The 252,513-nt window shown below is 38.5% G+C and overlaps 1 protein-coding gene across 2 annotated transcripts; it reads left to right on the top strand.

The window, feature by feature from the left end:
* Positions 1 to 13,015: 13,015 nt before the first annotated feature.
* Positions 13,016 to 233,096, top strand: KLHL1 (kelch like family member 1). 2 transcript variants are annotated; one of them, XM_042839007.1, is made up of 11 exons: positions 13,016 to 13,509; positions 75,798 to 75,980; positions 82,339 to 82,475; positions 97,833 to 98,029; positions 143,223 to 143,435; positions 183,870 to 184,056; positions 200,577 to 200,801; positions 218,037 to 218,199; positions 228,186 to 228,398; positions 232,030 to 232,201; positions 233,037 to 233,096. In XM_042839007.1, the coding sequence occupies exons 1-11, from the start codon at positions 13,016 to 13,018 to the stop codon at positions 233,094 to 233,096; spliced, it is 2,244 nt and encodes a 747-aa protein (XP_042694941.1). The 2 variants fall into 2 exon arrangements, with proteins under 2 accessions (XP_042694941.1, XP_042694942.1); XM_042839008.1 differs by lacking the exon at positions 75,798 to 75,980.
* Positions 233,097 to 252,513: the final 19,417 nt, after the last annotated feature.

Genomic DNA, 252,513 nt, shown 5'->3' on the forward strand with positions numbered 1-252,513 from the left:
GAGTTAAAGTGCCAATGATCCAATTCCGGGTATCTATCCCTGTATATTGTGAAAGTCATGGGGTCTGGCCCTTCCTGGTTGGGCAGTCTTCTTACTGCCTTTGCAGTGAGTGCTGGACGGTGCTTTCCTAGACACACCGAACCTTTCAGGTTTGACTCGTTCTTGGGAACTCACTCTCTCTCTCCTATTTCATTTGATTTATTAGTCCGATATCATAATCAGTAAAATAAGTTTTCCTCCATAGATAGTTGCCACTGCTTTTTTTTTTTTTTTTTTTTTTTTTGTCTTTCTTGAGCCCAGCTCCCATCTCCCTATCCCTTTTCCATCCCTTTTCCTTCCCATTTTGTGGGGCCAGGGAGGCCCAGGGGCTTATGGCCACTCTGTCACGGGCATAGACAGATCTAGTTAACTCCTTGACAATATGTTACAGATCTGGTATAACGAATATCTGTTTTTAATGTATATATAGAAAGCATTCACCTAGCTAACCATTGCTAGCTTCTGTTTCCTAGTAAGCATGAGTTATATTCATAAAAATTGTCACATTTCATCAATTCTGACATTAAAAAATCATTTCCAAAGGACTTTTTGAATCAATGTTACTTTTTTGCACAATGTCAGGAGATATAAGGCCTCAACAGCACCTCAGTGGTACACTGCTTGAGACATGGAAGAATGTGCAAATGGTGGTGACAACTCCAGAGCTCTTACGCATGCATTACATTTTTTTGAAACAACAGTAACAGTGAAAAAGGAATTGTTTGAGAAAGACTAAGAGAGAACTGAAATGACCTAGACTTATCTGTAAATTTCTTTGTCTGTTTTTGAATGTATCTTTGAACATATTTTGAACATTAATAGGCTTGCATTTTTGTTTTTATCAACAGAAATACCCAAAACAACATATGATGTTAAAAAAACAACTAAAAAGTCAACACAAACTTCACTGTCATTTGATCACTATTAGATGGGCTTTCAGCTCAGAAGCTGACTTTGTGAAGATGCATAACTCATACCTGTCCTGAGTAATGTTAGCTCATGTAACTGACTCTTTCAGTTTATCCAAGTTCTTATTTAATATTTTTATTTTATTTAGGTTTTTCAGCTATTAGGATCCTCACTCTCATGCGTGAAAGTATTTATTTTCAAGTACAATAAATTTATTTTTTTCTATAAGTGAAAGTAAGATAATTAAAAATATTGAACCTGGATAACTGTCAATGGTTTAAAAGAGAAAGCAGAATCATTTTTTTTTCCTTGTCTTTACAGAAGCAAGTTAGCAGTGCTCAAAGTTTACAAATATCCCAGAATATTGGCAGTCCATCTGGACTTTCAAGGTCAAGTTTTCAGTGAGCACCTGTGAAAGAGATAAACTTTCCCAATGAAGCTCTCCGAGAGCAGAGAGGTTCGTTCTAAAAAGCTAAAAAGCAGCTTCTGCCCACATTCTCCACCAAGAACGTCAATGGTTTACAGGCTGGTTCGGCCCAGTTCCGTGACCAGTGGAGCGGAGGGATTTCGCAAAATCTGCGCCTCCATAAAAAAGGGAACAGGGGACCCCACAATAATTAAAAACAGAGGCAACTATCTGAGGAAAAACAAACTAATTTACTAAATATAGTATTGGAATGCAAGATAACACAGCATAATACAGTATAATCAGAATTGAAGCTAATAAATCAAATATAATGAGAGGATGTCCGAAAGGTGGATAGGCCTCACCATAATGCTGAGGTGAGATGTGCAGTCCGGTTGAGCAGCAGGGAGACGAAAAAGAGACAACAAAGAAGAGTGGATGAAGAAGAGCGCATCAGGTGACCCTGCCAGGAGTTATATCTCCTCTCTGACTGCAAAGTCCCCTGGGGAATGTAGTTCTTCTTCTCTTCCGGGCAGGTACCCAGAACTTGAGCATTAACAGTCAAACTCCCAGTGCACTACATGATGTTGTGATGTGGAATACTGATAACCAAAAATCATAAAACCATGACAATAACTAAAATAGATGTTGCAGTATTGAAACTTGTAAAATATAACACTTTTTTCGATCTTCACTTCTTTGCTTATCAATTGTTTCAAAATGGAGAACATGATGCAGATACAACATATTACTGCCCACGCAATTTATGTGAATAAAAAAGAATTCATATTGGAGTATTTTCCAAGAACTCTTTATTGCCAAATGTTAATGAACAGTAATGTACATTTAATCAAGAGAGTGTTTCATACAAATTCCAATTAATTAGAACACATTTTTTCTACTGCCAAGAGATAAGTTGTGTTCAACAAAATGTGAATTATATCTGAAAATCGTATTTGATTTTGATGCACATTTTACTAAGTATGAAAAGGTAAATGAGCCATTAAAGGTGACATACAGTCATACAGTCTACTTAAGTTGCTTAAACTTACAATTAATTCTTAAGTGCTTTGTGAATGAGAGCACCTGCTATTCCCACATTTGCTGGTAGCCTCTTGGTAATGCCAATGGGTAAATATATTTACAGGTACTAATGTAAATACTCGTGAATCAAAAATTTCTACTGACTACTGAGTAATTCTTTTTCTTTCGTCTCTTGTTTAGTGAAACAAGATGTTTCTATCCAAAATCTAGAAATGATATCAATTTAAGAAATTAAGCTTTCAGAAATTATTGGAGATGGATTTAAGATAAATACTAAACAACAAATCCGCAACTTTTATTAGGTTTGAAAATATACTAGTACACAGTAGTAATTAGAATTAATTAGGACTACTGTCATTGATAATTATTACCATTTGTAATACAGTAAAACTGATACTTCCTATGCAAATGTGTATACAACAAATTACAGTATGTTACTGCAACCCTTGACCTATGGCATCAGCTTTGTTTTCCGCAGCACAACTGTGAGACTTCAGCAGTTTCTATTAAAAAATTAAATGTGTGAAAGTAAATGGTCTAAAGACATGCAAGGTTAAAAAAATAAAAGTGGGAGACAAGAAAGAAGAGTTCAGACTGTGACAATCATCAGGTTAGAGATTCTGTATGGAAAAAAAAAAAGCTAAGAAATTTTGAGGAAAAAGAACTTCAGCAGATGGTAATTCAGAAGCACTAAGGATCATTACTCCAGAGAACACAGAGGCCTTTTTTTTGCCTACTATAAGCACAGCTGAGACTCATCAGGGATCGGTCACTAGAGATGGCAAACATACTGATAATTAGCATGGTAGCTCATCAGTTGTAACGATCTAGCTATGTAGTTAGTCACCTAAATAACAGTTTTCAAAAAAATACCATGACATTTACTGTAGCTTTCATACATACGAAGGTGAAAAGATGCCGTCATAAGCATTCATTTAATTGTTTAAATTGCTCAGAACACCTACATTATACTCGATACCAGTCAAAAACCTGCTGCAACAGGGATATCTGAATGTAGTCTTTTTTTTGTTTGCTTTTCATTTTTACATCAATGAGTGTCAGTTATATACTGACTTCCATATAGTTGAAAAAATACATACTCATAGCATAGGTATAGCCTGCACAGTAACTCCCTCAACATTTTCAACTTCCTCATGAATGACAGGATAAGACAGAATAGAAGAATTGGAATAAATCTTCAAAAATCATCAAGTCCAATTGCATAGAAAATAGGATACATCATCCAGTTGACAGAGCACTTCAAACTGGCCTAAGTTTTGGAAACTACATGAAAATTCAAGTCTTTCAAAACCAAAACAATGCAAAATAGCTGACAGTAAGTGGTAGCTAAAATGAATATGAAAGATCGCTACTGTAGTATTATAGTATTACTACTATAATATGGCACTTGGTACAAGAATACAAGTTGCAAGTAGAAATTTTTATTTTTGTGCGGCAAAAACTTAACTTCCTAAACTGGAAGTATATAATTTTGCACAGTCTACAATGCCATCTACTGCAAACAGAAAATAAGTGAAGTGTAAGGTAGTATCATCTAATGCTAAATAACATCCCATGCAATGGAAGAGACCTCTGGGAGAACTATTCTTACATGAGCTAAAAACAGCCAAAGGCTTCTCTTCTAAGTGCATATATCCATTAAGGACTAAAAGCAGTATGGACAGAAGCTACCTCCAATGGACAATGAGACTGTGATAAGGAGAGAAAGTGAGGAGACATCATGAACATCTCATAACGTTTGTTTTAATGTATGTTTTCAAACATACATTTCAAGAACAATATGATTTATTCCTTAAGTAATTCTGTGTGAATGAAATGTAGACACATTTCTAGATGACTTTTCTTGATACAGCTTAATAACAGAATTTTGCTCATACTTTTCAACTGAAAAGAAAAAAAAAAAGTAAATGTTATACATTAACAGAAGTTAACTGCTGTTCTGTACTTCAAGATTTTTCATGTTAATTGTAGGCTGTAGAAGGAACACTCAAGAGGACAGAATCTTGTTCTTTACTTTATTTCTGAACTAGTGAAACTTCAATACACTAATATAAGATTACTATGTTTGTGACCAAAAGTATTGTTCTGAACAACTGTATTCTATAATCTATTTATTCCTCAAAATGAAACTATCAATATACTCATATTTTCTTCTACCAATATTCGTATTTTCTACTTTTCTACTTCTTACATACCTACATTTCTATAGCCATTTAGAAGGCAAATAATATTATCAGACAAGATTCTTAAAACTAAAATAATGCTATGTTTCTTAGATCAAGAACTTTGCTTTTTAATATTATCATATACAAGTGCAGTATTTATTCCTATCAAATAAAGAAGGAAATATGAGTCAGATTTATAAAAAGAAACATTCCTTTAAAAATAAAATAGGCATAGAGGAATGTAATAAAATACCTAGTATCAGTTGTGGGTAAATATAAAAAATCATGTTTGTTATTCAACTCAGCCAATCAACTTCTTTCCTTTGTATTCAGTGACTGCTGTATTCACATTACATCCCAGTGTTTTCTGACATTAAGACTGCTGCTTATTCAGATGCCAGCACCCTGAAAGCCATACCAACTTGGAAAGTTGGTTGCTCAAAAGATAACTTTCCTGATGATACAGCTTTACAAACCTGCTTTTATTCTTACTGGATTTCCTTCTTAAGAGAACTCTAGAAATCGTTCATTTTCTGTCAAATGCTGAAAGGTTTTCAAGGGTGAAAACCCCTGAAAACATATTTTTCTTCTTTACTTCAAAGAAACCTTTAAGCAGAAATATAAGTATCATAAGGTCATGTCTAAAGCAGTAAATAAAATCTCCCAGTGCCTGTTTTCTGCTCTGCTCAGGCTCTGGGACTCAGGCCAAAAGGCATGGCACAATTTACCTCCATATGGCTAACTGCTCTTATCCTCTAAAACACTGACTATCCAAAGTGCATATTGAGTGTGTTTCCTATGCTAATTCCTGCACTAGTTTCTGAGAATGACAGTGTGTACCAACCAAAACCATTTCATCGTTTCAGTGCATGTGATAATGCCTTAACAGTATTGGCCATCTTATGCCACCTCCATTGACTCAGTTTAATTTAACTAATTCTAAATTAATTTACTAATACAAATGTAGTGGTGAGCTCATTATTATTATTTTTTTTTATTTCAGTCTATTTTCAAACTTCATTGTTGTTATTTTCTAAGGTATAATTTTCCAAAGTTTTTACTTCAGACTGTAAATAAATGTTAAATAAAAGATCAGCAGTAACTGCACATTTTTTGAACAGAACATGAAAGCAAGCCACTTCTTAGAGTTCAGACTCAAAGAAAAAAATACAGCAATTTCCTGAATCTAGCAAAGAAAAAGAATCCTATTTTCTTTGCATCACCAGAATTTCAGCTGATAACTTACAGATGCATTGTCAAAACAGTAGTATTTAAATCAAGACAATGTAATAATTTTACAAAGACACTGAAATGCTATCATATATAATTGACAGTAACAGCTTCCATGTGGATTAGCAAATGGTACAGATGAATGACTTCCAAATGGTGGAGTATGACATATAAGTGCAAAGGTGCGTGCTCTGCCAAACCTGCATTAGGTCTAGAATAGCAATTTCACTTGAACATAATTTTGGAAAGATGGCATTGACAGTCTCTTCAAATAAACTTAATCTATAGATATTCTGGAAATTGTCGGAATGAATGCATGAATGAATGAACTAGGCATCCCTTACTGAAGTGGTAATTACCACAGAGAAACTATGGTAACTGATTTTGGAATAGAAGAACCTCAATATTTTTTATTTCACTTAAAGACAATGTCTTAAATTCACTAAGAGAAATAGGAGAAGATTAAAAAAAAAATTAAGAAAAAGAATTCAATCATTATATCCATGATTTTAAACTACTATGTTTTCAAGACAGTTTACTTGTGATTTTTTATCCTTGACAAATCATATAGCATTTGCTCTTCCTAAATGAAATTTTTAAAAACTGCTTTTTAGGGTGTGTTCATACAACTTTAAGAAGCAATTGTTCCTCAACATAAAGTAACTGGCTGTGTTCGTCTAGGCTCATGAGATAAAAAGTAAAAATGTGTCTGTTCAAATCAGCACTTAATTAATCTATCATTCTTTTACCTAGCATTACTAAGGGGGCAGTTAGGTAACTTCAGAGAAGTAATTCTTAGAATCACAGAATGGCTTAGAATCATAGAACCATAGGCAGACTGATCTAGTTGTTGGCAGCTCTTCCCATGGCAGGGGGGCTGGAAAGAGACCTTAAAGATTGTTTAATTCCAACCCCCCTGCCATGGGCAGAGTTGCCAGACACTAGATCAAACTGTCCAGGAGCCTCATCCAATATGGCTTTGAAAATTCTTGCTACTCTCTGAAATAATTGTGGCTGGTCATGTGACCACAGATACACACCTATCTTGTACTATCCTAACTCTTTGTTGATTTTGTGAAATAACATGATGTAACTCTTTAATTTATCTAAAAACAAACTCATGCTCTACACTGAGATCTCAGTTGAAAACTCAGTATAGATAAAACACATACAAGAGTTTATATGCAAATAAGTTCTGGCTTACCGGTTTTTCCAGTTTTGTTCTTTCTTTCTTGTCATTAGAAAACAATCATAGTTACTAAGCTTGGCTGTCTAGCCTTGGTTTAGTAATTTCTGTTGAAATATTTACAGTATTTTGAGAGAAAAATCAGATCAACACCTTCAAACTCCTGCTATTAACAACTTCAAAGCATTAAAGGTATACCTTATGCAGAATTTCTTTGTTATTCATTACTGTCATCTTTATCCAGTTCTGCATCTTTATTATCTATATTGATTCAAAATTTCATAAAGCTTTATGCATGACAGAAGTTTTAAAAATAAGTCTAATAAATTACATTTTTAGCATGCATGATGCTGCCATTTTCTTCACTAAGTTTGGATCTCTCTGTGGATGTCCAATACCATGAGTTTCTTTAGCTTGAGTATTCCTGTAGGCATGTTTTCATAGCACCTTTTTACACTCTCAGATTCTTGCTTCTGAGTGCATGATTGAACACCTACAAAATCAGCATCTTTATATCTGAAGTACATGCTCATTTATTCACATGACAATTCTCACATTCAAGTGAGAACTGTTTTAAAACTGCTCATTATCTAAGCACAGTGACTTCCTCTTTATGCTTTTTGTTCAGCAAAATCTACTGTCTTCTCCATTATAACTACATGTCAAATTAAATTATAGAATTACCATTAATGCTTTTAGTTTGTTGACACCTATATCCTTTCTCTTCTTAATCATCCTTTCTCTTATTATGCATGCTACTCCATAAGTAATGCCTCCTAGAGTAGAATGCCTCTTATTATTAGAGTAATGCCTCTTATTTTCATGGAAACTACAACAGATACAATAACACTGTTTGATAGAGCAAATTCTCAGCTACCAAACACAGTTTTTCAACACAGTCACAGCCATTGGTTATGCATTTTTACCAGAGATGAGCAACAGCCTGCATGTCACACTAATAAAAGTCTGCACAGCAGAGGTGACCCACTGTTGCTGTCACCACTGCAGAAACACACCACCCACGGCCTCATTGTGCCACTGTTTGGTCTCCATAAACATTCAGCAAGCATCGATGAATGTCAGTGGATGCAGTATTTTCTGTATGAAAGAACTCATTTACATGTTTTTGGTTTGTATGCAATTCGGTGTTAGACACCATTTTGTCAGACTGCCTCTCTGCTGTCTCAGTCACAGGGTAACCAAATCAAAGAATCATAGAATGGCCTGAGTTGAAAGGGACCACAACGATCATCTAGTTTCAACCCCCCTGCTACTTGCAGGGTTGCCAACCACTAGACCAGGCTGCCCAAAGCCACATCCAGCCTGGCCTTATGAACGCATAGAGAGATGGGGCATCCACAACATCCTTGGGCAACATGTTCCTGTGAGTCACCACCCTCTGCGTGAAAAACATCCTCCTAGCATCTAACCTAGACCTCCTCTGCCTCAGTTTAAAATAATTTTCCCTTGTCCTATCACTATTCACCCTTGCAAACAGCCACTCCTCCTGTTGATATGCTCCCTTCAGGTACTGGAAAGCCACAATTAGTCTCCTTAGAGCCTTCTCCAAACTAAACAAGCCCAGCTCCCTCAACCTTTCCTTATAGGAGAGGTGTTCCAGCCCTCTGATTATCCTAGTGGCCCTCCTCTGGCCCATGAGCAACCAATAAATTAAACTACAATTTACCAGTATTTCCAATCCACCAATTCTTGTTGGGGTACAGGGCACAACATATAAATGGTTTGATGTAAAACATGTGAAAACCAACCAAAGAATTAGGCCACTATCAACAAGGTTCGCAATGGGAAGAAGGAAAAAAGGGGGTTAATCAAATTTGACCAATTTGGGTACCTACTACGAAGTCCTTTTCTCTTAACAGTTTTTTATTACTTGGGAGATTCGTTAAAAGAATATATATCTCTAGGCCATTTTTCCTAAAAAGAGTGAGCAGAAATCTTCTTCTTTTTCTTTTTCTTTTCTTTTTTGCCAGAACTTAACTGTGAATTTAATTAGTTTGCAATGCATTTAGAAACTGTCATGGTTCTATGTTTTTTTGTTTCTGTTTTTTGCTTTTGGGTTTCAGTATTCCACATCAAAACATCATGTAGTGTACGGGGCATTAAAGTGTCACTGCCCCAATCCCAGGTACCTATCCCTGTACATTACAGCAGTCACGGGATCTGGCCCTTCCGGGTGGGGGGGAGGCGCTCTCTTGCTGCCTTGCAGTGGGTGCTGGAGGGTGCTTTCCTGGCCGTTCCAAGCTTTTCAGGTTTGACTCGGTCCCGGGAACTCTCTCTCTCTCATCTTGTCTGATTTATTGATCTCAATTTCAATTAAATTGTATATATTGTGTTATCTTGTATTCCAATATTATAGTAAAATAAGTTTTCCTCCATAGATTGTTGCCGCTGCTCTTTTCCTCCCTTCCTTGCTTCCCATTTTTTGTGGGACTGGGTGGGGGGGGAGGGCAGAGGCCTGTCACCCCTGTCACGGACATAGATTGATCTGGTCAACTCCGTGACAGAAACACAACAAGAAACTTTCACAAATCTTACACAACAGAGATATAAAGACTATCCTCTTTTATTTCTTAACCTAACTAAACAGATGAAGAAGAAAAAGCCATGAGCACTTTCAGGCAAAGCTGCTAAAGTTATTCAAGCTCTGTGCGGTTATTAATCTGGGGAAATTGAAAGAGGTGAAGAGTTCAGCAATATGTCATTTAATAAACAAAAATAAATGCAATACAGTACGTTCTAGTGTATAACAGACTTGACAGTTTATCCTTATTAATTATTATCTTGGTTACACTTCATGGGTAAGGAAGGAAACTTAAGATATCAAAATGTTTCTCTTCAGTAACTAAGAGATATTTATTTTCACATATTTGTTCACATGTTCATGTCAATGACCTGTATACATAGTCTAAGACATCTCTGACTAATAACCTAATGTTTTTGTTGTAATTGTTCGTGCTGTGTATATGTGAGCAAGGTGCCTAGACCTACAAAAAAGAATCATTTTTATTTTTCCTGGGAGGAAGAGAAAGTTCACATGGTACAAGTCTACATAACCTACAGAATTAATCACATTATGTAACAGGAATCTAAACTGTAATTTAAAAGATATTTGTGTTCACTTGGTCATGCGGTAGTCTAGAATACGTCCTTTACCTCACTGGCATATGTCAAAATTACTTGCAAGGAAACATGAAGATAAGAAACTCTGAAAGACTAAGAAAAACAGTTTCATCTTTTTTTCTAGGAAAAACAATTTATTCATGAAGTATATGTAGTGACAACAGATACTTCTCCAGTATAGCTTTTTTTGGTTTAGCTCTTCTTCACTGTACACTGACAAAATACTTTATAGTTGTGAATGTGCTCTGAATAAGATTAAGAGAGCTTTCTAGATTTCTTTTGATGATAGAGAACTGTTTATACATTTTCATACCTGAAATTAACTGCAAGACGCTAGTGAAAAATCAGGTATATATACTAAATTAATGTATCATTTAGACGCAAAAAATGCTTATATATACTGAAATGTGAAGAAATTAAGTAGTGTTAAAATGCATATAAAACTACACAGAATACACTGAAGAGCTGAGACTTCAACCATTAGACAAAAATAATGTGAGACTCTTTCAGTTACAATCTGTAATAATTTTTACTTTTTTTCTTCATAATTGCTTGCTAGTCTGTAGTAGAAAGCTGATAAAGGACTGAATCACTTTGTTGGGTGATCTCTATATATTCACTGAGTGACATCTGAAGTACATTTAGAAAAAAAATGTTACAATATAATGACATTTATATTTATCTAAGAAACTGAAGAAAACCTATGCAACAAAGTTAAGATGAAACCAAATAAAAAGCTATCAACTACTCACATCAAATGATTAACTGAAGTCTTAATACATTAATCAAGGATTAATCCTATCTAAGAATTACAACAGGGTAAGGAAAATAGGCAAATAGGCAATTTTCCTCTCTCCTCTCCACTCCTGTCTCTTCTGCTTTAAGGTTTTTTTGTTTTTTTTTTTTAAGCTCTGAATACTGAAGGCAAAACTGAGACCCTAGGGAGTTTGCAGTCCAGTTGTGAAAGAAATCAATATTTAAAATGCACAGTACAAATTTTTCTTCCCTGGAAAGTAGGAGTTTATGTCCTGAATTTCTTGTTCTGTTCAATACTGAACTTAATCAAAGCTAAAACAGAAAGCCTAATATTGGTTTGCAACTAGAAGTATAGCTGCAGTGACAAACTAAATAAAACAATAACAAAACTGTTAATTACTGTTTGAATTCTCTGTTTCTCTGAAGGGCTTTTAAAGCTGTAGTGCTTTATGAATGAGGAGTCAGAACATTCCAACTTGATGGAAAGAGTTTTCTTCAAATTTATTCCTGAATTCATAATATGTTAGTATAACAAATTTTTGGTAGCTCACAAGTGCATCAGCAGTGCATGAAGCAGACTGAAGCTGAGTGCACCTCAAAGAAACTTCTTTTCCCAACACTTTCCTAGCAACACTTTTTTTTTTTTTTTTTTTTTTTCTAAAATACTACTTTCTAAAGGTGGATTTCAGGCATTCTGTACGTTGTCCTATTTCTGGCAAATTCTCATGCAGTGTAATTTATAAGCTTGCAGGTGATGATATGCAGTGTAGTTTTGCAGTGTAGTATCCCTCTCCCACATTTCACCACAAAGCTTTTAATTCCAGAATTCAGAACGTCCCAGATGCACAGAATATTTTGTGACATCCATCCCATGTGGGCAGATGTTCCCAAACAGATTTCTCTGTTATGAAGGAACTTCCCTTGGGTTTAGCACTGTCAGACTGCATTAAGAGCCCACATAAAAGGTAAGAAACAGATGTGCAGTACTATTTCAGTTTGACACGCTGTTTGTCTAGCCTATGTTTTCTACTCCTACAGCAACACTGAGCCAAGATGCTAATGAATGGAGCCTGCAGAATAAATCGTTAACCTGTAACCTCATCCAGTCAGCATGCAGTCTATTAAGTTTGTACTCCTGTGATTCATGCTCTTGTGTTCACTGTTACTGCTGCATTTGTTTCCATGTATCTTTCTCCCAGTATTACATAGTGTCATACAAGCCAAAATAGCAAGGTGCTGGAGAGGGAGAAGCAGGGGCTGTGAAAGACAATTAGCGACCTGCCGACTTACTTGCATGAGGATGACTGAAGCATCCCTTTCCCTGTGTCTCCTCACACTGATGGCCCCAGAGCACATCTGCGTCACATAGAAGGGAGGGGGCGGCTTGGCGAGAGGCACTGAGACACACAGAAAATTGCATAGTGAGGACCTTGACAGACTCACAGATTCTCTTCCCCCCCTCCCCAGTCCCCCCGCCTCCTACATACAGCATATATAAAGGAACCCTGCTTTAACCCTGTGCCAGCTCTCTGGCTTTGCTATCCCAGATAACTGTAGGCATAGGACTCCCCTGAGAAATGGGATGGGAAGGCGGGAGGTGGAGAGAGGCTTCCAGGTGACTTCTCCTCCTCCAGCAACGCCCGGGCACGGAGCTCCAGGAGGCAAGGAAGAGCCACCTGCCTCCTGCTGTGGCTGCCGCTGCCGGTCCTCTCCGGCCGCCGGCTCCGCTTGCCCCTCCGTTCATCAAATTACCGCTTCTTTACAGCCTCTCACCCGCTCTTCTCTCGCAAGTGCCTGTCTCCCCTGAGAGGTGTCTCTCATTTCTGCCTCTCTCTCCACCCCTTTCCACTGATCACCGTGCAATTCTCGTCAGCTCTGGGCATCTCTTCCTCTCCCTTCCCTGTGCTGGGTGTCTCTACCTCCTCTCGGCTCTGTGCATCGCTCCATCCATCCATCCTCCCTCTCTCTCCGCACTGGTGTGTGCGCGCATCTCCCTCCAGCCGCCGGCTGCCAGCCCTCGCCCTGCAGCGCTGCCCGGAGCAGCCGCCGCCGCCGCCCGGCCCTGCCCGGCCGCCGTGAGTCCCGCCTCAGCCCGCGTCCTCCGCCCGCCTCGGCACCATGTCCGGCTCCGGCAGGAAAGACTTCGACGTGAAACATATCCTTCGCCTCCGCTGGAAACTGTTCAGCCACCCCTCGCCGGCGGGCGGCCCGGCGGGGGGGGGCTGCTTGCCGCCCGACAGCAGCTTCGAGCACTGGGGGCCCAGCCAGAGCCGCCTGCTGAAGAGCCAGGAGAGAGGAAACGGCGCCTTCTGGAAGAAATCCGCCTCCTCCGCCTCCTCCTCGGCGGCCACCACCGCCAGTCCGCCCAACGGGACGCTGCTGCCCGCCGGCGGCCGGCTCCGCGGGGGGCACGGCCCGGGGCCTCCGCCGCCCCGCACCGTCTTCTACGTGGAGTCCCTGGAGGAAGAAGAGGAGGAGGCGGAGGCGGCGCCCGGCAGGATGGAGGTCGCCCGGGAACCCGAGAAGCCCCTGGCGCCGCCGGAGCAGAAGGAAGCGCCGAGGGGCTGCGCGGACGGCGGGTGTCCTGCAACAGGTGACGGAGGAGGGCACAGGTAGGAAAAGCCGTTGGCTCGCCCTGCGCGGGCCGGGAGGATCGGGAGGCCGTGCCCCTGCCGCGCGGCTGGGAGGAGCTACGGGAGCGGGGCTCGGGGAGGAAAGTTTGCTGGGAGCTGGGGTACGGGGCTCATCCGTTTCAGACGCCACTGTTTGTGGGAGAGGAGCGGGAGGGCGGCCCCGGCTTCCCGGGGGAACGTGGCCTGCTGCGCCGCCAGCTGTGGCCACCCAACTTTAGGAGAAGTTAACCGAAATGCGAGGGTGAGGCGGTGATGTTCTGCGTCCTGAGGTGTCAGGTGACCGCTGAAAAAGCGACGTCTCCTCTCTGGGAACTCTGCCTCTAAATGGTGTTCGAGAAAAGAATTTAAGAGTCATGAACTGAGTGATACCTAAAAAAGCCCATACGAACCGGCAAGTCACAGGCAGGTTCTGATAGCTTCACATGGAATGTCTTTGAATGTTGAACCTTTTCTTTTCTTCTCAGTCCCACTCCCAACACAAACAGACATTAAAGTTATTAGGAGAGGGAAATGTAGCTCTGACAGAGCTTCCAGAAGTGCTGTCTTATGAGGATGAGAAACTCTTTGTTGATTTAATTCTGACTGCTCAAACTCCCGATGGTTAAAGTAAATTTATTTCTAGCTCCCTTATCATTTACTACTTCTTCTGTGGCAAGTAAACATACAGGTCTGTTTCTAAATAGAAAAGAGACATCTAGCATTCTTGTGGCATAACTTAACATCTTACTGAAAGTAAAATATATCAAATACTTAGTTTAGATAAAGAGATAACTGCATTTTTTAGATTAACATAGCTGCACATATACATCAAATTCTAGCTTTTTTCTCCTAGTACAAATTACAGAAGTGGAGAATATATTCTAAAGAATACATTCTCTGCTTTAAGCTCTTAATTGTGTTAGCAGTGGAGTTCTTTTCATAGTAAATGAATGTCGAATAGCTGTTGAATGTTGAATGGCAGTATATGATATTAGGTAAAAGATCAGAGATGCTATGAATTCTATAAACATCAGAAGTTATTCTAACTAAGAATCATAGAATCACAGGGTGGCTTACATTGAAAGGGAACTCAAAGATCATTAGAGGATAGCATTTGATAGAAAATATTAAGATAATGGAGGTAAGACAAAAGGTTTACTCTCCAGGGTTTCTGAACAGAATAGTTTAAAAACTGCTGCAAATCCAATACTGTTGTATAGATGGTATATTTTGTGCACTGCTGAGCATCTTCAGAGATCTTACACACTGGCTGATGCTTACAGGGTTTTGATGGCACCTCTTAATTTATATGAACTTCCTCACAGAATTGTCAAGGTTGGAAAAGACCCCAAGATCATCCAGTTCAACCGTCCACCTATCACCAATAAATCATCACATCACATAAGTACTCTGTGATACATATCTAATCTACTCCTTTTGGGATTTTATAGCCTATTCCTTTCATGTTTTTCATTTATTGATAGTGAAACAACATCTAGTAATCAGTAGATACTAGGCTTGTTGAAGTCATATGCTAAAGTTTGCCAGAATTCAAAATAATGTAGATATCATTGTATTATTAATGAAAATGCCCCTTTGAAATATGAAAATGTTTAAGATATTTTACAGGCTGAGACTTCATTTTTGTTTTTCTGTCCTAGACCTTTTGGTTTATCCATATCAATTTTGAATGTTCTGAAAAGAGATGATCAAATACTGCAAAAATGTTGGTGGTGTCATTGATTACCAGTGCCTGATTCCATGGTCCAAAAATCTTCCTATGCCTCAACATCTGCTCTTTTTTTTTTTTTTTTTGTAGAAATTATCTCTTTGTAAATGATGCAAACTTTTGTACTTCATTATGGAGATACATAGTTGTGCACACATATATAACTGCACTTCAGTCCTGAATGATAGATGCTACCAGATATGTAAAGAGCCATACATTCTTAACTCTCAGCAAGCCTTAAGGCTAATATTTTCTTGGTACAGTGAGTATAAAATTGCTAGCTCATGGCTCCCTTTGGTATTTTGTCCTGAACACAGAATCACAGAACGATATAATTGCAGAGCCACAGAATCATAGAATGACTTGGATTGGAAGGGACATTAAGGATTATCCAGTCCTACCCCACTGCTGTGGGGTAGATCAGGCCACCCAGAGCTTCATCCATCCAAGATTTGAATCCCTCTAGAGATGGGACATCCACAGCTTCTCTGAACTTGTTCCAGTGCCTTATTACCATCTGAGAAAACAACTTCCTCCCAATATCTTAATCTTGCCTTTTAGTTTCAAACCCTGGTCATATCACTACATATTTTACAGCTATTTTAAAACATTAGAACTGTTGGGAAACATTTTTGTTTTGTGAAATCAATGAGAATTCATCATGAAACATACCCACAATGTTTCAAATGTAGAGAACAGGAGATCTCCAGGAGTGTGGCGTTGGTAGTATGTTATGTGAGAAGCAAGTCAACAAGGAAGTTTTGGGTTTATGCTCCATATTAATATATTTGTTACTACTTTTTTTTTTTTTTTTTCTTCCCATTTTTTTTCCTTGGAACTTGTATCCCCAAACCTTTCTTTCTAGTTGTTTCCTTCCGCTCAATACCCAAAATCTGTTCTGGAATTCTTTTTCCTGATAATAATATATGTATTTACAGAACTTCTCTGTTGGGGCTATTTATGGATTTGTAGCTACAGTATTTTCACATATCTAAGTTAAATACCTTAGTTGTAATATTCTGGAGTACATTATGGAATTTATGTCATAGGATAGAGAGGTTGAGTTCTGTTTTATTAATTTGCTTTGGTACATTTCTAAAGAACATCCTGTTGGGTTAATTGTACAGATATTTTTTGTGTGTAAGTAGGGTTACATGGATAGTTCCACTGTCCTTAGGAAGACCTTACATCATTATTCATGATATAAAATACTGAAATAAGTGCTCTACATTCCATATTGTTTTGTAAAAATAAAATAAAATAAAATATTTTACAGTGAGTTTAGTGTTAAGACACTGTTTGTTTGAAATCTCTCAAAAGCCTACATATCAAATTGTTTTACAGCTTGCATGTCAAATTTCAAAATGACTGCGTAAGATATCACAGATTCTATTTTGATCTTAATTATATAAGAAAAAGCTGTCAGAAAAACAATCTATACAGTGGATTTGCAATTAAGATTTAAAATCAACTCAAAAAATCTTGAAAAATACCAGTTCTAAGATTTCTCCTGTGTGTTATAATGGAGTTTTTGCATGATCATGTTTGCTTTTTCTACATGACCTATCAACCAACTCACAAGACGAACAGCACTCACTTAATAAGCCATGTTTTATTCTTTCCTTGCTCATTGAATTATAGAATGCTTTACTTGTTTTAAAACTATCCAAACCTTTACTTTGATGACATAATTACTCATGAGCTCTCAGTATTGTTCCATTTATGGGATTTCCTAACTTTGAAGTCTTTGGCTTTGCTTACCTCAATTTCCACCCCTCCCCCCCCCCAAGATTTGTTTGTTGGTTTGGCTTTAGGAAAGAATGGAAATGGAAGAGAAATTGTGTTGTTAATTTGTCTTCCCTGGGAAGCAGGACTGAAACTTCAGGATTCAGTGTCACTTGAATGGGTAGAATAACTAATGACAAAAGGAGGTTCACAGCTGTGTGGATAATTATAAGGATGATTATGTGTGGTCTGTGCAAAAGATCTGGAGATATGGCAGCTGAAGTGAAAGCGGTCTGTAGAACCTTCTGCTTTGAGATTCACATGGCAAGCACACACACACTTTTCTTCTTGTTCCCAAACTTAGTTCCATTAATTCCATCCTTTCTAAACTCCTTTTGTCTTAGTATTTATTCTTCCGGATGTTATCCTAGCCATGCTCTCCTTTGCACAGTCTCAATCTTTCGTGACTATATGATTTAAATCCTGGGCTTTTCACACAGAGAGTCTCACTTGATTTTCCTCATTTTTTTTGATTTCCTCTGCTATAGGACTGTCCGTTCTTTGTTATATTTTGTCCCAGATGCTTACACAAGTCAAGTCCAGCTGTCCTGTAATTGCTTAAAAACTGTTCATACCTCTCATCTTCTCGCACTTTTTCCTACTCTGTATTTCAGTATCCTTCAGAGCTTCCTCCACCTCAATTCTAATGGAATTTTTACACAGAATTTCGATTCCTGTGTTCCTTCTCTAGTGTCCACTTTTGCCCTGTTCTTCTGATTTCTTTCCTGAATTGCTGCCAAGTTGATGGTACCATTTGCTATATCTAATGGTCAGTAAGACCCCTGAGTGTCAGTAATTCGATGACGCAGTTTTATCTTATCTCTTTCTTAGATACCCATTTTAGAGTAAGATAAATTTTCATCCAGACATGCCTATTTTCCTTCAGTGAGTGTAACAGTAGTCTAGAGTGACTAATTTATATTAAATGTTTGATTTAATGTTTAATATTCAGTTAAATATGGAAGAAAAAAAAAATAGATAATCTGAAGTCTACGTTGCAAATTCAAATTATTCTAAATTAATGATATCTTGGTAGATTTTTATAGTGTGAGTAAAGAGCATATAACTCATCCTAATGCATGCAAAGGTGCTGTTATAAAACATGGGGACAGTAAACACACAAGAAACCAAGACTTAAAAGCTTTTTTTGTTATTATCCATGTAATTTAAATATTGAATGAAATGATATTTTCAACAGAGTCGTAGAATGTTCTAAGTTTGAAGGAACCCACAAGTAACACTGGCTCCATGCAGGACTACCCAAAAATTAAACCATGCGTCTGAGTGCATTGTCAAAATGCTTCTCGAATGCTGTAAGTCTTTGGTGCCATGACCATTGCCTGGGCAGCCTGTTCCAATGCTCAACCACTATCTCACTGAAGAATTTTTTCCAAATACCTAACATGAACCTCCCCTGACACAGATCCACACAGTTTGCATGGCACATACCTCTGATCTCAGAGAGCAGATATAAGAACCTCCACTTCTTTGAGGAAGATGTAGGCCATCATGAGATCTGTGTCTCCTCTTCTCTGGACTGAACAAACCAAAGGACCTCAGGTACTCCTCAGACATAGGTAAGAAGTATAAATACAGTTTGCTCTTTCTGTAGTATATAAGAAAGTAGGTATGGAAAAGAGTAGCATTTTAGAATTCTTAAGCATTCGGAAACTGTGGTGGCTGATAAAAACAGTGTTTTCATTTCTAAAACCATGCCATACATGTGTGCATGTAGACATCTAAATTTGTATTATTTACATTGTTTTTGTCACAATACGCAATAATGTAAAAAGTGGATATGTATACATGTATACATATATGCATATATATGTATATGCATATATATGTGCATATATACATACTTTTTACATTCCTATATAGATATTAATAAATCGGTTATAGGGTTGTTTTTTTTTAGTGCTATTTTTGTGAGCAGTAAAATTCACTTAAATAGCATAAATGGAAAAAATTAGAAAATATCATTGGTATCTGTGTTAAATTCATAAAGATGGTGCTGCTGCATATAGGTTAACATACTTTTCGCACCTGATCTTTGCTTTCTAAAACCTAGTTTTTATTCCTTTGACATATTTTATTATATATTGTTGCAAACTGCTTAAGAGATTGCTCTTCCCTTTTATATCTCAAATTTGCATTTCCTAGGTGAAAACTTTTTTTCTAAAAGTTTTACTATAATCTTTTCACAGAATTTCCTAGTAGATGAATTTCTCCACTCTCAGTTACATATTGGCTGTCTTGCATGCTTTTTTTTTTAGCAATTAGGATCCACAGTCCATTCTTTCACTTATGTAGGCATCTCATCTTTACACTTTTTTTGCTACTTCATGTGGAATTTTATGTATTCACTTGTCCCAGCTGGATTGATATGTGGGCTTTAAAGTAGAAGGTAAGTAGATTCTGGTCCTCTCATATTCAGGCTCTTAAAGAAATCAGAGAACATCTAGCCTAGCCTAGTGTCTCTACAAAGGTGCTTTTGCTTGTATCAGGTACATCAGTTTGTGCTTTAAATATGTATTCTACACGAAACAGAATTTCTTGAGTTGTTGAGTAAAATAGAAAACAAAGCATGAACATGGGTATATCAGAAAATTCAAAATACACTTGGGGAAAGAATTCAGACTTAGTACAATGTTATATGTATTGGAATACAGTTTGGAATTATTTGCTATCTAGTTTACTACATTAGAATGAACACTAGAAATCAAACATTTACCATTAGATCTCCTTGGAAATAAAGCATTTTCTCCTTTGTTCTTTGGCATTGTTTCAATGCTTGCTATTATCTGAGTTTGAAAGACAGATTTGTCTATTTTCCAAAAGTCCCTTTCAAAATTATTTCCTGAATCTAAAATAATAATCTTTATCACTTTGAATTGATTGTCAATTATGACACTTTCTTATTGCCTATTAGTGACTGGCTTTATTATGTGCAATGCATCATTCGTCATTCTTTTTTTTTCCTCACTGCATCAGTCAGGTTTTCTGCTTTACTGTGTATAATCAACACTAGAATGATCTACCTTCTGTAGTGCTTGGATTTGTCATTTATTTTTATCCTCCTTCCCACTCTAACCACATGGGAAAAACATTGCTATTACCCCATGTTTTTACCCCTTTTTTACTGCTACTGTAGTGGAGCTTCGTGCAGTGTTCAGAAAGGAGGCCAAAACACAAATAAAGGATGACGTTCTTTCCAGACAGGTATAACCGAACACTTAAACCATCTTATCTGAATATAGTCCTAGGCTGAATCCATCTTTGGATTCTAGTTGATATTACTCAGCTTTGTAAACAGGGTATAGAAGTATGTAGGGAGAAGAAATGTGAATGCATACATTAAATATATGTTTGTTGTGTTTGTTTTTGTTGAAGCTGTTTCATAGAATATCTTAGTTTAGTGATGAAGAAGTTCTTTTAGAACATAGAAGTTCTCTCTTGGAGGATAGCCAATGTCACTCTGGTCTTCAAAAAGGGCAAGAAGGGAGATCCAGGCAATTATAGGCCAGTCAACCTCACCTCTGTCCCTGGAAAGGTGATGGAGCAGATTGTGCTGGATGTCATCTCCAGACAACTGGAAGAAAAGGAGGTTATCAAGAGTAGTCAGCATGGGTTCACCAGGGGGAGGTCGTGCTTGACCAATCTGGTAGCCTTCTATGATGTTGTCTTTCTCTGGGTGGATGGGGGGAGAGCAGTGGATGTAGTCTACCTTGATTTCAGCAAGGCATTTGATACTGTCTCCCACGACATCCTTATAACAAAGCTGAGGAAGTGTGGGATAGATGAGTGGACAGTGAAGTGGGTTGAGAACTGGCTGACTGGCAGAGCACAGAGGGTCGTTGTTGGCGGTGCAGTGTGGTTGGAGGCCTGTAAGCAGCGGTGTGCCTCAGGGCTCGGTGCTGGGCCCGGTCTTGTTCAACGTTTTCATCAATGACCTTGATGAGGGAATAGTGGCCACCCTCAGCAAGTTTGCTGATGATACAAAGTTGGGAGGATTGGCTGACATGCCTGAAGGCCGTGCTACCATTCAGCAAGACCTGGACAGGCTGGAGAACTGGGCAGTAAGAAACCGGATGAGGTTCAACAAAAGCAAGTGTAGAGTCTTGCATCTGGGGAGGAATAATTGCATGCACCAGTACAGGTTGGGGGATGACCTGCAGGAGAGGAGCTCTGCCGAGAGGGACCTGGGTGTCCTGGTGGACGACAGGTTGGCCATGAGCCAGCAATGTGCCCTTGTGACCAAGAGGGCCAATGGCATCCTGGGTTGCATTAAAAAGAGCGTGTCCAGCAAGTCGAGGGAGGTGATCCTCTCCCTCTACTCTGCCCTGGTAAGGCCTCATCTGGAGTACTGCGTCCAGTTCTGGGCTCCCCAGTACAAAAAAAGACAGGGATCTCTTGGAAAGAGTCCAGCGGAGGGCCACAAAAATGGTGAAGGGCCTGGAGCATCTCTCCTATGAGGAAAGGCTGAGTGAACTGGGTCTGTTCAGCCTTCAGGAAAGAAGGCTGAGAGGGGACCTGATCCAGGTCTATAAATATCTAAGGTGTGGGGGGCAGAATGGCGAGGCCAGACTGTTTTCAGTGGTGAGTGGAGACAGGACAAGGGGAAACGGCCGGAAACTGCAGCATAGGAAGTTCCGCACAAATGTGCGCAAGAACTTCTTTACAGTGAGGTGACGGAGCACTGGAACAGGCTGCCCAGGGAGGTGGTGGAGTCTCCTTCTCTGGAGATGTTCAAGACCTGCCTGGATGCCTACCTGTGTGACCTGGTGTAGGGAAACTGCTTTGGCAGGGGGGTTGGACTCAATGATCTCTGGAGGTTCCTTCCAACCCCTGCAATTCTGTGATTCTGTGATTAAGCTTCTTGGACAAATGTCGTAAATGTGGAGAAGATATGCAAAAAGTTCATCTGAATATACAAGAATAACTTCAGATTTGCAGCTTTCTGTTCGTAAGCTTCCTATTGAAATATAAGTTAATTTAATCTTGTAGACAGGTTAGGTGTGTCACTATTCTGTGTCTTCAGAATAATCGGGTTCACCACTTTTTCGCAAATTCCTTATTTCTCTGCTTTTAAACAGGAAATAGGAGTGATTTTAGTATACATCCATTCATTATTCATCACCACATACACTTCGGCTTCTATGCATGCAACTGAATTATGATTATTTGTGAATGATCAAAAGGTTCCTTTTACAAAAAGATTTATTACATAACTTAATAGTACTATGCATCAAGTATATCTTCCATACCTGCTCTAGTTACTTATTTGAATTTTTGTTTAATAATTACTAGTCCATTTTTTTTCTTAATCTTTGCTATTAATTAACTTCCAGTGATAGCCTGCTTTTTTTTAGCAATTATCTGAAGAGCAGAACAAAAATATCTCAAAAGAAATAAATAATAAAAGATTAGCAATAGCATGCACACCTACAAAATAGGATTTATAACAAGAAAGAGAGAAGGAAAGAAAATGGAATGAACCATCTAATATTTTGATAGAAATACATTTTGGATTATTTTGTGTTCTAATGACAGATGTAAATGTAGGATGTAAAACTGCTTTTCAGAAGATGCTTTAACTGACGAGGTTTCAATAAACATTTGTTAATCAGCATATTTGTTTATTATTAAGCCTCTCAATTTGAGTTTTGCATATCTTAACTGTTGTTATTTTATCTTAGATTAATGGGTTTTGTTGAAAAATATATTATTTGGGATGATTGAGACATGGATGAAAGTGAATGCTTCATTTGGGGTGGAAATGGAATTTATCAAAACCCCTATAAAAGAGAAGGAAGTGAAACATCTTTTTCACATGCAGAAATAGAAACAATAGTTGCTTTTATGTCAGAATCGTAGGATATATCAGTTGGAATTTTTCAGATTTTTCTTCTGCGCCAAGTACTTTAATTGTAGTCACTAATGATTAAATAATGAAATAAAGCTTATACTTTAAGATATACTTCTGAAAAATGAAAAAAAAAAAATCTTGGAAATGTTGTCAGTATGTTACTGTGCAGAATTAGAATCTAAAATAACCCTGAAAAAAAGAGACAGTCTCTTAAAAGTGAATATAGAGCAGTTCAACTTAGTATTCTGCCAGAAGAATAATCAGGAAAAATACCCAATGGGATCAACTGACCATGCAGCAGTTCTGCAAAAGATTGGCAGTTAGTAAAGAACAAGTAAAATATGAGTAAACAATACCATGCTGCAGCTTAAAAAATAATCAAAGGAATATACAGACAGATGCACAGCCCTTGAAACAAGCTGATTTGGTAGAGTTTCAGCCCCACTATTGTCAAGGTCTTTGGAAAAATTCCAGATAAAAATCCTAGAATTCTAGGAAACATGGCATACAAAAAAATTGCTATAGGAAGCATATTTTCCCTTCTCATTTGATAAAAGTATTGATCTACTCGTCCTGTGGAAGGAGTATTGGAGAAGACTTAAAGGGCTTAAATTACAATCAGACATTCAGCAGGCAACAGAATGTATAGATAGTGAAGCACAGGAAAAGATTTCCTGAGAGCCCTGTGGACTGGTGAATGTAAGTGATTAGAAGAAAAGCTAAACAAACATCAGCCAAACATGATGCGTCTAGGAATGATAGCCCTTTTTCTTTAAAGCCGGAAGTGCATCAAGTAATCTTTCATGAAAAATTAGCTGGTATCTTTCTATGAAAAAGTTTCTTCCAAATGCTGATAGTTTTTAAAAATCCAAACATTTTGTACGGAGAGTAAAAGTTGATCATCTTTTTATGAGCAAGACTCTGAATTCTCTTACACTAAGAGAATACAGAAACAGCAACTTGGAGAACTGAACATCTCTTCTAATCAAGGAGACTGCTGTCTGAAGTGTCCTATTTTGTTTGTAGTGGTGATTGGGAATTGTGTCAGAAAAAAAGGAAGAGACAGGGAAGGGAGGAATTTGTGTTGCCTTCTCAAAGTCTTCCTCCTGAAAGAGGGAATCATCAGAGGATTTCCTTCCAAATCTCAGTGATTAGGAACTGATACAGATGCTTCTCAAATCTTTTCTCTGCCATTGCATTTTATTTCCTTATGCATTAAGAGGAACATTTTTAAAATATTATTGGAAAAGTTTAAGCTGCAGAAAAACTGAAAAATAACAAGATTATTTAATCACAAGTGTGAATTTTGGGAAGAATTGATTTTTGCTTTTTATTTTAATTATTATTATTCACAAAGTAATTTTATATTACAACTGAGGATGGCTAGAAATATGTGAAGTCAAATATCTTCATTATTCAGAGTCTTTTTTCCTCACCTGTCCTAGTATATTAAATAGAGCCTCTTATGATTAATGTGCTGTAGGAAAAGCTCAAATATACTTCAGGGTTTTTATTTTGGTTTGTTTTGGTTTTCATGTTAGCATATGAAAACATCAGTTGAAAACAAAACAAAAAAACAAACAAACCAACAGATGGTTTGTGCATTCTGTTACAAGCAGATGATAAGCACTTTGACTAGTATTGTGTAGATAATATTGTTTGCTAAAAGTTTTGAAGAAAAGTATGAAAGCAGCTTAAATGAAGCAGAAAAATATTTATGTCTGTTTTTACATATGAAAAGGTGAAGAATCTACATATTTCAACATATGCACTTTTTTATGTTTCTGTCTGTGTAAATATAGATAGGATGGAAAACAAGGAACTACTAATTTTAAAGCCACAACATTGTTCTGTTCTACAGATTTCTAAATCTTTTTGGATGCAGTTATTTAGCAGAATGGAATCTTTCAGTTCATTACATTATATATATATATTTATATATATATATGTTGGGTTTTTTTTGGCAATGCCTCTCCCCTTTTGACCATCTTGAATATCAAATAGATAGCCTTTAACTGATGCTTTATTAAATGATTTGTATTTCTTTTTATTTTTGATGTTTGGTCATTACTTCATTTTTTTTCATGAAAAAATGCAAATAATATTATTGCCCTTTTCCTTTTTCATAAAAATAGATTGGAGGAGATTGGTGCTTAGAGAAAGTACATTTTTCTTTTGGAGCCTGAAAAACATCAACGTATCATATCTCTGAAACAATGACTTCAGAAATATTCTTTATAGCTATTATTGATAGTTTCTGGTAATTGTATTCTTGACAACTTTAAAACTAAAGTAGTTTTCTACAAGTCCTGTATTTACACGTACTTGATATACTATTGACAACAGCCTAGGATCTAATCTGCTTTACAACTTTCTTGTCCTTCCTACAAATATACTTAATTATTCTTAAATTAAAGCTTATAGATTACTATCAACATAATATTTCAAGCTTATTACCCGTTATTGCTACAGAATACTCAGTAAGATGTAGTGTCAAAGGGGAATGAGATGTATTATCTTGTATCAGAAAATACCATTTTAGTTAAAAGCTTAACAGGGCCAAAAGAGCTGTATTGTTCTTCTGATAAGACTTGAGTTTCAAACTATCTATTGGCCCTGCTGTATTGACCTTTTAAGATGACATTTCTTCTTAAATCTCTACATTTCATTACAAATTAATTTAACTAAACATTATAAAAAAAGTTTCTGGGAATAGAACAATCTGTAGGTATTATAGATACTATTATTATAACTAGAGCATTTTTGGTAAATGAGATTCATGCTAGAGAAACTGTACTAAATTGTTAGTTATCCTGTTTCGATCTACAAGGATTTTTCATAGTAGTATTATTGCCTGTTGGATTATCAGAACCAAAACAATTTGTCAACTGTGCCAAATTTTCTTGGATAGAACTGCAGGCAGTTAATGTCTGTGCAGCTATTTTAGGCTTGTTTTTACAATGATGTATTCATTTGTTAATAGAATTTTGACAGTCCAGTGGTGATCTAGCTAATGGACTTATCAATTTATTGACCTAACAATTGTATACAGTTCATCTGGGTAAAGAGAATGTGGGATATTATGCTCAGAAGGAGTTTACTACCTGTAGGATATAATTATGTGCATTAGTTGAATAAGGAAAAGTAGAAATTTGTTAAGGAACAGTCCAAATAGAGCTTCAAATGGTTTTGCAAATAACAGAGGATCCAAGTAGTAACAGAGGGTTCAAGTATTTGGATGAATTTAATTCCGTTTCATTCAAGTAGTACTATTGTTAACCTCCTTTAGATGCACTATAGAATTAAAGTTCATGAGATAGCTTTCTGAAGGAAAAAAAAAAAAAAAAAAAAAAAAAGGGAGCATAATACTTTAATCACAGAACACTTATTCATTTGTTCATATTTCAGTACCATGTCAGTAAAAATTTGTTTTGTACCTCCTGCAACCCAACCTTCACTGAATATCACATTACTGAGATAAGTACACCAATTAATTGTGTTCCTGCAAGTTTTAGAAAACACTTCATTTGCACATGGCAGCTGGCGTGCCACCACCAAAGTTCTTTTGGAAAGGTTGGTGTGTATCTGTGAACAGATAACAGAAAATCTTGTTATGCTTCAACTAAGAGATCAAAAATGTATTAGGAATCAAGCTGTATTAGTTCTGATGAAGAGTACAAGTTTTAATTTTATTACATTGTGTGTTAAGTACAATATTAACAACCAAGTCTTGGTTTAAAACCAGGGTGCCTCATTGCACTGGGCATTGTTGGAACTCTTTTTAGTATGAAATTGACTGTAAATGAGTAGAATTATTTTTTAACTGAGGAACAATGGAGCTGAGAAAGTATAGAATAAAACAACACAAAAAATAGCTGTAAGCTAACAGTGAACTGCTGCTGTCTTCATGGCAGTTTAATTCATTTTGCTTCAAAACTACATCAATCGAGGAGCATTTGCAGGGACAGTTATCATATGTCAGTGGAGAGACAGTGATATCTTAAGATAGATCAGCTTGTTCACTTGCTACTATCTGTCCACATCCCAGTACTAAAAACTCTAAATGTTGAGTTTCACTTTATTCAATAAAACAGAAAAATGAAAAATGTTAGTTGTCTTGTTTTATCCAATATTTTTGATATACATCTAGCTTAGCATTCACAGACCTGAAACCAGCTTGGAAGGTATTGGATGGTTTAGTTTAGATTGCTCCAAAATGTGTTGCGAAGGGCTCCATGTTTGTTGCATTTGAAGAAGCCAGTATGGTAAATAGGTTTTATATTCATTGTTTTGTTGCTTTGAAGAATGTGAGGTCTGAAGCAGAATATTAATTTTGGTGAGGAACTGAAAGTTCAGTTCTATCTTGCAAAGGCATTATTAGGTTTTTGTATTACAAGGAAAACAGGATCACCATTCACTACAGAATACTGCATTTCACTTTGGTGACTTATTCTGTTGTATCTTCCTACACTCTTTATAGCCAATTGAGAAATACACACTTATAAGTCAGCCACTGTCAAGCTGACATATATCAGATGATTGAATGCCTACAATGAAATGGAATGGATCATGCTTCAGAAGTGCCTGGATGTCTACAGTGCACATCCCAACTTTCCATCAAAGTATAGTATATATATACATGCATACATATACATATATACTATATATGCATATATACAATACATGCATACACACACATATATATATATATGAATAGACAAGGGCAAAAGAAAATCTGAATATTACCCTTCTGACGTGTTTCATGACAAGGCAGAATAAACAATCAGCTTAAGGAAATGATATTAAAATGATTAAAAATAAAATGATAGGAAGAATTAAAAGAGAATACACAGCAGAAGCAAAAATAAACTTTCACAGAGTTACTTGAAATTACAGCCACTACTTCAGAGACATTAGGATGAAAATGTAACTCACTTTGCAGAAGGGTCTAATTAAAAGCTGAAACAAGAATTACACATTGTAGATCTTCATAATGAAAATTTTTATACCTATAAATTTGCAATAAAAAAATGAAAATCTCAAGTGTGAAATTTCAAGCTACTTTTTCAATTGAAAGTGATAGACATTTATTTATGTGGATGAACATTTCTGAATTTATAACAACTGCACTGAAGTTGAAACTTAGTCTTAGAGAGTCCTATAGTTATCGACAATTCAACTACTAATTGTAGCTAAAATCCATTTGATCTTTATTGAGCAGTACTGTCTTACCAAAGTTTTGGTTTGGTCAAGACAAACTAATTGTAATTCTGAAGACATATCTGTAATAATTTCATTTTATTAGAACTTAAAGGTTATTCTCCTTTTTTCTTTTTCTGCCAAGAATATGCCAGAATTAAATATACCTGACAAAACAAACAAACAAACAAACCACAACCAACTAACCAAAAACAAAACAAAACAACACAAAAGAGAAAAGCATCCCTGTAAAGCCGTAAGGAAAAGAAATGCGCAGTTCTCTCCTTTTTGGTAGGTACACTTTCCCTCCTTTAAGCAGAACATCTCACAAGCTCAACTCTTGTCTTAATATTTTATAACCTTAAACCTTATAAAAGTTTAACTCTGATATAAAAGTTTAATACATAGCAGAAGTCAGATGCTGAATAAGAATGTTTTGGAAGGGATTCTTAAGCACAAAGAAGAAAGCACTGAAGTCATTTGTGTCTTTTTCATGTTTGAAAAACCAGCTTCAGTGTCACCCCCTCAGTTTTTTTTTTGACAAAAGGACCGTCAAAAGATTAGTTATAACCTTTGGAAAAGGTTACGTTCATAATGTCAAGCATAGAAGTAATGGAAACATTTGCAGACTTTTACATTTTCAGTTTGCATGTTTCTAAAGTCAGTTAAAAATATCATTCAGAGATAAATGCATTTTGAAATAAGCAATGCTGAAGCTTTTATCTTCCAGAAAGTATTTTAAAAGAAAATGAGTAAGAGAAAAATGATTAATTTGTATTCCAGACTGAAGTCTTTGTGAGCCCCTTTAAATGTGCATTTAAATAGCATTATTTGAATTAGTTTTCACTTAACTGCAACTGTATATACCATGCTGCTTTGCTGCAATGATTCCACTAAAATTAAGCAACAAGACTTCTAAGAAATCACAGAATCACAGAATGGCCAGGGTTGGAAGGGACCTCATGAATCTCCAACCCCCCTGCCACATGCAGGGCCATCAACCTCCCCATTTGATACTAGACCAGGCTGCCCAGAGCCCCATCCAATCTGGCCTTGAACACCTCTGGGAACAGGGCGTCCACAACCTCTCTGAGCAGCTTGTTCCAGTATCTCCCCACTCTCTCATAGTAAAGAACTTCCCCCTGATATCCAACCTAAATCTTCCCTCCCTCAAATAAAAACCATTTCCTCTTGCCCTGCTGTTATCTACCCTTTCAAAGAGTTCATTTCCCTCCTGTCTGTAGGCTCCCTTTAGGTATTGAAAGTCTGCAATGAGGTCACCCCACAGCCTTTTTTTCTCCAGGCTGAACAAGCCCAGCTCCCTCAGCCTTTCTTCGTAGGGGAGGTGCTCCAGTCCCCTGATCATCTTTGTGGCCCACCTCTGAACCCTCACCAACAGCTCCCTGTCTTCCCTGTACTTTTTTTTTTTTTTAAATTAAGGCAGATGAAGGCTTATCTGTGTGATAAGGAGTCTTTTAGGCATGACTGGTTGGGGCTAGCCACAAGTAAGGTGCTTAAAACTGTGTTAAAACAGTTAAAACAGTTTTATGGTCCTATATTAATAAAAGCTTTCTTAACTATATGATTGATGGTGTTCGATATCTTTGTTTCCAATTCTCATACATAGCTTCAAAGACTGAAATGAGAGACATTTTATTTTGATCTGTCTTTACTTCCTCTACATGCTTCATTTACTCTGTAGTTTGCAGCAGTGTGAAATACAGGTCACATATCCACTGACTGTGCAAGCCATGGAGAGCGTTAATGTGAGAAAGAATTTATTCAGAACAAAGAAATCAACTTTGCAAAAGATCATTCTTTCTTTTTCTGTCTTGCTACCTATTTCCTTTTCCTTCTTATTCCACAGTATTGTGCTTTGTTGTTATTGTTTCCTCATGAAAACACTACTTTATAAACTGAAAACATAGTAAAATCTCCAGTCATGACAAATGACTCAAGTCAGTCTTGCCTATTAAGTCCAATTAGTGGTTGCAGTATATACTGATCTGTAATGAAGAACAGAGTGTAGTGTCTGCAGAAAATTATACTATTATTTTTTCCTCAAGTAAGTCAGACAACCACAAACTGTTTAAGTTAGGTTATTCATAAAGTCTCTACTTTTAGTTTTCTATGGAGGTAAAAGTTGCTTAGATTACTGAAAAGCTGCAGAGCTTTCTTTTATAATAGTCAGGTTCTAATTTGATTGCATACAAATTTTCACAGAGAATTTCAAATTTCAAAAAAATTCAGAAAATCATAAAAAATGGACTCTTTATTTGGAAGGGTGTAGTTAAAAGATACTACCAGCAACTGACTTCCTAAAGGAATAAGCTATTCATTACAGACAAAACTAGGAATGAGATGCAAGCCAAGGCATCATCTTAAATCTATGGCATGTAATTGAAGAGGTAATTATAAGAAATATTTCTGTTAAATCCAGTGTCATGGCATGCTGTGTATTACAGAGCACATTTACACAAAGAGATTATTTTTCTATTCTTTGCAGAAAAACAGATGCTGAAAAGCTGTTGGAAACAAACAGACAAACAAAAAAGCAACCCCACAAAACTTTGTGCCTGTATTTTGTGATTAAGTGGAAAAAAAAAAAAAAAAAAAAAAAAAAAAAAAAAAAAAAGCAAGAAAAAGCCCAACAACTTTATTATGAGAGTAAAATTAGAATGTTGAAACAAAGAATAAAAGAATAGTATTAAGGTTAAATCATTATCACAGCACCTTTTTTTGTGAAGTTAAATACATGCTGGCCGTGCTGGCAGATTTTTGTCATGCACTGTAAATGTATTTAAATATAGCTGATTACAGATGTTAATCTTAACAAAATTTTGTGTTTGATTACAGGTTCCTTTCATAATAACACCTAAAACTGAATTCCCTTTTTTTTTTTTTTTCCTTTTGATATTTTACTGATTTTTTTTTTTGAGAATTAGACACAATTAATTGAGTTTTGTAAGTGATAATAGACAGCGTAGAATCTATTGCTTTTTACATGTTTGAATTTTCCTCCCATCTCTTTCACTGTAAAATTATCTGTCTATCAATGCTGAATTTCATCTACTTTTTTAATATTGGATATATTTTTCAATAATTAAATGATGATCTCATATCTGTGTGGTCAGATAAGACTTATTCTCCTTAATAATTAAAATGAAATTTTGCATTCTTATATTTCTTAGGTAGATACTTAACAACAAACCCAGCAGTGCAGGTTCTTTAGGGGTGTCTCTTTCTGTAAATATCTTTGTTACAAAAAATGACCATTTATTCCAATCCTTTTTCTGTCTTTCAGTTAGTTACTAAGTCACAACAAGTCTTTTTTTCCTCTATAACAAGACAGATTCTTTCAGATACTTCAATGGAAGAAGTCAAAAGATTTATCAGAAAACACAGAATCATAGAATCAGAGAATGTCCTGGGTTGAAAAGGACCACAAAGATCATCTGGTTTCAACCCCCCTGCTATGTGCAGGGTTGCCAGCCACCAGACCAAACTGCCCAGACCACATCCAGCCTGGCCTTGAATGCCTCCAGCGATGAGGCACCCACAGCCTCCTTGGGCAACCTGATCCAGTGCGTCACCACCCTCTATGTGAAAAACTTCCTCCTAATATCTAACCTAAACCTCCCCTGTTTCCATTTAAAATCATTCCCCCTTGTCCTATCACTATCCACCCTTGTAAACAGCCATTCCCTCTCCTGTTGATACGCTTCCATCAGGTACTGGAAGGCCACAGGAAGGACTCCCTGGAGCTTCTCTTCTCCAAGTTAAACAGAATAACTATTGCTCATATCGTATTCACACACTTGATAATTCCTTTAGGTAAAACTTGTAAAGCCATTATTGCTTCTACAGAAGCTAGTTTGATGCTTCCAAAGATACCTCATGTATATGTGTATATATTAATGATCATTATTTCATTTTTTATCAATTCCCTTGGAACAGAATGCATACAATGGGTAAAGTTGCTTTGAAAGTTGGTGTCACATTAATACCTCCTGTCTATTATTCTAATATCACAGCTGAATTAAATAATAGCTACAGAAAAATGCTACAGAACTAGCGTTTTACTAAACAGCAGTTCCTTATGTATTTAATGGAAAATTTGAGGGTGAAATTATCCAGACAGTTTGTTATTTTCTACTGCTTATAGTTGCTCCAACCTTTTTTTTTTTTTTTTTTTTTTTTAACAAATTCATTTTGTGACTGCTTGTCAAAATTTGCTTCCAGTAAAAAAAGAAGACATCTGGTCAGGGAGCATACATGTGTTCCTCTGTGACTGAAATTTGTTGCAAATAGAAAATGAAGTAGAATACTGAAAAAAAAAAAAAAGAAAAGAAAAGAAAAGAAAAAAGAAAAAAACAAACAAAGACTGAATAATTAGATTTTCCATATTTATAAAACCTTGATAAATGCACTTTTCTGTGTAGTTTCTTTTCAAGCATGACTCATCCATTCTGTCCAACTCCTGGCAACGAGCTGCTGGAGTTCTGGAAGTGTTTGGGCAACATTCTCAGACATGTGGTTTGAATTTTGGGTGGTTCTACATAGCCAGGTGATGCAGGTGATGCATCAAAAAATACATCATAATAAGAAAACGAATGGGAAAAAAGATGCCTTTTTTGTCTATCACAGTCAGTGTACAAGGCAAATTGAGAGAGTATACAAATAAAAACTTGAGTTCTATTAAGTAAATCAAGGATTTAAGTTATTGAAAAAAAATAGAAATAAATGATTATGGAACCAATTGTATTCTCATTAGACATTTAGTAATGATCGCTGAAGTCTCTGTGAATGTCCTTAATGTACAATACTGCCATCTGTTGTACAAGGAGATATGAGTGATATCTCACTGATAAATAATTTTATGCTCAGTGAATTTTATTTGTGCCAACTTCATAATTTTATCTTAGTCATACATAACAGCACCTTTTGTGAAGGAATAGTGGAAGGGAGGAAAACAGGAGTTATTTAAATGTCCTCAGCACTTGATTATTATTTTTATGAAAGCTGGTCTCCTATACGTCAAAGATATAGAGAAGGTCCAAGTCCAGGACATGAAATCAGAAGTGTGCCTACTGCTGACTGATTGGATGTCCAAACTCTGTTTTGGTGTGGGTTTTTGTTTGTTTTTCTTTTGTTTTTTAACACTGGAGAATGTAAAACTACTAGAGCATCCAAAGGAGTGCTATGAAGATGGTGAAGGGTCTGGAGAGATGTGGATGAGGCTGAGGTCACTATGATTGTTCTACCCAGACAAAGCTGAGGGGAGAGAGGACTCATGGTGGCCTACAGCTTCTCACAGGGAGCAGAGAGGTACAGCACTGATCTTTGCTCTCTGTTGACAGCAACAGGACCAATGGAAATGACATGGAACTGCATCAAGGGAGTGTCAGGTTGTGAATTAGGGAGAAGTTCTTCACTGAGAAGGTGATCAGGCATTAGAGCAGGCTCTCCAGGACAGTGGTAATGGCAACAAGCTGCTGGAGTTCGGGAAGTGTTTGGGCAACATTCTCAGACATGGTTTGAATTTTGGGTGGTTCTATATAGCCAGGAGTTGGACTTGATGATCCCAGTGGGTTCCTTCTAACTTGGGATAGTCTGTATAGGTCATTCCAAAAGTAATGCCTCTGATTTCTTTCTGGAGAAACTACAACAGATACGGACAGCATCATAATGTTATTTGATAGAGCAAAAAGCTACAAAACACTATTTTTCAACATAATCACCACTATTATCTGTGCATTTTAGCCACTGATGAACAAGCCTGCATGCTGCACTCATAAATATCTGCATCAGCAGAGGTGACCCACTGTTGCTGTCACCACTGCTGAAACAAACCATCCACTGCTTACTGTACTCACATCCACCCTTTGGTCTCCATAAATATTCATCAAACATTGAGAAATATCAGTGGGTGCCATTTTCTTTGCATGGAGGAATTCAGTGACACCCCTTTGCTCTATATACACTTCCATGTTAGAGGTCATTTTGTCAGATTGCGCCTCTGCTACCATCTGTCACACAGCATCAAAATGTAGTGGAATATAGACAGGAAGATTCATCAACTATTGCCATGACCCCCAGCATCCACCTCTGACGTCATGAGCCGGCATAAACAAATAGGATGCATTACTTTTGGAGCAGCACTTGTATGCATTTGCAATTCTGTGAATATGATGGATTTGGAATGAACATGTATAGCATTTGTGGACTGCTCTATCAGAATGTATGGCACACGTTGCAAGGATTGTTAAAGCTCACTGAGAATTTACTTTTATTATTTTAGTATTTGCTATTTGTTCATCCATGGAAGGAGATCAGTTTATTCATTTTAATGTCAGCAATGTTACTCTATTGACAGAACTGTATGAAGAAAAAAATTTAAGTATAGTCTTCTACTGTGTAATGCTCATTGATATTCTACACATGTTTTGTTTGAAATGCAGCTGTTCAAAATTAGGAGATTCAACAGGAAATATTTTAGTTTTACTGAACTTTTCTTGGTCAGGTAGAAAATCACTGGTCATGAGTGGTGTCCTCCAGGGCTCAGTACTGGAGCTGCTTCTATTTAACATCTTTATTACTGATCTTGATGAGGGGATTGAGTGCATCCTCCGTAAGTCTGCAGACAACACCAAGTTGGGAGGGAGTGTTGATCTGCCTGAGGGGAGAAAGGCGCTACAGAGGGACCTGGATAGACTGGATCGATGGGCCAAGGTTAACTGTGTAAGTTCCAGTAAGGCCAAGTGTGGGGTCCTGCATTTTGGTCACAACAAAACCAAGCAACCCTACAGGCCTGGGGAGGAGTGGCTGGAGAGCTGCCTGATGGAAAGGAATCTTGGTGTACTGAAGGACATTCAGCTGAATATGAGCCAGCAGTGTGCCCAGGTGGCCAAGAAGGCCAATGGCATCCTGGCTTGTATCAGGAATGGTGTGTTGAGCAGGACTAGGGAAGTCATCCTGCCCCTGTACTCGGCATTGGTGAGGCCTCATGTCGAGTACTGTGTTCAGTTTTGGGCACCTCAGTACAGAAAGGACATTGAGGTGCTGGAGCAGGTCCAAAGAAGGGCAAGGCGGCTTGTGAAGGCCTTGTGAGAATATGGCCTACAAGGAGCAACTGAAGGATCTGAGGCTGTTTAGTCTGGGGAAAAGGAGGCTGAGGGGAGACCTTATTCTCTCTTCCAATACCTGAAGGGTGCTTGCAGTGAGAGTGGGGTTGGTCTCTTCTCACTGGTGACAGGTGATGAGGGGAAATGGCCTTAAGTTATGCCAGGGTAAGTTCAGGTTGGATATCAGGAAACACTTCTTCACAGAAAGGGTTGTGAAGCACTGGAATAGGCTCCCCAGGGAGGTGGTTGAGTCACCATCTGTGGATGTGTTTCAAACTGTTTGGATGTGGTGCTCAGGGACATGATTTAGCAGAGGGTTGTTAGAGTTAGGGTAGTATGGTTAGGTTGTGGTTGGACTCGAAGATCTTTAAGGTCTTTTCCAACCTGAGTGATTCTATGATTCTAAATATCTAGCGTGTAATTGTGTAAGTCATTCAAAAAATGCAATTCAGGTCTGAAGAAAAGCAGGTTTTTTTAGATGTAAATTATATGTTTAATGATAATGTTTTCATCATTGCAGAGGAGGTCTCTGAAGATCTGTATAGTAGTGCCTTTTCGTTATTTTGATGATTCATGGTTTTGTAGATTGGCTGCTAGTTTTTGAGGTTTTATGTAATTGTAGCTTGTGAATTGGTTATGACTTGGGATCAAAGTTATTTAACTTTGCAGGTGTGCTCAGGAAAGCAGCAGCTGCAGGTCTACTGGAAACAGTGGTTTGGCAGGTGTAAATCTCCAGTTTCAAGGACAGATTCATTCTTACCCAGTTATTCACTGATGTTTCATCCTATTGTTTATTAGTTGAAAAGCATGTGGACACTTAACAGCAACTTGAATTATATTAACTTGGGGAAATCTGCACCACACTGTTTTGCACTGCATAAACAAACATATACTGATTTGCTGAAATGGATCTAATCTTATTTTTTTCTTCGGGTTATTTAAAATAAAGGAAACCCTACTCGTAATTTTACATTTCTGTAGCCTTTAGATGTTACTGTGTTTCAGGCAAACTCAAAAGTTCTGAATTCAAGTACTCTCCTCCAAGTCAGTGGGTGAGTGAGTGGTAAAAGTAAGAAAATTCATGTGTTGAGATAAAAATAGTTGAATAGGTAAAACAAAAACTGCACTTACTGTCAAAAATAGAACAAGGAATTAATTCACTACTTCCCATCAGCAAGCAGGTGTTTAGCCATTTCCAGGAAAGCAACGCTCTGTCATATGTAGTAGTTTCTTAGAAAGACAAACACCATCACTCTGAAAATCTCTCATCCCTCCAGCCCCTCATCTTTCCTCTTTCTATTGCTTTTATTGCTGTGCATGACATGATGGTATAGAATATATAGGGAGTATATATATATTCTATAATATATAAGAAAATATAATAATATATATATAGGGAACATACAACTCTGTTCATTTGGGGTCAGCTGCCTTGTCTGTGTGTCCACCTAGCTTCTTGTGCATCCCAAGTCTCTTTGTTGTCATGGCAGTGTGAGAAACAGAAAAGACCTCAACTGTGTGAAACCAATGCTTAGTAACAACCAAAAAAAATGGTATATTGTCAACTGTGTTATAGTTGCAAAATCAAATTTCATCATACAAGTGACACTGAAGACAGTGAACTCCATCTTAACCAAAAGCAGTACAGAGGCTGAAAGCGGGGCTTTCTCATTCTGCTAAATGAGGTGAGAGTATGAGTTCTGTGCCTATCTGCCTCCTTCCTATTTATTCACAGTGGGGCCCATGGCTCTACCAACAACTAGTCACATCAAGCTGAGGCATGAAGATGAGGAACGCAGGAACTTTCTGTAGTAGCAGTGAAAAAATATGAGTATTTATAGATCATCTTGCTTGTTTAAAATGTATTACAAAACAATAATTCAGTATGATGAGTCAAGCCTTTCCTCTCTAACTCCTTTAGTATTCTATGCCCTTCAAAGGGAGATGAATAAAGAGAGAGATAGGGAAATATATGGTAGTACTATTAAAAACTGTACAATCACCATTCATTTGTGGAGAAGTTATTCCCAGCACTTCCTGCAGACATTTCTTCTAAACTTTCCGGTGTAATTTATGTCCCTTTTCTTGTGTTTTATTGCTTGTCACCTGAGAAAAGAGACTGTCAACCACCTCACTGCAATCTCCTTTCAGGCAGCTGCAGAGAGTGATGAGCTCTGTCCTCAGCCTCCCTTAGCCATACCTCTGTTCTGCCGCCCCCAGACTGACAAGAAAATTAAAGGAAGGTGTAAATAGAATTCAATATTAGACAGATTTACTGTAAATGACATTTAGAAACAGATCAATTTTTATTACAGAAGAAAATACAAATAGCTATGGATTTTACTTTACTAGTTTAAATGAGACTGCAACTCATAGGCTTTCAAACACTTTATTTTAAAAGTCTGCAATGTTTCGGATATTCAGAAAAAAAAATATTTTGCAACTGATTTGACTAAACAAATCTAATGTGTCAACCACATTTAATTGACAGTATTCTGCATGCATGTAGTTTGAATAATGAAAAGCTATATAACATTATTCTTAGTGTAATAATTGAAAAAACTGACCCTATGTGCCTAATGCCAAAGGAAAAGATATACAAAAGCAAAACAGTATCCTTATGCATGAGTGTATATAAAATATTCCAAAGAGCAGCACGCTAAAAAGGCACTTCCAGAAGTTGGAGTGAAATACAGGGTTATGTAGACTTTGCTGATTGGAAAATGTGAACTAAGTAAATCTAGAGTGCCTCATGTTGGAAATCCTTGAATAAGAGCCGTTCATTAATTTCTTAACATTTCCTGTTCATGGAGTTATGGAGGCAAATTAACTCTACATACTAGCACTACCTTGTTTGCCTTAGAGACTCTTGATTGATGAATACTGCAGATACCTTCTTACAATAAAGTTTGTCACTAAGCTGACAAATCCTTGATCGTTAAGTGAGAATGTTGTGCTGTTGTATATAGTTAGCTGTATGCTTCATCACAACACGCTTTGGCAGGCAGGCATTGATACATCTAAGTCACTTCAGACATCTCTACTAGGAGGCTTTAAAATCATATTACTGATATTTCATTCAGCAGAATAAAATATTTGAAAGTTTATTTTTGTATTTTGTGTTGATTTTAAGGAAGATAAACCATTTTGTGATTCTGAGATAGAGGTTAAAGTTTTAAAATATGGATTTATTTATCACTCCCACAGATTGATGCCTGGGAAATCATAATATTGTTACTGCCTGTTACATGAAACAGCTTATGGTTTGTGGGCCACCAACTACCAAAAAAATGCAAATAACTATAGAAGATCACAGTAGTATTACTCCCACTTAGCAGTTTTGGTGGAATCCTTCTGGCTTAGCATAGGTTTAGCCTAAAGAATATTCATGAGATGTGAGCATTTTAGAGAATATTTATCCATTGATTGCACTGTACGCAGTTGTTGTAAACCCTATGCTCAGCAGTTTTCATAGCTGAAAGGATAAGCGTGGAATTTGTTTTTGCAGGCAGCACCCAAATTCAAAGCTGTGAGCTTATACTGCATTATATATTATTCATATTGCGCAAATGGATACATTTTCCAATCCTCCTCAATTGTTTTTGTTTGTTCATTTTATTAAATATATGATTAAGCAGCAACAGTTTTAACTAGCAAATTCAAAGAATATACAAGCAAATTTTGCTCTGCTCTTTATTTTGCATTTTGTAGTCAAAATAATACCTACTGCAGCACCTTCTTTATCTTTAAATATTTCTGCAGGCTTTTTAGGGTTCATTGTACCTGACTTCCATGTCTGTAACTTAGCACATACTGCCATCTTAAAAGAAACATCTAAATTAACGGTATCCAGAGAGCTGGAAATCTCATTGCTGAAGTTCCTGTAAACATCCAGATTAATAGTTCTCCAGACTACAGGAATAGCTTAATTCAGTTCCTCATGCATAGACATCTTGACAGATATTACACTGGATCTACTAGTGATCGTACTTTGTGTTGCCATCTGAAGACCAAATCAGATGTGTGAGAACAAGTCAAATTGTTTCAGATGCCTGTCTGTGGCATCTCTATGTGCAAGGTATAAAAGCATGTCAGTGAGGAGTAATTTTGGACAATAATGTTTGCACAGTGGAGAGTTCACAAATGCTCTGTAAAAAAGTTCATTTAGTAATTCTGACTGCAGCACTATGTTTTATTTCACAGAATCACAGAACTGTAGGGGCTGGAAAGGACCTCAGATCATCCAGTCCAGCAAAAACAAAACAAAAGCCTTCCTTTGTTAATAAACACATGCAGCAGCTTCTATTAGTAAAACAAACAAAACCCAAATTAATATATATATATATATATATATATGTATGTCAAAGAGAAGCTGGAATAAACTGTTATTATTTTTTTGGATACTGTAATTTATTTTGGAAAAAAAAAAAAAAGAATCGTCATATGCTGATTTTTGCTCATATGGCACAAGAGTAGCAGTAAAATTGATGGATTAGGTATGATTTAAAAGTTATTATGGATGATGGTGAGAAGAAACATAATTAAATATATATATATATATATTTCTTTTAACATATTTTCTTGTTCTACCTGAATCTTGATGTCTTTTCAGAAGTTTTATGATGAGAGTAAAGCTATTTAAAAATAAATAAGTTTTAAGTTCTTAAAATTGTCTAGTTACATTTTGAGTTAAGCAATGTTTCAGATTTTGCTAACAGCCAAGGTTAGTAAGAACTATAGAATGGGAACCAAGGGACAGAAGCACAGGGGAAAACAACTTTTTATCTAAAAAAGGAACTGAGATGAGACATTACAATCCAAATTATAAAAATGAAACTTGTTTTCTGAGTAATTGAGAATCTATTCAGCTAAGTGCGCTACTTTGTTTGTAACTAATCTTTCCAACTAATGTTTCCTCTGGCCATGAAATGAGATTGCCTTAAAATATATGTACACTTTATAATAGAGTACTTGTGTGATTTTGCTCATAATAAGTTTAATTTCCATATTGATTAAGGCTATACCAATATTTATAGTCAGTGTAGCTTTATTTATTTTGCAGGGTTAAAATAACCATATTTCTCTTTGGAATAGTAAGTAAATAATAATAAAAAAAACAAACGGATCTTTTAGGCAGCCTATGAATCATAAAATGCACAGACATTAATACAATGTTTTGACCTGAATGAAAGATTCTACTTTACACTGTTTGACAAAGTGTATTGCTTGTTATTCATTCAAGATATTCACTTCAGATGCCTTGAGATTGTAAACTTAAGAAACAAAGTTTGGTTGAATCCTTTCACGTTCAAGAGTAACTAGACTACTGAACTTTATTTATAATGGAACCTTCATTGAATTTGTTTCTTGAAAGCATTTCTGTCTCTTACTGTAGGTGTTTGAAAACAGTAAAAAAGTGATTTGGCAAGTAAATCCAGAAGGGATCATTACAGTGACTCAAGTCATGTGGAGCACGTACATAGAATTTCACTGTAATGGATAAATAAACACTAATCTTCTAAAACTGGAATGAAGAGAGAAAAACTTGTCACCGATCAGTGAAGAACAGATCATGTTTAATCAATCTCTTTGTTAGATTTTACAGTCCTGATGAATTAAATCCTCGATTCTGAAGCACACTTGTAAGTGAACTAATGGAATATAATAGAAGTATAATCAGCCTCTGGTGAGTGCTCAGCTGCTAAAAATCATGCATATAATAGTTGTTATGACATTTAACACAGTCATGTCCTGAAGCCAGTTTCTCTCCCTACCTTAATTCCATGAATAATATAATAAAAAAACATATGCACAGTGCTCACAGGTGAAAACACAAAGAACATCTTCCAGAAATGTTTGAAAATGTGGTCTCACAATAACCTTAGATCATTTGAGGGGGAAAAAAAAAAAAAAAAAAAAAAAAAAAAAAAAAAAAGCATCTGAAATCAATCCTTTAAGGCTTAGACACAAATGAAAATTATCCACAGGTGTTTTGTTTTTTTTTTTTTTAGCAATCACAAATTAATATATCCCACAGCAAACACAAGGCAATTTGAATTAACTTCTTCCTGTTTCAACAAAGAGTAAGCTATTCTAGATTTGTAATTCCTGTGGTTGAGAATAGAAAGTTAAATAGTTTTGCAGTGCCTTTTTAGGAACAAGTTTGCTAAATATTTCCATATTACCTGTAAATCTAATTTACTAAGAAGCTTTAAGTTCTGAGAATAGTAAGGCATTTCTGGTAATTGTCTAGGTGCAATTAATTATAACTAGGCAGACATTTAAATAGTTTTTCAAGATTCATTTCAGTTTAATACTTGGATCAATCTCCTGTTAGTTGTTCATCCAGTTCCCTTGAATTTCCCATGAACACAGGGAGCTGGAATCTTGCTGTTTGCATATGTGGCAGGTCCTACAGCTGTACATGCACAGGTTGAGTTTTTCACCAGGGAACAACCTCAATTTCTGGAATTAGAATAGACTAGTTTGCCTGTGCCAAGCATGGCTGGCTCTTTCTGGAGCAAACAGCTAACTCACACTGTAGAAACTATTATTTATCAGTATTTATCCTGTAAACCTTAATGTGTGCCTATATGTACAGCGTTCTCCTTGTTACCTCACAGAGAAATGTACACCTACTATTGCATTTACCTTATATTCTATATATGTCACAATGATATTTTTAATTCTGCACTTTCAATTATTTTTAGCAGCTATTTGTTTTCTATCCTCAGTGTTATGTTTGAAACACTATGCAATTGTCCTATCCCGTTCTAACACTTGTACATTTTTCAGTAGCCAGAAATTGGTCTCCATTTAAGGAAAAATTATGCCATGTTCACACTAGTCTCAGATTAAACATGTAAGCATTTACAGCATCCCCTACTTTTAAATTCTTAACTATAATTTTGTAGGCCTTTAACATGAAATGGAATCTGATAAGGTAAAATTTTCCCCTTCGAGAGAATCTCCTTTTGGAACCATTAAATACTCTGTAATACAGCCCTCTAGTTCTGTTCGTAGTTAGAAATCATTGGAACATTGCTAAAGGTGTTTGTGGAGAATCTAGAAAGTCACACCAGACTCATACTTGAATTATTGTTAACTATTGGTGGTAACTTCCAAGTTTTGTTTCTGGCACTTTGCATATCTCAGGAGAGTAACAAGGCCCAAAGCAATACAGTGGTCAGAAAGTTGTATTCTGACAACATGGTTGTCAGCACCTTCTTCTGTGTTTTTATATTTGCACCATTTCTGGTACCGAGTATACAAATAATTAAGGGACAGGATGTTAGGAAATTTTTCAGCCTGGAGAAAAGAAGGCTGCGAGGTGACCTCATTGCAGACTTTCAATACTTAAAGGAAGCCTACATACAGGAGGGAAATCAACTCTTTGAAAGGGTTGATAACTGCAGGACAAGGGGAAATGCTTTTAAGTTGATGGAGGGAAGATTTAGGTTGAATGTCTGGGATAGTTCTTTACAAGGAAAGTGGCGAGCTGCAGGGACTGGCTGCCCAGAGAGTTTGTGGATGCCCGTGTCCCTAGAGGTGTTCAAGGCCAGACTGGACGGGGCCCTGGGCAGCCTGGTCTTGTATCAAATGGGGAGGTTGGTGTCCCTGCATGTGGCAGGGGGGTTGGAGATTCATGATCCTTGAGGTCCCTTCCAACACTGGCAATGCTGTGATTCTGTGAAATGGCAAGAGACGTTCAAACAGCATTTTGTTAATATTCAGTTCCGTTATCACTAAGATAGCACTGAACTTGTACTTGGCTTTTCTGTCTCGACAAGATTTTTGTCTTTATTAATAAAAAGAAATGTTCAAACAACCATTTGATAAGCATTGAGTGTCTCCTATCTGAGTCACAATTAGAAACAGATGTATTTAGACGTTGTTTGTGTAGAAATTTTCTATCTCTCTTCCCACTACAGCTGAGACAGTGAGCATATCTTATGTCCTTTGCTTGACCAAATGCATCCCAATGATTAGCTGTTAGTCTATTCACTAGCACTCTTTTGGGTCACTCCCAAGGAATGCTTCCTGTCACTCTCACGTGGCTCATAGTCATTGACTGCACCTGGAGCAACAGTGCTACCTCCAATATCTTGTTTTAAATTTTTTAGACTACTTAGTTAAACTAATCTGCTGTATGTTCACAAATAACATCAGTGTAAAAATAGTCTGTTTGAAGAATGTAAACTCCTCTACCCTTCTCTAGTAGTCAATGTCAAATCTAAGCAATCTGCAAAGTTTCATATATTTTACTCCAGAGAGATTGTGAATTGTATACTTCTACAGTGGTACCTTCTGGAGCACAGCAAATGTGAGTCTCTGTGTCTTCGACAACCTCAGCTCTAATTTGACCTGTTCTGTTTACTGACAGTGTCATTATTTACACAAAGAAATAGGCTGCAACAACAATATATATGTGTAAGAAAATGAGGGAACAGTGGGTAAAATGAGTTGTTAGCATTTTACTATACCTTGAGATTAAAAAAAAAAAAAAAAAAAAAAAAAAAAAATCAGCCTTCCCTTGCTACATCTTTCCTCATTTCCACATCCCAGCTAGCATTACATGCGAATGCAGGGAGTTGATGCCCTTATATATTTGTTTATACAAAGGAAAACAAACACAGAAACAAGAAACATAACCTGGAATTTGGTTTTCTTTAGGAGTTCAGAATGCGTTGAATAGAACCACGCTATTTTTCATAAAGTGAAAAAGCGTTTGCTGGGACGTATCTATTGGGAGTGCACTGAACTTCTGTGGTTAGTTATTTTTTTCTTATTTATTGATGTTTTCAGCTTTAGTAACATAAGAGTAAGTTTTGTTGTTTACTTCACATCTCTGAAATCCTAGCATGAAGCTATCTATTAATGAGGATATAGGTTTCTCCTGTTTAAGATAAAGTTAGATAGGTAGTTAAGAAAATAATCAATCTCTGGATCAACTGTTCTCTCAGATCAGTGTATTTTCTCAGGAATCTGCATGATTCCTGCCATAACTTCAGTTAATGAATTGGTACTTCAAAGACACTTTTTTAAGCATTATTTTGGCCACTGCTAATTAGGCCGTTGCAACTTAGATTTAACTGTGGCCAAATCTATCAAATGTGAAAATAAAAAGCACCTTAATAGATGTATGTAGCCCACAGTGAAGTTTCTAGAAGCTTTTTTTTTCTGAAAAAAAAAAAAAATCAGAGTGTAATAAATCTAGAATTTTGCAGTTGTTGCATTGTTAGATATATGCAAGATATGCATAGATATATGCAATTGTTAGGTATGTTGGTCACTGGTTGAGAACGCAGATCTCAGCTGGAATTTCAGATTAATCTAGCATAAACGCAGTTTTGTTTTAAAATAGGTAACCATTTTATAACCAGATCATACTAACAACTGCAGTCGTAAGTAATTTATGCTATTACTTGTACTCATCAAACTCATTACTTGCAGTCTTTCATTCTTCTCCCTAACCAGAAATATGAAAAATTCTCCCTAAAGACCATCTTCTCATCTGCTCCCTTCACAACCCCCACTACTGAAATATTCCTATAAAAACGTATAAAAAGCATATAAAAAATCATACTATAGCTCCAACACTGCGTACCCATTTTCTCCACACTAATGACTTCCTCACTGTCATAAAAGCATTTAAGTAAATGAAGTCCCCCATAGCACCAAAGAAAAGGGAATAAAATTAGCCTGCACATCTTACATCTTTTACAGAAATATCTTTCAACCTGTCATGGTTTTGTGATTTTTGGTTTTTGGTATTCCACATCATAACATCATGTAGGGCACTGGGAGTTTAACTGTAAATGCTCAAGTCCTGGGTACCTGCCCAGAAGAGAACTACATACCCCAGGGGACTTCGCGGTCACAGAGAGGAGATAAAAAAAAAAAAAATCCTAGAATGATTGCTTACTATTTTTGAAAGCAAAAAGAAAGGGGCAAGTAGAATCACAGAATCATAAAATCACCAAGGTTGGAAAAGACTTCTAGGGTCATCCAGTCCAACCGCCCACCTATCACCAGTATATCCCACCAAAGCGTTCCTTCAGAACAACAACTAAATGTGTCTTGAACACCACCAGGGACAGTGACTCCACCACCTACCTGGGCAGTCCATCCCAGCGTCTGATGTTCTTGCAGGAAAAGAATTTGTTAATATCCCACCTGAAAATCCTCTGGCACAACTTGAAGCCTCTGGAATTACAACTAGCTAAATGGCAGAAGAAACAGACTCTCAATTCACCACCACCTCCCTTCAGGTAGTTACAGAGAGCAATAATATACTGATCACCGGGGTTCACTGCTTCGGAGTCCCGGCCAGAACCGCGGCAACTGACCGCGAGGGGCGTTTTGAACGATTCCTTCGTCCAGGGAACCTTGAGATAACAGAGTAGCCTGGCAGCTCTCGCGAGAGCGGCACACATGAAGTGGGCGTTGCCAGGGCAACAGCTCTGCATCCCCGCCCCCCTGCCTAGAAAAAGCCGCAGGGACGAGGGGAGCCGCCAGGGTGTGTGGAGCACGTGGGCTGTTCAAATGCAGAGAAACGTTAAACCACCCATTCACGCGACTTCGCTGGGAGCAGGGTTGTTATGTCGGTGTGAAACGAGTGATTTTCAGGGCAAATCTGAGCGGATCAGCGAGCAGGCAGGGCGGGGTACCTTGCCATATAGCAGGTGGCTTAGCACTTAGCACTTAGCAGGTCACTTAACCGGTCGTTGCTCTGTGGACACACCGAGGTGCAGCCATGGTCACCGCAAGGCAGCGAGCTGCTGCTAAAAGGGACGTGGAGACTCAGACTGAAAGCACGAGTGTCCATGCTGCAGTTCAGGTCTCAGGCTGCAGAGAATGCCTGGCCCTGTCACTGCTGCAGGAGGGCAGCCGGGATACCAGCTGTGTGCGGTGTGAGCAGGTGGATGATCTGCTCAGCCTGGTGGTAGAGCTAAAGGAGGAATTAGGAAGGGTGAGGAGCATCCGGGACTGTGGGAAGGGGATCGATTGGTGAAGTCACACTCTGCCATTCCTACAGGAAGGGTGCAGGGGAGATGCTCCTCAAGCAGTGGGGGATCATCTGCAGTCTCACAGTCAGGTGGGAAGGGGCGACATCCAAGTCAGGGAGGGATGGAACAAATCCCTGTTTGGGGCAACAAGCGGACTGCCCCTCAGCCTGTCCCACCTTCCCAGGTGCTCTTATGTAACAGGTATGAGGCTCTGGAGTTGGATGGACTGGGGGGTGTGGATGTTGGTGAAAGTCCATCCATGCAGGAGAGGTTGCCCAGTGGTTCAGAAAGTATGACCTAATTGTTTTCATGGAAACATGGTAGAATGAATCCCCTGATTGGAATATCCCTGATTGAGGACTACAGGCTTTTCAGAAGGGATAGACAGGGTAGAATGGGTGGGGGAGTTGCCTTCTATGTTAGGAAGTGAATAGATTGTGAAGTGTTGTGTGTGAGGAATAGCCATGATCAGGTCAAGAGCTGGAGGCTAAAAATCAAGGATCGGTCCAGTAAAGGGCATCTAGTGGTTGGAGTCTGCTACAGATCATCTGATCAGGAGGAGCCTGTTGATGAGGCCTTCTTGCTTCAGCTGCAGGAGGTGTTGTGCATGCAGGCTCATGTCCGGATGAAGGATTTCAACCACCTGGATATCTGCTGCGATATCGGCCTGGCGGGTGGCAGGAAATCCGGGAGATGCCTGGAGTCTGTCGAGGACAACTTCCTGGTCCTGATAGGAGATGAATCAGCCTGAGGTGAAGCCTTACTCAGCCTGGTGCTCACCAATGCAAAGGAGAGTGTTAAAGAGGTTAAGATTGGAGGCATCCTGGGCTGTAGTGACCATGCCTTGGTGGAGTTTGTGATCTTGAAGAATGTGGGCCTGGCAAAAAGCAGAGCAAGGACCCTGTGCTTTAGGAGTGCAAACTTTCAGCTGCTAAAGGAACTGCTGGGTAGGATCCTCTGGGAAACTGTCCTGAATGGCATGGACACAGAACAGAGCTGGCAGCTCTTTAAGGACACACTTCTGACAGCGCAGTGGCTCTCCATCCTCCAGCAGAAGTTGAGCAGGGGAGGCAGGAGACCATGGTGGCTGTGCAAGGACCTGCAGCTTAAACTGAGGAAAAAGAAGAAAATGTACAGAAAGTGGTAGTAGGGTAGTGTAGCCTGGGAGGAATACAGGGCTGTTTGTCCATGTATGTAGAGATAGGATTAGGAAAGCCAAGGCATGGATGGAGCTGAACTTGGTGAGAGACGTGGAAGATAACAAGAAGGGGTTCTACAGGTACATAGGCAGGAAGAGACAGGCCAAGGAGAGTGTTCCGCCTCTGATGAAAGGTAATGGGGAGCTGGCTTCCTCAGACATAGAAAAAGCTGAGGTACTGGATGATACCCATTCTAGAGCTCTGAAAGAGATGGCTGATGTGGTTGCTGAGCCACTCTCCATCATATTTGAAAAATCATAGCTGTCTGGTGAAGTCCCTGGTGACTGGAAAAAGGGAAATGTGACTCCCATTTTTCAGAAAAGGAGAAAGGAAGACCTCGGGAACTACAGGCTAGCGAGCCTCACCTCTGTGCCTAGGAATTTCATGAAGCAGATCCTCCTAGAAGCTATGTTAAGGCACATACAAGATGAAGAGGTGATCCCAGACAGCCAGCATGGCTTCGCCAAGGGCAGATTTTGCCTGACCAATCTGGTGGCCTTCTATGATGGAGTGACGGGTTCAGTGGACAAAGAAGGGCGATGGATGTCATCTACCTGAACTTCTGCAAAGCCTTTGACATGGTTCCTCACCACATCCTTCTCTAAATTGGTGAGGTGTGGATTTCAAGGATGGACTGTTTGATGGATTAGGAATTGGCTGTCTGGACACAGCCAAAGGGCTGTGATCAGTGATTCTGTGTCAGGGTGAAGGCTGGTAACAAGCAGTGTCCCTCAGGGGTCAGTCTTGGAACCAGTGCTCTTCAACATCTTCATCAATGACACAGACAGTGGCATCGAGCGCACCCTCAGCAAGTTTGTGGATGACACCAAGCTGATTGCTGCAGTTGATACATTGGAAGAGAAACCATTGTGAGGGACCTGCACTGACTGGAGAGGTGGGCCCATGAAAAGCTAATGAGGTTCATAAATGCCAAGTGCAGGGTACTGCACTTGGGTCGGGGCAATCCCAGGTATTTAGACAAACTGGGGGAAGATCTCCTTGAGAACAGCCCAGCAGAGAAGGTCTTGGGGGTCCTGCTAGATGAGAAGACGGACATGAATCAGCAGTGTGCGTTTGTACCCCAGAAGGCCAACTGTGTTCTGGGTTGCATTAAAAAAGGGGTGGCCAGCAGAGAGAGGGAGGTGATTGTCCCCCTCTATTTGGTTCTTGTGAGGCCCAATCTGGAGTTCTGCATCTAGGCCTGGGGCCCTAGTACAGGAAGGACATGGAGCTCTTGGAGCGGGTCCAGAGGAGTGCTACTAAGATGATCAGAGGTCAGGGGCACCTCTCCTATGAAGAGAGGTTGAGGAAACTGTGTTTGTTTAACTTGGAGAAAAGAAACTCCGGGGAGACCTCCTTGTGGCCTTCCAGTACTTGATGGGAGCGTATCAACAGGAGAGGGAATGGCTGTTTACAAGGGTGGATAGTGATAGGACAAGGGGGAATGATTTTAAATGGAAACAGGGGAGGTTTAGGTTAGATATTAGGAGGAAGTTTTTCACTCAGAAGGTGGTGAGGCACTGGAACAGGTTGCCCTAGGAGGCTGTGGATGCCCCATCTCTGGAGGCATTCAAGGCCAGGCTGGATGTGGCTCTGGGCAGTTTGGTCTGGTGGCTGGCAACCCTGCACATAGCAGGGGGTTTGAAACTAGATATTCACCGTGTTCCCTTTCGACCCAAAGCCACTGTATGTTTTTATGACATGGTCACTCCTGAGTCTCCTCCAGATTGAAGAATCACAGCTCCCTCTGCTGCTTCTCATAAGGCTTCTGCTCCACACCTCGTCAGCTTTGTTGCCCTTCCTCTGTGAGCGTGCCAGGGTCTTCTTGTCTTTCTTGTAGAGAGAGGCCCGAAACTGAACACAGTACTTGAGATGCAGCCTCACCAGGGCTGAATACAGAGGGATGTTCACTTCCCTACTCCTGCTGGCAACACCAGCCAGGATGCCATTGGTCTTGGCCACCAATGTGTACTGCTGGCTCACATTCAACTGAGTGTCGACAAATAACCCCAGGTCTGTTTTTTCTACACAGTCTGCCAGCTACTCTGCCCCAAGCCTTTAGCGTTTCCTGAGCTCGTTGTGGCTCCTGGTCTTGTTGAAATTCATCCCATTGGCCTAAGCCCAGCTATTCAGCCTGTCCAGATCCCTCTCTAGGGCCTTCCTACCCCGCAGGCAGGTTGATGCTTCCTCCCAGCTTGGTATCATCTGCAAAGTAAGGAAATACACACAAAGTATTGGAATCATCACAAGTCTTTCATAATATTGTTTCTATCCAGAAAAAAATATATCTAGATTTTCTCTCTTTTACTTTAAAACTGTTCCCTCTTGCCTTATCACTGTGTGCCTGTGTTAAAATTTTATCTCCTTCCTGTTTATAAGCTCCTTTTAAGAACTGGAAGGCTACAATGAGGTCTTCCTGGAGCTTTCTCTTTTACCTCAACCTTTCTTGAAAGGAGAGGTGATCCAGCCTTCTCATCTTCATGACCCTACTCTGGACCTACTCCAGTCGCTCTACATCTTTCTCATGCTGTGGAACCTGGACACGGTACTCCAGTTAGAGTCTCATGGGGCTCATGAGTAGAGGAGGACAATCACCTTCCTCACTTTGCTGGTCTCTCCTCAGGACCAGAATGCTGTTGGCCTTCTGGGCTGCAAGTGCACACTTAGCTTATAACAAGCTTTTAGTCCCCACGAATGCCCAAGTCCTTTTCCACTGGACTGCTCTCACATTCTCCAAGTCTGCACATATACATGAGATTGCTATGATCCCAGTAGCAATGTGCATATAACCGTCTTGAACCTCTTTAGGTTCCAGCAGGCTCACTTCTCAATCTTGTCCGGCTTCCTCTGAATGTCGTCCCTTTCTTCCGTTACACCAGCTGCATCGCTCAGCTTGGTGCCTGCAAACTTGGTGAGAGTGCACTCAATTCCACTTTCTTTGTCATTGATAAAGATATTGAAGAGCACTGGTATCAGGATGGGCCCCTGGGGGATCATAGAATTGCTCAGATTGGAAGAGACCTTAAAGATCAAGTTCACCTACAACATAATTGTACCACCCTAACTCTAATAACTCTCAGCTAAATCATGTCCTTGAGCACCATATTCAGTCTGCTTTTAAACGCATTCAAGGATGGTGACTCAACCACCTCCCTGGGCATCCTATTCCAGTGCTTAACAACCCTTTCTGTAAATAAGTTTTTCCTGATAGCCAACTAAATTTACCCTGGCACAACTTGTGGCCATTTCCCCTCGTCGTGTTACCAGTGAGAAGAGACCAACCAACTGTCACTGTAAGCACCTTTCAGGTATTTAAAGACAGTAATAACGTCTCCCTGAAGTCTCCTCTTTCCCAGACTAAACAGCTCCAGTTCCTTCAGTCTCTCCTCATAGGGCATATTCTCCGAGTTCTTCACAGGCCTTGCTGCCCTTCTTTGGACCTGCTCCAGCACCTCTAAAACCACTCAGTATTCGTCTCTGCCTAAATGCAGATCAGTTTCTAACAACCCTCTGGCTATGACCATCCAACCAGTTATTTAGCTGCAGAATAGTTCAGCCTTCAAATCCATTTCTCCCCATTGTAGAGATAAGTATGTGGTGTGGGACCATACCAAAGGTCTTGCAGAAGTACAGTTAGATGATGTTAGTTGCCCTTCCTTTTTCTACCTGTTCTGTCTCCATCGTAGAAGGCCACCAGATCAGTCAGGCACGATCTGCCCTTTGTGAAGCCATACAGTCTGTCTTGGATCAACTGCTCATCCTGATATGCCTTAACCTATCTTCCAGGAGGCTACATAATCTTCCCAGGCACAGAGGTGAGGCTCATTGACCTTTAGTTCTCAAGTCTTCTTTCTCCCTTTCTTGAAAACAGGAGTGATGTTTCCCTTTATCCAGTTATTGGGGACTTCACCTGACGGCCACAACTTTTCAAATATGAGAGCATCTTGGAAACATCAGTCATTCAGGGCACTGGGATGCATGTCATTGGCCCCATAGTCTTGTATACATTCATTTCCATCAAGTGATCTTGAAGTTTCTCTTTGAACATGTTAAATAATTAAATAATAAATAGCAGGCTGCTCTATCTTTGAATTAATAAAAACTTTCCTCTAGAGATAAGCCAAGAGAAGTTTGAAGACATGAACACGTTTGTAACGAAGGATGTTGGACTTAGCAAACTCAGAAGGTCCTGAGAAACATTCATAACTACAGAAAAGTGTGATTAAAAAATATTTTAGAGATAATAGAATTTTTATTCATTGTTTTATTTTCACAGTGTAACAACAGTTGGATCATTTAGTTTTTGTATTCTGTGTTTTACCCATGACTGCTGAAAAATATTTCATGGAAGGGCTTTTTTATTCTTATTTGTCTTCAGTTATATTTGTCAAATAGAAGATACAGATGTATGGTTCTGCATTGAAGCACAGCATTCATTCACAGCTGATCTACTTTCAGATTTTTTGCTTTAGCTTTAGCTTTCAGTGTAATTTGGTGGGCAAGTCACTTAATCTGAAAGCTTTCAAACTGTCTGGAGCATAGAGGTACTACTATTTTCTTTGTATTATGCTTCAAAGAAGGTATTCTAATAGTAATATTTGGCTCTTTGAGAACAGTTTAGAATAGTCAAAATGTAATTCTATATTCTCCTAGTGTTATCATTTTGATAAATTGCACTGTTAAAAAAAGTAAAAAGAGAAAAGGAATAACTAGAAGCAGATAGTTTTTTTTTTGTTGTTGTTGTTTGTTTGTTTGTTTGTTTAAGAAGCAAGGGTGTACAGATTGATCCTGTTTTTTATATCAGAGGATTTCCATAGGATGTTGCTATGAATACTGATGGGTATATGCTGTTAGGCATTCTTATTTATTCTCCAACTAATCTGTTAAAACTTCAGAGAGAGAGAAAATTCTATTCCATGGAATGGTGGCATCATGGTTTTTGTGAAGTACTGTTGACAGTGTTAATTATTCTGAGAAAAGCCTTCCACTGAGAAAGATTAGGTCATTATGCAGTCAAAAGCAATTTCTCACCTTGAAGTTATCCGTTTAAATTTCATCCTCTACTTGTTTAAATGTGTCATTGCTCTTTATAACAGATAAATCAGCAAAAAGAGTAATTTTCAAATACAAAACAGAATGAAATTCTGGCACCTCTGAAACTGTGTAATATAACTGGAGACAACTCTGTCATATTTTTTTAAGTGCTGTATGTTATCTGCTTTTTGTCTGTATATTATATTTTATGAATTTATTTAATTAATGTTTATCGAAATAAAAGCAAGCAAGAAAAGAAAAAGTTAGTGCAATACAAACTGCTGCTTTGCTCATATTGGAGAAACAAGCCAGAGCAATTCAAGACCCATCAAAAACCTCAGAAGGACATGAAGAAATTGAAAAATAGTATTAAAAAAAAAAAAAAAAAAAAAAAAAAAAAAAAGGAGGAATAAAGCAGTCTACTTGGAAAGAGAAAGATGCTTGCAAGTATTTATAAAACCTCTTTTTTATATTGTGGAGTTTTGTTCGTTTTTGTTTGTTTTAGTTGTAAAATAGGTTTGGTGATTCAATTTTATTGTTTTGTTTCGCAAAACTATTTTTGGTGTTTGAAAAGGCTAAGGTGGAATACTACTCAAATCCTACCACCTTCAAAGAACACTGTTTGGCTCATCCTCTTTCTTTGAACAAAAGTGCGTCATAAAAGCATGAAGTCAGACACAATGAGGGATGCACCCAAAAAAAGGTAAAGAGTGTTATAACTTGGAGTTATAACTGATCAAGGTAAACTATAATTGAATTAAGATGCATAGCTAATCTTAAAATGTAGCAGAAATGTATTATTCTATTACATTTCAAGATTCACTATTCCATTATCTGACGGTTAAAACTTATTGTACAAAGGTTACTGTTAATATAGCTATGTATTTATTCAAAACATCGTTAGGGTAATAAGCATCTTTCCAAGCGGGACAAATTTTTTATTTTGTTTCTGCTATTGTTCTGTGCTTTAATTGGAACTAGCATAGATTTGACTCAGGTGTCTTCTCTGTTTGTTTGTTTTTCTGGATGAAAAACAACAGATCATACTTCAAAGCATGTTTTTCAGTATAAAACTCATAAACAATTGAATGCACACCAATTTTGTCAGCAACTAGGTGTTTTGTGTTTTTTCATGCCAAAATCTTCAGATGTGTTAAGTAACTCCATCATTCTTAAAAAATGAAGTCAAATCCTTTTCCAAGTATAGTAAGTTATTTTTTGAAGTAAGGTGTACTTCACATTAGTACAAAACTGTACATGCCTTACAAATTACCCTGCTGGATTTACAACCCTGACACATTTGAACTGTATGTGTATGCTGGTTATAATTATGCAAAAGTATATTCTAGAGAGGTGTGAACACTGACATATCAAGTCATTTTTACTAGGACAATCTTTTAATTTGTCATGGAGTTATCTCTGGATCTGTCTGTGTTTGTGACAGGGGGACAGCAGGCCCACACCAACAGAAAAAGGGTGAATGGGGGCATGGTGTTGACAGTTTATGGGGCAGTTTGTCTGGATTCTGTGACTAATGGGGCAGGGAGATCCATGGACCCACAACCCGGGAAAGGGGAAAGGGGAAAGGGAAATGGGCCTAAAAATGGATCCGTGGCAATGATCTGAAGAAGAAAGTTAGTTTACTAAATGAGATATCGGAATGCAAGATAACGCAATTTAACACAATAAATAACTGGAATTGAGTCTGGTAAATAAAATGAGAGAGAATATGTCCAAAACCAAAGGTCTTACTCTAAAGCTGAAACTGAAATGGTTGAGGAACACATGCTCTGAGACAAACAGAAAAAAAAAGAGAGAGCAGTCTTGTGACTTGCAAGCCATTTTACCTTTCCCTCTGAACTCAAAGTCCTCTGGGGTATGTAGTTCTTCTCTTCTAAGAACCACGTACCCAGAAAATTGTCAGTCTATGGAACTGGAGCATTAACTCCCAAACTCCCAGTGCTTTATATGATGTTACAATGTGGATTACCGATAACAAAAAGCATAAAACCATGACATGCTGCCAATGAAATGTGCTGATTTTTGTAAACGTTATTTTCTGTAAGTTGTTGCTATTTCTCTTTAAATTAGGTCATCAGCTTAATGTAGTTAAACTTTTAAAAGCTTGCTTGTGGCCCTTGCAACTGGTTTGTAACTCAGAATAATCTGCCGGTATGCTTGAACACATGGGCTTCCAAGAATACACAACGTGACAGTAGAAATCCATTTTCTTTCAGTTAAATGCTTTCAAAGAATTTTCAAAATACAACCCATCTTGCTGTCAAAAAAACATGAATTCTACTGCATCTCATGTCAAGCCATACTGAAATATGAAGCAGAAATCTATGTTTTTATTATTGCAAGGCATTGCAAGTCAGAACAAATATATTGTTCCCAATAAAATTAAGGCATATAAAACTTTCATACTACAATTATTAAACTTGTTTATCAAAATTATGGAAAGAAAACAGTAAGATGATATTGTTAAGAAAAATACCACTCAATTATTTTCTTAGAATCTGTTTTCAAATCCATCACATGCTAATTCAGGGCTCTTTCATTCAATATGCTATATCAAAATTATTTTAAAGAATAAAATTCAATAGATGTCTTTTTTTCTTTTTGTATGATCTATTATGAAATTAGAATTCAGTGGGGCATAATAGCAATCTGGCTAGGTCTATTGGTAAACAAGCTCAAGCATGATGTAAATTGTGTGTGATGTAAATTTGTCCCGGGATCTGAGCATAATAGAAGAAACTGCATAGTCCAGGGATACTTCCTTAAGAGGGAGAAGCACCGTGTTTTGGAGCAAGATAGTTTTACCCCATTTTAGCAGGACTAAGAACTGCACAATGAGAATGCTTTGCCAAAAATGGTTGTGACACACCATATTTACTACTACAGATGAAGCTATCGTAGTTTATTATATTTGATTATCTACATGAGATTGTTTGCAGGGAAAAGTGCACTACCAGCTGGTTGCTTCTGGACTTCATTGTTTCATCTTTTACTGACCAGTTGATTCTTGAATTTATCACTTCATATGCTGATGCCTCAGTTTCTCCACTACTAAAATGTAGTTAATAATGACAGCATCCTTTTAAGAGCAGTGATGCTGAATGCATAAAATATGTTGAAACAGTATTTGAGTTTAATGGGAAAATTAGATTGATGAACTCCTTATAAAATTTGGAAAAGTAGGAAGATATAAAATGGAAAAGTGAGTTAGTAAAAAGGATTCTATGTGCTCCAGTGGTGTAAGTTTCACTATTTTGGTTTCAAGTTTAAGAAACTCAAACACTTTTATGATTTCTTCTAAATGATTCACATATTAAAATGCATTATTTGAAATTATATGGTCTTTTTATTTTTTTATTTTGAGGTGAGCAAAAATGTCTGGTTGAGAACAGCTTGACTAATGTCAACCCCATCTAGATATTGCTGTGATTAATTTCTTATCTGATCTTGGCAGAAATGACATACAGTGTATTACATATATATTGTGAGAACCAACCATACAATCCTTGAGATTGATAACAACATTTTGGATTGTACCAATATAGGCAGCTAATGCAGTTCACAGAGCAATTAGCTCAGAATGTTCTGTGCATCCTTGAAAGTTTTTGCTTTCCTTTCCAAGTATCCTTAGGAATAAATATACAATATAGAGATCGCAAAGATAATTTTCTTATCTGACAGTTGTGGTCATAATTGTTGGAAATATCCAAATAATTTTGTCAGGACGGTATCTCCGATAAACACAGATTTTATTTGCAATTGCAATGGCGGGCATCCTGCAAGCAGGAGCACCCCTAAGGACACAATGACAGCTTTCCTACCTTGTTTCCCCCTTTGCCTGTCCCCCTTCCCTGTTTCCCCATTGGCTGGATACTCCAGGTTCAAACTCTTATCAAAGTTTACATTTGTGAATTGGTGTGTTATCTGGTGTCAGTCAGTAGCCATCCTGTTGTTTCCAGGATGTCTCAGTGCTCTTCTTGTTGTGTTGATATGGTGACTTTCTTCAAAGTCCTTGTTAAACAAAGCGCACCGCAGGGCGGGGTGATGCCAGGCCTTCCCGATGTCTCTTCAGGCGCTTCCTTGGGCATGCCATGATTTGTTCTCTGGTTTGATCAATCTCGTGCAGGATTTTCTTGCAATGTGTATGATAAAATATACATATATACACCTGTATACCAAGCGTGCATTCCTGGGGAAGGTTCATCCAGAGGATAAGTGATGCAAACTATCAGAGGTCTGCCCCAAATAAAGTAGAAAGACTCCCAAAAAGAACTATGACAGCAGTGACCATGAAAATAAAAAAAATTATCCGATTCTAATGCAGAAACAACATTTGATTCCCACAATAATTATTTTGTGAAATGCATATAAAATAGGTGAACTTGGCAATTAATCATTGGAAACTTCACAGATAATCACCAGCCTTACAGAATTCCTCCTGAATCTGTAATGCAGCACTACTCAGCAATAGGTCTTTTAACAGCACTAGACAAAATTTTACTTTCTTTCCTTCTTTTTAATTATCTTTCCTTTTGATAATCTTTTTAACAGAATTGTGTTCAACATTAATGACAGTGGAAAAAACAAACAAAAATCTGATACATAAAAACTTTGGTTAAGTAAGTTGTACAAATGGTTCATACATCAAAACTTTGGGTAAGTGAACTGTATAAATGACCTAACATCTGAGTGTGTTGTATCTTTGTGTGTGCGTATATATGCATACGTGCACATATGTGCATATAAATGATAGCACGTATATAAAATATATGATACATGTTATATATATCCATATGATGCTAATGATAAATTGGTAACACTTTTTCTTCATTAAGAAGAAACTTAATTGTGAAGAAATCTGTTTTGGCCTAGTGATTAATTCACTTGTTCTTGAGGGAGAAGCATTCTCATTTGGTCCTTTTCCCACTAATAGCTGTTGATATGTTTTTGCAGTAATATTTTGATACTTACTACATTTATAGTCTGTGGAATGAGCATAGAAATGAAGTTCGACAATTCACTCTTTTTTTTTTTTTCCTTTTTTTTTTCTTTCTCCATCTACAGCAAAGGCAAGCAGCTTTATTAATCAGTAAGCAACATGTTTTATTTTACAGGATAGTCAATAACCTGGTAATTAAAGCCTCTCTGTGGTGTGTATAATAAGATCTTTATCTCAGCATATAGAGATATTGTGAAGCATATGTGCACATATTTTACTGATTTTTTTTCATTGAGTAACTAAGTGTTAGGTTATGTGATGAAAACCCATTTTTCCAGCTATGAAAGAACACAAACAGTGAAGCAGGCAAAGACCAAATCATACGCTACTCTAACAGTTCCCAGGCCCAACAGAGGAGCTGTTCCAAATCAAAATCCCATCTACACAAGCCTCACACTTTGAAGTTATAGTCACTTATTTGTTCAGAGTTAGGATATATTTTTGTTTAATAATTCTCAGATTCTAAATTTTGAAGAGTCTTCAAGGTAAATGATATGGACACAAAGAACTGTGGAATTTTCATGCTGCACTTTTTATTTCGACTTTAGATCATATTGCAAAGCTAATGTAATATGCAAACAATAGCAAAATAATCATTCTGCTTTGGTTCACTAATCAAGAAAATTCATGTATAAAATTTACCTATAGATAAACTGAAAATTAATAATAGAGTGGAAAGATACTTATTTAATAGCAGTGATTGAATCCTGAATTAAAAGAATTTTTCATAAGTTTTCTTTATCCCAAATTTGACTGTTTTGGTTACAGTTTGTTTTACTTGTTATATATATAATTCCTTGTTATGTTAAAAATTAACACTTTCAGCAGCAGTTTAAAAAATATACTTGTTATTTTTACTAGTTTTCAAGAAATATAATAATTAAAGTAGAGTACTTCCAAAAATATAGCGTACATTGATAGCTTCCCATCTAATTTTCATGTTGATCCATTTACTAGGCTTGCATTACAACACAGTCAAAACATTTTCCCAATTTTTTTTTTTTTTTTAAAGAGTTTCTTTCAACTAGGTTATCATTATCTTACCTTTAATTAGCTGTCTTTTTGTAGACAGACGACCTTTTACTGATTATAATTGGTCAGGATTTTTTTTTTTTTTTTTTTTTTTTTTCCTGTGAAAACTACATTATTAATTCAAGTCCTTTTAAACACTGGGATTTCTTGTAACACAGCTTGCCAGTTGTTTAATCAAGGCTTGCAGATAAAAATCATGAAATAATACTTCAGTCATGTGTGCAATACCAACATTAATCTTATAGTGAAAAAATAATCTCTTTGTCTTCCTGTCAACAACAAAAGCTCTACTTGTTTTCTATATTTGCTTTCTTCGTGGTAAGAATTATTACCTTTAGTCTAAAATTTTAAACATGATTTAGTACTGTAATGAGACTATTTTCAGATTCTGCAATTGTATCATAAATGGAACAATATTTAGTTAGAATATGCATATGAAAAGCAGTTAACTAAAAGTGTTTAAAGCATCAAAATAGATCTGTGGCATGTGATTTGCAACATAAGAATAACATGAAAGATTCACACAATTGAGTTGACTGTTTAAACTTGATCTGCTTTTCAGCAACATTGCAGTTACAGTAGCATAAAGATTTTATTTAATGTTTAAAGTAGAGTTCTTGCTAAATATGCTAATAAATGATCTCCCGAATACTTTTATTGTCTGAAATGCTTCTGAAAATAGGCACTAAATTCACTTTTCTTCATTTCTATTTTTCATCTGTTTTCTAAATGCCATCAGTAAAGGAGGAAAAGACAAAATAAAACAAAAGGAATAACAAAAAGAATATCTTTTAGTCTTTTTATTTTATACAGTATGATACTATGCATGCAGTTTTTTGTTAAGTACTTGTGCATAGTCATAAGTGTGTATGATATAATAGTAAAAATACATTAAACACATGATGGTAAAGATACTAGTATTTCTTTAAGCATGTTAACTCAATTGCTGTTGAAAACTAAGGAACATACTAGTAAAGCGTTCTTTTAAGAAAATGAAATTTTACATTGCAACAGAATATACCAAGTTCAAGTATAACCGTTGAAAGTTAGGATTTTTTTAGATGTCAGGCATCCCGATTGTGTTATAGGGATGAAACTCCTGTAGACAAGTTGACTTACAAACTGGATTGCTATTTATCTAGTTACTTTTCCCAGCATAACATATACCTTTGAAATAAACTCTGATGATGTCTTATCAGTGGTATTATTTTAAATAGACAAAATGTTTTGCTAGGAGGACTAAGGAGGATTTTGCAACACATCACAGTTGAATGTTATGACTGAGAGATTTCGTATCATTGAAAAATGCATAAATCTCTCTGACAGTGAGAATGTGATCATGTCAAGCAGAATGGAGATGATTCAATGAAATATGATTTCTTGGAAATCTGTCTGTGGACTGTCAATATTATAATACATATCTGACAAATGTCCAAATAAAACAGCTGAAAACCTGTCTCGCTCCAATTTATAGGAGGGAGATGAGGTTCTGTATACCCAGCGTGAGATTAAGAAACAACGGTTCATGTGTTTATTATGAATAAATTTATGAACCAGTTTATTACAAATCCTAATCAGGGAGACGGGGAAGGGAAGGAGGGCAATAGAAAAGAAAAGAAAGAAAGAGATAGAAATAGATAGAAGCAAGAATCGCGTAAAACGGGGACAATCACCACCAGGATCCAGCAGCGGTCCCCTTGCACGACGTTTGAAGGTCTGAGGCAGAAGCAGTGGGGAGAGGGGGGGGAGCAGCAGCGTGGTGGGCCTTGGGCAGCAAGCAGGTAGCAGGAGGCAGCTGCCAATGCGGGAGGAAGCAGCAGCACTCAGGCAGCAGGCCCATGGAGAGTCCATCAGCACGCAGGTATTCCCTAGTGAGGAATCTGATGGCAGACACCTTTTCTTCTACTTCAGCATGCAGGCATCACTTTGTGAGGAATCTGTTGTCAGAAAATCTATGCTCATGGTTTTCGGTTCCTCTTTTATTCTCCTTTTCTTCTTGCCTACATGACATTCTTCAGCGCTTTAGCAAGAGTCATTGAGTACCCCCTGACATGGCCATCATCCTGAGGTAAGTCCACACAAAAGACCACTTCACAGCTATTAAGCTGAACTCATCTCTCTCTCCTTGCCCCTGGCCTTGTCCATCTGTGTCCCCCAAACAATTTCACAACCCTTGCCCAGGACTTGTCCATCAAAGTTCTCCAGAGAAAGGATTTCAATATCTTTGCCCAGGACTTTGCCTGGACTTGTTCATCTGTGTCCTTCAGACAAAGGATTTCACAACCCTTGCCCAGGATTTGTCCATCGAAGTTCTCCAGGCAAAGGATTTCTCAACCCCTGCCCAGGACTTGCCTGGACTTGAACAAGACCATCTGCGTCCCCAGCAAGCTTTGAGACACTGATGTTAACAAAATAATATCTTACAAAACCTCAGAAATTATCATACGTGCACATGTTAATATCGTTAATTGAATACTCCATCACAACAAAGCTTAACAGAAAGCAGATGTAGTTCATTAATAAAAGTCACATATATGACTCTACTTAATTTCATGCTATATTAAAATATATATGTATACATATGGTTATCCAACACACACTTCTTATCAGTTATTTTGTTAGGGCCACAGATAGTTCTACTGGAAAGACATACAGATTCACTGGATTCACTGATTCGTTTACTAATATTTCCTACTTTAGTTCCTACCTATGAAAATGTGGTAGAAACTAATATAAGGTTTGTCATAATACACTAATCTGGAAATGAATTGTAATCTAGGATAAATCAAAAGATATAGGTGTGCTGCCTTAATATTTTATCAATAAAAAGAGTCTAATTAGTGTCAATCAGAGTTTACTGATGTGGAATTAATTAAGATTCTTGAATTTTCTCTGAAAGTGGCAATCTTTTATTAAGAAGCCATAAAGTAAATTCTTAATCAAGCAATTACCCCTAAAGTGGTATAAAAAAAAAAAAAAAAAAAAAAAAGTCACTTAGTGTAAAGTGGCACAAAATCTATTTGCACTTTGGAATACGAAGATTGAAGTAAACCTTTGTGTTCATTTTGCAACACACTTAATGAAACCCACGGCATGCTTGTAGTTATGAGTTTATCTGTTGCATGCAAAAGTTGCTCAGGTTTGGAAAAAAACGCTAATGATAAACCTCTCTCAGCCTGCCAACATCTAGGGACCAGAAACAAATCTATAATATTGCCTGTTTGTCACACTGCCCTGAAGAATGTGTACAACAGTTTGAAGTATTCAAGTTTTGAAACCTTTTGGTATAAACTGCATTTTTAAGTGGCAAGTAAATGAAATTAATTCCACAATTAAGGTCTCTGAAACTAAGCACTGTATAAACTACTACTCTCAGTCAGCAATTACACTGGTGAAAAATTGTCTCTGGAAGGTAGGCTATTAATCAAGGCATTAATGCCTTCTCTGTGTCTTAGAGCTGCCAAAAATATGGAAACATTCAATCATGATGGAAATGTCTTCTCAGCAAGACAATCTCAAACAAATAATTATATAAAACGGCAGATGATGCATGCAGTAGATAAGAACATCAGCTGGTGAGTTGCTGGTAGGCTGTGTAGGGATGGGGACAGGAAGGCCAAGGCCCAACTGAAACTGGACTTCACAGCAGGTGCAAAAGAGAATAACAAAAGCTTCTATAGGTACGTCAACTGGAAAAGTAAAGCCTGGGAGGGCACAGTCTCCCTAATGAGAAACACAGGCAGGGTAGAAACAGTGGAGAAAAAGAAGGCTGAGATATTTAAGAAATTTTTGCATCAGTCTTCACTAACGATTGCTCAACACAGCCCTTGAGCGGATGGTTGGGAAGTGGGAACTAGGGGAGCACTGGCTCTCCTGCTGTAAGCAAAGATCAGGTTCATGACAATGTGAGGAACTTCAACATCCATAAGCCTATGGGTCCTGATGAGAAGCATCCCAGATTCCTGAGGAAATGGGCTGATGTGGTTCCCAAGCCACCCTCAGCGGTATTTGAAAATCACTGTCCTGCCTGACCAACCCTTTCACTTTTTATGAAGGCATAACTGCATTAGTGGACAAGGGCAGAGACTGATGGCATCTATGTAGACTTCATTAAGGCCTTTGACACAGTCCCCCAAAACATCATTTTTTCCAAACTGGAAAGATGCAGATTTGACATGTGGACTGTTTTGTGAATGAGGAGCTGGTTAGAAGAATGTACCAAGAGAGTGGTGGTCAGTGTCCAGATGGAGATCAGTGATGAGTGTTGTCTCTGAGGGGTCAATACTGGCAAGAGCGATCTTTAACATCTTCATCAGTGACACAGTGAGTCACATTGAGTGGACCCTCAGCAAATTGCTGGATGACAGCAAGCTGTGTGGTATGGTCAACGTGTCTGAGGGACAGGATGCCATCCGGAGAGACCTAGACAGGCTCGAGCAGTGGGTCTAGGTGAACCTCATGAAGTTCAGCAAAACCAAGTGCAACTTCTTGAACCTGGGTCGTGGCAACCCCTGCTATCAGGAAAAGCTGGGGAATGTAAGGATAGAGAACAGCGCTGCCAAAAAGCACTTAGGGGATCCTAGTGCAGGAGCTAGCAGGGCTTATTGAAAGAGCTTTAAAACTAGCTATGACAAAACAGGGCTTACCGGAAATGACCCTAAAGGAACAATGCTGGAGCTGGGGGTGAGGCAGATGATTCAGCTGAAGTGCATCTACACCAACACATGCAGCATAGGCAACAAGCAGGAGGACCTGGAAGCGATTGTGTGTCACGCTAACTATGACTGAGTTGCTATTACTGAAACATGGTGCAACCACTCCCATGACTGGAGTGCTGTGATGGATGGCTACAAGCTCTTCAGAAGAGATAGGCAAGGAAGGAAGGGTGATGGTGTGGCCTTTTATATTCAAGAGTGTTTTGAAGAGCTTGGGGTGGAAATGATAAAACTGAGTGCCTAAGGATAAGGGGAAAGCCTGTAGGGGTGACATCTTGGTGGGGGTCTGTTATAGACCGCCTAATCAAGACGAAGAGAAGGACAAGGCATTCTATGAGCAGCTTGTGGAAGTTGCGTGATTGCCAGCACTCGTTCTTATGGGAGACTTCAACTTCTCTGATGTTTGTTGGAAATATAATACAGTGCAGAGGAAGCAGTCCAGGAGGTTTCTAGAGTGTGTGGAAAATAGCTTCCTTACACAACTAGTACAAGAGCTTACCAGTGCCCTGTTACACCTGCTCTTCACTAACAGAGAAGGACTGGTGGGAAATGTGATTGTCTTGGGCAGAGTGACCACAAAACTGTAGAATGCTTTATGCTTGGAGATGTCAGAAGGGTGACTAGCAAAACTCTTATCTCGAACTTCGAGAGGACAGACTTTGATCCGTTCAGGATGCTTGTTGCAGGGGTCCCTTGGGAGTCACTCCTTCAGGGTAAAGGGATCCAGGAAGCCTGGACGCTGTTCAAGATGGAAATCTTAAAGGCACAAGAACAGGCTGTTTCTGAATGTTGTGAGTTGTAGGGGAAGAAGACCGTTATGGATGAGCTGGGAATTACTGTTGAGACTCCAGAAGAAAAAGAGTCTATCTCCTCTGGAAGAAGGGACAGGCTACTTGGGGAGATTACAAGGAAGTTGCTAAAGTATGCAGAGAGAAAGTTAGGAATGCAAAAGCCCAACTTGAACTCAGATTGGCCACTGCAGTAAAAGAGAAATCCTTTTACTAATATATCAACGGTAAAACAAGAACCAGGAAGAATTTCCATCCTTTACTTGATGCAGCAGAAAATGGGACCACTGAGGATAAGGAGAAGGCTGAGGTCCTCAACGCCTTCTTTACATCTGCCTTCAATAGGCAGATCAGTTATCCTTTAGGGCACTTTATGCCCTAATCTGGAAGTCTGGAATGCTATGCAGAATACACCCCCAATGATTCAGGTGGAGACAGCTAGAGAGCTCCTCCTCCGTCTGAACTGTCACGAGTCCATGGGACTGGACGGGCTACACCCTCAGCATTCCCCCTTTCTCAAGGCTGCGTCCCAAACCATAGTACCCAAAGCCCTGAGTATGACACCATTCATTCAGTGTGTCCACCCTCCTCCTTCTTTTTGTGCAGATCCCAGTCACCAACTGAGAAGACAGAGGAGAACACAGCTTACGCTCCTGATCCCTTCAGCAGTCTTCCCAGAGCCCTGAAGTCCCTTCTGATCACCTGAGAACTTATTTTGCCCACCTCTTCATTTCCAGTATGGAAAGCCAGTAATAGATAATAATCAGAGGGCTTAACCAGTTGAGTGCTGTTCCTAGTAACATCTCCCACCCCGGCACCAGGCAGGCAACACACCTCCCTGTCAGATGGGTCCGAGCAGCATACTGGGCCCTCAGTTCCCCTCAGAAGAGAGTCCCCTACAATGACAGCTGTTCTTTTTTTTTTTTTTTCCTGACTGATGCCATAGCAAAACGGGGATCAGACTGACTAGCCTTGGGCAACCTCTCCTGCATGGATGGACTTTCACCAACATCCACACCCCCCAGTCCATCCAACTCCAGAGCCTCATACCTGTTACGTAAGAGCACCTGGGACGGTGGGACAGGCTGAGGGGCAGTCCGCTTGTTGCCCAAACAGGGATTTGTTCCATCCCTCCCTGACTTGGATGTTGCCCCTTCCCACCTGACTGTGAGACTGCAGATGATCCCCCACTGCTTGAGGAGCATCTCCCCTGCACCCTTCCTGTAGGAATGGCAGAGTGTGACTTCACCAATCGATCCCCTTCCCACAGTCCCGGATGCTCCTCACCCTTCCTAATTCCTCCTTTAGCTGAGCAGATCATCTACCTGCTCACACCGCACACAGCTGGTATCCCGGCTGCCCTCCTGCAGCAGTGACAGGGCCAGGCATTCTCTGCAGCCTGAGACCTGAACTGCGACATGGACACTCGTGCTTTCAGTCTGAGTCTCCACGTCCCTTTTAGCAGCAGCTCGCTGCCTTGCGGTGACCATGGCTGCACCTCGGTGTGTCCACAGAGCAACGACCTGTTAAGTGACCTGCTAAGTGCTAAGTGCTAAGCCACCTGCTATATATGGCAAGGTGCTGTGTTCTGCCCTGCCTGCTTGCTGATCAGGTTTGCCCTGAAAATCACTCGTTTCACACCGAGATAACAACCCTCCTCCCTGTGTCGTCCCGCCAATGAGTGTGCGACACTTACAGTTTCTCTGGCTTAGAACAGCCCACGTGCTCCACACACCCTGACGGCTCCCCTCTGTCCCTGAGGCTTTCTCTAGGCAGGGGGGTGGGGATGCAGAGCCGTTGCCCTGGCAAAACGCCCACTTCACGTCAGCCGCTCTCGCGAGAGCTGCCGGGCTGGTCTGTTATGTGGGCGTTCCTGGATGAGGGAACTGACTGAAACCCCCTTGTACCTCGCGGTCTGTCGCTTAGTTCTGGGCGGGACAGCTCTGAAACAGCAAACCTCAGCGATCAAGGTATAAGGAGGGTTTTGGCCTCTTCTCCCAGGTAACAAACAGGACCTGAGGAAATTTAGATCAGTCATAAGGAAAAGCTTTTTCTCTCAGAGAGTTGCCAGGCACTGGAATGCCCAGGGAGGTGGTGGTGTTGCCGTTCCTGGCAGTGTCCAAGAGGCGTCTGGAGGAGGAGCTACGAGATGGTTTAGAGGCTTGTGGTAGCAGTGGTGATGGGAGTATGGTTGGACTGGATGAACTTGTAGGTCCTTTCCAACCTTGTGATTCTATGATTTTGTGAAGTTTAATACAATATGGAGACTATTGCTTGAGCATGTACAGGGCTATAACCGTTAGTTGTTAAAGAATATGAAATCCTAAACTGCTTGACAGTCCAGTTTCCAAAGTTGAAGTGGTCCCGTAGTGTAGAAGCTGAATTAGTCAAATTAGTTTTGGAGAGACTCCACCAAATTGTCAGTCATGTGTTCAAGATTATCAAATAAATGTACTGAGGCTTCAAAACGGTGGCAGAATAGACTTTATTTCAGATAAATCTTTTCCAGTGCTTTGCACAAGCAGACATGCATGTTGGAACCATGAAGTTTGTGAGCATCAGTGAAAGACATGAGACTGTACAGGTCTGTAGTGATTAGCAGGAAGAGAATGCTTGCTTATTTGCTACCTTACGCAGTACAAGCTCCCTGCTTTGAAGCATCATTTGTTCAACTTGCTTAGTAGTGGTGGGCTGGTTGTGTGTATGTGCATGTGAGTGGATTTCTCTTTATACCAAGAGCTGAATTAGAGTTTAGAATTGGGATTTTTTGAGGATTAAGCTTCCCATGGTCTTCGACATGATGACCATGGCAGTAATAGGGTTATTAAATTTTCCAACTGTCCATAATACAGTTGAACTTTGAAATTTTTCTGAAATATATGCTAAATGCAGTAGTAATACAATTCTTGCTTATTCTTTTGTATGCCACTTCCATCATTCACATCTGTAATTTCTATTTGCATTGAGCACCTATATAATAAATTAGATACTAGAAGAAAATGTCTTACTAAAATAAAAAGAAATCCACATCCCCGTATTTCTGCATCCTTGTGTGGGTTAATTTATTTAGTTTATTCATTTAGATACAATCATTTGTCATAACAAAGTAAGTAATACATGACACGAATGTAATGTCATAAATTCTCTTAAATGTTGCATAATTTAAGTGATCCATTCAGAAAATATAGCACTTCTGAAAGGAAGGAAGCAAAAGCAATTTTAAAGGAATCAGCTGGAGTGTGCTCTGCACTTCTTTTTATTTCTATTTATTTATTTATTTATTCTACCTGCTCACCCTAGACTATTTCACTAGGAAATTTGGGGCTGATTTTTTTTCAAGAATGTGAAGCTTAATTATTCCTAAAACAGTTATGGGACTAACATAGAAGAGTGATACTCTATTGGTGGTACTGTATCAGTTTCATTAAGTTGCAACGGTTTGAGAATTACATGCCACTAACAAATTTACAGGCTGAGCTGCCTGAAAGATATGGGAGCTTTCTCTGCATAGAGTATTAGAGGAGTCTTGTGGGTATTTTTTGCTTTAGCAGATTCTGAATGTACAGTCTTAAGTGTCTTTATTTGTAAGATTTTAATTTTGTGGTGAAATATGTGTATAAATAATGGATGCACATAAAACTACAAGCTGTTTTATGTGCACAGCTTCTGAATTAAAATATTACCTGATACCATTTCCTTGTAATACTTGTCAGAAACTATCTTGTTTATTTGCTGTGGCTTTGACAGCATGTAAGTTAAACTCAAATTTCTAATGTTTTATCCTTGTATTTCATGTACATGCATAGTATTAATGAATTATATTACAATATTAATGTTTAATATTCATTATTTTAATGACAAAAATTATAAACTCATGTTTATAATTTATACAATACAGTATATAATACAGTACAGTTGCTCTGAATTTTGTTTTGTCCAGACAACAGAAGTTGGTAAGGCTCTGTTATCAGTTTGTCACTTTCAATTACTAGCTTTTCACATTGGTTATATTTTCTGCATTCACTTTCTTGACTGAAAATCACGCTTAGTAAAACTCTGAGTATTACTCCTAACTATGTGATTCTGAATAATGACAAAAAAATCCATAAGTGGAATTAATACATAATGATTATTTTTTTAAGAACTGTTCTGAGAAATGCTAGCAGAATTTCTTATTTATTAAATGAACATTAATTTTAATATAACTGTTTTATCTGTAAACCAACAGTCCATCCATCCAATTTACCATTTATTAAAAAAATGTAATTTCAGTTGCAAATAGCCTTACTGACAGTTTATCTTTTATTCTGAGAAGCAGATCCAGCACCAGAGACGTGACCTGAATCTTTTTGTAGACTTGGAAGCAATCTTGTTTAGACTTTGGTCCTCTACAAGGGATACTAAGACTCTGCATTCGTCTTCAGGCTTTGACTGAGTCCATTTTTTAAAAAGCTGAATAATATAGTGCTAACACACTGGACACTTACTACCATAAAAGGTAGCATTGGAGAATAAGAGACATAATTTAACAGGAGAACTGTTTGGGTATACGTATGAGCAATCTAAGAAAAAAAAAAAAGATTCACTGCAGATCATCATTGTGGTAAGCCATCGTAATTACCTGACTACAAGGAAAGTGTGTCAGCCTGTGCATTGTGTCTTCCTGAGTTTGTGTTTTTGCTGGTGCTGCTCAGCTGATGTGCAGTGATTAAAAAATAAAACACCATAAATTTGTTGAGCTGTTAAGAAATCACCCGTCTCTCATTTCCATTATTGCATCTGTTTTTTGGTTTTCTTCCTGCACCTGTCTGCCCATTGGTACTTTTAAGCCAGAGGAATGAGTGTTTCATATTTGCAAGAAGACAGGACAATGCATCTCCATCCTGTCATATTTAACTGCTCAGGGCAGCAGTATTAGGCTCCTTTCCAACATTCTTTACAATTTGTCCCAGATTTCCCAGTTAATAATTTCTACAGCTGAGACGAAATTCTTCCTCTGACAGATTTAAATCTGTCTGATGGCTTCATCTGCCATAAACAGCCACCTCATGAATTCCTATTATTTACTACTTTCATTACTGATTTGGATCAATGAAAGTAGAAAATTTATTTTTAAAGACTTCAAGTAATTTATTATAATGAAACAAACAAACAAAGCACAGAAAATAACATGTGTCTTAAGAACAATAATGTATTATTTTAGAAGTGTGAGAACTTCAACTTTTTAAGTCGTTTAATTTGAAGTTGGAGTTTTGAATTTCTGGGTCCTAATAATCTTTTAAATTAAACTTTCCCTTCATAGAAATGTGGAATCAAATGTTCTAAAAAATATTTAATCAAAGCATTAAAAAAGCTTTATGATGATAATCCTGTAATCACAATGAAAATGGTGTCTCTCTATCATATTACCAGTTGGGTAGTTACAGTATAACTGCACTATGAATGCTTTATGAACACTTGATTCATATATTAGGTTTTTTTGTTTTATGTGTTTGTCGTAAAAGGATTAGAAGACCATAAATCAACAAATAACAAATCTTTTGTTCTTATTTATTTACTTGCTTGCTTTCTTGCTTACTTATTTGATGTATTGTGAAGCAAAGAGTCTGGCAAACAGAAGGAATTTCATCTGCACAGTAGTACAGATTTCTTTATCATTCTTCCTTTGAGTCAAAATCTTCCATAACTGAAAAAGTGTGGTGAAAGATTGCAGTGATTTTTGGTGGGATTAGGAGAATTATATCTGAAGAAGCAGTCGCCTTACTCTTAGTGTGAGGCTGATTCCTTGCAGTAGGAATTCTGTCTGCTTCTTTTATGTTAAAAGGAGAAAGAGAAGAGGAGCCTGGGCTGTGCAGGAGGTCTGAAGGAGTTGCTGCCATTGCGCCCTGTCCTGGAGCAGTCTGCCTCTGAAGGTTTGCCCCAGTCGTGCTTAGCCTCCCGGTGGTGCTTAGGTGTTGGAGCAGTGCTTGGAGAATTGCAGCCTGTAGGAAGCCCATGTGGGATCAGTTTGGGAAGGACAGTCTCTCATGGCAGGGATGTCATGTGGAGCAGAGGCAGAGAGTGACTGTGAAAGAGCGGCAGAGACAAAGCGCAATGAGCTGATCAGAGCCCACATTCCTTGTTTTGCTGCACTACTTGGGGAAAGAAAGTAGTAGAGGGTGGATGGAGAAAAGGTGTTTGGTTTGCTTTAGTCTCTTAGTAATTGACAATAAATTACATTAATATCACTATTTTGAGTCTGTTTGTGCCCATAAAAGTAGCAGGTAAGCAATCTCTCTCCTATTTTTATTTTATTTTATGTCTTTTATTTTATTTTTTGTCTTCCTTTCTCTTCCTGTTCTTCTGAAGAAGGGGAGTGAGACAGAGATGTGATGGAATTGAGCTACCTACCAGAGTGAAACTGCCACAATTAGTAACCTGGTAAAATTACAGTCTGAACAAACTCTTCTAAGCTTACTTCTAATTTTTTTTTTTTTTTCTTTTTCTGCCATGTACTAAACAAAAATGCATATATTTTTTCTCAGTAGAAACTGCTTCAGTGTAGCTCTTTATTGTCCTTGTTCTTAAAAAGTGCTGCTCAGACAACTTGTTTGAGATCATAACAACAAACTGGTAACTAGAGGCTTGTAATACTCTTAAGATCAACCCACCAGCAGTAGGTTAATACGTATTTTTGCTATTCATAGATGCCCAGGTGTCTGATTTTTTTTCTTCTGGTGTCCAAGGAATAATTTGCATTACCAGTAGTTTGATCTCCATATTACATTTACAAGGAAACAATGTTATCTCCAGAATGACTAATCTGCAATGACTGTCTAAAAATATTTTTTTGCATAGACAGGGAATGCAATAATGCATCTCTGAGCTGAAATGGTACAAATAGTCCTATTTGATGTTCTGATTATCTTTTTTAAATTTTATAACATAAATTTTTACTAATCTCCTGAAACTCTAAGTAGAACCCTGTTGCAGATATAATTCCTGTCAGTGGAGTGAAAAGCATGATTTTTGATGGAGGGGGGAAAAGACTTTAAAACTTTCTGTTGCAATAAGAAAATAGTTTAAAAGACTTAAAAAATATAAAACTTTATCTTCTGGGTTTTTTCAAGTAATAGCTAATTGGAGTCACGACTTTTGACAGTCCATCTCACTTCGTTAAGTGCAATTCCACAATTTATATGGGGCTGCTCTGAAAGTAATGCCTCCTATTTTATTTTATTAGTCCACAATGTTAGAGGCAGATGGTGGTGGTATGGCAGTAGAGACTGAACTTCAGATTATGGATCATTTACAGTGTTGATAATTTTTTTGGCCTTCTTTTTTTTTTTTTTTTTTTTTTTTCATCCTGTCATACTCAGTAGCATGGTTGTAAATGCATGGAAGGTTTTGTTCTCTTAATTCTGTATCATTCACTAAATTGTTTAAAAACAAAAAGTGCTCTAGGCTAGGCATGTTTTGTGTTCTGAAATTTCAAACTGTAAATTTGAAATTCCCACAGTAAGTTCAGGTTTTGCACTTATGTACTAAGAACAATTACAGGAAAAGGCCATCTGGAGTCTTTCATGTTCTTGTACCACAGAATAGGCCCTCCTATCCATACTGAGGTACAAAAGTGCTAAAAAGTGTTTTGAAAAATCAGGGGCTCTTCAGATAAATTTATGCTGGGTTTCCTGCAGAATAGTCAACAAACTTCTCACTAAATTGCTCAGAGTGCCCGAACAAATACAATATAGACAAACAGAAAATGTTACTTTTATATCACTAATTGGTCATGAGTTCATATTTTTCATGAACTGATACAAAACAAGCATTCTTTGATCTCTGAAGGTCTTTAACAATTCTTATATTGACTAACTTCTGATTAAATTTGAAGTGTTGATTATGCAGACAGAGCATTTATAATGAATAAGAGATAGCTTCTCAAAGAGGATCAGTAGCAGATTTTTCATCTAGGCTTTCTTAGAAAATAAAAGATTAACTTACTGCCATCTACTAAGTTTGTTAATTTCCAAGATAGTAATGTAAAATGTGCTGTGTCTTTGGAGCTTGTTTTTGAGTAGCCATTTAATGACTTGTTAAGTGGCATAAGACTGATGTGTTTGAGGGTGGAAAATGTTCTTTATAATTAGCAAGCAGAAAAGAGAGCAAAATTTGTGGCAAATTCACTGTAGCTAAACAAACACAAAAAAATTCATTTTAGCCCAATCTAGCATTATAGCACTATCATTATAAACAGAAGGCTGCACCTGTTTTTCTGGCCTTAAAAGTGCAGTGTGTTTTGGAAAGCCAGGAAGAGGCAGGATTAGTATTTTTTCTGTTCAAATGTAAGCTGACTTACACCAAGTTCTGATTTAATAAACAATATGAAACAATTCAGGCCTGCTCATTCCTGTTACTGTCATTTCTCAGAATTGTTGGTGTTGTAATTTCTGTATTTCCTGGAGAAAGGGTAGAAGCATGTCTATTTAACCCTACCAAACTCATTTATTAGACACTGATTTCTTTCCTGTGAATTACTTGTCATTCTGATTACTCAGCAATAAAACTGAAGAAGTGTGCACAGGGCCACAATAAACCTCAGGGAAAATAATTGAAAGAGAATGTTGGAATCTCTTCCTGTTACCCATACTAATGAGCTTAACTCCATCATTACAGTTTTATGTGAAAGTATTTGTTGATCATCCATGATGTGAAAGTAAATTTGGATATCTGTTCAGTGTGGTTGGCAGTCCAGATAGAACGTAAGCAGATAATGTCACTCGTGGAAATACGACATTTATTTTAAAGTTTAAAGGGAGCTTCTAAAAGCTGTATTGCAGGGGCTGTTTGAATGTCTAATATGATGAATACAACGGATTTAAGGAAATGTCCTTTTTCTGAATCATCAGTTCATAACTGTTTCGTTTAAGTATGGTTAATAAAGTTTTTCCAGTTCAATTTCTTCTGTACTCTCAGTTTGTATCTAATATAAACCACTCAATCGTCACATATATGGTAACCTTACCAAAATACAAATTGTAATATTGATTAATTAAAAACAGATGATGATTTCTCAGAGTCCAGTTTAATTCTACGTAGGTGACATTAATGTGCGTAGTAATTTCAGAAGGTAACATTCTAGTACATGCATATGGCACAAATCAGAAGATGAGATAGAAATCGGGGTGAATTGGGTCTGCATAAGATCGTGCACAGGACACCTTGGCAGGCTTCTAACTACTTTAAAGGAATGTTGTAAGTGGAGCTATTTCCTATGACAGAAGGATGGACCAATCTTTCCTCATCTCCCCCGTGTTTCCATGTACAGGAGAGTGCACAGGACACCTCTGGACAAAAAATAATGCAAAAATAAATCACTTGTATATGTCAAAAGGAAATACTCTATTTCTAAATTATATTATAGTCTATCAAAAGTCAATAAAATGTTAAAATACATATTTTTTTAAAATAACTGTGTATCATATTAACGACTGTTTTTTTAATTATTGTTTCCAGCATCAGAAGTGTGGGTTGCCTTATATTAAGGTCTGTTATTACTCCTTAGAACATGGTACCCAATTAATGCAAAGTTTATGTAATGAAACTTATGTCATTAGTGTAAATTATCAAAATTACTTACTCTTTTGAGTATTTTCCTTTCAATAGAGTATGTAGATAATGAGATTGGTTTGAATTAAAATTGGTAATATAATTTAATTTGATGGACTGAAGTATGTGAATGGTTTATGTGCTAGTTTGGCCCGGTTTCGTGACCAGTGGGGCAGAGGGATCCATGGACCCACTCCCTGGGAAAAGGGGGAAGAGGGGAAAAGAGAAGGGAGATGGGCCTAAAAGCAAAACTGAGAAGGAAAGTTAATAATATCGGAATGCAAGGTAACACAATACAACTGGAATTGTGGCTAATAAATCAGTTAAAATGAGACTCTTACTCTAATGCTGAAGGCGTGATGTCTATGGAGCGCACACATTGCTGAGACAAGCAGAAAAAGGGGCATCTTGTGATCTGCAAACAGGTTTATCTTTCCCTCTGAATGGAAAACAGAAATGCAAAGTCTACTGGGGTATGTAGTTCTTTTCTGAGAACCAGGTACCTGGAAAATCGACAGTCCATGGAATTGGAACATTAACTCTTTATCTCCCAGTGCTTTTATGTTGTTATGATGTTATGATGTGGAATACTGTCATGGTTTTATGATTTTTGGTTATCAGTATTCCACACCATAACATCATGTAATGCACTGAGGATTTGACTTCTGATGCTCAAGTTCCGAGTGCCTGTCCAACAGAGAAGAACTACATTTCCCCAGGAGGCTTTGCAGTCAGTGAGGGGATATAACTGTGCAAGGTCACCTGATGCTCTCTTCTTCGCCTGCTCTTCTTCGCCTGCGCTTCTCTGTCTGCTCTTCTCCATCTGCTTTTCTTCATCGGCTCAACTGGACTGCACTTCTCACCTCAGCGTTGTGGTGAGGCCTATCCACCTTTCAGACACACTCTCTCTCATTATATTTTGCTGATACTATATTTAATAAATCAGTTTGTTCCACCTCAGATTGTTGCCGCTGTTTTCAATTATTTTGGGGTCCCCTGTTTCCCTTTTCCGGAGGCATGGATCCACAGATCCCTCTGCCCCGCTGACCACGGAACCAGGCCAAACCAGCCTATAAACTGTTGACAAATACCGATAACAAAAATCATAAAACAGTGACATTTTCTTTTCAGTGGAATTGTAGGTAATGAAATTGATTTGAATTAAAATGGGTAATATAATTTAATTTCATGGACTGAAGTATGTTCTTTAATACTGATGGTCTTCTATTCAAAATGTATCGTTTTATATGTACCTGGTTGAAGAAAATGTAATCAGCATCATCTGTGAAGCCCTCCATTTTCAGCTCGTAATATTTTTTGTAAAGAATGTCTGTTTCATTAATTGTTTTGAAGTGCATATTTCCTCAAAGGCTAGTACTGGTGGACAGATTATCTTATTTTCAGTAAAGGTCTGAATCAGAAGTCCTGAACTAAATGAAATAAAACTAGTAAAATTGAACTATGTCTTGAAGAAAAATAATGCATTTTTTTCCTATTTCTATTTTATTTTTCAGTTTACAGATTGTAGACATCATCATCTTTGTAGGCTATATTTACTTTGCATTAGCGAGCCTTTTGGTTAAAAAACATCCCTGCAATTTATCAATGTTGAAATATTCCCAATTTACTATAAAATAAGTAAACTAGAGTTTTAATTTTCTTCCCAAGTTGGTGTAAAATGAATGTGAATTTGAAGAAATGAGTTAGTGCAGGTGCTCTTAGTGTTGGTGGAAAAATAGAGTTGCTTTTTCCATTCTTTTGTTTTGAGAAGTCATGTTAAAAATTAAACAGAAAAATAGGTAATTTGTTTAATTCTGTAGAATAATTTTGTTCTAACGTGCTACAAATAAGAAAGTAATAATATTCTGGCAATGAAGACCTAGCTGTACTGTCATCAATAATGTACTGCACTTCTATTTGTTGTCTTTGTTTATGTTTTAATAACTTTATCAAAGAGGAAAGAAATGCACTATTCCTGTGCCCATGCTTTTTTTTTTTTTTTTTTTTTTTTTTTAAAGGTTAAGAAACCTCACATATTTCAGTGTCAGAAGCCTTATACCTTGTCCCTTCTTGTATTTCTGGTGATGAGAGTTTTGAAGGATGCAGTAATTGCATTTATTAGCTTCCAGAGGTTTGACATGATGTCTAGGCAACTGGTCACGCCTTGCCAACATGGAACTTCTTTTGTGGTTTACAGGCTGTCAGCAGCCAGCCATCCTTTATCACCTCACTGCGACATAGATTCAAGTACCTCTGAGGAATTCTACCAGGCTGTTCACCATGCTGAACAAACCTTCAGAAAAATGGAGAGCTACCTGAAGCAACAGCAGCTCTGTGATGTTATCCTGATTGCTGGGGATCGCAAGATACCTGCTCACAGGTAGGATGTAAACATATTACATCAAATGTTTGTGATCTACTTATTTCATAGAACAGGATTTTCTGTGGCTCCTTATGCCTGCTTCCTTCTTGCCCCCCCATCACAAGTGTAAATGACTGTAGAAGGTGCTATCTGAAAGTTCAGTCTTCGAAGGTATTATGCAGGATCTCTCTGACACGTACAGTAGAATAATAATACTGAGCACTAACTTCTCATGTTTCCTTTCAATGTACTGAAAAATGGCTTAATAACTTAGAATAAGTATAAAAATTAATTTCAGTAAATATAAAGACTATATGTCATTATCATTTTCAAAATGGCTTAAGAGTATTAAAACAGCTAGTATGTAAGAAACTGTGCTTGATTTTGGAACGTAATTAGAGCTTAAAATAGTTATAGTCATCTGAGATTTTGGTCTTTACCATATCCTTTGACTTTGTACATGCAAATGAAAATCCACTCCAAGAGTTCATATTAAAATACACAAAATGCTTTTAAATTTCCAGTTAGAGAGCGAGTATTTTTGCATTTAAACTCTGTGTAAGGCTACAGTCTAAGGGTGACCTCTTCCTTGCCTATGCCCTAGTTTATCTCCTGAAATAGTAAACATTCCTGAATGAACAAAAATTAATAGAAATAATGATAAATTGGTTGTTCCTCTCTGACAGGTTCTTGGTCTGTTTTTGCATTTCACATTTTCCAGCACAGATCAGAAAAAAAGTAAAACAAATGCAATGCCTGAATCTACACTCTTAAACTGTTAAGAAAACATACTCACTAGATATACATAAATATTGTTAATGCTTTGCCTTGTTGAATATAGATTACTTAAAATACTATTTTAAAATAGTATATAGAAATGCTATTTTTAGCAGTATATTTTTTGCCATTAGTATTTATTTTGGTAGAGTGCATAGTTTGTAGAAAAGGATACAGAGGAAACTGCAGTATGTATATTTTTAATTCATCTGGTTCACTCTTCCCACTGTTTTTAAGACAGCTGTACATGTTTGTATTCCTGACTGTCAGTAGTAAATTTAATTTCACCTTTGTCATTTCAGTTCTACAGCATATCTAAGTCCTTCTGGTGTTGAGCAAATACTTCAATAAGGAGAGGACTGATAATGAAATAATAAGCAAAATCATATATATATATTTTTCTTCTAATAAACCTTCAGACAACTTTCCATTGATCTACTCCTCTCCAGTCAAAAGACTGGGTGTCAAAAAATTGGTCAAACAACTTTTGAATTGTGTATAATTGAAAATACTGTGTTTTGAATAAATTGTAATTTTGTCCAACAAGAAAAAAATGAAGAGAAGGGTTTTCTGAGTTTTATTTTTGTTTTCTACTATTTGTTTTGATTTAGATAGTTGTGACTGGACAAGCACAGAAAAATGGCTTTCTGCTTGCTTTTAGCTTGGCTATTACAATCCTAAAATATAATTTAATTTGGAAGAGACCTTCTAGAGTCAGATTCAACAGCCTCTGTTGAAAGCAGGCCCAAGTCCAAAGTTAGATTAGCCTGTTGAGGCTCATTAAATATTGGCATTTACAAAGGTTCCTCTCTTGGCAGCCTCTTCCAGTCTCTGATTATCCTCACTGCCTTTAGTGATCCAGCATGTATGTAGTTTTATGAAGATTTGCTTTGTGATTTCTTTGATCAGAAGAACAAAACTGAAATACATCTTGGAATGGAAGTTACATTCTTTTCCAGTCTCTGGAAACATCTTACAGTTGTCATGGTCTGACAAATATAAGAGAGAACGTTTTCTCTGTGACATTGTTGAGCTAACTTAAGCCACTCCTCTTTGAATATATTCTCTCTGGTCCCACGGACTCTTCCGATTTACTTGTACTGCTCCCTAAGTACTTTTTCCTCTGCTGTAAGGGATATTTTGTACCCCGTAGATCTTGCCACTAGGCACAGGAACATAGAAGTCCTGAAAGTATGAAGAAAACAGCAGCAACAACAACCACAACAAAAATAAATAGCCACTCTCGTGTCACTCTCGTCTTCAAAAAGGGCAAGAAGGAAGACCCGGGTAATTATAGGCCCGTCAGCCTCACCTCTGTCCCTGGAAAGGTGATGGAACAGCTTGTGCTGGATGCCATTTCCAGACAACTGGGAGAAAAGAAGTTATCAGGAGTAATCAGCATGGGTTCACCAAGGGGAGGTCATGCTCGACCAACCTGGTGGCCTTCTATGATGTTGTCACATGCTGGGTGGATGGGGGAAGAGCGGTAGATGTAGTCTACCTTGGTTTTAGAAAGGCATTTGATACTGTCTCCCATGATATCCTTATAACAAAGCTGAGGAAGTGTGGGATAGATGAGTGGACAGTGAGGTGGGTTGAGAACTGGCTGACTGGCAGAGCACAGAGGATCGTCATTGGCAGTGCAGAGTCTGTCTGGAGACCTGTAACCAGTGGTGTCCTCCAGGGGTCTGTGCTGGGTCCGGTCTTATTCAGCATCTTCATCAATGACCTTGATGAGGGGATAGTGGCTACCCTCAGCAAGTTTGCTGATGATATGAAGTTGGGAGGATTGGCTGACACGCCTGAAGGCTGTGCTGCCATTCAGCAAGACCTGGACAGGCTGGAGAGCTGGGCAGTAAGAAACCAGATGAGGTTCAACAAAAGCAAGTGTAGAGTCTTACACCTAGGGAGGAATAATTGCACGCACCAGTACAGGCTGGAGGATGAGCTGCTGGAGAGGAGCTCTGCAGAGAGGGACCTGGGTGTCCTGGTGGATGACAGGTTGGCCATGAGCCAGCAGTGTGCCCTCGTGGCCAAGAGGGCCAATGGCATTCTGGGTTGCATTAAAAAGAGCGTGGACAGCAGGTCAAGGGAGGTGATCCTCCCCCTCTACTCGGCTCTGATAAGGCCTCATCTGGAGTACTGAGTCCAGTTCTGGGCTTCCCAGTACAAAAATGACAGGGATCTCTTGGAAAGAATCCAGCGGAGGGCCACAAAGATGGTGAAGGGCCTGGAGCATCTCCCCTATGAAGAAAGGCTTGAGTGAACTGGGTCTATTTAGCCTTGAGAAAAGAAGACTGAGAGGGGACCTGATCCAGGCTTATAAATATCTGAGGTGTGGGGGCCACAGTGGTGAGGCCAGTCTCTTTTCAGTGGTGAGTGGAGACAGGACAAGGGGAAAGAGACATAAGCTGCAGCATAGGAAGTTCCGCATGAATGTGTGTAAGAACTTCTTTACAGTGAGGGTGACGGAGCACTGGAACAGGCTGCCCAGGGAGGTGGTGGAGTCTCCTTCTCTGGAGATAGTCAAGTCTCGCCTGGATGCCTACCTGGGTGACCTGGTTTAGGGAACCTGCTTTGGCAGGGGGGTTGGACTCGATGATCTCTGGAGGTTCCTTCCAACCCCTACAATTCTGTGATTCTGATGTGGGCGTCTGAGGGCTTCTTCAAGAATTACAGTGCACCACTATCAGCTATCAATGATATATAATTGATCATATAATCACATATCAATGATATATTCGAAAAGAAATAAGAAAAAAAAAAAAAAAAAAGAAAAAGAAAAAAAGATTGATTTAGGGATTTTCAGACCTTTACTACAACTTAGCATGGAGAAAATATTTCTTGGTCTACCAATTTTTTTTTGTAGCCAGGAGTTACTTACTGTTATTCACTAAGATGAAAGCGGATATTATGTATTCTGACTGACAGACCATCAGTTGAAAACAGACAACGTCCTCAGACATCTGATGGATGGGTAAAAATCCCTTTAAGCCAAGATTTAGGAGTATTATAGAACCTTTTGAGATACAAAAAGCGGCAGATCATTACAAATTAATTGTAAGGGCTTTGATTTTTTTTTTTAATTTTTTTTTTTTTTTTTTACTTTTTCACTCTCAGCACTAGATATTCTTGGAGCATGGGATTTACAAAAGCTGTCAACTTTTCTGAATTAGATGTAGTTAGCAAGTTTCTTTCACTTCAGTTTAGCCTTTGAAACAATTGCCAAGGAAAAACATTATGTCTAGAAATCAATTCACTCTTTGATTTTCATCTATTGATGGAATAGCTGTTTTATTATTTATATGGAGTAGTGAGTAATAGACAATTAAAAAATAATAATAGTAATAACTGTTCAAAAATGTGTCTTGCTTGTTTAGGTGAGCAGTTATCTCACAGGTTATTTCTGTTGATCTAAACTGTTTTCCTTAATAAATAAGGTACCAAAGACTTCACATTTGCGTATATATTTTTTAGGATTTTTCAGTTTGGACTGAATCTTGTCTGGTTATGTGTTCATCTGAATTGAATATTCTTTTGCTGTGGCAGTCCATTAAGATAATTTAGAATGTATTTACCCAGATGTCGTAGGTGCATAGGTGATACGGCAGTAGAGATTGAGCCTTCCTGCTAACATCTCATTGCTGTGTGACAGATGGCAGCAGAGGGGCAATCTGACAAAAGAGCATGGAAATGGATGTGTGTCTGAAGCAAAGGTGTGTTGTTGAATTCTGCCATGTGGAAATGATGACACCCACTGAGTTTGACTGAACATTTTTTGAGGCAAAACTGTGTATGTGAGCACAGTGAGGCAGCGGATGGTGCGTTTTAGCAATAGCAGCAGCAATAGGAAAAATGAGTTACTTTCCAGATGGCCATGTACAGCTGGCACACCATGAGATGAAGAGCATCTTCATCAGTGCATCCATATGAATTGGCTAATTGTGATTACTGTGCTAAAAATAGTGTTCTGCAGTAGTGTTATTGTGCTCTTCATATCTGTTGTAGTTTCTATGGAAATATTATGTAAATAGGAGGCATTATTTTCAGAGTAACCTATGTAAACATGAGCTTTTTATACATTAGAAGCTTCTAAATTTCATGATTGCCAGAGTTGAGTATACTATCAGGAGACATTAAGCTATCACAATTAGTCATTTCCCATAATTTGAGCCAAAGTAAAAATCATATATATGATATCAAGCTGCTCTACTTGCAGGTAAAATATAGTAGCTTAAAGCACTGAAGCTAATTTAAACTGTCATATTTTACTTTTCTAGTGAGTTGAGCTAAGCGAGCCAAAGCAATCAGTTATTACACTGGTTGATGAGTGATAAGTTGTTATTTTGTTGTTTTTTACTTTTTTAGCTCATACAAAATCATTAACTGTATAAAATGATGGTAAATATAATCACTGCCTACAAGTTTCTTGGTTGTGATTCCTGTGTTGCTAATCAGTGTTTTATATATTATAATTTCAAATAAAGTCAGAAAGCATGCAGTACACTATATATAGCTGTAGTTTGCTTCTAATAATCTGTGGACGTTTATTCCTAACAAATTCAGACTATTACTGTTTGAGCTCGTTTAGCTTGGAGAATTGACGGCTCTGGGGGGACATCACTGCAGCCTTCCAGTACTTGAAGGGAACATATAAGCAAGATCATCTTTTTAGACAGTCTAATAGTTATAGGACAAGGGGGAATGATTTGGGGAAATCTTTTAAAGAGGGAAGACTTAGGTTAGATGTTAGAAAAGAACATCTTTGCTTGTGGGTGATGAGCTGTTGACAGACTGCCCAGAGAAGTTGTGGATGCCTTACCCCAGGAGCCATTTAAGACCAGGTTGATTGGAGCCCTGGGCAGACAGATTTTGTGGGTTGCAGCTTTGCCCATGGCAGGAGAGTTGGAGCTCAATAATTTCTAAGGTCCTTCTAGTCTAAGCCATTCTGTGATTCTACAAATGTTATTTAAAAGAATGTATGAACTTATGACGTTAAAATGGTAAACATACGTATTGCTTGTCATGATTCTGACAGATTTTCAAACAAAGTATGCACATTTTGCAGGTATTGTGAAATTATTTTCCTTTTTATGTTTATTAACATGAACAAAAAAAGCAACATCCTTGCATTATCATGGTTGGTTTTTTGTTTGTTTGTTTTTTAAATTTATTCAATAGCTGTTTACAGTCTTCGTGAAGATCGAAAGCTCTTGTGAAGTTACATACTGTTTCTAAAGTTTATCAAAAGTAAGCCCAATACAGGGTACTTCTGGTATAAGACATTTGTTTCTCTTTTTTCTTTGATACGGGGAGGTTATCTTACTAACAATAAGGTCATTTGCATAACAGAAGACATCATAAAAATTGAAAGCTAATGTCTATGTCATTTTTATATGCTTATATTAACGTGCCTCTTGGTTCATATCACAGGAAGCAGAATCAAACTGGAATTAAATGTCATGCTGTATTTTATTGCTTATGTGTTTGTTATGTATTGATCCTGCTAATTTATAATAAAAAAATTAATAATTAAGAGTTTGAAAATCTGGAATTTTGAAGACATGTATGAACACTAGCTTTTAACTTTTTTTTTCAGACTTGTTCTTAGTTCTGTCTCTGACTACTTTGCTGCCATGTTTACAAGTGATGTTTGTGAAGCCAAGCAAGAAGAGATCAAAATGGAAGGCATTGACCCTAATGCATTATGGGATCTTGTTCAGTTTGCGTATACAGGTACTGTAATGCATGTGTTGTGCTTCCTGCATTCAAAGATGCTGATAGCTTTAGGTTGATGGTTTTATGTGCTGCATGCAAATGAGTTATATTTATATTCTAAACTTTTTTTTAACAAACATCAGTCACTGAAAACAATTACCAATTCTAGGGCTAAATTCTAACATTCTGTTATACCTAATCTATTAAATATGTTGGGCATATAAGCACATGAGAACAGTCTAGAAAATGATATCTATCTCTTAGTTTAGAAATACATGTAGAAGAGTGCCTCGTTATGTATAGGATTCAGATTTCATGCCGTCATTGAAGGAATGCCTATATTTTTGAAGATTACATTATATTGCTATTTTGGTCTAATTCCACTTTACATAGTCATATGGATCTTTTGAAAGTTTCTCGTTAAGATCTGGGTGTTGTGATTCACTTTCAATGTTATAAGCTGATACTTGATTGTATAATGTTTCTGAATAGCTTGTAGCTCAGAGTTAATAACTCAGAACTTTCTTCTGAATAGATGTTATGCTTTAATGCATAATAAGCTTTATCTTTCTTAAACAAGCTTTTATGCACAATGTATCTGAAGTGAATTAATATTGAAGAATACTAAGGTCACAAAATAATTTAAAGATAAGAGGTACCAACAAGATTTGTAGTCTGAATTTGTCTCGCGTTGCATATAAATCATGCTATTATAAAACAGAAGGTACTTTCTGTTTCCTCAAAGACATCCTTATATTGTTTAAATTAAGCATTTGATTTTAACTTGAATTTTAAATGGGTGGTGCATAACCTTTAGTTTTAATCCTGTCTAAATAATAATTTAATCATAAGATGCTCTTGGCTTTGAAATATTTGATCAGGATATGTGCTGTTTATTTTATTACATATTAAGTGTTTTTTACTTTCTTAATAGGAACAAAGAACAAGAAACAAACATAATCTAAGTTCAAAAATGTTCTTTTTTGGGAATCATGTTTCAGAAGCTCAGATAATAGGAATGTCAGACCTTCAAAGGACAGTGTCTACTGCATTTAATTTTAGATTTGCTGTTCAAAACAGTGTGTCATCCACGAGATCTCAAGCTAGGGACCCATGAAATGAACAAAATGTAAGCACTTGTCATCAAGCATGAGAAAGATGCAATCACATTACTAGGTGTGAGAGTAAAATGAATAGAACAGGAATACTGAGGCAAAATCACTAATACCTTTGGACAGAATAGCAAAAAAAAACCAACATTACAGGTAACAATATATCATTCTGTAAGTGCATTAGAGGTGGAGGAAGATGAATGACAGTGTTGCTCCAGTGGGAACAAAACTCTGGAAATACTGAAGTACAGTGTGGCTCTCTTGCCTCAGATTTCACTGAAAAGATCTCAAATAAATTCAAAGCATAGTTCAGAAACAGCAAATCATAAAAATTAGGCATAGGTTAAGATTATTTTAAGAAAAGAATGAGGAAAAGGAAGGAAACAGAACTTAACTTTTCAAAATTAATGAGGCTGTCTTAGAACTTTATTGGTTACCTTTGGAACTGTGAAGAATAGATGTGGTAACAAAAAAATAGAAGAGAGCTAAGACATTTTACTTCCTGCATAAGGTTTTCAGCTGCTTCATTCACCTTGACTTCTCTCTGCAAAATGTTGTATTCTGTTTTTCACATGAGTTGTGTAACATGCAGCTTTCATACTGTGGCCAGGTGGTTAAGGACCAGCTTTCACAAATGGGTGAAAAAAGATATTCACAGTAAGTTTAATGTTTTCCAATTTCCCTTGTGTGAATTTGCATCCTTAATATTATTTCATTTGAACTGTCAAATAAAGCCCAAACTACCTTAAAAATAGCAGCATTATGTGACATTGTAATGTCACCTTGAAGAACTGGCGATTAAGATGGTCACAGAGATCTCTAACTTCTAACACCTGCACTGGTAACACACCATCATCCTTTTAGCTCTGACCCATTCTGGAGACAAAATAAGACTCTGAAGTGTACACTTTAAAAATAAATTTCACAAATAATTGATGATCAAAAGGAGTGATGACATTTATATTGCATGCTAAAAGAGAACATGTTTTTGATTCCATAGAATCTTCAGATTTTGGTTAGCCTGTCATCCATTCCTGCTCCATCAGCTTCTTTGTTCTGACTTATTCTCAGCTTTTGCACTTATTTTTTGAAATGCTTCTTAGACTCTTTGTTTCTCTGCTTTATTTCTCTTCATCAGGCATCTTGACCAACTTCAAAACTTCCTTGCTATTTTTCTTGTTTCTTAAAATTTGATATTTTTTTGTGCTAATGGATATATGTGGGAATACTTGAACTCCTAGAGGGTCTGGACAAGAGAGTTCATAAACGGTTCATTAAATTTTGATTTTTCAACAAGTCTCACACCTATATATCTATTTCTGTTGGGTGCATATAGAATTTGTTAATTGTATTAAATATTATGAATCCTACAGTTTGCCCAAGGAGCTAGTTACAATTGTCTTGAAAATATGCATTCTGAAACATTTAATTTCATGTATAGTTGCTGCTGTTTTAGAGAAGACTTTCCCCAAGGATGACTGAACACTTCACTAAAATATATGTGAACATGGGCTTGTTTGCAAAACTATGGAAGCAAAGAGTATTATTACATTGCAAATATTTTTTAAATGTGATTTTTAAAAGTGAACCATTTTATATTATATTAGCTAACTATTTTTAGCAAGTCTGTGAATTTATGATCAGGCCCAAAACAGAGGCTTCTACATACCACATTTAGAGAGGGAGAGAACAGAGTTTTCAAATCCAGAAACGAAACAGTGTTAATAAAAATGTCAGAGAAAGTGAATAGATTGTATGTATTTTGAAATCAAGGTTATTTTCCTGTACTTATCCAAAACTTGCATTGGAATTTAATTATATTTATGTAAACAAAATTCTAATCAATTCAGAAATTTTTCACACTATTAAAGATATTTTGCTAAGATAATACTAGCTTCCATAAGCATTTCTATCATCTTGGCAGCTTGTTTCTTAAATACTTTGAACAAACTATATTTTAAGTTTTTATTTTGAAGGAAAATTGTTCACTTTTCATCCTATTAAAAAACTAGAGTAACAAAATACTGTGCTTTTTTCTTATTTAATAATCTAAAAGAAGTTTTCCAGTAGATCCTAAAAATTTTCACTTTTACTTCTATTTAGATAAGTACATAAGGTATGCATTTATACAGTTATACATATATTTATATATGAATATCTTATGTATATATGCTTCAAATATTTTTGCAGTTTAAAAAAAAAAAAAGAGAGACCATGACAGGGGAAAAACAAACAAACAAAAAACCTCTGCTAGCCTACGAAATAAAAGCTATATTAATTTTCAGAGTGTTTATTTTTCTTTTTCATGGTGAAGTTGTGTTACTTTAATTATTATATACAATGTCTTGAATGTATACATAGAATAAAAACAAATGTGTTCTCTTTGTCAATTGTGTGAAGTCAGGATTATATCTAATTTGCAAAGGAAAGTGAATATTTTAAACTCTAATAAAATTCTGGAAGGGGTTGCCATCTGTGAGGAATTGGCATATTAAATAAAGCTAATGTTTTAAATTCAATCATGTTTTTGAGACTATACATGAGTAAAGTTGGACAAATGCTTAAGATACAATGTTCATTTAATTTTATTTGCTTTGCTTATAGTTGTGTTGTTTACCTTTTAAAATAGGCAGCACTTGCAGACTTCTTCTTTTTCTTCTTAAACATGTACTATTCTATTAAAGAAATTGCCTATAATAACATGAAATACTTCATACATTATGTTGCTCTCTCTCTACCCCTGAATAAGTAGAAGACCGAGTCCTGACACACTGTGAAACTGGACTGTGTTCACTCGTGTATGCAAATAGACTTGTAAATAATTTGCAAGGTAAAATTACATGGCGGCCAGCAGAGTATTAAGTCCTCTACAGTCTTGATAAGAGCTGCTCCTAAATAAAGGCACATGTCCATCTAGAAGTAGTAAAAGGAAAACAAGAAAATTAGTCTTCCAAAGTTGTATGGTAAAGAGTATTAAAGTTTCTATGAAGAAGCAACGTTACTAATTAAAAAAAAAAAAAAATGGTATGTTAGATGCATTAGTAAAATGCAATTTGATTAAAACTGAAAATTTGGGATATCCTAAAACACGTTATAAAGGCTGTTAGAGGGCTTTGAGTTTCTTTTTACACTGTTTTTTGTTTGTTTGTTTTACATAGATAAGTTACAACTGAAGAATTTGATTTTATAAAAAGATCAGTTACTGTATTGTTTTATCTGAAATAAGTAAAAGACTTTCTAAGGATATTAACTTAATAATAATAAACTTGCAATTTGTATAATTAAAACTGTGTGTATTGTATAGGTCTATTAGAAGCACACTGCCATTTCTTACTGCTTTCTCTTAATATCAATTACGCATTCTTCAGTATCAGCATTAGCTTTTAGTTAGATTTTATTTTGAAGGCTCTTTAGTGGATGGCCTTTCAAACGTCATATCTGACTGTTAAATCTAATCACACACACAGGAGAGACAATAGGGATAGCAAGAAAGAAACTACCTTGGAGCACAGGAGCCCTTAGGTTTCCTTAGGACAGAATACAGTTTAAGCGGATATCCCAAAAAGGTTTGGTTTTGTTTTGTTTGATGAATGGAAACTGCTTCCTAAATGAATAAAGGCTGCAAAGGATACTTATCATAGTTTTGGAACATACCTTTTATATTCTTCAAAGATATTTCTTCACGTGATCCAAAAGTTGTCACAGCCACAGGATCATTCTTCAACATGCAATTTGAATGTTTCTGCCATGGTTTGGAGGACAGCAGAGTTCAATGTGAAACACAGGCCATTTCAATCCACTTATCCTTAGTGTCTGGAATTTCCCTCTAACAAGTTTAACTTAATAGGCAGTATTGAAGACTCAAATAAATAATTACAGATTCCTAGGTGATGATAACAATAGCTTGCTTGCAGTGTTATAAACTATTCCACTCTAGGAGATACTCATTGTAATGAGATGTGGATTTATCCCTGATACTGTACATATCCTGAAGATCACTGCCTCTGGTTATATGTCATACAGGGTGGTATAAATCTCCTAATAAACATTTGTATATAGATCACCTGTGAAGTTATCTTTGGGAAACTAAAACTTGTTGTTAACTAATTTTTAGGAGTCATTGACAGAAAAGAGAATTGCAAATATCCAGAGCAAAATTGTTTATCAGAATTTCTCCAATTCAGAAAGTGGAGTTCTGGTAGTAACTTGCAAAGTCGTGTTTGAGATTGTCTGTCTGTGAATGTTCTGCATTGACTACATCCAAGATCCTTTGTTCCAGCTACATTTCTTCCCAGTTCTGGAACAAATGACAATGTTCACATTTCCATATAGTGTTCCTTATTATGTTCTTACTTAAGCATCACTAAAGCCTAAGTGCAACACCAAGGAGCATTTCTGGATGGCATAGTTAGCTATACTTTTTATATGTATAATGACAGAATCTTCCAGAGTCCCTCACTATAGTTGTAGGACTTAATTGTCATCCTCCTCTGTCTCTGGATGTGACCCTGCTTGTAATTCAGTACTGTCCCACACTTAATGTCATTCAAGTTATGGACTTTCACTTAGTTCATGTCTGTGAGAAAGATCATCATAGAATTAATGAGAGAATGATTTTCTCCTCTATCTTTTTTTTCCTGCTCTAGGGGTCCTGTGTTCAGCTGGACCAGAAATCTTCCATTCCTGTAAATGAAAAATTAAGTCCTTGCTCTATATGTACACAATAAAACAAATAGAATATTCCATTAAGAAACAATATTTGCAACTGTGTATAAGGAACCAGTTGTATTCTCATTCTTTTGGCACAGCTCTTGCTTGCAAGAGAGCTCTGAACTGGATATTCATAAATCTTGAGCATTCAGAATGATTGAGCTTGTTACAGGCAGCTATAGCTAGTGACTATGTCTCTTTGTGTTGTGGCACAGCCTGCTGCTCATAAGATGTCAGAAAAAATTCAGACCATCCTTAGAGTAGCAATGAGCAGACTGCACAGAAGAGTTTGAGTGCATTGCAGTGTCACTGTTTTACAAACCTACCCTTGTTCTGTTCACAGTTAATCATTTGTGAAGAGAAAATGAACCAAGTATTGCACATTAAAACTGACTGAATAGCGAGATAGTTCCTTTCAGTCAAGTGCCATACCTCTTTTTTGTCACCTGTTGCCTGCCATGCTTCTTCTTAAGCAGACAAGTGATCAGTCAAGCTGATGTTATGTGGGCTGCCTCTTTCAAATGCTTCTTTCTGAAGTTCTTACAGTGGTGATGTGAGCTCAAGCCCATCCTCTTAAGATTACCTGACTAGCTATGAATCCAGAGTTCCGAAGGAAAGGAAAAACTGCAGGAAAATTACAATGGTATTTTGTGAAAGATCTCTCACCTTTCGTGTATTTATCTGCACCTGTCCCTGAGCTGTAAAATATACCTTCATTCCCTTTCCATTCTGTGTCCATCACACAATCGTTCTAAAATGTACCTACAGAATGTGATGATACTATAAAATTCACTTCTCCCAGCAATGGAATCCAGCTCAAAGCAAAGCAGGCCATATGAAGTACTCAAGCAAAAATCTTCTGTTGACAGCTGATGCTACCATCTCTGTTAGCTTTTGTTCTTTAAATATGTATTTGAACTGCTTTGTGTTGCCATGGCAGAAGCTGCCAAATCATTGCCTGAAAAGCTGAAAATCTTACTCTGGTAGAGGTGAGTATTCCTGCGTCTGAGCCAGCTTGAGACAGATATAAAAGAGAGATAAAATACTGCACCTTCAAATCAAATCTGCTAGTCTGATGCTTGCCCTTGATGTCTTTCTTCTTTTTTTTTCCTTTTTTTTTTTTTTTTTTTTTCCTTTCCTTTCCAGAGCTGAGTGCTTGATTATGGTTAGTGTAACAGAGAGTTTATATCTCATGGAGATATAGATATGAAAAGATATTAACTGTGTATTGTGTGGTTTTGTTTGTAGGAAAATGAACAGTACACCATTTGGGATACTTCTGGAAAGGTGTGCAATAGACTGGAAGCCAGGTGTTGTGCAGTTCTGTTCATACCTCTTCCAGGAAGTGACTCATGGAATGAAATATACCTGCTGTATATAGGAAGAATATATATAGGAACAATTTTATTTTTTTTTCTTCGTTCCTTCCCCCCCTTTTTGTGTGACACAATGAGCAGGATTTACAGCCTTAAAACAAACTTAAGTACTGAAGTTCACTGCGTAAAGAGAGATGAAGTAAACTAAGTCTATCTGAAGTTAGCTTTTGGGAATAATTCTTGAAATACCCTAACAGGGGACTAACATCCCTTGTTACACCATAAATTGTGCTACGGCTATGTGTCCTACCTCTGGTGGCTCAGGCATTGTGGCCTGAGTCACCTGAGGAGTCTTCTTTTTTCTACTAGGAACTATAAAATATTCCAAGTTCCATGTTGTCATTGGTAATCTGTCAGTAACTCTTACCCTAGGTTTTTTGGGGTAATTTTGAAATTTTTGATTGTCCTTCAACTGTTTCCATAGCTGAATGAGGACATGATTGGGCTGGCGATCAATTTTCACAAATTGAACCCCAGCCCAGATTAAGTAATTAACCTTTTTTTTAGGGGAGGATACCCATATGGATCCCTATTACGGAGTTCGTACAGTTGGTCTCCTAGTTTTACATACTGGAAGAACTTCTGCCTCTTCCAATGTTCAAATATTGCACCTGGTCTGCAGGCACTCTGTCTTCCCCAGATCAGCTACCAGCTGGGCAGCCTGCTGGACCACTGACTTTGAGGTTACTACAGGATTCAATATAGACACTAGAGTCCCATACAGATGGGAAGGGGCCTGCTGCAGGATCAGGTCTCCCATACTTGCTGCGAATCTTACTATACCTGGGCTTTCAAATGTATCTTCATATATCTCCTCTTTTATACCCAATTCACAAATGTAATTGGAGGACCCTGTGTGTAACGGCATATCTGATTTATTAGGCCAGACCATATGGCATGCTGCCATCAACCAATCTATTATGGAATGGTTTTCATTGATGTGTTGGATGCCAGTGTATAGCCTTTGCCTAAGGGCAGGGTGCACAGTCATGTAGTTGCCAATGACCACAACACTTTCTGCCCTGAATCCCATAATCTTAATAGCCAAGTTGGCACACCTTCTCTAGGCTTTTCTTGGAACCGTTGTACTAGGTCCATTAATTCTGTTGCCATATATGGATGGGCAGTCACACGTAAATGAATTTGGGCTGGAGGACACTGATTGGGGACACCCCTGCTGGTCTATCTTGTTTTTTTTTTTTTTTTGACTTCTTATAGGATGGATCTCCAAGGGATCCATTGCAAGCAGAGCATCAGTATCTGATTTAGAAGTTTCGTGTTCTGGATCAACCAGGTCCATTGATTCAGGAACCTGGTTATTATCTATTAAAATGTTATGGACCTGCCCTACTGGAAAATTGAGGGTTGTTTTTTTTCCCTGTCAGAATTTGGAGTTCTTGCTCTGATTTTAATATGTAGTCTTACAATAACCAATTTTCATTTTCTAAGGTAATGGCTCTCATGCTGCCCTGATTTAAAGCATTTAGCAGTGGCTGTGTCACCGCAGAAGCAGCTAGCTGTCATTCTTTTATAACCATATCTTTGCTGAATCCATGAAAATAGTCTTCCATGCAGAATAAGGAAATACTTCCCATAACACACAAGGGACCCCATTTTTTAATTATGGGTGCCAATTCATAATAAGGGGATCCCAGAAATCCTGAGATCTGTCCAGAGATTGTTTTGTCTAGGGGGGTAATGTTCTCCTTTATATTTATTTATTTATTTTTAGTATATTTGGCCTGCCTAGCTCACCAAGTGTACAATCAACAAATATGCAGAGTAATGTGGATAAGTTGGTATTTTATAGACCACATAACTAAAAGGATTATCATGGTGGAAAGGGATAACAAAAAATAAATGAAAATGCTCACCCATATCTTAGGCTCACAGAAAAACTCCAAAGGGAGGAATCTCCAGAAAGAGATCTAGTGGCAGTCAGCTGTTAAATGGGGGTCAAGGAGAGGTGGAGCCAGGCTCCACCCCTTCCAGTCACACAGGTGAATTACCTTCACCTGTGCTCCCATGGCTGACTCAGTGCTTGCCTCAGGTGATCAATCAGAGGTTCAGGCCATGATTCAACAGTTCCCATACATAAAAGAAACAAAACAAAAAACAATAACAAAAAAAGAGTTGACTGAATTTTCACTGATGCAAAATGCAGAACTGTAAGGAAGTAAACACAAAATAACATAGAATGCCCGTCTTCCTCCCTTACAGCTGATGAGTGTGGTCTGCAAATAATAGTTAATAGAAATAGAAAAGTTAGATCAGGAAAAGCCTCTGCAAAAACAAAATACTGTCTCCCATTATTTCTATTCTGGAAACAACCTCACCTTTATAAAAGATATAGGAGATGATACAGTGTAGAATGTACATTTTAAGACATGGGCCAAAATCAAAACATTATTATACACTTCAGAAAACAGTGGAGATTAATGTTCTACTAGAGGGAGATTACTTCTTATTGCATACTCCCTTGACTGCTCTTCATGGATGCATATAAGTGATTACTGCACATTATATCAATGCCAAGAATTGACAGTGACAGAGAATACGAAAATCAGAATTGGACCCAAAGAGTGTTGAAAAAGGTGCAAAGCATTTCCAGGCATTTTATAATCTTATCCCTAATGATTCCATGACTCCATCATTGTGTACTTGGGAGCAGATGGACTGAATTTATATCATCCAACATAAATAAAAACAGTGACTCAGCAAGTCGAATGAAGGTGATTGATAGCACGAAATAGCCACTCCTAAGGATCAAGTAATCTCCTTGCAAAGTGGATGACTAAAACAGAGCAGATGAATACTGCTCTAAAACCTCATGTTTCTCTCAATTGACTATACAATTAAATCTAAAAAGTTTAGCTCTGACAGCTACTGGGCTGATGAGATTTAGTAAAATTAATTCTAAGAAATGTCAAAAAGGTCCATAATAGCAATGTGAAGTGTAGCATATTTTTCATAACCTCTTTTTTCACTGGAATTTGATCCTGTTGCAAAAAAAGCACCTTCCTTTTGTAACTATAATTGAAAGCAATTTATCTACTGTTTGAAATCTCAGTAAGTACTATCTTTATGCCATTTTCTGATTTTGCGTAAAAAAAATCTATGGACCTAATAATATAGGCCTTACCAAGACTGGACATCATGGTTAACTGATGGAAGTAATGATATTCATAAACTTCAAAAATGCAACAAAACTGACGAAGTCACATGAAAGTGAAAGGTTAAAATAAAAACACTTAGAAGAATTAGTTCTACCTTTTGTTTCATATTATTGACGTTTCCCATGTCGTCTTCTGCATATCTTTACTCACAGGGTGTCTGAATGCCTGAATGGATCAATGTACAGATTCATTATTGTAGAATCATAGAATCATAAAATGGATTGGGTTGAAAGGGATCTTTAAGATCACCTAGTACCAACCTCCTGCTGTAGGCAGGGACACCTCCCACTAGACCCGATTGATCAAAGTCCCATCCTGCTTTGCAGCATCTGAGGCACGGACTCAGATGTGAACGCTCCGTTTCGTTTCGTTTCGCATAGTATCATACTGTATAAAATAAAAAGACTAAAAGATATTCTTTTTGTTATTCCTTTTGTTTTATTTTGTCTTTTACAGGTTCTCACATCCTCTCAAATCCCACATTTCTCTTCCAACTTCGTCTCCCCTCTTCCCCTTCCCCCCGCTTTACATGTCAACAAAACATTCCACAAACAAACACTACTTAACTGTACCTGCAAGCGCTTATCCAATCAGTCATGAGTCACTCCTTGCCAGTGTGCCAGAATACTTCCAAGGGAAGGGACATTCATGACCTGACTGAGTAACCTGTTCCAGTGTCTCACCACTCTCACAGTAAATAATTTCTCCCTAATATCCAATCTAAATCTACCCTCCCTCTTAAAAGCATTTCTCCTTGTCCTGTTGCTATCTGCCCTTATAAAAAGTCCTTCCCCAGCTTTCCTGAAAACTAAATTAATGTGTACGTGACATAAAATGATATTACCATATGTTATGGATCTAGAGTAGAATTTTTTGCTCACATACAGAGCAAGTGAGCAGTACATACAGCTTGATTCCACCATATTCCTATTGGCACATATTCATCACTAGCTCTGGAAGTCTGAATCTGTGGCTAACACGCTAACCTTATTGGTAGCTTTATCAAGTATAGCTGTTGATGGATCCTTCTTCCATTGTCTAAAGAAGGTGTCACGATCACAGGATTTGATCATCCCGCTTTGAGACTTCAAGTACCCGCTGTTCTACAATGCAAGCAAGCTGATTGGTGACATCAGTATTGGAGGCTTCCTGGGCAATGGACTTGATGGTTGGACTGTTCCATAGATGAGAAACTGGTGGCAAGGTAGTTAAAGGGCGGTGATGGCAGTGTCTGTGTGGAATCTGCTGACAAGTCCCTCAGGAGTCAGTACTGGGACTGATGCTTTTTATTATCTCTTACCAATGATATGGACAGTAGGATTAAGTGCACCCTCAGCAAGGTCGTGGATTACATGAAGCTGTGTGGTATGGTCAACATGTCTGAGGGACAGGATGCCATCCAGAGAGACCTAGACAGGCTTGAGCAGTGGGTCCAGGTAAACTTCATGAGGTTCATCAAATCCAAGTACAGGATCTCGCACCTGAGTTGTGGCAACCCCTGCTATTAGGACAAGCTGAAGGATATAAGGACAGAGAACAGCCCTGCCAAAAAGGTCTTGAGGGTACTGGTGGATAACAAGCTGGGCACAAGCCAGCAATGTGCCCTCTTAGCCCAGAAAGCCAAGCTTGGGCTGCATCAAAAGAAGCATGATCAGCAGGTTAACAGAAGTGATCTTGCCCCTCTGCTCTGTGCTAGTGAGACTTAACCTGGAGTGATGTCCAAATGTGGAGTCCTCAGAATAGGAAAGACACAGACTTGTTGGATGTTTTCCAACATCCAGAGGTAGATAACAAAAATGATCCACAGAACGGAACACCTCTCCTGCGAGGACAGACTGGAAGAGCTGGGGCTGTTTAGCCTGGAGAGGAGAAGGCAAGGCTCAGGGAGACCTAATAGTAGCCTTTCAGTATCTAAACAGAGACTATAAAAAAGAAAGGGACAGACTCCTTGGGGGGGGAGGGGGTTCTGTGGTTGTGGTACAAGGTGAAATGATTTCAAACTATAATATGGGAGATTTAGATTGGATAGAAGGAAGAACTTTTTTTTTTTTTTTTTTTTTTAAAACAGTAAAGGTGGTGAGGCATGGGATCACGTTGTCTAAAGGGGTAGCAGATGCTCTGTCCTTGGAGATATTCAAGATCAGGCTGGACCATGCTCTGAGTAACTTGATGTAGCTGTGGATGTTCATTGCAGGGGAGTTGCACTAGATGACCTTTAAGGCTTCCTATCAACTCAAGAAATTCTATGATTCTGTGGTTCTCTGATTCATATTAACAAGATGTTCAAAATTTCCCTATACGTGAAATTAGTTGTGAAAATGTAGCCTAAGGAGTAGAAGAAAAAAAAAAAAAAAGATTTAGCCAAAGATTAAAAAACATCAGGGAAAATTATATGGTATCTCTGCTTCAAATTTAACAGTGAAGTAAAATTATATTCTAAATATAAGCATTTTAATTTCTGCATAAACAAATGCAGATAAAATTTGTCACAAGTTGAACTTCAATATGGAATAATTATAATGCATTAAAGTTCTTATGATTGTTTTTTCTTCTTATTTTCATACTAATTAAAATAACACAAAATGGGATTTTAAGCTAATTTGTTCTGCTCATGCTCAAGTAGTAGTAGCTACTTATTCCATAGAAGTATGAGGGGAAGGTGAACTGATGTAGCAGTAATACTAATACACCCTTGTATAGCCTATTTTTTTTTTTTTTTTCATTAGTTGCTTGAATATTCTGTCAATATGAAACTGTCTGAAGAGTTCATGTACTAAGACACTTAACTGCTGGTTTTCTTTTTTTTTTTTCCTCCAAACTCTGACCATGCTAAACCACTTAATACTACATGAGACCTCACGTAGAAACATCATGCTGTCCTTCTAAGAAAGTGAATACATTTGTTACCAAACTTGTGAAGGTGCCTTAATGTTTAAAGGCAAAGATAAGCAAGACATAGTGAAAATCATAATGGATTTGGTACATGCTGCATGTCACTGAAGTTAATGCTTTGTACAGTAGGATCCTGGAGAGATCTGTCTTTCTTCTTACCATGTTTACTTTTTCTTTAGCTGTGATTTTCTAGCTTTTGTCCAAGAAATATTAAGTGGTACATTGGTGTTTCAGAATTTGGTTTACAATTAATCAATTTACAATATATTCATATACCTGTGTATCCCAGAAAACATTATATATTTCCTCTCTCGATATGCAAGGCAGGAACTTTTGCACATCCTTCCACAAAATATCCTTCAAAATAGCTATGTTGATTACATATAGAAACATGTATTTTATGAAATAAATTATGATTACTATTAACAACCTTATTTTAATCCTGTTAGTACTGAAGTTTTCTTTACACTTAACAGAAAATATTTCCAATTTGAAAGTAAAGAGATTGACAGAGCTTCAGCTTTGAAACAGCTTCAGCTGTTTTGTTTTTCTTCTCTCAATGCTACGTTTAGTGATAAGAAGCCTAAATGTGATAGAATTACCTTTCTTTAAAAGGGTGATGATTCTTTCAATCCTTATTTCTTTCTGTAAATTGTGTGTTGGTCCAGTGATTACCTGCAGTCATGCAACAAATTTGGGAGGGTCACTGATAAATATATGGGTTATCAGAATGTCAGCTGCTTACTGTGTCTTCTGACCATCTTGTATAAATCTGGGGGAACAGGACGGCAGTGGTAAGAAAAAGTCAGATAACAAAGAGAAACTTGCATGATGCTACTAGACAGGTTTACAGTTTCCATCTTATATTGAAAGCTTCATGTGACACAAAAGATGGAAAAAAGGTAAAATATTCAGTATTACGGCTATTGTATTGTTTTGGTATTACAATATAAGGTGGCTTTTCTGTGGCATTGTGTGGTGAAGTAGAGGACTTTTTGAGTCTTCAATCCCATGTGATAAACTATTAAGATGTGTAGATTTCTCTTCCTGCGACAACAAACATTTACATGAAGAAAAGTGTGAGTTTATCTAACAGCTGGTCTATATTACTTTCAACAGAAAGACCAATCTAATCTCAATCCTTTTACAGTCTAAAATGATATTCCAAGCACAGCAAAATGAAACCAGAAGTGGTAGTTTCTTAAAATTTATATTACACTTTCACATTTTTATATCATTTTATTTTCCTGTACTCCAACTTATCCCTGTGATACATAATTTATAGATATTAAATTATTTGGAGTCAATGGTGATATTAGTGTAAGATATTATAAAAGAGATTTTGTTAAAAAATAGCAGGTTTGTGGGCTCTCTTATTGAAAAGGATGGTTCTTTGAATTCGTATCATTTTATTTCACCTTTTAATAAAAAGCTTATCAGCAGGAGTTTTTTTTTTTTTAAACTTTGTATAATGTAACAAAGGAAGATTGCTGCTATTGTGTATTCGTAGGTGCTCTTTTAGCAAGCATGAAGTCTTGTAGGAGAACTATAGGCTACGAGAGGAGCGATGCATATTATTTAGATAAAATTTACCCCAAAGTCACATTACAAATAAACCCAGGAAGTCTGAAAACTCTAAGAACCGCTGAATATACTTATATTTTTGTAGTGATGCTTTGATAGTCAACTGTTTAGTGCTTTGCAAGGAGGTAAATGGCTCTGTTTTGCTCTGTACCAAAGACAATGCAAGTTTAATTGCCAACTTTAATGCAAATAAATAAATGAATAAATAAAACACAGTCTAGTTGATAGTTACATATGTACTTAGATTTTAATCTCATTATAGAAACCAAAGCAATGTTGCTAAGCCTTCTCTTATTTATGTTCCAGCCTTCATCTGTAAGACTCCTATATAGCTGAATTAATGTTTACACATCTGAAATACTCAGTTAATTGAGAAGTCCAGTCAGAGAATAATCCTCTCTGCTTGTTTTTTTCTGAAGAATTATTTATAAAAAGATCTTTCAATGTTTCATGGAGTTTTGCTTTTAAAAAAAAAAAACAAAAAAAACAAACAAGAATGCATATGTTATTAATTCTTTTTCTCAGGCTGCCTAGAATTGAAAGAGGACACTATTGAAAATCTTCTAGCAGCTGCCTGCCTCCTCCAGCTCCCACAAGTAGTAGAGGTTTGCTGCCATTTTCTAATGAAGCTTTTGCACCCATCCAACTGTTTGGGAATACGAGCTTTTGCTGATGCGCAGGGATGCACAGAGCTTATGAAGGTGGCTCACAACTACACTATGGTAAGACAGTATTAGAATATCTAAATTGTGATCACGTGAATCTTTTTATCTTCTGTAAGTAAAAATATCTTGCTAATTTTGGGCTTGAAGTTCTTCCGTACTTGCCTCATACTTTGTTTTACAAGCAGCCCTTTTGAAACCCCTCTCAACTGTCTTTTAATTATGAGAACTTGCTTTCTGTAATGAGTGCATTATATATTGAGACAGAAAAGCATATGACTTAAGTTTGTATTCATATACAGTTGATAACAGTAAGTAGTGTCTGTAAGTCACTTTAAAAAAAAAAAAAAAAATCACTGTTCCTTTTGTTTTAGTTTAGGGAAGATTTGCAATATCAAGTTCCTTTTTTTTTCCTCACCCAGTCTGCCTCCTTTTATTGTTTTTTGCAGTAGCTTAAGATAGACTTGAACACAGAATTGTACAAACAGAAGTTCAGTATGAACTTTGTCTGACAATGTTTTAGTTTTTTTTTTCAGTTACACCTAGTAGAACTTGTAAGACATAAAAATTAATCAGAATCAATGGAGCAAAAAATGTTACTTATTCAGCAAGTAAATTATATCCATAGCTATTTAATTCTGCATCATTTGTCAAAATTAAAAAAAAAACATCTGACTCATGAATTAAGCTTACATAAAGAATAGATTACCTATCATTTCTGAGAAATAATGGCCCCTTAAGGTCTATACTGAAATTATTATTAAAGTAATGCAGCAGATTTTAGCAAGTCTTCTTCACTTGCCCAGCAGTTACATCTTTATTTTGCTTAACTAATATCACATTGTAGTTCATGGGTGTACAATCAATGAATATACAGATGATATAGTACATCCAAAAACTTGGCTTGAGTAGTTATTATACCAGAGCAGAAAAGAAAGATACTCACCCTATCCTAGGCTCACTTACAAAACTCTAGCACAGCAGATCTCCAGAAGAGATACATTCCTCCTGCTAGTCAGCTCTTAAATGGGTCTAGGAGAGGTGGAGCCAGGCTCCACCCCTTCCAGCAGCACAGGTGAATTGCCTTCACCTGTGCTCCGTGGCTGACTCATTGCTCGCCTCAGGTGATCAATCAGAGGTTCAGGCTGTGATTCAGCAGTTCCCATACAATGGGTTTAACTGTCTTTTTTCTTCTCAGTATATTTGTGTATTATATTGGTGTTTTATTATTATTATTGTGGAATGCAAACAATGTGATGAGCAATGAAAAAAAAACAACTAAAAAATAGGGGAAGATTTTGGTTTTTAAAATGTTTTCATGATTCTTTACAATCATTTTTAAATTTTCTGGGGTTGAATAACAGTTTGAAATTAAACACTGTAGTACGCTTGAAGACTGGCAACTGAAACATAGCTGATGAATAACAAATATCTGTGCCAATGTCCAAAATATTAGGTATATTCTAAAGTATAGCTTTAATGCTCGGATTTAAATTCTGAATTATGTGCAATAGGAAAATTGCTAACAAAAGATGATAGATAAGAAAGGAAGTCAGTTGTAATTTATATATAAACTCAAAGGTAACTGCAATTACACTTTCAAGCATGCATGACAGTCATACTTCATCTTTTCAAGAATGACAAAAATGCACAACTGTTCAGTTATGATATAGCAATATTTATTCTGTGTGTCATTGAACTTGCAACTCACTAAAATTATTGTCATAAAAGTCTATCCTAACGGCATGATATTTGCATAGGCATGGTGTTATTACATTTAGCGAGTTCACATGGGAACAGACTCTTTAACAGGCTCTGTTGAGATAGGATAAGGGGAAATAATGTCAAACTAAAAGAGGAAAAATTTAGAATGTAAGGAAGATTTTTTACATTAAGGATGGTGAGGCACTGAAACAAGTTGCCAGAGAGGTGGTGGGTGCCCTGTCATTGAAGATATTCAAGGACAGGCTGGAAGGGGCTCTGACCAACCTGTTGTAGCTGTATATGTCCGTGTTCATTACGGGGGAACTGATCTTTAAGAATCTCTTTCAACTCAAGCAATTCTGTGGTTCTATGATATCTGTTTTAATTAATAATTTCTTTTAAAGCATGTGAATGAGGAATTTGGTGTGGGGTATTACTGCCTGCTTTGACCGCAGCACTCTAAATCAGATTGACTCTACATAAGTGAAAAAAAGATTATTTTACACTCACACATAACCAGGAAGAATTTCCAGAGTGCTGAGTAGATGCACTGGGACAGGTGGATGGAAGATCAGAAAACAGTGTCAACATTTTACAGGCTGACCCAGTTCTGTGACCAGTGGGGCAGAGGGATTTTGCAAAATCCGCGCCTCTGGAAAAAGGGAACAGGGGACCCCAAAATAATTAAAAATAGCAGCAACAATCTGAGGAGAAACAAACTAATTTACTAAATATAGTATTGGAATGCAAGATAACACACTATAATACAATGTAATCAGAATTGAAGCTAATAAATCAAATATAATGAGAGAGAGAATGTCCAAAAGGAGGATAGGCCTCACCGTAACGCTGAAGTGAGATGCGCAGTCCAGTTGAGCAGCAGGGAGACAAGAGGAGAGCTGACGAAGAAGAGCAGATGAAAAAAGAGAGCATCAGGTGACCTTGCCAGGAGTTATATCTGCTCTCTGTGACCGCAAAGTCCCCTGGGGAATGTAGTTCTTCTCTTCTGTACAGGTACCCAGAACTTGAGCATTAACAGTTAAACTCCCAGTGCCCCACATGATGTTATGATGTGGAATACCGAAAACCAAGAATCACAAAACCATGACAAACAGAAACTTTCTGATGTGAATAAGGAGCAAGGAAGTGGCGAGCAAAGAGTGGGTGCATAGTCACTGAGGTGACAAAAAAACACATTTTTCCTGCAGACTCCAAGGAAATAGTATGGACTTTAATGAGAACAGTTCTGAGAGTATGGTAAGGGTAGAGTTGTCAATAAACTCATTCTGTCTTATGCAGTGCATTTTAGAAGAAGCTCTCTTTTAAAAAAAGTATGAGTCAACCCTTGTTTGTTTGTTTGTTTGTTTTTAAAAAAGGCTGTTGTGCTCTCGTGAGAACTTAAAAGCCCTGTCTTTGCAGTCTTTTCAAGGTGTTTTCCTTAAGTTTGCACATTGTGGCTTTGTAGTAACATATCCTGCCAGTTGGCATGTAGAAATTTACATTTCTCTGAAAGCTGTATAAAGTAAACAGATTAAGAAGCTTCTGGAATGAAGGCTGAATGAATGATGGATTAATGAATGAAGATTTCAAATTTTGTGTTTCTGCTTTGTAAGGAAAAACAATTTTTCTCTACAAAAACACGAGATAAAGTGAATTTTTCTTAGCCAATTGTCTAAAATATTTACTTAAATTATTTCTCATATAAATAGTGGAAGTGTTAGAACATCAGTGTCTCTGATAGATTCATAAGGAGAAAATTTGTGAACAAAAGGGAGGAAAACATTGAATAGCATTTCAATTCTAAGGGCTTTAAAAAGTTAAATAATATCTCTTCACAGAATCACAGAATCACAGAATCACAAGGTTGGAAACGACCTGCAAGATCATCCAGTCCAACCACCATCTTTTTACTTTTTCTTCAGTTTTTAGAAATAGTGACTTCCTTTCTGGATATTCAACATTAAAAGCTATTGTTAAAACATTTTAATACTATTTTGATAAATAGGAAATAATTTCAGTGAATAGGGAATTATAACTGACAGTCTGAGTTGACAGTTCTATGAGGCTAATTTTCAAAACAAAAGATTTTTATTTTTTAATGTGGTAGAAATTACTAAGTGAAGAAAAGTAGGTATTTGTGTGCCCAAAGTAAAGAAAAAATGACTGAGATGATATACCTTTTGCCTTCTTTACATTTAAAAAGATATTTACACTACAAGCAGGAAATTATTTTTTAGCTCATCATTTCTGTCTTTTATATAGCCAATAGTAATCAAATCAAATATTTTTTTACTGAGCTTGTGATATTTCTGTACAAAAAATGCAGTTAGACATGACTGGAAATAGGGATAGAAAAAAGTTCATCTCTTTAGCTCTCAACCTCTAACTGAGATAATTTAAGGTACTTGAACCTTAGCATTACTCCCTTACACTGTATCATTCCTTACAAACATCATAACGTTTTCATCCACCAATCAGATTTGTTTATAAAGTCATTCTTTATCATAGTTTTCTTCACAATAGCATTTTAATGGAACTCAGTGTATTTTCATGAAAATTATCTGCTTGATTTAATCTCCATAAATTCTTTAATCTTACTTATTCAAAGGCAATTTACTTGACTAGTATTAGGCTTGATTATTTAATAAGTTCTAAATTACACTGTAATTTTCAATTTACATATATATATATATATATATATATATAATATCAGGACTACTCCAAAAGTAATGCCTCCTATTTCAAGGCAAAGCTGGATGTGGCTCTGGGCAGAAAGGCCTGGTCTAGTGGTTGATGACCCTGCCCATGGCATGGGGGGCTGAAACTAGATGATCTCTGAGGTCCTTTTCAACCCAGGCCCTTCTATGATTCTATGATATGATTCTATGTTAGTATGTTGGCACATAACATCAACACAGTGTGGTGGCAGCAGAGGCTGAACCTTCCTGTGAATATTCCCTTATATTTTGTTGCTGTGCAACAGATGGCAGCAGAGAGGCAGTCTGACAAAATGGTGTCTGCAATGAAAGTGGATATGAATCAAAGGGTGGATGAAATTCAACTCTATGTGAAAAAATGTGTACCCTTTGACATTCATCCACACTTTCTGAACAGAGATCAAGCAGCGAATGTGAGCACAGTGAGCTGGTGGGTGGTATGCTGCAGCAGTGGTGACAGTGACATGAAATACAGGCCATCTTCCAAATGGCGTTGCAGATTTTTATGAACATGGAATGCAGGTTCTTTTTAATCACTAGGAAAAATGCGTAGCTAATGGTGGTGACTACATTGAAAAATAGTGTTTTGTAGCTGAGAATTGGCTGTATTGATTAGCATTGTTGTGTTCTTTGCATTTCTTTTTCTATTCCATGGGAATGGATAGAAGGCATTACTTTCAGAGGTATGTACTCATGCTTGCTTTATGCTTTTACATAACATCCTATCAGGACAAGATGGAGATTTGGAAATTTCTTTACATTGAAGAAGAGCTGCTAAAGAGCAAACCACTAGTGTTTATATATTCTTTTATCTTCAGGAGATAAGTAATTTCAATTATGTTTTTTAATAATTTAGTTTGCTTCAGCTATGAAATCTACAGAATTCCTGAATAGTATTTTTTATTTGCATAGTTGACACAGTACTTCAGATTTAATTCAGTGCTGACAAACTTCTTTCAAAATGCAAAGATACATTTCTTAGCATGGAATAAAAAGTTTGTGAACAATGAAATTTGTAGACTTCTCTTTGCACTCCCTGTTTTATTTGTAAATGGATCTGGATTAGCCACATTTTAAATTAAAGCTTTTGAACATGTTAAAAATAAGGGCAAAAAATTGCACAGTCTCATTGATATCTTTTTCTGTGGCACATCAGATTTACTGTGGGCTGTTTTATTTCTGAGGTGTGAAATTGCTTTGTCTTTTTTTTCTTTTCTTAATTGAATTTGTTAGCTTATTTTGCAGCACAGACACCCATGTCTGTCTTGATTTAAGACTTCTGTACTTCTAAATGACAATCTGGGTTTTTACTGGCACATCATCTTCAGTAAGTTTTCAATCTGCAAAGCCATATGTCTTAAAACTATAGTTTCCTAATTTGTTATTGAGTTACATGATAGTACAATGACCTTCACACGTGATGCCTATTTAAAGAAACAAACCAGCAAAATGGAAAGTATCAATGAGCTAAAGCAACTGCATTTTTCCACCAAACATTTTTAATGACAGTTCTGTATTATTGTAGTTTCTTCTGTTTTTAGCATGTGAAGGAATGATAACTTCTAAAGTTAGCAGTTTACCAGCTTGTCAAATTTGTCAAACTTGTCAGAAATTAGGGCTGTAGTATATTATCTGTCTTTTTATAAAACAAATTACAATGGCAACCTTATTGAAATGCAATTTTTCTTAGAATGTATGACTTGATATAGTTTATTTTATTTGAACCATTGTATATTTACTTTTGAAATGCTGTAATAGACCAGGCTAGTTTAATAAACTCTGTGGCCGTAAAGTACTACTAGCTGTTTTCACGACAACTACTTTTCTACATTAATAAATCTAGGGAGAGGAAAATATTTGAATAATCCTTGTTAATTTCATAAACTGTGACCTGGCAATAGTTCTTCTTATAACAACTACTTTTCTGTGCTAGAAAATGTTAAGAATTTTTATATTAAGTTTTAAACAGAGAATCGCCTTTTGGTTTTAAAACATGGGAAATTCTTAAAAACAATAATAACTTGTACTTTATTATTTGTACTGTAGCTTGCTTTATCTCACAGTGAACAACATGGATCTGTCTGTGCTAAGACATGCAGACAATGCTCAGATATTTAGAATTTGATAGTCCAAGCAGTGCTACCAGTTTCTGAATCTCAATATTATGTCATTTAACTAAAGTCCATGGAAAATTGAAATACCTTGTAGTTACAGTTTTTCTATCTGTCAGTGCCCTATTTGTGAAGAAAGTTTACTGAAAGCCAAGTAATCACATTGCATCGGGCAAAAACCCAAAAGTAGCCCTTGAGGTTCACTGCTTCAGAGCTGTCCCAGCCAGAACCACAGTGACTGACCATGAGATACAAGAGGGCTTCAGTCAGTTCCTTTATCAAGGGAACTGAGATAACAGAGCAGCCTGGCAGCTCTCACGAGAGCAGCTGATGTGGTGTGGGCATTGCCAGGGCGACAAATCCACATGCATACCCCTTGCCTTGGAAAAAGCTTCTGGGAGTAAAGTGAGAAGGCAGTGAGTGTGCAGCACCCACAGCATCCTGCAATAGCAGGTGTGGTAGCTTCTGCAGCAGGACACAAAAAAACCATGGGGACAGTTGAAAGGCAGTCCCAGCTCAGCATCATGGGCCTGCCAACCCTCCCTGACCACCTCACTTCCCCAGGTGCTGCTAAGTAACACATTTGAGGCACTGGCAATTGAAGGGGAGGTAAGTGAGGAGGCACAGGAAGGTTTGCCTAAGGCATTGCCAAGGACAAGGCAGTTGACTGTGTCTCCCGACTACTGACTGCCCTGCCACTGCTAAGAAAGACAAAATATGGGTGATTCCCTCCTCGTGGGAACAGAGGGCCCTGTGTGCACACCACACCTGACTCACTGAGAGGTGTGCTGCCTCCCTTGGGCCCGGGTCAAGAGCATAACTAGAAAACTTCCAGACCTGGTTTACTCCTCTGATACACTCCATTACTGGTAGTTCAGGCAGGAAACGATGCAGTATCTCAGAAGCCTGTGAACTATCAAGAAAGGCTTCAGGGTTTTAGGACAGTTGGTTGAGAGAGAGCAGCACAACTGATACTTTCTTCTATCCCTTCTGAAGCAGCAAGGGACACAGAGTGGGCTGGGGAAACCCAGGTAATGAATAAGTGTCTGAGAGGCTGATGCCAACACAGGAACTCTGGGTTTTTCAATCATGGGATGATTTACTTTTCTCCTGGTCTAATGGCTGCAGATGGGTGTTACTTTTCTCTAAGAGTAAGATGGATCGTAGCCAAGAGCTAACAGGGCTCATTGAGAGGGCTTTAAACTAAGTAGGAAGGGGGAAGGATATGCAATGAGGCTTGCTAGGACAGAGCAAGTAGTCTGGGATTTTATTCTAGATCCAGTCAGGGAAGAGAGTCGAGTGTGGTGGAACAGAGTGTGGTGTGACAGCTGGGGGATGCTGTCACAGCAGGAGATAGTGGGGAAAAAAACCTCTGAACTGTCCTGTAGGATCTTCTGGGAACTCCTCAGAGGAGGTAGTGTTGCTGACTTCCTGTCTGAAACCTTCTCATCTCCCTCTAGGAAGCAGTGGGGGAGAACTTCAGATTTCTTTTGGAGATTCGAAGGAGGGCTCTTCTAGAAGGGTAGTGTGCCAGAAAGCCCAGCTGAAGTGCCTTTACATGAATGCACCCCTCTACTTGGCTCTTGTGAGGCCCCATATGGAGTACTGCATCCAGGCCTGGGGCCCCCAGTACAGAAAGGATGTGGAGCTCTTGGAGTGGGTCCAGAGGAGGGCCACTAAGATGATCAGAGGGCTGGAGCACCTCCTCCAGTTGAGGGAACTGTGATTGTTTGGCTTGGAGAAAAGAAGAGAAAAGAAGGCTTCAGAGAGACCTCATTGTGGCCCTCAAGTACTTCAAGAGATTGTACAAAAAGGAGGGGGAACAACTATTTACGACGGTGGATAGTGATAGGACAAGGGGGGATGGTTTTAGACTGAGATAGGGGAGATTTAGGTTAGATATTAGGAGGAAGTTTTTCACTCAGAGGGTGGTGACACATTGGAACAGGTTGCCCAAGGAGGTTGTGGATGCCCCATCTCTGGCGGCATTCAAGGCCAGGCTGGATGTGGCTCTGGGCACCTGGCCTAGTGGTTGGCAACGCTGCATGTAGCAGGGAGGTTGAAACTAGATGGTCATTGTGGTCCTTTTCAACCCGGCCATTGTATGATTCTATGATGTTGAAACTGTAGTTTGAATAGTGAGGTGACAGAACTTTATTCCACGTTTTTAGTTTGCCATACTCTAAGGTGTATTGCTAAGCATAAACTTGGAGAAGTTACTTTGAGACTCTGAGTAGGAGGACAACCAAACAGTAAAAATTCCATGAGTAGAAGAATGTATGTGAATAAAATGATTGATGTATCTGTTAGCCTGTCAAAATATTAGATTTATAAAGGATCTTAGCGTATGTTACAGTTCTGAGCCTATGAAATGGAGAATGTTTGCAAGTGCCTTTGAATGAATTGAATGCAGGAGGTGTTTAGTATTCCTTAGCTACAGTTCTTTGCTTCGCAGTGCAAGGGTCATTATTCTCAATGCAGGAAAACATCATTCAAACTTAATTATAAGCATGTAAGTAATCTCAGTGACATATATCGACTCTGTAAAGAACCTTTAATGTATGAATAATTTTGATTATACTGCAGATGGAGCAATAATTTCATTTATGCTAAATGGTATTTTGTGGTGAAGAACTTCAGTGGTGATGTTATTAGTTATATTTGTTTTGTAAGCTGCAGAATTTCAGAGCTAAAACTTACTGATGTGGTGAGGGGAAGGACTGATATGCAAAGCCTTTCCTATCTAGTTCCACTTACAGTAGCTTATTCTGAGGCATTCAACCAGTGACATTCCACATAAATCAATCACTTTTGTGTTTAATACTGTTTGTCATTTTCACTAATGGCCTAGAGTATAGGATGGGTCTCTAAAATACGGAGCAAAGATGATCAGTGTGTTTGAGAGTGGGACTGCTATTCACAGAGATGTGGACAGGCTAGAGAAATAAGCTAATAGGAACCACCTGAAGTCCTGCAAGCTGTAGACAAATAATCCTGTGCACCAGTACAGGCTGTTGAGCAACTGTCTAGGAAGCAACTCTGCAGAAAAGGAGCTGAGGATTCTGGTGAACCATGGTTTGAACATGAACCAGGAATATAACCTGATGGCAAGAAACACCACGAGTCTGGGGATGTATTAGAAGAACGAGTTGAAAGAGGAGTGATCATTTTCTTGCGTTTGGAATTTCTGAGACCACACATGATGGGTTGTGTGCAGTTTGGAGTTCCTCCATACAAGAAAGGAACTAATGCATTTGAGTGAATCCAGCAGAAGTCATAACCAGACTGGCTGGGCTCTGGAATACAGAACATACTAGTAAAGTCTGAGGGAGATGAGTCTCTTGACCCTAGATAAAAGAGAGGTAAAGAAAACCTTTCTGCTGTCTACATCTACCCGGTTGGAGAATAGAGAGAAGATTATGTTGGAGGTACAGCATTATAGAGTGGGAGGCATACTCAAATACTAGAAGAACAAATTCAATTGAGTTTGTACAGCCATATGTTGGAAATGTTCAGGTCTACGATTCTACGATTCCATGACTTGACTGAAAATGTTGCAGGGTAGTCTGACCTAGTTAGACATGCACTAGCAGGGTTGCTTCCCGTCTGAATTATTCTGAGTTCATCAAAAGTGTCACCTTTATACTTCCATTGGTCCAGAGTTGAATATCAAGGGCAACGTGGAGCAAAATTTCAGATTTCTTTTTCTGTTTAATTTCTTTTTTATTTGTTAAGCAATATGCAGCAGATGGGATTATCAGAGCTAACATTTAGTTGACTTTTATTAGGAACAAGCTATTGATAACATGCCAGCAACAAGTTAGCAGTGACACATTGAAATTTCAAATCATTCTGTTTTTCTTCTTATGCTGTCAGGCAGACATTTCCAAAATATATTATTGTACAAAATGTCCTATTTGCACCATAAATAGCAAATATGGATCTGCCAGAAGACTTGTGGAGTCTGTGTTCAAACGTTAAGGAGCTTGATCCGTAAGGTGTGTTTTGTTTTTAAGGATAGATAGTGTTTATAAAAAAACATAGGGACTCCAGACAACAACATACATTTTATTACATTTGTTTTATCTGTTTTCTGTTGTTACCTCTTTAAAATTCCTATTTAAATATTTGTCCAGCCACCTAAGAGGATATTGTGTTAGATTACAGTACTGAAGAAATTATAGAAAAAAATATCACTAATAAGTGTTTGTCAAATAATGCAGGATGTTATGATCTTAACACTCAGAGGAAACACAGAAATAGCTTTGAGGAGAATACTCAGGAAAAAAAAAAAAGCTTTAAAAATATAACATTTCAATACATTGCAGTACATTGCAGTATTTATTTATGTCTGGTTTTAGAGGGATGGTTTAATGTTCTGGAAACGTAATAAGAACATTGTACATACTGCACGGAGTTTTAAGTGACATATGCTATAAAAAGGTTTTGAGACTTACTTGGAATGTAAAATCAGTGCCATTTACTTGGAATATGGGATGACTATATAGCTATGACTAAAACAGATGCCAGTCCATTAATTGTATTTTTTTTCCAATTGTTTGGAAAGCTGTAATTGTTTTATGCTTTTTACATTGTGGATTATCATTAATAAATAAATAAATAAATAAATAAATAAATAAATGGAATATTCAGTATGAAAATACAATATAGTTCATACATACCTAAAAATATTTGTATTCCCAAGCCACTGATAACAGAAGTGAGAAGATGTCTCACAACCTTGCTGAAAAGTCACTGATCATTGAGAGTCTCTGGGACTGTTTCTAAGTTATAATTCTCACATTTTTTTATCATATCAGGGCATCTCTGTAAAAAAAAATAGTGTGCATCTTTTACATTTTGAAATATAGACAGAGAGCATATTTTGTGACATTTACAATTTTCTCTTGTTTTTTACTTTACCTCTTTAAGCCATTCTAGCAACAGCCAAAAGTGAGAAAGACTGAAACACAATACAAACACAAATGAGAGTCCCCAGATGATCTTTCTTTCAAGCAGAATGGAAAATCTGATTTTTATGTACAGGACCAATCTGCAACTAATATATTTTTGTTGAAAATGTCACAGAGCCTCTTTTTTTTTTTTTTTTTTCTTTTTTTTTTCTTTCCCCTAAGGACATTTAGCTGTTATTATGACTCATGGTTTCCGTTTCTTTTTTCATCTTTTCAGTGATTTATGACAAAATTCATAGATCACTTTTCACCTTTCTGGTATTTTTAAGATGCTTTTTTGAGTGTAATAATCAGCACCTAGCACAGTATGCTGCTTTTTTATAAGTTCCACTTAATACAGCTGTGACAGGGCAAGTTACAGTACTACTCCATCAAGAAACAGTAGGAGAACAGGAGAGTAAGAGCATTTCAAGAACTAGCATATGGGCAACAGAATAATTAAAAGGAAACAGAGAAGACAACTGCTGGTAGTAAAATGCTGTGAAATCTACAGGAAAATAGTTAAGCAAGTAGTTTACTGTGCATTAATCACAATCTGATGACTCCTTTATCATCTGGAACTTTCATCTTTCTTCTTAAATGCCACTTAAAAAGGTTAATATGGCAGAATTCTGTATAGTTCCCTATACAGAATGCTACTTTCCATTCTCACCTGAATGATCTTTCTTACATTACATTAGATGCATATATTTTTAATATGTCTTTAAAGTTTATTCTAGCTCCAGAGACCTTAATATTCAGTAGCAACAGTAGCATCACATCATGTTGATAGTTAGTATGTTTCAAAATGCTACCTAACTACTGTGATATGACTTTTTCTTCAGTGGATTGGTGATGGTTTGTGTGTCAGGTCAGCAGATCTACATCTCAGTTTGCCAAGTGAAGAATATATCAATTAGTAATCCCACCTTATCTCACTGATCTGTAGGCAACGCCTACAGAGGTAGTTTGGAGCAAATAGACTTTTAACATAAAAAGGATTGGTGGAAACCTAAAATCAGTTAGGTTAAATCTGTGACAGTGCATTATGTAATTGCAATCCAACTACAAATATCACACTAACAAAGTATTATAAGGTGAGTGAATTTTAGAGTATTATCTTGGCATTAAAAAAAAATAATAATAAAAATCACAAGATAGGTTAATTTTGTAGCATTAAGGTCAAAGCCTTTGAATCTGCAAAGTAGCATAAAATTGAATACCTGACCTTTGTGCATGTCTTTGGCAAGACTAGAGGTATATGTCCCTGCATTGTTTGTTTTCACAAAAGGCTGTTCAAGAGTGGTTAAATGCACAGTACAAACAAACAAAAACTACACAACAAGAAACCACAGCAGAATGCATAGGTTTCATGCACAGTAAAGTATTAAAAGTTGAGGGCTAAACTCATTGTATTGAAGTTCTACTTCAGGGGTTATGAGAAAGTATGGCATGACATAACCTGCAATTGCATTATCTTCTTTACCAGTACTTTAGAATTTAGCAGAGGTCTTTTAGAGTAGAAAGAAGATCCACTAGTCCTTTTCTGGGGACATTTCTGGGAACAGGGAATAGTATGTTAAAACAACTGAAGTGTAGCATGATTGAAGTACATAGACCATGGTGGAGTACAAGGAAATAACACTGGAGAGAGTGATAGAGTTGAAATTAAAGCGGGGAGCTCTAGTAGGAAAAACAGAGGAAGAGAAAATAAAGAAAAAATGACAGACAAATCATTCTTAGGCATTGGCTATGACTGAGAAAGCAAGCAGAAATCCTACTCTCTAGAAACTCTGTGAACAAGACTCTTGAATCAACTCATTGCTATGTTTTCTGGAATAGACAGTGACTAGTATTCTTAAAATGGCCCATCCTGAGAAATTATGCATTTATATTTATTGTTTTCATTCTTCTTTGATATACAATGCACGTCATTTACAATAGGGTTGTGGTCAATGGCTCTGTATTCTGGTGGAGAATGGAGACAAGTGGTGTCTTTCAGTGGCTTATCTTGGGACAGGTGCTCTTTAATATCTTTAACAACAGTATGGACAGTGAGATAGGGTGTCTCTTCAACAACGCTGCTGATAACACTAAGCTGCATGATGCAGCTGATATGACAACTGATGTCATCTAAAGGCTTAAGAAGTTGACCTATGGGAACATAATGAGGTTCAGAAAGGCCAAGTGCAAGGTGTTTCCCCTTGATTGGATCGATCCCAGATATGTGTGTGCACTGCCTCATGAGACTGAACGTGTACAAGTCTATAGGGCTGGATGACGTGCATTCTGAAGGAGCTGGCTGAGGTAGTTGTGGAGCCACTCTCCATCATATTTGAAAAGTCGTGGCTGTTAGCTGACGTCCCGGATGACTGGAGGAAGGGTCACGTCACTCCCATTTATAAGAAAGGGAGCAAGGAGGACTGAGGGAACTACAGGCCGGTGAGTCTCATCTCTATGACTGGGAAGATCCTCCTGGACAACATGCCTGATCACATGAGGAATGAGTGTGTGATCTGAGACAGCCATCATGGTTTCACCAGGGGAAGGTCATGCTTAACCAATCTGGTGGCCTTCTATGATGGAGTGACAGCATTGGTGGACAAGGGAAAGGCGACCAATGTCATTCACCTGGATTTGAGCAAGGCCTTTGACATGGACCCCCCCACATCATTATCTCCAGATTGGAGGGATGTGGCTTTGATGGGTGGACCACTCAATGGATAAGAAATTGGTTGAAAGGCCACAGACAGAGTGTGGTCATCAGAGGTTCTATGTCCAAGTGGAGGCCGGTAACAAGTGGCTTCCCCGAGGGGTCTGTCTTGGGACCAGTGCTCTTTAAGATCTTTATCAATGACATCAATGATGAAATCAAGTGCACCCTCAGCAAGTTTGCTGATGACACCAAGCTGAGTGGTGCGGTTGACATGATGGAAGGAAGGGATGCCATTCAGAGGGACCTCAATAGACTTGAAAGGTGGGCCTGAGTGAACCTAATGAAGTTCAACACAGTAAAGTGCAAGGTTTTGCACTTGGGCCAGAGGAATCCCAGGCATCTAGACAGACTGGAAGGAGTGGTCCTTGAGAGCAGCCCTGTGCAGAAGGACCACGGGGTTCTGATGGATGAAAAGCTTAACATGAGCCAGCAGTGTGCCCTCGCAGCTCCAAAGGCAAATGATATCCTGGGCTCCATCAGAAGAGGGCTGACCAGCAGGGACATGGAGGTGATTGTCCCCCTCTACTCTGCTCTTGTGAGGCCCTATCTGGAGTGCTGTATCCAGGTCTGGAGCCCCCAGTACAAGAAAGACAGGGAGCTGCTGGAGAGGTTCCAGAGGAGGGCCACCAAGATGATCAGGGGACTGGAGCTCCTCCCCTGCAAAGACAGGCTGAGGGAGCTGGACTTTTTAGCCTGGAGAAAAGAAAGCTGTGTGGTGACCTCATTGCAGCCTTTCAGTACCTGAAGGGAGCCTAAAAACAGGAGGTGAAATCAACTCTTTGAAAGGGTAGATAACAGCAGGACAAAGGGTTTTAAGTTGAGGGAAGGAAGATTTAGCTTGGATGTCAGGGGGAAATTCTTTACAGAGAGAGTGGTGAGGTGCTGGAACAGGCTGCCCATAGAGGTTGTGGATGCCCCGTCCCTGGAGGTGTTCAAGGCCAGGTTGGATGGAGTCCTGGGCAGCTGGCTCTAGTAGCAAATGTGGAGGTTGGTGTCCCTGCATATGGCAGGGGGGTTGGAGATTCATGATCCTTGAGGTCCTTTCCAACCCTGGCCATTCTGTGATTCTGTGAACTCATTGAGAGCAGCCCTGCAGAGAAGCACTTGGGTGCTGTGGTGGGCAAAAAGTTTTACCTGCAATCTGGAAGCAGTATACACTTTCAGCCCAGAAAGTGAGATGAATCGTGAGTTGCATCAAAAGACAGGTAGCCAACAGAACATACATATGGATGTGATTTTTTTGTCCCCCAACTCTGAGGGCCCATCTGAATTACTGACTGCAGATCTGAGTCTGTCAGCAAAAGGAAGACATGGAACTGATGGAGTGGGTCCAGAGGAGGGCCACAAAGGTGACCAGATGGCTGGAGAACTTCTATAAAGAAAGGTTGAGGGTACTTTGTGTAGGCTCCAGGGAGAACTCATTCCAACCTTTCAGTACATAAGTAGAGCTTATAAACAGGAGGGAGGCCAACTTTTTACATGGTCTAATAGTAACAGGACAAGGGGGAATGGTTTTAATTTAAAAAAAAAAAAAAAAAAAAAAAAAAAGGAGATTTTGGTTAGATATTCGGAGGAAATTCTTTACTTGGAGGGTAAAGAATTACTTGTGCTGGAACAGGCAGCCCAGAGAAATTGTGGATGCCCCATCCTCAGGTGTATTCAAGGCCAGGATGGATGGGCCCTGAGCAGTCTCATCCAGTGGGAGGTGTCCTTGCCAGTAGCAGGGAGGTTGGAACTCATGATCTTTCTAAGACTCCTGTTCTGTGATTACCTGTTAAGTACTCAATAGTATGCTTTGGTCAGTCAAGATAAGATTGTTGCTGGACTGATTTGCTTTTCAAAAGCTGGAGGACATCCTGAGTTACTGAGATGCCACTCCTCATATCTCCTGGTTAATTTTTGTCTAATCACAGTGAAGAATAGAGGGTGTTGGAGTATTCACTCTGTTGTTTTCTGGCAATAATGTCTTCAGTATAACACAGGACCTACAGCTCATTTCTCTGTTGGCTAAGATGGGAAAAAGGTACAGTCACACAAGAATAAAAATAATAAATTCTCAAGTATATATCTTGTTATGCATTCAGTACTAGTAAGAATAGTAATTTAGAGTAAAGGTTTGCACACTTAAGCAGTTTCAGAAACTAACACTGTACAGTATTCTGGCATTGTACAGGTGCCTTTCAGTACAGTAGAGACAGGTATTAGAGAAGGAGATACTGGGGAAAAAAAAAAGGCAACACATCATCTGCAAATATTTGTTGTGGGGCCAGAGAAACAGATTCCTCCATGTTTTCATTTTCTCAACCTATATTTAAAAAGCTCATGCTCAGAAGACAAGACTTAGGTCTTTTGATCTCGTTGGCATACTACTCTATCCTAAGCCTTAGAGTTACCATGACTTCTGGTTCATTAAAAGTTTTATTTTATTCATATTTGGAACATTTCTTATGATATTGCAATCTTTCAGAGTTTGAAGCATTGTCATGGGAGCATCGTGACCTTGCCTGGATCAGGGGTGAACAACTGAATATAATGAGCCATGGCTGACAATATGGTGCAAATAAAGGCAGTGTGATAGGACTTGGTATGGGCTGTGGGACAGCAAGTGAGAGGAGGTGGAAAAAAAAAAAAAAAAAAAAAAAGAAAAGAAAAGAAAAAACCCTGAAATTGCTGGAGCTGGTTCATGAGTGATTTAATTGGTGGCCTAAGTGGCATCACTCCAGTAAAAGATATTGGCGCCAGAAGAGCCGTGGGAGGAGGATATTGTTGAGCAGGCATTTAACATTGGGCTGGAGCAAGTGTTGCATTTCCCCAAGGCTTAACTATGCCAACGCACAGTTGGGGACATCCTCGGTAACTGTAACTGTATGTGGGTGTGTATGTGTAGGAGTGTGAAGTTTTTCCTAACACAGCTTATCCATAGCTTCGGTTCAGTTATTACATTGAACTTTGCAGAGTCACTGCGTCTGGTGCTCTTTATCCCACACCCATCCCCTCAACAACCGTACCTCATATTCTTTTTCTTGCTGCTAAGAAATACCACAGCGTCTTATTTTGACTGATTGCCGAGCTTCTCTGTTAAAAGAACTGTTCCAGCCAGAACCGCAGCGACTGATTGCGAGGCACAGCGCCGTTCCGGTCGGTTCCTTTATCCAGTGAAACCCGAGATAACAGAGCAGCCCGGCAGCTCTCGCGAGAGCGGCAGACGAGAAGTGGGCGTTGCCAGGCCAACGGCTCTGCATCCACGCCGCCTGCCTAGAAAAAGCCTCAGGGGAGCCGTCAGGGTGTGTGAATTGTGTGGGCCGTTCAAAGCCAGAGAAGCCGTGGTAGAGCTAAAGGAGGAAGTAGGAAGGCTGAGGAGCATCTGGGATTGCAGGAAGGGGATCGATTGGTGGAGTCATACACTGCCATCCCTGCAGGAAGAGTGCAGGGGAGATGCTCCTCAAGCAGTGGGGGATCATCTGCTGTCTCACAGTCAGGTGGGAAGGGGCGACGTCCAAGTCAGGGAGGGATGGAACAAATCCCTGTTTGGGCAACAAGCGGACTGCCCCTCAGCCTGTCCCACCTTCCCAGGTGCTCTTATGTAACAGGTATGAGGCTCTGGAGTTGGATGGACTGGGGGGTGTGGATGTTGGTGAAAGTCCATCCATGCAAGAGAGGTTGCCCAAGGCTAGTCAGTCTGATCCCCGTTTTGCTACAGCATCAGTCAGGAAAAAAAAAAAAAAAAAAGAAGGGCTGTCATTGTAGGGGACTCTCTTCTGAGGGGAACCGAGGGCCCAGTATGCTGCTCGGACCCATCTGACATGGGGGTGTGTTGCCTGCCTGGTGCTGGAGTAAGAGATGTTACTAGGAACAGCACTCAACTGGTTAAGCCTTCTGATTATTATCCATTACTGGTTTTCCGTACTGGAAATGAAGAGGTGGGCAAAATAAGTTCTCAGGTGATCAGAAGGGACTTCAGGGCTCTGGGAAGACTGCTGAAGGGATCGGGAGTGCAAGCTGTGTTCTCCACTGTCTTCTCAGTTGGTGACTGGGATCTGCACAAAAGGCAGAGGAGGGTGGACACACTGAATGAAGGGCTTTGCGAATGGTGTCATACTCAGGGCTTTGGGTACTATGGTTTGGGACACAGCCTTGAGAAAGGGGCAGTGCTGATAGCAGATGGGAGCTGATTGTCTAGAAGGGCCAGAAATCTTGGGAGCAAGCTGGCTGGGCTGGTTAGCTGGGTCTTAAACTTGATATAATGGGGGAAGGGGATGTGCTGCATGACAGAGGAGTGGGAATGCTGTCACCTTGGGAGGCAGTAAGGGAAAACCTCAGACTTGTCCTGGAGGTATTGAGGGCTCTTTCAAGAAGACAGCGAGGCCAATAGCTAAGCTGAAGTGCTTCTGTACCAGTGCAGGCAGCATAGGAAGGACCTAGAAACCGTGGCACAACTGGGGAAGTATGACCTAATTGATTTCATGGAAACATGATGGGATAAATCCCATGATTGGAATATCCTGATTGAGGACTACAGGCTTTTCAGAAGGGATAGACAGGGTAGAAGGGTGGGGGAGTTGCCCTCTATGTTAGGAAGTGGATAGATTGTGGAAAAAAAAAGAGCTGTGTCTGAGGAACAATGATCAGGTCAAGAGCTTGTGGGTAAAAATCAAGGATTGGTCCAGTAAAGAGCATCTAGTGGTTGGGGTATGCTACAGGCCACCTGATCAGGAGGAGCCTGTTGACAAGGCCTTCTTACTTCAGCTGCAGGAGGCGTCGTGCTCACGGACTCTTGTCCTCATGGGGGATTTCAACCACCTGGATATCTGCTGGAAGTGGCATGGCAGGTAGCAGAAAATCCAGGAGATTCCTGGATTCTGTCAAGGACAACTTCCTGGTCCAGGAAGTAGATGGACCAACCTGAAGTGAAGCCTTATGACCTGGTGCTCACTAATGCAAAGAAGAGTGTTAGAGAGGTTAAAATTGGAGGCAGCCTGGGCTGCAGTGACCATGCCTTGTTGGAATTTGTGATCTTGAACAATGTGGGCTTGGCAAAAAGCAGAGCAAGGACCCTGTGATTCAGGAGAGTGAACTTACAGCTGCTCAAGGAACTGCTGAGTGGGATCCCCTGGGAAACTGTCCTTGGAGGCATGGGTGCAGAACAGAGCTGGCAGCTCTTGAAGGACACCCTTCTGAGAGCACAATGCTCTCCATTCCCCAGCAGAAGAAGTCAAGCAGGGGAGGCAGGTGACCGCTGTGGTTGTGCAAGGACCTGCAGCTTAAACTGAGGAAAAAGAGGGGAATGTACAGGAAGTGGAAACAGGTTTGTGTAGCCTAGGAGGAAAACAGGGCTGTTGTCTGTGTGTGTAGACACAAGATGAGGAAAGTCAAGGTGCAGATGTAGCTGAACTTGGTGAGGGATGTGAAAGGTAACAAGAAGGGGTTCTATAGGTACGTAGGCAGGAGGAGACAGGCCAAGGAGAGTGTTCCCCCTCTGATGAAAGGTAATGGGGAGCTGGCTTCTTCAGACAAAGAAAAAGCTGAGGTACTCAATGAGTGCTTTGCCTCAGTCTTCATGAGTGGTCAGGCTTCCCATGTCTGCCAGGACCGTGAGCATCTAGGTGAGGGCATGGGAGTGATTTCTGTCCCACTGCAATGGTGGAACAAGTCCAAGACCTCATCATACTGAATGCATATATGTCCAAGGGGCTGGATGATATCCATCCTAGGGTTCTGAGGGAGATGGCTGATGTGGTTGCCGAGTGAGTCTCCATCATATTTGAAAAATCATGGCTGTCTGGTGATGTCCCTGGTGATGGAAAAATGGAAACATTCCTCCCATTTTCAAGAAAGGGGGAAAGAAAGACCCAGGGAACTACAGGCCGGTAAGCCCCATCTGTGTATCTGGTGATATCAAGGAATAGATCCTCCTAGAAGCTATGTTAAGGCACGAGACAAAGGGTTGTGATTAATGGTTCTGTGTCAGGATGAAGGCCAGTCACAAGCAGTGTCCCTCAGGGGTCGGTCTTGGGGCCTATGCTCTTCAACATCTTCATCAGTGACACAGATGATGACATTGAGTGCACCCTCAGCAAGTTTGCAGATGACATCAGAGTCCTGAGTGGTGCAATTGATACACTGGAAAGAATGGAAGCCATCCAGAGGGTGGCTGCAGAAGCAGTATGGTGTTATTACAGGAAAGAAGAGAGAAATACTTAGAGAATAAGAGAATATTGAGAAATAAGAGAGAAAGTGGTAAATAGGGCTAAATAGGGAAATAAGAAGAGATAACACAGATAAGACAGATATTTATCTGTGTTAAATAGATAAATGGAAAATAGAATACTAAAACTGAGAGGTGCCTTTTAGAGATTCTCAGGACTAGATTTGTAAGTGGATACATTTTTATGTAAAGTTGTATGAGTTGGAATTATTACTAGGAACTGTCATTATGAAAGGTCTGAACTTCACAGATTCATGAAATATGGGAAATAAGTATTGCTAATAAAAACAGAGGCAATCGTTTCTTGACGTAGCAAGTTAGCACTAAGTAGTTACTAAGCTGAAAAAAAATCATGACTATGAAATGTGAGAGCGTCACTGAAACACCGGTAGCTGAAGACAGAATTGATTCATGTGATTAACACAAGCTGTACATAAAATGAAGGATAAATAAATATGAATGGTTTCATTCTTGATAGGAAAAGGGAAAACTGTCATAGTGTGCTAGTCTACTGGACTCAACAGGTTGATGTTTAAGATATTGAGGAGATTTAGATCTTGAAACCAAAGATATGAAATAAACGTAGATGTAAAACTACCTAGAATTTTTATTCCCAGAAATAATAAAGTGGCTTCGAGAGAAGAGTTCTAACTGCCTCCAAAACAAGCCTTCAAAAACAAGCCCACAAAATCAACTTAGAAATGTGCTGTGAGTATACAAGTATACAAATAATGTAGAAAAAAAAATCAGTTGAGAAAAATTAAGAATGCAGAGATAAAATAGGAAGTAACAAATGCAGAGTTACATTGCTTCCTAATGGATTAAAAAAATAAAAATAAAAGTTTTAATTGTTTGATGTAGGAAGAATCACAGTACTGCTTGCATTGAAGTAGAGATTAACAATAATTAAGTATCTGTTATGAATCATAAAATAAACCTCTAATTCCTTTCAATAATTATATTAATTTCAAACATATGGACCAAGGCAGGATGTGCATCAGTGAAAACTGAACTTCTTGAAAATAAAATTATCGCAGTGAAGATGAACGTATGTCATGATTTTTACAGGGATAGAGTTAATTTTCTTTGTGGAGGCTTATCTGATGCCGTGTTTTGGACTTTATTTTTTATTTTTAAATAAAAATAGTTATTATGGCAATTTTTTACAGTTGCTGAAGAGCAGCGCTTACTCCCCCCATAGAGCCAGGGACTTTTCAGCTTCTCGTGCTGTTGTGTCAGTGATCAATCTGAGGGTGCATGAGGAGCTGGAAGGGAACAGAGCCAGGACAGCTGACTGAAACAGACAAAAGGATATCCCATACCATGTGGCATCATGCTGAGGAAAAAAAAGAAACCAAAAAACTGGGGGAAAGAAGGAGAAAGGGGGGATGTTTGGAGTGATGGCATTTGTCTTCCCAATAAACTGTTATGTGTCATGAGCCCTTCTTTCCTGCAAGTGGCTGAACGCCTGCTTGCTGATGGGGCATACTGAATTATTTCATTGGTTTGCTTTTCTTTTGTGTGTGGCTTTTGCTTTACCTAGTAAACTGCCTTTATTACAAGCCACAAGTTCTGCTTTTATCATTGGGTTCTGCTACATGGGTTTAAACTAGAACAAGGTAAAACTCAGTTCAACATAAATGCAAGTGATACCTGTGTATGAGTCTTTATGTGTGCATATACATATAGGTGTACGTATATGTATTTAGATACATGTGTATACTTCTATACATATCTACATGTATATATATATATAGATCATGTCCCAGTCACACAGAAAATTTACCAAATACGGTCATGTCAGACTTACCCAACATCTTTTGTTTTAATAAGATTATTGAGGTTTCTTAGGGGAAATAAATAAATAAATAAATAAATAAATAATAATAATAATAATAAAAAAAGCCTAATACATTTGGACTTCAGTAAAATGTGGTATGTGTCTGGGCATTTTAGCTGCAGTAAATCTGTACAGGAATAGATAGAGAACTCCCTTGTGTCTCAATATGGTGCTATGGCAAAAAAAACAGCTTATGTCTGGATGTACTGGTGGATTTGTGAATAATTGGCACAGTTCTCATGTTAACACTTTTAAATAGAACTTCATGTTTGGGGAGCATGAAGTTCTGAGACACACTGTTTTACAAGAAAATATAATACGATTTGCAATGAATGTCAGAGAGTGCTTGGGCTATTTCAGCATATTAAAAATAAGAGAAGACAGTATACTTGATTACAGTGGGAAACTACTGTGAACTAAATAGCTCTTTAACCATAGCAAGAGCCAATTCAGTTTAAACAGTGTGAAATTAAGGTTCACTTTTCTATCAAGAGAAGTGCTTAAATGCTGGAACAGACTGGAATAGCTGTAGAGGAAATGGTGAATTCTTAATCTCTAGATATTGTCATCTCAGGACTGAATAAATGCATTTTAGTAAAATCGTGGCAAAGCAGAAACTATTCTCATTACCAGGGTAATTGGTGAGCTGTGTGTGCAGAACGTACTTGATATTTAAGAAATTAGATTAATGATCTAAACAGTCTTCTTGGCTTTAATTCTAAATGTCAGTGACATAATAATCTATATATTTCCTTATTAGTGTTGGTATATGTTATTTTCTGTTACAAAGACACAAGAGAAAAGAAGGCTCCTGTTTGTTCATCTTGAATACTGAGTACAGTGGAACTGAATGAGAGGAAAGCCAAATTCTCATTAACAGACAGATCAGGAAAGGAAATATTTTTGAGTTTAGAATGACATTAGAGAGGTTGTGCCAAACAAGGAATCCACAGTACCGGAGAGAACAGAAGATTCTCAGCTTATTAGGAGGCATGCAGTCCCCTGAAATTGGGGACAATGAATAAAAGACATTTTCTCACAGGAGATATGTAGAATTTGTTGCAGGACAGGAGTATGACGCAGTGAGTCAACAGCACGTTAGTTGATTTTCGGTGTGTTTACAAAGGGAAACTTAATTTATTGCTCAGTTGATTCTGTATCCTTTCCTGGTAGCTAACCATTCTTTTGAAGATCCAGTGGTTCATATTTCAGTACCATGAATGTACAATATTCCTTCATATTTAGCATACATACATATGTAGGCTTGTGACTACACAGTTCAGCAGAATACAGATGGCAAGTCTAGTTTACTATTAAGCTAAAACAATGTGTTTTTTGTTTGTTTGTTTTTTGTGACTGTCTTATTAATGGCTTTAGAATAGTTTATCTGGAGCTGAAAACCACTGCGCAAGGTGATATAACATCAAATCAACAGCATTTACTGCATCTTCTAATATGTTTATATAAATGAATTAAAAGATAACTATGCAGCCCACATTTAATTTTCAGTTTTCATTTAAAAAATAATTGTCAGTAATTAACAACTTTCTCCCACTAAAATATTAGACATCTTTTGAATTCATACAGTGCAGTCTTCGTATGCACCTTTTAAAATTCAGAATGCCTGCTGTCTTGCATAACTCAGTCATAGTGATGTTAGCTGCTTAGTCTAAGCTTGCTGTCCAAACTTCCTCTGTCATCACTAGAGAAACAGAAGCTTCTCCAGTCGTCATTTAAATTCCATTTGTCTTCAATTTCAGGATAGCAGTTAGTACTCAGGAGTTAAATATGATTTTTTTATGTTTAAAAAATAGGTTGAAAGTTCTCACTCACTGATTCCTATTTTTAATTTAAATTAAACCATATTAATCTGGTTGTTTCCATTCTTACATACTAAATTTTTGGAACATTCAACTAGTCATAAAATCTTCCAAGCCATGTATCTGTCCCATGCTCTTTTTCTTATTCCTTTGATTATTTTTTTTTTTCCTCCTGTAAAAATAATAATAATAATAATAATAATAATCTCAATAAAAAAACAGTTCTCATATTTCTAAGAAAAAGCTAAGTAATTTTTATTGCTTTTTTTCTTCTTTTTAGGAAAAATATAAGAACAGCTATATGTGAAACAATATATTCAAAAGTACTAGTTTACAGAAACAAGTATTCAGATGTTAGTATCAGAGCTGCATGTTCAGCCTTAATTTGGAATCCTTGTACAGGTGCACTGTGACTCAAAATCTAATTGCATTGTATTTTCTGTGGAATCTTTTTTTTTAAATGCACAAAATAGAGAAAAAAATTGTAGCAAGTCTTGTTCTTCATAATTAATATTTCTTGCTGTATCTTGACTGTGCATGAGACTCTGGAAGAGAACCCATTCTGTGGGAAATCTAAGAGCTTATGTTTCGTTATATTTGAAGTGTTTGTAGTGCCCTAAGCAACGTTTGAACAATTGAAACAATTGAAATTTTTGAAAATATTAGCCTTTATTATTATTATTATTATTTAAACCTTAAATTCTGTTTCTTTTTCTGATTTGTATAGTAGAGGTAATAAAAAAAAATCTCTGAGATAAAGTCTGAAGGTAACTAAAAACTGGGGAGTCATACGTGTCTGAAAGCTATACTGCACCACAGGAAAGTTATTAGATAAATGATTTATTTTGTTTCTAATACTTTATTAGGTTTCAAAAAACATTGTTGGGATAAAAGTGATTCCCAATAGATCAAATAATATTAAATGAAAGTTAAGGTTGATCTAGAATATTAGGTGCTTGTTGTTTAAAATGTTACATTATATTAAAATATTAGGTGATTGTTTACTGATCTTTATCTACAGGTAGCATCGAATTTAGTTGTTTTTTTGTTTGTTTTGTTTTCGTTTGTTTGTTTTCTTTTTTGCTGGTGAATTTTTAAATTAAATTTTATAGGAATACGTAGCTGTTGTGCCACAAAGTATGCATACATGACACATGAGAAAAATATTTAGTTTTGCAGTTCATTTAATTAAATAAAATGTAGTTCTGTTTTATTTGTGTGTGTGTGTTATTTAAGCATGCAAGTAAGAGCTTTAAATACCAAGCTGCGTACAGTATGTCTGGAGTACTGCTAAGTTTCTTCAGATGCTGTTGGTGCAGTCCTACAGTTTGATAGAAGCTTATGTGAAAGCACAACTAATGTCAGTCTCCAAGACGTCTCAATGAACACTCTTAATGAATCTTGAATGGCTTCCTCATTTATAGAGAAATGTGAGCACTGTTTTTTTCTTTCAAAGAGTATAATAAATGAAAGTCTCAGGAAAGACTCAAGCAGCAGCAGTATATCAGACACAAACCTGTACTTAGCAAGTTCCAGGTATGTCTCCACCGTTTAGATTGCTTCGTACATGGAGAAATTCTAAGCATTACACATCGGCTTCTGGACTACATTCCAGAACCCATATATTTTAGAAGTTGCCAAAAAATAAAAGTTCTTTTCAAAGTTTACAGTGTTGAGTGGAGAAGGTCATTCTTCAAAACAAAGACATTAACTTCTGGTGGTACATATAGACAGGCAGTTCTGTATAAACAGACAGTTACTCCATTTTCATTAGTTGGGTAAGCAGTGATTTCTTATTTGCTGTTGCAATTTAGTATTTATTCAGCACATGTATTTTTTTTTTTTTTTAATGAGAGAACAGGTCATAGCTTCATTCCTTTCTTTCATAAAAGAAAAGCTTTTGTAGATTGATTTAAAAAAGGAAGAAAAAAATGTAAGCAGTCATGTTTTTTAGGTTGTCATTAGCTATATATATTCATTTTGCTTAGAACAAAAAATGTCCTTTTCCTTTATGTGACTTCATAGAGTAGATTCTAAATAAATACAAGTATTAGCCAGTACTTAGGATGCAGTAAGTCTGAAAAATGTACAGCTTTGCATGTTTCTTTTATTACTAAGTCTTCTTTCTTCAGCATGACAATGCAAGCTACTTAATAATTATGCAAATTATATCTAACTCCTATCATGCTGTGATCAGAAATGCCTACAGTGAAAAAGAGTATTATACATTCATTTAACTAATACATGCAAGAAACTAGTACCATTTTGGAGGTGAGAACATTTTTTGTCTTTTCATTTTATTTCAATTCACCCATTATTTAATTATGTAACTCTGTGTTTTTTTTGTAAAGGTAATAATGAAAATGTGAATGAAAGTGAACTTATCTTACTGAGCCTTCTCTGAGTTGTTTCCATCAGTGCTTATGGTATCTGATTTTCTTACGCCCTGCAGTAGAATTGTGCTATCTTTGTACTTACAGTGAATTGTCTAGACAAGGCTGCTTAAGAACTTATTCTGTTACAAAATGCAGGGTTTGTTGTTGTTGTTGTTGTTGTTGTTTTTTAATAAAAAGACTACTGCAAAGACAAATTATCAGTGAAAAGGTTTTTCATAATTATATTAAATTGAGGTCCTGTTAATTCTGGCATATTATTTTCTAATTCTGATAATATAAATTGATCTTCACAAATGCAGGTTTCACAGGCAAAATTCTGGCATAAGAAATGATGTTTCTATACACTGACGTGCAAAACTGCATTTATGGGGAATATCTTTTACTCTTTCTTGGAGAGTATGGCAAGACAGGGCCATATTCAGAAATAATCCTGCAACTAGATATATTAATAGAAATGCAGGCACTCTTCTTGTGAGACTAAGGCATATCTGGCTCATTATGTATCAAAACCTCTTACATTCAGGTTTTTCTTTTAAAATCTTTGGTGTTTCTTTTCTTACATGAATGTAAAGATTGACAACATTAAGAAAAAAGCAAACAAAAAATTAAACACTTAGAAAAATCAAACATTTTTCTAATTCTTTTTTGCTGTTATATTTAAAAGATACAAATTCAAGTTTTATTTTTACGATAGCTGCTTTCACTTGGATAGGAGAAAAGCAAAAATACGGTAGAGTGACGCTGTTACTGAAATAGAACAAAAGGGTAAATAAGGCAAAAAATACTGTAAAGGATACAGTATAAATAATAATTGTAATGTCTTCATCATGGGTTGGATTAATCCCTTTCCACATGCACGCATTCATTTATATGTCTGTACACAACCTGAATGAAATGTAGCTTTAATCAGCATTACTGGTTTTTAACTGTTCAAGCCAACCACTGAAGCTATTCAGAATATTTCCTCTGATGAAATTTTGTGCTGCATCTGTATGAAAACCAACAATACATTGAGTTGTATTAACCAGTAGGTTTAAAGAAACAATTATTTCCTTCTACCTACGATTCATGATGCTGTAACTGGGAATATCTCTTCCAGCTGGTCGCAATTCAGTTCAACAAAAGGAAGCTGAACTTTGCTTACCCAGCTCAAGCAGGAAGCTTATATGAAGAGAGCTTGGGGGGGTCTGAGGAGATGTGGATAGAAGTCCGCCAGGGGTGGCCTAATCAATATTTTGAGCTACCTTTTCAAAGGGATTGTAAAAAAGATTAAAAATCAGTCTCTTCTTGAAGATGAGCAATGAGACGACACTCGGCAACAGTCAAAGTTGTGGGAATTAATTTTCCAATTGGAAAACATTTATTCATAGCGGTGAAGGTAATCATTATATCAGGTTTCTTATAACAACCACTATTCTTGGAAATATTCAAAACTAGTTTCAACAAGGCCCTGACCTACATTTGAAGTGAGCCTTGATTTGGTTGTGGTTTGGATTGAATAGCCACCAGGGACCGTCTCCCTCTTTCTTCCAAAAATTATGTTTCTGTTTTACAATTAATAATTTTAAGCTTATTGCATTTCATCACTGTCCAATCAAGGGAAAACATAATACTCACAAAATAATCAGCTGTGATTCTATCTGACATCCTGTTATTTTCAATTTTCAGTAGAATTTATTCCTTCAGTAGTGATTTTTTTTTTAATTGTTTTAATTGTCATCTGCTCATGAGATAAGTGTTGTGATTTAGAATACATTAAAAACCCTGCAGTGGGATATCTTTGTGGGTTTATGTTTGTATATGCATATCTGTACATATATGCGTACTTGCTATCCAATTTCCCATTATCACAGAATCACAGAATAGCAGGGGTTGGAATGGACCTGAAGAGACTACTGATTCCAACTCCCCTGCCAAAGCAGGTACCTACAATAGGTCTCACAGGTAGGTGTCCAGATAAGTCTTGAACATCTCCATAGAAGGAGACTCCACAACCTCTCTGTGCAACCTGTCCCAGTGCTCAGTCGCCCTTACCATATGGAAGTTCTTCTGCATATCAGTATGGAATTTCCTATGATCAAGTTGCAGGCCATTACTCTTTGTCCTATCGCAGCACACCACCAAGAAGAGCCTGGCCTCATCCATTAGTGTCCCATTTCCCTTTAGATATTTATAAACATTGATCAGATCCCCTCTCAGTCTTCTCCCCATGCTGAATAGATTCAGATTGCTCAGCCTTTCCTCATATGGGTGACATGTCAGGCCCTTTATCATAGACTAGACTCCACAGCATCCTTTTCCAGTGCTCCATCACACTTACTGTGAAGATGTTCCTATGCACATTTGTATGGAACTTCCTATGCTTCAGTTTACAGTCATTTCCCCTTGACCTATTGACACACACCACTAAAAAGAGTCTGGCATTGTCCCTTTGCTTCCTTTGGTATTTATAAACATTGATCAGATCCTCTCTCAGTCTTCTTTTCTCAGGGCTGAACAGACCCAGATCGCTTAGCCTTTCTTCATAAGAGAGGTGCTCCAAACCCTTTATCATCTTTGTGGACCTCCCCTGGATTCTTTCCAAGAGACCCCTGTCTTTTTTGAACTGAGAAGCCTAGAACTGCATACAGTAGTCTAAATGTGGTCTCACCAAGACAGAGTACAGGGAAAGGATAATCTCCCTCAATCTGCTGGCCATGTTTTTTTTAATGTGTTCCAGGATACCATTGGTCTTCTTGGGCCACCAGGGTACACTTCTGGCTCATGGCCAACCTGTTGTCCACCAAGACACCCAGGTCTTTCTTCACAGAGCTCCTCTCCAGCAGGTCATCCACTAACCTGTACTGATGCATGTGGTTATTCTTCCCCTGGTGCAAGGCTCTACACTGCTCTCCTCCCATCTATCCAGCCAGTGATGACATTATAGAAGGCTATGAGGTTGGTCAAGCATGATTTCCCCTTGGTGAATCCATGTTGACTGCTCCTGATGACCTTCTTCTCTTCCAATTGCTTGGAGTTGTTCTGCCACTTTTCCAGGGACAGAGGCAAAGCTGACTGGCCTGTAGTTTTCCAGGTGCTCCTGCTTGCCCTTTTTGAAGACTGGATTGACGCTGGATATCATCCAGTCTTCAGGCACCTTTCTTATGAAAGATAAAATTTAATCAATAGTATCCATAATAGTTAAGTATTACTCATGTCATTCTGATTTAAAATAATTTCACAGAAATACAGTAATTATTGCAAGTTACAAAGAAATAGCAGCTGCTAACTAGAATAATAGAATCACCAAGGTTGGAAAAGACCTACAAGATCATCCAGTCCAACCATCCACTTATCACCAATAGTTCTCACAAAATTATGTCCCTCAACACAACGTCTAAACGTAAATAGCTGATTGTAAACTAAGTACATTCTGCTGGTAAACTTATGTTAGGGAAGTAAGTAAGAGAACTTGTATTTTTTTAATGTGCTGATTCAAAAGCCAAAACTCTCAAGGGTGTAGCTGTGAATTTTACTGAATTACTGCAGTGCAGCTCTGCAGTGGTCAAACTGAGGAGTTAGTAAGTAGTTTAGCACACACAAATTAAAAAATATATTTAGAACATAACATCTTGTACATCTTTCTACGTAAGTAAAAACTGTCAAAACTGAAGAAATCAGCAGCTGTTATGAAACATTTATTTTGTGAATTGGACCTCTGACAAGACTGTATCCAAAACAAAATCAATCTTCTGTAAGTCCAGAACTTTCATAAATGCCAAACACACTGCATATTTTTGTTTTAGACTAGTCATATACTGACTAATGGAACAAGCATTAAAAATTGTAATAAATACCTTTGATCTGATCACAGGATCTCAGGAGGAGCAATATTTAAAAGGCATCCAACTATTTTTCTTTAATCCAAGATAATTCAGCTGTAAAACTTACCAAATTTTATACAGATGGTTGTTTTTGCTTTGATCAAGTTTACACAGAAATTGAGATTTTTGAAATTCCTAGGAATTGTTAAAACTTTAAATTAAGATTTCACTAAGAGTACAACTTATTGAAAGATATTAAGTTATTCAGAAATAATTAATCGTCATGACTTCCTCACAAAAGTCTGTTTCTACAGAAAATATTTTGCAGGCTTGTTTTTAAGGACTTACGTTTTTCTTACTACAAAATTTCAAACATATCAGCATAGATTAATGAATAAAAAAATACTGAATGAAAGTTAAATTGCATTTGGAAAACATCTTTTAAAATAAACTTCATGAAGTTTTTAGTCTGTTATATTCATCTGAGCTGTATTGCAGATGAATTATTTATCCTAAAATTGATAAAAATCTCTTCCTTTTTAGTTGTGATTTGACTTGCCTGGAACACATTATGGAAATGAATTACCTAACTCAGTACCTCATAAATGCTGTTTTTTTAAAGCAACTACAGGGAAAACTAAACTAAACTAAACAAAAAAAAAACAACATTTATTCAGTTTGATTCTGGATGTCCCTGTGCAGTGGAAAAGAGTGTAGAATGGTATCTACTGCTGCCTGGTTATTTAACCTAATGTCTGAATTGTATGGTAAGAGAAAAAAATGAAAATTGATAAATGTGATGCCAGTGAGACAACAAAGAGAAAAAAAGAAAGAGGAGAAAGAAACCAATTAGCTTGACATCTGTAAAAGATTATTTGGTTTAATCATAATAAGGAAGAGTGGGAAGAAAAATAGATTGAAAACATGGAGAATACGGAAATTTTGCTAAGAAAAACATCCTTCACAGCTCTATGAACTATGTGAGCAATTCGTCTAGTGTACATTTGCCTTCTTAAAAGTCCTTTGATAAATCAGTTACTGTGAAAGCATAAAAAAAGAATCCTAAATAAAAGAATCTTCTTATGAAATACTTGGTTAACAATTATGAAGCAAAATATGAGAATGTGGATACAGATGTTACTATGTGAAAAGTTACCAGTAAAGACTACAAGAAAAGTACGTTAAAAACGACTCAGTTGAACATTGTCGTAAATCATATGGAAAAGGAATTGATAATAAAATAAAATTACTTTATAGACAGTACGTACTTATTGAACATAGTAAAAAACACGAACTTACTCTAAGAAGTTGCTAAAGAATCTTAGGATGCTAAGCATATAATGCTAAGTAAAATTAAATACAAGTTAAAATTACTGCAAATGGAGGAACAATTTATATATGTTTATATATAAATAACTTTCTCCTGTCAGGTAGGAGAAAAATCTACAACTTTTGTTCACTGAGATCAATTATTTGCTGTGAAAATATTGGCTGAGCAGTTAGGCTAGTTAAAAGGAAGTAAAGTGTTGGGGACTATTAGGAAAGAAACATAAGACAAAATAGGAAATGTCAGATCCTACTGTTTGACTCTATGGTTTGTTTGCACCCTTAATACTGTTTGTAATTCTAGTCATCTAATTTCACAAAGATTACATGAAAACTAAAAAGCAGTAATAAAAAAGCATCAGTGATTGTGCTACATACTCTGAAGACTAAATCTTATGCTATCTTACTCAAGACTAAATCCTGTGGCTTGGGTTTCTTCTTCATGGGAAAGAAGAATATGGAGTGTTTGCCATCCTGAATCACCTTAAGAAAAGTAATCCTGGGAATCCATTACAAGGGAATTGCCAGGGCACTACTTAGATATATCTAGGGATAATAACTGAAAATAACTGAAGATAGGAAGAAAGCCCCATATTCCATGTGAACAAATTTCTTTTATTGTTTTTTTTTGTTTGGTTGGTTGGTTGGTTGGTTGGTTTTGGCGATGGTGTAGATATGGCTGCTGGAGAGGTTGTAGTAGACATGTAAGACACAAATGTCATGGAAAGGGAGAATGAGATATTAATCCCTTTAATGTGACAATTAATCTTCATTAAAAACATTTGAGCAATAAATTAAAAAGCAGCCAAAAAGAAATACTTCCCTATTTACGTGTTTAATTATGTAATTGACTGTGAAGGATTCTGTGGCGACAAAACCTACATAAAGTACTACTAAATAAATTGAAGTCCTGTTCACAAAGGTCTTCTAAAAATGAACATTGCATGGAGAATCCTTAAAATTGCAACTTTACAAAATCTGTGATGCACAGAGAAGATACCCCAATTAACCTTGTTGCTATCGATGTTTTTATGGCAGCATAGCTTCGGAAGCTGAGTTTGGAGGCCGATTCAGATCATTCTTTAAAAATTAGGGATGTTTTTTAAATAGTGAATTTTAAAAAAGTGTCGAAGCTCTTCGTTCCAAATAAAGAACTGGCAATAAGAATTGTTGTACATTGTAGTAGAAAGCATGAGATTATTTTATGGTAATATGAAGAATTTTGGAGAAACTGAAACATAAGGTCTGTTCCTTCCAAATTGGTTAATTTACTAAGCACCAATATCTGTCAGTAAAATCAGTGTAATGTGCAGTATGACAAAGATTTTACAATTTCACTTTTGAATGAAATTTGTCCTCTGGGATTCAACAGTAAGTTAATATATTTCAGCATTTACTTATCAGCTTATTAAGTGTTCAGTCAAAAAGAGCAAACTGATGTGACTAATTTTCTGAAGATTTGTATCTTGACAGATTACTCATGATGTAAATACAATGGTTATTTTACATTGTAATATATAAAATTATTTTATTGGAAAATATATGGAGATTACCACTGTACCATCAGTAAGTTTGCAGATGACACCATTGGGAGGTATCACAGAACCACTGAACAGTAATGTATCACAGAATCACAAGGTTGGAAACGACCCGTAAGATCATCTAGTTCAACCATCTTCTCATTACCATTGCTACCACAAACTAAATCGTATCTATTAGCTCCTCATCCAGATGCCTCTTGAACACTGCCAGGCACGGCGACTCCACCACCTCCCCGGGCAGCCATTCCAGTGCCTGACCACTCTCTGAGAGAAAAAGTTTTTCCTCGTGTCTAACCTAAAACTTCTCTGATACAACTTGTGTCCATTTCCCTGGGTCCTGTTTCTTGCCGAGGAGAAGAGGCCAAACACCACCTCATCACAACCTCCCTTCAGGAAGTTGTAGAGTGCAATGAGGTCTCCCTGAGCCTCCTCTTCTACAGACTAAACAATCCCTCAGCCACTCCTCATAGGATTTGTGCTCCAGACCCCTCACCAGTTTCATTGCCCTTCTCTGGACACATTACAGGGCCTCAATGTCTTTTATGTATGAGGGACCCAAAGCTGAATACAGAACTCGAGGTGCGGCCTCACCAGTGCTGAGGGGGATGATCACCTCCCTGCTCCTGCTGGCCACACCATTTCTAATGCAGGCCAGGATGCCGTTGGCCCTCTTGGCCACCTGGGCACTCTGTTGGCTCATGTTCAGCCGAGCATCAACCAACACCCCCAGGTCCCTTTCCTCTTCACAGTCATCCAGCCACTCAGCCCCAAGCCTATAACGCTGCATGGGATTGTTGTGGCCAAAGTGCGGGACCTGAAACTTGACCTTGTTGAACCTCATCCCATTCACCTCAGCCCAGCGATCCAGCTTATCCAGATCCCTCTGAAGGGCCTCCCTACCCTCAGGCAGATCGACACCACCTCCCAACTTGGTGTCATCTGCAAACGTACTGAGGGTACACTCAATCCCTTCACCTAGGTCATCAATAAAGATATTAAACAGGATGGGCCCCAGTACCAACCCCTGGGGGACAACACTCGAAATGGGTCACGAGCTGGACCATTCACCACTACCCGCTGGGCATACCCTCTAGCCAGTTTCTTACCCAAAGGAGTGTATATCTGTCCAGGCCACAGGCAGCCAGTTTCCCCAGAAGAAGCCTGTGAGAGACCGTGTCAAAGGCTTTGCTGAAGTCTAGGAAGACTACATCAACAGCCCTTCCCTCATCTACCTGTCTGGTCACCCAGTTATAGAAGGAGATGTGGTTGGTTCAAGCATGATCTGCCTTTTGTGAACCCGTGCTGGCTGAGCCTGATCCCCTGGATACCACACACGTGCCGTGTGATCTCCTCAAGATGATTTGCTCCATGACTTCCCCCAGTACCAAGGTCAGGCATGTAGTTCCCCGTATCCTCCTTACGGCCCTTCTTGAAAATGGGAATCACATTGGCAAGCCTCCAATCCTCAAGGACCTCTCCAGTTAATCTGAAGTGCTGATAGATGGCCGAGAGCAGCTTAGTAGTCACCCCCACCAGCTCCCTCAACACCCAAGGATATAGCCCATCCAATCCCAATTGACTTGTGACAGTCCATATGGAGAAGGAGCTCTCTAACTGTCTTCACCTGAATCGCTGGGAGTATATTCTGACTAGCATCCCAGACTTCCAGATCAGGGCATAAAATGCCCAGAGGATAACTGGTCTGGCTATTAAAGGCAGATGTAAAGAAGGCATTGAGGACCTCAGCCTTCTCCTTATCTTCAGTGATCCCATTTCCTGCTGCATGAAGTATAGGAAGAAAATTCTCCTCGGTTATTCTTTTACCATTGATGTATTTATAAAAGGATTTTTTATTCTCTTATACTGCAGTGACCAATCTGAGTTCAAGTTGGGCTTTTGCCTTCCTAACTTCCTCCCTGCATACCTTAGCTACTTCCTTGTAATCTCCCCAAGTAGTCTGTCCCCTCTTCCAGAAGACATAGACTCTCTTTTTCTTCTGGAGTCTCAACAGTAATTCCCGGCTCATCCATAACGGTCTTCTTCCCCTACAACTCACCTTACAGCATTCAGAAACAGCCTGTTCTTGTGCCTTTAAGATTTCCATCTTGAACAGCGTCCAGGCTTCCTGGACCCCTTTACCCTTAAGAAGTGACTCCCAAGGGACCCGCTCTACAAGCATCCTGAACAGATCAAAGTCCACCCTCTGGAAGTTCAAGAAGGTAGTTTTGCTGGTCGCTCTTTTGACTTCTCCAAGAATAGAGGATTCTACAATTCCATGGTTGCTCTGCCCAGGACAGTTCCCAACCTTCGCTTCTCCCAGCAGTCCTCTGTTAGTGAAGACCAGGTCTAGCAGGGCACCACCCCTGGTAGGCTTTCCTACCAGTTGCATAAGGAAGCTATCTTCCATGCAGTCTAGAAACCTCCTGGACTGCTTCCTCTGTGCTGTGTTATATTTCCAACATATATCAGGAAGTTGAAGTCTCCCACGAGAACAAGTGCTGGCGATTGCGTGACCTCCACGAGCTGCTCATAGAATGCCTCATCCAACTCTTCGTCCTGATTAGGCGGTCTATAACAGACCCCCACCAAGATGTCACCCCTACAGACCTTCCCCTGATCCTTACCCATAGACACTCAACTCTGTCATTCCCAATCCCAAGCTCTTCAACATCAAATCAGTCTTTAATATAAAGGGCCACAACACCACCCTTCTTTCCTCATCTATCCCTTCTGAAGACCTTGTAGCCATCTATCACAGCACTCCAGTGCTGCCAGTCAGGGGAGTGGTCCCACCATGTTTCAGTAATAGCAACAAGGTCATAATTAGCCTGACTCACAATCGCTTCCAACTCTTCCTGCTTGTTGCTCATGCTGCATGCATTGGTATAGATGCACTCCAGTAGTCATCTGCCTCACCCCCAGCTTAAGCATCTCTTGTGTCGATCTGCTTGAGGCCCTTCAGAGGGATCTAGATAAGCTGGATTGCTAGGTTGAGGAGAATGGGATGAGGTTGAACAAGGCCAAGTGCTGGGTGCTGCACTTCAGCCACAATAACCCCATGCAGCGCTATAGACTTGGGGCTGAGTGGCTGGATGACGGTGAAGAATTCTTCTTGTGCTCCAGTGTTTTTCTAATTAGGAATACACCCTCTTGTTTCATACTAAATTAGACTTCCAGAAATGTTGGATGTTCCTGAAAAGATAAATTAGCAACTGGCAAAGGAAAAGAAAAAATGTGGGAGCATAACTCAGGCAAATAACTCAGGCATTTTCAGAACATTGTATTTTTCCTATAATGAGCTACTTGTTTTCAAGAATGCTTTTGGAAGATATTTACTGTTTTCAATATGAAAATTTTGTATAAATTAATCCAAATTTTTTTCAAGTTTTCATGTTTTTGTTGTGTGAAGTTTATTGAGGTGGGTTTTTATTTATTGTTTTTATTTTTTATTTAGTAGTTGATTTCAGTTAAAATGATTACTAAATGTGAAATACTAACATAAAAGCGCTTTTATTTTTCTTTTTTTAATTCACTTCTCAAACAAAACTGTAACTGAAACATTCTCTAGCAGCGGGATATATGACATGATACAGAACACATATGCTTTGAGATAGCTAATGAAGACAGAAAAAAACTCATAGTTTTTGCAAATGGTTATAGTGTGGAGAGTAAGAGAATAATACATTTTTTGTCTATGATCATTCATTTCTCCATGATTCATTAAAGGCATTTTTATTGTTAATGACTACTATACTTATTTTTAATTCAAGTTTGAAGTACAGGAATATGAGAAAAAAAAATAATAATAATGCTTTGGCTGAAGTTTCAATTCATTCAGAATGTTATCTTAATTACAATATTTATTAACCATTTATGAATCTAAAAGCTTTAAAAAAAAAAAAAATCAGATATGCCTGTATATTTATGCAGCCTTTGCTCTGTGCTTTATTCCATCACATTTCATAGGCTAAGTCGCATTAGGCTAGGTCAGTGAATGATTATGAGATTACTAGTGAATTTGTAGGTGCTACCACAAAAAAAAAAAAAAAAAAAAAAAAAACAAAAAAAAAAACTCTCAAACGATTAAGGATTAAGTATCCTGTTTGATTCCTGAACATTTTGATGGTGTACTATAGGATACAGTATTGTGAACGAACTATAAAAGCAAGGTCAGAACCACTCAAATTCTTAGAGCTATTATAGACCCAAGAGATTATTTAAAGTGGCTTGTTTTTTTGTTTGTTTGTTTGTTTTTCTTTTTCTTTTTTGTGCTAATGGACTTGTTAATCAGAGAAAAGTTCATAATGAGTATGTATGAGTGGAAGGCAGATGAGTTTAAATGGTAAATTCAACACACACTTTAACACTGAGGATGATTACTTCTGAAAACTACTGCAGAAGTGGCAAATTATCCATCTCCAGATGTCTTTGAGATGATGCCTTTGTAAGGAAGCAATCTTCAGTGAAACAAATGTTATTACGTTCAACAGAAGGGTAACTGAGTTAAAACCGAGAAGGAAACAAAGGCAGTTTCCTTCTGTAATAGGAAACTATCTCACATAATCCCTTTTGCATCCTGTATTCTTGTACTGGCTGTAATAGAACTAACTGTTCCTGCCTTCCGCATTACAATCTGTTCTAGAGCTTCATCCTTTGAAAGCAAAGAATATTTTATGTTTTCTGAAGAGTCTGTAGTCCTCAATCACAGTTAGTCGTGATTTGTCCCTCCATCTCTGAGGAGTTCCCAGAAGATCCTACAGGAGAGTTTGGAGGTTTTTTCCCTCATCTCTTGGTGTGATAGCAACCCCAAGCCTTTCTCTGTCCTGCCTCACTTGACTCTCTTCCCCCATTGGGTCTAGTATAAAATCCCAGACTATTTGCTCTGTCCTAGCAAGCCTCAATGTATATCCTTCCTAACTAGTCTAAAACCCTCTCAGTGAGCCCCGCTAGCTCTTGGGCTAGGATCCATCCTCTTGTTAGAGGAGAAGTAACACCTGTCTGCAGCCATTAGACCAGGTGTGAAGCTAAATCATCCCATGGTTGAAAAACCCAAAGTTTCTGTGGCAGCACCAGCCTTTCAGCGACTTATTCATTACCTGGGTTTTCCTAGCCCACTCTGTGTCCTTTGCCACCCCAGAAGAAATAGAAGAAAATACCATTTGTGTTCTCACTCACTCAACCAATTGCCCTGAAGCCTTTTTTTGATAGTTTGCAGGCTTCTCTGAGCTACCTTATCACTGCCTGCCTGAACTATCAGTAATGGGTAGTAATCAGAGCAGTGAACCAGATCTGGGAGTTTTCTAGTTATGCTCTTGACACAGGCCCCAGGGAGGCAGCACACCTCCCTGTGAGTCAGGTCCAGTCTGCATACAAGGCTTTCTGTTCCCATGAGGAAGGAACTCAGAGACTGCCATTAGGTAAGCTGGTATCCTGAGCAAGGAGAGGAACTGTACTTCTGTGGCCTGCTGCACAAGCTACCGCATCTAATGCTGCAGTACACTGTGGATGCTCCACACACTACCTTCTCCTTACTGCACCTTGACATGCCATGGCCCTCCTGAAAGCTTTTTCTAAGGCAGGGGGTGTGGATGCAGTTCTCTTGTCCTTGTAGTATGCACACTGCATCAGCCGCTCTTACGAGAGCTGCCAGGCTGCCAGGGTTCCCCTGGTAAAGGAACTGGCCAAAACCCCCTGTACCTCATGATCAGTTTTGCAATTCTAGCTGGGATAGCTCCAAAGCAGCTAACCTGGGCAATCAAGGATCTTACAAATATGCAGCTGAGAGGCTGGTGTAGATGAGAGAATTCATTATTATTATTATTATTGGGGTATTTTGTTTTTGTTTGTTTGTTTGTTTTTGTTTGTTTGTTTTTTTACCATGGGGTAGTTTACTTGGCACCTGGCCTGATGGCTACTGATGAGTCTCACATGTCTCAAAGAAGGAAGTAGATCCCAGCCCTGGAGCTGGCAGGTTTTGTTGAGAGGTCTTTAGCCTAGATGTGAAGGAGAAGGGGATAAAACCAGGCCCCCTGGAGATGAGTCTAGGGGGACTAGGTGTGAGGCAAGGGATTCAGTTGAAGTACATTTATGCCAATACATTCAGCATGGGCAATAAACAGAAGGAGCTGGAAGCCTCTGTGTGATGGACAAACTGTGACTTAGCTATCGTTACAGAAGTGTGGTGGGATTACTCCCAGAACTGGAGTGTTGCATTGTATCGCTGTAAGTTCCTCAAAATGGACAGACAAGGACAGAGGGCTGGTGGCATGGCTTTCTATTTGAGAATGTTTTGATGTTGTTGAGCTTGAGGCTGGGAATTTAAAAGTTGAGTCTCTCTGGGTAAGAATCATGGAGAGAGCCAATAAGGTGGACATCCCTGTGGGGGTCTGTTATAGATAGTCTTACCAGGATGAAGAGACAGATGAAGCATTCTACAAACAGCTGGCAGAAGTTGTGCAATTGCCAGCCCTTGTTCTCATGGGGTGTCATCTGTGGATCTGCGCCTCCGGAAAAGGGAAACAGGGGACCCCAAAATAATTGAAAACAGCTGCAACGATCTGAGGTGAAACAAACTAATTTACTAAATATAGTATCAGCAAAATATAATGAGAGAGAGAGTGTCTGAATGGTGGATAGGCCTCACCACAACGCTGAGGTGAGAAGTGCAGTCCAGTTGAGCAGATGAAGAAAAGCAGACAGAGAAGCGCAGGCGAAGAAGAGACCATCAGGCGACCTTGCCAGGAGTTATATCTCCTCGCTGACTGCAAAGCCTTCCTGATGTAGCTGGTTAAGAGAGCATACCAGGGGAAGTGCCCTGCTGGACCTGTTGTTTACAAACAGAGAAGGAGTGGTGGAGAAGTGAAGGTCAGGAGCTGTCTTAGACAGAATGGTCATGAAATGGTAGAGTTCTCAATCTTTGTTGAAGTCAGGACTGGGCCAGCAAAACTGTTACCCTGGACTTCCAGAGGGTGGACTTTGAACTGTTTAGGAGCTGGTATGAGAGTTCCTTGGGATTCAGTCCTGAATGGAAAGGGAGGGGGTCCAGGAAAGCTGATTGCTCCTCAAGAAAAAAGGTGCAAGAGCTGGCTGTCTCCCTGGAAGATGAGCAAGTGGGGAAGAAAACCAGCGTGGATAAACAGGGAGCTTTTCCTGAGGTTCCAGGACAAAAGTAGAATCTTCTTCCTGTGAAAGAAGGGACAAGAAACTTGAGGAAAGTACAAAGAAGTTAGGATGTACAGGGAGAAAATTAGAAAGGCAAAAGCCCAGCTTGAACTCGACTTGGCTGTGGGGGATAAAAGAGAATAAAAAGTTCTTTTACAAATATGTTAATAGTAAAGAGAGTAAGACTAAGAAGAATTTCTATCCTTTACTGGATGCAGCAGGGAATGTGATCACTGAGGATAAGGAAAAGGTTGAGGTTCTCAATGCTTTCTTTTAAGTCAGACCAGTTATTCCTAACTCCTGACCTGGAGTTCTTGCATAGAGAGGAAAATAAATCTCACATGATTCAGATAGAAACTGTTAGAGACCTACTAGTCCACCTAGACTGCCACAAGTCCATGGAGCTGGATGGGATCTACCCAAGGGTGCTGAGGGAGCTGGTGGAGGCAATAGCCAAGCCACTTCCCATCATCTATCAACATTCCTGGTCAACCAGAGAGGACCCAGAGGATTGGAGGCTTGCGAAGTTGTCTCCATCTATAAGATGTGTCGTAAAGAGGATCTGGAGAACTACTGGCCTGTCAGCCTGACCTTGGTGCCAGGAAAGGTTACGGAGCAGGTAACCTTGAGGAAAGTCACACAGCAAGTGCAGAACAACTGGGGAATTGGGCCCAGACAGCATGGGTTCGTGAAAGGCAGTTCCTGCTTGACCTATGATTGAGTGACCTGCCTGGTGGATGAGGGGAAGGCTGTTGATGTAGTCTGCCTAGACTTCAGCAAAGCCTTTGACACTGTCTCCCAAAGTATTCTTCCAGTATTCTCCTGGAGAAGCTGGCAGCCCGTGGCTTGAACAGATAAGCTCTTTGCTAGGTAAAGAACTGGCTGGACAGCTGGGCCAAGAGTGGTGCTGAATGGAGTCTCATCTACCTGTTGACAGGTCACAAGTAGTGTTTCCCAGTGGGCAGTATTGGAGTCTGTCCTGTCTAATGTCTTTATTGATGACCTGAATGATGGGATTGAGTGCACTGCCAGTATGTCTGCAGATAATACAAAGGTGGCAGGAAGTGTCGATCTTCCTGGAGCCCTGCAGAAGGATCTGGACAGGCTGGGTAGCTAAGCTGAGGCCATTGGGTTGAAGTTCAACAAGACCAAGTGCCAGGTCCTGCACTTTGACCACAACCCAGGCTTGGGACAGAGTAGCTGAAAGACTGTGTAGAGGAAAGGGACCTGGCAGTGTTGATTGATGTTAGGCTAAACATGAGCAAGCAGTGTGCCTAGGTGGCCAAGAAGGCCAATGGTATCCTGTCTTGTATCAGAAATAGTATAGCAGGAGCAGGGAGGTGATCATTCCTCTGTACTCAGCCCTAGTGAGACCGAACCTTGAGTACTGCGTCCAGTTCTGTGTCCCTCACTACAAGAAAAACAATGAGGCCCTGGAGCATGTTAAGAGAGGAGCAACGAAGCTGGTGAGGGGTCTGGAGCACAAGTCTTATGGAGAGCGGGTGAGGGACCTGGGGTTGTTTAGTCTGGAGAAGAGGAGGCTCAGGGGAGACCTCATTGCACTTTACAACTTCCTGAAGGGAGGTTGTGGTGAGGTGGGAGTCAGACTCTTCTCCCATGTAACTAGCAATAAGACTAGAGAGTGGCCTAAAGTTGTGCCAGGGGAGATTAAGGTTGGACATTAGGAAATACTTCTCTAGGAGAGTAGTCAGATGCTAGAATGGGCTGCCCAAGGAGGTGGTGGAGTCACTGTCCCTGGAAGTGTTCAAGGAACATTCAGATATTGCACTGAGGGACATGGTTTAGTGGGAAATATTGGTGATAAGAGGACGGTTGGACTGGATCATCTTGGAGGTCTTTTCCAACCTTGGTGATTCTATGATTTTACTGGAAGAAATATGGCTCGTTGGATTACACAGGGAAGGTAGAGTTCTCTCTTAGTTGAGATCCATCATTTAGCTAGTGAACCAGACCATAGCGATATTGGGAGTACTACTTCTTAATAAGAGTTCAGGAACTTTAAAAGGACATTCACCCTAGTAAAGAATATACATGATAGTACAGTCTTAGGAAAAGAAGATAGTTCTTAGTTCCTGGGAAGGGAAAACCTCAGACTTGTACTGGGGGTATTAGGCAGGGCTCCTCCAAAAAGGCAACGAGGCCACTAGCTAAGTTGAAGTGCCTCTATACCAATGCGTGCAGCACTGGTAAGCATGGGAAATAAACAGAAGGAGTGTCGTGGTTTTGTTTTTCAGTATTCCACATCATAACATCATGTAGTGCACAGGGAGTTAAAGTGTTAATGCTCCAATTCTGGGTACCCACACCCGTATACATTAATGGAAGTCATGGGATCTAGGCCATCCAGGTGGGGTGGTCTCTTACTGCCTTCCAGTGGGTGCTGGAGGGTTCCAAGCCTTTTCAGGTTTGACTCAGTCTCAGGAACACTCTCCTGTATTATTTGATTTATTAGTCTCAATTTCAATTAGATTGTATTATATTGTGTTATCTTGCATTCTGATATCATAGTTAGTAAAATAAGTTTTCCTTGATAGATCGTTGCTGCTAGGTTTTTTTTTGTTTTGTTATGTTTTTTCCTTCATTGAACCCAGCTCCCATCTCCCTACCCCTTTTCTCTTTCCCTTCTCATTTTTGGGGTTGGGGGGGAGGCGGGCAGGGGCCTACTGCCCCCCTGCCATGGGCATAGATTGATCTAATTAACTCTGTGACAAGGAGCTAGAAACTGTGGTGCAATAGGGAAAGTATGACGTAATTGCTATCACGGAAACATGATGGGATAAATCCCATGATTGGAATACCCTGATTGAGGACTACAGGCTTTTCAGAAGGGATAGACAGGGTAGAGGGGGTGGGGGAGTTGCCCTCTATGTTAGGAAGTGGATAGATTGCAAAGAGCTGTGTCTGAGGAACAGCCAACGATCAGGTCAAGAGCTTGTGGGTAAAAATCAAGGATCTGTCCAGTAAAGAGCATCTAGTGTTTGGGTCTACTACAGGCCACCTGATCAGGAGGAGCCTGTTGACAAGGCCTTCTCGCTTCAGCTGCAGGAAGTATTGCGCTTGCGGGCTCTTTTCCTGATGAGGGATTTCAACCACTCAGATATAATAGGGGCATGGCAGGTAGCAGAAAATCCAGGAGATTCCTGTCTGTCTGAGTCTGTTGAGGACAACTTCCTGGTCCAGATAATAGATGGACCATCCCAAGGTGAAGCCTTACTCGACCTGGTGCTCACCAATGCAGAGGAGAGTGTTAGAGAGGTTAAGATTGGAGGCAGCCTGGGCTGCAGTGACCATGCCTTGGTGATTTGTGATTCTTGAGTTTGTGATCTTGAACAATGTGGGCCTGGCAAAAAGCAGAGCAAGGACCCTGTGATTCAGGAGAACAGAATTCTGGCTGCTCAAGGAACTGCTGGGTGGGATCCCCTGGGAAACTGTCCTTAAGGGCATGGACACAGAACAGAGCTGGTAGCTCCTTAAGGACAGCCTTCTGAGAGCACAATGCTCTCCATCCCACAGCAGAAGAAGTTGAGCTGGGGAGGTAGGTGACCATAATGGCTGTGCAATGACATGCAGCATAAACTGAGGGAAAAACAGAAATGGAAGCAGGGTTGTATAGCCTGGAAAGAATACAGGGACATTGTTTTGATAGAACAGCAACCCACTGAAATATACTTTTCCACTCAAAATAAAATGGTATTAGAAAAATTAAAATGTGATGTAGAAGTTTTTCACAGTCAAAAGTTAATTTAAGGAATGCTAAATACTTAAAGGAGGGAGGTTGTTTGTTGTTGTTTGTTTTAACTCTGAAGATCAAGAAATCAGTTTTATATATGTAAAATGTGCATAAATATGTCATATAAGTGCACATATATTTATACACACACATACGACTGCTCATTAAAACTTTTAAAGGCAACAGTTTACTTAGCCATGACTCACATGAAACTACTGGAAATTTAAATGTTCAGAAGAAAAGATTTGGGCCTAGCAAGCTCATGTTTTGTCTGGAAACTGTTGGATGTTGCTTTTGTTCAGTGGTGAATCAGTACAGAGGCTGGAATAAGGTCTTCTTAAATATATCTCCAAAAGAAAACACAATTTAAAATTATAAGAAATCTTAATCAAAATAATAATATAATTATTCAATATCCCTGCTCTGAAAGTTATTCAAAATTAATTAAGTTCTGTGGGTTCATAAAATGTATTCTACCATCATAATGCATTTCAATAATATTAGGACTTTGGATTAATATGCCATTGCAAAGTTTCATGTTGGTTTCTAATAATATGTTGAGTTATATTTTCTTTATAATGGGATTTAATGACAGTTTAACCAGCCTTAATTAAATTTTGCTTTATAAATCATTTTATTGAGAAGCGCAGTGAAATTTTCTAAGTTTTATGGCTTTTTAATTAGAATGAATTAAGCAACTTATAGGAAGTGTCTATAAACTGTTTCCCTTACATTTCTAGTCTACTGTACAAGATTCTAAGCACACAATTTAAACTTACTTTGTTCAGAGTTAATGGACAAAAACAAAGGCCAGAAAAATATAAATTACCTTTTGGCATTTACTCAAGCAATTTAAAAATAGGTCCTGACAAAACTACATTCAATTATTTTTCTGTTTCTATGTGAGCATCTGTGGGATCTACCTGCAAAGGACCAATAGAAAGCACCTTCTTTTAAATATATAGATCTGCTCTATCCATTATAACTAAATTCTGATATTTTTATTACAATTTTAGCATACAATCTTACTTTCATTTTATATGTTTATATATTAATTACAAATACAGTTGTTAATAATCTCTGGTTTTTTTTTCTTATCATCTGTAAGAAAGATGGATATTAACTAATCCTATGTATATATTAACTTCAACAACTACTTTTATTTTCTTCCAGTGTTGTTATTAAATCTGTGATGCTTTCCTCTTCTCAGGAGAATATAATTGAAGTTATAAGAAATCAAGAATTTTTACTTCTACCAGCTGAAGAACTCCATAAACTTCTTGCTAGCGATGATGTGAATGTTCCTGATGAAGAGACCATTTTCCATGCTTTAATGATGTGGGTGAAGTATGATATGCAGAGGCGATGCAGTGACCTAAGTATGCTGCTCGCATATATAAGACTACCACTGCTTCCACCTCAGGTAATTTTATTTTAATGAGAATATAATAACTGTTATCGTGAAAACTGCAGCAAGAAAAAGATAAAAAGATTTTTTAAAAGGATAAAAAAGAGGTAGTCATCTCTGGTGTTTTCCTGTCCAGCTGTTATGCATGCTGTGGTCTTACTTTCTAGGAAGCATCTGGACATCTGCTTGCTGATGAGAATCTGTGAATGAATTCTTCTTTCTGCTTAACCAACACACACAGCTTTTGTTTTTCCTATGAGACTGTCATATCAATGTAATGAGCCTTCTCACCTTCCTTCTATTTTATCTCCATCCCATGAGAAAAAGTGTATTTGTTTGGCTACTGACTAGAGTCCCATCACAGGCCTTCTTGGAAACCTACAGTAGGAATAAAAATAATAATGATAAAAAAACCTTCTGCTGGCTAATCTTAGTTTGCAGCATGCCAATGCTGAGCAATGGGGCTGTTCTGAGCCTTTCTCCGTATCTATCAAAAAAAAAAAAAAAAAAAAAAAAGGCTATAAGCATTAAACTGCTGCAAGAGGTTGTGCAGAGATATTGTAAAAGCTGTTGAAATTCATATTTTTGAAATTCATAGACAAAGAAGTATATGGATTCTGAGATCTTCTGATTGCACTGAGTGGACCCCCATAGAACAATCAGTACTAAAGTTTTGATGCCCTTTCTGTGGATGTTGGCAACACAGCATGTAATAACCAACTTGAAATAGAGAATTAGGAGTGTGGGATGTATTTCCTCAGATATACTAAAATGGATTTCCTTTCATATAATTATATTTCTATTAATAGGGAATATGTTTGGTTAGATGTTTTAATCAACCATATCTTTCTGGACTCTCTGCAGATAGAGGATGCATCTCACTTGCTCAGATTAGTGTAGAATTAAGAGAGAATGTTTAAATACAGTGCAGTGATAGCCTCCAGGTTCCCATGCAATTGCACTGATGCTTCTTAATGTTTTCTCTGCAGCTGTCCTGGTATTTGATACGCATCAGTGGAAATCTTAGGCATAGCATATGATTCTCTGACATGCCCAAGTATTTATTCTGTTTCAGTTAATGTTTGAAGAATATGGAAAGAAAGATGAATGTATATTGGAGTAGGCCTTCATAATGTAACTAAATACTGTTCAGTGTAAACAAAACATTCATAGACACCCTGAGAAATATAAGGGAAAGAGCAGAAAAGAATGCTAGGAAGGAGATGACTAAAACAAGAACTGTTGTAATTCATGATGCTAAGATTTACAGGCAGTGTTTCAGAGAGAGTTTATGAATTTTTCTTTGTTCTGTTTTTGTTTGTTTTACATTTTTCAACCTAAAATTTGTTAGATAAAATATCAGTAAAGGTATCAGCAAGATATCAAAATAATTCTACGTTTAGAAGCTCAGAAGTTATCTAGACATCACATGCTTTGCTTACCTCTGTGCTGCTAACTGCACATAAACAAGTTCTCCCTGAATTACCAAGCTGAGTGTTTTTCCATAGAAACAAACCCCTGTACAGTTAACTGGATATTTTCAGATTTGCTTTTAGGTTTCCTTTAGTGTCTCTATGGCCCAAAAATGTAAGGACACCATGAGACATGTCTAATAGCACTAGCGTCCCTTGTTCATGTAATCAAACTGTGTTCACTTGAGTTTATGGTGTCCTCATGGGAATATCCTGGATAACTTAAATAATCTGAAGCGCAACTATATCTTACGCTTAGCAATTTAATTAAATCCTAGATTTCCTCTGCTTATCATGGATGCCTCGCACATATAAACATGTTGGCATCACACATCAGTGGCATGCACCTATAAATTTCTAATACAGTTGTATTAACCTCAAACTGAATTTTATTATGAGTCTTTGAGAAAACATCATAAAACTTCTTTGTTCAGATTCAAGTCAAATTTTTGGAGATAACATGTTTTTTTCTGAACAACCAGAAGGTGGGTGACCAGCGATAAGAGTATGTGAAAAAATTAACAGCCTCAAAACCGTTTAAAAAGTTATTTTTGAATTATATAGTTTTTCAATGTTTTTTTTTTTCTATTATATCTAAAAACTAAACTTTATGCTTGTGTATCATTGATTATTGCATCATATAAATCTTTGCAGTTACACTAAAAAAGTGTTTTAAAAAAATGTTTCCAGATTGAAGTTAAGTTTTAATAGAAATTATTGAGAACAAGGTGGAAATTTATTACCACAAGGTTAATTTTCCCCCATAGTGGTTTACAGTTAAGTATAAATCAAACAAAACATTCTGTCAAATTAATTGCACTGAAAATTAACTGATAAGCTGTTTGGAGGAAAGTAGGGTCAAAACTGAAAACTAATCATTAGACAACTGAGAAAACGGATTCGTGTTCCTTACTTCTAAATTCACTAAAAGAAGACGAAGTCATAGACTGCAAAGATTACAAACAGTTTGAAAAGACTGCCTAAGGTCCTCCTAAAATGAAGGCTTAAATTTGTAGCCTGTGTTTTTATCATAGCTCATTTCACTCTAAAGCTTCTGTAATTACACTGGCAGTGTGGTCAGACTTCAGTAATAGGGTATCACAATAATTCAGAATTCAGACAGAGTTCTCATCTTTTTCTGTTCCTTTCCCAAAAGAGAATGACTTATTCTGTGTTTATGTCTCTTACTCTCTGACTGAAACCGCAACAGAAAACATCCTTCAATAATTCAGCAGCATGTATGAGCTTCCACCTAGCCCTATATGTTCTGCTAGTGATGATGTAACCCCATTTATAAATGTAAAAGGCTCAATAGTTTTTGCTCAGTGTCTGTACACATTATAACGAAACTGTCAATTTTGAGGCTCCAGCACCAGCCAAGAGTGTGGGTAGCTTCTACTGGGAAAAACATTGCTTCTATGTTTTTTTTTTTCCCCAAGATTAAGAAGAAGTGCTAATGGTGTTGGGTTTCCAGAGGAATTTATAATCAAGAGTTAGGAATCAACATGACAGTAGCTATCGAGACTAGCATGACTAGTGAAAAATGAAGATGTTAAGCATATGTTTTAATGGTTCTCAGAAAGAAATGTGTGATTAAAAGAGTATAAACATTTACATGCATAAATAGTTAAGATAACTTACACTCCACCAGCATACTGTGTTTATAATGGATGTTTTTGCAGTGGCTTGTAAATGATGGGTTAACTAAAAAGTGGCATGCTAAAAAGTAGCATAAATATTATTGCCTTTATCTCTGTGAAACTTTAAGTAATACCATCTTCACAGGCTTGCAGATCACCTGAGTAGGATAATACATGATCCTGATATATTAATTACAATGTGTCTCAGACCTGGTTAAACTGATCACAGAATGGCCGGGATTGGAAGGGACCTCAAGGATCATGAATCTCCAACCCCCCCCTGCCACATGCAGGGCCATCAACCTCCCCATTTAATACTAGACCAGATTGCCCAGGGCCCCATCCAGTCTGGCCTTGAACACCTTCAGGGACGGGGCATCCACAACCTCTCTGGGCAGCCTGTTCCAGCACCTTACCACTCTCTCTGTAAAGAACTTCCCCCTGACATCCAATCTAAATCTTCCCTTCCTCTACTTAAAAGCATTTCCCCTTGTCCTGCAGTTATCTACCCTTTCAAAGAGTTGATTCCCCTCCTGTTTGTAGGCTCCCTTTATGTACTGAAAGGCTGCAATGAGGTCACCACACAGCCTTCTTTTCTCCAGGCTGAACAAGCCCAGCCCCCTCAGCCTGTCTTTGTAGCGGAGGTGCTCCAGTCCCTTGATCGTCTTTGTGGCCCTCCTCTGGACCCTCTCCAACAGCTCCCTGTCTTTCTTGTACTGGGGCTCCAGACCTGGACGCAGTACTCCAGATGGGGACTCACAAGAGCAGAGTAAAGGGGTACAATCACCTCCCTGTCCCTGCTGGTCAGCCCTCTTCTGATGGAGCCCAGGATACCATTTGCCTTTGGAGCTGCAAGAGCACACTGCTCGCTTATGCTAAGCTTTTCGTCCATCAAGACCCCCAGGTCCTTCTCTGCGGGGCTGCTCTCAAGAACCGCTCCTTCCAGTCTGTTTCAATGCCTGGGATTCCTCCGGCCCAAGTGCAAAACCTTTCACTTTGCTGTGTTGAACCTCATTAGGTTCACCCGGCTGATCTTTCAGCCTGTTGAGGTCTCTCTGAATGGCATCCCTTCCTTCCACTGTGTTGACTGCACCACTCAGCTTGATGTCGTCAGCAAACCTGCTGAGGGTGCATTCGATTCCATCACCTATGTCATTGATAAAGATGTTAAACAGCACTGATCCCAAGACAGACCCCTGGGGGAAGCCACATGTTACTGGCTTCCACCTGGACACAGAACCATTGATGACCACTGTTGCTATCGGCTGGCTAGGCACAACACAACACAAGGCTCTAGACCCTTCCGTTCTGGACATCCCCAGCCCAGGGACAAACGGGTCGAACACACGGTGTCAAGCACCAAATGCCAATTTAATGCTGCACAACGAAGCTCTTTATACCCGTACACCCGACCGCCCTGGAAACCCGTGACACCCGATTGCACCCACGACCCACCTCCCATGAGCCCCATACCTGTACCTCTACAACTCCCCCCTCTTTATGATAATTCATACGACCCTGCAGTAGCACCCCACATAAACCCTGTTTCCCCACCTCCCAGAATTATAAAGCAGCTGGTTGTATCTTGCTGGGCAGCACATCAGGTAGCAATAAGTAATGGGCACTGATCAGGTTTCATCTGATCGGATCATTTAGCATCTGGAATAACACTGGGGCGAAACAAATAAGCAGCAAGACGATTATGACCCATGTGAGCACGGTCCCTAGGATACTCCCCAGCCAGGACCAATCCCATGACCCCAGTCCTCCACCATGGTGATCCTCTTTGAGGTGTCTTGGAGTTCCTGACCCAGCTGTTGCACTCATTGCAACAGATTCTCCACAGAGCCGTTGCTCCGAATAGCAATATCGTGCAATCTCCTTCTGTTCCTGCCAGGAGCAGCCTGATCCCAAGGCTGTGAGAGCATAGTCAATGGCCTCCTCTTGAGCGACCTTTAAGGCATGAAGCGCTTGGGCCAGGGAATCAATTTGCGTTTTTTGCAATGATATACACCAATTTTTGCATGTTGGATGTTGTCCAGGCTGTGAGCACAGGTTTAGCCAAGGAAAAGCCTTAGGGATAGATTAGGCAGATAGAGTTGCTCATGGAAGACTCAGAGATACAGCTTGCAGTCAGTGCCCTTTTTTCTCTATGTCCAGCTCCCTGGGCAGTCATCTTAGGCCAGAGCAGTACCCCGAATGTACACAGTCCAAGGGTTGTGTTGCCTGTAATGGTCTTCCATGCTTTGCCATTGGCACAAATCACCCACCCGGTTCCCAGCAGATGAATGGGGTTCTTCATCTTGACCTCAGTAACTCTTACCAACGTTTTCACCTGGACCAAGTGGGAGGTGGAATCAGCGCCCTATGCCCTGGTCAAATCGGCTACAAACCATGCATCTCCAGGCAGGAAGTCTACTGGTGTTGCTGCAGAGCCTGTTGGGCCAACCCACAACCAGGGGACTGTGGAATTGCGGATGGTCACACTGACAACCCATGGCGGGCGCAGTTGCAAAGCAGTGATTGGTGTGCTGTTCTGCCATAACTCCAACGTGCCACACAGCCTCTCCTCACCTAGCACAAAGTTATTGTGTCCGTCTTGGGCTGCAGACGAGGTAGTCCCAACCACATAGTTGATCGTAGCATCCAGGTGACTCCAAAGGGTTGTTAAATTCCAGTTTCGTGGTGACATTCATTCTGACCGTGGTGAAATTGGCTACAGAGCACACCCACGTCTGGGTATACAGACTGTCCCAACTGGGAGGGCCCACCAGGTGAAGGCTATACAGAAGCAATGCTTTGCATAGGATGGCCCGTGGCACCACGCAGTGAGCCACAGCACAAGTTGGTACCGGGTCATTCAGGCCAGTAAGCAAGATGAACACATCAACATCCTGGGAGGCCACATAGTCAGCCCAAAATCCAGCGCGTGTTAGAGGGCAGAGCAGAAGCAGCATCACCTGCAAATAAAGGTGGCATCATTTCCCTGAAGGGACCAGGTGGACCCATAGCGCAAGCAACCATAAGAGGCCTTGAGGAGTACTCACACATGCATACCCACGACCTAACACGAGCAATGGGAGGTGCTCCTCAGACCAAGGTCCCCAGTTGGTCCCCCAGTTGATGGTCACCTCTCCTGCCCTCCAGGTATAGGGCAACTATATAGGGCTAGAAGGAGTAAGGCCGGAGGGCAGAGCTTGGGTCCCTCCAAGCTTCCCCCCTCTTTAAAGACACGCAGTCGCTCCTTCAGTGTTCATGGGCATGTTCTACGATTGCCTGACCCTGACTATGTGCCAAAGACATGGCTGCGGTACCCTGGGGCGTTATCTGTCTTAAGCGTTTCTGGGGTATTGCGACAGCCATGCGGAGAGCTTGGACACACTGGTGGGCTCGTTGATCAGTCATGGCCATGGCCCACAGCATGCCACTGCAGGTGTCCACCGCAACATGGACATGGTGAAGTCGGCCAAACTCAGGCACATCAGTGACATCCATCTGCCATAGTTCGTTTGGCCAGAGTCTTCAAGGGTTAACTCCTGCCGGGAATGGGGGGCTGTGCCCACAAGCGGGACAGGTGAGAATAATGTCCCTTGCCACCGCCAGGGGAATCTGGAAGAGTCTGTGCAAGGCTAACGCAGACTGATGGAATTGAGCATGTGAATGCTTGTGACGCTGTTTAGGTCAAGCGAGACATGATAGCATGTGGCATCTGCTTTTCTGTTGCCCTCAACGACGTACCCTGGCAGCTCCTCATGACTGTTAACGTGCAACAGGAAAACTGGATGAACTCACGATGATAGGGCGTTGTACAGAGCTGCTGCTGTCAGCATGCGAGTTTCACAGCAGTCCTTGCAGAGTTGTGCCATCCGGAAACAGTACTGGCTGTCGGTGACAGTATTGACAGGAGTTTGGGCAAATTGTTGGAGTGCTAGTAATATCGCTTTAAGCTCCAACTGTACCGAGAGGATCAGGTCTGTGCATGTTATGGTTGCCCAGGGCCCTTTTCACTCACACCAAGCGATAGCATATCAGTGTGTCCTTCCTGCCGCATCTGTGAACACAGTAGGTCCTTCACAGGCTGTGCAGCCAGCGGCACAAAGGGAATAAGGGTCACAAGCTGGAACAACTGTGAATAAGGGGTATGTTGTTTGGTTTTAACTGCCCCTGGGAACCTGCTGAGTGCAACTTGAACCGGTTGTGAGTTTTTACATAGATAGCCAATGGTTGGTGGCTCAACTTCTACTGTGATTTCCCCAGTTCAGAACCAGAGAGGGAAAGATTTTTCTCCTGAGACCATTGGAGGGCGCCTCCTAGAAGAGTGCCGCACTGAGGTAGAGCAACTCTAGGAGTTGCTACATAAACAAACAGCAATGGTTGATGCAGTTCCCACTGGTGGAGAATCACAGTAGCCCCCGCTTTTTTGCAATAGGATGTGCGCCTGCACCGGTAGTTGGATATCCCACCTCAACGGGGGCCGCCCCCCCCACCGTGCGCATTCAGAAAACTTAGACAAGAGATGATGGTGTTGCACTGTTAATTCTTGTGGAGCTGTCAAGTTGGTGTCCCCCTTCAAAAGGTCTGTGAAGTGCCCGATTTCCTCAGGCGCTATGGGAAGAAATTGATGCAACCATTGCAAGACGCAATGGTGTTTGAAGTGATGCACAAGTGTTTGAAGCTGGTGCAGCATCGTGACAGTTGCCTCAGATGCCAGCATCTTTTGTGGCTGGACTAGCTGTTCGGTGAGAACTGTACTCAAGTAGCTATAAGGAGTGGCTACTTGGGTTTTATTACAGCCAATCTGCAAGGCAAATTGTTGTAAAGCATATTGCAGTTATGACTGCAGACCATCCAGGAGTCGGGGAGCAGCAATGAGGAGATCATCCACGTAATGAATGATCAACAGAGAGGGCCAGCAATCCCGAATGGGCTGCAGCGCCACCCATCTGGCAAATTGTGGGGGAATTTTTCATGCCCTGTGGAAGAACCACCCACTCGAACTGCTTTGCTGGCTCCACATTGTTCAGGGCTGGCACCGTGAGAGCAAAACGTTTGCAGTCATCAGGGTGAAGGGGAATGCTGAAAAAACAGTCTGAGGTCTACAATGATGCACTGCCAATCTCGAGGGACCGGCAATCCAGGTTGTAGTGCCCCCATCGCTTCCATAGAGTCATTTACATGGCGTAAGTAGTGCAGGAAACACCATTTCCCTGACTTCTTTTTTTATAACGAACACGGGGCTATTCCATGGACTAACTGAAGGTACTAAATGCCCTTCTTGCACCTGATGAGTTACTAGTTCGTGTAAAGCCTGTAATTTCTCCTGAGAAAGGGGCCAATGGGGCACCCATATTGGGTCATTCGAAAGCCAATTAAGATGCCAACATGGAACTTCCACAGTGGCCCTCATCAAAAACCCTGTGGATTGCCAAGGTGGATTGTTGCTCCCGCGCTGGCGAGAATATCCCGGCCCAGCAGGGCAATAGGCACATCCAGCACGAATGGGCGGAGAGGACCAGACCAGCGAGGTCCTCAGTTGTCAAGCCACTCCACCACTACTGGGTACTGGCTCCTCCATCCATATGCCAATCCACCCACTCCACCTACCCTACGAGTGGTGGTCTCTAAAGGCCATTTATGGGGCCACTGGTTTTCTGTTATCATGGTTATGTCCGCCCCGGTGTCCACCAAACATGTCAATTTGAATTTTTCGGGGCGGGGCTGTAGTAGACCTTGGATGTATAGCACTACCTGTAATTGTGAGCGATCTTCTAGGGACAGCGATAGGGCGATTAGCGGCTGGGACTCCACGGGCTTGACAGCGTCAGAACAGGCATGTGCTGTAACAGAGGACTGCGCTACCTGTTAAGGTGGGACAGTGAACCCGTGCTCTGAAGCGCCAGAGCCCACCACCCATGTCCCTTGTGGGACAGGGCGTGGCAGCGTCAGCACCATGGTCATCCCTGCCATTTGGACCAGATAGTCCACATTAGCCCCTATTCCTTTCAGCATACTCACCACCTGCTTCAAAGAAGCCATAACGAGCAGCTACCTTGTACACCACAGGTGCACACCCAACACCGAATCACATCGGGGTCACCAGATGTTGCTATTGATTGGCCAGGCACAACACAACACAGGGCTCCAGACCCTTCCCTTCTGGACATCCCCAGCCCAGAGACAAATGGGTTGGACACACAGTGTCAAGTGCCGAATGCCAATTTAATGCTGCACAACAAAGCTCTTTATACCCGTACACCCAACCGCCCCAGAAACTTGTGACACCCAATCACACTCACGACCCACCTCCCACGAGCCCCATACCTGTACCCCTATAACCACTCTCTGTCTGCAGCCTTTCAACCAGTTTCTTATCCATCCAGTGGTTCACCCATCAAATCCACATCCCTCCAATTTGGAGATAAGGATGTGGTGGGGGACCATGTCAAAGGCCTTGCTCAAGCCTAGATAAATTACATTGGTCATCTTTCCCTTGTCCACCAATGCTGTCACGCCACCAGATTGGTTAAGCATGACCTTCACAGAGTCACAGAAGCACAAGGTTGGAAACGACCTGCAAGATCATCCAGTCCAACCACCTTCTCCTGGTGAAGCCATGCTGGCTGTCTCAAATCACACACTCATTCCTCATGTGATCATGTCGTCCAGGAGGATCTGTTCCACGATCTTCCCAGGCACGGAGGTGAGACTCACCAGCCTGTAGTTCCCTGGGTCCTCCTTGCTCCTTTTCTTGTAAATGGGAGTGACGTGACCCTTCCTCCAGTCATCCAGGACCTCACCTGACAGCCACGACTTTTCAAATATGATGGAGAGCGCCTCAGCAACCACCTCAGCCAGCTCTTTCAGAACCCTGGGATGCACGTTATCTGGCCCCATACACTTGTAACATTCAGTCTCATGAGGCGGTCTCAGACTTGCTCTGCCCTTACAGTAGGGGGGGAGATTTACCATCCCAGTCCCCACCTGGAGGTTTAGGGATGCCGGCTCAGGGATGTGAAAAATCTGAAAAATACTAGGATCCTGGCCGCCAGTGCAGACTGAGACAAAGAACTCATTCAGTACCTCAGCCTTCTCTTCGTCCTTTGAAGCCAGTTCTCCTTTTACACTTACCAAAGGAGGTACACTCGCTTTGGCCTACCTCTTCTGGCCAATGCACCTGTACAGTGTCTTCCTATTGTTTTCCACATCCCCCACCAAGTTCAATTCCGCCTGCGTCTTGGCTTTCCTGACCCCTGACCGCAAGTCCAGATGGCATCCCTGTATTCTTTTCAGGTGACACAGTCTTGCTTCCAGAGCTTGTATGCACCTTTCTTCACCCTCAGCATTCCCAGCAGGTCCTTGCCGAGCCATTCCGGTTTCCTATCTCCTCTGCCCGCTTTCTTATTCAGAGGGATGGAGAGCTCTTGTGCTTTCAGGAAGGCATCCTTGAAGAGTAGCCAGCTCTCCCCAATATTTTTGTTTTGAACTGCTTAAAGTTCGCTGTTCCAAAGTTCAGGGTCCTGACGCCACTCTTTGCCAGGCCCACATCTTTGGGCTTGGTCACTGCAGCCCAAGCTGCCTCCAACCTTAATGCCTTTAATGATCTCCAACCTGGTGAGCAGCAGGTTCAGCAGCACTTCACCGCTGATTGGTCAGTCCAACACCTGGACCAGAAAGTCATCATCAGTACATTCCAGGAGCCTCCTGGGCCTCTTGCAGCTCACTGTGTGGTATTTCCAACAGATATCCGGATGGTTGAAGTCCCCCACCAGGACGCCTCCCGCATCTGAAGCAAGAAAGCCTCATCCACAGTCTCCCCTTGATCAGGTGGCCTATAGTATACCCCTATCACCAGCTGGCCTTTGTTAGTCCCATCTCTAATTCTAGAGGCTCTCAACCTGTTCCTGTTTCTCACGGGGAGCTCCTCACGGCTTATCCACTCTGACACAGAGTGCAACTCGCCCACCCTTGCTACCTCGGCTATCCCTTCTAAAGAGCTGATATTCCTCAATGGTGGTATTCTAGTTATGGGAGTCATCCCACCATGTTTCCGTGATAGCAATAAGGTCATAACTTTCCAAGCACATTACAGTTTCCAACTTGTCCTGCTTATTTCCCAGGCTGTGTGCATCGGTATAAAGGCACTTCAGCTGGGCTTTCCGTCTCACCGCCTTCATAGAGGATCTAGGATCCCCTAGAACAGCAGCATCCCCAGCATCCCCCTGTCCCAGTCCATCCCTTTGTACTCCACCATCTTCGCCCATCAAGTTTGGTACAAGCCCTTGAACAACCCTGTCAACCCTAGTGGCCCTGTTTTGTCTCCTTCTGCCTTCGTACTTAGTCTAAAGACCTTCCAATGAGTTCCACCAGTTCCTTGGCTAAGATCCTCATACCCCTCAGATACAGGCTACCTCTGTCTGGGTCTCCACAATTTTTATGGCAGTAGCCTTCTGCTGGGGTGCAGCCATTGCAAACCAGCAGGCACACTAACACTACTAGATAGCTGTCACGGAGTTAACTAGATCAATCTATGCCCATGACAAGGGGGTTGTAGGCCCCTGACCTCCACCCCCCACCCCAGCCCCACAAAACAGGAAGGAAGGAAGGAAAAAAACAGCGGCAACAACCTATGGAGGAAAACTTATTTTACTAACTATAATATTGGAATGCAAGATAACACAATATAATACAATCTAATTGAAATTGAGACTAATAAATCAAATAAGATAGAAGAGAGAAAGAGTTCCTGAGACCGAGTCAAACCTGGAAAGCTTGGAACAGCTAGGAAAGCACCCTCCAGCACCCACTGCCAGGCAGTAAGAGACCGCCCCCACCTGGAAGGGCCAGATCCCATGACTTCCGTTAATGTATAGGGATAGATACTTGGGATTGGAGCATTAACACTTCAAATCCTAGTGCACTTCATGATGTTATGATGCAGAATACTGAAAACAAAAAAAAAAAAAACACAAACAAACATAAAACCATGACATTCCACCCCTTATTCTACATCACTATATCATGCTTAATACATAAACACAAACAAATAAAAAATTAGTAAAATGCATTACACACACACATCTCTATACATATACATAGCATTACTGACTGCACTCCCCCAGCATCAAGTTTCCTTGTGGTACACACTGGACATCCCCATTCTTCTGCATTACCCACCACCAAGTGGACCCGGGTCCCTAGGCAAAAACAGTATCATAGAGAGGTCTGCCCTTTCCAGCAGCTGGAAGAACCCAAACTGCCTTTCCCAATATGCCCTTTACATGTACAACAAGGACTTTATCTCCCTCTACGGTATGTAGGGAGCTGGATTGGGTAGGACCATCATGATTGATACATCCTCTGGTATTGACTAACCAGGTGGCTTCTGCCAAATGCTTCTCCCAGTGCTTAAATGTTCCGCCACACCTTGCTTTCAGCATAGTTTTTGACAACCCATTGTATCGTTCAATTTTACCAGAGGCTGGTGCATGGTAGGGAATATGGTAAATCCACTCAATGCCATGATCTTTGGCCCAAGTATTTACAAGAGAATTTTTTAAATGAGTCCTATTATCTGACTCAATTCTTTCTGGGGTGCCATGTCGCCACAGGGCTTGTTTCTCAAGAACTAATATGGTGTTTCGGGTGGTAGCATGAGGTATTGCATATGTTTCAAGCCACCCAGTGGTTCCCTCCACCATAGTAAGCACGTAACGCTTACCACTGTGAGATCATGGCAAGGTGATATAATCAACCTGCCACGCCTCCCCATATTTATACTTTTGCCATCACCCTTCCTCACAGAGTGGTTTCATCCTCTTGGCTTGTTTGATGATGGCACATGTTTCACAGTTATGAATAACCTGTGCAATGGCATCCATAGTTAAGTCCACCCCTCGGTCTCTAGCCCATTTGTATGTTGCATCTCTCCCTTGATGACCTGAGGTCTCATGGGCCCATCGAGCTAAAAATAATTCACCCTTGTTCTGCCAGTCCAGGTCTATTTGAGCCACTTCAATTCTGGCAGCTCGGTCTACCTGATGGTTATTTCGCTGATCTTCAATGGCCTGACTCTTGGGCACATGAGCATCTACATGGCACACCTTTACAACCATATTCTTTATTTGGGCAGCAATGTCTGTCCACAGTTCAGCAGCCCAAATAGGTTTACCCCTTCTTTGCCAGTTATTTTGCTCCCACTGCTGTAACCACCCCCATAGAGCATCTGCCACCATCCATGAGTCAGTGTAAAGATAGAGCATTGGCCACCTCTCCCGTTCAGCAACATCTAAGGCCAGTTGGACAGCCTTTACCTCTGCAAATTGGCTTGATTCTCCTTTCCCTTCAGTGGCCTCTGCAACTTGTCGTGTGGGGCTCCACACAGCAGCTTTCCATCTGCAATGCTTTCCCACAATACGACACGATCCATCTGTGAACAGGGCATATTTCTTTTCATGTCCTGGTAGTTCATTGTATAGCGGGGCCTCTTTAGCATGTGATACCTCTTCTGCTGGCAGTGTTCCAAACTTTTTACTTTCAGGCCAGTCCATGATGACCTCTAGGATTCCTGGACGGCTGACATTCGCCGTCCGTGCTCGTTGTGTAATCAGTGCAATCCACTTACTCCAAGTGGCATCAGTTGCATGTGTGGTGGAGGGAACCTTTCTCTTGAACATCCAGTTCAGCACTGGCAGTCGAGGTGCCAGAAGGAGCTGTGTTTCAGTACCGACTACTTCGGAAGCAGCCCGAACCCCCTCATACGTGGCTAAGATCTCCTTCTCAGTTGGAGTGTAGCCCTCTTCCAGCTCCCTGTAGGCTCGACTCCAGAATCCCAGGGGTTGGCCTTGGGTCTCTCCTGAGGCTCTTTGCCACAAACTCCAAGTGGACCATTCTCTCCAACAGCAGTATAGAGGATGTTCTTTATACCCTGTCCCGTCCGTACTGGCCCTAGGGCCATGGCACGGGCTATCTCCTGTTTAATCTGTTCAAAAGCCTGCTGCTGCTCAGGGCCCCATGTAAACTCATTTCTCATTCGCATCACATGATAAAAGGGACTTAGAGTGAGGCTGTAGTTTGGAACACGCATTCTCCAAAAGCCCACTGCATCCAGAAAAGACTGTCTCTCTCTTGCTAGTGGGCAGAGACACGGCAGTGATTTTGTCGATCACATCTGTCGGGATGTGATGACGTCCATCTTGCCACTTTATACCTAGGAACTGAATCTCCTGAGCAGGTCCTTTCACTTTGCTTCATTTAATAACAAAACCAGCACACAGAAGAATTTGGATTATTCGCTCTCCTTTCATGAAGACTTCTGCTGTATCACCCCACACAGTGATATCATCAATGTACTGCAGGTGCTCAGGAGCACTGCCCTGTTCCAATACAGTTTGGATCAACCCATGGCAAATGGTTGGGCTGTGTTTCCACCCCTGGGGCAAGCAGTTCCAAGTATGCTGAACGCCCCTCCGTGTGAAAGCAAACTGTGGCTTACATTCTTTGGCCAAAGGAATGGAAAAGAAGGCATTAGCAATGTCAATGGTGGCATACCATTTGGCTGCTTTTGACTCCAGTTCATACTGGAGTTCTAACATGTCCGGCACAGCAGCACTCAGTGGGGATGTAACTTCATTCAGGCCACAGCAGTCCACCGTCAGCCTCCATTCTCCACTGGCTTTACACACTGGCCATACGGGGCTGTTAAAAGGCGAGTGAGTTTTGCTGATCACTCCCTGATTCTCTAGTTGATGAATCAACTTACGAATGGGGAGCAAGGAATCCCTGTTGGTGCCGTACTGCTGTCTCTGCACCGTTTTTGTAGCAGTCGGTACCTGTTGCTCTTTTACTGGCAGCAGCCCCACAGCAGACGGATCTTCTGACAGGCCAGGCAAAACAGACAGCTGCTTAATGTTGTCTGTGTCTAAGCAGCTATTTCAAAAGCCTATGGATACCCCTTAGGATCCTTGAAATGCCCCCTTCTGAGGTAATTGATACCTACTATACATGGAACCCCTCCATCAGTCAACAACATTTTTGCCAGTCCTTACCAGTGAGACTTATCTCAGCCTCCAACACAGTCAATTCTTGAGAGCCCCCGGTCACTCCAGAAATATGGATTGATTCTGTCCCTTCAGGACTTGAGGGCATCAGAGTGCACCGTGCACCAGTATCCACCAGTGCCTTATATTTCAATGGTTCTGATGCGTGAGGCCATCGAATCCGCACAGTCCAATATACTCTATTATCCCTCTCTCCCCCCGACTGAAGGCAGGGCCCCTTTATTCATTACCCTGTGTTAACTGGAGCAACTGCACTGGTGGTTGATCTGCTTTGTAATTCTCTCACTCATGATCGTAGTACAGGATTAGCTTGGTCATGCCACTTCCTCATGTCTTCTCCATGGTTACATAAGTAACACCACAAGGCAATTTGCCATGTAGTATTCCTTACTGGAGCTGGAAAGCGTTTGCCTTTAACAGCTGAGATTTTGGATGGTGCACGTGAGAAGGAGGGTTCATCATCTTTAATTAGTTGGGTTTGCATTAGTTTGATCAGCTCATTCATTAGACTCTTTTGATTATCCTGATCTTCACCAGGTGTTTCTGATACTACTACAGGTTTGTCACGATTAATCAGGAGAGACACTTGCTCTTGCATTTCATTCAGTTGGTCCACTATTTGTGAGATGGCAGAAATGGAAGCGTGAGTTGGGGGTAGCTGTTGTTCATAGATTTGAAGCGTAAGGCTCAATTCAAAAACTAAGGGTCTTCTCTGTTGGTCCTGATATCTGTCAAACATTGTCATTAGTGTACCGGCATATCTGTCTGGTGCTTTGTTGTGAGTTTCTGTCATATCTCAGATGTCGTCCTCACTCACTCAGGGTCATGGTCTTGGCGTGGGTGGTTAGGAACAAAGTTAGGGTCATACAACATTTCCAACACTGCTACTTCCCTCAAATATTGGATACCCTTTTCAACTGTATCCCACCTTTTCATCACAGGCTTCAAGCCATCTTTGCAAGGACACTTCTCCTTCATGGCTATTAACACTCGTTCCCAGAGGGTGGCAGCTCCATCCAAACATGAACTAGTTCTTCTGGCAACAGCTCCTAGTTGGCGAGCTTCATTACCATCTAGAGACAAGCTACTGGCTCCACCATCCCAACAGTGAAGCAACCAGGAAACTAGAGTTTCATTTGGGTGCTGTGTAAACTCCTTTCTTGAGCCTTGGATTTCAGTCATCTTCAGAGGCCAACAAATAGTAATAGAGAGTTCCTCTTCATCACTCTCTTCCACATGTCTCTTAGTTTTTCCTTTTGCCTTTAGCGATGCTGGTGGAGGGCCCCTCACCTGGATCTTCCTCCACCTCCTCTTCTATTTCTTCTTTTTTCCGTTCCAGACGCGAGGACACTCGTTACCATTTCTTGCCTTCCACAGGAACAACTGATATTGTTACTGGTGCCTCCTGTGACTGATTAGATTTGACTTGGAGATTTTCCCCTTTGCCTTGAACCTCAGCTGGGAAACTCTCTCTCTCTCCAGAATAGTATTATATAGGGCATGGTAAGCACAAGCCAAACCCCAAATAAGTTGTACCTCCTTAGATTTATGTAAGCCGCATCATCCCTGACTCAAATACTGGCTTAGGTTCTCAGGATCTGACAGGTATTCAAGAGTGAAATCCCATGGCATTGCAGGTCCCCTTCTAAGATTTTTTCCTAAACCTCCCCTTATTCAGCATTCTCTGGTTTTGGAGGAGACTCCTTCCACTTACCATGAGTGTATAGGAATGCATTCAGGGAGATTGATAAGATGAACAGGACTACGCCCATAAATATGAAAAATACATGACAAACTGAAAAGAAAGTCTGGAGACTTGTCTGAACATCGTGTTGTTTGTAAGATTAACTATTCCATTTGGGATGTAGTTGTTTGTAAAATTAGCCATTTCATCTGGGATGTAAATGCCAAAATCCAAAACATACCACATTCCATATAGGTACCATGCAGGGATCTCCATTAGTGCCCTTATTTGGTTATATATGAACACAATTCCACAACAAGTGATTATGACATTGATATCTGGCCGGTGAGTTGCAAGTAACATCATAGCCTTTAATCGCTTACACAGTCCCCCATGATAAACAGTGGGTTCATCGCTTGTATCTGCTAAAAAGGGGTTAATGAATTGAAGCTAACAAGAAGAGGAAAAAAAAAAAAAAAAAAAAAAAAAAAGGCACTACCCAGACTAAGTGCTCAAAGTTTACAAATATCCCAGAATACTGGCAGTACGCCTTGTCTTTCAAGGTCGAGTTTTCCAGCATAGAAACCTGAACTACTGATAATGTTCCCTAACAAAGCTCTCTAAAAGCAGAAAGAGAGATTTGTTCTAAAAGCTAAAAAGCAGCTATGCCTGCATTCTCCACCAAAAAGTGTCACGGAGTTAACTAGATCAATCTATGCCCATGACAAGGGGGTTGTAGGCCCCTCACCTCCACCCCTCACCCTGGCCCCACAAAACAGGAAGGAAAGAAAAAAATAGCGGCAACAACCTATGGAGGAAAACTAACTATGATATCGGAATGCAAGATAACACAATATAATACAATCTAATTGAAATTGAAACTAATAAATCAAATAAGATAGAAGAGAGAGAGAGTTCCTGGGATCAAGTCAAAACTGAAAAGCTTGGAACGACTGGGTAAGCACCCTCCAGCACCCACAGCCACGCAGTAAGAGACTGCCCCACCTGGAAGGGCCAGATCCCATGACTTCCGTCAATGTATAGGGATAGGTACCTGGAATTGGAGCATTAACACTTTAAATCCCAGTGCACTACATGATGTTATGATATGGAATACTGAAAACCAAAAATAAATAAATAAATAAATAAAACTGCAGGAGCAGGAATGTGGGATCTTGCAAATAACTCCACACGAGATAGCAACTGAGTCCAACGTTTAATGTTAAAGCAACAGATTATATAGCTTTTAAGTGCACTTCTTGCGTTCTCATTGGCTATTGCTCATGTCCGTCAACCTGTAACCATCACAACGCGAAGTTCCCCACCAGGCCTACTTCCCACAACGGCTTTCTCATACAGCACAACTTGCAACTAGTAGTTTACTGAAATTCTTTTACAACGTTATCGTGTCCTTAATACTCTGAACATGGCCTTGTTTTTCAGGCCAGTCCTCAACAGAAAACCATGATTATAGCCTTAATGAGGTGTGACTGATCAGCCTCGCCCTGCTGCCGCCAGTGCTGGCTCGGCCCTCGCCCTGTTGCCGGGTCGTTAACAGGAGCCTTACTACTCACCTGAGAGTGATAACAACCGTCCTTGCTGTGTAGTCCCGTGTATGGCTGGCTTACAGTTTCTCCTCGTTGAAACAGCCCAGATGATTCTCACACCCCGATTCCTTCTCTTTGTTCGTGAGGCTTTTTCTAGGCGAGGGGGTGGATGCAGAGCCATTGCCCTGGCAACGCCCCCGCCGCGTCAGCTGCTCTCGCGAGAACTGCCCAGCTGAGAGCTGCCCAGCCGCTCTGCTGTCTCGCGGATCCCTGAGTGAGGGAACCGGCCGAAACCCCTCCGTACCTCACGGTCAGTCGCTGCGGTTCTGGCTGGAGCAGCTCCGAAGCAGCGAACCTGGGCGATTAAGGTCTTTTTCCAGGTTTGCGCCCGTTTAAATCTCCCGCCGTTGCTCTGGCAACGCCCCTGCCGCGTCAGCCGCTCTGGCGAGAACTGCCAGGATCTAATGTGGGCATCTTAATTAGATTTCTTGCCCAGGTACAAAAAAAATCCTAATCTTCCAATGTGAAGTACTTAAATATCCTGTAAAGTTGCTGGTGAGAAGGTGAACTGATCCACCTTCCATAAATCTGTGATTCTGTCCTTATTTATAGAGATACTTTATGTGAACCTGTAGAAAACAGGGAGGGAAGATTTAGGTTGGATGTTAGGGGGAAGTTCTTTACAAGGAGAGTGGTTAGGCCCTGGAACGGGCTGCCCAGGGAGGTTGTGGATGCCCCGTCCTTGGACGTGTTCAAGGCCAGGTTGGACGGGGTCCTGGGCAACCTGATCTGAATGTGTATGTTTGGTGGCCCTGCTAGGCAGGGGGGTTGGAACTACATGATCCTTGAGGTCCCTTCCAACCCGGGTGATTCTGTGATTCTGTGAAAACGCTAAACATTTGAATTACCTCTGATGCTTATATGACATCTGATGATGTATGATTTTTAGTGTATCTTAATTTGCATATTACACTCAAGTAGAAGCCTTGTAAATCCTAGCTTGACTTTGACACTGAGATGCAAACTTGTGAATTCCTCGTGCAGCTCAGTTGTCGCGTGACAAAAAAGTATTTCTGTCTCCTGATAAAAAGCACAGTTAACAGTTAGCCATCAGTATGTTGAGATTCATGTGGTTCAAAACTTTTCAACCCCTTTTGGGATTGATAAAGAAATTGCAGGAGTCTTTACTTAACAAAAATGGAGGGCATCACTGCGTATCAATCATTACTCCTTTTTTCATTTCCTTAAACACCTCTAGCATTACCAAAGTTCAGCTGGCACACGTTCACTTGGCTTTTATGTATTTTTTTTTTTTAGAGTGGTTTTCATCTACTGGTCTGTTGTGAATGCTGGATATTAGTGTATATTCTGTTGTTCTCTACAGAATTCTGTGAATTCTTTCAATCGTTTCTAAATAAAATTGATGTCAGGAAATTATAACTTCTATCTGAAAGGACTTAATGTGTTATTTAGTTTTATATTCAATTACACCAGTAGGTTTCTCCACATCAGCTAGTTTCCTAACCTCCCACTTTAAGCAATCAAGACTAAGTGCAGCTCCCAGCACACAGAAATAAACTTATGTGTAAATTTGAGATATGCTGTTATCGTGTTGCCCAGTTCCCTGCAGATTTTCTGGAAGGCTTCCTTTGTAAATTCAGTGCTATATTTAATGGCCATGTGTTGATTCCTAGACGCCATGTGGCATCTCAAATGGTGCTAAATACTTGATTTTTTTTTTTTTCTTTTTTTTTCTGTGAGTGAGTAATTCATTTACCCTTTATATGAGATAGGGATTTCAATGCTGAGTTGCATCAGGAAAATATAAACTTGAGAATGTGAGAAAGATTGAGAATAATTTTAAGTCATTTTTATGTAACTTAAGTAAAAATAAATTAAGTATATTTAAAAATGAGTAACTTCTCAGACCACAAAAGAGGAAGTTTCAGACAAGCTGTATGGATAATCTCCATATTCTTCTATTAGCTTAGCACTGTAGGAGCGATTGTCAACTTTATAACACCCAATACAGGGATAACATGTCCTAATTTATCTATGTTTTGTTTATAGATCTTGATATTTTGTTGTAAAAGTAACTTTTTTTTTTCTTTTTTTTTTTTTTTTAATTAAGAGTACATGATCCCAAGGGATCCCATTTGTTCTTTTTGTGTGTGTATGTTTAGTCATCCTCTTTGGAATCATTTTTATATTTCCTTTTGATAAATTTAAACTAATTTGGATGCTAGGAAATTATGATTTACATTTGAAAATATTAATATGTGCAGTGAAAGCTGTACAAGTAAGTATAAGATCAATGGATCAAATAGTAGTGGTGTACCTCATCCCATTGTCCAGTTTATACTCAGATTTACAGGTTTTTTTTGTTTGGTTGGTTTGTTTGTTTGTTTGTTTTGCTTTTTTGTTTTATTGTACAAATGGACTGCATTAGAATAGCTTGCATGGATCTCAGCAATGAAAAGCAGGCACAGCTTCCAGCAAAGATTCACTGTCAATTTAGGCATCTACTTAATCTGCCAAGACTTGCCAAAGTACTTAACACCCATCTGTGTAGTAATTTTAAAGAAAATGAATGGCAGCTAAGTACTTTTAAAAATCTATTAGTGTGTTTTATGTTTCCAAGCGGAGTTGCATATTTATGACCACTTCTTTGAAATCTCATTTTGAGTACATTCTTAGACATTTATTTCTCTTAGACCATCCTCTGTTTTCATCTAGGAGTATGCATGTAATGATTACAGTGCTATTCAACCCTTGCTGTGTATAACGATCACTGTTATTTTACTCTCTACTAATTTTTTTTCCTCATGAGTGGCAATAGCAGCAAAAATCCAGTAGCACTATATTTTTAAATGATTTTGTGGAGTTTATAATGTGCCAGACTCTATTTTATCCTAATGAAGGCAAAGAAATTGTAGTTTTATCACAAAATTTAAAAAAAAAATAAAAAAGTTTATGCAGACTTCAAGTCTTATTTTCTAGTCACTTCGCCAGCTCTGTTGACCATCTCTGCACGTTGTGGAGCAACTCAGTATCCTTCTTATAGTGAGGGGACCAAAACTGAATACAGTACTCCAGTTGTGGCCAGACCATTATAACAGTATATTGCCTTCTTTGTGGTAAGTGCACACTGTTAGCCCGTCTTCAACTTAGTGCTCACAAGGGCTGTCAGAGGCCCTTCTGCCAGGCTGCTTTCCAGCTGGATTGCCTCCAGCAGGAGCTAGTGTCTGAGGCTGTTTCTTTCCAAGTGCAGGACTCGGCTCTTCTTGATGAACTTCACAAGACTCTAAGAGGCCATGTTTCCAACCGGTCACTATCTCTCTGGATGGCAACATCGATGTCTGGTATGTGATCCACTTCCCCAGTTTTGTATCATCAACAAACTTGCTGAGGGTATACTGTGCCAAATCATCTATATCAGAAATAATTTCTGTGAATTAGTGTAGAGGTACCTAAGCTAGCTTATCAGGACAGTAGCAGTGTGAGAGTGTACTCTAAGAAAAACTAAATTATTCCTCCCTAAGTCAATTTCTGCCGTTAGCTAATGTTGTAGATCATATCTTTAAAGATGGTGCAGACATAATTCTTTGAAAGCAATGAAATCAAGAATCAATCATTATTTTCAGCAATAGGTAACAGCTAGTAGTTTTCAAAGCAGAAATCAATGTTATTCTTGATGTCAGTTGAAAATCATCACTTACAGAATCATAGAATTGGTCAGGTTGGAAAAGACTTCAAAGATCATTGAGTCCAACCACGACCTAACCATACAACGCTAACAGCCCTCCGCTAATTCATGTCCCTGACCACCACATCCAAATGGTTTTTAAACACACTCAGGGATGGTGACTCAACCACCACCCTGGGGAGTCTATTCCAGTGTTCAATAACCCTTTATGTAAAGAAGTTTTTCCTGATATACAACCAAAACTTACCCTGGCACAACTTCAGGCCATTTTCCCTCATCCTGTCACCTCTCACCAGTGAGAAGAGACCAACCCCACTCTCGCTGTAAGCACCTTTCAGATATTTGAAGAGAGCAATAAGGTCCCCCCTCAGCCTCCTTTTCCCCAGATTAAACAGCCCCAGTTCCTTCAGTCTCTCCCCATAGGGCATATTCTCCAAGCCCTTCACAAGCCTTGTTGCTGTTCTTTGGATCTGCTCCAGTACCTCAATGTCCTTTCTGTACGAGGTGCGGTGCCCAAAACTGAACACAGCACTAGATGTGAGGCCTCAACAATGCCGAGTACAGGAGCAGGATGACTTCCCTAGTCCTTCTCTCCACACCATTCCTGATACAAGCCAGGATGCCATCGGTCTTCTTGGCCACCTGGGCACACTGCTGGCTCATATTGAGCCAAATGTCCTTCAGTACACCAAGGTTCCTTTCCATTCAGGCAGCTTTTCAGCCACTCCTCCCCAAGACTGCAGGGTTGCCTGGGGTTGCTGTGACCAAAATGCAGGACCCAACACTTGGCACTATTGAAACTCATACAGTTTTTTACCTACTTGGCCCATTGATCCAGTCCCTCCAGGTCCCCTCTCCTCAGGCAGGTCAACACTCCCTCCCAACTTGGTGTCATCTGCACACCTCCTGAAGGTGTACTCAATCAAGATCATTAATAAAGATTTTAAATAGAAGCGGTCCCAGTACTGAGCCCTGGGAGACACCACATGTGACCAGCCACCAACTGGATTTAACTACACTGACCACAACTCTTCGGGCCTGACCATCCAGCTAGTATTTCACCCAGCAGAGCATACACTCATCCAAACTGTGGGCAGCTGCTTCTCCATGAGGATGTTGTAGGGGACAATATCAAAGGCTTTACTGAAGTCCAGGTAGACCACATCAACAGCCTTACCTTCATCCACTAAGCAGGTCACCTTGTCATAGAATGAAATCAGGTTTGTCAGACGGGATCTGCCATTTGTAAACCCATGCTGACTGGTTGTGATCCCCTGGTTGACTTTTAACTGGTCCATGATAGCTCCCAAGATTATCTGTTCCAAGTTCCATCTGTTCCACTTCCCCAGCACTGAGGTGAGCCTGATAGGTCTGCAGTGACCAGGATCATCTTTCCAGCCCTTTTTGAAGATGGGCATCACATTTGCCTGTCTGCAGTCGGCTGGGATGTTTCCAGTTAGCCAGGACTGCTGAAGAATGATGGACTGGCTTGGCAACCATACCCGCCGACTCTCTCAGCACTCTAGGGTGCAGTCCATCCAGCTCCATGAACTTATGAGCATCCAGCTTTTGGAGCAGGTCCAAAGCCATCTCATTGTGGATTATGCAAGGTCTATTCTGTTCCCCATCCCTATCTACCAGCACAGGGGGCTGTGTTCCCAGGGAATAACAAGTCTTACTACTGAAGACTGAGGCAAAGAAGGCATTAAGTCCCTCAGGCTTATCCTGTTCCTTGGTCTCCAAGTTGCCCTTGGCATCCAACAAGGGATCGAGATTCTCCCTAGACCTCCTCTTGCTGTTGATGTATTTACAGAAATATTTATTCCTTTACCTTAGTGGCCAAGTTCAGTTCTAGCTGGAGTTTGGCTTTTCTGAAGGGCTTTTCCTCCCTTCATAGCTTCACCTGTAATCATCATAAGTAGCTTTCCCACTCTTCCAGAGACCATAAACTTTCCTTTTGCTCTTGAGGTCCAGTCAGAGATCTCTGTTCAGCTAGTTCAGCCTCCTTGCCCGTCAGCTCATTTTCCGTGACTTGGGGATGGTCAGCTCCTGTACCTTTAAAATTAATTCCTTAAAGTATTCCAGCCATCCTGGGCTTCCATGCTCTCCAGAACTACCTCCCAAGGGACCTTCTCAACCATGGTCCTAAAGAGGTTAAAGTCTGCCCTTCCAAAGTCCAAGGTGGTCTCTGGTTCAGCAAGCATTGAGAAATATAGCATCTCGTGATCACTGTGCCCCAGACTGCCTCCAACCTTTACATCCCCTATAAGACCTTCTCTGTTAGCAAACAGCAGATCCAGGATTTTGATTACCTCGTTGGCTCCCTCACCAGCTGTGTCAGGAAGTTATCTCCTACACATTCTAAGAACCACTTGGAGTGTTCACTATAATACACTATGGTGTATTATAAATCCAGCAGATGTCTGTAAAGTTCAAGTCCCCCACAAGAACAATGGGGAGAGACTTTGAGATCTCCTTCAACTGTCTGTAAAGTGTCTTGTCCACCTCTTTATCCTGGTTAGGTGGCCTGTGGCAAACTCCCATGATAATATCAGTTTTATTGGCCTTCACTTTTATTCTGACCCATAAGCTCTCAATCCTGTAATCACCATCATTAATTTCCATACATTCACAGTCTTTCTTAACATAGAGGGCTGCACCACCATCCTTCCTGCCTTGCCCATTTCTTTTGAAAAGTTGGTAGCCATCCATCACAAGACTCCAGCTGTGCAAGTCATCCCACCATGTTTCCATGATGGCAACTGTATCATAACTTTCCAACTGCACAATGGCCTCCAACTCCTCCTGTTTATTACCCATGTTGCGTGCATTAGTGTAAAAGCACCCGAACTGGGCCTCCTTTTGAGTAGCAGTAGTCCTAACACCCTCATGACCATACTCAGGTGTTTCCACAGACACCAACCTCAAATGAACCTTTGTGTTCTTCCTTCACGAGAAGGGTGAGCTGTCCTCCTCCTTCACCAAGAGGACTGTGGGATATTACTAGGACAGCCCTCTTCTATAGGAACTGGGATGTTACATACAGGCTCCATTCTAGTGACCCCAGTTACATCTCACCCCCCTTCGTACCTAGTTTAAAGCTCTGTCAATGTATCTTCCCAACTCCTGCCTCAAGACTCCTTTCCATCAGTGGGAGAAGCTACTCCTGTCAGTTGCCAGCAGGTCTGGTCTTGTGCAAACAAAGCAGAGGTCAAAAAACCCAAACTCCTGCTTGACACACCATGCTAATAGCCAGGTGTTAATCGGTTGGCACATCATATTTACTCATTCATCATTCCCTATAACTAGAGGGATAGAGGAGAACATAGCTTGTGCTCCCAAAACCTTTACCTGTAGCCCCAAGGCTCTGAAGTCCTTTTTCATAGTCTTTAGGGAAGTTCTTCCTATATCATTGCTGTCTACCTGAAACAACAATAGGAGATAGTAATCCATGGGCCGAACTAGGGAAAGAAGTTTCTTCCTTACGTCTTTAACCTGAGGCTCCTGGGAGGCAATAGACCTCCCTGTGAAGAGGGTCTGGTCTACATATTGGCCCTTCTGCTTCCCTCAGCAGAGTCACCAATGACACTGACACATTGTTTTTCTTTGGCCGATAAGGTTTTAATGCTGAGTGAGGTCTGGTTAGACTTTGGTAACACCACCAACAGGGGAGAACCATCATCACCACCATTGTCCAGTTGTCCCTGCAGAGCACTGTACCTGTTCTCCAGGAGAAGCTGGGGAGGCAGAGGAACCTCTGGGAGGATGTACTTACATTGCTGAGCAGGCACCTTTTACCATTGCCCCATACCCCCCAGTTCTTCACTGTTGTTGATATAGGGAGGAGAGGACACAGGGCTCACTACAGCAGGAACACCTGCATGCTGTTTCCCCTCTGTCACCTGTTTGCAAGGCGGCAGGGGGGACATATTCCACGTGGAGCCTCAGCTGTGTGCCAAGATCTTGGGGACAGTAGGGTTTAGCACCACCAATCAATCTCCCTCTCACATTCCTTTATGCTCCTCAGCCTGTCCACCTCCGTCTTCAGGTCAACCACAAGGCTGAGTAAGTCATTTAGCTGCCCATATCTTACACAAGTGTCATCTCCCTCATCTAGCTCTGCAAAGGCAGGCTCTGGCACTCACTGCAGTCAGAGACCTTTGCAACAGCATCTTGTTTCAGGACCTCAGTTTGGCTCTCCACATTTTTCTTAGCGGCAGCCTTCCTTTCATGTGTGCATGGGACTTCTGTGTGGGTCTCCACATTTTTCCTGGCAGTAGCCTTCCGCTGGGGTGCAGCCATGACAAACCAGCAGACTCACCAGCACTATTCGGGTAGCCTTATGGGGTGTGATTGATCAGCCCTGCACTGCTGCCGGTAGTGCTGGCACCGCCATCGTCCTGTTCCCAGCCCGTTAACGGGTGCCCCCGCACTTATCGCTCTCTTCACAGAGATAATGGTCCTCCTCACTTTGTAGTCCCGTGAATGGGCGGCTTTCTCTTTCTCTGTATTTGAACAGCCCACGTGCTCCATACACCCTGACGGCTCCTCCCCGTCCCTGAGGCTTTTTCTAGGCAGGGGGCGTGGGTGCAGAGCCATTGCCCTGGCAACGCCCACTTCCCGTTAGCCGCTCTCGCGAGAGCTGCCAGGCTGCTGTGTTATCGCGGGGTTCCCTGGGTGAAGGAACTTCTCGAAGCCCCCCTGTACCTCGCGGTCACTCGCTGCGGTTCTGGCCGGGACAGCTCTGAAACCTTGGCCATCAAGAAAGTAAAAGAAGAGAAAAGGGATTGCATTCATGGGAAAAAGAAACTAAAACAGCCAACGTTTTCCTAAATTGAATAGCATTTGAATCATTAACAAATCAGGTTGATAAGTAAATTGTTCAAATTAGTGTCCATTTCAAAGACGTACTCAATTGTGGAATTTAGTCTGTCAAGGGTCAGCGTGTGTGTGCCAAAAGCTGTGAACATATTTAAGAGTTAAGATAAAAGTAAAGTTTGAAGAGTGTGTTGAGATAATAAGGAACCACTTAAAATAATGTGGAGATTTCAATAAATGGGCTCATTAAATCATAAGCACTGAGGAAGTACTAATGTTGAGAAAGTAGTTTTAACACCGTATTTTAATTACTTATCACAAATGCTGTCAATGAATATTCCAATCCCATCACTCAATTCATTCAAGAGATGGGAGAAAATAAGTTTTTTCATTTGTATATGATATGCAAAGCCTCAGAGAATGTGTATTTGTTTATCTAACATATTCATTTTGGTAACACAATCTTAGTTTAAGGAAAACAAGCTTCAGTTTTGAAGTGGGTAGAGGACTGGAAGGACATGTGATTGCAATTGTATGATAGAAAGACAGCTTAGACATTCTTCTGAGTATGAAATTATTTTTAAATGTGTGAGGAAGAGGTTGGAAGTAAGAGTCAAACACTGAACATATTTTCAGGGAGTTCACTGCCAAAAATACCAGCTTAGTAGGTGTTAGAGTTTAGTTAGAGATTAAACAAAATCGTTCATTTCAAAATTCAGTCCAATAGCATTCACTGTTATCACTATGCAACAGATCTCTTCGCAATATGTTATCACTTACAGACATATGAATATGTGCTGTGTCTAGGCAGTAGATTACAGTTAGATTACTTGTAATAGAAATGGTTAGAATTATATTTCAAGAGTGATCAGCTCTAGACTTTCTTAAAATCCTCAAATGTGCAGTAAAATAGGCCCTTTGAGAAAACATACAAACTTGAGGAATTTCTTACTATTATTGAATACTGAACACATTATGAATAATTTAGTACACAAGCAACACAAATTCCTAATTTTGTTTACTGAATATTTGTATTACCGTAGAAAAATGCTTAGAAATAATCCCTGGCCGAAACCTGATTTACTTTATCAGTAACTAAACTTGAATAAGATGGAAAGAATTCCAATAAGATCCAGAGTGTTCAATGAACTTAAAGAAAATTGTCAAAGACAAAACAAAATGGAACATGCTAAATTACAGATAATAATAATTCCAAATACTTTTTTTCCTTCAAAAAAATGTTGTTCTTGGGACTGTTAAATAATAAAAAAGGATAAGTGTAAGCTTCTTTTAAAATTTCAATACAAGGCCTCTTTAAAAAAAAATAATAAATCCAAAACCACAGTCAAATTAGTAAAGCAGATGATTATGTAGGATTTAGCTCAATTTATTCAAATTCATGCAAAACAGAAAAGTTATGAAGTAATACTACTAAAGTTCAGTTGGATAAAATGGGATTTAGAGATGAACTTTAAGTTTTAGCTGCATATATGATCAGTTTGTAAGCTTGTGACCTCTATATTTAGGAGTCCAGAAAAGATAACAACTTTTGTGGGTTTTCTGTTGTTGTTTTTGTTTTGTTGTTTTTTTTTGTTTTTTTTTTAAGTTAAAGGAGAGAATGGGAGAAAGTTTCTGTTTCAGTCTGTATTAGTGAAAAGCTAACTGCAAATCAAGTTTTGAATGAAGAAAATATATCTTAGAAATAATTTGTAGTAAAGGAAGATGTGTTCATTCCATTTTTTAAGCATACAAACACTTCCATGCTAGAACTATGTGATAAGGGTTTTTAAGTTTGGTAAGAAATAACAAAAAAAGATTAAAAAATATTACTAGAGGCAAGAAATCTAGGCTGTAGTTTTCTGTAGGAAATGAAAGAAAAATTGATCTACAAAACATAAGGCAAAAATAAAGCCAAAATATCACATGATATGTAAGGAGTCTTTGATTTTGATTTCTTCAGTCTGAAAGACAAATTAACTTGTAAGCTATTTTCTTTTCTAATATTGTTTTTCTTTTTTGTCATTTGTGTAGTATTATTTAAGATAAGCATTGTTTATAGATTTTGAGTTAGAGATTGTAAAAAAGCAATTTGATTTGTCACCAAAAACTCACTTATGGATCTTATTGAGCCTTACAAAGAATTTTATATGTTGACTTCTGTTACTGTGTATGTCAGAGAGATAGATTGTATCTTCTTATAATGCCCGTTAAAGAGTCAGCAAAAATGTGAAAAATACAAATGACTTCAAAAATTCCTCTATGTAAAGATTAATATATAAATAATTATAAATATATAATAATAGATGCATTTTTTTCATTCTAGTAATAAGTGCTAAGTCAGAAATTTTGCTGTTTTATATTCATTTTTCGAATTTTCAGTAAAGTTTTCATACTATACATTGCAGCGCTAAGTAGGTACAGTGATTTGGGATAACACTATAGTGAGATTTGAGAACCATCTGGAATGTGTTAGTGTATATTAAAAATTAGGACTCTGCAGAAGAAAATCAAATTGATTTGAACAAAGCATTCAGAACTTTCAGAAAAAAAAGTAAAACCTTTGGTTATGCTGTTTTATCTCTCAATTTTATTGGAGTTTTGTTAAACATAAACTCAGACTACCATCACTTCTGTCAGAAAATTAGTTTAAGTGATTTATTTCCTAGATCAAGAAAAGTAGCATTCATTATTCAATATATATTTTTAAGAGGATTTATAATAATATAGAGTCATAATACATTTGAAACCATGCCTTTTTTCACTGATTTAAACCTTCTTAGTGAGATTAACATTCAAATTATTTACCATCAATTTTATTTAAGTTTTTAACTATGGGTGATATGTATTCAATAATTGTAGACTAAGCCAAAGATCTTGTTCATATCATCAATCATTTTAATTCCAGAGAAGACATGGATGTATTTATTCAGGCAGAATCCCAAATTAAATGAAGCATAACAAAAGGTAGTCATACAGAAATAGATCTATTCAGTATGCTGTTGATGATATTAGCTCAGTATACTGTTGTTTCTAGCTGTAAGATCAAGTTTAACTGGAAATAATTAAGGTTGACCTCAGGCTGTTCTCGGAAAAAGAAATAGCAAAATTATTTAAAATCATTTCAGAGTTGTCCTGAAAAACATCCTATCTCCAAGATCAATTAACCTATATTAAAAATGAAATAAAAACTGCTAATGCCAGGTGTGGAACCAATGTTCAGATCAGTCAAGGAAATGTGCATAAATATTAGGAAAACTGAGCATTTCTTCAAACTGTTAAGATGAATCAAACAAATGCAAGTAATTAATTCATTGTTTTGTTCATCTGATATGTTCATAAGTTTCTAAAGAAGAATAAGGAGCTTAAACATTATTAAAAATTAGTCTTTATAACCAGAGATTATGTATTGAAGTAGCTCAGAGATGTTTCCTTTTATAGAAAAAGCCAGTATTTTCACAGAATCACAGAATTGTAGGGGTTGGAAGGGACCTCCAGAGATCATCGAGTCCAACCCCCCTGCCAAAGCAGGTTCCCTACACCAGGTCACACAGGTAGGCATCCAGGCAGGTCTTGAACATCTCCAGAGAAGGAGACTCCACCACCTCCCTGGGCAGCCTGTTCCAGTGCTCCCTCACCCTCACTGTAAAGAATTTGTGCAGAACTTCCTATGCTGCAGTTTCTGGCCGTTCCCCCTTGTTCTGTCTCCACACACTGCTGAAAAGTCCGGCCTCACCACTCTGCCCCCCACACCTCAGATATTTATAAACCTGGATCAGGTCCCCTCTCAGTCTTCTTTTCTCAAGGCTGAACAGACCCAGTTCACTCAGCCTTTCTTCATAGGGGAGATGCTCCAGGCCCTTCACCATCTTTGTGGCCCTCTGCTGGACTCTTTCCAAGAGATCCCTGTCTTTTTTGTACTGGGGAGCCCAGAACTGGACACAGTACTCCAGATGAGGCCTTACCAGGGCAGAGTAGAGGGGGAGGATCACCTCCCTCGACCTGCTGGCCACGCTCTTTTTAATGCACCCCAGGATGCCATTGGCCCTCTTGGCCACAAGGGCACACTGCTGCCTCATGGCCAACCTGTCATCCACCAGGACACCCAGGTTCCTCTCCAGAGCTCCTCTCCAGCAGCTCATCCCCCAACATGTACCAGTGAAGGTACATATGGAACTTAATTCTTCAATGCCTACAGTTGAGCATAAAGTACCTAACTGACATTTCTGAAAATGGGTAAAAGATACAGTTTTAATCAGGATTTTAAATTTAATTAAGTTGATTTAAAGTTTAATTAATTTTAATTAAGTTGAAATCTGCAGTTACAACAATTTACAGGCATTTCTATCATTTGCCTAAAATACTTTCATGTAAACTTTCGTATCAACTGAAATACTTTCATATATAAACCAATACAATGACATAGGAATAATTACTTATTTTTCTTCTAGTTTCAGACAGATAAATAAGTATTGTACTAAGCATTACTGTCTAGAGCTGCATATTCTTATCGGTTAAAGCAGCATAAATGTAGTAAGGCTTTGAAAAGGGGCTGACAATTTTGTTTAAGAAAAGTTCTAAATTAATATTTCTATACTTTCCAAGAATTCATGCAAATCATTTATTTGTTTTTCCTTATAATCTGTACAACGAACAATTGTGATGTTTCCTTCAGAAACCTCAGTTTGTTCCCAATGGCTCCATTATTATGATCATCAATAATGATCAGCCATATCTAATCTGCATATGCAAGAAAGCATATCAAAGAGTGGTGCTGGCTGATCAAACATCTGTTTAGAAGATCATTCAGTATATAAACTTACCATGCCTGCTTCAGACTTTTGTTTCATATGGTAATGTGTTTCTGTGATTCAAGGATGTTAAGTGACTTCAGAAACATTTTGGCTCAAGAAAGAGAATTGTGAGCTTTGTTAAAATTGTGTCATATAAATCTGCATTTCATTTACTCACCGTTGATTTAAAGGATTTAAGCTTTTGTTCTTATGTTAGAATTATTAATACTATTAAGATAAGGCTAATCCTGTCTTCTGTATGACATTGGAATGTGTATTACTGAAAGCACAAGACTGTTTTTTACAGGGAAGATAAATCTAGATACTGGAAGAATTTTTACAGAATAGACAGTAACGTTTTGCCTACAATAAAATGAACGTATTTGAGTACTGAATTTACTTCTTCTCAGAGTATAGAAAAGTTATGTGTTGTTAAGGACAATTTAAAGTGATGGATCAAACTAAACAGGTATAGACATATGCAGAGAATCACCTTGAATGATGCTTTGCCCTTTTGGCAGCAATTATCACTTGGAAATAGAAGATAACATCTTACAAGTGGCAAAAGAAAAGAGTTTGTTAGATTTGAGGTTGGAGAGAGTGAGGTGTGGAGTGGGAAACATGGAATGGAAGTAAGAACTTTTCATTGACCAGACTTTGACCAGATATATTATGGAAGTAAAATGATCAAGTAAGGTACTACTGCCAAGTAATGAACAATTGAATAGTGTAACATTCAAATACTTCTTTGTTATTGTCATATTCATTGCCTCAAGAAAAGAACTTTAAAACAAGGAAATTTAATGAAGACCAAAATGTAATTAAGAAAATACTCAACAGCCTGTTAAAATGTCTCTGATAGGATGAACAGTTGAACTGTGTTATCTTAAAGACTGACAACATAAATCAATAGAATAATTTATACTGTCCAGAAAACAATGTTCTATCTAAGTGGGAGTTGGCCCACTGTTTCACAGCCTCTAAATGGCATTGTTGCTTGGAATGTGTTGCCCATGTAGTCCATCTTTCATCATCTGAACAGCTGGACGTCAGAAGGTGCCAAATCCAGACTACATGGTGGCTGTGGTAGAATGGCATAGCCAAGATTGTCAGTGTGCTTCATGTTCTTCAAACTGGTGTAGGGCATAGCATAAAATTGCTTGGATTGGAAGCGACCTGAAGGACCCCTAAATACTTCTCAGCAGGTTGTTCTCAAGGAGATCTTCTCCCAGTCCGCATACATATCTGGGCATACACCAACTCAAATGCAAAACCTTGCACTTTGCTTTGTTGAACCTAATTAAGTTCACATGGCCCAAGCTTTCAAATCTGTCAAGGTCCCTCTGGATGGCATTCCTTCCTTTTGCTGTATCAACAGCATTGTCGTGTTGCAAGAGAAAGGTTGTCGTCTTCTGTGGCCTAACTCTGGAAGCTTGAACTTCCAGCTTAGTCAGCATTATGATGCAGTGGTCAGAATTGATTATTCATTCTAGTTCCAGGAAATCCAGAAGGATCTCCCACTTTTCTATCCCAAAAGACAGTGCACATCACATTACTAGCTGAGGGCTGCTTTTTGAACTTTTTCATTGATGGGGAATTCATGCATTGTAACTCCAGAGACTCCTGATTGACTCCAGCTCACCATGATGATACCATGTCTCATTACCTGTAATGATGTGATCCAGGAAACTTTTATCTTCACCTTTTATTGGTTCAGTAGGTCCTGACAAACTTGGATGCAGTGTTCTTTCTGTTCTAATATGAGCATTCATGGTACCTACCTGACACAAACTTTGCAATGTTCTGACATTGCCATCATTTCCAATGCACTGAAGCTGATATTCAACTCCATATATAGTTCCCTGATCGTAATCCATTGATATGTGTGAATAAGCTGATCGCGATAATCCTCATTTTGTGGTGTGATATTTTGGATGGTCATTCAAAATGAAGCTTGTCTTTCATTTGTGACATTGGTGTTGCCACCAACCTCACCACCTCATTGTTCTCACATCCACTGTTTGGTCTCCATACACATTTAGCAAGCATAAATGAATGTAACTGAATGCCATTTTCTCCACATGAAGAATGACAGACCTTTGTTTCATATGTACTTCAGTGTCAGACTGCCCCTTTGATGCCACCTGTTTCATGTTAGCAAAATTCAATGGCATATTTGTGGGAAGATTCAACTTCCACTTTTCAACACCTGCCTCTGACATAGTGGGCCAACATCATAAAATATAAGGCATTACTTTTGGATCAGCACTTGCATACTTATTACAGAAAGAAGAAAAAAATATGAGTAAATAGCTTATTATGAATATGAAAAGTGTTGCTCAGATACAGGAAGAGATAAGGAAATGTTTTTTGTTTTGTTTTTTTTAATGAATGAAAAGAAAAAAGCAATGGCTACTTTCTATCAACTTCTGCAATTATTTTACATTCATATCTCTGCGATCTACGTGTGAATTAGTGATAAGGATTTACTGATACCTTGATGATGCTGCAGATCTGTGTTTTTAGATAGTGCTATGAGTTTTAGTTCCTATTTCTTCCATATTATTACAGTATTCCTGCTATGAATATTGTTGTCTTTCCTAGTTCTTCAATGTCTTGGATGCTAATAGACCCATTTCACCCTCAAGGTGGGACAGATTTGTATTCTCTTCGTGTTCCTCTCCAAAACCTTGTAGACTCTTCCAAGAGTAGGGCACAGGGAAAGGAACAGTGAATATTTCTTTCCCAGGTGGATAGCATCTTCATTTTCCCTAGGAGCTACAGAATTTCATTCTAGATATCAAAGGTTCTATGGAAGAGGATAGGACCAATCCTTTCTCTTAGATGGTGATTTCTGTAGAATATGTGAGTTTTCCCTTGACATTATTCAAGGGAACTATCAAATCATCTGGATAATAATTGAAAGTCAGTGGCATAAAAGATGGATTAAGGGAGTTTTTTCAGGGACAGGAGAAGTAGAACTGCTTCTCCAGGAAAGAAGCTGGGATCCAAAGATGATAGCAAGCCAGGTAGGGCAAAGCCCAGAGCATTACAAGTGCAGTTCCACAGCGTGCCTACTGTCAGTCCCAGTGTCAGTCACTGAACCAATATAAAACTCCTGCTTCTGTACACATTAGACTTACCTTTCATTTTGGAGGTACTTGGCTACTTTTCACTCCAGATCTCAAAATGAATTTGATTTCCTGAAATGAAGCAAGCCAGCTCTCTTAGCATTGTTTTGAAGATAAATTAGAAATAAAGCTGGGAAGGGACTTTTTTTTTTTTTTTTTTTTTTTTTTTTTTTTTTTTAACTGGGAAAAATAAGTACAGTGAAAGTTATTAAAATTTCTCAGAATACCATCAGTTTGAAAAGTTCTAGCCATGTTCCAAAGCATTGTAATTTATCACTGCTGGAGTATCACCAACATGGTTGTTGTAAGAACAGCTCTGTGAATTTCAGTGTTAGCAAAACCAGATCTTCACTTGATATTAGATATAAGTCCCTCTTAATTGAGAATGTCATAGCTATGAAATAGTAAGCTCAACGTAGTATGGTTTCCAGGGAAACATCCTTATTAATAGAATTTGCTGATCACATGCATCCTGATTACATAACAATATATTGATTATTTTGTTGTAATATGGAAAGGTAACTATGGAGTAGAAAAACAGAGAAGAATATTGAAAGAGACAAGATAAACCAGTAGGCTTTATAGGATTCCTTTATTTTTTCTAAGCAGTAGCTTTAATTTCAACTTTTTTTTTTTTTTTTTTTTTTTTTTTTAATTAAATTCACAGGATTTTACTCAGAAATCCAGTGATTATCACAAATTAGCCAATGTGGCAGATTGAGTACATTGAAGGAAAGGAATTAGAATTTTTCTGAAACTTGGTTTTCTCATATCTGCACTGTTGAAAAGAGAGCATAAGATATATTATCCCATCATAACAAGACTTATTTTTTCTTTATTTTTAACAAAAATGATTTTTGTTATTTTATGAATTGAGCAAAAGCTTTTTTTTTTAATGTAATTTTATTTTGAGGCAAATAAACACAGGTTTCTGTCTGTTTTTTTGAAGCTTTACTTAGAAATGGCTTCTCATTTCTAGGACGAATTTCTTTACGAGAAAGCAAAAGAGGCAAAGCCTTTGTTTGTGTCTGGTGCATGAGACCTCAGTTTTTTGTGACCAAAGAGCGGCAACTGATTATCACTCCTATGAAGCACCTGTAATTCAATTGGAAGATCTCATAGGGATAAATATTTATTTTAAGAGCCTGAGCACAGACTGAGATGACAAACTATAGAAATAGCTGTCTGTCAGGAAGTCACCAAATAGAATTGTTGATCTTTCATCTTTACTAATACAATAGACTTGCCTTTAAAAAAAAATCAATAATTGTTGTCAGCATTAATTCCCTTAAGCATTAGAAAGGTATAGGCATAGGTAACAACATACTATCTCAAATTTCTTCTGGGGAAATTAATAATTTGATTTCTTAGCTTTGTTCTGCCTGTATTGTAATGAAGTAAATGTTGACAGAATGTAGTGTTTGCTTGAATAGTGGTACATGCATGTTAAAACATATTGCAAGAGAAGACTTCATCCTATTTAGAACTTTGAACATGACTTGTCTTCAGATCTTTTATTTTTAATCTACTGAGTACTGTGCTGAGGACTTCCAAGGGAAAAGAATCACAAAAATAATGTATTAAGAATCTTAATATTATGAGTTGTAAATTAATGTTATGAAATATAGCTACTAACAATGTTAACTAGCATACTTCAGTATTCTTAGTTAGCATCATGAGCTACATATTGACTGTCATAGTTTAACTCTGGTAGGGAGCTCAGCCCTACAAAGCCCTTTGCATACACCCCTCTCAGTGGGATGGAGGACAGAGTCAGAAAGCTAAAAGTGCAAGGTACTAGGCAAAGAAAAAGCTGCACATGCTGCCAAATCAAAAGAAGGAATTCATTCAGTATGTTCCATCAGCAGACAGGTGTTCAGCCACTTCCAGGAAAACAGAGCTTGTGACACATAACAGTTTATTGGGAAGACAAATGCCATAATATTAAGCATCCCTCTTCTGCCTTTTTTTCCCCAGTGTTATTTTCCTGAGCATGATGTCATATGGAATTGAATATCTTTTCCACTTTCTTGTGTGCTCCCATCCTCCTCACTGGCAGGGCAGGAGAAGCAGAAAAGTCTTGATGCTGCATAAGCACTGCTCAGCAGTAGCTAAAACACTGGAACATTCTTTTCATCCTAAACCAAAAAGGCAGCACCGTACCAGCTACTACAAAAACAAAAACAAACAAAAAAACCAGATACAATTACATAATTTATATAATTAAATAATGTCTAAAACACCTTTGTGAGAATTGATTTTTTGACATAGTAAGAAAATTAAGTTATCTCAAAAATGAAAGTGTAATTTAGAATCAATTTTCTTGTAGTATAACTTAGATTAAGAAATACAGTAAAAAATCCAGTTACTATTTTTGACCTAGCCATAGATCAAGAATATTAAATGTAAAAATATACAGTACTGCATAAATATATAAACTGTATTTTATCTAAACCCATTACAGTAATATGAAAACACTCATCTGCTGTGAGGGAAGAGAATAAAATATTGATATTTAAGCTAATGAGGTTAAATGTGAACATATGATATGTTCAATAATACAAGTTCAAGAAATATCTCAGACTGGTACACATTTTAATGCACTTCCTGATAAAATCTTAATGACTGTCATTTTTATCAAAAGCAGCAGAATTTGGGACATGGTAATTTTCTTGTGGAAAAAGAAAATAAATGTTTAGAATGTTTTTATGTGCAATTTATTCGTGTGCAATTTCTTTGCAAGCATTTATATCAAGCTGTTGACTTTGGTCACCTACAGTTGCCTTATTTAAATATGCTGCCCTCAAGGAACAAAAATATCTTCTGTTTTCTGCATACATCTATTTCTCTTTCGTCTATGCCTTGTATTATTTTAATAAGAAAGAGGACAACCTAGCACCTCGAATCTCCATCCACTCATATTACAGATACATGCATACATTGCTTTAGCCTGACTATAGTATTAGTATTTATTTAGTGATTTTTTTTTTTTTCCCAAAAGGATTTTTTTTCTCATCTGAAATCCAGATACATGCAAGGAGTTTTCCTTCTTTGTAACTGAAGTTCAGTTCATGATTGGCACCTAAAATAGGAAGCAGCAGTCTGCTGTTTACATGTACCAGCTAGTAATGTTTTAGGTATCACAGAACATATTACCTGCCAAAAGCTGACAGACTGATAAAGGAAAATCACACTTTATTCATCAGCAATTGAAGTCCAGATGAAGCAGCTGACAGTCCTTAAAATAAATCTAGCTGCCTGTGTTTAGATAATGGCATTGTAATTTGCATATGTTTGTATATTTGTGGAGGGGACTAAATATTCCTGCTTCTCAGCCATCAGCTGCACTCCAAAAACATTGGGAGTCCTAAATAAATGTTGTACAAGATCTTCCAGACGGTACAGGTGTGGTGCCATATGTAATTAAAACCTGCTTTAATTTGTTATAAGCCGCAGATTATAGGGATCATCATCTAGAAGTAGAACTCAATTGCTTAAATATGGTCATTGAGAGTTTGATCCAATTCTGGATGCCTTGGGGTATCTGATATAAGGATCTGGTGGTTGTGATGCAGAATCTGCATAACAGAGTTTTCTGGACTGCTATCAGTGAGATCCTGAAATTATTCAGAAAGGTGCAGACCTCAGGAGATCTCTAGTCAAAATGCTAGCTCAAGCAGGGTCAGCTATGAGGTTAGTCCAGGCTGCTTAATCCAGTGGTATCTTGAAAGTCTCAAGGGTGTTTTATAACATCTCAGATGCCACTGGATATGTCTGTACAGGCAATTGATTTGAATACTTAACACAATTTGTAGCCTTATTTCATATAACTATAATTTTTTTCAGCTGTATTCACGGACCATCTGTATGTAGTAACTTGTTATAGCTTTTATACCAATGAAGAAGATAGACACATTATGGAAACACAGAATCATAGAAAGACCATGGTTGGAAAAGAAGATCCAACTATCCACCTATCACCAATATTTCCCACTAAACCACATCCCTCAGTACAACAACTAAACGTTTGTTGAACACCTCCAGGGACAGTGACTCCACCACCTTCCTGGGCAGCTTGTTCCAGCATTTGACCACTCTCTTGGAGAATTATTTCTAATGTCCAACCTTAATCTCTCCTGGCACAACTTGAGGCCGTTCCCTCTAGTCTTACTGCTAGAGATGTGGGAGAAGAGGCTGACTCACACTTCACCACAACCTCCCTTCAGGAAGTTGTAGAGAGTGATAACATCACCCTTGGGCCTCCTCATCTCCAGACTGAACAATCCCAGCTCCCTCAGCCATTCCCCATAAGATTTGTGCTCCAGACCCCTCACCAGCTTTGCTGTCCCTCTCTTAACATGCTCCAGGGCCTCATTGTCTTTCTTGTAGTGAGGGGCCCAAAACTGAACACAGTACTCAAGATGTGCACTCACCAGGGCTGAGTACAGAGGGATGAATCATCTCCCTGCTCCTGCTGGCTACACTTCTGATACAAGACATTTCTGATACCACTGGCCTTCTTGGCCACCTGGACACACTGCTCATGTTCAGCCAAGCATCGATCAACACCCCCAGGTCTGCTTTTTCTACATAGTCTTCCAGCCACTCAGCCTGTAGCACTGCCCAAGGTTGTTGTGGCCAAAGTACAGCACATGGCACTTGGTCTTGTTGAACTTCATCCCATTGGCCTCAGCTCATCTATCCAGCCTGTCCAGATACCTCTGTAAGGCCTTTCTACCCCCAGGTAGATCAACATTTCCTGTAATGAGGGTGCACTCAATTCCTTCATTCAGGTCATTGGTAAAGGTATTGAATAGGACAGGCCCCAGTACCAACCCACAGGGACCACCACTCATGAGCCATCGTCAGCTGGATTGAACTCCATTCAGCACCACTCTCTGGGCCCAGCCATCCAGCCAGTTCTTTACCCAGCAAAGAGTGTACCTGTCTAAGCCATGGGTGCCAGCTTCTCTGGGAGAATACTATAGGAGTATTCATGCTGTCTAGGCCTGATCTCTCACTTGTCCCACACATGCTGTTTGATTTCCCTCAAATTATCTGCTCCATCATCTAGATTATTAATCCTTAATTTTGCCAGTAATGCAGGAAATCAATAAATTCAAAACTTGTAGAATAAAGTTTTGTTTCTTTGTTTGTAGGTGTTTTTATTATTATTACTATTTTGTTATATATGTTATATATGTTATTATTTTGTAAAGGATGTATTACAAAATATTGCACAATGTTTTTATATGGAAATGTTGTGTAACTGCATGTTCAGGATGATTGCAGAGATGCCTTCTCATCTTTTCAATGTTATGTTGGGAACCTACAGCTCCTGGAGGCTGAAGCATACAAGAAAATGTTTTATTTCCTTTGGTGTTTTCAGTAAGAGACAGACGGCAGTCTTAAGGGAGGTTAGGATAGTCTCAGTTATTTTTTTTTTCATGTCCTTCAAGTAAATAGACAGATAGATAGATAGATAGATAGATAGATAGATAGATAGATAGATAATCCCTCAAAAGACTATGTTCTGTATTAAAATGATAAACATATGACATCAGTTTTGTGATCTAGGCATTTTTTATTATCTTGTCATTCACAGATCCTGGCTGACCTAGAAAACCATGCACTTTTTAAGGATGACCTAGAATGCCAGAAACTTATTCTGGAAGCCATGAAATATCACCTTTTACCAGAGAGAAGAACTCTCATGCAAAGTCCAAGAACTAAACCTAGAAAATCTACAGTTGGGACACTTTATGCTGTTGGAGGAATGGATAACAACAAAGGTATTAAATGATATTTGTTACCTTATAAAAGTTATATTTTGTGTTTACTTTATTAGAAAATAGTGAAATAACTTTCTATTATTTGTTTAGGGTGGAGAAGGAGCATATGTAAGTGTAGAATTGCTGCCAAAATCCAAGTCAGGAAAACTGACAATAGTTTTGGTCCAATTAAGATCTACTTACACTTAAAGAAAAATGTAATGTTGTTAGAGAACTGAAACTGAGTTTTGAGTTCATTCTCTGCTCAAAATTACTGTGATTTCCAAGAATTTAAATGAAGTATCTGTAGCAACGTTCATTTACCTTACTTTTAGTTTTATAAAAATTCTCTTTCATTTCTGTTTTGTGGGAGAGATAATAAATAAATAAATAAAAAGAATCAATAAACCAGAACTCATATGTTGACATAAAACTATTTGCAAAGAAAATGAAAAGGATAATAATTACAACAAATGAACATGTATCTCAATGTATATAACAAGCGATGTGAAAGCAATTTCTCATTCCCCCCCATTGATGCCAAGTAGTCTCCTTAACAGCTGAAGAGAGTGAAATGAATTGCCACCTCCTTCAAAACTCCTGCATGATCTAATATGGTACAGAATACCCCCATAGCCCAGCTTAATTTAGCTGTTCTAATCCTGTTCCATCACATCTCCATGGGCATGTAGAGGAACTCTTGTGTCATTGCCTGGAATAAGAATTGAGCACCTGGTAAAGGGGATGGCTGACCTATGAAGTATAGGTTCAAACAATTTAGCTGTGCTGCTCACCTGACCAGAAGGAGTGGGCCTTGGGTCTTCTCCCCCCACTCCTCACCCACCCTTGCTGGGCTCATTCTTGGGTTAACCTCATTAAAGGCTGGTCCTGGGAAAGAAGGTATGTTCTACAGACAGAGATTCTGTCAACAGTTGGATGAGTCAGCTTTTTTTTTTTTTATTTTATTTTATTTAAGTTGGTTCCCAGTTACACTTTGCTTGGCATTGCAAAGAACTTGTCAAAAATAGTTTTGATGCTCTGCAGGGTAAACAGGGCTAGAAAAGGGCTTTGTTGAGAATGGCCTTGGCTCTACACAACGCCACAATTATAAATGTTGGTGTGTTATCAGCATTGTTTTCTCCTAGAACCAAAACATACCACCATGCCAGATGTTCTGAAGAAAACAATTTTATCCCAATTGAAATTAAGGTGAATCTTATGCATGAATAATACTTTTCAGGTGCAAAAAGTTATTAGTCAGTCAGAGGAAAAGACTGGACAAAAAGCTTTAACTGGGTTCTCACTTTCTCACCATCTGAAGAGGGGTTGAATTATGCTATTAACTGCTTTTAAAAAAGTAAGAAGTGATAGAAATGTTATCAAATATTTTTTGTGGGCATAGCAGTTATGATTAAGAAGGCTAGTCCACTGATTTTTTTGGCTGAAGTAAGATATTTGAGGTAAAAGCTGCCTGTCTAGTAAGCCTATATTTTTGGGGAGGTTTTCATTATTAATTTGTCTTGAAATTCAGTAACAATTCCACAGTATCCTACAGTCCCTATGAATATTCAGACTGAAGAATATGCCTTCAGAAGCCAGAGTTCTACTGTAGAAGAATGTTCTCAAATAAATAAATAAATAAATAAATAAAATGCAATGAAATTAAATCTTCATACAGATCCACGTTTAGGGTTAGTTCTTGAAGTTGTTTTGCTGCATAGTCAGGGTGATATCTTTTTCAAAAGAAATCTTTCCCACAGAATTACAGCATCAGGAGAGTTGTATGTGCCTGTGTAGCATCTGCAAAGGAGGGTGTTACAGCTTATGTAACATGTTCCTAATAACTCTGCAGCCATTTTGCACTGGCTTGCATCTGTTCAGTTCATCCCATGTGATGCTGCCATATCCAGGGCTATGTTTTGGGCGCTATGAGGCTTGATTCTCAAATCAGTTCAGCAAATCTGAGTGCTGGTTGCATGTTTCGAAGAATTACTGTGAATTAGTACAGTGCACCTCTGTCTTCAGGTCATGAGATGATGCAGATGTTGCATTATCTTTCCTCATTAATTAGTATTTTCTCCACAACTTTCTCCAAAGAAATGCTGACATGGATTACTGTTACTTGCAATGGTGTATTTTTAATGCTTTTTGATGTTTGTTACCAGATATAAAACAGTTACATGTAAGATGGAGGTGAGCTAAGCAAATTATCAGTTTAAGAGCTTGTATATAAAGCAGTGGGTAACTGCTGGTATTGTGAAAGTATTCCAAGGTTATGTGACCCACTTCATAAAAGTAGCCTACCATGCTAAAGCAACTTTGTTTTGCAATCTCTTCTATAATTATTCTCCTTTCCATAGAAGAAGTGATAATTAAACTCCAGCAGACAGTGACTGGAATTACGCCTGACATGAAAAGTTAATGTAGCATAGTACTAACTGGATAGAATGAAATGGAGCAAGGTTAGTTCATTCAATAATTTTAATTCCCAACTTGTGAAAACCTCATTTAAATGTCTTTTCACCCATTTTTGTTTACTTATTCATATGATTTAAAAGACACATATAATCTGTTTCTTTGTTTTTTATATGGGCTGTATTAGTAGAGCGAGAGGAAGTTGTAAGGAAGGTGTGATTCCAGATACATGCTTCTGATAATACTCCTTACCCATTCATTTAGTCACATTAACTTCTGTAACTTAAATTAGCAGGATTTATTCACCTAGTAGTAGACAAAAGATGTCCAGATGCACATAAAAAGGAGAGTGTTAGGCTGTAATAAATGAGTAAATGCATGAAGTGATATTTGTCAAATTCTGAGAATGCAAAAACACTGACATTGGTCTTGCAATCCCAAATAGAACAAAGCTGTGTGGTAGAACATATTCTTTACAGTCTATCCTAGGAAATGCATTTTAAAATTACAATAGGAGAAATATATTTAGACAGTTAGAGGAGATTTGTATGAACAATTAGACAGTGTTATGTTGATAACAGAATATGAATGATCTCTACTGAAATATTTCAACCTGTCAATACTAAGGAAAAGGAGTGTCCTTTGGAAAACAAAGCAGAAAAAAAAAGATCACAGAAGACTGGTATATAATATTTTTGGGAATTGAAGTCCTAGATTACTGTATGATTTGCTGAATCATAGTCTTTAAGTAAATAAGTAAATAAAGGAGAAAATACAAGGAAATAATGAAAAATTACATAAGCAAAAAACCTCTTCCAGGAAGATGACATCTCATTAACAGAGGACAGAGTTCATTTACTGATTATTAAATATGTATTTATGCTTTAGTCTTGTGATTAAATATAAAATATATCTGAAAAATTACTTTGATATTATGTGAAGCGCATCATCGGTCTATCAAACAACCTTAGAGATTTTGTCATGATTATTTAGGGCTGCCTAGAAAGATCATTACTTTCACTACAACAATAAGAAAAAGTGAAGCTTTTGAAATGTGAAATTTTGAGGTCTTCAGTCACTTCTGCTTAACTTCCTATGTTGCATATTTTTCCTTTTTTTTGTATTAGTTCTCGGTCACTTGTAATAATCTTTTTTCTTTAAAAATGTTTTATCAAATGTGCTTTATTTCTTATGTAATATTTATTGTAACTACATGAAATTGCACTTTTCTCTAGTGAACTTCTCAAATGCTCTCTCTTTTGTTGTGTTTTTGTTATGGTTTTTTGTTTTTTGTCATCATTTTTTATAAAGACTTCTTGCAGAATGCTTTCCTTGAACTTCATTTATTTTAATTGTAAATTTTTCATTCTCATATAGGCATGTTTTAAATACTGAAAGAGGTATTGTCCAGCCTACTGACATTCTTAATCTTTTAGGAGTCTGCTGGAAGTACTGAAAATTGAGGCAGAAATAATGAAAGCATCTAGGTTTTCCTCTTAGTTAATTATTCTTGGTCTCTCTAAGAAGTGTGCCTGAGATGCTGAGATGGTTTTGTAGCATTTTGTATGCATCTTATAGCATTTTTCAGGTTTGGAATTTACTACAAACCATGTTGCCATCACATATATAAACAATATTCATGAGAAATTTTGTGTACATAGCGATATGGAGAAAGCATTTTAGATTTGATATTAGGTAGGAAATATTTCTTCACTTAAAGGATTGTGAAGGGTTGAAACAGGCTCCCCAGGGAACTTAGCCAACATCCCTGGAAATATTTAAAAGATGTCAAGATTTGGTCCTTAAGAACATGGTTTAGTGGTAGACAATGCTAGGTTGTCTCGCTCCAATTTCTAGGAGGGAGAGGAGGTTCTTTTATTATCTATATACCCGGCGTGAGATTAAGAAGCAACGGTTCAAATGTTGGTCCAACCAGTTTATTACAAATCTTAATCAGGGGAAGTGGGGAAGGGGAGGACGGACACTATTATGAATTAGGGTAATGGGGAAGGGAAGGAGGGCAATAGAAAAGATAGAAAAGAAGAAGCAAGGGGTCTTTATAGGCAGCAAGAGGGAGATAGTCACCACCATGGATCCAGCGTGGTTCGTAGTTCCGTCTTTGATCTTCAGTAGCGGTGGGTCGTCAGGCAGAGTTGTTCTGTTGACAACGACGATGACACGGGATGATGACCATGGTGATGATGGCCCCTTTTCAATAGTTTCAGAGTGGTCGAGTCAGCTGTCTTTAGAGTGACAGCTCAAATCCAAAGTGGTTGAGTCAGCTCTCCTTTGAGTGGCAGCTTCTGGCTCTGGGATCTCAGCAGAAACTCCTTTGTTCCCATCTTCCGGGCCTTGCCAGCAGATAAGAGGGAGCAGGGATGCCCATCTGCATCCTGTTTTTCACAGAACACGATGGTATCGTTACCCAATTTTCCCACACCTAGCTGGAGCTGTTTAGTCACAGGCCAGATCTTCCGCCAGTAAACACTCCTGAGCACTCTCATCCGCTCTTCTACAGAGCAAGCAGCTCTGGAGGAAGGGGCTTTCAAATGTTCCCAAAGCGGTATCGATTGTCACACGGTTAGCACCCATTAGTTGCCTCCTCAAAAAATCATTCAGTCTTATCACAAGAAATACCTCAGGAAGCAAGCTTTGAGCCAAAAAACAAAGAAGGATTCTCTCATAGGTTAATGGCTGGACCTGATGATCTTAGAGCTCTTTTCCAACTAAATGATTCTATGTATCTAAACACTCTAGGAGTTGATGCTGAGACCCCACTAGCCCCTGCAGCTGCCACCACGAGCCATGTCACCCGCACCCAACCTGGCTTCAGCAGGTAGTAGTACTCTGTTCCCTCTCCAAGGTCTCACCAAGAGTTGGTACTGAGCCCTTGGGATAGGGATGGGAAACAAAATTATTGAAGCATTTTTTTTTTTTTTTAATTATTATTATTATGCCCCTAAGTGCTATATCCACATATTTTTAAGTATCTTTACACTGGTCTTTTAACAGTTGCATTAAGTTGCCTATTCAATAGTATGCTCTGGAAGAGAAAAAACCTTATATTTTGTGACTGTAGCTTATGTAAGGGTGCATAGGAACACTAAATTTAAGATTAGTATTCCCTGCTGAAAACCGGAAGATGTTAGCAACATAGTGCAGAAAATGAATCTGAAATATTAATTACCCTGCTGAAGCAGTATTTCAGATATTGCCTTTATTTCGCTTTTGCCTTACATGAAAATACATAGACCATGGAAGAATACACTTAGATATATTAGTGTCTGTATCCAATATACTCCCACATAACTCTCATGCTTCTGTTGATGAGCAAAGGTAGTCTAGCATACTTGCATTTCAGAGTCCAGAGGGAATGGCTGATGTAGTCACTGAGCCACACTCAGTAATCTTTGAAAAGTTGTGGCAGTCAGGTGAAGTCCCTAGTGACAGTATAGCATCCATTTTTAAGAAGAGTAGAAAGGATGACTCTGGAAGTTATCAACTTGTCAGCCTCTGTGCTGGGGAAAGTCATGGAGCAGATACTTCTGAAAGCGGTGCTAAGATACATGGAAGACAGGGAGGTGATATGGGACAACTAGCATGGTTTAATCAGTGGCAAGTTCTGTCTGACCAACCTGTTGGCTTTCTATGATAGCATGACTGCACCTATGGACAAGGGAAGAGCCACTGATGTCATCTATGTGGATTTCAGTGAGGCCTTTGTAACATCCTCTCCAAACTGGGAATATGTGAATTTTTTTTGAGTTTTCAGTGGATGAGGTACTGGTTGCAAGCTTCTACCCACAGAGTACACAGTGCTCAGTGACTCAGTGTCCAAATGGAGATCAGTGATGAGTGATGTCATTTGGGGGTCAGGACTGGGACTGGTGGCCTTTAATATCTTTTTTAACAATATTAACAGATATCATTTTAAATACTTGAATGTTCCCAAAGGTTTTCTGATATTTGCTCATGTAACTTCCTGGCAAATCCTTATACACACACATTCATTCATTCATTCATTTAAAAAAAAAAAAAAAAGAAAAAAAAAAAAGGACTATTATACATAAGTTATTTATTTAAGTGCTTAAAGGCATTTCTTACAGTCAAAATAATGAGAGCAACAGTGACGGTTGCTCTGTTTCTGTATAATTCTTTCTTTACTGACGTATTCTCCTTGATGCCTGCATTAGTAACCTCCTTAGGTCACATTCATTCCACTTGAGTAACTATCTTTTAAGTTCACGATGTAATGTTGCAGATCATTAGATCAAGGTCATCATTTTTTCACCTAATCATAGCAGCATCTTTAAATCTTGGGCCAAACAGATGACTATGATCAGCAACAGTTTTAATAATAGCAAAAGCAGCAGAAAGAGTGTGTGTGTGGGGGGAAGAATCCTTGTAATGATAAATATAGTATTCCTGCCTTTCTTCATGGTTTTAAATACTGGTATTATTCTAACTGTGAGGAAAAAATCTTTCTTAAGAAAATACCTGTATTGAACACAGAGCTAGTATTTTATTGTTTGGTTTTCTTGCAAGGTTTGTTTTTTGTTTGTTTGTTTTAGTTGATTGGTTAGGCATCCATTTCAATGTCTGAGGCAATTTTCAATTTGTATATGCCATCATTCTTACATTTATATGTAGCTGAAATTGCAGAGGTTTCAGCAAAGCTACATTCTAAGTTTACAAGCTTACAAATGATAACTAAAGGAAAAAAAAATAGAATTTTGGAGTGTGCAGTGGTGTACTTAGCTAATTTTATCCACTAACCATCTGGATCATAAGAATTTATGTAAAAAAAAGAAGTTGAAATGAATATCAAGAATATCAATCAAAATTCTTAACTTCTTATCATTTGTCTTGCCACATGCATGGTACAGCCATAGTATGTTTCTCATGCATACAGATATTAATTAAGTTCTGTTTCACCTGTCTTTTCCATATAATTTGTCTTCGTTACTAATTTAAATAACTCATGCTTTTTTAGAGGTCTAGCCATCTGAAAAATCACAGAATCATAGAAGAGTTTGAGTTAGAATGGATCTTTAAAGGTCATCTAGTCCAACTGCCCTGCAATGAACAGAGACACCTACAGCTACATTGCTTGCTCATCCTGACATTGAATGTCCTCAAGGATGGAGTTTCTGCCATTTCTCTGGGCAGAAACTCCTCCAGTGCTTCACTAGCCTTATTGTAAAACAAAACCAAAAAAACTCTTTCTTATACCCAATACCTAAATCTCCCCTTTTTTCATTAGAAACCATTTCCCCTTGGTCTATCACCACAGACCCTAAAAAAGTCTGTTCACTTCTTTCTTATAGCCCCCTTTAAGATAGTGACAGGCCACTTTCACATCTTTACAGTGCCTTCTCTTCTCCAGGCTTAACAACCCCAGCTCTCTCAGCTCGTCCTCATGGGGGAGGTGTTCTATCCCTTGGAAGTTGTGCCTGCATATGTTTGTGCATAGAAATTTGCAAGAGAAATTACTGTAAATTACTACGAAATTACTATGAATTACTATGTGCATTGTAAGATCCTTGATTTTTCTATGTATGAAGGCTGCCCTGAAAGTAACGCCTCTTATTTTATTGTGTTGGCCCATGATTAAAAGGGCAAATGGTGGTGGTATGTCATTAGAGGTTGAACCTTTCCCAACAATATTCTGTTACACTTTGTTGCTTGTGACAGATAGCAACTGAGGGTTAGTCTAACAAATTGGTGGCTGACACTGAAGTGCAAATGAAGCAAAGGTGTGTTACTGAATTCCTCTATGGGACAAATGGCACTCACTGACATTCATCAACACTTGTTAAATGTTTAGTTGTAGTTTCCAAGGAAATAGATCTGGCATTACTTTTGGAGTGATGTATGTATTTGTTTTTGTTCTGCTACTGCAGACCTTCATGTCCAGTATCTTAAGGCAGTCTAATAAACCACAACTGAAAGAATAAGCTGCAATTGAATACAGATTAGATGTAATTTCATGCATTCTTTTTATACAGTTAAGATTATTTTGTGTCTTTCAATATTTTACTTGTATCAGGGTATTCCATCTGTTTTGTTTTACTGGAAAATGTCTATCTCTGGATAATTAATACATAATGTTGCTAAAAAAAGAATGGTTTTTGCTGTATTTCATCATTTCATCATGATTTCATCATTTATATGTAATGTACCAAGTGCATCATTCTTTAATATCTTCTCTTTTCATATATGAAGATATTGTTATCTCTTAGTTATATTAGGTACCCAAGCACAGACAGTAAGAACAAAATGTATTTAGATACTGAAATGTTAAGAGCTGAAATACTCTGCCAGTGAGTGGCTACTTCTTGGAATGGATCGATCTGAAAAATGTCATGTTCTATTTACAGGACACAAGGTTCCTCAGTTCTGGGTTCCTCAGTTCAAGAAAGACAGGCAGCTGTTTCTTGAGACAGGCAAATGTGACGCCCATCTTCAAAAAGGGCTGGAAAAATGATCCTGGATGCTACAGACCTATCAGTCTCACCTCAGTGCCAGGGAAGTTTATGGAAAGGATAATCTTGGGAGCCATCGTGGATCAATTAAAAGTCAGCCAGGGGATCAAGCCCAGTCAGCATGGGTTCATGAATGGTAGATACTGTTTGACAAACAGGGGAAGTTTAGGTTAGATATTAGGTGAAAGTTTTTCACTCAGAGGGTGGTGACGCACTGGAAGAGGTTGCCCAAGAAGGTTTGGATGCCCCATCCCTGGAGGCATTCAAGGCCAGGCTGGATGTGGCTCTGGGCAGCCTGGTCTAGTGGTTGGCGACCCGCATATAGCAGGGGAGTTGAAACTCAATGATCTTTGAGGTCCTTTTCAACCCAGGCCATTCTATGATTCTGTGACTTCTTTCTATGACAACGTGACCTGCTTAGTGGATGAAGGTAAGGCTGTCGGTAAGGGTGGTTGAGAACATAGACTGAAATCAGCAGCCTGTTTCTATCCTGAATGTATTTGTTTTTCTTTAATTACGAATAGTAAGTTTATGACATTCACTGCATCAGGGGACAAGGGATGTCATCTGTCTGGACTTCAGTAAGGCCTTTCATAGGGTGGCCCTCAACATCCTTCTCTCTACATTGGAAAGGTGTGGATTTGGTAGGTGGACTGTTCAGTGGATGAAGAACTGGCTGCAGGATTGAGTCCAGAGAGTGGTGATCAATGGCTCAATGTTTGGAGATTGATGATGAGTGGTGTCCCCCAGGGGTTGGTGCTGGGGCCGATACTCTTCAATATCTTCATCAGTGATACTGACAGTGTGGTCGAGTGCACCCTCAGCAAGTTTGCTGACACAAAGCTATGGGGTGTGGTCAACACATCAGAAGGATGGGATACCATCCAGAGAGACCTAGACAGGCTTGAGCAGTGGGCCCAGGTAAATGTCATGAGGTTCAATAAATCCAAGTGCAAGGTCTTGAACCTGGGTCAAGGCAACTACAAATTCAAGCTGGATGATGAAAGGATTGTGCACAACCCTGTCAAAAAGAACTTGAGGGTCCTGGTGGATGGCAAGCTGGGCATGAACCAGCAATGTGCCCTCTTAGCCCAGAAACCCAGCCATGTCTTGGGCTGCATCAAAAGAAGTGTGATCTGCAGGTTGAGAGAAGCGATCCTATCTCTCTACTGTGTGTTGGTGATACCTCACCTGGACTACTGTGTCCAGATGTGGAGTCCTCGGTACAGAAATGACACAGACCTGTTGGAGCACATCCAGAGGTGGACCACAAAAATGATCTGCGGAATGGAACACCTCTCCTATGAGGACAGCTGAGAACTGGGGCTGTTCAGCTTGGAGAAGAGAAGGCTATGAGGTGACATGATAGCAGCCTTTCAGTATCTAAAGGGGAACTACAGGAAAGAGGGGGATAGACTCTTTATTAAGGTCTGTGTTGATAGAACAAGGGGAATTGGGTTCAAGCTCAAAGAAAGTAGATTTACATTAGATATGAGGAAAAAATCTTTTACAGTATGGGTGGTAAGGTATAGGAACTGGTTGCACTGAGATCTGGTCAATGCCCCATTCCTGGAGTCTTTCAAGGAGAGAATCATAGAATCATAGAACTGCTCAGGTTGGAAAAGACCTTGAAGATCAAGTCCAACTGCAACCTAACCATACTATACTAACTCTTAACAGCCCTCCACTAATTCATGTCCCTGAGCACCACATCTAAATGGATTTTAGAAATACTCAGGGATGGTGACTCAGCCAGCACCCTGGAGCTTACTCCAGTGCTTAACAACCCTTTCAGTAGAGAAGTGTTTCTTGATATCCAACCTGAACTTACTCTGGCACAACTTCAGGCCATTTTCCCTCATCCTGTCACCTCTCACCAGTGAGAAGAGACCAACCCCACTCTCGCTGTAAGCACCTTTCAGATATTTGAAGAGAGCAATAAGGTCTCCCCTCAGCCTCCTTTTCTCCAGATTAAACAGCCCCAGTTCCTTCAGTCTCTCCTCATAGGCCATATTCTCCAAGCCCTTCACAAGCCTTGTTGCTGTTCTTTGGATCTGCTCCAGCACCTCAATGTCCTTTCTGTACGCAGGTGCCCCAAACTGAACACAGTACTCGAGGTGAGGCCTCACCAATGCTGAGTACAGGGGCAGGATGACTTCCCTAGTCCTGCTCACCACAACATTCCTGATAGAAACTAAGATGCCATTGACCTTCTTGGCCACCTGGGCACACTGCTGGCTCATATTGAGCCAAATGTCCTTCGGTACACCAAGGTTCCTTTCCATCAGGCAGTTTTTCAGCCACTTCTCCCCAAGACTGTAGGGTTGCCTGGGGTTGCTGTGACCAAAATGCAGGACCCAACACTTGGCCCTATTGAAAATCATACAGTTAATCCAGTTTATCCAGGTTTGTAGTGCCTTTCTCCCGTTAGCCAGATCAACACTCCCTCCCAGTTTAGTGTTGTTGCTGGATAAGGTCCTGGTCTTGGCTGTGGATATCCCTGTTCATTGTAGGGCAATTGGACTAGGTGGTCTTCAGAGGTCTCTTCCAACTCTAAGGATTCTATGTTTGTTTGATATGTCACAGTTCTACATGTGCTACCACATCATTGTTAATATAGCAAAATCCTATCTGAGTAAATTCAACAAGAACCTCTTCATTAATCATTTTGGTTTCATTATGTCGCAGTTCTGCTGTACCAATAGATTCTTATGAATACATCAGTTACTCTGAAAAGCCTACCAAAAATAAAATATACTGTTCCATATATTCTAATATGTCTATATATTTGTATATATAGACCCCCTTTTTGACACTTCTGTTTCTGCAGTTTCCAGTTTTCTGTTTTCCTTCTGCTATCATAGTATTATTATATAGGACTTGCTAATTCCTTCTTTTATATAAAGTCATATAAATATTGGTCAGTGTATAGAGAGTAAATATTGTTGCTGATATTGTAACTGAGGAAAGGACATAATTTCTACTAAAAAAAGAGTAGCATTTGAAGATGAATGTGAGATGAAAGTTATGTCAGCTTTCTACTGACAAGTAGAGAGATGAAACTTCAAGGAAAAATTGAAGTATATACAAAGGTTAACTTTAATGTGACTCATAATTTACTCTTAATTACTTACTGATTACCTCCTGTAAAAACAGACATTAATCATAGTCACTTTGACCTACCATAATGCATACAATACTACTGACCCGCTAAACCCTGTGGATGTTCCTTGTTCAGAATAAATATGGAAAAAGCTCCCTCGCATTTAAAATAAATAAATAAATAAATAAATAAATGTGTTAAATTTAATACCTTTCTAGAGGCACTACATTGTTTTTACTCACATACGTAGACTTGCAATCTCTAGTTACTATCTCATTATTCTTTTAAATTAAAGCCTAGTATTTTATAAACATGATAATTTATTGTTACCAAAACTTAAGGTTTAGTTGTCTTTTTTTATGTTTTAACTTCGGGGGCTTTTTTTGTTTTCTTGTTTTTTTTTGTTTTGTTTTGTTTTTTACTTCTACCAGTTATACTTTTATCCATGATGACAAAAACTTCAATTATACATAATATAATATATAATACATAATACATTGTCAACAGTTTATGGGCTGGTTCGGCCCGGTTCTGTGACTAGTGGGGCAGAGGGATTTGAGGGATTTGTATGATGACATCATACGTATTATTATATGTGTAAGGTTGCCTTCATGATTACTACTCCTTCATAGAGCTTCTTGCAAGTGAGCTTTTTCTCAGTGCTGTGCTGCATTATGATAATCAGTCCATCAGCTGGATGAAGCACTCCTTTTCTGTCTATTCACCTTGTTTTGGTAGCACTAATCGCGCTAGTGTCTCAGTCGCTAGACATCAACACCCACTACCACTTTTGGAAGAACAAATGTGCAAGCAGAATCAGGAATTGCCCTTATGACTTTCTCTTTTAGAAACTCTTAAGTTCTCTGTTACTATATTATATTTATCTCTGAAACAGAGATATACACAAATACTCTGTTATACAATTTTCCCTGTTTTATGCAAAATGACATGTATATTTAATATATATATGTGCTTCTAGGTAAAATATATGCATTGGATATAGACATAAGTATGTGAATGTGTATTGAATATTAACTTGAATTCATTCTTGCTTTCAAGTTTTCAGCAACCTACATAGCAATGCTTGTCAGTAATACTGATTTAAGGATGGAAATGAATTGAAACCTCTAGTTTTTGACATCACATTTCACCTCATATCCACTTTCCTGCTTTCAGGCTCTACCCTGACAAAATTCTGGTCTCCTACCGAGTGGAGTGTACACTAAGTTCACAGAGTAGCTCTTATTTCTCTGAAACCTTTTCTGACAATGTGACAGGACTACACAACAGGCACATCTTTACAGCAGCTGGTGGATGCTATGGCCACAGTAGTTTATATTACAGTCTTATCTAGACACACTCTTGCCTTCCAATCTATAAAATAGATTTTTTTTTTTTTTCCCCATTGGAAATAAAGGTTTGAGGAGAAGGAAGTATTTTGGCATTCATCTAATTCTTGTCCAAGTGGGGGACTGGATCATGAAGTGAGATTTATCAATATGAAGGTTACTAGCTAATCAGCATCATTAAAAAAAGATCTGCAGGACAAAGAGCTCAGGATTATGCAGAAAATGAATGCTGGAAATTCCTGGCAATTCCCCAAAAGTCAACATTAATCTAGTATGAGAATAAGAATAGAACTAGCTTATTCAAAATCTTCCACGTTAATCAGGCAAAGTCCTCTGCATTAGGATTCTGTGAAGCACATGCCTCTGGAAAATCTCTGGTGACTGTCACAGCGTAATGCAAAAAACCTCACAGCTTTTCACACTGAAGCAGCCTAATGCATAACTTTGGATTTCAATCCGGCACTTAGCTCGTGGAGCCTTTTGTATGCTAAAGTGTTGTCTGCAGTAGGGAAGGCCAGTGGCAGGAATCAAAATGTGAATATGCTTCTTGATGAACTTCTTGTACATCCATCAGAGGATGTGCACTGTGAAGAGAAACATTATTCACCACTGATCTCAGCATAAACCTCCAAACATTTGTCCATAAATTGTGCCTTTTGTTTTCTACTTTCTGAGGGACTATGCAGTGTTATGTTCAGCCGAGACTGACATGCAAAAGGAAATATAAAATGGAGCTCAGGATCTTCTACAAATGCGCAGTATCACAGAATGCTGAAATCTGGGTGCAACCTCTGGAGCTGATCAGGCCCAATTCTCCTGCTGAAGAAGGGCACCATAGAGGAGGTTGCCCAGTACCAGCATCATTTGTCCAGGCATTTTTTTAAGATCCTCAAGGAGTCCACAAGCTCTTTGGGGAATGTGCGCCAGTGCTCAGTGAACCGCACAGTAAAGAAATATTTTGTGATGTTCAGCTGGAACCTCCCGTGTTCCATTTTGTGCCTAATATGTCTATTTCTGGCAGTGGGCACCACTGAAAAAAAATCTTGCTCTGTCCTTTTTGTATACTCCTTTCAGATATTTACAGACATTGATGAGATTCTCCCTGAGCTTTCTCCTCTCCAGGCTAAACAGTCCTAGTGGTCTCATCCTTTCATCACGGGATACATGCTGCATTACTGTCCTCATCTTTGTGGCCCTTTGTTGGACTTTCCAGCAGCTCCATGTTTCTCCTGTACTGGGGAGCCCAAAACTGGTTGCAGTATTGCAGGTGCATCCTCATCAGTGCTATGTATAGGTGACCTATTCTGACTTGCTGGCAACCTAGTGAAAGCAAGAAGACCATTGGGCTTTTTAGCATCAAGAACTCATGCTAAGTCATGTTCAACTTGGTGCCCACTACGATCCCCAACACTGGAAATCTTTGATGAAAAGTCTTTAAAGTAAGATTTTCATAGTCAGCTAATGCCTGTTGTCCTGACCAGAACACCACTAGGACAAGACATTCTTTCAATGCCAGGTATCTAATCTGACACAACTATCTGTTTTTAAACCAAGTGTAATCTCATTACTTCAACAGGGAATTGCTTAGTACTTACTGAAACCATTCATCTTCTGTTCCTGTGCTCTATTAAGTTTAAAAAAGTAGTTGCAAAACAAAAAAAAATTGACTGATATAAAGGGAAGGCTTTCCTCTGTTTTCAAGTTTTAAAGAGTACTTTTATTTTTTTAGATCTGCTCAAAGTGAAAGAATTGCTAAGGTTTTAGTTCATGGCTATGCATATTTTTCATGAATAGCTGAAATAGGTTTTAATAATTTTATTTTTTTATTTTTTTTCTCAGATAGGCAAAATGTTGTACTGCATAAACTGAGTTCACATATCTAGGAACTCTTCTGGATTAGGAGTCAAATATGGAACTTAATGATGCATTATGCCAAACTCAGACTTAACCAATATGATAAAATATATAGCTGAGCATAAATCAAAGATTGTATTTGTTGTACTAGTAATACTTTGTGAAATCAGAATGACAAATCTTTTAAATGGCAATCTTTAGCATTAAGGTAGACTGCATTATAGCATACATTTGTTACAGTTTCAGATTAAATATTAATACATTCAGCATATAAAATCTTAAAGCATTATCAAATAGCTATATTAACGTATCGCTATAATATGCCCTTCAGCACTGTAGAGAAAGCGTGCGATTTTGCTACTTCAGAACAAAAAATTAATACATTTGCACAAATCAATTTTAAATTAGAGGCAAATAGATAAATAAACCTGTCTTTGTTAATCAAATGTGAAAATTTGTTTATATAATGTATGGTATCATAAAACTAGAGAGGGATTTAATATATCTGGTTGAATTGCACATACGTTGCTCCAGAAGTAATGCGTCCTATTTACTTCCATGGAAACTACAATAGATGCAAAGAACATAATAACACTCTTAGATAGATCAAATTCTCAGTTACAAAACACCATTTTTCAACAGCCACCACCATTAGTTATGTATTTTGCTAAAATAAGAGAGAATTAGGTTAGGAGGAAAGTCATTACTCAGGGACTGGTGAGAGAGTACAACAGGCTGCCCAGAGAAGCTCTGGGTGCCCTGTTCCTGATCAAGGCCAGGTTGCATAGGGGTCCTGGGCAGCCTGATCTGGTAGCTGGCAACTCAGCCCATTGCAGGGGGTTGGGACACAGTGATATTTGAGTTTCCTTCCATCCCAAGCCAGTCTATGATTCTGTGATTCCCATAGTTGTATTCAGATATTAGGATGTGTTACTTATTCACTTTCTGAGATCTATACAAGCTCTTTAATATCTCTGGTTTTCTTAATAAACTTAATTTTGTATCTAATATTTAACATTAAAAGTTACTTTTGTGATTAAATGATATCTTTTGAACTCAGCTGTGGACCTGGATCAAATTACTAAGTTCAGAAGAAAATGTTCTTTAAATATTTTGCTAAAATTTACCTTGTAACAAAATCAGTTATCTCAGACAGTTATACTGCTGAAATGTAGAAGATCATAAGGGTAATGCATTCTGTTATTCAGGCTTACGATATTTTGATACTGGAGAGATGCTTTAGTTTGTTTTTTCAATTTCATAACTAACATTGTAATAGATAAAAAAAAAGGTAGCCAATTTTATATACATTATCCTATTATTGTGTCTCATTAGGTGCTACAACTATTGAAAAGTATGATCTCAGAACAAATATATGGATCCAGGCTGGAGTGATGAATGGCAGGAGGCTTCAATTCGGTGTTGCTGTCATCGATGACAAGCTGTTTGTCATTGGAGGCCGTGATGGTTTAAAGACATTGAACACTGTTGAATGTTACAATCCAAAGACAAAAGCTTGGACTGTGTTACCACCAATGTCAACACATAGGCATGGTTTAGGTAAGGAAAAAAAAATGTTCTAAAAATCTAACACATTTTTTCAGATAAGTAAATGATAATGCAAAATTTAAGTTTCTATAGCTATTATATCACATTCATCAGTATCAATAAAGATTTATATTATGCTTGTTAGATCACTAAGAATATAAAGAAGATTAAGACACTTTTTTGTGATTTAATGATGTATAAAGAAGATTAAGACACTTATTTGTGATTTAATGATGTATGAAAACTTAAGACAAGACAGCAAAAGAAACGGAAACTTTAAAAGATTGGTGGCAGAATGGCAAGGGTTGGAAGGGACCGCAAGGATCATGAATCTCCAACCCTCCTGCCACATGCAGGGCCACCAACCTCCACATTCAATATGAGACCAGGCTGCCCAGGGCCCCATTCAATCTGGCCTTCAACACCTCCAGGGACAGGGCATCCACAACTTCTCTGGGCAGTCTGTTCCAGCACCGTGCCACTTTCTTTGTAAAGAACTTCCCCCTGACACTGAACCTAAATCTCCCCTCCCTCAACTTCAAACCATTTCCCCTTGTCCTGCAGTTATCTACCCTTACAAAGAGTTGATTCCCCTCCTGTTTGTAGGCTACCCTTAGGTACTAAAAGGCTCCAATGAGGTCACCCCACAGCCTTCTTTTTCCAGGCTGAACAAGTCCAGCTTCCTTAGCCTGTCTTCGTAGGGGAGGTGCTCCAGTCCCCTGATCACCTTTGTGGCTCTCATCCCCCTCTCCAATAGATTTCTGTCTTTCTTGTACTGGGGGCTCCAGACCTCGACACAGTACTCCAAATAGGGCCTCACAAGAGCAGAGTAGAGGGGGACAATCACCTCCATGTCCCTGATGGCCACGTCTCTTCTGATGGAGCCAGGGATACCATTTGCTTTCCGAGCTGCAAGGGCTGGCTCATGTTAAGCTTTTCATCTGTCAGGACCCCCAGATCCTTCTCCGTGGGTCTGCTCTCAAGAACCACTCCTTCCAGTCTGTCTAGATGCCTGGGATTCCTCCGGCCCAAGTGCAAAACCTTGCACCTTGCTGTGTTGAACCTCATTAAGTTCAGCCGGGCCCACCTTTCTAGCCTGTCAAGGTCCCTCTGAATGGCATCCCTTCCTTTCACTGTGTCTACTGCACCACTCAGCTTGGCGTCATCAGCAAACTTGCTGAGGGTGCACTTGATTCCATCATTGATGTCATTGATAAAGATGTTAAAGAGCACCAGTCCCAAGACAGATTCCTGGGGGACGCCGCTCACTACCGGCCTCCACCTGGACATTGAGCCGTTGATGACCACCCTCTGTCTGCGGCCTTTCAACCAGTTTCTTATCCGTCGAGTGGTTCACCCATCAAATCCACCTCCCTCCAATTTGGAGATAAGGATGTGGTGGGGGACCATGTCAAAGGCCTTTCTCAAGTCCAGGTAAATCACATCAGTCACCTTTCCCTTGTCCACCAATGCCGTCACTCCATCATAGAAGGCCACCAGATTGGTTAAGCATGACCTTCCCCTGGTGAAGCCGTCCTGGCTGTCTCAGATCACACGCTCATTCCACATGTGATCAAAAATGTCATTCAGGAGGATCTGTTCCATGATCTTCCCAGGCACGGAGGTGAGACTCACCAGCCTGTAGTTCCCTGGGTCCTCCTTGCTCCCTTTCTTGTAAATGGGAGTGATGTGACCCTTCCTCCAGTCATCCAGGACCTCACCTGATAGCCACGACTTTTCAGATATGACAGAGAGGGTCTCAGCAACCACCTCAGTCAGCTCTTTCAGAACCCTGGGATGCACGTCATCTTGCCCCACACACTTGTACACATTCAGTGTCATGAGGCAGTCTCGAACTTGCTCTGCCTTTACAGCTGGGGGGAACTTACCATCCCAGTCCTCACCTAGAGGTTTAGGGATGCCAGGCTCAGGGACGTGAGAAATACTAGAATTCTGGCTGCCAGTGAAGACTGAGGCAAAGAACTGATTCAGTACCTCAGCCTTCTCTTTGTCCATTGAAGTGTGTTCTCCTTTTACATTTACCAAAGGAGGTACACTCGCTTTGGCCTACCTCTTCTGGCCAATGGACCTGTACAGTGTCTTCCTATTGTTTTCCACATCTCTCACCAAGTTCAATTCCGCCTGCGTCTTGGCTTTCCTGACCCCTGACCGCAAGTCCAGATGGCATCCCTGTATTCTTTTCAGGTGACACGCCCTTGTTTCCAGAGCTTGTATGCACCTTTCTTTGTCCTCAGCATGCCCATTAGGTCCTTTCTGAGCCATTCCGGTTTCCTACCTCCTCTGCCCGCTTTCTTATTCAGAGGGAAGGAGAGCTCTTGTGCTTTCAGGAAGGCATCCTTGAAGAGTAGCCAGCTGTCCTCAACATCTTTGTTTTCAAAGACAGCATCCAAGGGGATCTTGGCCAACAGTCATTGAACTGCTTTAAGTTCACTCTTTCAAAATTCAGGGTCCTGACATCACTTTTTACCAGGCTCACATCCCTCAAGATCACAAACTCAACCAGGGCATGGTCACTGCAGCCCAGGCTGCCTCCAACCTTAACACCTTTAATGATCTTCTCTGCACTGGTGAGCAGCAGGTCCAGCAACACTTCACCTCTGGTTGGTCTGTCTGATACCTGGATCAGAAAGTTATCATCAGTGGATTCCAGGAGCCTCCTGGACCTCTTGCAGCTCACTGTGTGGTCTTTCCAGGAGATATCAAATGGTTGAAGTCCCCCATCAGGACAAGAGCCTGTGAGCACGAAGCCTCCCGCATCTGAAGCAAGAAAGCCTCATCCACAGTCTCCCCTTGATCAGGTGGCCTGTAGTATACCCCTATCACCAGCTGGCCTTTGTTAGACCCATCCCTAATTCTAACCCACAGGCTCTCAACCTGTTCCTGACTGTTTCTCAGAGGGAGCTCCTCACGGCCTATCTACTCTTTGACATAGAGTGCAACTCCCCCACCCTTCCTACCTCACCTATCTCTTCTAAAGAGCCAGTATCCCTCAATGGCGGCATTTCAGTTATAGGAGTTATCCCACCATATTTCTGTGATAGCAACAAGGTCATATCTTTCCAAGTGCCCCATGGTTTCCAACCCGTCCTGCTTATTTCCCCAGCTGTGTGCCTCGGCTATCTGTCTTATTTCCCCAGCTGGGCTATCTGTCTCGCTGCTTTCATAGAGGATCTAGGATCCCGTAGAACAGCAGCATCCCCAGCATCCCCATGCTGCAGTCCATCCCTTTGTATTCCACCATCTTCGCCCATCAAGTTTGGTACAAGCCCTTGAACGACCCACTCCACCCTAGTGGCACTCTTTTTGTCTTCTTCCCCTGAGGCTTTTCTTAGCAACTTGCAGTCACTGCCGCCTGAACTGTCAATAAGGGATAATAATCAGAAGGGTGAATCAGTCCAGCAAGTTTCCTAGAAATGTCCCTGGTCTGTGCCCGGGGGAGGCAGCTCACCTCCCCACGGGTAAGGTCAGGCCTTACCTGACCTTATAGGGCCCTTATAGGGCCTTTCATTCCTCTCAGCAGGGAGTTGCCTATGACAACCACCCTTCTGTCCTGCTGGGTGGAGGTAGTCTTGAGGCTTAGGGTTGACAACTTCACCAGAGGTAACCTCATGGATGGATCTCCCTCCACACCCTCACTCACCTCTCCCTCGACTTCCAGGGACTCAAACCTATTGCGCAGAGGCACATGGGGAGCCAAGTATGGTTGGGATGAGGGAAGTCCACTTTGCCAAGCTGGTATCTGTTTCCACTCCTCCTCCTTTCTCAAATTGTTGCTAGGGGGAGGAAAGGACAGGGGGCTCACTGCAGCACTGTCTGCCTGCCGGTTCCCCTCTCCCACCTGTTTGCAAGGCAGCAGGGGGTGACATGCTCCATGTGGAGCCTCAGTTGTGTGCCAAGATCTCAGGGCCAACAGAGACTGGCAAATCAGTCTGTCTCTCACACTCCGTTATGGTCCTCAGACTTTCCACCTCCTTCAGCTCGACCACAAGGCTGAGTAAGTCATTTACTGGTCACATCTTATACAAGTGCTGCCTCCATCGCCCTGCACTGCAAAGGCCGGGCTCTGGCACTCATGACAGCCAGTGACCTGTGTACTAGCATCTTGTGTTGGGGCCTCAGTCTGAGTCTCCACACTTGTCTTAGCATCAGCAATCCTTTCAAGCATGCATGGGACCTCAGTCTGGGTCTCCATGCTCTTTTTGGCTGCAGTCTTCTTTGTGCATGAGCATGGGACTTCCATCTGTGTCTCCACAATGTTTGTGGCGGTAGCCTTCCACTGGGGTGCAGCCATTGCAAACCAGCAGGCACACTAACACCACTAGATGGCCTTAGGTGTGACTGATCAGCCCTGCCCTGCTGCGGGTAGCGCTGGCTCGGCCCTCACGCCGTTGCCGGGTCGTTAACAGGAGCCCTCGCACTTACTACTCACCTGAGAGTGATAACAACCATCTTTGCTGCATAGTCCCGTGTATGGCTGGCTTACAGTTTCTCCTTATTAAAACAGCCCTGGTGATTCTCGCACCTCAATTCCTACTCTGTCCTTGAGGCTTTTTGTAGGCGAGGGGAGTGAGCGCAGAGCCATTGCCCTGGCAACGCCCCCGCCGCGTCAGCTGCTCTCGCGAGAACTGCCCGGCTGAGAGCTGCCCAGCCGCTCTGTTGTGTCGCCGATCCCTGAGTGAGGGAACCGGCCGAAACCCCTCCGTACCTCGCGGTCGGTCGCTGCGGTTCTGGCTGGAACAGCTCTGAAGCAGCGAACCTCGGCGATGAAGCTGTTTCAAAGTATTATATTTTTTCTGTTATACAGCATGATAGGAAATATGCTCATGAGTATACACATTATGTCAGTAATGAATATAATGCTTTACATAATGCTTTATATGCTTCACAATATAATAATTATAAATATAATAATATATTAATAATATAATAATATAAATTAAATAAATAAAAATAAAAAATAATAATATAATAATATATAATAATATATAAATATAATAATGCTTCACAAAGTTTAATAGTTTAATCGTGGTTGGTAGAGCATACGTTTCTGTTGTAAACATACATTCCATAGCTTTTCAAGGATCGTTCATACCACTATCAGCATTAAGCAAGATATGTTGTATTCCTGTTTTCCCTAATTAGTTATTCCTAAATTGCCTATAGTGATCATATAGAAGCTGAATGTGATATCTGAACTCTCATTTCCATTTGTTGTCTTGATTTTCAAAATCCAAAATGCAAATAGAAATTCAATTATTGTCTTTAAATTTAATTTAGGTTTACTTAATGCGTCTACATCTAAGCTAGTTATCTTTACTTATTTTCAGTGCAGAAAAAAAAGATTTCTAAACTGCAAAATGTCGTATATATCTTAAATATCTTCCCTGCAATGAAATGTGTCACATCTTAGAATAAAATTTGCCTATACATATTCGTGCACAGACTTTTGATATACTGACCTGATTTTGACTTCTCAATAGTACTACAAGGTAAAGTGGTTTTCCTAGGGTATGTAATGATATGAGGTTTAAATTAATAGAACTTTAAGTCCAATGAAGACAATAGACTTATGTGATGAACTACAAATATGGAGTTAAAATTAATGCACTCCATACACAAATTTTGTTCCAATTCTGACAGAATTTTTGTCCATGATTTTATTGTGAATTGTTAATCATTTTATTGATTTTTTTTAAAAAAATTTTTTTTTTTTTTTTTTTTTCTTTTTTTTTTTTTTTTCCTGACCATACCGGGAAATGTGCTATTAGCTAATTCTGGTGTCTTTGATACTAATATTTAATATCAAATAGGGCATAAAACATTATGGAATAAAAAAGAGTAATGTGAAGCCAGAAAACAATGAATGAAAATTGGTATCAGAAAGAGAAAGATCAAATTAAAACTTTCATAACTGCAGTAGAAAATAACTGAAAGAACAAAAAGGGGAGAGTATAAAAATGTATTTTGAATGATGAATTCAGAAAATAAAAAGGAAAAAGGAAGAAGCTGCACAGAGGAAGAAGAGGGAAGGAAGAAATGAGGAATTAGTGGTAGGCTGAAGGTAAATGTTACATACAAAAACAAAAAAAAAAAGAAAGAAAAGAAAATATGTTTAATAGAAGAAACAAAAAGAAAAAAAAAAAAAAAAAGAAATGAAGGAACTGAACAAACAAATCACACTGAGCTTATTGTTCCAAAGCAAACAATATAAATGCTTCTGTGGGAAAATTAGGCTACATGTCTTTTCAGGGAAGTGTCCTAAACTGGCTTGTGCTTTCCATTAACTGTGTAAAAACTGTCTAAGCTTCTGTTGTGGGCAAGATTTAGGTTGTTAGGCATACACTTCAACTTCATTTTTTGGCTTTGTGAACATCTGGATTTCACAGTCCATAACTAAATGTGTATTTTCAAGTTGGTCTGAATGGAAAGAAGGATAATGGCACACAGTAGTAGCTACTAAACCTCTGTTCAGCTTAGATTGCAGGAAAGTTATGGGATCATACTATTCCTCTTTCATTCTTGGAAGCAGGAATCATCTGAGTGAAGTTGCTATAAAAATTTCTTCCCTTTATTGCTGGTGAGAAAGCTTTGGATTTCTTTTTATAACCTGTAGCTTAAGGTGTAATTCATTCTATCCAGATGACCCCAGAGGACATAAAGATTTCAGAGTCTTGGTTTATGTAGTAGGTTATGGCTTCAACCCATTGTTTTTATCCAGCTAAATATATGTAAATGTATTCTTAAGTACCTAGAAAGTATTCTTAAGGTTACAGAGTGCTTGTTAATCTGATTGTCATGAAACTTGTGTGTGCGAGTATGAATCTTAAGAGAGTATGTTCAGAAGGCGGAGGAAAGAAAATATGGGAAGTTAGAGAATTGTTGGATAAAAAGCTCAGAATATATTTGCTCATGATAAAACTATAAGATGTCATGATTTGGCATGAAGTATATAAAACAATGAAAGAGGATGACCCTTCTTCTTCTTAGACACAGTGTAATTTTCCATTTCCACACATATTGCTCTAATATCCAACACGGTAGTTAAAGGGAAGAGAAAAAGAGAATGTGCAGTGAAGAAAATACAGATAACTCTGTACTTTGTAAATAGTAGTAGTGAAAACTGTTAGTCAAGGAAAAGACTATGAAGAAGCTGAAGCATCTGTTGAAAAGCTGTTAATATATACAGTAAAGAAAACAGGTAAAATCAGGTAAAGTTCAGACTCTATTTTGACCAAAATGAAAGACATTATTACCTTCATTTTCATCTACAAATAATATTAATTGTAGTAATATAAATATATAACTAATAATTCTATACATTCATAACAACAAATTGAAACATATATGAAAACTTATATATGTGTACATATGCATCACATATACCTGTAGATATATACTATATATATCATGATGTATGTGTATGTTTAGTTTGTCTAAACATTCTAGTCGTTTTCCATATTTTCCCTTTGGACATTCCAGTTCATATCAGTGCTTTGGTCCATAAGGCAGAACAAGTAGCACTTTTCACCTTATAAGTTATGACAAGTCAACTTCAGTGCAAAATAAATTGAAGCACTTTGTAGAAAAAGTCATTCATTTGTGTGCCTCTAGAAAAGCTGTGGGTTCTTTCCATGCGTTGTCAGCAGGTGCAGTGTATACAATCACAGAACCACAGAATATCAGGGATTGGAAGGGACCTTGAAATATTGTCTGGTTCAATCCCCCTGCCGGTGGAGGAGCAGCTAGACCATGTCACACAGGAATGCATCCAGGCAGGTTTTGAATGTCTCCAGAGAAGGAGACCCTACAACCTCTCTGGGCAGCCTGTTCCAATGTTCTGTCACCCTCAACATGAAGCTTTTTTTTCATATTTATGTGGAACCTTCTATGTTCCAGCTTGCATGTATTGCCCCTTGTCCTATCATTGGATGTCATTGAGAGGAGCCTGGCTCCATTCTCATGATACTCACCTTTACATATTTATAAATATTAATGAGGTCACCCCTCAGTCTCCTCCAAGCTAAAAAGACCCAGCTCCCTCAGCCTTTCCTTGTAACGGAGATGCTCCACTCCCTTAACCATCTTTGTGGCTCTGTGCTGGGCCATCCCAAGCAGTTCCTTGTCCTGCCTGAACTGAGGAGCCCAGAACTGGACGCAGTACTCCAGATGCGGTCTCACCAGGGCAGAGTAGAAGGGGAGGAGAACCTCTCTCGACCTACTAACCACTCCAGGTTGCCACTGGCCTTCTTGGCACAAATGCACAGTGCTGGGCTAATGATCATCCTGCTGTCCACCAGAACCCCCAGGTCCCTTTCCCCAGTAGTGTTCAAATGTGGTGGATTTTAACTGACATCTGAATTCCAAATGTAGCTATGTACTTAACACGTCACATTCCTGAAACTTATAATACTAGGGAGGTCCAAATGTTTATCAAATTATTTTTCTTAGTAATTTTAATCTGTAAAGAAGACCATTCTCTAAATAATATAAAACCTTGAAGTCAATGCTTTCATTTATCTAAATCTTCTCCCCTACATTTTGAGTACAAGACAGAATAAAGACTCATTTCCTAAATTATGGAGTGCAATTAAGTTTTAATTGTTTTAAATTTGCATAAAATATGAATGAAAACAAAATGATAATTCAAAAATAGTGGCATCAGGTTTTCATCTTTTATTCAGATCACAAATCGTTGTGAGATTTATATGCAGCCTTTCACATGACAGACTCATGAAATCACAGTGCAGTGGCGATTATTTACAGCTTCTTTTTTTTTTAATTAAAACTTATTAGTAGATATAATACTTAAGAGTATTAAAACCAGGATAAATATATGATGTTTATTGCTAGTAGGCTTGAGACCTTACTGACTGATGATCTAGACTTTGGCTTAATTCTTAGATCATGATAAAATTCAGGAGGAAAATACATATTAAAATATAAATGTGTTGACTAATCTAAGCCCATATTTTTTCAGTCATAAAATGATGTTTCGTAATATATATTATTTTGGCTTCGAAGACTTGAAGTTCATAAAATGTTTTCCAAATAGTTTTTGAATTTTCAAAAAGCAGTTATTGTTTATCAAATATTTTTAGGCATATTTGCAAGCCTACAATACCTACAGTATTAGAAAATTGAAAATGTAGAGCATGATTTATCCTCCTGGAGACAGATGAACATCTTAATAGGGCATTTGAAGTGGCACGTTTCCATTTCCATTCATGACAAGAACTCAGCACAATTAGAATAGAACGATTTATGACTTGGGAGAGGTTCCTGCCTTTCAAGATACAACAAAGATCACTGAGGAGACTGTAAATTAAAAATCTGTTCCCTAAACCTCATTTCTGTATGTATGTATGAATTTATTTATTCATTAATCCATTTATTAAGTAAGGCCCATATCAGCTCTGTCTCTACTGGAAATTGATTGCAAATCTATTGGCATGCTTTCTTATTTTATATTTCTTTTGATATAGTTATAAATGAAAAGCACTGTTATATTGGAAAGTACTTACTGTGTAATTATCAGAGAGCATCTTGACTTGGCTCAATAGTTCATTTATTTCAGTAATGGTCTGTCATCTCTCATGTTTGCCATTTATATGTGATTGCTGTTGACTAATTGAAAGATGTTTTCATAATTTCCAACATGTCCATGAACTCCTTGTTGGGTTAGATTGAATCTGTTACTATTTGTTCATTACTTTTTGATTGATTGTAAGGTAACATTGTTTTTAGCAATCATAGTTCAGTCACTCTCTTCACAAAAAGATGAGAAGGCAGCAAATAGGAGTTATTAAGAAATGTTAACTTATAGATAGAATGTTTTCCAGAAGTTAATATCTTTTATTTTTTCTTCAAATCTCAGCGTTCTGAAAATAGACAGTAATTGTGTAAAATGTCAGCAGATTTTTAAAATGTGCTTTCAATGCAAATATCAGAAAAAAAGTTTCAGATACTAGATAGCTTGATGGATCTATAACAGCAAAGCAATATCTGATTCACATTGAAACAGGTGTTGATTATAGCAGAAATTACGCTGATTAAAGATGCAGATTATCAAGTGAATATGGAGTTTGGTCAACTTTCTCCATAGGAAATAAACTTTGCTTGGAAACCTAGCTGCTGAAGGGTGGGTGTTGTCAGGTATTTTTTAAACACTTTAGCTAGGAAAACAGAGCTTGTCAGAATGTAGCATGTGGGATAGGCATTTAGACAGACTGTCTAGAGGTTTAGCATTTTCATAAAACATTTAGCAGGCAATTATTGCAGTTCAACAATGGAAATATAAAGATGTATGGCACCAGTGTTTAAACCTAAATTGAAGAATAACTTCAAGTGAGTCAGAGTTCAACTCTCATCTTCTATATGAAAAAAACTTCTGTTGTGGCAATGATGTTATTTTAGATGGTACTGAAGCACCAGTAAATACATGTTTCACAGAACCACACAATTGCAGGGGTTGGAAGGGACCTCTAGAAATCAAGACCAACCCCCTTGCCAAAGCAGGTTCCCTACACCAGGTCACACAGGTAGGCGCCCAGGCGAGACTTGAACATCTCCAGAGAAGGAGACTCCACCACCTCCCTGGGCAGCCTGTTCCAGTGCTCCGTCACCCTCACCGTAAAGAAGTTCTTGCGCACATTTGTGCAGAACTTCCTATGCTGCAGTTTCTGGCCGTTCCCCCTTGTTCTGTCTCCACACACTGCTGAAAAGTCCGGCCTCACAACTCTGCCGCCCACACCTCAGATATTTATAAACCTGGATTAGATCCTCTCACAGTCGTCTTTTCTCAAGGCTGAACAGACCCAGTTCACTCAGCCTTTCCTCATAGGGAAGATGCTCCAGGCCCTTCACCATCTTTGTGGCCCTCCGCTGGACTCTTTCCAAGGGATCCCTGTCTTTTTTGTACTGGGGAGCCCAGAACTGGACACAGTACTCCAGATGAGGCCTTACCAGGGCAGAATAGAGGGGGAGGGAGGATCACCTCCCTTGACCTGCTGTCCACGCTCTTTTTAATGCACCTCAGAATGCCATTGGCCTTTTTGGCCACGAGGGCACACTGCTGGCTCATGACCAACCTGTCGTCCACCAGGACGCCCAGGTCCCTCTCCGCAGAGCTCCTCTCCAGCAGGTCATTCCCCAACCTGTACCGGTGCATGCAATTATTCCTCCCTAGGTGTAAGACTCTACACTTGCTTTAGTTGAACCTCATCTGGTTTCTTACTGCCCAGCTCTCCAGCCTGTACAATTTGTTGAATTTGTACAAAAAGGCATTCAAGGCAAAGGAAAAAGATGTGAAGTAGAATAGGAATGTAAATAAAAGCTTGATAGAGCCTTAACAGTTACACTTATTTTAACTGTAAAACATAAAAATGTTGAGAATAAAGGGATCTCTATTCTTCTTCCTTTGCTAGCTTGGAGGTTTGCATCTTCTTTCTGTATACCACAATTACTAGATTACAGAAGAAGGCAATAAAAATTGCAAATTCACATATTTCCTTAAAAGACAAAAAAAAAAAAAAAAAAAAAAACTTTTCCAGCAAAATAATTCCAATTTTTCAGTATGCTGTGTGTCTATGGAACAAACCATTATGAGGAGAAAACAAAGCACAGAGATCAGCAGACAGGTGGATGAAAATTTGAGATTCCATTATGGACACAGAGACAGATATGAACCTCCAGTGTCCTAATGGGCAGCAAGTGGGAGATAAAAGTCAAGAAGAAAACAATGTCGGTAAAATGCAGAAAATTATTTTAGCATTAAGGACAAAAAAAATGATGTTATCATACCCTGTTGGTATGCTAAAATTGTAATTATTTATGATCAACTGTTAAAAAAGTACTATAAGCACACCAACTACTAACAATTTTTAAAAATCATGAAAAGTATAAGTTGTTTTTTTGTTTGTTTGTTTGTTTTGTTTTTCAGAATATTTGCTATACTGACAAAAGCAAGATCACTGGATAGAGGAAACTTTTCTAGGTCTTACTTGTAGAATATTCTGATAATCATCAATTGCTCATTTCACAGACATGTATTTATTTTTAATCATTCGACCTCAGTAATCAAGCTGAAAATACTGCAGCCCTCATACAACCATGCGTGTATGCTGTTGACCAAGTCCTACTGGTTTAGGCAGTGACATTCAATATTTCCAGATTTATACAACACAATTGCTGGATTTTTAGATATTCTGAAAAAGTGACCACAATGTCTGTTCAAATCAAGCTTAAATCAACAGAGCTGTGAGTCTGGTACATGTCAGATTTACAGTATATCTCTTTCATGAAAAGTCTAAAGTACTCTTAGACCTTTGTAAATTGGCAGTCATAAAAACTTAACGCTTTCGGTTGGGAAGAGCACATTCATGTATAAAAGATGTTGTTCATGACAGTAAAAAAAAAATGTCCACTGCTTTGTTATTTATGTAACAAGAAGAAACAGTTTCAAAAAAGATTATTCACTAGGATTCATTTTAAACAGTATGACTGGAATTAAAATGAAATAACTCAAGCAAAGAGTCATGCCATATATCCCCCAAAAAGATCTTTGAGTCAGTGTCTTGTTGGAAGCATCTAACTTTTCTGCACTGGTAAGTCTCTTCAGGTACATTTGCATCTCACAAAGCAGTACTATGATCAGTATGTGTAATCTTGCTCAGTGTGTGCTGATACGCTGAAATTGTGCAAAATCACAGATAGAAAATAAAGTAAAATATATAAAATCTAAATAAAAGAACTTGAGTTCTCAGAAGAAATTACAACTTCCTAAGCATTAAATAGAGAGGAATATTTTTGCAACAGACTTGCTTAGTACAATGCTCTGACATACCTATATTATTTGCCATTCAAGAAGCAGCTAGCTAAAGGTTAGTTTGAAAATCTTTCTTTTATGCATTATAAAATAGAAACGTGCACCTCTATGTCATTAAATTATTGTTTCCTTAATGTTGAAATATCAAGGGAAATATGTAATTCCAGCTTTCTTGACAGAAGACCTGAGCATTTAAAGTATTTTCTTCACAATAATTATTTGCATGTATATTAGATTTGCATGTATATTAGATTTTGCTTTGGACTTTTTTCTCCCAATTATGAGGAGCATACAGAGATATTTTTTTTCTGAATTATAAAATTATTTGTCATTGCACTTTGCACCCATGCATCATGACCCGATTCACTGAGGAGCGACAAATCATAATGGCAACACATCTAATGATTTGAGTCAAGTTCTCCAGATAATACTGTAGCAGAGTTCAGAATCTGGTATCTCATCTACAATACTAAATGTAAATAAGCTGCAGGCAGATTTTATTTCTATAAATCTGCATTATATAAACATGCCAGTGTAATATTGTTGGGCCCTAGAGTGCAAGGGTATTTTCATAACTCTTTCAATCAGCTTTGATACCAGCCTCTGAATATATATAAGAACAGGTATTTTCTACAGTATGTCACTAAATATTCACTGAGGAAGGTAGGTCAGGTCTAATTCTCCCTTTCATCACATCCTAAATTCCAAGTTTAAGCTAAGGCTGTCCTAGATGCAATATCCCAAGAATTATAATGGTATTTCAAACTCAGTTAAAATTATGGCTGCAAAAATGAAATTTCACATTTAATTATCCAGTGTATAAGATAAAACAAGTTAGACTTTACCATCATTACTTTTTTCGTTTGTTTGTTTTGTTTTGTGCAGAAGAAACTACTTGATTTGTTCTAGTATACCTCTGCCTTAATTCTTTGGAAAGATGTACAGGTGACCAAAAAAGAATATTCAACTAATCTGTGGTTATTTGACAGGTAAAATTGCCAGAAGTTGTCTGATATATGTAAATACTAATGAGTTGGTGACATTTTGTGCTCCCTACACCAAATTGCTTCTGCTTTTCAATCTGTGTTAAGTAAATAGATGGAGAATGGATAGAAGATAAGGAGAATTATTAGTTTATAAGCCCACTGGAGTGGAAAGGAGAGTGAATGTTTGAATGGTAGAAGAGAAACACTGTATTTATTATTGAAGAACAAGAAAGAAGAATATTATGCAATTAGATTTACACAAAGGTCTAGGTTTTTTGTGGTTTGTTGTTGTTTTTTTTTTCCCCCATAGAGATGCTTGTCCTGCAAAGTATCTCACTTTCTTTGTCATTATATATTAGATTATGTGTTATATCTTACATTTTGTTCATCCCTTGGCCTCCTGCAATTAGTGATTCAACAAGTTTGTCTGAATCAGACTTCAGAGTTGTTCATTATTCCCCATCACGTGATATAGTCTGTACCACAGTTGGACTGTGATATTTAATGTCCAAATTTAGTGAATCATAAATTTACATGACCTGTAGCTACTTCTGTGATCATGTAGGTGAAATTTTTTACAAGAGCACTGCTAAATTTCATGCAATCATTTCTACCTTGAGGATGTGACTTCACAATGATTTTCAGTATCTTTCTAAAATACAAAAATTTCAAGCAATGGGGAAACTAGCACATTCCTGATTTCACAATTCTAATATTCACTTATCTTCTTTGGTTAAAATTTGGACTATTGTCCTTATCCTGAATTTGACAGATTGCTGTTTCCATATCTTACACTGGTAGTAATAAGACTCTAAATCATTTTTTTTTTTTTTTTAAATGCAAATACTTACATTCTGATTACTTCTTGGGAAAAAAAAAAAAAAAAAAAAAAAAAGCTGATAAACCCTGTATCTCATGGAATTTCCAGGTTTTCTAGATTTTTGATGTTTTATGTCTAATTCTTTAAGAGTCTCTCCATATGGTTTACATTCTTTACACACACATCTTCATCCATTAATTCTCATGGATGTACCATTAGAGTAAGTACTACCAGCTGCAACTCCAGGCTTCTATGGCTGTTCTACTTTGCAATTTCACTTCCAAATATCTTCAGATATGAAAGCAAAATTTAAAAGTGCACAAGACATTGAAGATAGATGTAATGAGACTTTCATGGAATGCAGCACTTTTGTTATTTTTTATTTGCTTATTAGTGATCTGTACTTTGAACATGAATGTATTCCAAAGTGATTATTTGTTCTCACAGATAGTACAGACATAACTGTACCAAAACAGAATGAAATCTGACCTTGCAGAACCTATTTGTCTAATATTTTAAAATATAGTAAGCTTGAACAAGTTGTTAAGGAGCAAATGTAAGGATACCACTGCTTTTGATGTTCTGTAAAGAAGAGACTTAAAATGGGAAAACCCATAGAAAGTTCATGAATGCTATAAAACAAAAACAGAGAAGATTTTGTTCAGAAGCTTTGTCTTCATTTGTGTGAGAAGAATGAATTGCCTATAGTTTTGCAAGTAATTTCTCCTATTATGGAAGCAATGAAAACTGGCAAAACCAAATAGACAATCTCTTATTGCATCACATAAAGTTTCCCAAGGAAAATAAACTTTCAGATTTCTCAGTCATGTGACATTAACTATATTCACACTTTTTTGCAGAGAAGCAGGACATGGATCTCACATTAAAATAGCATTTTTATTTTGTCAGTTTTCTAACTACAACACCGCCCTCTGTCACTATAAAGTTAGCCTTCAGGGAAATGAAATTGAATATAATGACAGAAAAATATATATTAGTTATTCAGTAAGACTGAGTGAATTAAAAGAATACTTTAATGAAATAATAATAACAAAAAAAATGAATTGATTACATAAGAGCAAGTGAAAAATGCAAAGTAATAGACACTGGGAATGACTTTACATGCATGCTTTACATGCATTTTACAAACCCAGCAAAGTTCTCATCGTAGAAGTCAGTGAACACTATTTTACATACAATGTCTGGAGTGGCGTCATTATAATAAATTGTAGCAAATATGTTTTAGATGACAATAAATTTCACTGTCCAGCCTTTGGGAATGTGTATAACTGTTAGGCAAAACTGAATGATCAGAAGCAGACAGCATGGGCAGATCCGGCCTGGCTAACCTGATTTCCTTCTGTGACAAGTTAACCCACTTAGTAGATGATGGAAAGGCTGTGGATGTTGTTTACCTGGATTTTAGTAGTGTTTGACACCATCTCCCACAGTATTCTCCTGGAAAAACTGTTTTTTTGTGGCTTCACTTGGTGAAGAACAGGCTGAATGGCCAGGCTCAAATAGTTACAGTGAATGCAGCTCAATCCAGTTGAAAACCAGTCACCAGAGGCATCCTGCAGCTTTCAGTCTTAGGGCCAATTTTGTTTAACATTTTTTTCAATGATCTGGTTGAGAGGCTTGAATGAACTGCGAGTTTGCAGATGAAACAAGTTAGTCAGGACTGTTTATCTGTTTGAGCATAAGAAGGCTTTGCAGAGGGTTCTGGATAGGCTAGATCAATGGGTCACGTGCAGTCACATTGGCTAATGGGTGGTTTGGATTTAACCTGAGATTTCCAGAATGATAGTTATCTGGGACCATCTTTACCCCTTCTTTGCTAGATAAAGAAAGAATCCTTACATATCCAACATTATTTTCTTCTGAAGGCACTCATTCTCTGTCATTGTCACTTCTTTTCTAAAGGCAACTTTTCATGAAGAAAACTGATGATGCAGTTTAAATAGTTTAAGTTCCTCACTGTAAGTCACTTCCTCCAGTCTTTGAAAATATTGCTTTTTTTTCTTGATGCTATGCGAGTCTACTAAGCTTTTGCTAGTAAAAAAAACCCTCTATTTTCATCTACATAAATGACAGACATTCTGAAGTTGTCAGACATTCTTTCCCTCTGCTGTGAAACACTAGAAGAAAATTCTATTCAACAGATATCTCTTTGGCTGACAATACTTGAGATATACCATGTAGCTAGTCTACATACTGTGTGATTTGCTTATATTCTAAAAGCTAATTAATGATCAGAATGTTACATGCCACAGGTTAAAAAGCTTACAGAAATCTTAAGATGCTTACATCATTGACAGATAATTCTGTGAAGCAAACAACTTTCTCAAAGAATGAAATTAGGTTTGTTTGAAAAGACCTTGAGTCTGTTTGACAAGAACTTCATAAAGCCATGCTCATTGGCATTAATTTTATTCCTATATGTTAACTTTTAATTTATCAAATTTCAAATCAGTGTTTCCATTTTCACCTTGAGTATGCAAGTTTAGGCATCGCTTTATGGAAAACATTTATTATTATTATTATTATTTCCAGAGAAATAATATTTTTACATTCTCTCACTCTCTCCTTCATTTTAGGAGTTACAGTGCTTGAAGGGCCTATTTATGCAGTGGGAGGCCATGATGGTTGGAGCTATTTGAATACAGTTGAGAGATGGGACCCTCAAAGTCAGCAGTGGACATTTGTGGCAAGTATGTCAATTGCCAGAAGCACTGTTGGAGTAGCAGCATTAAATGGCAAGTGAGTAGGGTATTCTTTTACAGTTCAAATGCATTTCTTAGGAGTATGAAATAACTGTGACACACAGTAGTAAATAACTTCTGTCCTGTTGTACTTGAGGTAACTTTTAAAGTAAGTACAGACACATTGTGCACACCCTAAAATCTTGTAGTTCTTACACTCATGTCAGATGTCGTTTTTCTGTGTATATATATGCTTATATATATACTTGTTCCTTTTGTTTAATATTCATATCAAATGCATAAAAAAATAGACATGACATTTCAGTGTGTATGTTCAGTGTGAAAAATTGTCAGTTGACTCATCTTTCTTGTATATGCCAGTTCTAGTTAACCGAGTTTGTCAGTCTAAAATATCCAGTGATGAGGTTTGTTGCATGCTCTTTCAACTTGCTTCAGCCAGAAATTGACCCAGGAAACCTGCTTTGACTGAAGGCAACTACATTCATACAGGAAATAAACAGAAATTTGATTCTGACATTAATCTGCATTAAATCTGCAATTCTAAGTGTGTTTAGATTCTAAGTTTCTCTTAGAACTTTTTATTTTTTTAAAGTGATCCTTAAAACTCATTTTACAGTAACACGATATTGTGCTGACACTTTTTATTAAGGAGCCGCATGCACTAAAGCTAGAAACCTGGGCCAAACTGCATCCCAGCAATACAATTATGCAAAATTCTGAGTATCTAATTTTCTGAAATGAAATTAGAGACATGAGGTTTGTAAAAGGTTCTCTTTGTGTGATAGTATAAGATGCTGTTTGCAGTGTACCTACACTACTCATTACTTTTGCTTATCAAATGAAAGTATTTGCTTTTAGCTGCCTGTCAAAAAATAATACGATGTGAACTCTAAAATTTAGAGGTGGGAGAGGGATTCATCACACATAACTTCAGATACTTCTGGATAGACATCTACAACTGAGTCAGTTGTCCTCATAAGCTCACCTTATGATCAACTGAAGAAATAATTTTAAATTATCATACATCTTACTTATTCTAGACACTTATGCTAGGACAGCATGAATTATATCCTGTAAGTTCCTGTTTTGCTTCCTCAGTTATAAAGGAAACCAGGGAACTCTGTCTCAGATTGTGACTTCTGCTTTTTTTTTTTTTTTTTTTGGTATCTTAAATGAAGAAGATTGATACTTCTATGGGCTTCTATTCTTCTATTTTCTATGAAAATAAATGAAGATGCACGAGTAGGACTTGGGGGTCCTGGCAGACAAGAAGCTGGACGTGAGCCAGCAGTGTGCACTTGAAGCCTGTAAGGGCAACTATATCCTAGGCTGCATTAAAAAAGGGGTGGCCAGCAGGGAAAGGGAGATAATTGTCCCCCTCTAGTCAGCTCTTTTGAGGTCCCATCTGGAGTACTGCATCCAGTCCTAGGGCCCCCAGAACAACAAGGACGTGGAGCTATTGGAGCAGGTCTGGAGGAGGGCCACTAAGATGATCAGAAGGCTGGAGCACCTCTCTTATGAGGAAATGTTGAAGGAACTGGACTTGGAGAAGAGAAGGCTCTGTGGAGACCTCATTGTGTCCTTCCAGTATTTGAAGGAAGAGTATAAACAGGAGGGGGAATGACTGTTTATACATGGGTGGGTAGTGATAGGACAAGGGAGAACAATTTTAAACTGAGATGGAAGATTTGGATTAGATAGTAGGAGGATGTTTTTCATACAGAGGGTGGTGATGCACTGGAACAGGTTGTCTGGAGAGGTTGTGGATGCCCCATCCCTGGAGGCAGTCAGGGCCAGGCTGGATGTGGCTCTGGGCAGCCTGGTTTAGTGGTTGCCAACCCTGCTCATGTTGAGGTCCTTCTCAACCCAGGCCATTTTATGGTTCTGTGATTCTGTGACAAATACAGATAATCTTAAACCAGTAAAATAGTTTTAACATCATGTTTTTCATTCTCCTATTTACGTTAATGACGATATTTAAATGTATTCCCCTTTCGCGTTTTTTTAATTGAAAGACATAAAAATGTGAGGTTCTTTTCTTTATGAGATAATTTATAGTAAATTGACAATAACAGATTTACTGTGTTGCTTGATTATATAGATAGAATTTAAAATGGCTTAAGCATGATAGAAATTCTACTTCAGCATTCACAGAAATAAAGCACGTTAAAATTTTTTTGAAGACTGCATATACTATTTTGTCCTTTCACACACATGCAAATTTATGTTTCAGATTTTCAGATAAATTGGTGTTTTGTGGAAAGGCTTTGATAAAATCAAGTGTAATGTTTAAAAATATTTGTTATAATGTATATTCATTCAGTTATATTGAGTTCCACTGGTTTTACAGTAATTGAATTCATTTGGTAATGTATTCTCACAAATTGGATTTTTTTCATAGCAATATTTTTCCAGCTCTATGCTTTTTAATTTTATATAAGAAACAGGGAGCAGGCCAATTCAGATATCAGTTTATGTGCAGAGTAATATTTTGTTTTCATGTCCTATAATGAAACAAACCTAGAATAAGTCTTGTGTTTTTTAAATTAAAATTGTGCTCGTTGCAAGTAGCAGTTGTTTTTGTTTAGTATTTAGTGTTAACTATTATGCATTACTGCAAATTGAATATGAGAAAGGTTAGTAGTTAGCTTACTGAACCTTCATTTTCAAGAAAATAGCAAAATCCAAACCAAATCAGTATGTGCATATGAAAGGTTATCAAAATTGTTCTGTAGCCATACATATGGGATATATTTATTGTGTAATGACCTCAGAGAGGCTTAGGTTAATAATTCCACTAAGTCCTTAATAGCAGTTCAGTGTTTTGCACAAGAGAATTTGTAATGTATTGCATTCATATAACCACCTACAAAATGTGATTGCATGGCTGATTATAGTCTCCTCCAGGAGTTCTGCTGCTTTGCCTTTCATGCATCATATAGTAAACTATCTGTGGCATTTTATCGTAGCAGAATCATTAAGGCTTGTTACTAATTCAGTGCCCTGCTCTTTTCTTTTGTACTTCTCTACACACAAATTCTTATTTCCTATCTGAGGATCCCAACAGTTCAGTGAATGTCTGTTTCAATTCAATATGCATCATAATCTTCTCAGTTTTTCAAGAAAGATTTAACTTGCCATTTTACATTCAGGCTGTTAAATAAGAATCTCTGCAAAAGTCTGCTTCTTTTCATGTTCCTAGGTTAGTAAATCTGTGACTCTTAGAAGAGGACAATGAAATATGAAAATTCACAGTGAAAAGGAAGATTCATTTTGTCAGTTGTTTATGGACTGGTTCAGCCCAGTTCCATGACAAACATGGCAGGGGGACTCACAGACCCACGTCCTGAGAAAGGGGAAAAGGGAAAAGGGTAGGGAGATAGGCCTAAAAACAAAACAGTGGCAACAATCTGAGGAGAAACAAACTAATTTTCTAAGTAAGATATTGGAATGCAAGATAACACAACATAATACAATATAATTGGAGTTGAAGATAATAAATCAAATAAAAACAGAGAGTCTCCAAAAAACAAAGACTTTACTCTAAGTAAGCTGAGGCAATATGGCACTCAAAACAGAGACTAACTGGAAGATTGAAAAAAGTGGTCCCGTGATCTATGAATAGTTTTTATCTTTTCCTGAGTGGAAAACAGTAATAGAACAGCTAACAGTCCTCTGGAAGATGTTCTTCTTCTCTTCTGGGACAGGCACCCAGAACTGGTGCATTCAGCTCTTACTGTACTACGTGATGTTATGACATGGAAAACTGATGACCAACACATGAAAGCATGACACATTTACAATCAGTATGCATTGCCTTGATTGTTAGAAAACATGGCAGATGCTAAAACCATTGCTAAATTACAGAGTGGGAACTTACTTAGGCTATCAGCTATTTAGTTACCAGGCTACCAGCTGCTTAGGCTGTGTTCATATTTTGCGTGTTTTCTGTGCATCTACATCTTTTCAGTGAGTATAAAGCACCATATACATTTGTTTGTCTTTTTAACCTCATGAGCAAGATTTTTTTCTACTAGGTGATCATTGACCAGCATAAAGTTAGCATTACAGTCATTTGCAAGGACTGCCATTCAGGTTTTGTAATAGCAAACACTGTCTTTTCTACTCACATTTATTTTTCTCCTAATTTTACAGTGGATAAAAGATTTTGTGTAGATAATATAACATAGCATGCTATGTTTTAGTTTGTGTGTTAAGAATACTTCAGAGCAAGCAGACAGAATGAATAAAATTTAGAATCACAGAATGGCTAAGGTTGAAGGGGCCTGTGGAAGTCATCTGTTCTACTCCCTCTGCTCAAGCAGAGATACCTAGAACAAGTTGCCCAGGACCACATACAGGCATCTTTTGAACATCTTCAAGATCATTTCACACTGGTCAACCTATTCCAGTGTTCAGTCACTCACACAGTAAAGTGTGAGTAAAGCTTCTTGATGTTTAGACTGGCCCCTTCTGTGTTTTAATCTGTGTTCATTGGCTCTTGGCACTGGGCACTACTGATACAAACCTGTTCTCTTTGCATGCTCCCTTCAGGTGTTCCTATACATTGATATTTCCCCTGAGCACTTCTACTTGTTGAACGTCTTGAGACTCTTGTCAGCCCACCTCTCCAGCCTAATACACGGCAGAAGAAGGCAATCTGCTCACACTGCATAGTCTAAATTTTTGAATGTAATGTGAATCCCATTGTAATTATATAGATATTATATGTGGACATCATATTCATATGTGTACATATAAATGTATGTACACACTTTCTTATTTCCACATATTTATACGTCAAGTAGGATATGTAAACATTTAAATCTTAATAAATTTTTTACAAAGCTAATATAATTTGATAAGTATCTTTATGAACTTAGACAACTATTACAGAAGCTATCAAGTATCTACTACTTTCAACAACAAAATCTCATGTCATATCCACTGTTAACTATTTTTTTCTAATTTGAAACTAAATCAACTTCTCAGTAACTTCTCTTGAGATAAAATGAAATTTCTTTTGAATCAGTAGAGCAGCTTTAGCTGAGCATTTCATTATTGATTGAATTCAGTGAATTGAGAACGATTTGTTCATTGTGAAGGTCACAGACTAAACGGTCTAAGACTTTTTTTTTAGTCATCCATATAATTGCAGTGCACTGATGATTTTCTTACTTCAGTAAAAAAACTGTGCAATAAACGAATATAGAGAAAGAAAGTATGGAACAATATTTTGATCTAAAATGATTGAACTGACAAAGCAAATGAATATCCTAAGTATACTATACCAGCTCAATCTAGCACAAAGTCATTCTGTGAACTCAAAAACATTTTCTTATTTAATGACAGATGCACTCCATTTATGTTTTAATAAACAAGACGGAGAATAAGGGGCCTTGACCTTATACTGTAGTAAAATAATAATTTACAGACTACTTTATCTTATTTCTCGTGTAGTCTGATACAGTCAATGACGTTTTTAACTGGAGGAACTTGCAGTCAGTCTTGCAAAGATAAAGTAGCCCAAAATGTAACTTTGATTACAATTAAATTTACTTGATACAGGTTCTTTCTTTCAGAAAAGTTTACCTTCTAGTGTAGGAAGTAGAGTTTTGCCATAATGATATTGTTCATATAAAGGTGTTACTCTCAGAGTCTTTTCAAATTCTGGTAGTTAATAGTTCTTAATTGTTGGCACTTATTCTATGACTTTTTTTCATTTTTTCTTTAACAAGCTGTATTTATTCCTAATGTATCCCACTCCTGTGTTACCAAATACATGAAGTACCATTCCAAATTTACAGATAGAAATGTATTCATTAATGCTTTCCATTCAGAAAATTGTCATATTCAACTTTTGCCACAGTGAACAACTGACCTAACCAAGGCAGTGCGGATAGAGAGATTTCATCTGCACAGTCTCCTTGGTCAGATGTGGATTGCTAGCACTGATGAAAATTCCAACCTTCCCCTTGTTTCCACCCATCAGATTTCCTTTCTGACAAAGTATTCCTCTGTTGCTCTTTCAGGCATACTGAAAGGTAGAAAAGGCCACAAAGGGGCCTAAACAAAAGACCAGACAAGGTCTTTGATATTTTTGGTGAAAGAATTTTGAAAGGCGAACCTCATTAAGAAATGCCGGAAAGACATGATTCAACTGTTTTCACAAGCTATAGCAACTCACATCAAAGGCACTCTGTTCTTTTGAGGTTGGTTTGTCAAACTGAATTTAAAAATGTCTTTTCTGATTAGGTATCAAAGGTTTGTAATCATAGCACTGAGATAAATGCTTTTGATCCAACTAGTCATGATTTCTCCTTTCTCCTACTTTGCTGAAAAAAGGTTTTTTGTAGCTGAGAGTTTGCTCTCTCAAATGGTGTTCTTGTATTCTTTGTGTATGTTGTTTCCATATAAATAAATAGGAGGCATTACTTTTGGTGTGACCTAAGTGTGTGTATGGTATATGCACATATATATATACGTTTAGGAATCTATGCCTATCTTAATGTAAAAAGAACTCACCAAATCCTGAAAAAAACAAAACAAACAAACAAACAAAAAACTTCCAGTTCAGAGGAGGCTAAATTCATATCCACTCACAGTATCTGAATAAATTGAAATTTAGGCTGTTGAGGAATAGAAATCTGTAACATCTCCAGAGGCAAAACTTTCATTGTGAACCATGGAGATAAAGTACTCAGTAATTAATGCTTTTTTTTTTTTTTTTTTCTCCTTGCTGACCTTTCCTTTTAAACAGAGATGATTATAAAAGAAATTCAAACAGTTTTAATAGGATTCACCTCCATAGAATGAGATACAGTTCAGTAAACAGAATATTCCCAACTCAAAAGTGAAATGAAGATATGCTTACTATGTGATTATTATCCCTGTGCTTCCTTCTGAAGTGTTCTTCTTAATTGTGCAATGTTGAAAATAAAGTCTTAAAATATTGTAGGCACTCAGAAGTTACCATGTGCAAAAGTTAGACATCTGCAAGAAGTCTACAGATACCAGTTATCTGGGAGAAATAGGAAAGATGCCTTTATTGTGAATTTAGACTTTTTGTGAATTTAGACTTTTTGTGGATTGTACACATTGTATCCCAGTGGTATATGTACAGTAAAAGAGCAGGTAGAAGTAGTACAGAGCACTTAGGTAAGGTAAAGTTACTAAGATAGTATTGTGAATTAACAGTGTAAAATAAAAAATGAATAATAAAAAAAAGACAAACACTAATTTGTTAAATTCAGTCACTTAATTGTCTTCAGTGTCTGAATTCTAAAGGCGTATGCACATGAAAATGAAAATCTACTTACAAGTGTATTCAACAAATCAGTCAGATCAGATGTGGTATCTGTTAACTGAGAGACATAAGAGTAGCCCTTGCAGTTGCAGGGCTTAAATCTTATCACAGTAATGACAGATTATCACACATTTTTAGAGAAATCAATTATACTTTTCCATGCAGAAATTTTTATGTCTGAACTGTTACCAAGAAGGGTAAAATTACAAAAAATTATTCATTCAAAGTCATCTAATTAAATATGACTGAGCAATAAAGAGAGTTCTAAATTTCTTGAGATATGAGTATCTCAAAAACTTCAGTTAGTTGTGCAGTATCCTGGACATTCAGCACTGTTTGCAGTGCTGTTGTTACCTAGTTACTTTGGGCTAGAGTGAGTAACTGTGGATTACAGAATTTAGCAGAAGAGTGGAAACGTTTCCTTACTGAAGCATCCAGGCTCAGCTACAGTGTTTTAAAACAATTCAGTTTCAAATTGTATTTGTCTGAAATTGACCCTTATGAAATAAAATTGTACTGCTAATCTAATGAATCATAGAATTGTTCAGGTTGGAAAAGACCTTCAAGATCACCAAGTCCAACCACAATCTAACCATACTACCCTAACTCAAGCAACCCTCTGCTAAATCATGTCCTTGAGCACTACATCCAAAAGGTTTTTAAACACATGGATTTCAGTGCTTAATAACTTCTTTCTGTAAAGACGTTTTTCCTGATATCCAATCTAGAACTTCGCTGGTGTAGCATGAGGCCATTTCCCTTTGTCCTGTCACCTGTTGGATGTAGAAGTGGATAAGACATGTTATAGGCAGTTGTGTGAAGTCTTGAGATCTCTCCCCCTTGTTCTTGTGGGGGACTTCAACTTCCCAGATATCTGCTGGAATTATAATACAGCAGGAAAGAACAGTCCCAGAGGTTCCTAGAGTGTGTGGGTGATAACTTCCTGATAGAGCTGGTGAAGGAGCCAACATGGGGAAGCAAAATCCTGGTCTATTACTTAGATATAAACACAATCAAAACCTAGAATGATGGGAAAGTAGGCAAATGGAAAACAGTGCTTCACAGTGAACTTTCATGCCAGAAGTGATAGTTATTCCTTCTGCCAGTTAGATTAGGGGAACACATGATGGTTCTCACTGAGCCCTGCAGAAGTTTTAGTACTTTGCATTTTTTAAAACCATGTGAAGTGTTTATTTGTCCAAACATTTACTTAGAATTCTATCTCAGGCCTGTATACCACTGTCACCACTTTTAGGAATTAATTTTATTTTTAGGAATTTTTAATTTAATTTTTATTTATATTAAACTATCTACTGCCATTTGAACTGACTCGTGAACTCTGGCAGTCTTCTCTTGTAGGGCATGCTTTTTTCTTCTAAATACAGTAATCAGCGTTTGATCACTGTCTGCGTGCAACTGAACCAAGTCCCAGATCTTCTCTGCAAATAACAGTAACATCCTTGCAGATAGTTAGATTTATTTTCATGTAAATGGATTTGGATCAATTGCTAACATGTCCTTTTAGTGCTGTTCTTGAGCTCTTTTTCTCTGATAGAGGAACAGTACAGTAGTAGCTGGCCAACTGAACTTTAGGCTCTGCTTGCCACCTTGAACATAAAGCAGTTTAAAAAATGCAAATATTGACAGATTAACCCTAATATGTAGCAGTCTTAATTGTGGATTTGTCCCACGTGTGGATACATGATAATTGTGTACAAAGGTAAATATCTCTGGATATCCAGTAAGTCTGGATACTCAGAAGCTTAAATATCTTTTCCCTTATATTTCTCTCTACTTGAAACTTTAGCAAATAGAAGTATATCTGTCAGGCAGTACCAAAATATCTCACAACTTCTGTGACGTATTTAGTGGTGGTATTACATTTTCTTTATCCATCAGAATCCAGGCCAAGGAAATATAATGGTGAATGCACATTTAAGTAGCTCTGAATTCATGGACTGTTAGGACAGTAAAAGCTTCCAAATGAATAACTACATCCCACAGACAGCTTTTGCATCCTAAATTACTCAGTGGTTGGACTTTCAAATAGTTGATTAGTAATTCTTCAAGCACTGTATGGAAGGCAGTAGACTGCAAAAGGATTCATATAAGACACGGATGCAGCATGACTATAGATAGTTATCAGAACTGTTTCCTCCTGGGAAGCTTTACAAAAAATGGGAGGAAACAAGAATCTTGCCTGCAGGTAGTAACAAAGAAACTGGTCTTTTAAGCCACATTTTGCCATTTCATATTTAAAATGTTTTCTGAAATTTTCCAAGATTTCCGTACAGAGCTGAATCCTCATAGTATATTCTGGTGAACAACTGAGTACCAGCCCTGCTCATGTGATTTATAAATTCATAGAGAAAAATCTGTGTATCACAGTGGCTTTTGGCAGTATGTGCTATAATCAAAGAACAAAGATAACCATTTCCAGAATGAAAATATCTTAATTCCTATGGATCTGTGCAAAATACAAGTAGAATTTGGATTTAGTAATAATATTAAAATCATCTATGTTTACTGATCAGATGAAATTCATATGATTTTGAGAAAGCATATTTTGTTTTCCTCCCATTTGTTAAAGTCAGCTTAAAATACACTAACAAAGAAACAAAAAAACCCACAACCAAACAGCAACAACAAAAAAATCCTTTATTTCTACAGTTCTAAACTGTTTTTTTTAATTAATATTTTATTGTGCATTTTCTTAGATTATATTCAGTTGGAGGTCGAGATGGAAGCTCATGTTTGAGTTCAATGGAATATTATGATCCTCATACAAATAAATGGAATATGTGTGCTCCAATGTGTAAGAGAAGAGGAGGTGTAGGAGTGGCTACATGTGATGGCTTTCTTTATGCAGTTGGAGGTCATGATGCTCCTGCTTCTAACCACTGCTCACGACTACTGGACTATGTAGAAAGGTATCTACTACATACATTTTTAAAATATATTGTCTGGAAGCATCATTTTCTTACTTATATAATGGTGAAATTTACAGCAGACTTTTTTTTTCTTTCCCTAAGACATACTGACTTCCTTTTTCCTGTAAAAAAATTCTTAGAAGCTTCCAACAGAATAGTTTTGGAGATTATTTTCTTTTCCTTTTTTTCTCTCACAGTGCTGTTAAATTTTAAATTCGACACAAAACTTACCTCTTTTCACTTAACATTTAATAAATCTTTGTTTCTGAATCAAGACATTACACATTGCAGAGACATTAATAAACTTTGAGGAGATAAAAACTCTGGCCTGAAATAACTGTATAACATAATAATGTAACTAAAGATGTAGCAGAGAAGGAGGATATAACAGATATTTAACAGCACTATCACTTCCCCTACATGGGTATCAGCTTTACACATTATATTTGCAGTACCCTGTATTTCACAAGCTGGTATTCTGCAAATTCAAGATTATCCAGTAGGGCAGTGCCACTCATTTTGAAGGTACTTTTCAGATGTTCCGCTCGGGTTTGACTTCTTTTTTTTTCTCTTTTTTAAATTTCTGGTTTTGAATGTTTTGAAGAAGAATACAGTAAAATACGTTTACCATACATATACAGGTAGCAAAGTTTAAAGCAGATATATTTGATCAATTGTTTAATTTAAGCATGGAATAGGTATAGACAGGTACCAGGAAAGAGATTTTTTTCCATTAAGTGTTTAAAAATGTATTAAATGTCATTTTTTGTCTTTTTTTTTTATATATATTTGAGTTTACTAGTTATTCAACAAGTAATCCTGAATCCTGAATTTCTAATTTGAAACTTATTCCATATGATTTTCCTCATGCTTAGACTTTATCCCATGTGCAAAATACTTATGTTTTCCTTATCTCCAACGGATGGAAAGTTGATCAGAGAAATCCCAGGTCTATATCATCTTAATCTTGATGGTTATCTATCTATAAATAACAATACCCAGTTTTTTTCATGAAATAAATTTGTATTAGTACTAAAATCATAATCATAAAGAAGTGACCCACAAGGATCACGGAGTCCAACTTCTAACAGCAACTGGTGACAATATCTTCACTACTTCCTCTCCTTATTCGTACTTATAAGGAAGCTTTTTTTTTTTTTTTTTTTTTTTTTCCTTCCGATTTTGACAAGAAAATTCTTCAAAAATAAATCCTTTCCCATTACATGTGATTTTTTCAGAGAGTGTAATAGCAATGAGTTAACCACACATACTTTACCTATTTGGTGTATGAATTGCGTTATACAGTGTTCTTTGTCTAGGTATTTTTGCACTGATATGAATAATGTGCTTTATGGGCAGCTATCTTCCAGTGTAAAAATTAAAACTAAGAAGTCAGAACTTGGAAGAATATTAGTTTGCATTGAGTAGATGTGAGCTGAATGAAAGTCTCCATGAGAAAATGGGCAGTATCTCAAAGCACTGCCAATAACTGACAGGTGTATAATATGGCTTCAATGCATCTACTTTTACATTTGAAAATTCACGCTCCTTCCAGAAAATATTTCCAATGACTTAGGATGCCAAAGTCTAATAAGTGTTTATTATATGATTTATCATATTATCTCATATATCCCTGAAAGTTTTACCTTCTGTAAAAATATTTTCGACATTACTTAAATCTAGTGACGACATATTTGTGTTTTTTGAATGCTGCTGTTAAATCCTGCTCGATACCAGTTAAGACATCTAGTTTGTTTCCCAGTTTTTTATGTTGATGCAATTTTAAAGGATTTCTTATGACACTGAGTAACCTCTTCTTAAGAATTATAAAATTTGGAGATATTGTGGCAGTGAAGCAATACTTGAAAAAGAATGCTGCTTGCTCTGGATGCAATATCTATTGACAAGTTAAACAAGTTATTTATAGATTTTTTTTTCCTTTCTCACCTTGATTTCAAATTCATTTTTTTCCCACATTAATGAACTTTACTGTAAACCTTCTCAGTTTAGGGTATATACAATTATTGTGAAACCAAAAGGTACAGTTGTTTTTAGCAAAAGAAAAAATATTAGAAAACTCAGACTTTTTTGGACGATTACAAAATGAACAAACAAAAACACCTTGACCAAATTATTTTGCAATTCTATCCCGCTGATAAAGTTTTAAGCATTTTGTTTAGCTTTTGGGTGTCCAATCTTTTGGCTTGCCTGGGCCACATTTTGTGAAGAGGAATTGTCTTGGGCTGCAGATAAAATATATAATATAGTCAATGTATGTAACTAACAAAACTTATTTCATTTTAAAATACTTTTTATTGAAACATTAAAAAAAGAGAACAAAAAAAACCAAACATATAACTAGTGGAATCTAGTGGGACTTGGTTTTTGTGAAAGTAATGCATTGGTCTGGCTCAGTGGAAGTGGTTGTAGTTCTTCATGAATTCTGAAGGTGTTTGTCAAGAGATTTTTTAATGAAATTTTATTCTTCTTGGGCTTCATCCTTGAAAACAGTTGTTCACAAATGTACCTATTGCCGAAAAGCAATGACATCAGTAAGATGTGAATGTGAAGCGAGGGATATTTTCCTTTGGTAAGGTAGTGTCACATTCTATCCATAAGGGGAGGATCTCAGTAGCAATAATAATGTAATGATATTATATAACGATGGAGAACTTTAGCCATCACAGAGTTCCTTTTTAGTTAATTTAGACCATCATTTCCAAAGTCTGAGCTACCTTACACATCAAATGACTGAAGTCTGCCCAAGACATTTCATCATTAAACTGTTCATTTCTCTCAACTGATTGAAAAGTGATTCTACTACATATTATAGACGGAAAAAAAAAGTATTTCTATCATACTCTGATGTAAAAATCTACTTTGTTATCTGAATGAAATATCCATCACCTAAAAATGAGTTTAACCTAATACTCCAGGCTGCCTTAGTAACTCACTGAGAGGCAATATCAATGGATTGATTTCAGCTTTATAGTAGATGCTAAATATACTGAAATGGCCTCTGGTATTAACTGATGTTACACTGTTAATGAATATCTAAGTTAATAGCATAAATTAAATATTTAATTTTTGATTGTCTATTATTATGTAATTCTGCTCTCAGTTTTAGAAATTCTGTGATGGTTGTCTTTAAAACTGTACTATTTTCTTCACTTGTAGAGAGATTCTAACTGAAATGAAGTTAAAAACATGAATTCCTGGGGAGGTTTTCTGGCTATGAGCATTTTATATTAGCACAGTAGAATATAATTATTGCAAAAATACTTTAATATTCTACAAAAATATAATGATTTATTTCAAATTTACACATAAATATATACATTAAGATATTGCTCTTCTACTCAGAGCTATGTTATGACACCTTATACCATAAATAGTTTAGGATTCTTTATTTATTTATTTTTTTTTTCAAATAGTTAACTGAAAGTTTCAAATCAACATTAAAATACATGAATTGGGAATACAGTAATCTTTTCTTTCTGCTGTTACAGAAATATTTTTGATAAGGTGCTCATGGATTTTTTGTTTTTCTGCAAAATGGCTGTATTTCCCATGAAGATCAGCATGAAACAACACTTTGCTTCTCACTGTGCATTCAATTTCCCTTCATTAGGTATGATCCAAAAACTGACACATGGACAATGGTGGCTCCACTGAGTATGCCTCGAGATGCTGTTGGTGTCTGTCTCCTTGGTGACAGGTTGTATGCAGTAGGTGGATACGATGGGCAAACATACTTGAACACTATGGAAGCCTATGACCCTCAAACTAATGAATGGACACAGGTACTTTTTATAGTCTGTATTTTTTCTCATGCATTTTGATATTTTCTCAAAAACAAAACAAAACCAAAAAAAACCCAAACCACTTCTTTTATGAAAAAATATTTTGGTATCTTAGATCACAATGGCTGTGGAAGTATTCTTAATTTTTTTTTTTTTTTTTTCAGTTATTATGTTAAAAGATTCCTCTTTAGGTAGGAAAAAGAACTAAGAAACCAGTAGAAGAGAGAATAAACACTCATTAGAAATGTAATCTTTTACCATTCAGGTAAAACTAGCTAATATATATTCCACCTGTTTTTTGTGCAGAAGTAATGTTACAAAAATTGTTAAAATGAATCCAGAATTTTAATTGCTGACAGGCATGTTTTGAAGATGTTTCATGTGAAAATACTGTGTTTACTGTATGTAGGGAGCTAAGTTTTCATTTCATTTTTCAATTTCATTTGCCTTTTTTTGATGGATATTTTGAAATGTTGAAATATATGTATGCACCTAGTACTGAACTGTATAAGAATAGAAGCATTTTCATAGTGCAAAGTGGTTGCAATTGGTGATTTTGTTGTAAACAAAATGTCATAATAGTGCTTTCCCCCCCACACACACACACACATTTTCAAGCAAAAGATACAATATACGATTAAGTAATTTAAAACTACAGTACTAGCACATTGTGGGTATTTAATCCCATTTGTTTAAAATATTTTATATTAATACTGACAAAAAACTTTGGCTCACTCTTGCATGACTAGACTATTCAGTTTTGTTGTTGTTTTTTTGTTTGTTTGTTTGTTTGTTTGTTTTTTATTATTTTTTGTTTTGTTTTGTTTTAATGCAGATGGCTTCCTTAAATATCGGAAGAGCTGGTGCCTGTGTTGTAGTCATCAAGCAACCATGACTTTGTCAGCACTGCTTAGGATTTTACTGACTGTGAAATGATTATTTTTCTATCAAGACAAGAACAACTTCACATGAACATGGATTTACGCAATCAATACTGTGTTGATCACAAATTTGAAGAAGCATGAGTGAGAAATATAGAGGATTTATACCAAATAAAATCATAAAAATTATTCATTCCGTGAACAAGAAAAAAAATTAGATTGCTGTAGGCATAAATATGTAAGCATTCAATAATATATTCTGTACTGTTCTCTCAAATGTGTTCTAGAGAACTGGATAATTAAAAGCATCAAGGGACAGCTCTACATAAGAATCAGAAAAGAATTCAAGAGTGGCTTTCACAGCTTTAAGAGTTTTAACAGTGGAAACATAGAAGTATATTTAATGACTTTCAAACTCTTGTTTGCTTGTTTGTTTTTTGAGAGAAAAGTAGATAATACAATTTTTCTATTGAGGTCTTTTCTTCAAATTGGTTATGGCTTTCCCGTCTAGACAGGTAGTTATTTTAAGGAAGACAATTAGATCTTACTGAAGTGCAGAAAAAGAAAAGTCTGGATATTCAATTTTAATTTGTAATGATTAAGCTCTTGCTGTACAGTAGGAAGAAAAACAAACTAACTAAACATCCAAGATTATATTATTGTTTAGATTGTACCTCCTTGCATCTTAGAATCTATGAGGGAAAAACCTGAGTATTCAATCTAATAATACACAAAGGAAGCCTTTGGCTACAATGGGGTCTTGTTGCAAATATGGGAGTCAAAAGGACAATGTCCTAATTCTTTCTTAATTTTATATTCACTTTATGCATGCGAGCTCTAATCATGTTGTTCAATGCACCTTCTCTATATCAAAAGCTCATAAATGGATGGAAAATAGATACCATTTCTTCATTACCTCAGGTAAAAGGTAAACCGTTACCAGAAGAGCCTCTATAGAGCCTCTTCTCATTTGAACTGACAGATCCAATGACATTTCAAAAGGGATTAAAAAAAAAAAAAAAAGCCCCTATATTTTATTTCTTTCTGGCATTCATACCTACACAATGCTGCCTGATTAGTTTGACCAATTTATTACTTTCCACTTCTACAAGTAGGGAACTGAGAATATATGCAAGTGGAATTAGGCAAAATTAGACTATTTTATCAAATAATTTCTACACTAATATAATATGTGCTTCCTGTTAAGCACATATTATATTAGATCATCTCTAGCAGCAGTGGTACACTCCACTTTTGACTTGACAGTATATTCAACATTGAAATTTTCTATAGAATCATAGAATCATAGAATCACTCAGGTTGGAAAAGACCTTAAGATCATTGAGTCCAACCACAACCTAACCATACCACTGTAATTCTAACAACCCTCCGCTAAATCATGTCCCTGAGCACCACATCCAAACGGTTTTTAAACACATCCCGGGATGTTGACTCAATCAACTCCCTATTCCAGTGCTTAACAACCATTTCTGTAAAGAAGTGTTTCCTAATATGCAGCCAAAGCTTACTTTGGTGCAACATAAGGCCATTTCTGCTTGTCTTGTCACCTGTCACCAGTGAGAAGAGACCAACCCCACTCTTGATGTAAGCACTTTTCAGATATTGGAAGAGAGCATTAAGGTCTCCCCTCAGTCTCCTTTTCCCCAGACTTAAGAGCCCCAGTTCCTTCTTGGTCAAAGCACTGTAATGCTACTGTACTCTGTCACTAGTAATTAATTTTGATAAGGAATTCTCGTGACAATTAGAAGAGCTTTCCTAGTACAAACCAGCTGAGCTGGAAAAAGATATAGTGTCTCCAGCTTTATACAGAAATGAAGATGTATCTAATCTTTTTAAGAGCATTAGCATGCATGGAGATCTTCGCTTCCTGGCACAAAGTGAACATCAGTTCTGAAGCCTAAGTATGCCATTTTAATTCTTTTGTCTACTAATAAGAAATCATCTGCAAAACATTTAATATTGTTTTTTTTTTTGTTGTTTTTTAAATCTGTGTTTGAACTGCAATTACAGTATTTCTTCTGCAAACAAACATTTATTTTTCTATCACTGTAACACCTTGTTTAGCAACAGATGTTACGACTCAACAAATTTTGCTTCACGAAATAATAAGCTTTTGAGACCAAACCATGAATTAGAAATTTAATTGCAATTAAATCTGACATTAATATGCAGTTCTCCTATACAGATACCTAATAAATTTTAAAAAATAATTTTAATTCTATTTCCACAAATTCCTTTTGATTATATTCATATACAATACAAATATACTTGCTCTAATACTAACCTTCAAAAACTAATTTTTATAATTGAAGTCTGACAGGTATTATTTTTTTCTCTCTCTGCTTTGATCATTTTTATCTTTCGTTTATCCTCAATCTTATTTTTATTTTCAATTTAATTTTATTCTCCAAATTTGGCTCTTAGGTTTTTTTTGTTTTGTTTTGCTTTTATGTCTATATCTTTTCTTCTGGACTTTTTCCTAAGAAGAATGTATGGAGATGCTTTTGATGAGAGTTTAAGTTTTCCTTGCCATTGTGTTTACACTTTTTAAAACAACGATGTTTCTATCTGTGAATTGACAGGGAATACATTTAAAGTCAAAATTATATTTAACTTAAATACTTGGTCGTATGTTCATTTCAAATCCCTTCCTTATATGCAAGTGTTAAAATTGCTTGTAATAGTCTGCCATGTGCTAAATGGTATTGCAGGTGCAGGAAAAAGCCAGGCTGTCTCATTGTCTAAGCATGATACTTAGCTCTCAGGTAATCCCTCTGATTTTACAGTGTGAAAAGTAAAGCAGAATAAAATTTTCAACTATTAACTTCACTGAAAATATAATTAAATTCCTCAAAATGCTCCTTACAAATTTTAGTTTCAGAGTTTATTACAATAAATATCTCTTCCTGTTTTCTTATTCATCTCCTCTCCCCACCTCCAGATCATTTTGATGTTTCAGAGATTTTCTGCTATTGAGAATATTTTCCCACTGAATTATTTCTGATGAAAGCATCAAGTGCAATAGTACAGCATACTGGTAGCCAATTCCTTACTCTCTATGAAAAGAATCATAGAATCATAGAATCACAAGGTTGGAAATGACCTAAAAGATCATCTAGTCCAACCGTCTCCTCATCACCATTGCCACCACTAGTACTAAACCACATCACGCAGCACGTCATCCAGACGCCTCTTGAACACTGCCAGGGACGGCGACTCCACCACCTCTCTGGGCAGCCATTCCAGTGCCTGACCATTCTCTGTGAGAAATAGTTCTTCCTTATGTCTAAAGAAGTAGACATACAGGGCATAATGAATAACGGCTTATTTTTGTTCTTCAAAATGAATCTTCTTTGATACATCTTCAGCATTTTAAAATTGGGTATATTTAAGAATCAATATAAACTTTCTAAAAATATAAACATTTTTAATAGAGAGCTTTCAAGTATTTACAAATTACTCCAACTTTACAGAGCTGTATTTTTAGTCATGCGTAATTCATCATTCTCCCATTGCTGGCATCCAGATTTCTTACAGGTGTTCTTAGTTCCCAGTTTTGTTTTGTTTTTTTTTCCCAGTCCAAGGGACATGTAAAGCTGGTTGAATAAAATATCAAAGGCAATATTTGCGACTCATTTTGAAACTTCTGTATGGTGTACACAAATGAGAAATTAGGGTCACAGAGTCTTCATAGTGCACATTTCCAACTTTGATAGAAGGTTTGACTTAAGGTTAGATTTTCTACCATTTATAGCATCCTGTGTAATCTGGATAATATTTATCAAAATATTAGAAGAGATAATACTGTGAGAAGGATAATAAAATAGAAAAAAACCAGTAAAATAGTATCTAAAAATGTGAAAAGAATATTAGGAGAATAGATTTTTGTTTCTTGAGAGAAAACAATTCTATTGTTCCCAATAGAAGCCATTTGATTTTAGGAAAATAACTGCAACCAATCTACTGGCTCGTAAATTGAAGTATTTGAAAGAAGTATTTATTTATTTATTTATTTATTTTTAATATAAAATGGGAACTTTGTACATTCAATAGAAAAGAAGAAAAAATATTAGTTATCCAAAAGTGATTCTTATTTCAATTTTGAAAACAGGATATTTTTTAATTTGCTATACCAAGCAGGTGTACATATGCTAGGTAATATGGACTCAGTGCCAACTCTAAAGAGAATCTAAATATATAAAAGTAAATTACAAAATATTTCTGTTTAAAAATAGACTATCCATGCAATGTATTTGTTTTAACTGGAATTAGAACGTATAAAATATTCAGCAAAATGATTATTCTTCAGCCTTATTCTCAATCTGCTGTAAAGCTTTTCAAATTGGCACAACCTTATATTTCTAGTCTAACTCCCCTGCAATGAATGGGACACGTACAGCTCAATCAGGCTGCTCAGAACCTGGTCTAGCCTAACCATGAGTATTCTCCAAAAATGGACCTTCCCACCACATCTATGGGAAACCTGTTCCCATACTTCACTACTCTTATCGTAAAAGCTTCTTCCTTATATCCAAACAAAATCTCGCCTCTTTCAGTTTGAGACCATTTCCTCTTGTCCTATCACCACAGACCCCATTAAAGAGTCTGTCCTCTTCTTTCTTACAGTCCCCCTTTAGATACTGAAAGGCTGCTATCAGGTCTCCCAACGAGCCTTGCCTTGTCTTCTCCAGGCTGAACAGCCTCAGCTCTTTCAGCCTGTCCTCTTCAGGGAGTTCCAACCATTGGATCATTTTTGTGGCCTTTCTCTGAACAAACTCAAAAAGATCTGTGTCTCTCTTGTACTGAGGACTCCCCATCTGGACACATCACTTGACGTGAGGTCTCACCAATGCAGAGCAGAGGGGCAGGATCACCTTCCTTGACCAGAATTGAAGTTTAGTTGCTCAAATTTGAAAATATTACCTTGATTTTTGAATAAATGTCACATATAGTGAGCATAAGTGTGAGAGCACAATCAATTAATATCCATGAATACTGGCATGATGTGGATAAGTATGGAAAATGCTAACTTTCAGAGATCTCTTTTACCGTGAAAATTAGCTTTTGTTCTTTACTTCTGTTAACAGTTGTTCTGTAAGCAAGTCATGAGTAAATCTCTCTTACTTTGCAGAGATATTTCTTTATAAAAATAATTTACTGTAGTTGCTACAACATAATATAGTGTTCTTGGTTTTATTTTTCTTTCTGACTGTAAGAATATAGAATCATAGAATGGCCTGGATTGAAAAAGGATAATAATAATCATCTAGTTTCAAATTCCTTGCAATATGCAAGTTTGTCAACTACTAGAACCACATCTGGCCCGGCCTTGAATGTATATAAGGATGGGGCATCCACAACCTCCTTGGGCAACCTGTTCTTGTGTGTCACCAACCTCTGAGTGAAAAAATTCCTCCTAATATCTAACCTAAACCTCCCCTGTCTTAGTTTAAAACCTTTTCCCCTTGTCCTGTCACTATCCAACCATGTAAACAGTCATATGCAGATGTTAGTATTTCTGTAGAGGTTTGGACAGCATACTTCAGTCAAACAGAAAACCTCATATGTGAAGACCTACAAAGTGTGGAAAGTAAACATATCAGATTTTGGGAGGATTTTTTTTCTTTATTCCAGATCTGCATATTTTCCAGAGTACTGACATATTGAGAATGGTCATTTGTCCTACAAGAAAGAAAAAGATGACTTTCAATTGCAGACTGAATGAAGAAATATCCAAGTATTTACTTCATTACTGGAGTGTTCCCAAAGGCAGATATGTACTGTGTAAACATTCACATCAGAATCATACATTCTAAGCTTTCTATACAAACAGATGGGAAATAGACAGTATTTCTCAGACTGATTCATCTCATTCTAGAACTGTATTTCTTTCCACTGACTGAAAAAAATTCTACAATACCTAGTTCAGATACAGATGTTCACACAGTAGACATCTAACATAGCTTGGGATGGAAGGGAGCTTATAAGCTAAGACCATACAGTTTCAACCTCCCTGTCACAGGCAGGGCTGCCACTCACCAAATCAGGCTGCCCAAGGTTGCATATCCAAATTGGCCTTGAACACCTGCAAGTTCGGGCATTCACATTTTCTCTGGATGGTTCCAGCACCACACTCTGAGTAAAGAATTTCTTCCTAATATCTGGCATAAATCTCTCCTCTTTAAATTTAAAATTGTTCCCCCTTGTCCTTCGTGTCAGACTATGCAAAAAGTAGTATTTCATCTTTTTTATAAGCTCCTTTCAAATACCAAAAGCCTGCAACAAGGTCTTCCTGAAGTCTTCTCCAGGCTAAGCAAGTCCAGAAGAGTACTTAGAAGAAACTTATCATACAACTCTTATTTCAAATAACTGTGAATTCTATTTAGAATGTAAGTACAAAAATCAACTGTGTATGAACAAGTATATCTCTTAATTAATCAACAAGAAGTATCATTTATTAAGTTGTATCTGCAGCTCCTGGTTACCTAAGATTATAGCTTAACATAAGTGAGGGCTAAGTCTTCCCTACAAGTTGATGAGTTTAAGTAGGCACAATGTAGTTAGCAGAATATCAAAAATATTAACTAAATATTAACTTCAAGTGCTGACCCTGAGAGTGCAACTGCTTGCAGATGTATTATACAAATTTTCCATTAAATTGATCCAGTTAGAAGTCTGAACCTGAAATCAAAATCAGTATCATGGAATGCTACAGTATAAGTGTGTTTAGTGTGGTAAGGAACTACAGTGCAAAATAAGGGTACAGTGATTAGGAATGTATGAGAATATGTTATAAAATGTACAAATACAGTTGTAAATACATTAAATTAAGCTGTGCTGAGTTTTGCAACATTTGCAAGAAATTTACTGAATGTTACGCTTTCACGTGGTTCTATCATATCTTGAACGTGTGTGTACAGAATGCAATTGAAAATATAGAGCACAATGTTAAATTGTGGTAGCCCAGCTTTGTTTGACACTTGTTTTTAAGGAATTTGAATTCTGAAATTGTCACTGTGCAAAAATAAACATGCTTGTTTTTATGTGTTGCAGAGGTGATTCTGTTAAGTTTACATGGGAACAAAATTAGGGTTTTTTCTTGCATGTTTTGAGCTTCTCTGTACCTTATTTCTTTTATGCAAGTTCAACTGACAAGATTCTCATTAGCGCTAGTATTGAAATAATTTCTCCTTAAGTCAGACTATCAGGGCCATAATTTAATGACACATAATATCATAAAAATTCAGCCATTTTTTCTTTTGTTTTTCATCTTTTCTGATGCCATATTGGAAACATAATCAAAAACTCAACCGCTTAAAAGAAATTTTTAAAAAGTCTCCATGTGCAACTCTGTGCTCAAGGACCTAATCACTGTAAGAGAAATACACTACAAGTGAATGATTGCTACTTGAGATACTGATCAATAAGAAAAAATCCTCAGTGGCAAAACAGCTAGCTTATATCACAGTTGGAATGTTTACCAGGATAAAAGAATATATGATTTAGGATAACTTTGTGTTTTTTAGGCCTACTTATGAACTTCAGGTTTATTCTAACTTCATCCTACAGATCCAGATGCATGCTTTGCTGTATAGGTAGACAGTTCAGATGGATGGATAGATTAGACTGACCAAGATTCAGTACCTTTGTTTTCCCCCAGCTTTAAATGTGCAACCTGGAAGAATTACATATTCTTTAATTCCACAGCTGGGAAATGTGGATCAGTATGTACCTTATACAGCATTTATGAGAAGACATACTAGCACATTTTGATGACAATAAATGAGGGGTGCATGACAGATAGAAGTCCTGCCAAAATCAAATTTGAATTGAGTCTTGAAGCATGAAGAATGCGTATACTAGAATTTGAATTAAGTGATTTAAAACTCCTTGGAGAGACAAATAGTCCAGACATGACTGCTCCAATAAGCATGAATTTTGAAAAACTGATATGAGAGTTTCTAAGGTGGACAGTTAAACTGTAGAACTTCTGCTGAGAACATACTTCTCTTAAGTATGTTCTCTTAATCATTTCCTTCTCTTAATCTATTTAAGTGTTGTATTGTAAAAAATACGTTTAATGAAAGACATTACAAAATAAGCAAGAACTCAGTATTCAGCTGAGCTTTGTTTGAAACAAAGGAACCTTTGCAATAAAAAATCACTTCTTCATTGTCTTACATTGGTCTTGAATATCATACAGTTGAATATTGGCTAATCAATTCAAATTTGTTAAAATAAAGCTATCAGTAGTGCCCATAAGCTACATCCTATGTAAATTCTTGTCATTTCTTGACGATGAACTATATGGTCTAACATGACTGGCATACTAACATAACTTTTTCAAAAATAATATAATGGTTTATAGACATTATTCACTGTAGTGCACACTGGACATATAATTATACATCTTGTCTACAATTATGTATCTATGCATACGTATACAGTTATGTACCTATGCCTACCTTGACTTCAGCAAGGATTTGACACTGTCTCCAAGAGCATCCTCATAGGTAAGCTTAGAAAGTGTAGCACAAATAACACAGTGAGGTGGATCGACCAGTGGCACAGAGTCTACTTGAGGCCTGTAGCTAGTGATGATTCTCGGGTCAGTACTGGGTCCAATCTTGTTCAGTATATTATCAGTGACTTTGATGAAGGGATAGAATACACCCTCAACAAGTTTGCTGATGATACAAAGCTGGGAGAAGTGACCAGAACGCTGCGCTGCCATTAGTGAGATCTGGACAGGCTGGAAAGCTGGGTAAAGAGGCACTTGGATGAGATAAGATTCAACAATGGCAAGAGTGGAGTTCTACACCTTGGGATGAATAACTATGTACATCAGTACAGGCTATGTGCTGATCTGCTGTAGAGGAGCTCTGCAGAGAAGGACTTGAGTGTCTTGGTGGACAACAGATTGACCGTGGGCCAGCAATGTGCCCTTCTTGCCTTCTTGGCAAGAAGGTCAATGTTATTCGGGGGTGCATTAAAAAAGCATTGGCCAGTAGGTCGAGACAACTGATTTTCTCCCTCTACTTTGCCTTGGTGAGGGCACATCTGAAGTACTGCAACCAGTTTTAGTCTCCACAGTTCAAGAAAAGGGAAATTCCAATAAGAGAGCGCAAAGGCCACAGAGATTATTAGGGACCTGGAGCATCTTCCTTATGAGGAAAGGCTGAGAGATCTGGGACTGTTCATCAATGCTTATAAATATCTAACAGACAGCAGTCTATGAAAATCACCCCTAAAGGGTCTATTATGGGTGGGACAGGACACTGCCAAGTGGGTGGAGCCAGGCTCTTTTCAGTGTGCCCAGTGACAGGACAAGGGGCAGAGGGCACAAAAGAAAGTGTGTTAGAAAGCTATCTTAAGACTTGGAAATATAGGTAATTTGTTGCTTACTTAATTAACTAGTACTGTTACACTTCTTTTTTTTTCTGTATCTTTTTTTCATACTACTTCATGTTTTCCATTTGGTATTCTCTTACTCATTTGAACGTTCTTTTTCTCATATTAATTTTCTTTCTCCTAAGAATTTACACAGGTTTTACTTCTCTACTTTCTCCTGTTTTCTTATTGTCACATTCTCTCTAGTGTCCAGGAATTTACGTTTCCTTATGGCTCCTTTACATTCTGTGTTACAAAATTTCCTTCATGCCATGAAACACCAGCTTGTCGGTGCTCAGTCAAGTTAGAGAGCTCTTACAGTTTCTTGTAGCATCAAAATAATTCACAGAATAGTTCTCCATATAGTTCTCTAAATAGTTCTGCTTATTGTGTTCAACATACATCTTATATATCATTCACTTACAAGCCAGGAATTCTTGTCCCTCTAATCAGTTAATTGGCCTAGCTTCTCCCAAAACACAGTGATAAAGGATGAAAGGTTTCTTAAGGGTGATAAGATTAACAATGCATACAAAAAGACCCTCCTGTTTACCCTTAGACGAAAACAGATTTGCTCTCTGTCTTACACTCCAGATTCCCAAGGTTTCACAGTGATAGGATCGATCAAGGAGTCTGATGAACTCTTTGCTGACTTGCTCACAGTTACATCTTCCCCCACACCAGCTCATAGTTTTCGTTGTTTGTTCACTATTCTTCCTGCAACCTCCTCTCATTTTTGTACACATATTCCATATCAAGAAGTCCTACTTACGTTGTATTGGAAACATATGTTACAGCCATTTATCCTTAAAAAAGAATTTTATGTCATGTTATAAGTATTGTAAAATTATATTTATTTTGATAAAGCTGCATCTATGACACACACAAAGTAAATAATTGATAATCACACACACACACAAAGTAAATAATTGATAACCAAACTGTCATTAAGGCTTTATTTTGTTTTCCTGGTTGTACTCTTCATAATTTAAAAAAGCATACTGCACACCATGTTGCATAATTTCCCTGTTACCAAGATTTTCTATCTGTAAAGAAAAAACTTTGATTGTATTTCCGTATTGCCTTCTCAGTATTCATTTTTAATGAGGCATTATTTCATGCTGGATCTGTTGCAAGGAGATGGATAGAAGGATTCAGAACCTAATATAAGAAGGGAATAATTGGTGAGCACTATGCAATTAAGAATGACATAGATTATGACAACTGATGGAATGGAAAGGAGCAAAAAAAAGAAGAAAAAAAAAACACTGCTGAAAACATCATAAATAGTAGGAAAAAAATACAGCTGGAATGTTTGAGCATAGTTTGCAATCAGAAACTTAAAAAACAGATATTTAAGCAGAAAAAGACTAAAGGTCTGTAATGGCCTTCTAGCAAGTATGCTTAGAAGTTAACTGAAAAATGCATCATTTGAAAATAAAATGACTGATCCAAAAGTAATACCTCCTATTTTATTATGTTGGCCTGTGATGTCAGAGGTGGATGTCGGTGACAAGGCAGTAGAGGTCCAAACCTTTGCACCAACATTCTGTTATATTCTGTTGCTGTGGAGAGATGGCAGCACAAGTTAGCCTGACAACATGGCATCTGATACAGAAGTGAGTGTGGAGCAAAGATATGGAACTGAAATTCTCCATACAGAAAAAAAATTGAAGCCATTCATATTTGTCAAGGCTTGCCAAACATTTATGGAGACTGTAGAGTGGTTGTTAGGATCACAGAACCATAAGAGCTGGAAGTGACCTCTGGAGATCATCTAGTCCAACCCTCTCCTAAAGCAAGTTCCATACAGCAGGTTGTGCTGGAAAGCATACAGGTGGGTCTTGAATGAGAAGGAGACTTGAAAATCTCTCTGGGCAGCCTGTTCCAGTGCTCATGATCAAAAGCACACAGTCACAGAATCACAGAATCATAGGGATTGGAAGGGACCTCTAGAGATCATTGAGTCCAATCCCTCTGCCAAAGCAGGTTCCCTACACCAGGTTGCACAAGTAGGTGTCCAGGTCGGTCGTGAACATCTCCAGAGAAGGAGACACCACAACCTCCCTGGGCAGCCTGTTCCAGTGGGGAAAACAAACAAACAAACAAACAAACAAACAAACACACACACACACACACACAAAAAAAAAAAAAAAAAAAAAAAACAGTGACTGTTGTGCGTAGAACAAAACAGAACAACCAGCTTTCAAAATATTTAGACTTTTTCTGCTATCCTCAAATATAAACAATACTTGCAAGTTTAATACAGAAGCAGAGGGTAGGTGCCTGGTGTGCTTCAGACACCAGATTCCATTGTGACTGAGGCTGGGGAGGGCTTGCAGGACAAAACCCAGATGGCCCTTGAGATTTTCAGGGTATGGTGGAAAGGGTCCCACGCTGTGAGAACCCGCAGGCTGCACGCCAACAGCTGCCCACCAGCAGCTACTCATGGGGAACTGGGCTTTGTCAGTTATCAGCACTGACATGGTGATCTCAGAGAGGTAACAAAAAATGAGGAACTCTGGGCTCCTGCCACACAGCTGCTCCCCACACTGGCTGGTGCACTTCTGCAACGGTGATAACAACAGCAGGTCACCTCTATTGGTACAGATTTTTGTGAGCATGACATGCAGGGTGTTCATCGCTGACAAAAATGCATAGCTAATTTAGGTGATGACTGTATTGATAGCGTTTTGTAGCTGAGAATTTGCTTTCTCCAAGTGTTATTGTGTTCATTCTTTCTGTTGTAGTTTCCGTGGAAATAAGTGGGAGGCATTACTTTTGGAGCAACCTGCATAATTGTGTTTAAAGTAGACTCTAAGACTAAGTTTATAAGGTGTATCTTCCTGTAGTGGCAGGAAATTTGATTACATACCCTGGAATTTTTTTTCTAATATCATGTTTCTAACATTTCACTGAACTCTACAAGTAGCTAAGTAACATTAATAAATTCTATAAAACAGATTACTTATGGTCATATGTTAATGTCTGTTAGATTACGATTCAAAAGTTACAGAACTTTATGAATACATGAACTCCAAAAAACTTAAGCCAGCAATAGTTCCTGCTTAAGGCCTCCTTACTCCTTACGTCTTTAAGTATATTGTTTTACCACACCTTGTCCCATTGTCCTGGAAGGATTCTTATTGTCATGGAACTTTGAAAAACAGATTATCAGAATGAAAGGTCCCTAAAGCTGATGCTATTCTTTACATATTGTAAAACTATATTTTAAATTAACACACCTGATTTTTTATTAATTTCTAAAAAAAACAGAACACTGTTGTCCTCTTTTCTCCACAACATATTAATTCTGTATATAAAACTGCAGGAAAAAAAAAGCAATCTAATATTTTGATCCATAATTTCACGTGGCCTAAGGATTGAAAGAAATTTTATATTGTGAATTCATTATGCTCTGTAACTTCAGCTTTTACTTTATGTCCATCAACCTTGCAGTTTGTGCTGCAGCTATCATTAGGGGATTGCACAGAACACAACCTCCACATTGCTGTAAATGTATCATTAGACAGCAAACTATGAAAGGTTCATTGGGCTCGAGCATGAGCACAAGCGTGAAAAAGAAAATGACTTTCTAAATCTATGTGGGCATTCATCATAAGAAAATTCTTGATTTTTTTGGCTTTGCCTAAGATGCTTTCTAGATTAAATTTTGCAGTTTATGATCCTTGAACATTAAAACATTATTAGGTGATGTAACCAGCAACGAAATTAAGGCCTGAATCCACATCTTCCCATTTTCAGCATTTTCTCTCAGCTCCTTTAAGAGATTCTCTTAATCCCGTATACTGACAATTTATGTGCAACACAATACTAATTTAGATTACTGATCCTGAGTTGACAGATGTGCATGAACTTATATTTAGACCTGTTTTGAACAGACATATTATTCACAGAAACATCAAGGTTGGAAAAGACCTACAAGATCATCCAGTCTAACCACCCACCTATCACCAACAGTTCTCACTAACCATGTCCCTCAACACAAAATCCTGCCACACAGCTGCTCCCCATGCTGGCTGGTGCGGTTCTGAACACCTCCAGGGTTGGTAAATCCATCACCTCCCTGGTGAACCCATTCCACTGCCTGACCATTCATTCAGAGAAGTAATTTTTCCTAACGTCCAGTCTGAATCTCCCCTGCAGCAGCTTGAAGCCATTCCCTCTGTCCTATCACTAGATACATGAGAGAAGAGACTGACCCCCAGCTCACTACAACCTCCCTTCAGTTAGTTGTAGAGAGCAGTAAGGTCTCCCCTGAGCCTCCTCTTCTCCAGGCTGAACAATCCCAGCTCCTTCAGCTACTCCTCGTAAGCTCTGTGCTCCAGACCCCTCACCAGCTTTGTTGCCTTTCTTTGAACCCGCTACAGGGCCTCCATGTCTTTCTTGCAGTGAGGGGCCCAAAACTGCACACAGTACTGGCGGTGCGGCCTCACCAGAGCTGAGTACAGGGGAACAATTACTTCCCTGTTCCTGCTGGCAACACTGTTTCTGATGCAAGTCAGGATACCATTGGCCTTCTTGGCCAACTGGGCACACTGTCGGCTCATGTTCAGTCAAGCGTCAATTAATACCACCAGGTCCATTTCCTCTACACAGTCTTCCAGCCACTCTGCCCCAAGCCTACAGCGTTGCTTGGATTTGTTGTGGACAAAATGCAGAACCCAGCATTTGGTCTTGTTGAATCTCATCCCATTGGCTTCAGGCCAGCTATCCAGTCTGTCCAGATCCCTCTGTAGGGTCTCACTACCTCAGGCAGATTGACACTTCCAGCCAACTTGGTGTCATCTGAAAACATACTGAGGATGCCCTCAATGCCCTCATCCAGGTCAGCAATAAAGATATTGAAGAGGACAGGCCCCAGCACCAAACCCTGGGGAACACCACTTGTGACCAGTCGCCATCTGGCTTTAGCTCCATTCACTACCACTCTCTCAGCCTGGCCCTCCAGTCAGTTCCTTATCCAGCCAAGAGTGTACCTGTCCAAGCCTTGGGCTACCAGCTTCCACAGGAGAATACTGTGGGAGACAGCGTCAAAGGCTTTGCTGAAGTCTAGGCAGACTACATCAACAGCCTTTCCCTTGTCAACCAGATGGGTCACTACATCATGGAAGGAGATCAGGTTGGTCAAGCAGGTCCTGTCCTTCGTGAACCCATACTGGCTAGGCCTGATCCCCTGGTTGTCCCACACATGCCACGCGATCTCCCTCAAGAAATCCTCTCCATAACCTTCCCTGGCACCGAGGTCAGGCTAACAGGATCCTGTAGTTCCCCGGATCATCCTTACAGCCCTTCATCAAGCCTCCAGTGTTCTGGGACCTCACCAGTCAACAAACAGCGCTGATAGATAATGGCAAGCAGCTCAGCTATCACCTCCGCCAGTTCCCTCAGCACTCTCAGGTGAATCTCTTCCAGCCCCCTGGACTTATGACAGTCCAGATTCCTGGACTTATTGCTTTAACTTCTCTACAAATTGAAGGAAGAAAATAGATAACTTCCAGGAGATTTCTCAGGAGAAGCTCTAGGGTATTCTAACACACGCCCACAGAACTACACGTTCAAAAAAAGCTCATGTACACCTAATACGTATTCTGTAATCTACAATAAAAACAATAGAACAATAAAAATTGCTTAAAGAATATCAAAGAATCTACACCAATTGTGTTTGAAGATGCATCAAGCCTTAAATTTTGTCTTTTGCTAGTGAGCACTAGCAAACAAAGGATATTATTTGTTCTCACAATCTCTGTTCATTTTATGCTACTCATTATTTTATATTATTCACTATCTTTCACTGGAAGTATATTTTTCCAAGTTAGAAAGAGCTATTTTCTTATTACTGTAGAGAAAACATTTCTAGCTTCTACTATCTTTATCTACTTTTTAGCTTTTTTTTTTTTTCTAAGAATATTAAAGGAACGTGGTTTAGTGGGGAGATATTGGTGGAAGGTGGAAGGTTGGACTGGTTAGTCTTAGAGGTCTTTTCCAGCCTTGGTGATTCTATGATTCTATGTTAGAAATCATAGCTTCAGAATTATATCTAGTATTCAAAGTTTATATTTGTCCTGGAGATACACAGTGACATCAGAATTTTTACTAATTTCTCGTTTGTTTTATTAGCAAGCTATAACTTACTTAGCTTTTGCTTGTGGATGCACATAGTGATGATGCTACCATGAGTTATTTATGTGAGATCTCTTTCTTAATAATACCTAACTTATAAGATTTTATAGTTACATGTAGTTTTCTGCATGCGCTCTACAGAAATTAATTTTATCTGCCATTTTACCAATTTAAAAGCAGTCTTACTATCTAGGATTTGATTTTATACTGGTCAGTATAATTTTTTCTCAGTTGCAAACAGCATCAAGATTCACCCACTTCCTAGTTCTTTGCCAGGGTTTATTTTTATCACTTGAGGACTTAGTTTATTTAACTTTCCAAGAGGCTTTAGAATCAGGCTATAGTTTAACAAGGATATCTTTCAAAGATTCCTAGTTCATTTGCCTGATAGGACTTGCTTTTACAATAGCCATGTTAGTTCTTCCTTATTTTCTGCTAATCTATTTTTTTTTTTTTTAATTTAGTACAATTTCTACCAATCTCAATTACATAAAACCAATATACACTAATCTGTAGATACTCACGCCTCAGAATCTTTTAACTGTGCTTTATTTTTCTACACACATCATTCCTCATAGTCAATTAAATAAATGATTTCATAGTCACACAATATTTCAGTATCTGAATTCCTTCAATCTTCTAGGATTAATACCACCTACAGAATCACAGAATCACAGAATGGCCAGGGTTGGAAGGGACCTCAAGGATCATGAAACTCCAACCCTCCTGTCCAGGGCTCCATCCAATCTGGACTTGAACGCCTCCAGGGACGGGGCATCTACAACCTCTCTGGGCAGCCTGTTCCAGCACCTCACCACTCCCTCTGTAAAGAATTTCCCCCTGACATCCAACCTAAATCTTCCCTCCCTCAACTTCAAACCATTTCCCCTTGTCCTGCAGTTATCTACCCTTACAAAGAGTTGATTCCCCTCCTGTTTGTAGGCTACCCTTAGGTACTGAAAGGCTCCAATGAGGTCACCCCACAGCCTTCTTTTCTCCAGGCTGAACAAGCCCAGCTCCCTCAGCCTGTCTTTGTAGGGAAGTTGCTCCAGTCCCCTGATCATCTTCACAGCCCTCCTCTGGACCCTCTACAATACCTCTCCGTCTTTTTTGTACTGAGGGCTCCAGACCTCGACACAGTACTCCAAATAGGGCCTCACAAGAGCAGAGTAGAGGGGGACAATCACCTCCCTGTCCTTGATGGACACCCCTCTTTTGATGGAGCCCAGGATACCATTTGCCTTCGGAGCTGCAAGGGCACACTGCTGGCTCATGTTAAGCTCTTCATCCATCAAGACCCCAAGGTCCCTCTCCACAGGGCTGCTCTCAAGAACCGCTCCTTCCAGTCTGTCTAGATGCCTGGGATTCCTCCGGACCAAGTACAAAACCTTGCACTTTGCTGTGTTCAACCTCATCAGATTCACCCAGGCCCACCTTTCTAGCCTCTTGAGGTCCCTCTGAATGGCATCCCTTCCTTCCACTGTGTCAAGTGCACCACTCAGCTTGGTGTCGTCAGCCAAACTTGCTGAGGGTGCACTCGATTCCATCATTGATGTCATTGATAAAGATGTTAAACAGCACCGGTCCCAAGGCAGAACCCTGGGGGACGCTGCTCACTACCGGCCTCCACCTGGACATTGAGCCATTGATGACCACCCTCTGTCTGCGGCCTTTCAACCAGTTTCTTATCCGTCGAGTGGTTCACCCATCAAATCAACATCCCTCCAATTATGAGATAATGATGTGGTGGGGAACCATGTCAAAGGCCTTGCTCAAGTCGAGGTAAATTACATCAGTCACCTTTCCTTTGTCCACCAATGCTGTCACTCCATCATAGAAGGCCACCAGATTGGTTAAGCATGACCTTCCCCTGGTGAAGACGTGCTGACTGTCTCAGATCTCAAGCTCATTGCTCATTTGATCAAGCATGTCATCCAGGATGATCTGTTCCATGATCTTCCCAGGAACAGAGGTGAGACTCATCGGCCTGTAGTTCCTGGGGTCCTTCTTGCTCCCTTTCTTGTAAATGGGAGTCACATGACCCTTCCTCCAGTTGTCCGCGACCTCACCTGACAGCCATGACTTTTCAAATATGATGCAGAGTGGATGTCCACTTGCTTGTGGACATCATAAGAGTTTATTCTCATTACTTGGATTTAGTTCTAATCAAACTTATCTAATGATAGTTCCTTCCTAGTAAATAATTCAATTTTGCAAATTTCTAGAACTCCTCTGCAACAGATGTAACACACTGAAATAATTCAGCATTTTTTTCCCCATTTCTTCTATGTTCTTTTGTTCCATCTTTTATACTTTCTGTGCACCCAGTAAATATATTTTCACATTTTTGTTATCCTTCCTGATTCTGAGATGTTTGAATTTCATTCTGTTTGTAGTTTCTAAATATCAGGGAGTACTTTCTCTGATTTCTTTTGGTCACTTTTGTTATGAGTTTAGATCTAATTATCTGTTTTTATTGCTATTTGTTTGTTTCACTATGCACTTTATCATTTGAAGATTTGTTTTACTCCACACACATTTTTGTTATTTTGTTTCACCAGCTTAGACTTTGTGATTTGTTTTTGGTGGATGTTATACACCTCCTCTGAGACTCTAGTGTGGCATCTCTGAAGATACTTCACTTGCCAATATTTTGTCATTTTGTTTGTGTAATGTTATGTTACGTTACATTAAGTTATGAAACTTGCTTTCTTTTCCTTCATATTTTGGGTATTGTTTTGCTTCAGAGAATTGTGTGTCTGTATATGTGTATTTGAGAATATTGACTTTGAGTTCAAAAGGGTCATGCTTATGTAAATGTTTTTCAGTGATAATATTTTATTAGGTCATTTCAAAGTTATTTATAAAAGTAATGCTTTTCTCATTCTGCCACAAAGGGATGATGAATGCTAAGAGTAGTGGGTACTCCTTCATATGACCTATGAAAAGTCAGTAGAAATTAGATGGAAAATGATTTGTATATTCATTTCTTGAGATTTATTCAACATGATGTAAGTTCTGAAGTCATAATAGAGTATTTATGTTCATGTTAATGCTTCTCCTTTGTAATTGTGACAAAATCTTCACTAGCAATAAGAAGATATAAGTTGGTTCATATTGAAATGATATACTTCTGAAATGTTGTATACTTAATTATACCAACTTTAGACTTCTGCATTATTTTCAAAATTGCTGTTTATGGAAAAATATATGTGTACGTTTAACTATAATTGCATTAATGCTAGCAATAGCTATTACCACTTCAGTGGAAAAAATATTTTCATTAATGGGTCAAATACGTGCTGATTTAAAGAAATGGGTCATTGTGATGGCCACATCTTTTTCATAAGCCATTAGATCAGAAAGCAGAGAGTACTGCTTTTTATTTAAGCAAGAACTGTTAAAAATGTGATAACAGTGTAAGATAAAATGGCTGACGGCTTCTTAATCCCAATATAAGAGACATGCAGTAACAGAATTAAGAAAGGCTTTGCTATCAAAGTTAATATGAATATTAACTATTGAAAAGGTTCATGATGCATGATTCATACATACATTATACGTTAATGTTTTATCTCACTTCAGTTAATTGAATTGAAATAACAAAAGAAAAATGTAATGGGAGAAAGACAAGCTCACTACTTACGCTGAATATAAGCACTGTATAAGGTGGATCAGAATCCTTTCAGTAATTATGCTTATGTAAAAAATTACAAGATCGTAAAGATGTATTTTCAGAACTTCAAGACTGACCTTTGCATCTTACTAAAACATACTATGGGGTACACAAACTTGATAAAGTGTTACAGGAGTAACAGGAAATGTGGTTCTTTCAGTTATACATAGAATTTTTTTTTTTTTTTTTTTTTTTTTTTT

This window comes from Centrocercus urophasianus, unplaced genomic scaffold (genome assembly GCF_019232065.1).
Source record: "Centrocercus urophasianus isolate 14NV4802_14NV808 unplaced genomic scaffold, USGS_Curo_1.0 seq_9, whole genome shotgun sequence".
Classification (NCBI taxonomy): domain Eukaryota; kingdom Metazoa; phylum Chordata; class Aves; order Galliformes; family Phasianidae; genus Centrocercus; species Centrocercus urophasianus.

What these genes read in the sequence shown, in the direction of transcription:
- KLHL1 (XM_042839007.1), top strand. Translation starts at nt 13,016, where the DNA reads ATGTCCGGCTCCGGCAGGAAAGACTTCGACGTGAAACATATCCTTCGC. An exon ending in TACCACTGCTTCCACCTCAG is followed by an intron (nt 143,436 to 183,869) that starts GTAATTTTATTT and finishes TGTCATTCACAG; the next exon opens with ATCCTGGCTGACCTAGAAAA. An exon ending in AAACTAATGAATGGACACAG is followed by an intron (nt 232,202 to 233,036) that starts GTACTTTTTATA and finishes GTTTTAATGCAG; the next exon opens with ATGGCTTCCTTAAATATCGG.